General features: G+C 37.0%; 1 protein-coding gene and 1 long non-coding RNA gene across 2 annotated transcripts; both read right to left on the bottom strand.

Moving 5' to 3' along the window:
* Nucleotides 1–68,459: 68,459 nt before the first annotated feature.
* On the bottom strand, nucleotides 68,460–188,955 carry CABCOCO1 (ciliary associated calcium binding coiled-coil 1). The gene is made up of 8 exons (XM_023240481.2): nucleotides 188,669–188,955; nucleotides 176,118–176,221; nucleotides 170,564–170,733; nucleotides 158,853–158,997; nucleotides 153,405–153,477; nucleotides 75,973–76,095; nucleotides 75,407–75,547; nucleotides 68,460–70,223 (listed from the first exon to the last, which is right to left on the bottom strand). The coding sequence occupies exons 1-8, from the start codon at nucleotides 188,828–188,830 to the stop codon at nucleotides 70,149–70,151; spliced, it is 993 nt and encodes a 330-aa protein (XP_023096249.2). The 5' UTR covers nucleotides 188,831–188,955; the 3' UTR covers nucleotides 68,460–70,148.
* Nucleotides 188,956–245,908: 56,953 nt separating this feature from the next.
* LOC123380784 lies at nucleotides 245,909–288,052 on the bottom strand. Its single transcript, XR_006586943.1, has 4 exons — nucleotides 287,967–288,052; nucleotides 282,108–282,299; nucleotides 277,276–277,425; nucleotides 245,909–246,367 (listed from the first exon to the last, which is right to left on the bottom strand). It is a non-coding gene; the product is annotated as an uncharacterized LOC123380784 (long non-coding RNA).
* Nucleotides 288,053–288,358: the final 306 nt, after the last annotated feature.

The raw sequence follows: 288,358 nt of genomic DNA, 5'->3' as shown, positions 1-288,358 counted from the left end.
TGTCTTCTCGAGACTACAGAAAGAGTCAGGCCAGGTCTGGAGTGATAGCTGCTTTCCTGGCACACGGGCAGTGGCTGAACACTAATGTGTTTAACAGTTGGACTTATTTTTAATCTACTGTATTAGAAGCACAAATTAAATCAAGAACAAAATGTTACCAGTGTTGTTTTTTTGTTCCTGCATATGCATATATCTTTAACACTGTTTTGCATTCCCTTGTGCTAGGAAGCTCTCCATCTGACATCTGAACTATTTCATAACATTAGTTTTGTTGTTGTTGTTTTTTTAAGTGCAAATATATGTGGAGAAAAAAGAGAAACAAGGAGCTGAATTTCCACCCCATGCAGCCCCCAGCTTAAAGAAATAACTGCAGTACAGATTTTAACAATTAACATTCCTGCAGTGGAAGTCGTTCTGGATGGAGCTAATAAATGTTTTCAAACACTCCTCAGCTCAAATACACGTTCAGCTTATTTTCTGTCATCTGATGGCATGGGTGGGTTGAGACATTCCTCTAAGTCTTTTTTTTCCCCCTTCTAGTCAAAGAAAGAGATCTTATCACCCTACCCACCCTGACTCACCCCCTTCCCCTCCCCTCCCCACCCCGTGCCTACTTTACTGAAACCTGACTTACAGGTCAGCAGGCTGGTAACAGATTAATTTTACTCTGTGAGGAACACCAAGCATTTTGGCCAGGAAACATGAGAACCCTGTTATAATATTACCGTTTTTCTAAATTAAATATTAGGAAAAATTAAACCAAATTGTGGTGCAGAGTGCAATGGAAAATATTTCTCTTCCAAACACTTCTCTGTGATAAATGCCTGTGTTAGTGAAAGCACAATAAATATGCACTACATTAAAAACCTAGATTATTCAGGTTTTAAGACTTATAGCTAAAAGTGGTTTAATGTTTCATGCCTAATAATAGATTACTCCTATCACATTTCTAACCTTTATTTCTCCTAGCTTTGAAGTCCAGCCATATAAAGGTTGTTTGTAGAACCACACGAAAGTTAAAGCAAATATTACTTAGAATGATTCATACCAGCAAGAATTTGCAATGAAGGCAGAGGCCTGTGTGTGTGTGTGTGTGTGTGTGTCTGAATCAAAGGAAATGAAATGTTTGTAATATTTTTTGGTTGATAAATTTATTAAAACATTTTAGAGGCTTGTAGTAGAGGCACAGCTGACATAAACAGACTGACTGGAAACAGATTATATTCTGCTCTGTGGGGGAGGCAGAATTTAGAGGGGGAAAAATTCCCCGGATTTCAAAAATTGCCACCAGGTCACAGCAATACTTAATTAACTGAATACATTCATGGAAGGCTATAACATAGACGCTAAAAAAGGATGGGGGTGGGGGGGAGAGCATGAAGTTCATTTAATCCTCTGTTCTTTGCTTACAGATTAGCCTTTCAGAATGAGCAACCTGATTTTTTTTTTTTTAAAGGATTCATTTACCTTCCAGAGCTCTTCATAGCAAAACATTTTGCATGGTTGCAAAAGAAATTAATTTGTTGCCAGTTGCTCCATACTGGCAGGAATTCTGAATAAAGAATGTAAGCAATCTATCTTTGTTTGCAAGATATAATTAATCTGGCAGTTAAAATTCTTTGGAAACATTCTGATGACTTATGTGGAAAAGTAGCGCAGCATTTTCAAAGAAAACTCAGAACTGTGTGCAGGGGAAGATAAAAGATATATGAAGTGTTTGTTCTAAGCGATACTATTCATTTAAAGATCATAATGTAACCCCACCCTAGCAATTATTGTGAAAAACAAGACAAATCTCCGTCTATAGCTTTCTGACACAGTCTTGATTTGAGAAACAAAATAAGCACATTACTGTTATAGTCTAATAGACTGCAAGCTGTTTTATTAGAGTCAGCTGAATCCTGTTTTGCATAAAAAAGAACTCTGTTTGCTATCAAGAACACATTTACATTAATATGACTTTGACAAAGTAAAATAAAATCGCATTAAGATGATGTAAGTAGATAAGACAATGAAATCTCTGTGAGAGAGTTTTGGCATACACTAATTACAGTCAAGTCCCTGCAGGAAAAGAACATATTTTTACACCAACTATCCATGTGTTTGAAAATGTAGAGAGCCCAAAATGCAATCCTTGGTTTCGGTATTTCCTGAATACATTGTGTTTCTGAGGTAGTTTTTTTTTTTTTTTTTTTTAAAGGAGCCTGCCTGATAAATAACACTTTCATTTACTATAATACAAGCAAGTTTCTTTCTGAGTACTAGCCTGTAATCATCCTGATTATTTTAAGGGACTTTCCAATATAGGGCAGCTGAAAACAAGGTTTTAGATTACATGGTAATTTAGGAATGCATGAAAAGCTAAGCAGTTACCATAATAGGGTTCTGGATAAACTTCATGGTTTTTAGAGCAAAACATAACAACATATGTTTTGTGATTTGTTTCAATGATTTTTCTATATTTTTTTGTTCAGGTTCTATCAAAATATTTGGAGGCCTCATCTGTGTACAGCATTTTTATAACCTTATTTTGAAAACTTTGATGTCTCTCTTTTTATTCAGTCATTAAAAGAAAGGCATGATGGATGATGATAATCTGTGGATTTTATGACTAATCAGTTCTTGGCAGTGGCCATATTTCTTCCGCAGTGAAACTTTAATATTCCTTTGGCCTTGTATAGACTTAAAGTATTTGTGTGTGTGTGTGTGTGTGTGTGTGTGTGTGTGTGTGTGTTGGGGCGGGGGGAAGGGGAGGGCTATGGTACACCAGCTACTTATTAAGTATTACCAAACGTTATAACTCAGAAGTTAGCACTCTAAACACCTGACAAAATGAAGCAATCAGGAAAGAAGATTTCTCACTCCTCCTGGCTACTCACAAATTTTGGGTGCCTTTTCATTGTGTTTTCCCCCATGTTTTAAAGGCAAGAGCATGGAGAAAAGTATACACAGTAGAAAATATGAAAGGGGAGAAAGTCTCCTAGGCATGAGATGGCCTACCATTTACACTTCCCCTTTCTAACTGTCTTTGAGATGATGCAATTTTTACGGGGGAGCCTGACTTTCTGCCTGGAGGCTTTGATGTATTGTCTTGAAGTTGCAACAACAAACACCAGGTGTCTCCACTTAGCTGAGCTAAAGTTTCTGAAAAGGAAGGCCACTTTGCCAGGAAAAGTTGAAGCAGACTTCCCTTTCCCTACTGTTCTTGGCTAATGCCTAGATAACCCAGAAAGACTGGCAGGGGCTGTTGGAAGGGAGTTCATTCTTCGATGAGTGTGCAGGTTAGAGCCCATTGGCTCATATCAGATATGTAAGGGAACCTGATTTTTGTGTGGAATTCATGAAGACTGGTGCTCCTGGAAACACTGGTGTGTCGGGGAAGGAGTCTAGTGAATCAGGCAGCAGTGACTGGGATTTACATTCTGGGGTCTACTCTGACAAGGACTCACCATGTTGGGAAGCAAGAAGCCAGTACTGGGTGGATGGGAGCCTTTGTCTTGTGGGATAGCCAACTCAGTGGGGAGATCTGTATGGGGACAATTAGAGTGAAGACCCAGCAGCTGATGCATTGGCTTCTTCTCTACTGGTGGTTGATACCTCAGATTCCAAGTAGTGATTTTCATGAAGATTTTTTCATTTCTTTGGGGTTCTTGGGTGGCTCATTTGGTTAAGTATCTGGGTTCTGATTTTGGCTCAGGTCATAATCCCACGGTTCATGAGATTGAGCCCCACGTTGGGCTCTGTGTTGACAGCACGGAGCCTGCTTAGGATTCTCTCTCCAGCCTTTCCTCATTTGCGTGTGCTTTCTCTCTCATAATAAATAAACATTAAAAAAAAAGACTTATTCATTTCTACAACAAATAATCATTTGTTGCCAGGTACTGTTCTAGCAGTGAAAAACTAGACAAAACCCTTTCATTGGATGTCAAGGATAACAACTGAGGCCAGTGTTTGTCAAAACACTGTTTCATGGCATTCCAAGTATGGTGATAGGGATTCTCTGCTGGGAAAAGATTTCATATTTCCTTATGCTTTGGAACGACTGCATGAGCAGGGATCTAGAATATCTTAGTAGCCTCTATGTGCTCATTTGCATTATTCCTTTCCAAGAGCTGTCCTATTTTCCTGAGGTAAGCATACTTGGATTTGGAATATGGAGAGGCAAACAAAACAGAACAAAACCCACCCCCAAAAGAAAACAAAAAAAACCCAATAGTGCTTGGAGGCCACCTGCTCAAGGAGGGGGCTTTTTGCCCCAGAGAATGTGACTGTGGCAGCAACACTGATCTCATTATAGGGAAAGCTCTGTTCCCGGTAAGGCTCTGAGTAGCCTTCAAACAACCGCAGAGAAGAAGGGAAAGCTAAGAGATATGGGTTCTGGTCCCAGCTTTGCCTCTAACTAGCAGTGCAATCTTGGGTAATTTGCTCACCTTTTTTGATTTTCATTCCTCATTCCTAGTAATCAGCATTGAATATGTATTAATTCACTTAATCATCAAAATAGTTTTATGAGGTAGATGAAATTATTACCTTTATTTTATAAATAAGGGATCGGAATGACAGATTAAAAAACTTATGCAAGGTCACACAGCTACAAAGTGATGTGCCAAGAATATTAAATGACAGTTTTGGATCAGATGGTTTCTTCTTCAAGATCCAGTATTCTATGATTTTATGAGAGTGACTTTTGCTATGTCTTGTATCTATTGTGATAGGGCAGTCTGTCCTCTAAGCAGAAATCATTCATCAGACAACAGATTTATTGAGGCATGTATTCTGTGCCAGACTAGCCAAGGCCCTAGGGAATCCACAAGGAACAAGATAACATCCCTGCCCTCAGGACTTTACAGTCTAGTGGGGATGGAGGAAGGTACTCATAAACAGGCAGTCCATTTGTGTAACAGAAATATTAATTGTCACTAACATTTCTATGGTGAGTCATATTATTAAAATATATGGTGGACTCTTCATAAAAGCCACAAGTTAGAAACAACCCAAGTGCCCATCAATTGATGAGTGAAATAAACAAAATGTGGTATGTCCACCCAATGGAATATTATTCAGCCATAAGAAGGAATAAAGTACTGATATATGCTACAACATGGATGGAACCCCAAAACATCATGTCTTGGAAAGAAGCCATACACAAAGCCCACATATTATATGATTCCATTTGTATGAAATGTCCAGAAGAGGCAAACTCATAGAGACAGAAAGCAGATTAGTACTTTCCAGAGACCAAGGGAAGGAGAGATTGGGGAATGACTGTTTTGAATAGGTACAGGGTGTTTTGTGGTTTGGGTTTTTTTTTTTAGTTTGTTTTTTTAGTGTTGAAATATTCTGTGATGGTTGTGCATCATTGTAAGTGTACTAAATGTTACTAATGATAAATTTTGTGCTCTGTGTGTTTTACCACAATAAAAAAAAATGATGATAGATAAGGCCAGGCTTATTATTCCCATTTCAGGTTAATAAATCCCTATTTACCACCTGTATTACAAAAAACAGCTTACCAGTGGTGTGGATATAAAGGTGAATATGATATAATCCCTCTCCTAACAGCTTTTACAATCTACTTATTGGAATAATAGAAGATCAACAATGAATTGCAGTAAAGCATAATTAAATAAGCTTTATAAGAGCAGAACAGGCAAAAATAAGGAACATTGGGGAGAAAGAAACAATTCATCACAAAGGCACAGAAGATACTGAAAACATAAACCTCAGCTACAAACCCCAAATGGGTCTTCTGTGTCATGATGGTAACATAAAGCAGGGATTGGCACACAGCCACACAGTGGTCATAGGCCATGAGGGTCAGGAGGTAGCAGTCCATGGAACCAAAGGAGGTAAAGAGGAAGACTGAGCATTGCAGTGTGTGTAGATAAAGTTGTCACATGCCCCAACAACATGGCTGTTATTTGGGGGCACAGTGACAGATGAAGGACAGATGTCCATAGAAAAGTAGTGACTCAGACCCCCCCCCCCCACCCTCCAAAACAGAAACCATTTCATTTTCTATGGAGGATATTGGAAAATCCTTATGGAGGAAATGGTGGTTATTGTGTCTTAAAGGTTGAATAGAAATTTAGTAGATGGAGAGAAGGATGCCAACAGAGAGGATAAATAACTTGCAGAATGTCCTACAGCAGTGATGGAACAGAAATTGTATGGTAGGCTCCTTATCCTAGTGGAATATACCCTCAATCCTCCTTATTTGTGGGTTCCATATTTGCAAGTTATTTGTAATTCTGAACCAAAACTTGGGCATTTTTGCCTTTATTTGTGGACCTGTGCAGAGTGGTGAATTGTGTCACTGGATGGGCCTCTTTCCATCGGAGGTCAAACAAGGCAACATCTCCCTTGTTTCCTCTCTCCTACTATAAACATGTGTCCTTTTCACAGTGTGTTTAGTGTCGTGTTTTCACATTTTTGGCTTTCTGCTGGTGATTCCATTGTTTATAATGCTCCCCAAGCACAGTGCTGAAGTGCCGTCTGGTGTTCCTAGATGCAAAAGGCTGAGATGTGTTTTGTGGAGAAAATGCATTCGATAAGATTTGTTCTCACTTGAGTCATAGTGCTGTTGGCCGTAAGTTTGATGTGAACGAATCAACAACATGTTTAATAAGGTGTGTTTGAACAGAAACACATATAGAGGTGACTGGGTGGCTCAGTCAGGTAAGCATCCGACTCTTGGTTTCGGCTGACAGCACAGAGCCTGCTTAGGATTCTCTGTCTCCCTTTCTCTCTCTGCCCCTGCCCCTCTCATTTTCTCTTTCTCTCTCTCTCTCAAGGTAAATAAACGAACGTAAAATAAACAGAAACACATATAAAAGTAGGTTGCATGTTGATAAGCTGATGAAAATGTTGGGAGCAGAGGCTGATAGGAACCTAACCGTGTACTTCCCCTAGGAGCATGGTTCAGTGTTTACAAATTCAGAGTTTACAGCAACTTTATCGAACCCAGGTGCTATGAATACTGAAAAAAGCCTGTACTTCTCATTATTCTTTACTCCCAGGTAGAAATTGGGCCATTCTTTCTCTACTCATCACTCATCATCAAACCACACCCCCTGGCTAAACACACACACACACATATGCACGCAGGTGCACATACTGCTCTCCAGAACTGGTTACATGCAAGGTCCTGTGCACACACTGCACACACATGAAGCTGGCCCTGCTTCTTCCTCCACCTAATCAGACATGTCCTCACTTCATTGTGTTTCCTTCCTTCTTCTCTGGGACAAAGAAAATCTGATTACTGTTCATTCTACATCATTTGAGGTAAGAAGTCTATCAAGCCTCCTGGAGTTACCAGATGTCTCTGGGGAAGAGGGTCATACACTTACAGACACACAGTCTGTGATGACTTGATGGCTGAAGGGTTGGTTTGGCCTTGGCCTCTTGGAGTCGAGTGACTTGGAGGGGTTTTCGTTTTCCCACCGACAACCAGCCAGGGTCATGCAGGCTTGCATATAAGAGCAAACCAGGGCCACAGAGCTCCACTCTGCCTCTCTAGATTCCCCGGAGTCACATTCCCTGCAAGAAATCTCCTTAATGATTTGATAGGTCCCAGTTTAGTTCTTTGAAGTTCCTGGACAAGGCTCGAGTCTTGGCAGCCTCACGCAGCCAGCCTTTGTTCAAGGACTGCGGTCTCTCCAGATAGATGTCCAGACTTCCAGGACAGAAGCAGGGGGAAGGCGGGCACTGGACTCCTGAAGTGGATTTGCTTGGCTCAGAAGTTGCTTTTTACAAAAGTTGTGGCTTAAGTCTTCAGCGAGAAAAGGAAGGGAGGGGAAGAGTAGACCTTTAGAAGCAAAACAAGGAAGGCAGATCCCTGGAGCACATTTTGCTGTCTGGGCTTTCCTCAGTCCCTCTCTCCTTCTGACCCAGCAGGGATAGGGTGAAGTCACAGAAAAGCTTGCTGGCTTGTGAGGAAGCAGGTTGGCCTTCCTTTTGGAAGGGAGGACTGGGTCCTCTAAATGCTCCCTTGCCGTTCCCAGCTCTTTCTACTTGTCACCTCTGTATGGCCACATCTTACAGGGCCTTCAGGGCCACCCTATTCCAGAAAGCCTCTGAGCCTGGGGCAGGTAGGAGGCTGTCTTAGCTTGCCAGGGCTGCCCTTACAAAGTACCAGAGACTGAGGGGGCTTAAACAGTAGGAATTTATTGTCCCACGCTTCTGGAGGCCAGAAGTCCAGGAGCAAGGTGTTCGCAGATCCTTTTGAGAGCCACGAGGGAGAATCTGTTCCAGGCCTCCTTCCTAGTTTCTGGTGGCTTGCTGGCTCTGGCATTTCTTGACTCATAGATACATCCCCCTGATCTATGCCTTGATGTTCATACGGTGTTTTCTCTCTGTCTCTGGTTCCAAATTTCTCCTTTTTTTTCTATAAAAACATTTATAAGGCCCACCCTACTCCAGTATTAACTAATTACATTTGCAATGACCCTATTTTTTCCAAATAAGGTCATATTCTGAGGTATGAGGGGTCCAGACTTCAACATCTGAATTTTTGGAGGCCTCGATTCAATCCCGAGCAGACACCATGGTGGGAATGAAGAACAGAGGTGAGATTTCGCAAGGTGGGCGCTGAGGGAGTTGGGCCAGACTGCAGTGTTCCGTGTGGTCCAGGTAGAAATGGGGCTTAGACTTTCACACATTCTGTGCAGCCGGCCTGTAAACTGTTTTAAAAGCCAATAGAGTAAAGTCAGACTGGGTGTAAAAGGCAGGTGGGAGCCACTGCAGACTCTTGAGCTAGATTGTAATAGTGTAAAAATGGCATGTTAGGCCAGTGGCTCGGGAAGTTGTGTGGAGGATGAATTACAGAGGGTGTCGGCAGAGGCAAGGGGCTGATTGCAGTCCGGGATACAATGGGAGTGGAATGCAAAGGATGTGAGAATTTTTAAAGGGAAAAGAAGACGGTAGGATGTGACTAAGTAACTGTATTCAGGAGATGGGACCATTCATGACAGGAACCAGAATGTACAGTAACATTGAGAAGGGCAAGTCGGGGATATGGGTGCCATATGCACGTGTGTGCATCATTGTGCATGCTCATATGAAAACCTTAGTTTGGAATGTTTTGTGTTTGAGGACATGTGCTCCATTCAGAGGCCAGCACACTTTTTTTTTTTTAAAGGGCCAGATAGCAAATATGTTAGGCTTTGTGGGGCAGCTGGTGTCTGTTGTAACCACTCAACTGCTCAAAAGGAGCCATAGGCAATATGTAAGTAAATGGGTGTGGCTGGACTTCAATAAGACTATTTACAAAGACAAGTAGCAGGCTGGATTTGGTTCAAGGGCAGTAGTTTGCTGACTTCTGCTCTAGATAATTGGAGTTGTGATACAACCTTAGGTTGAAAGGAGAGAGAACATACATGTCTTTTCAAGTTGATTTTGAGATGTCGTTTGGAAAGATGAATGTTCCATATTCAGTGGAAATCTACAGTATCAATTGAAACTTATTTATTCATGCCTGTAGCATTTTACTGGGAATCCACTAGGTGCCAAGTACATTCACATGTTATCACAGTCACTCTCCACTGGCAGCTTGGTGAGTTGTCCCACTCTTATTCCCATTTTACAGCTGAGGAAACTGAGGAAGCCTTCAGGAAGGCAACATGGAGTTGTTAACTTTCTTCCTGACTAGGAAGTTTGCCCAGTCTCTGGGTGGAGGTCTTCCTCTCTGGTGGGAACATTGCCTGGGCTTGATAGTTTGCCTGAGGCAATATCAAATTTAACATTGGTTTACATGTTTTCAAAATTTTAACTTTGCCCTCAATTAGCAATCTTCAGGGTAACTTCACTCTGTGTTCTTGCTAGAGAGGAAGGCCTTGAAATTGTGTAAGATCTAAAACCTGTCCAGAGCCTGGAAGAGAGAAAAACTGAGGAAAAATAATTTAAGGCTCATGTAATTTGCCCTTTTCTCTAGATTACCTATATTTTTTCCTTTGATCAAGTTGACTGCTGGTCCCTCACAGAATCTTTTTCATATAATTAAGGCATCAACTTGGTCTCTTTGCTATAGAAAAGTTGTGTGGATTTCAATCCTGATTTAGCTGAGAGTTGTTATTGAAAATACCACTTATTACACTCCCATTCCCCTGTACGTTTCTCCCTGTGAGAAAATTATTCTGCTTCTTTCAGCTAAAGGGAACCATGCAACTAATTTTGTTTCCCTTTTTGACTGGGCTTCCAGGAAGCTCAGAGCCATATTTAAAGTGCAAAAATAACAACTAGTGTCACTTACTACCAAACTTTTTACAAGACTGAATCTCCAATTTGGTTCCCATTTTATTAATTTTCTTTTTCCTACTCTGAGCTGCTTTGAATACTTCTTGAAGAGAAATGAGTGTTTAAAAAAAGAAATTTAAATTGAATTGAATCAGAATTCAAGGAGAGTTTTTCAGCCAGTCAAATAGTAACCTAGGTTCCATTAGACTAAAAAAATATATTGAAAAAGACTTTATGACTAAGAGCAGACATTGCTTGTATAGCTCTTAGAGGATACACGGTGTTTGCCCTATGATGACAAATTATTTCACATCTGTTGAATGACCTGCCTAAATGGATTACTACATATATTTGCCTTAACACTAAGCACTGGGTAAGGTACTGAGGACCTGGAACAAGAACAAGGTTTGGTGTTAGAAGATCTGCAGACTTGTTTCAATTCTGCTGAAACACTCAGGTGACTTCAGTCAAGTCCCAGAACCTCGGCGTGATGATTTCGAATGTCCCTTTGAATTAACCTTCCAGGAACCTATTGCATACTTGCTGTCTGCCACTGACTGTCTTTCATTGTTCCTCTAGTGAGTCTGTGTGTGTGTGTGCCTGTGTGTGTACATTCATATATATATATACATACATACATATATATATATATACATACACACATATATATACACATTCATTGAGTTATATAAACCACATTATTTCAAAGGGATTTAAGTAGCTTACAAAGATGAATGCAATAAAATAAGATGAAACGGGTTTAAATGAAATAAAACCAGGTTTCTGTGGGGAGAAAAAACAAGACTAGAAAGATGTGAAGATAAGTAGGTAGGTAGTAGGTAGACACCAGCATCCACCTGCCTGCAGAAAGCACATTCAGTTTCTGCACATACACAAATAGCCTTGGAAACTCAAGCCAAATGGAAGACTAGTGCGAAGAAATCTCTTTGTCTTAAATTTACGCAACACGTGATGGAAACACAGCATGTACTGACTGAGTGTTAAAAGTCAGTCGCTTGATCTATAAAGGTGCCTGCCGGATATGGCAGATGGAAATTCCTCCAGCCCAAAGGTGCAGTGTGGAAGCTTGGGAGATTTGCTACAGGAGGGACCGAAAGCAGTTTTGGCTCCGGTGGCACCCACAGAATAAGGAGCCTCTCCAGGAGCCAAGCAGATAGTGGCAGGGAATGTAACAGAAAAGAAGAAGGTTGGGAGAATGCAGCAAACAGCACTTCTTAGGAAATTAGTAAGTAATAAGCTAATATAGGGGCCCATTCCTCTTTATGGGGAGTATTCTCTGGTGAGCTCTTCAAATGGAAAATTCTCAAATACTGTAATGTGCTGATATGAAAGATTTATGTAGCAAGAGGCCTGAACAGATAGCAGAAGAACTTTGAAGCTATGAAGGTTGGCAGTCTTGCCGTTAATACTTCATTCATTTAACAAATATTTATAGAGCCCTTACCATGTACTAGACACTATGTCAATCACTTGAGGAAATGGGGGTAAGGGAGCAAATAATGAGTAATACATCATATCTGTCTTTCAGAAGCATGTATCGTAATGAGGGAGCTGGCATAAAAGAAATCTTATTAAATTCATTACAAGTATTTATTGAGCACCTATTACATACCAAAACAAGTGTCAGCTGAGATATATAGCCCAGAACTAAAATGAACACCATCTGTTTTGAAATCTTTAGAAATCCGTAAATCGGGAGGTGTTTAGGGTTTTTTTTTTTTTTCCTGTCTCAACAGAGAATTGACACTTTGCTGAGAACTGCAGAGACTAAATGGAATTAGAGGGTCCAAGTAGATACATGATAAATCAATAGGAAGAAAAACGGAGACTCCTTTTGCTTAAGCTATTTTGTGGTATATTTATTGTGAACAGCTATTTAATTTTACACAAATGATAGGTTTTTCTTAGTTCTGAAGATTGAGGCTGTACCTAAAATAGTGACCTCATATATTGAACTAGTAGCAGACCTGGGAAAATGATCTGAATCCCCAGGAGAAGAGAAGGCAGAGATAGCAGGTGGGTACTGTGTGCTACAACACCCTCTGTCCCCTGTCTATGGCAGACATTATTAATGGATCACAGCTATGCCTGGATGTGGCCTCAAGACCTTCTTATCTCAGTGCGTTAGGTATCCAGGGCTTGTCTTGGCACATAAGGATGAAGTCTTTTTGCCTCTGAAGGCCCTTTAGCCCTTGGGACATGCCCCAGTTCTTCATACTGTGAGAAACAACTGTTTTGAGTTTCTTTGGGGCTTTTTCCTGTTCTCTCTCTCTGTCTCTCTTTCTCTCTTTTCCTCTCTCTCCCCCCACCTCTCTTTCTTCCTTTTCCAACTTCCCTCTGCCCCTGGAAAATACTATGCGCTTTACCTACATATTTTATCTAATCCTCACAGTAATCCCGTGAGGTGGGTGCCATTATTACATCTCCTGAAACTAACTTGCCCGAGGTTGACAAGCAGTAAGTAGTGGAACCGGACTTCCAATCTACGCCGTGTGTCTGATCCCAGAGCTGAAGCTTGTCCCTGCCTGCGGAGTCCGAAAAGTGAGGCCGTCACCCCTCGGAAGTCGGGCTGTTCTTTTCGATGAAAAATTCACGCCCTTATTTCTAAACTTAAAGGCATCATCTGTATGTTCAGGAGAAAGGATAACCTCATGTTCCCTCTTCTTAATCAGGCAGAGGAAGAAACAAGATGCCGAAGCCCAGGTGTGTGTGTGCCTGCATCCCACCCTTGCTCGCGGATGTCTGTGACCATTACAGGGAGGCAACAGCTGGTACAGAACAGCTGAGCTGGGGGACAGGGATTAAATGCTTGCAACACGAGTATCTTTTTCTTTTTTCTTTTTCCAGAGGTATTCACTAGCTGATTTGAATTCCATTTCTCATCCTGACCCATACTCATTTCTGGGTAAAACAGTCAAGAGGACAAGGTAGGCATCAGCAAAGAGAAGTAAGAGATACGGACTTAGAGAATCATGATTATCAAATGATCAAAGGTTGGCTCTGAAGGGGAAAACCTTATTTTCTAAATGAATATTGACAGGACTAAGATGCAAGTTGAATGAGAAGTATACGAAATAAAAACACTACTATCTTCTATTTGTGCCACTCCTTCTGGATGCTAGATGCTTATTTAAGTGCATTACATGAATTTAAAAAATTGTATAACCAGGGGCACCTAAGTGGCTCAGTCGGTTAAGCTTAAGCATCTGATTCTTGAGTTTGGCTCAGGTCACGATCTCATGGTTTGTGAGATCGAGCCCTGCACTGGGCTCTGTGCTGACAGCACATAGACTGCTTGGAATTGTCTATCTTTACCTCTCTCTCTCTCTCTGCCCCTCTCCTGATCACGCTTTCTTTCTCTCTCTCAAAATAAATAAAAATAAACACTAAAAAATAAAAACTTGCATAACCATAAACGTTGATATTATTTTTTTTTCTCTTTCATTTTTGGGGGAAATGAAGATCAGAGAAGTTAAGACACTTACCTATGATGGGGCTCCTCGGTGGCTGAGTTGGTTGAGCGTCCAACTTCAGTTCAGGTGATGATCTCATGTTTGTGAGTTCGAGTCTGGCATCGGGCTCTGTGCTGACAGCTCAGAGCCTGGAGCCTGCTTCAGATTCTGTGTCTCCCTCTCTCTTTGCCCCTCTCTTCCCCACATTCTGTCTCTCTTTCTCTCTCAGAAATAAACATTAAAAAAAAGAAAAGAAAAGACATTTGCCTAAGCTGACAGAAACAGCTGTAAATGGTCAAGCCAGGAGTCAGGCCATCATCCCCACCTTCTAAGGCTCTTAATCAATTTTCTAAATCTGACTTATGTGAAAATGGCATAAACTATAAAACACCAAAATCCAAACTTATTATGAAGCTAGTGAAACTTAAGTTTCAGGGATTCCCCACTTGCCAGGTTTCTTTGTAAGACTCTGGGAGAGGTCCCAGTAGTTTTTACTTACAACTTTGTATTCTTTTACTCAAAGAAGATCTCCTTAGGAAGCTTTGGATTCCATACAACTTGAATCTGACACTGAAAGCACCATATTATTCCAGATTGGATCATCACATAGTCCAGTCCTTCCATTCTTATCTCCCACCATCCCATGGGGAATCTAGTAGAAATTTCTCTTCTCTTGGCTGGCTATGAATCATCATCCACTTTCCCAGTGTTTTCCTTCTCTGGATTCCCTCTCTCTCTCTCTCCCTCTCTCTCTCTCTCTGTTTTTTTAGATAGCAAGTTGTGTTGGGGGCCGACAGCTTCAGCATAAAAGTATGAATTTTTTTTAAAAAAGAAAAAAAAAGTATGAATCTTTTGTCTGGCATCACACATATAACATTGCCAATGGTGTGTTTTGTGACCCCTTGTGAGAATGACCAGTCTTCTAATTATAGTAAATACAGTCAAGGAAAAGGGCCCAGATTTTAAACAAACAGCCATGAATTCTGCATTTACATGTCATGCTCAGAAATCATCTTTTTCTGAGTCACAGATTATCCATTTAGATCAAGCCACAAAGAGCATCGTGTTTTGTGAAGCTGGGGCCTTTGGAAAGGGTAAAAGAATTCTAGCCAAATCTACTGAGATTTCTGTGTGCTTCAAAGAAATACATCTTGGTAAATCATTACTGGTTCTTGATGGCTACACATTCAGGACAAGAATATATTCATGCTAAGTGAACTGTGTTTCCTGAACTGCGACAATGTAGAAATTACAATTACTGGAAGATTCAGTGAGCACTGGAGAACACTGAATCACTGTAAAATTTGATTCGGAAATGAATTTGGACCATACGATTACTGAGACAAGACTTATAAAATATTTATTTCTTGCTATCTATAGACACAAACCCAGGTATGTGTAAGGAACTATTAGTGTAGGCAAAAGCAATGTTACTAATAAGCCATGTGATGTTAGACAATGATGTGATGATAATAATAACGATGATAGTTCACATTATTGACTATTTGCCATGTCAGGTGCCATGCTGAGCACTTTACATCCATTACTCCATTTAATCCTCCCAACTCTATCACTGTCCCCATTTTTCAGATGACACCACTGAAGCCCAGAAAAGTCAAGTGACTTTCCAGGTCATTTGGTAAGTCGTGGGCCTGGGATTTGAGCAACATCTGTGTCATAGCAGAACCCAAGCTCTTAAACACACTTCATGCTCCTTCACCCTTTGGGGCTCAGTTTTCCAATCTGTAAAATGAGGGGCTTGTCCCCTCTCATCTCTGCTGTTTCTTCTAGCTGTAGAGCTCTAGGATGATATGGCTTCAAGTTATAATCCTCTGGCAGCAAAAGAGTGCTTGGATTTTAACTAATATGTTTGTTTTTCAAATTGATCTCTACCAGCTCAGGGTAATTAAAACCCCACAGCTCTTACATTTCCCAAATAAACAGAGGCGTGCACATTCACCAGCCCTCACAGCAGTGCCCATGGCTTTGTTTATGCATAGCACCTAAGATAAAAAATATATGGTGGAAAGTAGCAGGCTCTGTATGAACACAGGAATAGTGTGTATATATCCCAGCCTAATGTTCTGGAAGTTTCTGCTTATTTACTGAGGGCAGTAAGTGTTGACTTGATCCAGGTCTCCCATAAACAACCTCAGATGTTCTGTTGGTAAATAGTACTTTACATTCATGGTGGCTGTACAGTGGAATGGTGGGCTTAGAAATGCAGACTACCAGGGTTGCCTGGGTGGCTCAGTTGGTTGGGCATCCGACTTCGGCCCAGGTCATGTTCTCACGGTCTATGGGTTAGAGCCCCGCGTTGAGCTCTGTGCTGACAGCTTGGAGCCTGGAGTCTGCTTCGGATTCTGTGTCTCCCTCTCTCTCTGCTCCTCCCCAACTCATGCTCTGTGTGTGTCTCTCTCTCAAAAGTGAATAAACATTAAAAAAAAATTTTTTTAAAGAAATTCGGCATCTTGGAATCCAGGTAACCATTTATTATGGCCAAAATAACAGCATCAACAATTTGAAAAATGCTCAGCCTTTCTGGAATAAGATACTAGCACAGTCGAGTTTTTTGTGCACAACCTTAGTTACCATGGAAATTATGATGTAGAATGTTCTACGTTCTTGGCATCTCTGGATTGCAAGTGCTTATATACCTGTTGTAAAGAATATATTCCTGAATGGCAGCAGTAACAGAACAGGATTTCATCTGGAGAACATGGATGTGGGTTCCTTAGGTACTGTGTGGCAGAACAAGGGAGAGGACCCTTTGCTCAAAGCAAAGAGATACTGACTGTTTCTTTCCTGACTTTGTGTTGGGAGCCCTTGGCATCCAGACCTTGCCTTCAGAAGCTTGTAGTATGGGGGAGAAGGTGCGCATACAAATCTATCTGTATGCTTACGTGGTGCGCACTTCTTTCTCTGTGTTCATGAAGAAGTTGACATTGGAAGCGGCCTTAAAGGATAAGACTTCAGACCTACAAACACTGGGGTGAGAGTGGAGAGGAAGAAAAGGTGGGAGGAGAGAATAGCTGAAGCAAGACAAGAGACAGACTGGGTCTAGGGCAAGTCTGTCTGTATTTTTCCATTGTAGCATCATTGTAATTGTCATTGTATTGTTTACTTACTGACTGTCTACCCAGAATGGAGTATAAGTTCCCTGGGAGAATGGACAAGGAACAAGGTCTGTGTTATTCACTGACATATGCCAAGTGCCTATGACCCTGTCTGATATATAGAAGGAGCTCAGTAGCTATGTATCACGTGGAGACAGGAAGACAAGTCTGGAACAAGACTGGCCAACAGTGGAAGAACATACAGAATCCTGGGATCAAAGACATTTTGTAGTTTAACTATCCTGACCATCGGACAAACCTTTAAAAAAAATAAGAGCTTTGCCTTGGTATGATCATAATGCTAGCTAGAATTAAAACCACCACAACAAACAACAAGCAGACATTAAGACTATGAATAGGAGTCAAAATTGTGGGGGGTGGATTGGCAATTTAATTTATTTCAGCAAACATGTACCAACCATGAGCCAAGCATTATGGAGGTCAAGATGAACTTCAATGGGTTTTCAAAAGAGTGAAGATTGTGTCTTTCTAGTAAATAGTAGCTTCACAGAAGAGGCAGTATTTCAAGTACAATTGGAATAGTGGGGATATTTTTTTTTCTAGAATGGAAATGGAGAGGAGAAGGGCATTCCAATTAAAAAAAAAACTAGAGCTGAGAAGAGAAATAGCAGTTATGAAGAAACTAACTCTGTGTCAAGTATTTTAGTTTGTATCTTGTTCAAGTCGTCTTATTTATTCTTGGCAAAACCAAATAGGGCAAGACTACAGATGAAACTGATCTACCCAGTGGAGCTAGGACTTGAATCCATGTCTGTCTGACTCAAATCTGCTAAGAATGATAATAATAATAGTTAACGTTAATTGAGCTGCTTTTTTCCTTATCCTCTTGGGAAAACCCATCCTTTATGAGCCAACACCAATATCACCTCCCTGGTGATTTTTCCTATAATCTCTGCATTGACTGTTCTGTGTATGCCCTAATTAGAATAGTTATTTCATTATAGTGCACTTATCCAATGACATTTATTTGAAACACACTAGATCATGAACCTGATGAGGAGGGGGATGGATATATCTGCCACCTTCTGTAGATGGGCTCTTGGTGGCACTTCTTTGTGTAACCACATTTTGAATTCAGATTCTCACATGGGGTGGGCTGAATCTGAACTAAATAATTGTGTCCTAGTTGCAGGGAAGCCTGGTAAGGGGAGTCTGGTATCAGCTCTGTGATGAGATGGTTCAATAAGGTGGGGAATCTCCCAAAGTACATGTTGGTGTTCAGGTTAGCCAAATATTCAAAAAGAAATTCAGGAGTCCACCAGTTGTAGAATCAGTCCCTGAGGCACCTCTGAGTAAAAAAAGACAAAAAATGTCCTTGGCATGGGTATGCATTATGTGTAAAGAAAGAATAAGAGAAAGAGTAAAGGAATGGCCATCCTCATGGAGACTCAGGAGTGCAGGACTGTGTGGGGGCAGCAGGTTGCCGAGTTCATCTTCTGAGCTCAGTGTGTGTGTCACTGGTGGGGCCCAAGTGATTTTAAGGGTTTATGAACACAGTTTACAAATATTTTAATAGTTATTTATTTTGAAGTATATCAGACAAAATAATTAGCACATCAAAGCTGTGAGTTCACATCTACTCCGGCTTAGGAAAAGGTTAAGTTTAAGCTCAGTTTAAAAGGAATCACTCAACATTAAAAGACTTAAGTAAGTAATACAGCAGGTGGCACATAGTTATGGCATGGTTTCCAGAGGTAGCAGAAGAATGGTTAGAGTTCTGGAAAGCTCCTGCATAAAGGCAGGAGGCTAGAACTTCAGTCATTACCTTTGTATCTTTATCTCAATGGGCCTGAACCTCTTACTTTAAAGGAGTGAACAATACTATCTTGACTTCCTGAAGCCAGGGTCTAGACTAGACCTCTTGTGGTGTCCAGGAGACCCATCAGTCAGTTTGCCATCCATGCCGAGACTGCTTGTGAATTTGGGGGAATTTCATCTATCATCCTCGTCATTTAGCCAAGTCTGGGAAGTGTCAGACCCCCAAGTATCAGTCTTTAAATATGGGTCTGCATCTGAGTGGCTTTTGGGGAAGGGGCCATCATGGTTGGGTGTGTTTTTGCATTTGCTAAATGATTTAAGCTCAAATTTTGATTAGTGCTAGATATGGGTTTGCTTCCTGGCTCAGTATGGCATCCTCTGACTTTCCCACCCATAAATCCTTCCTTTGAGTTACCGGCCACTCACTCTTGAGATTGTGAACTGACAGAGACGTGAGCATGCCCAGAGTCTAGCTCCCAGTCTGGGTCATTGGTAGGCCCATAATGAGTGTAGAAACAAAGCCTCTGAGAGTGGACATTATTCTGCTTATGTAAGTTCAGTTCTCAGGAAATCGTATTACCTTTTTATATGTCTCCCCCCTCTTCCCCACAAATAATTTAGTTACTTATTCCTTGGGGACATTTATGGTTCAGCAAGACCTGCTACTTCAGGAAACAAGGGAAGAAAGAAACGGAGGGAGAAACGACAATGTGGTGCGTACTGCAGAGCACTTTGCATTTGTTAGGATGTTGGAGTAGCTCTGGTATGGGGAGAATCTGGCTGCAAAGGAAGTCATAGCAGTGAGGACAGCCTCAACTCACTGCCCTGAGCATTTGCGAAACGGTAGCAGAAGCTGTCTCCTACTTGGATCTGTATAGAAGAGAGAAATTTGGATAGGTGCCATCATTGTAAGATTTGTTTTCAGACTATTCTTTTTTTTTTCTTTTTTAATTTTTCTGAAAATGTTTATTTGTTTTTGAGAGAGATAGTGTGAGCAGGGCAGGGGCAGAGGGAGAGGGAGACACAGAATCCAAAGCAGGCTCCAGGCTCTGAGTTGTCAGCACACAGCCAGATGCAGGGCTCGAACCCAGAAACTGCGAGATCATGACCTGAGTCCAAGACAGATGCTTAACTGACTGAGCCACCCAGGTGCCCCTGTTTTCAGACTATTCTTAAATATAGCTTACATTGCATTCGCAGGGGATTTGACCCTATTAGGTAAGCTGAGTCAACTCTCAGACTGAAGACAGTGTGGCTGAGGATCGCACCCTCAGTAAGCAAGCCTCAACGTCATTCCTTTTCTCTTGTGGTTCTGTGAATAAACCTCAGATGAATCGTTTTGTAAGTTAACTGCCTCCCCTTGTCTCTGAGTTAGTAATAGCATGGTTGATGGTATCTGTGCTCCCCAGATATTCCATTCTCCTTGTGGTACCTTTTCTTCAGGGCAGTTACACATGTCCACCTTGTTAAATGTACAAAGGGCCATATGATTTGCTTTAGCCAATGAAATACAGGGCAAAGGGATACATGGCTCCCAGGCAAAAGCTCTAAGAGCCAGCAACGTTTTTCTCTCTTTTTCCTCTGCCACAATAGCTAGCAATGTTCCAGCTTGGGTCCCGGAGCACAGATGACTTGGAGCAAAGCTGCCACAAGCCTGAAATGAACAGGTAGTGAATTCCAGAGATAAATCTTTGTTGCTGTAAACCACCGCGTTTTAATCTGGGTGCTCTTTGCTGGGGCCGTATAGTTTAGCCATCCTGGCTGATGATTAGTAATGGTAATAACCTCAGCAATAAGAACATTGCCATTTGGGGGAGCACATACCCTGTGCTAAGGATTTTACGTGCCCCATCTCATTTAATTTTGTAACAATCTTGCGAGGTAGAGATATTTCCTCAGTTTGCAGATGAGGAAGTTGAAACTCAAACAGGTTGAAAACGTTATTTATTTTTTTAATGTTTACTTATATTTTGAGAGAGAGGGAGAGAGAGAGTAAGGCAGGGGCAGAGAGAGAGGGAGACACAGAATCTGAAGCAGGCTCCAGGGTCCGAGCTGTCAGCACAAAGCTCGATGCAGGGCCCAAACCCTGGACCATGAGATCAAGACCTGAGCTGAAGTTGGACGCTTAACTGACTGAGCCACCCAGGCGCCCGTGAAAGAGTTTCTTGTGGCCACATCACTAGACTGTATGGTCAGGATTTGAACTGGTCCTTTCTCTTTAACTGTTTCACTTTATTGTACATCCCCCCATCCCAATAACTTTGTCAAGCTGTCATCCCACATTAGTGCCAAGACTTCAGAGTCTCAGATCTCTCGGATATGGATTCTTCCAGGGAACAAAAAAAAAAAAAAAAAGGCATGATCTCTCATTATCTGGGGAACAAAATAAGAAAGTATACCTAATTTGTTGCTTACAACTTAAAAAAAAAACCTGTTATTTATCATATAAGAGAAGACAGGAGCTATAAACACATGATTTCTAATTATAAATTAATGCCCCACACCTACAAAAATAACCCAACAATTGTATTAAACTACTAACTTAATAGTATGCTGGAAGTTATATAAATAAAAAGCACAAATACTTATCACCAACCAAATGCCACCGCACAAGCAAATTTGGGGGGAATATTTAATATATAAAAATATTACATATGTGGACTTCAAGCTGTATTACAAAGCTGTGATCATCAAGACAGTATGGTATTGGCACAAAAATAGACACTCAGATCAATGGAACAGAATAGAGAACCCAGAAATGGACCGACAAATATATGGCCAGCTAATCTTTGACAAAGCAGGAAAAAATATTCAGTGGAATAAAGACAGTCTTTTCGGCAAATGGTACTGGGAAAACTGGACACAATGACAGGCAGGAAAATGAACCTGGACCACTTTCTTACACTGCACACAAAAATAGACTCAAAATGGATGAAAGACCTCAATGTAAGACAGGAAGCCATCAAAATCCTCGAGGAGAAAGCAGGCAAAAACCTCTTTGGCCTTGTCCACAGCAACTTTTTACTAAATAACGTTTCCAGACACAAGGGAAACAAAAGCAGAAATGAACTAATGGGACTTCATCAAAATAAAAAGCTTCTGCACAGCGATGGAAACAAACAGCAAAACTAAAAGACAACCTATGGAATGGGAGAAAATATTTGCAAACGACATATCAGATAAAGGGTTAGTATCCAAATCTATAAAGAACTTATCAAACTCAACACCCAAAAAACAAATAATCCAGTGAAGAAATGGGCAAAAGACATGAATAGATGCTTCTCCAAAGAAGAAATCCAGATGGCCAACTGACACGTGAAAAAAATGCTCAACATCACTCATCTTCAGGGAAATACAAATCAATGACACACTGAGATACCACCTCACGCTGGTCAGAGTGGCTAAAATTAGCAACTCAGGAAACAACAGATGTTGGCGAGGATGTGGAGAAAGAAGATCTCTCTGCACAGCTGGTGGGAATGCAAGCTGGTGCAGCCACTCTGGAAAATAGTATGGAGGTTTCTCAAAAAATTAAAAATAGAACTACCCTACAACCCAGCAATTGTACTATTAGGTATTTATCCAAGGGATATAGGTATGCTGTTTTGAAGGGGCACATTCACCCCAATGTTTATAGCAGCACTATCAACAATAGCCAAAGTATGGTAAGAGCCCAAATGTCCATCGATGGATGAATGGATAAAGAAGATGTGGTATATATATACAATGGAGTATTACCCGGCAATCAAAAGGAATGAAATCTTGCCATTTGCAACTACGTCGATGGAACTGGAGGGTATTATGCTAAGTGAAATTAGTCAGTCAGAGAAAGACAAACATTATATGACTTCACTCATATGAGGACTTTAAGAGACAAAGCAGATGAATATAAGGGAGGAGAAGCAAAAATCATATACAAATAGGGAGGGGGACAAAACATAAGAGACTCTTAAATATGGAGAACAAACAGAGGGTTGCTGGAGGGGTTGTGGGAGGGAGGATGGTCTAAATGGGTAAGGGGCATTAAGGAATCCTGAAATCATTGTTGCACTATATGCTAACTAACTTGGATGTAAATTAAAAAAATAAATTAAATAAAATGGTAAAAAATATATAAAAACTACATATTTATGCTTATAAAATTACATATTTTATACACACATATGTATATATTTATATATAAATATATATTATATATAATATATAGTATGTAGTATAATATATAAAATCTGCTTAGAAATAATGTTCTGGATGATTCATATTTGAACCACTATATACACATACATATATATTAGACCAAAAACATTCTTGGTGCAAATATGCGGCATTAGACACAGTAAGATTTACCAAGCAACTGAAAACAAACACAATTAATAATAATATAATAAAACCACAGTAATTGATAGTAAAGAAAACAAGAATAACAATAATTCCAAAACCACAACCAACCAACCCAGGACAACACTGCTAATACGCTGATAACAAAGGATCCTTCCTGAAACCTGTATGAATTCCAGCTGTGTGCACTTGAGCTTACATGCTGGAGCTTACAATGTTGCCAAGCATTGTTGCCAGACTTGTTAGCAGAGCAGTGAATTAGCATCCTCAATCAACTCATAATGTGATAACTTTAATTTATGAAGACTAAAATTTAGTGACCTCTAATTGCCCACGTAGTAGTAAATACTCCTTATGTCTATGAATTAAATCAAGATCACTTTACATCCATTTAAATGGCAGTTTATCAATGGGTTGGTTTGATAATCACAGTTCCAAAAGTCTGGCAAACCAGCTTGCCTGACTTTTTCTAATTAAGCCCCTATTTAGACAGAGTTTCTGGCAAATACCTCACAACTGAGGGTCCAGGCACTGGGCATCATATTTTCAAAAAGGTCTTGGGGATCTATTGATCACTTCTGAGAATGCATTCATTTGGCCAGGTGTTTTAGTACTGAGAGAGAAGTGCCTTGTGTCCAGGGCTTGCATGGTTTGCCCTGTCCCAGTGGTTAGCACCATTATTTCCTAAGACTGGGAGAATGCCAGTCCATTCATGGGCCAACAGCATAGAATGGCCAACCAGTTTCATAGATACAGTGCTGAAGAAGGAAAGGGAGCTTCAGATCCAGGTGGAGAAAGGTTTTTCTGGATCCCTAGCTGGGGCAGCCTGATTATAAGCCTCTTTGTGACTCCTCCAGGGCCTCTGCTTGGACCATTATCCAGGTAATTTTTCTGGCTTCCCCGTCTCCTCACTCCCCACTTTTGTACGCCCAACTTCCTATTGTCCCCAAGTAGAGGTAAAGGCTAATGGATGACTTGATTCCTGTTCACATGAACATCCAACAACTGAAGACAGAGTTTTTTGTTTTTTTGTTTTTTTTTTTGTAGTTCAAGTTTGATCCTTCTCAGATCAAAATATCCTGCTGGTATACCTGCTTGTGTATTCCTTCAGCACGTGTATTACTATTAGGATACCTGTGTTATGGGTTGAATTGTGTCCTCCAAAACAAATATATTGAAGTCCTAACTTCCCTGTACCTCAGAATGTGATCTTATTTGGAGTTGGGGTCTTTACAGAGGTAATATGGTTAAAATGAGGTCATTAGGGTGGGCTCTAATTCAATAAGACTGATATACAAAGAAGATGTTTGAACACAGAGACAGACGTGCACAAAGGGAAGACTATTGAAGACATAGAGAGTACACCATCTGTAAGTCAAGGAATTCCTGAGGTTACCAGAAGCCAGAAGAAAGCCATGGAACAGATTCTCCCTTACATCCCTAAGAAGGAATCAGCTCTGACAACACCTTGATTTAGAACTTATAGCAAATTTCTATTGTTTCTGCCACCCAGTTACACAGCCCCAGGAAACTCATACACCATATAACTTTGCTGATGGTAATAATGTATTAAAATTTAATTCAATTTAACAAGTGCCTGTAGATGAATTCAGGCAGAGGTGGTGATATCTGATGATGGCTTAATGTGCTCCTTCCTCAAGCTTCCAAATCTCTTCTTCCCCACTGAGACCTCCCGCTCCATTTTTCCCATGATCCTTTCACTGTCCTTCAATCCCCTCCATGTCCTCAGTTCACTCTATTAGCTTAGACTCCCTGGGCCAACATTATATTCATTTTTTGCATTCCATCAGCTACTCCACCCTCTCCCTCTTCATTATTCTCTTCTGGAAAACCTAAGGCTTGATTAAATTCCACTCTCTGCCTGTACCCATACAATTAAATGTGCCTGGAGAAAACACACATTGTGAACAGTAGCAGTTTAATTAATAGCCATTGACCTGAACTACCTGGTCTGATCATTCTCTCCCTTTACAGGGGATTATTTTACCTCATCTCCCTCCTCAAAATTCTGTCATTCCTACCTCCCCACTTCCCTCTTCACACTCCTCTAATGACCTTGCTTCCTGTTTCATGGAGAAGCAATCAAAAGAAGATGTCTACACACTCCAATTTCCCCATCTACCTGGATTCGTGCTGTTGTCCTCTCTGGCCTCCTGTCACTGTGGATGGGCTGCCCACGCTCCTGGGTGCAGACTTCAGCTCTTCTCACTCTCCACTGCCTCTTTCTTTCCCGAACCACCAACATTCCCCGTTTACTCAACCACCAGACACTTGCCATCAGCATACGCACATGCTGTAAGTTTTCACATTTTAAGATAAGACTCTTTCCTGACACACATGTCTTCCAGCTGCCACTCCATTTCTCAGAACTTCTCTACAGAAACACTAGGTGAACAAATTGTCTCTGCTCTTCTCCAATTTCTCCCCTTTCACCCTCTCTTGAAGTCATGCCAACCCATCCTTTGCCTCCAGATTAACGCCACAAAAACAATCCTGTGAAGGTCACACCAGTGATCTCCAACTGCTACGTTCATTAGTCAGTTCTCAGTCCTCAAGTTTGTTGACTTACCAAAAGTACTTGACATGATGATCAATTCCTCCTCATTGAAATATTCTCTTTCTTTGGCTCCAAGACTCCTTATTTACCTGTTTTTCCTCCTGTCTCAATAGTCACTCTTTCTCCATATCCTTTGGTGCTTTCTCCTCATTTTCCAACTGCTAAATGTTGGCACATGCCAGGACTCAGTCCTTAGAATTCTTATCTTCTGTATCTATCCCATGCTCTAGGTGATATTCCATCTCAGGTTCAAAATATAGTCCCTATTTTATTATTCAGTATTTACCTCTCCCCTGGATGCCAGATTCAGGTGCCCACTCAACACTTCTGCTTAGATGTCCAATAGGATCTCAAGGTTAACGTAACCCAACATAAGTTCCAGGTCTTGTGGCTGCCCTTCAGGTTTATCCTCCAGCAGTGGCCCCTTCAGAGTACACAGTACCACTGCCTAGACCCCCAAAATGACATTTACCTCTAACTCATATTTCATACTTAATAGATCAGAATGAAGGATATTGATTCATCTTTCAAAAGGTATATAACACTTAGTGATTTCTCTCACTTTGGCTTCTCAACCTGGTCCCACCATCATCTCATATCTTGTTTTGCAATAGCTTCCCAATTGTTTTCTGTGCTTCTGCCCTTGGCACTCTATGTTTTATCCAAGCAGCCTGATCATAGACTGACTTGATTTTTTAGAACAGCCTAATTGAGACATTGTTCACATACTATATATAATTCACCTATTAAAAATGTACAATTTTATGGGTTTTAGTATATTTATAGAGTTGTGTTGCTGTTGGCACAGTAAATTTTAGAACATTTTCATTGCCCCCCAAAGAAGCCCCATAACCATTTAGTAGTCAATTCCTATTTCATTCCAACTTCTCCTGTCACTACTCCCCCCATTCCTAGGCAACTACAAATCTAGTTCTTTTCCTATAGATTTGTCTATTTTGAACATATCATATAAACAGAATCATACAGCACATGATCCTTTGTGACTGGCTTTCTTCACTTAGCATAACGTGTTTGAGGTTCACCTATGTTACAGCATGTATCAGTATTTCATTTTTTTAAATTACCAAATAATATTCTATATATAGATATATTGTATTTTATTCATCTGTTTATTGGTTAATAGACATTTTTGTTGTTCCCACTTTTGGCTATTATGAATAAGGCTGTTATGAATATTTATGCCCAAGTGTTTACATGGACAATATGTTTTCATTTCTCATAGGTATATAACTAGGAGTGGAATTGCTGGGTCATATGGTAACTCTAAGTTTAACCTTTTGAGAAACCACCAGATTGTTTTCTAAAGTGACTGCCTCATTTCACATTTCTACCAGCAATGTATGAGGGTTACAATTCCTCCACATCCTTGTCAACATTTGTTTTTATCTTTTTGTTGATAGCCATCCTATTGAGTGTGAAGTCATCTCTCATTATTTAGATGTTCCTTAAACTTATAAGTCAAATCGTGTCACACACACCCTCTTTTCTAAGTACCTTGATGGCTCATCACTCATAATGAAATCCAAAGTCTTTGCAATGGTTTTTCAAGCCCTATATGATTTGCTCCCCACCCTTCCCAACCCCACTTCCTTACCTGCTATGTTCCTTTTTGCTCCTTCTGCATAGAACAAACATGCTTCCTCCAGATACCCACCTGACTTTCTCCTTCACCTCCTTTGGGTATCTATTCAACCATCACTTTGTCAGTGAGGTTCTATCTTAACACCTGTTAGCTCCTGAAGCACCTATCCTATAGCCACCACAGCCAGCAAATGGAAGCATTTTGAGCCAAGGAGACATTTCAGTAGGTGCCCCAAGCCACATTAATTCAGCAGCCTTTACCTTCTTCTTATAAGTTCTACACTGCTTATGACCTTGACAGAACTTGATACTTAGATATAAAAAAAAAAAATTCCCCCTCTGGATTTTCTTGTTCTCTCAGGATAAGGGAAAATAAGGTGAAGTGGAAATGGCTATTGGGTGGGATATTAAAATACAATCTATAACATTGTCAGAAGAGAGTTAGTATTGGAAATTTGGCTCCATTCATTCTCTACGCCCCCAAAAGATGGTGCATTATTAATATCTAGAATAACAAAAGTTGATGGGCATGTGCAATCGTATGTGTGTAGGGTGCGGGCAAGGGTTCCAATTCTTGACTCGTCACTCAGTTGCTGGGTAACCCTGAGTAAATCACTTAACCTTCCTGGACATATTTTCTCTGTTTGTAAAACAAGGAGGTTGGACTACATGATCTTTGAAGTCCCCTCTAGCACTGACATTCTATATTCTGCCATACTTTTTACCTAATGCTTGATTTTAGGCCTTAGGGTCCTAGGAGCTGGCAGCTATCAGCAAAAGATCTCCAAATGCAATTTGAACCCAGTGGAGCTTAATGTATTTTTGAATCTGGGCTTCAGGAGATCAAGCTTTGAGTTGGCAATATGGGGAATTCAATTGCTATTTTTGACAAGCAGTTGGATTTATTGAATGATACATTGTATCTGGCAGCATTACTGACAAATCAGGAAACAAGGACAGTGTTAAGAATTTCAAAATAGTTAAAAGGCCTTAAAAGATGGACCCTAATGAGGACAGTGGATTATTTTAAGAACCACAGGGTTTATCTTGCAAAACCCTCATTATGTAGAATGAGCTACTTAAAGACAGAGGGTGACAGTATGAGGGGGGAAGGGTTAGGAGGGGATAGCTTTGGGAGGGACAGGGCTCAAATGGGCTGGGCAGGAGGACTATTTCTCTTGCTTTTAATAGGTCGGTTGATTTCTTAGTAGTGTCTGTTTGTTGGGAAGAGAGGAAAGTGATCATGAAATTGTGCAGGTAAGAGAGGTTGGGGGTGGTTGGTCTTCAGGTTGCTTGTGGAAATAAAAGGTTTAATTCTGGTAAAACAAAAGGCCTATTAAGGACAAGTAAAGATCAGAGCTAATTTGCACTGAAGTGATGACTCCTGCTAAAATTGGTTTTCCTTGTGATAGCTTCACTCTGTGTGATTGTTTGACATGCCCTAGGGCCACTTCTACGGAAGAGCTCCTTACTGGGCCAGGTTAGGTATAAATGGGGCTGAAGCCTAAGTTTATGGAAGGGACCCTGGCCCTAACCCTACCTAGAGGCTGAGAGGATGAAGGGCATTGGAAAAAGTGGGACGTAGTCAGTGACTTCTGTCTCAGCAGTTGTCCTCATGGCCCTGCTAATGCCATGTGCACCTAGGACATCTAAACTAAGAGTTACTGGGCTGTGTTGGCTTGTGATTCTCCATACATGGCTCCGAGCATGCAGTCATAGTTTATGGCCACAAAAAGGGAACTCTTAATCCAGAGGTGGCCTGTAGGTTTCATGTTCAGTATCAACATTAATTAATTACTACTGATTTCCCAGAGCACTTTGTTGAGAAAGAGTCTAAGTTTCTTATCTAGGCTCAAGAGAAAAGAGTAACTTCATGGATTAGCCTGAGTTTAGGGTGCAGGTAATAAATGGAATCTTATCTTTGTCTGGCCCATCGTGGGTCCATTAATTGCACCCAGTAGTCATTTCTGGGGACCTCAAATACATAATTGGAACAGATGTAATTGGTGGTGGGCAGAATCATCACATCAGTTTTTGTTTGTTTGTTTGTTTGTTTTTGTCTGTGAGATATAATGATCTAAGGATCATAAGTTCAAATGGAAGCTTCTGGAACTGCCTTCTTACTCCCTTTCAAAATATTGTATGCTGGAGGAATTACAGAGATTAGGTCTAGCCTTAAATAATTAAAGGATACAAAATTGTTGGTGTATCTCCACCTACTTTACCAGTCTGAGCTCAACAAAAACTGGATGGATTCTGGTGGTCAACAGTGGACCACACAGTCACAAGCAAGTAGTAGTCCCAATTGCAGTTGTGATGCTGGATATATGATTGCTAGAATGGGTTAACGTGGCTTCAGATGTGTAGACCAGTGTGTGGTCATTGGCCTGACGAATGTATTTTTTTCCATCCCCATAAATAAAAAAGATTAGAAATACTTCCCATTTATGGAGAATGGACATTTTTGGCCCAGGGCTTTGTTATTTCTCCTCACAGTCACCATATAATCTGAAGGGATCTGGACTATCTGTGTGTACTGTAGAACATTACCTTGGTCCTTTACTGATGGCATTATATTTATTGGATCAGATAAGCAAAAGCAGCAAATAAGTGGAGATTTGGATAAGATATATGTGCTCCACAGGGTGAGAGATAAACTTTATGAAGGTAAAACACTAAATTGGTGGTGTTTTTAGAGGTCAGACAGTCTAGGTCACACGAAAGCATCACTTCTAGAGACAAGAAGAAATTATTTCCTCTCCCACCACTAAGAAAGAAGAACCATGTTTGGTAGGCCTTGCTGGGTTCTGGGGAAGCACATTCCACACTTGGGAATACTGCTTCAGTCTCTTTACTATGTGACATAGAATGCAGCCAGCTTTGAGTGGGCCAACAGCAGAAAAGGGCTTTGTAGCAGATCCAGGCTACACTGCAAACTGCCCTGCCACTTACACCATAAGACCTGACAGACCCTATGTCTGTGTGGTGCTAAAATATAAGTCTGTGTGGTACTGAAAGTCTCCATGTGGAGTTTATGGCAAGCCCCAATAGGAGAATCACAATGTAGACCTCTAGGGTTCTTGAGCAGGAACATTCCATTCACAGTAGAGAATTATATAGCATTTAGAAAGCGGCCCTTTCAATGCTATTTGTCCTTGGGAGAACAGAACCTCTGACCCTGTGCTATCAAGAGGCCCTGTAGCCAGAGTTGCCCATCATAAAGTGGGTTCTCTTCACCAAGTTATGGTGGACATATCAGGAATCCATCCTTGTCATCATCGTTGTCATTGCCACCATCATCAACTGGCATTGAGCATGGCAGTGTCAGAAGGCACAAGCAAGCTTCACAGGTGAGTGGCCACACCCTTGTGCCATCCTCACTTTTTCCCTAGTCCTTCTCCCTAAGCACACACCTATGGTCATGTGGAAGGTTCCTTATGACTAACTGTCAGAGGAGGAAAGAGCAGAGGTTGGTTCACAGGTGGGTCTGTAGAATATGTGGGTAGGAGCCAAGAATGGGCTGTTACGGCCCTATAGTCTTGCTCAGTGAAAGACAGCAGGCAGAGGAGATGCTTTCAATGGGCAGAGCATCACGGGGTACACTGGAATGCCACATTGTGTGAAAGGACAGGTGACCCAAGGTAAGAATATGCATGGGAAGAATATACACAAACAGAGTCATGGCAATTGGTTGGCGTGGTTAGAAATAGGAGCCTGGAATGAATAAGATTACAAGACAGAGGACTAGATTTGGGCAACAGGCATGTGGATGGACTTAGGAAAGCAGACATGAAGAGTGAAGATCTTTGTATGGTATGTTAACCTCCACCTGAGAGCATCCACCCTAAAACCAACAATAACAACCACTATGGAATCTTGAGCTTTGGCCAATAGGTTGGCTAGCTTCTCAGTTGGAATTCAGGTTATTTGCTTCAGAGAGAACTTCCTCAACCACTTTAACTAAGGGCCTTCCCCCTCTAATTTATCTTGTCACCTTGGTTATTTTTTTCAATGGTCTTATGTTAAATAATCCTATGTACCGTATGTTGCCTGTGTCTTTGATTAGTCTTCAACTGATAGAAAAAAGACATCTTTGTCTTATTCACCACTTTATCCCTCATGCTGAGAACAATTCCTGACACACAGTATTCATTCAATACAATTTGTTGAATAAAAGAATAGGGCTCAACAAGGTTAAGTAACTTGCCCAAGGTCACATCGTTAATTAGTGTTAGAGCAGGGGTTCCAACCCAGGCTCCAGAGTGCTAGTTTTGTGACTTTGGCCAGATACTTAACATCAGTCTTTATGACTTAGTTTCTTCATCTATGCATGGGGATTACAATAGTATCTACCTCTGGGTTATTGTGAGGATAAAAGGAGTTTGTATGTACATGTATTTAGAATAGTTCCTGATATATTTTTGGCAGGGTAGAAGTGTTAACTATTATGAAGTAGTGGAACTAGATTTAAACTTGGATCTGACTGGGTCTTAAGCTCTGGTGGAGACCCTAAGTGCCTTTTTAAGAGCACTGGGAACTTGTAGGGGGAGTAGCAGTGGCTGAGGAAAAAGTAAATGTTTGACGTACAGTTAGTTTCATAATCTCCCTAGTCTTTGTTCATTGAGTGCCTACTGTATACAAAGCACAGTGGTGAGCACTGTCGGAAATTCAAGACTACAATATGGTCTGTGTCCTCAAGCAGGTCTTTCCTTAGGACACAGTGTTTTAAAAAGTTTATAGTTACATCATTGAGCCAGGTCATTGGTGACAGTGCTGAGGCAAGAAGTGCCTTTCTCCAGGACCAAGGATAGCCATAGCTTTGTCACATCTGCTGCCACACTGTTTTTGTATTCCCTCAATCCAGATGCATGGAAACATCTATAGAAATCTTGAGACACCTTCCTCAGGTATTGACTACAACTTCATGTTGACTTGTGTCACTGAATTTGCCCTCCTTGCCGGAGAAATAACTGACGGTAGCCTCCCTGTAACCCTTGACCTGACCCACTTTGGGTTTGACTTCTGGACTTCTGAATGCCAAGAACCTTGAGCATCAGCTTGGGTGGAATTTATGATTCAGGACTCTTTGAGTCCATGCCGCTGGCTGATGGAAGCACATGGCCACCTTTTTAATGCTGACATAGAAGACTTTGCCCAAACCACTCTTGGGTGAATTGTACTGAACTTTTCCTGGCAGATTGTGCCAGTATTGCTTGCTAAATACTGTAGTGTGTGTTGTGCTTATGTTTACTGCATGATTTAACTAAGTTTTAACGGTTTGAGTTGGCCTCCAAGGATCAAGGTAAATGACAAGGCCCATTATACCTTATTTTGTAGGTTTGTTCATTGCTACAGCCACAACACCTTCTGCATTCCTGACAGAGGGGGATGATTTCACATAAGATTCTCGGAGACCCATTGTTTTGCTAACATTAAGACTTTGTTTTTTTTCTAACATTGACATGTGTGAAGTATTCTTATCTAGCAGTTCATTTTGTTCTTCCTTTTTTTCCTCGTAATGTATTATCAGCTTTTCCTTTGCTTTTGGTCTCAGGAAAGGTTATATGGTGTTTTAATCGTATGTGTATATAATGCCCATTAGTACTAATGGGATGTATTCTTTCATCGGGACATAATCGCTAATAGTATGCAAATCAGCACATTCGTTCTTCTCCAACGTTTGCTGAAGGCTCCGTTCTTGGGCAACATATGGTCTCTAGTCACCTCCTTACTCTGCTCTGAAAATTTTCCATTACACATCTTAATCATCAATTTTTTTTTTTTTTTGCCCTCTGCTTAAGAAATGAATTAAGGCAGTAAAAACTGAGATGACAACCATTTTTAGATTAAAAAGAACCTCTTCTCCTTGCTGCCAAAACCCACTGTTGCATTTTTACATTTTTATTTTTCATTTTTTTACGTCACCAATTAGCACCTCAAAGTGATTTTTGCGTCTGGCATGCATGGGGTGTGAACTATAAAAATTCTAGTTTCAAAGCTTCTTTTGCTCTGTTCTGTGGCAAAAAAATTCCCTTTATCAGATAGCAATTGTTCAGGCACAAGGGATAATAGTTTAAGATGTATCTGAACAGCATTTGTCCAGACAGTCAAAGTAATTTTAGAAAATGTGTGGGTCTGATAAAAGTTAACCTTATGAATACCCAGAAAGAATAAATTCATATTGGAAGAGCACCTAGTATATGTCAGGCACCACATTTGCCTTCTATTATGTAGTTTTCATAATGGCAAAGGCAACTAAAGTAACTTGTCCAAGTTCATTCATTCATTTGACCCTCTATTCTTTTACCACACAATTATTTAATGAGTGCTGTCCTGTTCTAGGCATTGTTCTAGGCTCTGAGGATGGCATGCTGAATGTGATACACTTGATCCCTGCTTTATGGGGCTTGCAATCGAATTGGGAGGACAGATAAAATATAACTAAACAAAGGATAAATCAGTGGGAAATAAATGGTGGTAAGTGCTCCAAAGGCTTCAAATAGTGTGTTAATATAGAGCATAATTGGGGGTGCAGAGTGAGAGGAACCTTGACTTAGACCTTGATCTTGAATACACAGTGCAAGTAGGGACTAAAGCCTTGATTTAGACCCAAGTTAGTCTGTCCCCAAAGCTGTTCCTTCCACTACACTTGTGTCAACTGCGCAACTCTATTCTGAGTTTTGGTCATGACTATGATGGCGAACGTTTCCGGAGTCCCTAGTATATTCCAGGCCCTATTCAATTTTATGTGTTTCTCCAGCTACCTTCTGAAGCAGAAATTATTTTCCCCATTTTGCAGATAAAAAAATCTGCGACTTAAATCTGAGAATTAAATTTGCAAATTGGCCAGGTGATGCAGTACCATTTTCTCTTTGGTCCCCAATGCTCTTGTTCCTAGCAGCTAGATTCTACAGTCAACCTTTTTTCCCAGAGCCTACGGGGTTGTGTTCTCTTTGGGAACAGAGGTTTAGGCAATGTGGACTGGTTGATAGCACAGGTTGTCTCTATCTTTTAAAGAAGAAAGAAAGAAAGAAGAAAGAAAGAAAAGAAGGAAAGAAAAGAAGGAAGGAAGGAAGGAAGGAAGGAAGGAAGGAAGGAAGGAAGGAAGAGAAGGAAGGGAGGAAGGAAAGAAGGAAGGAAGGGAGGAAGGGAGGAAGGAAGGGAGGAAGCGAGGAAGGAAAAGAAGGAAGGAAGGAAAGAAGGAATCCATACCTGAACCCTAGGAGTCAAGAATAACAGAATTCGAATGGAGCTGTACTTCTTTAAAAACATCATATATATTTCAGATTAAAGAATGATTATAAAGTAATAGGTGATTTGGGGAAAAAAGGGATAGAGTAATATAAAAGCAAGAATAAAAATCACTTGCAGCTTCACCATCCAGAAAGGGCAGTATTTTTTCAATATATAAGAGATGACTGACATGTATATAACACCTATGGTTTGCCAGGTATAATTTCATACTCTTTACTAATTTAATCAACATGATACCCTTACATGAAATGTTCTATTATTATCCCATATTATGGATAAGGAAAGTAAAGTGAAGAATGGTTAAGTAATGTTCCCAAAAGCAGAGGATGACACTTACCCAGGAAGTCTGGTTCTGGAGTCCATGCTACTCATTATTTTGATATTTTGATATATATGTGTGTATATATACATATATATATATATATATATATATATGGAGAGAGAGAGAGAGAGAGAGAGAGAAAATATATATAGAATTATATGTATATATTCTCTCTGTCTCTCTCTCTCTCTCTCTCTATATATATATATATATAATCTTTTATAAACCTGGGATCATATTTTACAAGCAATTTTAGATTCTACTTTTTAAGTTGATATTATTTTATAGGCATTTTTCCATGTCCTTAAATATTCTTCAAAATATTTTTAAAAATTTTTAAATTTTTATTTATTTTTAAGAGAGAGAGAGAGAGAGAGAGAGAGGGAGAGAGAGAGGGAGAGAGAGAGGGAATGAGTTGGAAAGAGGCAGAGAGACAGGGAGACACAGAATCTGAAGCAGGCTCCAGGCTCAGAGCTGTAAGCACAGAGCCTGACACGGGACTCAAACTCACAAACCCTTAGATCATGACCTGAGCCAAAGTCAGAAGCTCAACTGACTGAACCACCCAGGCGCCCCTTCTTTAAAATATTTTTAATGGCCGTATGGATATATCTTATATAACCACCTCCTGCTGTTACACACTTAGACTGTTCCCTTTTTAAAATTTTCTTTTTGTAATTATAAAAAATGCTGCAATAAGAGTCTGTGTTCATAAATGTTTAACCAGCTTTTTGATTATTTCCTCAGGACAGATTCCTGGAAGAGAATGACTTGGTCAGAATTCTTGGCATTATTTCAAATCTGTGGTGGAAAAGAAGTGTTCAGATATGTGTCACAGATTTAAATAACATAAAAACTCAGGAAAGCTGGGGATCTGTGTGGGCTGCTGGAAGTACGAGTCGGCCTTTGACACAAGGCTGAAGCCTAATGAGACGATATTTCTCTAAGGCTCTGGGCATTTCTCTTCCCTAAGTCAGTTGACTTGGGCAGGGGGTTGGTGAGAGAAGGCTTCACGGAGCAGAGTCTTACAGGAGGAAAAGGAGTTTCGAAGGCCGACAGAGGATGTGAGGAGAGGAGGTAAGTGGGCCTTGTAGGTGGCCCTGTAGGAGCAACATGGGCAGGCCCAGGGGTAGGAGGGAACAGGAAGTGCTTCTAGTGGATGCAGGAATGATCTGTGAGAAGAACTTAGAAGAGGTAGGCCAGGGCTAGATGGTGGGAGGCCTCGCACATCACATCAAGGAAGACGAGTTTTCTCACGTTGGCAGTAGGGAATGTTGAAGACTTCTTGTCCAAGAGGAGCTGTGGTCATATCTGCGTTTTCGATGGCACTGTGGTGCCAGGAAGGAGATGGGACAGGAGCAGATGCAGGCAGAAGAAGACCCTCTGCGGACTGAGGGGAGAGCCAGGCACAGGCCTGTTTGCAGTAGCTTCGCCCTCAACAGGCCCATGGCCCTCTTCCTTGTTTCTCATGCTGCACCAAGAGGAGTATAGGCTGAATATTTTTAAAACGCTGACATCGAGATGAAAAGGCTGCGGAAACAAAGAGCACAAACACGTCCTCTATGTTGTTGAGAGTTAACATCCATGAGAAATATGCATGCATGTCGGAGCAGAAAATAATGAGGCAATATGCTTCCTTAAGCAGATTCAGTGCATCCTGGCCAGGGCCCCAATGGGCAGAAGGGGAGGACGGCTGGAGGGGTGCCTTCGCTGTCGGCGCGAGCTGCTCCTTTCCAAGCAGACAGGTCACTCAGTGCTTTCTTCCAGGCAATTATTTTCGGGATGACTAGCGATTTTGACCAACCAATCAAGCTTTGATAGAAGCCACTTTCTATTAAAAAAAAAAATGTCCCCGATCTTTAACTCGGAGAGATTTTCTTCAGTGTGGCTTGACAACCTCAAGTTTTCAATTAATGTCTCTCTCCCCACCTCCTGCATCCTGCTTTTGCTTTCATTTGGGGAGCTAGAGTGTTCATAGGCTTGCCTGAATTTCCCACGCGGGATGTGTGTGTGTGTGTGTGTGTGTGTGTATTTTAAAGGCTTCTTTCTGGCTTTCTCTCAATGAGGAATGTTCCACGAAAAAGCAGAATGATTTGTGAGCAGGAAGCTGAGTGAAGGAGAAGGACTGAGAATACAGACTGTGAGGTGTAGAGGATTCTGACCCTGGGCTGAGGGTTTCAGGACCAGCCCCCCACCAGGGTTATGCAGAGAGAGGCAGGGTGCATGTTTTCAAATGCAGCAGGCGTGGCCCTGCTTCAGAATACACCGGTGAATATTTTGAATTTTAATGGATACACATCTATTTCAGTGTGATTTATTCCATGGAAATCATTGCTTTTCTTTTAAAATAAAATTATTTGCATAAGGTATGAGTGACTTAAATAAAAATGTGAGGTAAATATTAGCTCAGATGTTTTGTGGAACATGGCAAAGCTCTTAAAGGTGGCACCTGAATGCCTTAAGATTAGGAGACTCTGGAATGAATTTTGGGATCAGAGAGACATGGATAAAATTCAGGCTCTGCCTTTCCTAAATGTGTGCCTCTGGGAAAATTGCTTAATATCTCTGCATCCTAGTTTTTAATTTTTATTTATTTTTATTTTTTATTTTTTTAAGTTTATTTATTTGAGAGAGAGAGATGGAGAGAGAGAGCAAGTCAGCACGAGCAAGGGGAGGAGCAGAGAGGGATGAGACAGAATTCCAAGCCGGCTCTGAACTCTCAACAGAGAGCCCGATGCGGGGCTTGAACTCATGAACCATGAGAACATGACCTGAGCCAAAGTCAAGAATTGGACACTCAACCGACTGAGCCCCCTAGGAGCCCCAGTTTTTTTTATTTTTTAATCTGTAAAATGTCATGTACCTTTCCACATTGTTATGGGGTTTGAAAATTGATTTGTTCATTCATGTATTCATTTGATCATCAATGAACATCTGCTCTGTGCCACTCACTGTCTGGGCACAGGGAATACAGCCAGACCGCTTATTGCTCTCATGGAGCTCCCATTCTAACGGGGAGGGTAGATAATAAATGCATAAATAGATATGGAAGAAACTGTCAAGTTCTAAGAAAAACATAGCAGAGTGAGGGAGAGGTTATAGCAGAGCCTCTGAGAAGGAACGTGTTGGGTGCGTTTGAAGAATGGCAGGGTGGTCACAGGAAGTGGATGGGGGAGAGGGAGAAAGGAAGAAATGAGCCAGTAGTCAGATGCCAGGGAAGAGAGTGCCTGGTAGGGTGGGGTGGAGACCGTAGGTTTTATTTTAACTGTGACAGGAAGAGGAGTGATAAATACATTGCATCCATTCATAATGACACATTCAACTAATATTTGAATATCCATTTACCTCGTGCTCAACTTGTGCAGAGTACTACTTTAGGCTCGGAGGTCTGGGGAATACCAATATAAGCTGGACAGGGGAGCTACAATTCTTGTTGGAGACGCACTAGTCTAATCAATTAATATCTGATATTCATCCAGTGCCTGCTGTGTGCCAGGCATAGTTCCAAGTGTTTCCTTTTAACAGAGTAGCTCATGTGGTCCTTAGAAAACAAAACTGTATAATCAGTTATTATCTCCAGCTTGCAGATGAGGAAGCTGGGCCCAGAGAGGCTTACCACTATACATATCGGAGAGGAGCGGGAAATAAATGCACTCCCTTTGAGGGTCAAAGTAGAGTGGGGGTGCAGAGCAAACATCACCTCCAAAGAGGGAGAGCACAGCCAAGGGACTCTCGGTGCTCTGGAGTGAGGCTTGCCACCTACCATCTGTGATGATGGCCATGTCGCCTCTGTGCTCCATGCTTCTGTTTCCTCATCTGTGAAATGTGGCCAGTGGGGGTACCCACCCCATAGGATAGCTGTGAGGATGAAATGGGACAGTGCATGGAAAAGGCTTTTGCACAGAGCCTGGCATATGACAAATGTCTCTCAGGTCTTAGAGATACAGTTGTAAGACATTAGGGAAATACTCATGATCTCGGCCTGGGCCTTGAGGAGTGAGTGATAAGAAGCCCAGGTAGATAGGTTAATTCTAGGTTGACAGAACATCTCAGGAAATGAATAGAATGTTGATGGCTCATGGTGTGCTGGGTTGGTGGATGAGGGTAGAGTGGACAATTCTTTTCATTCTATTAATATGCAGCATCAAGGAGACATTGACTGCCATCCTTAGCACAGTGAACTTTTTTTTTTTACAAGCTACAGCGTAGCTTTGGTCCTCTGAGCATTGGGGAACCCATGATCTGACCTGTGCATTTGGAGGCATTCCCAGCAACAACACGAAAAGACTACAGTGGCCCAGGTGGTCAACACTGAACGTTTCTGACCAGTACCAAGAAAGGGTGGAGAGAAGAGGTGGAAGGTAGAGTCATCTCAGAGGTGGAATCTACAGGGCTTGGAGCCTGAATTTGCCAACTCTTTGGAGCTACGTGTGTGCACACGTGTGCACACACACACACGCACACACACACACACAGCAGGAGAAAGCCAGATTCACCTCACCCCAGACTTTCTGTGTCCTGTTGGGGATGAGACTACTTACAGTTCCTTAGTTTTCCATTCTGTAAGGTGGGAAAAATAAAACCAGAATCTCATGGCTCCCAATGGGATATAGTCATATATTATGTTAGCATTGAGAACCCTGTGGAAATGCAGACTGGTCCCCTTCCTCCTGCTAACAGACAACAGTCTTTCTACCAGAATACAATACCCACCACTTGCATTTTCTGGGTATCAGAAAGCAATGGTTTGGGTTTGAGCTATTCACTCACTTATGATCTGAGATTATTCTAAAAAGACTTCGCAGCTTAGTCTAATTGGGTAATTGGGATGTTTCCAGATGAAATTTGACTTGTATTTTTAAAAAACGCTTTGAAGAACTGGTTGCCATGGTGCTGTTCTGCTGACAAGATCCTACACTGGCTCCCACTAAGCAGCAATAATGGGCTTCTGTTTATTCTGAGTTTCAGGTTACCCTACCTGAACATCCTCTGGAAGGAAGCAAGGTGTGAACCTGGGGGAATAAGAGCAGTCCTTCCCTCAGTCTCCTTGATGGGGGATGTGTTTCAGCTGATGGGGAGGTTTGTCACTGTGGGGGCAGGGGACCCGTGCCTAGGCAGGAGGGACTTCCCAGACCGCCTCGCCCCTGGGCAGCTGGGAGTTGAGGAAGAATCCCCAGCACATCATCTGCCACAATATAAATTGGGTGGCTCTCTCAGGATGTGAATACTAATCCTCTCATATTTTGGGCAAATAGGTGTTTGGCAGAGACAATTATCTTTATTTTAAGAAATAACACGGTTTTAAAAATTAATATTTATGTTTTCATAGTATTACTATTTTAAATTGGAAAAAGCCTTTGTTCTAACTCAATTTTTCAACCTACTGGACAATAATTCCTCCCCATCGTCCTTAAACTTCTTGTATCCGAGTGTTTATTATAAGAATGTGAAACATCTTCCCCAGATGCAGTATTTTTGGCTTCATTAAAAGTTTTTCTAGTTCCTCTTCAGTCATGTCAATATTTACCTTGGGCCATGCTTTGTATCCTTTTGTTTATAATTCCAGAATTCTCCAAGACAAACTGATTATTCATGACTCTCTGGCCTAAGTTACAATTTAAACATACCTTATGTTGACATTTGGAGAGTACGAGTCCCCAAACCATTTCCTGTACTTCTTCTCATAGATTCATAGTCTGTGACCTGCTGTAGTCATTTCATGCCTTGTATTTCTCTTTTCCCTTTCAGATATCTTCCAAGTACATCTTTTTCGTTGATTATACTCTTAGAACATTAGCAAGCGAAATTTCTCTTCCTTTCCTTTTAAAATCCCAGGATCCCTCTATCCTGCCAAAGATGCTTTTACAACACTGTGTAGGACCCACATTTTTTGAGCACTTCCATTGTTTGTTTAGGGTGTACAGTCTTCCGTGTTGCCCATTTCCTCTCGTTAAATTTCTGGCTGCTGATGAGGAGAACATGTGGCCCAGTCTTCACTGTATACAGACTATAGGATATAAGTCTAATAACTACAGTATAGACTAAAGTTTAAACCCTCCAGTGAGTAAAAGGAAGCCTTAGTGACCAGACAACATCATAAAGCTATAGCATGTTTTTCTTCAGAAGCCCACTGATATAGAGCCATTTTTCTTAATTACTCAGGATTTTATGATTCTGTGTGTTTCTTTTAGTTCTCTACATGTGCCTTACCTTGTAGAGGATTTAAAATTTACGAAGTATTTCACATGCATTATTACTTTCGATCCTTATAACAACTTTGTGAGGGAGACCCAGAGGATTCAAATGACCTGTCTGAGATCACAAAGCGAGTTAAGTAAGATACAATTTTCGCCCTTGAGGATATTTATATTAATAAATGATTTGGCTTTATGTAAGTCTTTCTATTCCTTTACAACACTGTACGTTTTCTTGTTTTGGGGATGTTGCACGTGCTGTTTCCTTTGCTTGAACTACCCGACTTCCCCCTCAGACTAGCCAAACTCCTACCCGGTTTTCAAATGTCAGCTTTGATTTCACTTCCTCTAGAAGCATTCCATGATCCCCCAACTCTATGCTAGGATTTCTTCTTTTGTGCTCCCATGACACCCTTAAAAATGCATAAGTTTATCATAGTGTCTGTCACCTAATGACACTTCCTGACCATGCACTGTTATTATCATTCCCCACCCCATCTCCTACCACATGTGTATTTCTTGCTGGCCGTTGTACCCCCAGTACCTCACTCTGGGATGGCACTCAATAAACAGTTGTTAAATAAATGAAGGATGCACATTGTGTCTTCTCATTGATATAGTCTTGGATCCTTGAGCTCAAGAACAAATGCCACAGGGGGCCCACAGAGGGTCCAGAGACTTTTAGCTATTTCCAAGTTCATTCTTCATAATACCATCTGAGTCTTGGTAGCTAATGTGGCTATTTGTTGTTTGTCAAAATAAAACAAAATGAAACAAAAAAATCCTTTTCCCCTTACTCTGTGTGCACCTTCCTGCTTTTCCCTTGGGGTGCTGTCCCAATTCCCACTTTTTATTAGTGTTGTGCAGGTAGGGCTGCCCACATCTTGGGACCAGGAGTGGGGCCTCATAAGCATATGGCATCCCCCACGTGCAGGTGACAAGTTTAGGGATGGGCACTCAGCTCCAGCTGGTAACCCTGGGACTTCTGCTGAAACTCTTAGGTGAGAGAAGGTCTCTTTTTCCTTTGAAGGTTACAAGCAATAGAAACAAGCATGGAACAGCTGGTTCTTTGGGATCATTGAGTGCATCACTGTGGAGAGATCGATGAAGCCATCACACATGATCCCTTGAATTTCTAAATGTATGAACTGATGGATTAACTCCCTTTTTGGTTGCAACTAATTTGAGTTGCATTTAGGTCACCAACAACTGATAGAGTTCTGACTGATTCAGCGGAAAAAAAAATACCATGGTATTTTTATTACTGACATCAGTGCTTTTTGTTCCTTTGTGGTTTTTGCCTTATGCTTTCACTTCTTCATATATGTTTTGCATCTGTGTAATTTGTCTTAGGTGTTTCATTGGGAACCAAGAAAGCAGGCATGTTTGGACTTATTTTCCCCAAGTCTAATGTCAAGCTCAAGGCTTGCTTGATGTGCCCTGGTTCATATTGGAGCTGAGTACACATCTGGGATTATTCTTCCAGGAATGCTAATAGTTTTACAGAGATTTGACTACATGCCCAAACCTTACCTGTTGGTCTTCTGGGCTTAACTATGGGACAGTGAGTGCATGGGGGTCTGGGAGGGTGTTCTGTGATTTCAAAGTAACACAAAGCTTCTGAGCCTATAGAATCAGGGTCTCAGAACTGAATCTGAATGAGTTTCATGTCCATCTATGGGCAGACAAGGTTGGAGACCACTCTCTGTCCCCTTAGGGGGCTAGAGAATCAAAAGGAATTGCAGGCTATTTGGACTTCATGGTCGGTGGACGCTGGTCTCTAAGTGCTCTGGTCACTCCACCCATAGAATGGGTCCAGTGGATGGAAGGATAGAAACATCTCTTCCCTAGAAGCCTTTGATAAAGCACCAGTGAAGATCCCTATGGTGTTTACCATATTAGTCAATATACTCATTGACTGCTCTCTATTCCTGATTCACGGGTATATAAGTAACTAAAGCAGGGAGGCACAGACTCAATCCTGGTTCTTTGCCAACACATATTCCTGAAAACTGGATCACTGAGTCCATTACTGCATAATCGATCATATTTTCCATTCAAAATGTTATGTTCGGGAGTTGTGCTCCTGAACAAGGCTGCAGTTTCAAATATGTTAGGAATGACCTTTCATTGTCACCAAATTCAAGATACAAACTGCAAACTCTTAAAATAATGAGGTTGGGATCTAATTCCTATTAAATTAAAAAAAATCTAAACTCGCAAGTTTTAAATGAAATATATATTCCTAATCCATTGTGTATATAAGTGCAATTATATGTGAAATATTCATACATCACATAAAATTCTATTTGACCACTATAATGTAAACAAAAATGCATTAGTTTTTTAGCTATCTGTTAATTTTTAAAAGTATACTTACTTTAGAATGAAATTAATTTTGCTTGTCTTCTTAGAACCTTGAAGGGTTTTTAGGAGGATGTTTTGGTTGATTTAGATCTGTGCCCCATTTCCCACTCACCTTTGAACTGGCCATTTCTTTTACATTTCCCTACAGTCAGCATGGATGTGCTAGTCTATTGTGTAACCAACTGTGTTAGAAAAGTCTCATTTATGATGATGGTAATCATAGTGATGGTGGCAGTGTTACACTCCCTGAAGCTGGTAAAGACATGGAGCAGTGACATGCAAACTGTCCCCTGCATATAACAAAATTTCAATTAGAAAAAGATATAAAACTGTCCATTAAGTGAAGTTCAGTTTTTCTGTGCACCATATTTATAAGTAAGAAGCAAAGTTCAGCTTCCTCCCTTCTTGAGGCAGAAATAGCAAAGTTTAGGGCTCACTTCTATGTGGGACTTGGTGAGATCCTTTTTTCCTGTGATGTCTTAATGATAAGACTTGGGGTTAGACAGATGGGCAGGGAGAGGACCCAGAAGTCCTGAGCTATAGTTGACCCCATCAGAGAAGTCTGCCTGCTAGCTCAGGACACAAGGACAACTGACGAGGAGGCATTAGGCATTTTCTTTTGTGAGAGTTTCTTGCATATGACTTCCCAAGAAATTGTCTACAGATCAAGGCTTCTAGAACTCTAAGACAAAACCATCTTCATTCCATCAGTATCTTCTATTGATTCCTAACAGAACCAAAAGAGAAAATTTTCTGCCTCACCCCCAGTTAACCTGAAAATTCAATTAAATAGCCCTCCTCCACACACTCCAGGTCACTGAGGTTTAACTATGCACGTCCTTGGAAAGGCCAGACTAGATGAAACTGACATTTGGAGAGCTGTGTTTTGCATTGGAATAGAAATTGAAATAGCAATGTATTTTTCCTTGCTTGTTTTGATAGCATTTTACTGATAGAAGGTTTGGGGAGAAAGGTGTCAGGGGGCAAATATCTCACTTTTGGTGTATCATCAGTGAACGTTTTCCCCGATCTGTATCCTGTTGCTTAGTTTACAAATGGTGCTTGGCAAAATTATGTTCTTGCTTTGGAAGTTCGTTGCTGCTTTCTCTCCTGCTTTCCTACAGGTTCTTTGGACATTTAAGGGTGGCAGCCACCGAGATTAGTGTTGACTTCTACGTTGGAAGGTTTTTTCTTTTCTTTTGTCCTCGAATTGAGTACAACAAATAGCTGAGCCAATAAACCCATTCTATTGGGCGACACACTCTCACTGGAGCAGATGGCAGGTGGTCCGTCTTGCAGAGGTTCGCAGCGGAATGGGGAAAATGCCGTTAGGAAGGTGGGTCCTACTTATTTGAGGCCAGGTTCCTCCATTTTTCTTGCGATATCGAGTATCTTGCCTGATCATTTCCCCCCCCCTCAAATTAAGTGGGCAGCCTCTCTGCCATTTCCATATTTCTGTTTGGTTCTACTTCTCTTTCAATTCCAACATTTTTATTCCTGGCACAGGAAACTTTGTCCAAACTACTCTTGGGTGAGTGTCTGTGGGTGTTATTCCATAAGAAGTCTACAGCTTGATTCAATCTCCTGATAAAATTACAACCGGAAAGCAGCAAAGTGAATAAAAGGAGACAGGAGGCGCTAACTGAGTGACAAAGGCAATCTTGTCACACTACTGTTATTCAAACCAATGTTAGCCTGGATGCCGAGCACGTGCCTGTTCTCAGACGCCGGCGGTGCCGTTTTGTCTTTGATTTTTATTACCGTGCCTTGAATGAAATTACCTGTTTTATATCTTATGTTTCTCTTGAAACATGTTACCTTATGTTCTAGGCCTTGGATTGTAAGACACCTATTTCTGAGTGACTATATATCTAGGTATTGTTTTGTTGTTGTTGTTAATTTGTTTTAAAATTCTCTAAGGAAATGAAGGGAAGCCCCCATTTGCTTCTAAGGAAAACAACAACAACAACAACAACCAAACACAGTTCCTTTCCCCAAATGCCTACTGGAGAACTAACAGCCCTAGAAACAGGTGTGGGCATGTCTATGTATATTCAGTTAGCTCAGTGCCGAATTTTGTCTTTGAGCTGCTTGGTAGCCTCTAATTCAAGTTCTGTTGTGGACATTAATTATCCACCGTTGTTTTTTAAGCTGTGGATAGTTCCCATCCCCAAGAGAAACTTTTTTGTATATCTTTCCAGCTTTACTGAGGTATCATTGACAAATAAAAGTGTATATATTTAAGGTATACAATGTGATAGCTTAATAGGTGTACGCATTGGGAAATGATTACCACAATCAAGCTAATCAACACGTCTGTCACCTCAGAATTACATTTTTTTTTTTTTTTGGTGGTGAGAATACTTAAGATGTACTCTCTTACCAAATTTCAAGTATTCTATACAGCATCTTTTTTTTTAGTTTATTTATTTATTTTGAGGGAGAGGGAGCATGAGTGGGGGAGAGGCAAAGGGAGAAAGAGAGACAGAATCTCAAGCAGACTCTGCACTGACAGCATGGAGCCCAACGTGGGGCTCAATCCCATGAATCACGAGATCAACCTAAGCTGAAATCAAGAGTCAGATGTTTAACTGACTGAGCCACTTAGGTGCCCCTCAATACAGCATCATTTACTCTAGTCACCATAGTACACATTAAATGGCCAGAACCTACTCATCTTATAAATGAAAGTTGTACCTTTTGATCAACGTTTTCCTATTTCCCCCACCCCTGAGCCCCTGCACCATTCGATTCTTGAGTTCTATGAGTTCAACTATTTTATTGCACATATAAGTGAGGTCATATTTGTCATTCTGTGTCTGGCCTATGTCACTTAGCATAATGTCCTGTAGGTTCATCCATGTTATCACAAATGACAGGTTTTCCTTTTTTTTTTATGGTTGAATAATCTTTTGTTGTATATATATCTCTATCTATCTATCTATCTTTTATCTATATCACATTTTCTTTATCCATTCATCTGTCAACAGAAGCTAGGTTGTTTCCATATCTTGGCTATTGTGAATAATGTTGAAGTGAACATGGGACAGTAGATACCTCTTAAAGATCCTGACTTTATTTCCTTTGGATATATACCCAGAATGGGATTGTTGGATCAAGAGAGACTTTCTTTTGCAGGAATTGTTTTTGATTGTCTCAAGATGGAAAACAACTCAAATCAAAAGACTCTGAGATACTGAAGCCACTTTTATAACTGGCTCCCAAAGAATGTTCTTAAAATCCCTTTTTTTTAAATTAAATTTTTTTTAATGTTTGTTTATTTTTGAGAGAAAGACAGAGCCCAAGTGGGGGAGAGACAGAGAGAGGGAGACACAGAATGTGAAGCAGGCTCCAGGCTCTGAGCTGTCAGCACAGAGCCCAACAAGGGGCTCAAACTCACAGACTGTGAGATCATGGCCTGAGCTGAAGTTGGACGCTTAACTGACTGAGCCACCCAGGAGCTCTGTTCTTAAAATCCTGACACCATAAGGAAAGTATACACTTGTTGGTATACTTGAAAGTATATACTAAGGGGGATTGTCAGGATTTTCTTATACCCCGTGGACACTTGGACTATGTGACACTGAGGGTGCCTTACAGTGCCAATATTATCCAGGAATGTGAAAGTTCTTTCTTCAACAACTTTCTTTCCAAGTGAAGGACATCCAGCTTTTGACGGAGTGTCAAAGGATAGGAAGGATGATAGGAAACCCACTACTTTAGCCAGGTATTGTTTGGGATTTCTGTCATTGTGAAGATTTATCTCCCTACCCCCTATTGCTTCCACAGAACCTCTCTTCTAGAACAAAAAGGGCCCATCAAATCCCTCCTCACATGACAGATCTTCAGTGTTGTCTTAACTTCTCTGAGTCATTCTTTATTGGGCTAAACATCTCTATGGTATTAACTGCTGTCCAGGTGTTTTATCATATTGACCACTCCTGTGGAAACTCCAGCTAGTTAGGGTCTATATTTAGAAGACAGCATGAGGAGCTGGGGGTGCTTAGGTGAACAGAATTGTAATATCAACACTGAAGGTGGTGCGGTATCCTGGATGTGATCTAACCAGTGCAGAGCAGGCAAAGGTTCAGGAATCTCTTTCTGGAATCTTCTCATGTTCTTGTTTATAGGAGAAACATCTGCCTCCAAATACCAAAGTAATCCAGGCTTGTAGGCAGTGCCTGAGATTTGATATTTCTGCTCTGATACCCAAAGAACCACGTAAAATCAAATTTATTCGAAATCTAAACCGTGATCTCTAAACTGACACCACATTCAGCTCCTCCTCCTGACTTTGCTATTTCTGAGAGTGAGACACAGATTCTTCCATGCATCTGTGGTTCCTCCTTTTTCTCTTTCCCCTCCTTCCAAATGGCTGTCATTCCTCCTCCGTGGGGCATCCTGCTTCTCCTAGTCCCAGTTGCTTTCCCGATTATTCAGATCTGCCTTTCTACTGATACTGGGAATGGAGAAAACATAGACATTCCTGTAATACTTTATACAATCAGACCTTCTTTGAAGGTCACACCTAGGAGGGAGTCCTGCAAGACAACGGCTCTTCGGCAGTGCTAACCTGGGTTTTCCTGAAACACACATGCAAGAGGCAAAAGGGGCATGTGACAAGAAGAAAATGGAGAACGAAGCTATCTCTCTTCTGAAAGAGCCTAGTGTTGAAAGGGCCGTGGGGCAAACACAACCTCAGACTGGGTCATCATCTACAAACAGTTAAAACAAAAGTTACTCCAGCCACTGCTGCACCCAGAGGAGTGGGGCAGAGGTTCTGATTGAGAACTTTGATTTCCCACAGATTGTTTGAGTCTTAAATGAAATTTGGAAAGGTTCCCTGACATCAAAGGCTGTTCCTTTTGGCTAATCGATTGAGTATGTTGTGTCTGTCCTCCCCCGAGTCCCCCACGACTGGGAACATATGTCAGATTCTCCCTTTGCCAGTAATTTGGAGGCTTGTGATAATAAAACATCCTTTTTCTACGTAAAAGGAAGGGTGGTCTTGGGGAATGTTAAAGCAGCAGAAAATAGCAATGATTTACTCCTCTCTGAAAAAAATATACAAAGCATGATCCATCCATATCTGAATATCATCTGCATAATTTGAAAATAAGACATTGAAGGGAATAGGCCCAACCTCACGATCCTGTTCACGTTTACATCTGGAACAGCTGCCAGGGCCTCTCGGAGTTGATTTTGTTCAGTTCTGCAGGGCTGACTTGAAATCCAGGCAGAAAATGAAAGTGAGCAAATTTACCTCTGGCATTCAAAGAAATGCTTTTGGTCAAAGTGAGTATTTCTGACCATGACTCATTTTCAAAAGAAGCATTGAATTCGCTTTGTCATCTTTGCCTGGATCAGGCTCAATCGGCCCTTTTATGACTTTTAAAATATCCTGTATAGCCAGGATGGCATTTATTAGGCTTCAGCTATTCAATATTGCATTTCAATATATAAAAGTCACTGTTCAATTGAATATTGAGTTTTCTAAGGAAGTAAACCTAAAGAAAAGAAATTTGCAAGAATCTAAAATAAATGAGTTTGAGGAAGATCAAACTGCCCTTTTGGCTGTTTCAAAGATCAAAAGATCTCTCTTTTATAGAATTCAGGAACAACGTGAATAGCCTCTTTCCTCTACCGCAAAGCCCCATTTTTTTACGATCATTGATAGCTTGGGACTGCACCATAATGGTATGAAAGGCCCTGGGGAGGCGGGAAGATGGTTGCATTCCCGAAAAGCACCCAGGACTTTTGCGTCTGAAATAGCAGGTTTTTCATTTAATTTAATCTTGAGCCCAATAGAGTGAGAAAATGAAAATCCGTCCTCATCTCCTTCAGGAGGAGGGGTGGCCTTGAAAGGCTTGAGAGGGTCCCCTGAAAATTGTTTTTAAAGCCTGCGTGGTATTTTTGTCTCTACCTCTCACGGATGCTGGATTATATGTAAGGAGGCTCTCTTTGAGGTCATACTGCCCTACAGCCCACATAACCTTAGAGAGTTACCTAATCTCTACGTCCCTATTGCTCCGTGTGTAAACTGGGGATAATAATATGTACCTCTCTGACTTAAGTTTCCTCCAACCTGAGGGCCTTTGCTGGTGCTATTCCTTCAACTTGACTAACTTGTGTGCAGCCCCCAAGATTCAACTGGACTGGCTTTTCTTCTGGGAAGTATTCCACAAAACCTGAGACCTAGTTATGCTAACCCCCTTCCCCCATCAGATAGGGTGCTATGGTTTTTCCTTTGTAGCACTTGCCCCAATTACAGTTGAGAAAATTCTGTGTGAGTACTGGTGTCCTATCTGGTTCCCCCTGTAAAGGATTAGGAAATGGAGTTTGTTCATCAGTGTCTACAATAAAAGGAAAACCACTAAGTGTTTGTCGAGTGAATGAAATTAATGGAGAAAAGTCCGTCACACAGAAGGTGATTGGGAAATGGCAATTCCTATTTTCCCAATTGTGAGCTCCACAAGTATTGGGGTAGTGCCTCCACAGAGTGGCTGCTCCAAGAGCATCTCTGGCTGTGCAGATGAACTTCATTGATCATCTTTCCCTCCAACTGCCCGTTCTTCACCTGCCCATTTCTTTGTCTTCTCTCTGAGAATATGTTATTGACTTTCAGAGAGATTCTTGTTCATCCCCTTATGATGCAAGTTGTCTCTTTCCAGGGATGGTCATGACTTCATAGAGCTCTCTCTCTGACATATCTGTAGCGAGGGATGAGAAGCTGGGTGGTGACAAGGGTGTTTCCTGCCCTGGTTAGAGGATTGAGTGGGAGTGGGGAGGATTTGGGACGTCAGCCCAGTAAACCTTACAAATTGGGTTCACTTTTAAACATCACCATCACCATTGTCATCCCCATCATCATTAACAACTAGCAACAACTACTTTGCAGTTTAAAAACCCTTTGCTTCCCTGTCTAGGAACAAAACATTCTCATCAGCATTGTAAACCATTCATGTTTGGAAATTTACCATTAGAATCCTTTTGCTTGGGTTGAGGCAAGTACCCATGAGAAATTACTTTTTTAGTTATTAACTACCTTATTGTGAATTAATTTGTCAACTCATTTCATCTGAGAACATAAGGCACTTGGTTGTCTGTGTAGGAAGGAAGTGTCTTTGTCAGAGTTTAGTTGCAGTAACAGAATCCAGTCTAGCTATTTTTAGCAGAAATGGAGTTAATGGACAGAATCAAGAGTTTACAAAAACCCCTAGAAGAGCTGGAGGAGAAATCTTTCAGCCAGATGTCCAGGAATCACACCCTAGATCAACACCCCAGAACCTGCCCAGAGAGGAGCTGCTCTCTCTGCCACGATCTAGAAAGTCATCCCCACAACTGCTGACTATTGTACCTCACTGTGTCTATTCCAGCCCACACCAGCAAAACACATGCCCTTTGCTGGCCTCTCAGTAGCCACGGTGCTAGGGGTTGGACCCTGGAGAATCTGTTAGAGTTCCCACCTGTCTCTACACTTGCTGGCTAGTGTAGCTCCCACCTCAAAGTCTACTTCCACATTTCCTGGAGGAGTGTCTCGTTGGCTGAAGCTAGGTCCCATGTGGAACCCAAACTGTAGAGCACTCTGGGAAATGATACCACTTAGCCTGTCAGCCTCTGCAGTGCCATACAATGTCAATGAAGGGGTACAGATGGACTAGAGTGAACCAGCCTGGAGATTCTACCACAGGAGCTATATGGTGGGAATGCAGGGAAGCTTTTTTGAGAGAGAAATGGAGAAGTTTTTTTCTATTTATTTATTTATTTATTTATTTATTTTGAGAAAGAGAGAGCACAAGTGGAGGAGGGGTAGAGAGAGAGAGAGAGAGGAGAGGGAGAATCTCAACCAGGCTCCACATGGTCAATGTGCAGAGCCCTGTGAGATCATGACCTGAGCCGAAATCAAGAGTCAGATGCCTGACTGAGCCACCCAGGCCCCCCCAATTTTGACTGACCTCACAACTATGCCTAGACCTAGTCCCAGTTATCAGTAAATGCAGTATCGGGGAGACATTATGGTTTTCTTTGGATAGGTGGTTTTAAGATCTGCTTATAAACTTATTTGAGTAAATAGCTTCCTTCTCCTATGCCCTTGACATTTACGGTGGGGTGTTGGCTTGAAAACTGGTTCCCATATAAGGAGGGCAAGGAGAGACCCAAGAAGGAGGCAAACCACTCCAGATGGATAGGTGGAATATTTAGTAAACAAGGGAACTTCCATATGAGGCTTGTGTTGGGAAACTGCAAAATGAGTAGATGTCTGTACCCTCCTGCCAGAATCTTTAAAAGTTAAAATAGAGGTCTTAACTGGGCTCAGTCATGTATACTGTCCAGATGGTCTCAACAACATATTGTTCTCTCAAGGCTACTTCCCTGAAACTGGCTCCCAGTGTGGGAACAATGGGTAGAATCTTTGTTCCAAGGACAGGGGAGGTGGTGGGGAGCCCCTGATTGTCGGGGTCCAGTTCACAGGTAGGCTGGTGGTCAAGTCCCCTCAAGGACCTCCTCCAATATGTTTTGGTTCCTTCCTTACCAGGGGAGGCAAGGTATTCAGATTCACCTGCAGCTGAGTGGCCTCCCTTCAGGTCTATGTCTATTTGACTTAGAAAACCACCACAGAAACCAATTCGACAATAAATTTCATATTAAAAAAAAAAGAAAAGAAAAAGAAAACCACCACAGTGGCTGAAAAGAGAAGCTTTGGATGTTACCCAGGAGTGTGTGGCACTTTTTTACCTACCAGGTAAATCTGTTTCCCTGATGAGGAGATCCCAAATGAAAGCTCAGAGTTACTCATTTTGAATGGATCATGGAAATCCCTCCGGGTTTTGGAAGCAGGCAGTCAGTAGTGCTAGCCCGCCATCTTCTTTTTAACATTCAATCCAGCAAACACCTTAAGCTTTAATAAACATCTTCTCCTTTAATAGTGTTGACTCCAAGCTAATAAGGCAACTAACGAATCAAGTGAAGGTAAATTTCTCATTAACAATTTATTTAACTTTGTTGAAGAGAGCAATTCCAACTTCTGCTAATTGAGTTTGTAACAAAAAGATGGATCCATTTTACTACCACCCTCAGGACCTTAATCAAACTCTGGGAAAGGTAAAGTAACTCTCATTAGCAGACTAAGAGGTAAAATCCAGGATGGAACGCAAGGTACCAGAACACTGTTAAATTCCAAAAACTTCAACAGGATTATAAAGCAGAGGCACAGACTGGCATTTCACAGTATTTTGAATTTTATTTGCCAGAGGAAGAGCCCTTTGACTTGAAGCTAAAGCCGTGTGTAAGACTTTGAAGATGCTGGCTTTAGGGGGTGGGTGATGTGTTCAATTTCTCCCTCTTTACTTCAGATCCCTCTGTGGAAGGTGGAAACACGTGCTGGGTAGACCTGTAAGGGGACTTACCCTTTGCAGCTGATCCAAAGCCTTTCCCTCTGGCTCCAGGAGGTGGCTGTAATTTAGGAGTTTTATAACGAAGGTCTGAGCAGGACTGCCTAACGGGACAGCCCTGCAGGCAGAGGGACATGTGGCGTGTCTGTGATCGGCCAGTGATTGAATTTGAAGGGATTTAATAATTCTTGAAATTCTCAGCTTTTTCCTGAGACTTTCCTCTGGAAGCCTGATTAAATGCGTATTATTTCTTCTTAAGTGATTTTACAGGTCGTTTATTTTGGATTTATGAGTATCAACACATTTTAAAAGGTATTAGTGAGCAGTACTGCTGCATACTTGTTCTCTAAATCATTAACTTTACTCTCTATCAGCATCAGGTAATAAGAAATCTTTCAAATATTACTTTGTTTTTTCTTCTTATGTATTCATTCAGGCAACAAATATTTTTTAAACACCTTCTGTGTGCTAGGTCCTTGAGATATTCCAATGAACAAGACAGGCATGGTCTTGCTCTTACTACATTGTAGAAATTAACAAAAAAAAATGTTTAGTAAAGTTCATATTATTGTGAAGTCATGGAGAATAAATTTGAATTTAAATTAGTCTTCCCTTCCCAATCAACACTGCAACCAACAAATCAAGTTCTATATGGAGAGGCACAAACAGGATATGATTCCTCTGTATTTTCACATATGCTACTGTGTGGTAGCATTTAAAGTAGGAAGATGAGGTGAATTGGGGGAAAAACTCTCCCTTTTCCTCTGTCACCTTCCCCTAAGGTACCTGTTGTATAGAATTTGAAATTGTCCAATTGTTCCAAGTCTATAGCTCCAAAAGAGGAAATGTCTGTAGTGCTGGCAGAAACCCTTAGGTTGTCTGTCTTGGGAGGTACATCTAGCTTTTACACCTGCCTCTAAAACCTGCTCTTTGTCTGTTCATGGGGCTGGAGTTGTAAGGTTCTGGGACCAAGGTAAAGGGAATGTGAGTGACTCATTTGAATCATGATGGAGAAGAGAATCAAAAGGTCCAAACCAGATAACTAGAATGATCTAGGAAACAGGAGAGGTGAGGCAAATAATAGCAGAAAGGCTAGTCATGAGGTCAGAAACAAGGTGGGTCCAGGTGAGGATTCAGAATGGGGGCCGTAGGTAATGTTGGGCCCCAGGGAGTGTTGGTTCTCTGTATTGATCCGAAGCCAATTTTTGTATGTTGTGGGTGGAACCTTGCCAGCGAGAAAGCTCCTGTTGGGACTCAGTATGTGGGGCCCCCCAGAAATGGCCAGCTGTGCCAGCTGCAAGTCTCCCTCAGAACAGCCTGTTCTCTTCACCCTTTGGAGAAACCTGGATGAAGAAGGATGAGGCAGAAGAGCCAAGGATGCTACCATTTTCTCAGAAGATAATGCAAAACAGAGAATTCAGCCATGTCTATGAGGCTTGAGACTTGACAAAGTACTTTCCCACCCATCTCTCCCCATGGACCAGATGCAGGTGGGTAGCTAGGGGAGCGTAATTCTCCTTCCTTGACAGATGATGAAACACAACCTGGAAGGAGCAAGTGAGTTTAAGGTCACATAACTATATCGGATCAACTTAGGGCTTCAGCCAAAATCCCCTCATTCCAGCGGCAACTCTCTTTTCAGTACAATTTACATAATATTCAAATGATATGTAAAAATAAGCAAATGATGAAGCAGAGCATTACAAACATATTGACTCATTGGTACGTAAGTTGTGGGATTGTAGCCAAGTATCTGTGATTCGTTTAAAAGCTTTGGCAATTCCCCCTGGCTGTCTCCTTTTCCACCATTTTGGCCCTGATCGGCACTGGCAGAAATGTGTCTCTGAGTGTTTACCACACCTTCTTCCAACAACATGCAGACCGAGCATTCCATCTATGGCCACAGTCCTCAGGGTAATTAAGATCTGGAGTATCAGGAAACATTTTATTCAGTAAGATTCCACTCATTTGCTTATTCAGTTGCTAAATTATCTTCCAGAAGTAAATCAGAAGGTTTTACCATTCTATTTGCTTGCTTTAGTTGGAAAATCTGAGGGAAATGAGTCTAATTCACTCTTCAAATTTCTAATTAAAACTTCTTACATTTCAAACTTTTTGACAGAAAAAAAAAGACAAGAAACATTGTGTAGAAGGCAACTCTGAGAAGACACAATCCATGTGTGATTGCTTGAGCAGGAAGGGTTAAATGAGGCAACAACAAAAAGCTGCTTGTTTTTGCTTGCTTAAAAAAAAAATTCAAACCATCTCCAAATGTAGCTTAATCCATTTTCAGACTCTATACATTATGCATCAAGATTTTGTACAAAAGGAATTTGAGAGGAGTGTTTGCATGAAACCACTTCAGTGGATTAAATTTGCAGTTCAGCATATTAGACTCAAAAAGTATACAAGACATTTGAGAGTCCTGCCTCCTTCCCTTATGTACAAGGTTCCTACTTCAGGTAAATAACTATAACTTTTTAAGAATGGGTAGATTCCATCAGCTGTCCTCAAAAAAAAAAAATAAGAAAGGATTTTGTCTCCCTTCCACTTAGTGATGACAACAAAAGCTTAAAGAAAAGAAGAGAAAATTGAGAAGGTTGGTCTCAGTGATTCTGCAGATCCTGAGGTTCTTTCAGGCAAAGCCACCCTACCCACGGTAGAAAAGCTAATGTGACAAGACATTCCCAATAAAAAGAGTGCACACAGATACCTCTGTAGTAACTATAAACGTTACTCAGCTTCAGTGCAAAGTTGAGTTGCCACTATGGTTAAACATCTGGATCAAAAGCTCAGAAGTGGTCACCCAGATGTCTTCACCTAGTGGATGCCAAAAATCATTGAGACCATTTCTGGGTGTTTGTAGGGCCAGCTGTATTTTTATTTCCTGTTTAAGTCATGAATTGTTGGAGTCTTGGAAATATAGTATCTCTTTCTTCTTTTAAAAAATTTAGTTTTTATTCTTTATTTTAGTGACAGAGAGAGAGAGAGAGAGAGAGAGCACACAAGTGGGGGAGAGGGGCAGAGGGAGAGGGAAAGAATCTTAAGCCGGCTCCATGATCAGCACGGAGCCTGACATGGGCCTGATCCCATGGCCCTGGGATCATGACCTGAGCTGAAATCAAGAGTTGGATGCTCAAATGCGCCACCCAGGCACATCTTTATTTCTTTTTTTTTAAAGGAAGATCCACACTCAGCATGGAGCCCAGTGTGGGGCTTGAACTCATGACCCTGAGATCAAGACCTGAGCCAAGACCAAGAGTCCAACGCTTAACCAACTGAGCCACCCCGGGGCTCCTATTTCTTCTTACCCAGAGAACATTCACCACTGAAGGGACACCCTTTATGGTGGCAATCAAGCAAGGGTCTGGAGAACCTCCAAAGCAACCCATTTCTGGACTGTTAATGATGGGAGGTCCTAAACTGACAGGTGAAGTCTAACTCTGGCATCATTACTGTTATAAGCCATGGGCTGTCCAAACAATCTAGAAAGCATCTGAAAGTTTCTATAGTAACTTGTATTTATTTTTTTTTTAAGTGTTGAAAAGTTCCCAGTAGCATGGCTGGTTGCCTGGGCTACAATGTTGTGTTGACAGCTCTGGTCCTTTTCCTGGCAGCTGAAGACCCAGGACAGTGACCAATGAGAGGGCAGCATTTTTTCCTGAACTTTTCATTAGGCTGGTGATTCATTTTGAGACCCACATTTTATGAAGGCTGTGAATTCAATGCAATGTAGCTGTTGAGGTGTCTACATTCAAATTGGATTCCATTAAGTTTATGACGTGATTAAATGTCTGAATCATAAGGAGTCGGGGTTGAATTTACGTGCCTTCTGAAAGCACTTTCGAAGACTGGCAGCTTCGATGGGTGTAATATGATGCATGGGATTGAGAGAACAAACCTAAAGAGACACCAACTCAAAAATAACAAGGATCTGAGAATTGAGGTGGGTGTCACTCTTGGACATACAGAGTGGAACTGTTATTCAGCGTGCATATTTTTTTTTTCCTTCAGAATATTTAATTTGGAGCATTAGAAGGGACTTGAAAGCATTGATTGGGGTGCTTGTTAAAAATGCCAATTTCTAGGTCCTGCCTTCTGATTTGGAAGGGATGGAGTTGGGTACAGGAATTTGAGAACTCACTAGGGAAAACACTGATTTAATCATCTTTCATTTGGTCAACTGATGTGCCTCTTCCATGACCTAGCTCACAGTTAGTGGTAAGAGCACAAGACTCAGAACAAGATCTCTTCAAGGTATCCTCAGAGATCTTTCATCACCCACTTAGTTCTTGCTCATCCACATTGATATTTATGACGTGGAAATGATCAAGTGTGACAGCTATGTGTGCCGTGTTCAAAAAGTAGAGAACAACATGAGATGGCAGAGAGAGTGAGTCAACGGCATACTGCATGTTACCAAAAAGGAGTTCTAATATCTCAACAAAATTTTTGAAGTACATCTTAACACGTCAGGGTTAAATGGGAGTTGCACAGTGCTATTTGAGTCACTTTTAGACAATTTCTGGCATAATAGCACACAAAATACTTTCATTTCTGCATTTCCCTTTATTGATTTCTTTGACTTTAAATACATCAAATATATAGCCCTTGGAAATTCTAGAATTGATGAAGTTACACACTTTTTCATTATTCTGACGATTTGTATTTATTCTTTAATTCTTTCATTTGTGAATCTGTTGTTCAGATCCTTTGAAATTTTTCTATTGAATTGTTAGCATTCTTTGTATTGATTTTAAATTTTTTTAAAAAATTTTTTTTTTTCAACGTTTATTTATTTTTGCGACAGAGAGAGACAGAGCATGAATGGAGGAGGGGCAGAGAGAGAGGGAGACACAGAATCGGAAACAGGCTCCAGGCTCTGAGCCATCAGCCCAGAGCCTGACGCGGGGCTCGAACTCACGGACCGCGAGATCGTGACCTGGCTGAAGTCGGACGCTTAACCGACTGCGCCACCCAGGCGCCCCCTTTGTATTGATTTTAAAGAGCTATTTATATATTAAAGTTATTAATTCCATATCTGTCATACATCTTGCTGAAAGCGTTTTTCTCTTTTATTTTTTTTTCTTTTTCTTTTTCTTTTAACTTATGGTGAATTTTCTTTCACATGGAGCACTTCAAAATTTTTCTGTAGTTAAAATTATCCTTTTTGCCTTTCTTTGTGATGTTGTTTCATTGCTTTTATTTGTTAAAGCTTTTCCCATCACAAGATTAGGAAAAGAATCATTTACTCTTCTAGCTGTTCTGTAGTTTTAACATTTGCATTTGCATTGAATGCTTTAACCTATTGATATGCTTGGTAAAATGTAACAAATAGAACGTGGGTATGTAACAAATAAACATTTTTTTTTCTCAGTTTATCGTCCCAGCATCATTTCTTGTAGATTTCTTTATTTTCCCATCTCTCCTGAAACTAGAGTTATTTTTATCCCTATTGTATAGATGAGTGAACAGAGACTTAGACAGTTTACACTGATTTTATCTACAGGGGGCAGGTCTAGGAATGGATCTCAGGACTGAGGGACTCCAGATTCATCATCTCAGCCACCCAAGTAAATTTTGCTGTAAAACAAATTCTTGGTATGAAGGCCATTTTAGGGTTCTCTATTCTGTTTCACTAATTTGGCGGCTATTTTTTCACTAACACCATACTTTAAAATATTTTACCTTTGTAATGTTTTTAAATTGGAAAGCCCTTGCCCTTTCTATTCTTTCAGCATTCATGTTGATCTCAGACTAGCATTGGCAATTACAAACCCTGAGATTTTTCACTGGAATTACATTTGAAAAGACATCTTTACTATATTTAAACATTGCATCTAGCAAAAAGGCCCTGTAGGGGAGTTTTATATTTTTCTTCAGACAGGTCCTTTACATGTCCTATTTTCACCGTAAGTATTTGGTATGTGCGTCACTACCGTAAGAGACTTTTTTTCCCCATTATATTTTGCAATCATTGTTAATTTATGGAAAAATCAATAATATTTATTTTTAGCTGATTTCTTTTTTTTTTTTTTTAGAATGGGGCTTCATGGGCTTTCAATGTAGATAATCTTATGATCTGAAAACAATAGTAATTTTAGCTTTGTGTTAGTTACACTTTTAGTTTCTATATGATGTTTTATTGTAGTGGTAGGAAAAGCTCCAGTGCCAGTGGTGAAAAGAGCCAGCCAGCCAGTCAGTCTGCTTGCTTTCTGCTCTCCTTTCTGCAAAATATTTATGAAGTACCTACTTTGCCAGGCACTATGCTAGACGTTGGAGACAGAGCACAGTCCCTGCCCTCCTAGAGCTATAGCCTGGACTGGGAGACAGATATTAGACAGGTATTCATACAGTTACTCCATTACTTACTCCCCTTGTCTCATTCTTGGCTTAAATGAGAATACATCTGGTCTTTCAATTTTAAGCCAATTTGAGACATTCTTTAACATGCTGTGTTCCTTTAAGACTAGTTTCTAGGTTTTGAAAATCTGAAAGTTTTAGGAAAAGGCTTTTCCGTGTCACCTCCTTTTACCAACTGTCAATCATTTTATAAACAATAAACCCGAGGTACAGCGGGGTAATGTGGCATACCCACCATTATGCGGTTTCTCCTGACAGAACCCTCTGTGGAATCCAGCTCTAGAACTGGTCTCAGGACTAGAAGGGCAATGTGTCTATTGCTTTTTGAGAACAGTAGCCATTTTGGGTGGCTCTTTGTGCTTCCCCTTGTCCAAACGGTACCTGCTGCTTTCTAATGGTTTCCCAGATAGCACAGGGAAGATACCCAAGCTTCCAACAGCTTGGTCCAGAAGCTGGCAAAAGGGCAGTGACAATGCAGGCTAGTGTATAGCATCAACCTGTTAGAAGCAGTATTTATTTCTCATTAGTTAAAAACATAATGTTAATTAAAGTGTATAGGAAATACAGCAAACATTTTAATCATCACCAGTAGTCTCACCACCAAGACATAACCTCCATTTTGTTTGAATGCTTTTTCTTTGCCTATCAAATTTTCTGCAGAAAACACATTTCATATTAAATGATAGATTTTTCCTTTTTTTCATTCAATATTGTATCATAAAGAATTCCCCAAGTCTGTAATTGCCTCATCTTTTTGTTTGTTTTGTTTCCTCAGTTTAGCCCTGACACATGAGTTTTGCTTTGCAATGCTCTCATGATTCATCTGGCTATTCATTTTGAAATAGTTCTAACAAATAAAGGAGCCTATGAGGACACCTTGAATAAAGACACTTAACTGAATCTGAAATAGCCACACTTGGTTGAATGAATGATGGCCATGTCATCAAAATTTCAGCAGAAAGGAAATGGTAATAATAATTCAATATGAATCTAGCACCTTAAGAGCTGAAAAGGTTTGGTTTCAAAAATTTCTAGCTATTATTCATAGACATGTTGGAATGCAGGTAGCTTCTTCCATGGCAAACATTTAAAAAACCACACCTACCCATAAGAGGTAACAATCAGCACCAGTAGCGTAATCTTTGGAAAGGACAAGATTTCTTTCTCCCCACCCCCCTCTGCCTCTCTCTCTCTTTCTCTCTCTCTCTCTCCCTGTCATCCATCTATTGCTCTCTCTAAATTTGGAATTTGAGAATTATGAGAACAGTAGGATATTCCGAAGCATGAAATGTTGTGGACGGGGCAGATGTGTGGTTGCCTACCCGATGGCCATTCTTGCTTTTCTCTCTGACAGATGCTCAATTAAAAAAAAAATAATGTTCATTTAGTTTTGAGAGAGAGAGAGAGAGAGAGAGACAGAGAGAGGCAGTGTGAGTGGGGGAGGGGCAGAGAGAGAGGTTAGACACAGAATCCGAAACAGGTTCCAGGCTCTGAGCTCTCAGCACAGAGCCCGATGCAGGGCTCGAACTCACAACCTGCAAGATCATGACCTGAGTCGAAGTTGGACACTTAACCGACTGAGCCACCTAGGTGCCCCAGAATCTCAATTTTATAGTCTCAACTTTGTCTACGATCTGCGTGTGTCTTTTATTTTAACCCATCTACTATCCAAACCAGAATATTTCAGAAACACATGTTCATTTTTAGAAATAAATATGGTTAATATCGACAGCACCCAACATATCAATACTTCCTCTAATAAGGGACTTAGCCAAGTTCCTGTGGAGGTATTTAGTAAATAATTTTTAGTGAATTAAAGAGTACTTCAGTTCCGGAAATAACCTGGGTTGAAAGGAAAAACTACTAGCAAATTAATAATTTAGAGTCTTATTTATACTTTTCTTATTATATTAGAGTAATCCCCAGCTAACCATAGACATTTAAAACTTCACAGGCCTCTCTTAAAGTAGAAAGTATTTAAGGTGTGTCCTCTCATGGGAAATTCCTGAGTGTGCAATTCATCACACTTGTGAGGCTTAGTCAATTATTTCATAGACTGTCAGTCTAGGAAGGGGCCGTGGGCTTATATAAACTAAGAAATAATTACCTTATGTAATAAAACTATAAGTAGGTCCCTAGTTAATGAATTTGCTAGTTGTTTTCCCAGTTTATAGACATTGACCCATGTAAGACATATTACATATGCATAAAATACAGACATATTCATGGAATTAATTAGGGCACGCTAAATTGCTGTAGCAGATAGACCCAGGAATGAAGTCACTCTAAGGAATAGAAGTTTATTTCTCCCTCATAAGACAGTCTGGACTTGTGATCCAGGTGGGAAAGTGTCTCCTGCCGCATGGTCACTTAGAAACCTAGGCAGATAGTTGCTCTATCACCTTCAAATTGTCACTCTCCTCACTGCCATCCAACAGAAAGGCGGAAGAGAGAGCAGGGGGAGGAGTTGTCTGGTCTTGAGCAATACACTTCAGGTAGCGCCTTTCCCTTCTGTTCACATTTCACCGGCTGGAGTTTAGTTACATGGCCACACCCAACTGCCACGTGACCTGGGAAATGGAGTCCCATCATTCTAGGAGAACAGTTTTTGGTGGACAGCTTCTGACATGCATGTGATGTTACAGACAGAGCAGTAGGCTGGAAGAGTCTCCTGAGTGATCCCACCCTCTCTAGGCTCTTTTCCACTCTCCCCACTGCGATTAGAATCATCTGTGCGCAGTGCAAATGTGCTTGTCCTTCATCAACAAGCCCCATATCTCTTAAGACCTTTCAATAACTCCTCATTGTATTTCCGAAAAAGACAAAACTATCCTGACATACAAGGCTTTGCATAATCTAATCTCCTCTTACCTAAGCATTTTCAATTTTGCAAGATATTCCTTCTCACTATGAGGCTCCTGCCACATGGTCCCCTTTTCACATTCTCTGCTTCCCGTGTTCCCTTTTCTCAGGGACTTTCACACTGGCTGTCTCCTTGGCCTGACAACCCTTTTCTCCCCTCTTTGCCTCATTAGTGCCTATTGATCCTTTAAATGTGACTCTCCCAGTGGAACCTTTCTAGATTTGGTCAAAATCCTCTAAATAAGTTCTCACTGTAGAAGAGTGTATCTTTTTTTTTTTCCCCCAAGCACCCATTACTCTTTTGCTTTTTGCCTGTGTGACTGATTAAAATCTAGTCTTCTCCCAATAGACTATAAACTGCACGAGGTCAGCAATTATGTCTCTTTTAGCATAGATTCTTACCCACAGAAGATACTTAATAAACATGTGTTGAACATAAGTATGTTTGAATAAATGAATGAATGAATGAATGATCTGTATTCTACTTTTGGCCCTGCCACAAATTAACTGTGTGATCACAAAGTCTTCCCTTTTCAGGGCTTCAGTTTCTTCATTGTGAAAGGGTTGAATTAGATGATGTTTAAGACCTTCAGCACCATGATCCTATGGCCCTACAATTTGAAAATTGAATCCTGTGGGTCATGAAGTTTGTTCAATCACTCAGTTACATTTCCAAAGCAGATGTAGCAAGTTCTGGGTCTGGCAAGGTAGAGTGAGAACACTAATTGTTTCATTTTGAGTTTCAGTGCAAACTTTACGCTAATCCATAAAGTCCAATAACAACTGAAAAGAAGATTGGAGAGGGTTAATGAAAAATAATAGTATTAGTTATTATACAGAAAAAGGTAAGTAAATAAAATCCACAAACATTTTGTTGATAGTTGTAAGATTAGCTTCTGTAGGGAGTTGGAAGATGAGCACTGTTACTTTCATTTTGGTTGAATTTAAAACTTGGTTTTATGAAGGTCATGTATTGACAATGAATGAATATTTCATTGGTGTAAGAACAGGTTTTTTTCCACTTTTTTGATTTTGAGATTGATATTCAATAAAAAGGATGAATATCCAAGCTATTTTACCCCCCTTCATTTTTTTTTTTTTTTTTTTTTTTTTGGTGATAGAATGTCAGAAGATCATTTTCCATGCCTGATTTCAAGTTGTTGGTTATCACTTACCTATATCATCTATCTATCATCTATCTTCTTTCCTTTTATCTATTTAAAAATAGCAATTTCCATATTAAACCCATATTATATAAGACAAGGAATGCTCATTGAGAGAAGTCATTAGTAGGATCTAGAGGAAATTTGCCTGAGAACAGCTTGAGAGACTGGAGCCATCTTATTAATGGTTGATCTCTTTATTTGAGGTTGGCTGGTAGACCATATTATCATGTTATATTGTGGAGTTGGGTACTTAAAAGGAACCAATATACCCTTGCTTTTATAAGTCATGCACGTCTTTAGAAAGTTTCAACATCTACCATGGAACTGAGAAGGTAAGGTGAGGCAAGACTGATGATGCTTGTAGTTTCTCTTAAAAATGGGACCTTTATGAGCATTTCTTTTTCCTCCTAGTTTGCAAGATGGCTCTATCTGATTTTTCATGTGTCACTAGAAAGGGGATGTCACTACACGAGTGGTGAAATCTGACTGGGGGCATCTTTCCTTCTAATTAATTTTGTTTTGTTTTGACATAGATTCTTCTAAATTAATAGATAATTTTTAAGAACAGTTTTAGATATACAGAAAAACTGAGTAGACAGGAGAGACACTTCCCACATACTGTTCCCCTGCCTCCCCACAGTTTCTCCTATTATTACTAATTATTACTGTTATTACTTGTCTTACATTAGTATGGTACATTTGGTACAGTTAATGAACCAATATTGATATATTTTATTAAGTAAAGTTCATCTTCATATGTCTTTGCATTTCCTTTTTCTGTTCCAGAATCGCATCCATGATTCTACATTTCATTACTTGTCATGTGTCTTTAAGCTCCCTTTGGCTATTGACATTTTCTCACACTTTCCTCATTTTTGATGACCTTGATGGTTTTGTGTGGTACTGATCAGGTATGTTGTAGGATGCTCTTCTATTGGACTTTGTCTGATGTTCTTCTCATGATTAGTCTAGGGTTATGCATTTTGGGGAGAAGTATATATGCCATCAACATGATTTATGACTACTGATGTTGATATTAATCATACTGAAGAAGTAGCATTTGCCAGGTTTCTTAACTGTAAGGTACTCTTTCCATATTGTATTCTTTGGAAAGAAGTCACTATGTACAGCCCACATATAATGATGGCAGTTACGGTCCTCCTCTTTTGGAGTAGAGTATCTACATAATTTATTTGTAATTCTTCTGCAAGGGAGATCTGGACCAAGATTCTTTTAAGTAGGTGGGCTTATTTGGATTTGGGGATATTCTAATAAGCATTTTGTGGCTATGATTATGCATATATATTTTTAGATAAGGCAATATGACCATGGCAACATGATGGGGTGGAGAAGGTACTGGATTAGGAATGTGAGGTCTAAGGTTGCAAACCAGCCAGGTTACTTATCAAAAGTGTGACCTCGGTATACACATCTCCTCTGAGAGCTGCTTTGTGTGATCAGAAGTTCTACTTGGCAATATCACCTTACTTGCCATCTTCGCTGTCTGGAACAAATGTTCCATGGCGTGGCCCATCGCTGGTTTCTTTTCCTACCCTGGTTTCAGCTTGAAGGTCACCCCATCCAATCAGAGTTCTCAGAGCACCCCAGGTAAGGTACCTCTCCCATATCCTAGAACCTTCTATCCCATGGCTTTGTGTTAATCATTACCATCATTTATTGTTATCTGAGATCCTCTTATTTGTTCACTTGTGTATCATCTGCTTCTAGATTATAAACTTTATCAATTCTATGAACTCCTGGAAGTCAAGGACCTTATCTATCTTACTACATTTGTCCTACCTAGAAAGTGCCTTGAATATATTAAAAGGAAGACGCTGGGGCACCTGGGTGGCTCAGTTGCGTAAGTATCTGGTTGTTGGTTTCAGCTCAGGTCATAATCTCATAGTTTGCAGGTTCAAGACCTGTGTCGGTTTCCACGGTGACAGTGTAGAGCCTCCTTGGGATTTTCTCTATCTCCTTCTCTCTGTTTCTGTCTCTGTCTCTCTCTGAAAATAAATAAATAAACTTAAAAAAAAAAAGAAGAAATAAACATCAAATGACCATTGGAGACATCTGCAGTGAACATTCTCTGAAGCTAAAAATTAAGTAAAATAACACAAAACTCTTTGGTGGCTCTGACCAAGAAACGAGATAAGCCAATCTCCACAGCTGGTGCTTCCATGAAAAAGGGAGTGATCCTAAAAACAAAAGAGATTTTTAGTATTCTTTCTTTGTTTTGGAATTTGAATTCCAACAAGATGGTATTATTTTGATTTAGATTCCTTTTTGCTTGGGAAACTTAAATTAATAGGTATTTTGGCTGCCACGAAGGAGTACTGACTTCTCTTATTTAACAAATCAATGTCCAAGGGGAAAAAAAAAAGACTTTGATGTCCAGAAGAGGGACGTCTTCCTGAGGCTCTCTGAAATTTGAGATGTCAGAAGTATTTCTCCTCTACAATTGTTGGGAAAAGGAGCACGTTTATTCTCCAGGGGAACTGAAGCATAATGAAATGCAATCTAAGAACATGCAAACTTATTATCTACCAGGATGGTTGAATGGTTCCAATCAAATGGAGGATAGAAATAGGGGCTTTATATTCGGATTTTGGAAAAATGACTCCACAGCTATATTTAGGCGCAACAGTGCCTGCAAATACCTGAAATTGTGGCAGTCTGTGGCTGTTCATAACATAATGAATATATTTTCTCTTTGAAACTTATCATGGGGGTGAGGAAAAAAGTGCCTCAAATTATTCCTGCTGATGGAAGAAAGATATCTTCCTGTGGATGGTAAGAGAAAGGTTGCTGCTTGTCTAAGTAATAGGTTGGTATTGGTTTTTAATTGGATCTTCAAAAGGCTGCCTCTGTGCCAAAGACTGCTTAGAGTCAGTGAACCCTGAGACTTAAAAAAGTTAAAATTTTTCTTTACTTCTCCCACTCATAGGAATTGCTAAGAAGTGGAGGTTAGCATCATTAGCAGTAGGAATCCTTCTATGAAAATACTATTTTCCTTGTCTCCATGGATAGAAGTCCTAGCACCAGCGAGATGACCTTTCTAAAAAATACTAATCTGGTGTCAATTTCTACTTAAAAGTTATCAACAAGTTTTCATTGCTATTAGTTTAAAAATGAAATTCTGTAATGTGGTCTACGGGACCCTGGAAGAGCTCTGACTATGGCTAAATTGTTCAGCCTCTCCTTGTGTCCCAGGGACTTTGTACATACTTCTCTGCCTGAAATTCCTCTTCCTTCACCTTCTTCTGTCTAGTTAATTCTATGTACTGCTCAGTCCCCAAATGTAAAAACCCATGGGACACATTCCCGACCTCCGAGACTAGATAAACTCCTTTGTTCAATACTCTCATAATTCCCCAAAGTTTGTCTTTATCACAGTTAGTATCTGTTTCCCCTATAGATTATCAGGGCGGAGACCAAGTCTGTTTGGTTCACTACTAAATGCCCAGGGATATAGTAGGTACTCAGTGGCTATATACTGGATAATGAATGAATGAGTGAATGATAATGAATGAATGAATGAACACAGCTGAGTTGTACATTTCATTCTTGCATAACTTTTCTAAATACTTAATATGCTAACGATAAGATGAGTTTGTTCTTTTTTAAAAAAAATTTAATGTTTATTTTTGAGAGAGACAGAGTGTGAATGGGGGAGGGGCAGAGAGAGAGAGGGAGACCCAGAATCCAAAACAGGCTCCAGACTCCCAGCTGTCAGCCACAGAGCCTGACGTGGGGCTCGAACCCACAGACCATGAAATCATGACCTGAGCCAAAGTCAGTTGCTTAACCGACTGAGTCAACCAGGCACCCCAAGTTTGTTCTTTTATTATAACTAATAACTAGTAAAAGAAAGTCCAGTGTTTACTTTTCACAGTTTCATGTTAGCAATGAGAGCTCAATGAAGATAAAGGTGAAGAATGTGGGGTTTGTGATCATACAGGCCTAAGTTCAAAACCTGTTTCTACCACTTACTGGTCGTGTGATCATGGGAACAGTACTTAAAAATTTTCTGAGTTTCAGCTTCCTCATCTATAAAATAGATCAGGCCTGGGTTTGAAGCCCTCATCCATCAAGTAGTAATTGTACACGTTGGTTCAAGTTAATAATCTCTTTAAGCTTCAGACTCTATAACTATATAATGAGGCCAATAATACCTATCTTTCTCTGTCCTAGGCTTATTAGGAGGATAAACACACAGACACACACACACAGACACACGCAAAGGCACACACACACACACATTTGCCTATAAACATACCAATGTTGCTCAATTTGTGTAGAGTAAAAAGATAAAAGCAAATTAACACAACAGTGTGACATTATGTGCTACCTATCAGAATACCAAAGATAAGAAATTGGCCAATGCATGTTGTCAGTAACAATGCAGAGAGAGATAGGCATTCTCATACACTGTTGGTGAAATATCTTTTAAAGGCACTAAATTTGACCTAGAAACTTACCTTCCTAGCAACCATACAATCACATGTGTTTATAAAAATGGCAATGTAGCGTCATGATAGTAAATTACTGGAAACAATAAAAAGTTCATCAATAGGACTAGTTTAAAAGTTATGAAATTGATAAAATGAAATATTATATGGTCATTAAAATGTAGAATTATCTCCAAAATATATTATTTGATGAAAAGACCAAAGTAAACAACAGTGCAAATTACGTTTTTTAAAAAAGATCACTTTCTACAAGCATCCAGTGTTTAAATGGGTTAAAAATACTTCTCTAAGAATTTACTGGAAGCTGCAGTTGGCTTGTGGGGAGAGAAATGAGGGTGCCCAGCTTGGGTGAAATTTATTTTTCATTGTCTGCACTTCGTTTTTGTTGTCTTTAACTGAGTGCATATATTCCTTTATAAACTCAAAATTAATTGAAATGAGCTGCTGCTACCATGGCTGCTCTTCCTCCTGTTATTAGAGGGTAGGGTTAGGCGACTACAGAGACCTCCGGGGTCCTCCAGCATGAAAGATGTAGGCGGCACAGTGGCAAAGTGGTTACCAGGGGAGGACACACTGGTCTACAGGTGCCAATAGAGAGACAGAGAAGGCCAGGAATTCTGGCAAAGAGGCTGATCAAACATCTGGGCAGTGGGTATGAGAGATGGCCTGTGCCTTTTCGGGTATCCTAAGAGGCAAACAGAAGCCAAACCTGACAGCAAGTGTCCTTTAATATGAATTTATTGGATCCTTATAACTACCTCAAAAATAAGTATCATCCTCATTGAATAGATGAGGAAATAGAGGTTGTGTAGTTTGTTCAAAGTCACATACTAGCCAGTGGCGAAGCCAGTCTTTTCCAAACGCATGCCTTAGGTGTGCTTATTAGTATCTATGTAGTTTTAAGGGATCTTACTCCTACTTTTTTATTCACTTTTAGACTGCTGGTACTCTTGTTCAAAATAAGCACTTTATTAGAAATGCGGGTCCACTCTGTGCCAATGATTGCATTTGAAGCTGTGCTTGGTGATTTCCAGGAGTTCCTTTATTCCATTTGTGGTTTCTCTAGTTTCACCTCTGTTTTCCCTGGAGAAAAGACTGCTTGGCAAAATCAAACCTCACACTGGGACGCCTGGGTGGCGCAGTCGGTTAAGCATCCGACTTCAGCCAGGTCACGATCTCGCGGTCCGTGAGTTCGAGCCCTGCGTCAGGCTCTGGGCTGATGGCTCAGATCCTGGAGCCTGTTTCCGATTCTGTGTCTCCCTCTCTCTCTGCCCCTCCCCCGTTCATGCTGTGTCTCTCTCTGTCCCAAAAATAAATAAACGTTGAAAAAAAAATTAAAAAAAAATCAAGCCTCACAAGCCCTCCTACTGATCTCCTGTGGCCATCAATGTTTTCAGCTGGGAAGGACTGCTCAAGGAAGAAGCACAGCGTATCTCCAGGCCTTCCAGACTAGGAACCGATGAACAATAAACATGGCTTTATCTTAAGGACCACTCTTGGCTTTACTGATCAGCACAGTTAGAAAACTATCAAATGCTGTCAGGTCTGTCTCTACCTCAGATGAATACATTTTGGGCAATCCCTCTGATACTGATAGAGAAGGTAAGGTCTGGCCCAAAGTTAGGATGTAGATAGAACATATTCAACCAAGTACCTCTGGTTCCGGTATAAACTGGGAATTTCTTAAAGGAACTCTCCCTTTCCTAGTAATGTTCTCCATTCTAGGATACTCTGAAGTCTAGGAAATTTGGAAAGGATATAGCTCATAATTAATTTAATTTATCCAACCTGAAACAATCAATTGGCAAATGGATATTTTTCTTCTAAAATTATATTTTCATAAAGGTATTTAAAGGCTTGAGATGTTTTCAATCATTCTACTGCAATATAATGGTTAATTTTAAGAGCTCTGTGAGTTTGATTTGTATTTAAGATTTTTACAATCTATATATAGGTTGGTCTTTAATAACCATTTATACATTGCTTCTTTTTATATAGGTCATGTATTCTCCTGGGAGAGTAACAAGATTAGAAATAACAAATACGGTACAGAATAAATTAAAGTGTTTCAAACTGCATTATATAATTTCAGAAAATTGGTTTCACACTGAAACGTTTAAATAAGAAAACCAAGCGATTTAAGGGGAAAAAAACCCATAGTATATTCATTTTAATTGCTATTGTTTAGCAAGTTTTATCCTTGGCCATGTGGTTATCTGTTCACAGGGCTCCAGTAATGTGGCAGTTCATTGGGTCAATATGGATAAAATTATTATTATTTTTCCTTATTTAAAAAAAGTGGGCTTCATTCTCCCTGAAGATGAATAGCATTTATTAGTCAAAATGTCAAAGGAGTATCGTAAAAGTAATTGTATTTTTATATATAATTCTCCAAACTCTTGTATACAGAATGTTCTTATTACACTTAGTGCAATAAATTCAGAGGCTGTTATGGGACAGGAGATAGCAAAATGGGGGCCAATACTTTTCTAATTACTTAGGATAATAAAAAGCGGGGCTTGGTTTCCCTCTCCCAACGAAAGGAAGGATATCTGCTGCTCTGGAGAGTCTATTATTCTGGCTGGTTTTATTTGTTTCTCTGAAGTTTAGCATCACTCTCCTTGCACTAAGTCCTCAGGCCTTTTTCAGTTTTTCTATTCGTGCATTGAAGGCCTCTTCCTGTATTTGCAGCTTTTCGTTTATCTCGGTCTGTGAAGACAATCATAAAAAAGTGGTTATGATGAAGCTATCTTTTGCTGCACATTGTCTTTGCGGTTTTGACATACTATAGTGCCTAAAGACAGACATTATCCCTCACACACCTTCCTGTTTTGCAGACAGAGCCGTGTTTCGGCCTGTAGTGATGTGATAACACTCTATCATATTTCTCCGCACACTCCCCATGTATAGCGTGGCTGCTGCGAACAGGAAGTGGTCTTTGGACAGCCATTTTTCACACAGCCTCGTGTTGGCAGATAGGCTAATTTATCTGTATTTTCAGACAGACTTTACCAATAAGCACCGAATCAGAATAACTGCTCTGGGCTCAGTTAATGCGCTCTTGTTGGTACCCCCACCCCTGTTCAATGATGTTTTTGTCTCCTGTGTAATACATTCTAAATGGGATCCCGGAAAGCCTCTGTTGTGGTATAACAACTCAAATAATCTCACAATTAGAACAATTCTGATAATTAAGAATATTCATCATACATTATAACTCTTGGAATTATGCCACTTTGTGGTATAGTTTTGGTATAAAAAAGTAAAGCGATTGCTGACAGGTTTTAGTGTTTGCTGCAGCTGTGATAGCATTTAGCCTCTGGCAGTGATATTCTGTGGGCTGACATTGCTACCTGCACAATTCCAGAAATCCTTTTACATTATCTGAACATTAGTAGTCCCGGAAATGTCTTCCCTTTTTCATGATAGATAATAAAATTAGTTATAGAGAAACCAGTGGTAAGCAATGTGGTAAATCTAGTGTTTTGTTTAGGGGATTTTAAAAAAGTTTACGCGTGTATGAGGAGTAGTTTATACACATAAGTACTAATAAGCAATTCGAAGTTTAGAATGTGAACATCTGCAACGTAATTTGATGTCCTCAGGGTAACTGTATTTTGAGAAAACATCTATTATTTCAATTTATACAGAATAAATTTAAAAAATCAAATACTGTTTTGGTCCACATATAAATTTTCATTCTTATTTATTTATTTATTTATAAGTGTAACCATAACAGGTAGTTTCGAAATGTATACCCTGGTTACCTTACCTGATGAGATTTTGTTTCACCTTCACTGGTAAGAATCAGTATTTCTGAGAAGATGACATTGGTGTCAACAATTCTGGATCCTCATGAAAGTATCCTTCTTCTTTGGTTCAAGTTTTATCAAGCCCTACAAGTTTTATCAAACTCTGGCCTCTGGTTTCCCATTGTATTCCTTTTTTGTTTCCTCCTCCTGGTGGAGGAGGCAAGGAAGAATGAACTTGGTCCTCAGGGTTACAAAGGAACTCTGTCATTGTTTAGGAGTCACTGATCCCCTTGGGCATGATTTTGGTAGATCTGGAAAGAGCACTGGTCTAGGAGCTGGAGACCGAGGGATTAATTTAGTTACATAATCTTGGACAAGTCACTTGGCTACCTTGGGTATTAGTTTTTACCTGAAAAATTAAGTGATTGATAATTAAGTATGTTAACATTACATGCTAATTTTTAAATTCTTAATTCCAACTCTTGATTTTGTGATATATTCACCAGTGTTATATTTCATTAGTATGACTTTGTGAATTTTTAAAAATTTTTTTAGAGAGAGCGATCGAATGCAACTGGGGGAGAGGGGCAGAGGGAAAGAGAAAGAATCCTAAGCAGGAGCCCGATGCGGGGCTCAATCCCTCAACCTTGGGATTATGACCTGAGCCGAAATCAAGAGTCTAACGCTCAACTGACTTACCCAGGGACCCCTTGAGAAATATTTTTAAAATGCGTTACTCTTGTTTCTTTCTGGCATGCAACATATTAGACCATATAGGTTTGAAGAAATAATCTTGTCTCAATTCCAGAGGATTGGGAAGCACTACTCTAACTAAACAGTTAATTCTTTCCACTTTCAATTCATGTGTTCTATGTCCACTAATAATTTCATTTCTTTTGACTACGGATATGTACTACCATTGATCAGCCTCAGTTTCCCTGTGTCACCAGTGTTTTCACATTAACCTGGAGATCTTTCTGGTATTTCACTGAAACAAAATTCACGGACACAGGTGTGGGCTTTGGGGAGAAGGTTCATGTGGGTAAGATGTGTACCCAGCAGCACAGTGCACTGACAGAGGGGAGCTACGTTCCGCAGCTCTGGACTGCGGTGATCAGTACTTCAGTTCAGGCACAACCAGCAGAGCCTGGATGAAAAGACTCCCTGTCTGGTCAAGAATGAGATTGTCAGTCTACCATGTCTCCTTGTTATTCCTCAGAACACTGCTGAACAGATAAGCTGTCCTAAGACCACTAGCGAGTGAAAGTTTCTATTTATTTTAAGGGAAGAATGGAAAATCCATGATCTGGGCTCAACAGCCTCTCAATGACCACTACCTTGAGGTGATGTCAAATTCAGCTTTTCTAACCTGGAAATTCAAATTTACCTAAAAATACCTAATGTCCCAAGATGGCAAACTTCCTTCAAGGTTTTCACATTATTTTACCCTATTGCTTAGACAGGGCCAAGAGCCAACATTTAATGTAAGAATTTAGTGTTAGTATTCATATTTCTCTGAAATGTAATTCTTTAAATATATTAAAGTTTGCTCCATTGGGTATAATTTTTATTATACAACTCAGGGCCAAAATAATTTCATCTTGAATGTATCTTTAAAATTAAAATACCTAAACTATATAAGCTTAAAATGTTTGCTCTCTTCAGTAATAATTTTAATTAACATCTCAGGGCCAAGATAACTTCATTCTTAATAAATCTCTAGAACTATAAAGTGAGTCGATGGGAAAGTAAGTGGATTAATACACAAAATGTAAAGATTCACACTACATTCTCTGAAATTTCTGAGCTATAGAAAGTGGAAAATGCCTGAAACCACACTGGAGAAGGAGCTCTAAAAAAAACTGAACCCAAAACATGAATTTTCTAACTGCCTTTTCCTCTAAAAATCATAACAACAGTATGGCTCTTAAATAAAGGAGGGAAAAAATATTGGAAAATTTAAAACATCTTACAAATACTCATTCATTAAATGTTCCCACAGCAATTCAGTGTATTCATACCCTAACCACTGACAGGGGGCTACCTTTGAACAGGCATGCTGCAGTTTTAAGGGCCATTGACGCTGGAAGGCAGGGTTTAGTAGGCGAGAATAACTTACCCATCTAAAACAGGGGAAGACATTTAGGTAGGCAGAGAAATAATTAAACTTGGAACCTGACCAAGACACAAGGGTAAACACTGAAATAGTGCCACACCACGGTAGTATTAAAGTATCCAAAGTAGCTTGGTCATGATATTAGGGGTTATGTGGTTTTTGTGGGTAACACTGGAATTAGAACTAGAATCCAGGTCATAGCTTCCACTTAGGGCCTTTCATCAGTTTCTGACCCTGGAAACTCTGGACAAATGATTTAGTCTTCCTGTGTCTATCATTTTTCAATTTATTTATCAGGGAAGTGCCTGGCTAATTCTCATGTAGTTTATGAGGATTATTAAGCGAAAATACATAAAGGGGTTTGTTATCTTGAGACATTGTGTAAATCCACATCACCAAGCCATTTTATTGAAAAATTGGCAGTAATTGGCCCAGGCTAATGTCCGTGAATACACTGAAAATGGAAATGGTTGTGGCACCTAAAGGATCCGCACCTCCCACACCTCGTCCACGTTCTTTCTATGTCTAATCACACTGGGATGAACCAGCTAATGAACATCCAGGCCTGGCAAGGTTGGCTTCAGGCCAAAGGGACAATAACACGCACATATAGCAATCATACTCTCTCTGTTACAGAGGAGTGATATAAATGCTACAAACACTAACAGTAAAAAAAAAAAAAAAAAAAGTCAATGAATAGTTAAAAATACACTGCTCACTCCATGGAACATGGCCTCGGTAAAGATGTTTTCAATTTGGGGGCCTGCAAACAATTCTATTACTGTCTAGTAGTTCCTCAGCAATAATTTCAGAGCTGTAGGATGGCAAAGGAGCCCAGGGCCATGATTATACATAAACTATATTTAGATGAAATGTTATCAAATCTATAAAGGAGATATGTTCTGAACTCAGTTTATTTCAACTGCACTCTGCCCTTCCACACAGTAACCAGCTATTACATTCATGGGGTTGTTAACAATAAAGCTTTGTGTGAAACGTGTTCTACCACTATTTCTGGTAAACACTAAACACCCCTTATTAAGCCGAGGACTTTGGCTGATTCTGTTCATATCAAATCATTAAACGTTCACATAAATAGTGCATTAACATTTGATGATTAACAAGTAACAAGGTATGCTTATGCCAAGCTAACTAATCTTTTGCTCTTTCTAAATTAGTTGTTAATACAGTATGCTTTTTATATATAGTCTCATGTTCAGATAACAATTAAATCTTTCCCTGAGATGCATTAATATTTGAAACATGTAGTATATTGTTCTATTGATTCATAGTCATTTCTATAAGAAATTATAAATCTTCTTCAAATTTGCAATTCACTTGGTTAATCATTTTGCCTGGAAAATGATGCAAGCCTTTGTGTTGAGGTAGAAGTGGTTTTTGTCTTGGTTTGCTTTGTTTTCTTGGACAGGAAAAATATCCACGCACAGAGTTGAACTGACGGATACATCATTGACAGTTGCTACCAGGACGGCTGTTCCATCACTATTTCCATGCAGCCTTTGGTGTAAATTGCTTATTAGTGATATGTAAAATGGAACAAAGTATCTGAGAGAAAACCTCTCTCAGAGAGTAACCTCTGAGAGTATCTGAGAGTATCTGAGAGAAAGATTTGAAAACCTCTCGTTAGAAATTTGGTGAGAAGACTTCCTGAAGAATCAGTGTTTACTGTTAGCAATGTACTCCATTTACTCTTGCAGGAGCAATGTTTACAGTGTGACAGGCACTAAGTCTTTACCATGTTATTTTTTCGGTTTCAGTGCCAGATGACTTTGTAAACTGGCAACACACAGCACACTAGGTGCTGTTAGTGAATCTGTTTTGTGATCTTCTGGAATCTCCGATGACTCAACTGAGAATTATGTGGAGATGTTGAACTGAGGTCCTCCATCATTAAGCATCGCTCTTGTTAGCAGAGTGTGGATAATATTTACAGACCTAAGGTGGAGGTTGCCTAATTAACCAATAATAATAAAGTAAGTGAGCACGCTATCAAGGCTGAGTACCTGAATGCCGATTAAAATATCATCTGTGACTTGACCCAGCACTGATTTTATATCTTCAATGGTGAAACCCACTAAAGGATCCGCATCGGAAATGTTGGCTTCTGACTGGAATTCCTCAGGGACTTGTTCTGGATCCAACCCCTGGAATATCAAAAGAGAACAACACTCAAGTGATTTCAGGAGCATTCAGTGATCTATATGTAACCTCAAGTTCTCTTGGGTACTTTTCTACAAGGAATGATGCCAGTCTCGAAGGAGAATTTGATTTGCTATTATCCTGCATTTTCATTATTCATGAGCATCTTGACAGATCAAGTCACGGTGGCAATCAGTGCTTACTCTTAGGAAAGTGGAGGTGGAGACTGGGGAGGCTGGAGAAGGAGAGATTAAAATTGCTAAACCGTTCTCATCTGGCCCATCTGTGAAGCAACCCTAAAAGAAGTATTTGTATTGAGCTAGGAAAAATCAGAGGGGAAAGAAAATGGAAGAGCATTTGCTTTCTTTCCTCCTGCCTTAGAGACTATAACACTGAGATAAGGTGAATTAGGAGACAAAAGGAAACATACCTTCACTTCTGCATCCAATGTTGGGGGTGGTTCTATGAATGTTGAATAAATGTCAAATGAGATTCCTTCTTCTAGAGGATCTGGGAGGAGACCACCTGAAGGCTTGACAACCTCTATCATTTGCTGGAGGGGAAGAAAAGAACTGTATCATGACAAAGCCTTTGGTGAGTAACCACAGTTTTGGCCAATCCATTAATTTCTCTCTATATATTATAATGAATATATAATATATAATACATAGCATATATTATATAACATATATAATAGGTAATCAAATTAATTAAAAGTATATGAGATTTAATATATAATTATATATAATTAATATAACTACACATATAATATATAATATTTATATTTATATTTATAAATATATAATATTTATATATTAAATATATATTTATATAGTTCCAATTCTATTATATTTTAAGTGCTATCTCCTCTGAATTCTTGACACCGCTGCCCTGTTAGTTCTCTATTGCTTTTTAGTCTCTGTATCTCTGTATCTTATAATTAGCATTTTATTCTTCCCACTGTCTTATTCTCTTTCTATACTATGTGGTTAGAACTTTATTTTATACTGCCTTGATCTTTAACTGTTTTATGTGTCAGTGTGTCCTTCGTGCTGCCTACAAGCTCTCTGAAGGAAACCATGTTTTAGATCTTCTGCATGCCTTATCCAGTTCTGGCAGAGGTTGGGTTCTTGAAACACCCAATGACAGCCTAGTGGTGATTGATGTTACTCAGCAGAGTGCGGCTGTTCTTGGGGGCAATAACAAAGTGGCCACCAAGAACTTCGTGATGAGGACAATAAAGGCTCTAAAGGTTAATGTATAAAAGCCAGCACACTGTAAGTCAGGGGGGATTTGCAAAATCAACCAAAAACACTGGGGACAAGACAAGACTTCACCGTGAGCATTGAATAATTCTAGCAAATGTGCAAATTTCAGGGAAGGTGATGGGTGGTCAACAGCAGAAATGAAAAACAGGAGTCAAAGAAGTCAACTTAGGCAGTGTCCATTCCACCCTGACTTGGAGGTTAGAAAGAGATGAGGTACTGATGGGATCAAACATCTGAATCATTTAATTAGTTCCTTTTGTTCTGATTCCATGTTTGACAAGCAACGTTTTGATCACAATTTGACTTCCCATCTCAATTGATCTGTAAAGACATGCTCAGTTGAGTGCTTTGATTTTCATGCCTATTACATTCTTCACTGTAAATCAGTACATTGATGTTCTAGTTTGTATAGTAAGCTCTCACGAGCTCATTTTTGAAGCCCTGAGGTGAAGTCACCCACTGTCTGCTGACAAACTCAGACCCTGAGCATACAAGTTTAAAGACAAAACTCTAGAAATGCAGAGTATCACCAAATATTCACCATCCTATGGGACCTGGAAAATCTGAAGTCATCATACATTAATTTCTGACTTCTCCACAATAGTTCATGTTAACTTACCTGTTAAATATGTAATAATGTAATAATGTATAACTTACGTGTTATAATATTTCATCATTTGAATATTAATACTATTATTTATTACGATAGGTTTGGGAAGGTCTCGGAAGCTAAGCTATTATCTAGCCATCCCCATATGTTTGCATTGAATTCATATTATTAATTTTAATTCAATTTTATAAGAAGTTGCTAGTTTGTATAGATATATAGAAGGACAGAAGTGTTAAAACTTTATAGTCAAGGCAATTTAGAAACCAAGCAATTAAATGATTGTCTTATGGTCAACTCATTACTAGTGACAGGACGGGGATTTAGACCCTCTGTGCCAACTTCTTGGCCCATGTGGTTTTCAGTATGCACGTCATCATGCCACCATACTTGGAAATTATTGAGATTATCAATTGCTTAATCTCTTCTGTTAGGTGACATCTTATATTGTTGTTCACCAGATTTTCATCTCAAATTGACTAAAGGTTAATCAATATAGAATACAAAAAAAATATCAGAGCAATTCTTTTCTCTCGTCATGTTTATACGTGATTTTTTCCCCCCAAATGGGATGTACAAGCATTTTCATCTTCCCACAAAATTATTTGTACCTTTTTTCATCATGCTTGTTTTTCATCCTCCCAAACCTTACATTGCTCTTTATTTGCCCAAACTAGGAAAATGAAACAGCTAAATATATTTTAGTGTCCTTTGCAACATTACAGGTAAAATAAATAAGTTGCACATGGGAATCCAGAGACAAGGGCAGATGATGAGGTATTTATTTAGTAGTATAGACTCTAACAGAAGGTGAGGAATAGGAATTTGGGGGAAGTGGAGTTGAGTTAGACATTGGAAAGAGGAGAGAAAGGAACTGAATGGGGTTTCCTGAGTTTACTGTAAGCACTGAGAAAGAAAGCATGAGGTAATCTGCAAAGTAAAACATTTCTTTTCATGAAACAGAATTTTATTTTGTTGCTCTTGCTAAATATGTCTTACAGCTCTGCTTTTCTACACACAGGTAGGGCTTTCTGCTAATTTTCTCTCACCCCTTGGTGGAAGTTCTCAGTAGGTCACCCCTGCATCCTGGTGGTAGCAAATTCTTCCCCCTGCCCCCCTGTGCCCTTCCTTCCATCGGATCATACACATAACTGCAAGCAGATACGGGTGCTCAGTTTTTTCACTCCATCCCTCACATCCCCTTGGTCTGCATTTCTTTATATGGCTCATCCAAAATACCTGCCAACTACCAGTCTTCCTGGTCTCTGGCACTGGTTGTGTGTGTGTGTGTGTGTGTGTGCGCACTGGGCACACACTTGGGAACTTGGGTCACTCCCAGCTCTACATTATTACTTTTTTGGTGGAGTGAAGCTCCTGTTTATCTCAAGAACCTCTTTTGCTTGATTTTTATGAATATAGCTCATACGGGAATTCATTTGATTTAATTCCTGCACAAAAACTGGGGGTGAGAATTTCTCTTCTTCAGAGTGTCTTGCATACTATCAACGAATCAAATCACAGCTACATTTTTCTCTTTCACAAAGAGTTACATTTGGCTGTGTTAGTAAAAACACTGTAAAGGAAAGAAAAGTCCGGTTTCAGATGGGAGTAAATATAAAGTCATTTCATTAATAATAAGAAACGTACTGTCAAATATATAGTTTGAAATAAACATAATACCAGAAGCATCATAGTGATTTTTCCCCCCACTAAGTAGTCTTTTTCAAAAACAAGTTTAAGGAAAATTAGAATCAATAATTGTGGTGAGAGCACAGAGCCAGCAAATATGTTTAAATGAAACCGTCTGATGCAATACTTTCTTAAAAAAATACAATTAGGCCTTTGTATTTTTTTTTTTTAACAAAACCTCATGTTTTACAACATCACTGGTTCTGTAATAAAATCTATTTAAAACAGAAAGACATGGTCAGCTTTATTAAGTTAGATTTTCTGAAAGAACGTTATAATTTCCTCAAGTCTATGAATAGTTGAAGCAAATTAAATAAAGCTAGTTTTATAACTATTTTTATACATTCCTGTAGCATTGTAATTGTCTCATATTTTTTTTCCTCAAAAGTCTAATACGTTACCTCTTAAACCTCAAAAAATAAAAACAGAAGAAAGATCAAGTGTGTTTATTAAAAAAACACTCCTCTTTGGTACCCTGTGTTAGCAACACCCTTTCTTCTTCTATAAGAGAATAGCACCCATAATCTTCAGATCAAGAAACAAAGGAAAAGACTTTAAGTGACTTGCCTGAGGCCTAATGCTGAGATTAAAAATCAGGAGTTTCTGATTATACACATACATCCATTTGGCCAAATGATTGGTTTTGCTTGACTTTCAAATACCCCCTAAATATTACTTTGAATGTAAAGCAATAAATGTGTTTCTCTTGCCATTTTTGAATGCTTGCACACAAATGGATATAATAAAAACAATCATGTTGTTCCATGTGAATGCCATTTATATTTTTTCTGATAATGAGCAGACCATTTGAACCAAGGTGAGTACATTAAAAGCTCTAATAAAGAAGAGAATAGATTTCTAAACAGAATAATGGACTGTTAAGTGAACATACAATAAATAACATCTACAGATGTGGTCGCTAGAAAATTAGTTTTGCATAACTTACCACTATACATTTCCCCAGATGTTATCTGTTACATGAAAATTAACTTAAGTTAGTTATATTGTTCATTATGTGCATACTGCATTAGCATTATTTAAGATGGTTTACAATCTGAGCTTTAGTGGAATTGTACTATGGTATTTAAAGAATATCAAGTAAATGGTTTTTTGGCATAATTTAATACTCGTAAGTACAAAATTTCATCGCTGAACATTATGTAGGTTTTAAAAAATCCAAGATCTTTACTTTACAAGCCAAATGAAATCACTAGAATACTTTTAAGACTTTACATATTCAGTATGAAATGGACATCCATCATGGGAATAAATGATAGGAATTTTGAACCCCCTTGGAACTAAGTACAGGGACAGTTTAGGTTTACAAAATGCTGACAGGAATTAAAATCTGCTTCAGATCTTTACTATGTCTGAGAAAAAGTATAAAAATTTTATCTGAAAACTGCATTACTTCCTGCTTTCTTTTTCTACTTTGTGTGTTAACATCATTGATAGTATCAACTCTGGTTAATTGTTTTTGCTATTTATTTGTTTTTGTTATTGTTGTTTTTTATTGTTTTTATTGTTACTTATTTTACTCTTTTATTGTTTTCCATTGGCAAAAAAGGGTAGATGATTTGTGGGTAGTGTTTGTACTGATGAAATCTATGATCAAGGTGGCAATTATTAAATTATTAAATACAATTATTAAATTATTCAAGATATTAAAAAATGTCATTGAAATGAAAACTTTCCACTGTTTTGAATGGCAGGAAGCAAGATAAATCTGTTAAGCCTTTTCTGAGCGATAGAAATACATACAAAAAACTGGTATGCTTTAAAAAGACATTTGTTTCAAATTGTCAGATGATGACTTCATATGTAAATCAAAACTTACTACAAAATGTCAAAGTTTCAAAAAGCAAACTTTATTGCACACATTTCCCAATACTAACTAAGGAGAAAAGGCACAAAAATTCCTGTAATGTTTTAACTATTTTCTCCCCTTGAAAAAAGGCATTACTCATTTGCAAGTCTAATGAAGTGGTACATGTGTGGTTCTGGAAATTTTTAACAAAAATCGTAACCCATTGCCCACAATATACTACACAAAAAGTAACAACATATGAATGCCACCTGTAAAATGCAATAAACTCTGGTAATGTCATACTGAGGCCATAAATTTGAAATCAAAAGAGAGGAAATTCACAAGCTAAGATTATCAGAGAAACTTCAATTAATCCATTTCTAAAGTGTTTTCTTTTGTGTTCAGGCCATTACAAACTTCTTAATATACCCTGTAAATGTAGAATATCAATTCTGCTACAAGAGCCCTCCTCCCCTTTGCATTTTTGACTTGGAAATAAATTTGCAAATGCAGCACATTAATTTTCTTTCCTGTGCTTAATATGCAGTATTTACATTTTGAAAAGGTTCAAAATGTTGCCAGGCTTCTGCAGGGTATGAATAGACATCTAATAGCAACTTCTATTTTTATCCACAACATACTGGCAGTTTGAACATCTATAACTTAATAGAGCTTTGAGACCACCAGATCCACACGCTAATCACCTGAACGGTGATGGGTGACACAGGACAAGTTAGGACAGGAAATGAAGACTACCCATTCCAGCTGAAGCTGCAAGGAGGAATTTAAGTTGGCAGGCTGCAGTAAACCAAATTGCAGTCTGGCTAGGACACTTGAGTTAACACCTTGTGCCCATTTTTATTTATATCCCCTGATTTGATCTTGTTTAACTTGGGCTTGAAATTTTTTTTTAAAGTTAAATAACTAAAGGAACTGATTCCAGAATATTTTAGACATCTTTAGCATTTCCAAGCCATAGTTCTGCTTAAGGCCAACATTACAATTTGAAAAGAAATCTGAGTACTCCTATCTTAATGACCTCTGACAGCAAAATCCTCTCTAATGAATTTGGAAAAAAAAGTACCTTCTCATAATGTAAATGCAATTTAAAAGAAAAAGATGTTTTGATCTGGCTGTAGCATAAACATTTCCTGAGGGATAGAACAATTCTTCAGATACCCAGATATTTTCTAAAGATGGCAATAATCTGGAAGATAGACCACTGAATTACAGGCTTTAGACTTGGCTCTATTCCTAATTGTGTGATGCTAAGAAAATCCCTAGGCCTCAGTTTGTTTATCTGTAAAAGTAGGATAATGATAATTGCTACCTGGCTACTTCGTTGAATTGTTTCATACACAAATTAGGTAATGTGGATGAAAATTCTGGGAGTTCTTCAAAGGGAAAGTATTATTAAACCCAAAGGTGTATTATTATTATTTATAATTACTGTTATTATTGAAAGGATCATTTTTCTAAAGCCAGAACTGAAAGAGTAGAGTAACCATATTAAGAGTACTGGTCCATGCTATGTCTATATGTAATTGTTCACATTGCCCAAAGAGTCCAGCTAACTCAGAAGAATTTGTTAATAAGTACATGCCATCACCCTGTTTCTAAATAGTCACAGCCTTTAAATTACCAAACACATATCCAATGCCATCTTATTTGAAGAATTCCTTGGACCCAAATAACTTCTCTCTGGAGACCTAGATAGCATGACATACTTCTTTGTTGTGTGGCACGCTCAGGACTACAGCAAGACACCTATTTAGAAAAGGAGAATGTTTACATCTAACTTTCAAAAGTAGAAAATCTGCTTCTCCCCCACCCACCCACCCCACCCCCCTCAACCCCTGACCCCATTTATCATTCTTTTCACCTTTTGTTTCTCAGCAACCGATGTGGTCTGTGGTTGTCCAGACTGAGTTCATTTCAGAAAGATTTCCTTTAACAGATTTCATCAAAAGTAAAGAGTTAGGGCACATAGGACACATTTTTAGCATGTCCTTCTTGTGAAAATTGAAACACTGGAGCTCTTGAACCTGCTAAGTTCAACACTGTACTTCTGATTCTTAGATTGACCTTATCTTGTGACTTCCTAAGGGTCAGAGAGCGAAAGTCTGGCTGGTTCTATTAGATATAGTTGGAAAATAACTAATGCTTTTCAAAAGTATTTTTTAAAAGCCACTCAGTATATTTGCTTAGCTTATACGTTAAAACGCATATCCTTGAATTCAGTATAAAGTATTTCAAAAAGTTCTGATCATGGATAAATTTGTTTTGGTTTTATCTTGGTGTTCCATGTAAAGTTTGATGGTTTTTATTATTTAAAATTGAGGAAATACTCTAAATTATCTCCTATTCTAAGAATTTGAAATTAAGTATCAGTATCTGTAAATTAGCATAATAAAGATGATTATGCAATTATCTTTGTGGAAAGCTTGTTTTGAATTTTCAAATATAAATTTTAAAAATTGATTTTATATATGTTGCATTTTAATTACATTGTATGATAACTTCTGTGAAGACAAAACTATTGCATGGCTTTTATATTTGAGAATATTCTTTTTGAACAAGTACCTGTAATTTACAGAAATTATAGGAGATAATAAATTATAATGGTTAGAAGGGAAACTACAATAAATGAAGGAACCCTAAGTCCTTGGTGCTAGTCTTTTTCTTTTCACGGACTTCCTGTTATTTTCACAGTTTAAACTACCTGAGTAAGAGGAGGCTGAAACTATTTGGATAAAGCTATCCACGTAATTTATTTAACTTCAAAGCATACCGATTGACTTGCACTTCAGTCCTGAAGTCATCAAGGGTTGTAAGCAAAACAACAAAACAAAACAAAACCCCCCAAAACAAACCAAAACAAACAAAAAACCCTTCTTAACACTATACTGAAATTAATTTCATTTAGAAATATAAAGCTTTTTTAGGCTAAATGAGAATATCTGTAAAGTATTCTGAAATCTTTAGAGAAGTCAACATAATAGTATTATTTCTGACCTCTTGGACTCAAGATGTCTATTTTAAGTAATCTGACATTAAAAATGTGCTGACAAATATAGATTAAAAAACAACCCAGGAAGTTGTAAATCAGTTGGTAACCCTCAGCATCAAGGAAATAAGAGACCATGAAAATGTAGTCATTTACTTTAGTCAACCTCAACCTTAATTTTTAACTAAAGAAAATTCACAGAAGGCATGATGTTTACATTTTGGATATTTTATTCATAGTTTGTGTGTTTCCTTTTTCTCCAGTGGGCTCATAAATTATTACAAGGAAACATGTTGTCACAGTTATAAATATTTCCCCCTCAGCTTAGCTCCCTTCACCCACCCCACCCCCCTTTTTTAAATCTCCATTAACTGATTCTTTAACTGCTATAGTCATTCCTCTGTGATCAGCGGGTCAGGCTTTTCTTGCTTAGGAGGGAAGTGCTGCTGATTACTCTTGTGGGCCTGGCATTTAGAAACAAAGCTCTCTCAGGGAGCACCCCGGCCCTTCCTTCCATGCAGGGCAGTCCATTGTTATATACATGGGGGTGTCATTATTTCAGTAACTGAACAAGAGTCTTGTCTTTCCTTCCCAGGAAGAGCTCTAGGCCCTCTAAGTTTCCGAGGCTTTTCACGGAATCTAAATTCTTGGAAATTAACTACAAGACTGATTTTGTGGACAATGGCACATACAGCAATCGATTTTTTTCAAAAAGGCCCTTTCACCTATACTCTGTTAAAAACAAACTGAAATAATAGCAACTCTGAAAATCTTAGGTGGTGTTTGTATTCCAGATTTGAGTGTTTTAGCAATCTGGATTTTTTTCCCTTTACATGCACAGTCAGAGCCTTGGACTGGATCTGTCCCTCAGTAGAGAGTATCTCGGGAACATGTTTTCTTTATTTGTAAAATTAGGGGGTTAGACTAGGTCATCTCTAGTTCAGTCACAGATGCTGTATCCTATGTTACTAAACTTCAAGTGGCCTTTTCTCTATTTACACAAGACTCAAAGTTGCCAGCCTGTGCAGATCCTCAGATTCAGTATTTTTCTGTCACAAAGTTGGAGACTATTTGGATTACAGTCTTCGTACTTAATGGAATCTTATACAGGTTGCAGCTTGTCCATTTATTTCTACTTAATTATCTCCTGCAAACCTGTTTCTCCTTCATTTTCTTTATGTCTCAATGACATCACCATTTTCTTGGTCTCAGGACTCAAAATTTTGAGATTGTCTTCAGTCATTCCCTCTCCCTTAGCCCTACCATTCAATCAGGTGTTGGGGGCACCTTCGGATATCTGTCACACCTTCTTCCTTCTTCTTCTTAGCATTCCTACCATGTAGCCTCCAGATCCAAGATCTTGCCTTTAGAGATCCTGAGCTCCAGCCATACTGGATTACTCCCTACTTTCCCACTAAGCATGCTGCTACAACATAGTGGGTGCTCAATAAATATTCGCTGTATGAAAAGAGTGAGCCAGCTAGCCAGACATCATGGGTGGGGGTCCTTTCCCAGAAGTGAGTCTTGCTTGTGCTGCCCTCTTTGCTGGGAGGGCATTTCTTCCTCATCCAAGCTAGTCAATATTCCATTTGCCCTTCCAGGTTAGCTCATTCACCTCAGTGGAGTTTTTCTTGATCCCCTTGTGCTTCAGAGTTTTTTGTTTGTTCCCCTTGTACAGTACTTGTTACCTTGTACTTTGAGTTATAGCCATGCATGAGATATCTCCCACCACTTTGTGGAAACAACTTGAGGGTATAGACCATGCCATTCATCTTGAGACAGTAGCTCAGGTCTTTGTACGAAGATGGCATTCGTTAGGTGTTAGGTACTACATTAGGGTAACATTTCATTTAAGAGTTTTCAGGGCTGGGGTGCCTGAGTGGCTCAGTTGAGCATCGGACTTCAGCTCAGGTTATGATCTCATGGTTCGTGAGTTCCAGCCCCTCATCAGGGTCTGTGCTGACAACTCAGAACCTGAAGCCTGCTTCGGATTCTGTGTCTCCTTTTCTCTCTGTCTCTCCCCCACTTGCGTCTTTCTCTGCCTCTCAAAAATAAAGACATGTAATAAAAAAATAAAAAAAAGTTTTCAGGGTTGCGAATTTGTTTGATGTGCTATGATTCAGTTTAAAAGTTTGTCATGAAAAATTATGCCACTTGGAGAAGGAAATCTAATGGTTTGTTGTTGCATCTGTGCAATACCTGTATTTCTCAGTTATGAACGGAGTCCTGGGTATTTGTTTGATTATCATAATGCCAAACGACAAAACAAGCTCTCACTGACTGGATTGCATTGTTTAAACTGACTAATGGTTGTTTTACACAGCATAGTTTAAAATTCTAAATCATTCATCAGAGATACCACTTCCCCCGCATAGCTCCTGATGGATGTACCGTCAGAAAATCCTTAAGTTTTCTGAGTTGCCCAACTCCAGGCTCCCATGATTCACATTGCTTTTCATAGGCCACCCACCGGCATCCCCAATCCCCCAAGTACTGTGAATTGAACCCAGTGGAGTTGTGGCAGCACTGGTCACCAAGCAGTAAAATGAACATTGATGATGAAGAAAAGAAGCTCTTGTTTATTGGGAATCTACTCTGAGTTTGGAATGGGACTAGTTAGAAAGCACACTATAAATATTAGGTACTTCAATTCATACTACATTGTGAGGAGAGGTTTTATTGAACTCATATTTTGGATGAAGAACGTAAAACTCACAGTGTTAAGTAACTCAGTCAAGGTCACACAACTAGAGAATGACAAATTCGTCAGAACTTGAACCCACATCTCTTTGGCTCCAAAGCCCATGCACCCAACCCTTGGTGGCGAGTGGAATCCCGTGTGTGTGTGTGTGTGTGTGTGTGTGTGTGTGTATTGTCCCAAAAATGATTCTCTCTGGTTTACAGGTGAAAAAATGTGTTCAGACAAGTAAAATGATATATACACACTAGGGATCTGAAAGTATAAGTTCTCAGGGAATTTCAGAAAGAGTTTGTTCTCTGGTTCCTCACAGTCCTACTGTGCACAGTTCCAAAATACTCAACAAAAGATATGGAGGATTTATTTTTTTTTAAGATGGCAAGATATAAAAGGCATTTGGCTTATTAAGAAATTTGAGAACATGCTTAATTCATTTCTGTAAGCAGGAAAGTATACGAGCATCGGTTTGCTTTTGGTGACGAAAACTGCATGTTCCTGCTCAAATAGCATTTTGTCTCATTTGTTGTAATTGTAATTACTGTTTTCTTTGGAATCACAGTTTTTTCTAGGAACAGGCATATGCAGAAAAGCAACCAATAACATAGACAGTTAAAAACACATTGAGAAATGAGTATGGTTATGTGAACAAATCTCTTGTGATTATTCTTCCACTGTGTGCTGTAATGTGCTTTAAATCCATTTCCATATTTTTAATTAACACTTAGTTCCAAAAAACTTTCTGGAGGCCATTTAAATCACAAATGGAGGAAAAAACAAATTTGCTTTATCAGAAAATTGACTATAGACTATTTTGGTGGCTTTTATTATTTTTACATTTTAATGATTAAAATTAAATATAGTCCGATTACTCACAACAGAAGGCAGTGAAATAATTTTCATGGCTGATATAATTTTAAAGTCAAACCTGGGTGAATGAGATATTAGTTCTCTTGTGGATGAGTTTCATTGTCCATCCTGTGGCTCTAATTCCTGATCAGTCCCATCCATTTCATAAAAGGAATTAGACAACTGTACCAAGTTACTCTTCTAGCAGAGCCCAAGTGGTGCATTGGCTTTATCTCAACAGCTGTCCTATAGGGACTATAGTGTTTGTGCTGTCTTATAGATTTTAGACACCTGTTTTCAGTTTGAATCATTATTTTTTAAATGTCTATTTATTTATTTTGAGAAGGAGAGAGAGAGAAAGGGGCAGAGAGAGACAGGGAGAGAGAGAAGCCCAAGCAGGCCACCTTGTCAGCACAGAGCCCAATGTGGGACCCAGACCCATGAACCATGAGATCATGACCTGGCCAAGAGTCAGATGCCTCACTGACTAAGCCACCCAGGCACTCCAAATTCATTTCTTTTGAGTGAAAAACAGACTGAACAAACATTTTAAAATTCTTTGCCCCCAAAATACGATCTGCTATTTTGAAACACAGTCATTGTCACAAGTAAAAGGCATAAGTGCAGCTCTCAGAGGATGGTTATTCATACCTGGTCCTACAACAAAGGCCACTGTCCTTGTCTAGAGAATGGGGATAACAGTCGTTCCCCACTGCAAGGGTTTTGTAAAGATTAAATCAACATGTGTAAATCACTTACACAGTGCCAGGCATGTGGAAACAGCTTAAAAGCGTGAAGCTTGATTTTTTAAAATATATATTTTCATGTCACATATTTATGTCTACAACAACAATAAACAAAAGGTAGGGTAGGGACTTGGTCTGTTTTGTTCCCCACTTCATTACCTGGCAGGTGGCTGGTAAATATTGAGAAAGTAATAAATATTTACTGAATAATTAAATGTAGGAAATCTTTGTGGTCAATAGACCATTCTATCACCATTTCCCCCCCTGCTATTAACATACAGGGTGCCAAATTTTAAGATTTTTTTCTGTTTCTCTTCCCTGCTACCAGCCCATGCCCCAAACCTCAATCCTCTACTGTGACCTATAACTAAGACTTCCCCTCATCTGCGCGTCCAGCCTGGTTCCTTGACTTGACATTTTCCTCCCCATTAATGGTCAGATTCTTCCAAAAGGCGCTCGTGTTAAATGGAGTCCTGCCAAATGAATACATTGTAGTGGTAAGACTGGAATATAAGCGTGAGTGTAGCCGGTTCCCTGATGAAGAAATTATTCAGGACAGGAAAGCCCTTGAAGGATCATTCTGGTTTTCACACTTGTATGAACACAGCCCTGGCATGAGGGGTTGCTAATGAAGCCAGAGAATGTGGCCCAGCATGTTAATTTACTTGATTCAGGGAACTTCCTGGTATTTATAAATGAACTTCATACATTAGGCAACTGATATTTAGATAAGAAAATCAGAAAACAGCACATGCTGTAATATAGTGCTTTAACAGATTGTAATATCGATTGATTCCAGCAAAGCTACCATCATTTAAGTAATCAAAAACAGCAAGGACAATGAGCTACTGTTTTGAAATCCTGCTAGAAATAAGAAACCAGGACTGAAACCATTCAAATATTACAGGTAAATTGCAAAACTAAGCCATAATACCAATTGGGTTAATCTAATTATACAGTCTGCAACTAAGCCTTAACAGATTTTGGATTGGAGTATCATTGGAAGTTTCAGCCATCTGATTATCATCATTGCCCTAAGATGAAGCTTTTACCTTTGAAGGATCTGGTGTTCAAGGCATGTTTTGAAGAACAGATAGAGTATCAAAATGTTATGAAAAGGCACATTCTATTTCCTCAGCTTCTAGTTGTATTTGAAACATTTTATTTCTGTTCATCTCAGCAATGATTGCAAATACTAAGAAACAACTGGGAAGATGATATTTAACAGTAATTTGTTATTCTAAAGGATACCATTTTCCTTACAGTTTATTCGTTGTAATCAGTTTGTTTACTTGCTTATTGGAAAGTAATTTTATTTTTGGTTGTAGACACAGAAGCACAGCATTATAACTGATTTATTCTTTTATTAGATCGATTTTTCTGCTGGTATATCATAAGGCATTTTATTATTTTAGCAAGAATTTTTTAAAGCGTTTGCTGCTACATCTCTGAACTTCACCATCTCACTAGCATCTGTCAGATTTAATCACCTACAGAACTACCTTATAAAGATTACCTTATCAGAAAAAGTGTCAACTTGTGAGCTTAGGTGTGAGAATTGCAAAATAAAGCTGAGCTACACTAACAACTGCTGTGCTAATTTATTGTAAATTATGTTTTTTTGTTTGCAGAGATAAGACACAGAAGTGCTTCTATTTAAATTCATTTCCTATTATTTTAACATAAATACCAAATAGCTCGACAAAAAATGTGAGAACATAGAGTATTCCTTAAATAGGTTCTAGTGATAGTGAAATTTATTTTTTAAGCTATTGGTACCAGTCTTGTCACATTGTTCTAGGTGCAGAGTCAGACAGCACAATTAAGGCAAAACATGGATGTTTAGAATATTATATGGAAGTTGCTGATTGTCACGTGAAGAGTGATGATTTATATGATATGAACTGGAAATAATTGCATAGCAAGCTGGTCTACAACAAAGCCTTAATTCACTGGGCTGACACTATAAACTCATATAATGTGTCAACCTGGCACCAGCCATGATAGATTATGGCTGTTCAGAACACATAAGCACATCCCTTTCATGAGCATTCTGGGAACCGTAGTTCAGATGACCCCAGTAAAAACAACTACAATGGTTTTAGCCAAGCTCGTTCTCTAAGAAATGTAAAAATCATGATGAGTCATTATGTTATTAAAATTCAGAACTAGGTGGCAATGAATCACATGAAGTTATCACCTTCAAGTCATCAAAGGGAGTATAAATTGGGTCCTATAAAGTACCATGAGTCTCACTGCATTTTTAACTAGATGAACCTCTTATATAAACAAGGTTTTATTATTATATTTATTGTTATTATTATTAAAACTACAGTGAAATTTAGTGCACATAAAAGTGAAGGGCTAATGTTGCTAGCTTGAGCCAGAAAGAGGATAGGCCTGTATTTGTAGACTGGTTACGTAGCACTGTCATTACATTTTGACCTATTCTTGTCCTTATGAGTCATTGCCAAACATGGGAATTTGTTTAATTCTTAAAAATGCATTAGTGGATGAGGCATGTGGTAAGAGGTCCTCAAATCAATTTTGTTTTTTAAGTTAAAATAGAATTTTAACATAGTTCTCTCAGGAGAACTTGAGAACCAGCTATAGGTCACCTCAAATGTTTCATTATCCTCTGTCCCCTCTTTTAATACACTGGATCTAGACATACCATTTAAGAGAAAAGTTAAAACACCATTTTGCTGGCTTTGCTATGACCTTCTGCTAGTAAGCTGTATGCTGTATCAGATCACATATTTAAAAGAGTTTTGCCTCGGGGCGCCTGGGTAGCTCAGTCCGTTAAGCGTCCGACCTCAACTCAGGTCACGATCTCCGGTCCGTGAGTTCCAGCCCCGCGTCGGGCTCTGGGCTGATGGCTCAGAGCCTGGAGCCTGCTTCAGATTCTGTGTCTCCCTCTCTCTCTGCCCCTCCCCGTTCATGCTCTGTCTCTCTCTGTCTCAAAAATAAATAAACGTTAAAAAAAATTAAAAAAAAAAAGAGTTTTGCCTCTTGAGTAAGATTTTGATTTCAGTTCAATTCAGTTGATCTGGGTGCATTCTATCCAGGTAGGACTTCTGCACTCACAGGGTTACAAACTATAACTGGAGGTGAAGTTAGAAGGCAGGGGATACAAAATCAATTATAACAATATGTGAACATGGCTACAACTGGGCTAGAATAGGGGACTACAAGATTAGTCATACTTTATTTAGCGAATGACTGAATGATGTACTAGGTAGGAGATCAGTCAGACAAAGACACTAGCAAGGAAGGGAAGGGCATGGTGGAGTATGCGGGTGGATACCACTGTCAGCTATCTACTCTTCATATAATGATCCAAACCCAGAGGAATAAGTGGCATTAAACCACTTGAATATAAAAATATCTTAAAACAAATTTGATTCTTGAAGAAGTTGAGCATAATTATTAATTTGAGCGTATTATTTGATTATAAGGAAGCATATAATTGATTATAAGGAATTGAGCGTATTATTTGATTATAAAGAAGAACAGAAGAAATACCATTGTTTGTTAATGGTTACTTTTACTTAAAATGTTTATAGTTGGAGGGATACAAATAGGACTCTAGTCATAGATTATGGAAAACACATCGATAGCTAAATATATTTTAAAAATCCAAATATTAATATCTACTGACATTTATGTAGTCTTTTTTTCCCAAGCCCTTGACAAACATTACTGAAGATACATACAGGAATAGCACTGAAATGTTGCTACTCTTTCAAAGGACAAGATGTAGATTCAAGAGAAAAGTAGCAAATGGTTGATCTACTTAAATATAGGTCTGCAGAATATAGGTGTGCATTTGGAAATGAAAACTCACACCACAGTACCTCCCTCCCCAAGCATTTGTCATATTCTATTTCAACTTAATTGAATTAGTGGTTTTATTTAACTCCATTCTCTTACTAAGACACAGATGGTGTTTGTATTTTTTTCTTAGATGGAGATTGAGCTAGTTTAGGATTGTTGCATGACAGTGAGTACCTACCAGGGTTGATGGCATCTCGTCTCTGAGGACCTCAGCTCTGGCTCTGTAGCGCCTCCTAACATGCGGAGGGCTGATATGCCAGTGCAACACAGGAGTACCTCCTAGTGAAGGGCTAGTTTCGTTTGGTTAAGAACCAAGATTATCCTTAGTTATCTGCAAGAATCCGCCTGGCTCAAACAGGTTTCATTTATGAAATATTAGATGAAATGAATTGTTGCTGTGCCGCTTCGTGACACTGATTAAAAATATGCCATGTTTTTCATACTTACTTAAACAAAGTGTAAATTACATGGCAATAATCATTTTTAAAGACAAGAGAACATAAAACGTTTAATGTATACTCTTAGGGCTCTTACTGTAAAATATTAATTATTTTATTGCATCCTCAAAGTATGACTGGCAGTGACAGAAATATAATTTGTTTCTTTATATTTCCTGTAAAGATGTTAATATAAATCCAATATGTCTTCAAAAGTTCAGCTCAACTCCCAGCTCCTCCTTAAAGCTTTCATAATTTTTTTCAGAAAACAAGGCACTCTGTTTCTAAAACTCTTACATATACAGTCATTTTTAGCATAGCTTCACTGAGCATGCACTAAAAGCCAAGCACTGTCTAGGCCCTGGGCATTCAGACATGACCAACGCATGTTCCTTGACTTTCACAGAGGTCACAACCTAGAGCATGGGTTGGGGGCTTGGTGGGGATGACATACAAAGTAATTTGTAGAATGAAATAATTATTAGAAGTATATGTAGGGTATCCTAGAAGTGTAGAGGGAAGACAGCCACTTCATTGGAGTAGAAGGGAAGAGGGGAAGAGTTAGGGGAAATGTGAAGGGGAGATAGTGCCTGAATTAAATCTTGAAGAATAAATAGGGTTAGCAAGCAGATGGGGTCAGATAGAGAAAATCTCACACAGAAAGACAGACACAATGGCATTTACAAAAACACACTATGTAAGAAGAGCATTCTAGGGTAAGAGATGACACAGTGTTGGTGACGAGCTGGGGTCACACATGTCTGGGTTTAGTCCCAGCTTTGGTGTTTATTATTAACTACATGACCTTTGGGCAAGTCATTTAATTTCTTATATGCCTAGGTTTTTCACCTGTCACGTGGGGCAAGTAACCTACTGACTGACATTTAATCAGTAGAACCCATTTTCTTAGGGATTTGGGGGGAACATATATCAAAACTTCAAAGCTCAGAGCAATGGTAATAAACATTATCATGTAAAAGTCTAACAACAAAATGAAATTCTGTTTGTTGAATACTAATGTTTTCAATATTTGGATATTTTAAATTTAAAATGTGATTTATAGGGGGATGGGGGTGTGGGGGAGGCTCAGTCAATTAAGCTTCTGACTTCGGCTCAGATCATGATCTTGATCTCACACCTTGTGAGTTGGCGCCCCATGTGGGGCTCTGTGCTGACAGCTCAGAGACTGGAGCCTGCTTCAGATGCTGTGTCTCCCTGTCTCTCTGCCTCTCCCCTGCTCATGCTCTGTGTCTCTCTCTCTCTCAAAAATAAATAAACATTAAAATTTTTTAAATGTGATTTATAGTCATTTAGAGTATGTCATGTCCAAGAAGTAAGTGTATGTTTGTCTTTTGCTATAACTACATTGAAACGATGGGAAAAAATAAAAAAAGAAATCAAAGGATTTATTTTCCATATGTCCAAATAATATCTAGCAATTTTTAAAACAAGTTTTTTAGCAAAAGTTAGAACAATGCAGTTCCCTCATCCTTTGCTGAAAGGAAGCCTGCTTGATTAATGTAATTAAAGGCTTGCTTGTAACTCAAGACTCAATTAAAAAAATAAATTTGGCCTTATTACTTTACTTCCAACTGGTGGTTTTCCTAGTGTGATTTTTGAGCTAAAATCTGCGCCTGCTTTGTTCATGACACATGAATTGTTTTAGCACATCCTTTCCCCTGCTGTGCATATGATTAAGAAAGCAGAGGTTAAATAGTGCAGTAAAGAATTGGGTAAATTTATTCTATTTTTGTTCATAGTGCCTTTTAGTCTCCCCTCCCCCTTTTTGGGACTGAAAGAGTGCAGAAGCCTATTATCTTTTCCTGAAATAATTTAAGATAGGTTCTTATGCTGAAAGTGTAACTTTTCTCTCTCAACATTTTCTAGTGACTTCTAGTGATTTTGTGATGTCTGTGCTACAGACATTATTTGTATTATCAAGAAAACCAAATGCAAGCACATCCTACCATTTATTGAGTGCTCATGTGTGCTAGGCACTGTGATAAGCATTTTACATACACAGTTTTACTTGTGATAATTCTATGAGGTAAGGAGAGTCATTCTCATTTCTAGATGAGAAACAAGAGGCTCTGAGCAGATGTGGTATTTTTCCAAGATGCCACAATTAGCAAGAGACTGCTAAGGTGCTAACTCTGGTCTACTTCATTCTAAACCTGGGTTCTTATCCATTTGCATTTTTTTTTTCTTTTTGTAGGATGAGTTTGATTCAAGTGATTTAAATTGAGTTCTGGTAGAGCATCTTGTATGTTTGGTGTGTTACATGTTAAATTCAATTGAATAGAAATTTTACGCTCATGGAGGACAAAGAGAAGTGAGTTCTTACCCTCCTCGAGTTTACAGTCTAGTGTGGATGTGACTATAATATGAAGCATAATATGATAAGCAGCAAGGAAGGTGGAGTGGCATTGTGGGGGAAATCATGACAAACTCACCATGTCCTAAGGAACTTTGTTCCTTCCCTTAAACCTGCTCCTTCCCCAATCTTTCAGGTAATGGTGTTAATACCCACCTGCCTGTTCAAGTCAGAATCCTGGGGCCCTCCTTGATTCCTTCCTCTCCCTCACCCTTTGTGTCCAACACTTTCAGCAAGTCCTGTCATATCTGCTCAGAAATCTATCTGATATCTACTTCTGTCTATCTTCCCTGCCACCACCCTTTCCAAGCACCCTGGACCATAGCCATCACCTTCTAGCTGTGGAAAGTAAGGCTCGCTGCTCCCGTACACAGTAAGGACCATGGACAAGGAGCAGCCAGAGTAGGTTTTGGGGAGCCTGGAACTAAGTTATGATACAAAATTACATACAAAAGTGAATGTATAGAGTGATAAAAGTAGTAATGAGAAATCACATATATCAGAGAGCTGACAAATTCTACAAATACCACAAAACAAAAAAACAAGTTAAAGATCATTAACTGCTTGACCTTATACCTGTAATACATTTTACTCTACTCTAATCAGCTCTTCACATGACAACAATTTTGTAATATGATTTTCCATAGAAAGAAAGGAAAGATTAGTCTTTCCTCTAGCTTGTTAATGGAATTTCAGCCTCACAATTCATTATTGGTTGTATCATGTACATGTCAGGATTGATGTCAAATTTCAGAAAACCTGTATCAAGTTTCCTTTCCTAAATGAATTGCAAAGTTTAAAATTCTCTTTAGGTTCTCTTCTTCAGTGAACAATATAAAATAGTCTTTACTACTTGAATGGATGGCACTCATTAACCAATTTGTGTCAATGTCTTCATTGTAGAGCCATATTATAGGTTTGATGTTATCTTCATTGATGTTAGTATTTTTTATAAAAATGCAAGAAATTTAAATCTTTTTACAATGTGTTCATATGATTCACTCCTCTTCACTAATTGGACTATCAAGCAATCCAGAAGGCTATTCATTGTTTCAATTTAAAATGCACTTCTTCCCCTTATTTGATTACTACTTTGGTTATGATCTGAGTTTTGGGGGCTTACAGTTACTCATGGATGTCAGAGTAATTTCTATTGATTTAATTGCTCTTCTGTATTGCCCTGGTTTCATATTCTACCAAACTTTGAATTTTTCTCAGTTCTTTAATAAATCAATTTAAAGATGACAAAAGAAGGTACTCTGAATATAAGTCCAAATCACAAGCTGTAATTCTCACTTGTTGAACTAAAACATTCCAAAAGTCTGCCCAAATTGCAGTTAAAATGGTATATTCAAAATTTATTGAATAAAATGTTTGCATTTCATTTGCACTTGGATTTTTCTTCCAAGTCTTCAAAAATATATTTTAGAATTCTTAAAATGTCATTTAACTCTTATTGCAAGACTTGAATAGCTTTATACACTGCTGATAATTATTAGAATTTTCCATTGACTCGCTTGTAGCTCAATGCATTTCAAACCTGGTTTCTCTTCCACTACTTACCTGTGTTTGGAGCCTGGTCCGAAAGGACACACTCACATTACAATATGACCTTGAACCTTGGACCTTTGTGTCAATATGTCACAGTGGGTGGTAGAAGCCATACCTGCCCAAAGATGGCTAGATATAGATCATTATATGAGAGTTCCCTCTCCCGACTCAATGACCTCTCTAATATATCTAGCTATATACCTCCAACTGTCTGTAGGAAGTTTACACTTTGTCATTCCATTATCACATTACATTTAATGTATTTAACACTACAATTATCATCACAATTCTTACTATCGTTATGAAAATGTCTTTTCTAATTATGTCGATGGCACAATTACTTTCAGATTTTCTTCCTCAAATCGGTACAAGTTTTGATTCACCTTAACTTCTTAGTCTTTCATATCTAAACAGACATCAACTTCTGTGCTACTTGTCTTTATAATATTTCTTACATATGCTCATCCTTTTCCATTTCCATTGCTATATCCTAGGCCTATTTTTTTTATCATTTCTCAATTTTATAATGTCCTCATTTATCTTTTTGTCTCTAATCCCTTTTCATTTCAAATGTTGTGTGTAACATTGCCAAGTTACTTTGATCAAAATACTGCTTTTATCATGCCAATCTCATGCTTCAAAACTGTAATCTAGAATTGTTTTTTTTTAACATTTAGGTATGGGCTCTTATCAAAGATGGAATAAAAAATTAAGTTCAAATTTCTGAGGAATTCAAATTAATATTATTAATTTGGATGACTTGAGTGAAAAGCCAGTCTCAATTTGACAGCAGTCACATTATAGAATATTTTCTAAGTAGAACTTTACTTTTAAGTGATAGCATGCTCAGCCTTTCAGCCAGGAGGAGTTAGCCCTTGTGCCTAAGACATCCACTATTTATCACAAATTAACTTCTCTCCTATGCATATAGAATCTTACTATGTATCATTCTTTAAGAAAATCAAGAAAACAGTCACCTAAACAACTTTCTGTAGGACTTAGTTCTCTTGTAGAACCCCTGTTAAAGTAACTGAAATAAACTGCTAATAAAATATTATAAGTAGAGATTCTGCGTCTACCTTAAACGACTTAAAAAAACCCACTTCATTTATAATAACAATGTCCATTTGTATATAAACAGTGAATAGTGCCAAATTCAAATCCTGTCCTACTTAAGAAAGCAATAGGCTGTTTATAGACGGTCTCCATGTAATATTGTCTAAATTATGTGTCTCTATTCTTTAGAGACTAAAATTTTACTATTGGCACAGACTAGGTTGACATTCTGAAATTCTAAGTTATTTACGTTTGAATTAGTGAAGTTTTTACTGCTTATAATTTGCAAAACCACTCTAACTGCTACAATGTATATTGTCCAACATAATTGTTAACATATAATTTATACTACCATGTTTATGTTAGAATTATATAAACATACAAATATTTTGAGAGGATTCTCAAATATTTGAAAGGATAAAATATGATACAATATTTTGACTCTGGGGCTATCATTAAAAATGTTTCCGGGGCACCTGGGTGGCTCCTGTTGGTTAAGCGTCTGACTCTTGTTTTCGGCTCAGGTCATGATCTCATGGTTGTGAGACTGAGCCCCACACTGGGCTCCACGCTGGGCGTGGAGCCTGCTTAAGAGTCTCTCTCCCTCTCCCTCTGCCCCTCCCGGATACACACTCTCTCTCTCTCAAAAAAAAAAAAAAAAGTTTTAAATTTAGTTTTTAAATTAAATTAAAAGTGGCTAACATTTGTTTGTTAATAATAAAAGGTAGTAATGTTGGTGTATTTGGATGGCAGTTAGCTGTTAAAGCGGCAGTAAATCCAAAAATTCAGCTTTAACAAGATACCTTGCCTTCACATAAAAATCCAGAGGTAAGCAACAGAAGGCTATTATTTTGGGGTCTAGTTCCTTCTATCTTGCTGCTCCTCCATGTTGGCCTCCATTCCCAAGATTACCTCATGGTCCAAAATAAGTGCTCCATCAGAAGCCATCCCTTTTATATTCTAGCCAGAAAAATATGAGAAAGGCAGAAAGATCTTGTCCTTCCCCTTTAGGGCACTTCCATTAAGTTCCAAATTTTACTTCTGCTAACATCCTATCAGCCAGAATTGTTATGGCTAAGTTTACTTATTTATTTACTGAAAAAAAGTCTGGAAAATGAAGTCTATTCCAATCAACTATTTGCCCAGCTGAAAATCTATTAAGGGCAAAATGAAAGAGTGAATTTGGGGAGATAATTCAGCAGTTCTGCCACAGATCATATTGTCCTCATTGACAGTCTCCACTGTCTGATCATAAACCTTATGTGCTAAGGAGATGGTAAGAGCTACGCCAGCAAATTACACCTAGTTGTAGCAGGCAAAGTTTAATGTGCCAGTTTTCACTGATGCTGGAACATCAAAGTCACCATGACTGTTAAAAAGTAGAGATGCCAAGCCCTAACCTACGTGTATTGAACTAGGATTATGGTGGGGGAGGTCAAGAGTTTATTTTTTAAAAGTTACAGATGATTCAGGTACATGGTGAGGTTTAGATGGCAGCACAATCCCTTGATGGGACATCTGAACCACTTTATTTCTGAACTGATAAGGGAAGAAAGTATAGGAAACATTGGATTAGAATTGTTAGCATCTCCTTCAGTGTTCCTTTCTTCCCTCATTTGTCTGACCTGGTTACCTATTCTTCTCTTCGCCACCAGTCATCAAGCCCTCAGAGCAATTTGCCCATAGCTCACGTGACAAAGGAAGTAGAGGGAAAAAAAGGAATTGAGGATTAAAAAAAAGTTTTCTGCAGGTAACTTAAGTGATAAATAAATGACATTGACAGCTATAAAGTGAAGTACTTGAAGGTAAGGGCTTCATCTTTTTCAAGAGGACCTCCAGGGACGATGGCCTGGAAGAGATCAAAAACTGTCTGTGTGAGGGAATACTAAAGCTGTATTGGTACCAGACTGGTTTAGCTGGTGTAGCTGTTCCAGGGGCTTTTGGTGGGAAACTGAGACTCAATATTTAAGAGTTACCGTCACCTAGTCTTAGATGGTTTCATTTGGTTGACGTTATATGATTTTATTGACAGAGAACTGCTATCAGACCTGCCTGGAGTCTAGAAAGAGACAGAAAGCTTCTTCTGTGCTGACTTAGCTTTCTGAGGTGGTCTTCTGAGCCCCACATGTTCCTTTCTGACTGTGGACCACGTGGTGCTTGTGCGGTACACAGTTCTGGGGGTTTATCCTAGATCTCTCTGAGGGAAACTTTCTGCTTGGGCCCCCATCTTACTCCACTGATTTTACAAAGATACTTTAGATTATATAATTCCTTGTCAATGGAGCTTCCTATATTCCTGGACTTGGAAAATCCCATTTTTCTCCTAGATTCTCTTTAGAACATAGAAGAACAAGGATATGCAGTGCTAAGCATGCTTCATCTAAAATTTTAAGGTTACTTTTTAAAAAAAAAATTTGAGAGACAGAGAGGGAAACCGTGAGTGGAGGAGGGGCAGAGAGAGACAGGGAGACACAGAATTTGAAGCTGGCTCCAGGTTCTGAGCTGTCAGCACAGAGACTGATCTGGGGCTTGAACCCACAAACTGTGAGATCATGACCTGAGCCGAAGTCGGACGTTTAACTGACTGAGCCACCCAGGTGCCCCATTTAAAAAAATTTTTTTGAATGTTTTATTTATTTGAGGGACAGAGAGAGACAGAGTGTGAGCAGGAGAGTTAGGTCACTTTAAGTTAGGTTGAGTGTCTCAACTATGGTTCTAATCTCATTTCACTAAAGAAAACTAACGCCATCCTCCACTCTGTTCCACATTATCTCATCCTATTTTTATTTTAAGATTTTATCCAACACTTCTAGTTTGGATGAGCTTACTTATAATCTCTTTGATCATGGCTATTGCTTCAGAAAGAGCTCCACTTATTTCTCTAGTCATGAATGTTGCCAGCTAACTAATGGTCTATAATTATAGACATTTAAACTTTGAAAAACCAGTGTTTTTCCCTTTTCATTTGCAGGAGACAGATTTAAAGAGATTTATGTGAAGAGACAAAAATCCATTGTATTTGTTGTTGACATAAAGCGCTGCAGATAGCTTTCTGGTTTTTGTCTCAGCTCTTGTTAATGTTTCCCCCCCACACCCTACTTCTTCAAGAAAGTCTTAATTAGGTTCTAGTGGTTCTTAACACCTGTTTAATTTCCCATTTAAGAAGGAAGGTGGGCTTTAGGCTTTGAGTAGTTAGCAGGCATCTTTGCATTAGCAAATGGAAAAGCTTGGGCAGTAAAGCAGTAGGCTACTGGAGGAAAAGACTAAACACAAAAGGAATAATCAGACACCTAAACCCACACATATGAGGATTTTGCACACATTGAACTTGATTGTTAACATGCACCCAGAGTAAAAAAGGGCTTGGGATACATATACGTATGAGTGCACATGTGCGTGTGTGTGCTTGCCTCACATGGTAATTAACAACAGTTCCAAACCCCAGAAACTAAGAGTAAAAGGAGGTTTAGAACTTAGAGGTAAAACAAACAAATCAACTTATTTTGAAATAACTAATATGTAACATTAACTTATCCTCAGAAAAAAAAATTAAATCTTGAATTGGAAAAGTAAAAACACTTGAGTTTGAAGAAAGTTGCCTTTTGCATATTTTTGGCAAATATAAATAAGTATGTATTCTAGACTAAACTTTTATTGTCATTTTTTCTTTTGTAGTTTAAAAATATTATAGTCTTTATGCTTCTCACAGTAAAACTCCATTTTCATTACATAAATCTAAAAATGTCTTAGATGAAGAATTTGTCTTTCTAGTTAAGGATTTGACTGTGCTCTTTATTCTTTATTATTTAATTATTTAAGGAAAAACCAAGGAAAGAAATCTATTTCAATAAAATAATTAAGAAATATAGATAACAAGCCGACATGCTTTAATTTGTATTTTGAACTGCAAATCTTCTGAACTTTGAATATTTCTATATTTTAAAAGTAATTTAACATCTAGTTACAAATGAAAAAAATGACCAAATTACATCAAACTTCAGTAATTTGAATGTAATGGTTTTGTCACTTAGTTTGAAAATCATCCTCATGGGCATAAAAATGAAGTTTTAACCAAACCTCCACAGGAGGGCACTGTAGTGTGATTCTCGTATAAATTGCAACTACAGCAACCCATTCTATCGTTATCTGGTCCTTGATTAAACATCTAAAATAGTGAGTCTTTCTCCTTAATTAGGAAATTCTAGTTTTCAAAACTCAAGATAGGCAGATTGCATATGTGTCAAATATTTTTTCTTTGATAAAAAGGAATATAGGTAATTTGATCTTTTTATGGCATATATTCAACATAAAATCTTATCTCAAGATACAGTAAAATTGGTATGATGTGTGGTCTGGATGAATATTTTAACAAACAGTAGGAATAGTTTAGAACTATGAAGCTAAGCAATCAAAACTAAAAGACATTCAACAGATAAATGCATTATTACTTATAAGTGGTACATTGTTACAAGTAGTGTATATAAATAATACATGTAAATGTTATTACACATACTATGTATTATAATGGTATGACTAGCTAACTAGACAGTAGACAGGTAAATCAATCTCAGTGAATGTAGAAAGAGAATCAAAATCCAAGTAGCAAAGCATTTCCAAACTGGTTTACCTTCTCCCAATAAGGCTTTAAAAACATTCACTGTAATGATAAAAATTAAGATTTTTAAAATGTTCCTGGTCATAACTTTCAATTTCACTACTGTATTTTCAAGTTGTTCTTCAGGAGATAAAATATTTTGATACTGAACCAGAGTCAAATCAACTGGAAAGAAATTGTAATCTTGGCAGCTACCATGTAAGTCTTTGTGGGCCTTGCCTTGTTATTTTGAGGACTAACAGAATGCCATACAAGTCCAAAAAAGCTATACTGAATAGACAGCTGCATAACATTTGAAGAGTAAAAAGAGCAGTGGTTATAGATAAAGTTACACAGTTCTATGACTGTACATAACAAACCTGTTTCCATTAAGGAAATTAGTCATTTCATTATAGTTTTACCTAAAAATGTCAGGCATTTGGGTAAATCCTAATGATGAAGGAAAAGACTGGCCGAAAGTTAAAGGGGTGAAAATTCCTATATCAACCAGGCTTAACTTTTTGGTGGTACATATCCTTCTTTATGATCAAATACTGATAATTTTAATGTTCTGGGAATTCATAGTTGAAGCAAAATAACATAACTGGAATACAAATCTGACAGTTTTCTGAATCTACATTCTATATTAGAAGAAAACTAAAACTAAAACTTTTGATGCTTCACACCATCAAATGTTGGTTGAATAATTAAATTTGTTGGTAGTTAAAATGCTATTTCATCACTCCCCTGGGGATTCAAGACAGCCTGTTTTAATTTACATATCTTTTCTTTTAGCTCATAGTTACAGATTCTTTAGCCAATAAAGAATTGAAAAAGTAAATTGAAAAGTAATAAAAAAATAAGAAAGTAAGACTTGGATAATCTGTTTGCATATAATAAAAATTACTTTTAAATATTATCTTATGTAAAATTGGCAAATTACATAATCAGATACTTATCATAAATAATAGAGTCATATATCATCAAGGTTTTCTTTGCTTTTTAATGTGGAATCTAGCTAACCAGAATATTCCATTTACTTGATTTTTTGTTTTTTAGAACGTCTGTTTAAAATTTTTTTTTCCCAGCTTTACTGAGGTGTACTGTTATTTATTTATTTTTTTTTTAATTTCACATTTAATGGACACATTTTGATGAGTTTGGACATATGCATACACCCATGATACCATCACTGCAATCAGGATTATAAACATTATCTCCAAAAGGTTTCTTATATCCCTTTTCTTCTTTCATTTGTTTATTTTTGTGGTTTTATCGCTTAGCATGAGATTTATCCTCTTAAGGAGTTTTTAAATTCGCAATACTGGATTGTTAACTATAGTCACTATGTTGCATAGCAGTTCTCTAGAATTTATCCATCTTGTGTATCTTAAACTTCATATGCATTGAATAACTCCCCATCAATGCTCCCTTTATCCCCTGATGACTACCATTCTATTCTCTGCTTCTGAGTTTGACTATTTTATACCTGCCGTATAGGTGGAACCATTCGGTATTTGTCCTTCTGTGACTAGCTTATTTCACTTAGCATAATGTCTTCCAGATCCATCCATATGTTGCTGCAAATAGTAGAATTTCCTTCTTTTTAAATACTCAATAATATTCCATTATATATGTACCATATTTTCTTTATCCATTCATCCATTGATGGACATTTATGTTGTTTCCACATCTTGTTATTTTGAGTAGTGCTGCAATTAATATGGGGTGCTAGTATCTTTTCAAAGCCCTGATTTCAATTCTTTTGGCTACCTATGCAGAAGTGGGTTTGCTGGATCATATGGTAGTTCTATTAAAAAATGTTTTTTGGAGGAACCTCTTTACTATTTTCCACAGTGGCTGTACCTTTTAAAATTCCCACCAACAGTACAAGAGTTCTAATTTTCCATATCCTTACCAATGTCTACTATATTTTTTCTTTTAAATAATAACCATCCTAGTGGCACCTCAGTGGCTCAGTTGGTTAAGTCTCGGACTTCAGGTCAGATCATGATTTTACGGTTCGTGAGTTTGAGCCCCAAACTGGGCTCTCTGCTGTCAGTGCAGAGCCTTCTTCAGATTCCCTGTACTCTTCTCTCAGCCCCTTCCCTGCTTGTGTGTATGTGCACATTCTCTCTCTCTCTCTCTCTCTCTCTGTCTAAAATAAATAAATATTTAAAAAAAAAAGAATAACCATCCTAACTGGTGTGAGGTAATATCTCATTGTGGTTTTGATTTGCAGTTTTCTGATGATTAGGTATCTTTATCATACCTGTTGTTGATTTGTATGTCTTCTTTGGAGAAATGTCTGTTCAAGACCTTTGCCCATTTTAAAAGCAGTTTGATTTTTGTTTTTGTTTTTGTTTTTGTTTTGTTTTGTTGCTATTGAAATGTAGGAGTTCCTTGTATATTTTAAAATTAACCCTTTGTCATATATATAATTTGAAAGTATTTTCTCCCATACTGTAGGTTACCTTTTCACTGTTTTGTTTCCTTTTGCTGTGCAAAAGCCTTTTTAGTTTGATGTGGTGCCACTTGTTTATTTTTTAGTTTTGTTGTCTATGCTTTGGTGTCATAGCCATGAAATCATTGTCAAGACCAATGTCATAAAGCTTTCCCCCTATGCTTTTTTCTAGATTTACAGTTTCAGGTATTATGTTTAAATCTTTAATCCATTTTGAGTTTATTTTTGTGTATGGTGTAAGATGGAAGTCCAATTTCATCCTTTTGAATGTGGGTGTCCAGTTTTCCCAACACCACTTGTTGAAGAGACTATCCTTTCCCCATTGTGTACTCCTGGCACCCTTGTGGAAGATTATTTCAGTTGTAGTCAAAAGACTTAATGTTAGTAATTCAAAAAATGCAACTTCTGGGATCTATATTAGGGATAGGCCAAGTTTCCATTGAATTTTATATCACTCTTGGATACTAAAATGTCTTCCTTAAAAAACAAAAGTTTTATTAAGGAAACTTTTTTTCCTTTTCCATCTTTCTCTCTTCCCTTCTCTCTTTCTTTCTCCCACTCTCTCCATCCTTTCTTTTATTATTTTTACCAAAGGCGGTAGGTGATACCAGTAGATTTTTCACAAGATCTAACATGTCAAAATAAAAGCAAGTTTTAGTTAATGAAAATGCTCCATTGCTTAAGTATAAGCAAAATTTTGCTGCAAAAATTTATTTAATTTACAAGTTTGACTCCACTAAAAAAAAAAAAGAAAGAAAAAGAATCAGTATTTTGAGGAGTGATTGTTGTTCCTATTTTAGAAACAAGAACAACCAGAAGGTGAAATATGACATTGAGTACTAGAAACTATCACAATACAATAGTTAAAAAGAAGAAGATAATGGAAGTTTACAATCCTGGATTTTACATGGGCTTCATCTTTGGGTGAATGAAATGGTACACTGTGCTTCCTTGGGCAGGATTATGTAATAAAATCCAATATAAACAGGAGCCAGGACATATGGAAGTAACTTCTCTGAAGGGCCCACATAAACATTTTCAGCGCTCCCATAATTCAGACTTTAAGATTTAAAAAAAATATTTGGTCAAAATTGTTTTTTGTCTGTTTTACATTTTTTCTTTTGAAATAATTTCTAATTTTCACATAAGTTATAGAAATAATGAAGAATTCCTGAATAACCATTCATATTAAATTGCAGAGTAATGCTGCATTTCTCATTAGACTTTAGACTACATTTAAGTAGGATGGCCCTTTCCTATATAATCACAGAACAGCTATTAAAATTAAGTTTGATCTAATATTGCCATATAATCTCCAGACTCCAATAGAGTTTTGCCAATTATCCTAATAATGTCTTTTATAGGTCTAGGATCCAATCCAGAAGAGGCATGTTTGGTATTTAAATATTTCTTCAGTCTCTTTCAATTTATAAGAGTTCTTCACTTCTTTCCTTATTTTCCTTGACCTTGACATTTTTGAAGAGCCTAAAACAGTTATGTTTTAAGATATTGTTCTTTTAGGGTTTATTTGATGTTCCTCATGATTTATGCATTTTTGACAGGAGTACCCCAGAAGTGGTGTTATATTCTTCTCATTGCAGCTTATGAGGAAGCAACAATGTGAATTGATATTAATGTGTATTTCTTGAATAAGATGGTATTGGTTAAGTTTCTCTGCTGCAAAGTTCATTATTCAGCATATTATACTTATTATTCAATAAACAGTAAGATATGTTTATTGAATATGGGAATATGGGAAGATATTGAGACTATGAAAATATTCATTTCCTTATCAAACTTACACCTTTAGCTTCAGCATTCTTTGATAAATCATGCTGCAATCAATTATTGTTGTGATAGTTACCGAATGGTAATATTCTAATTTCATTTTTCTTTTTGGATATATTAGTTGTTATTCTATTGATTTTAGTATTTTTTAGATTTAGATTTAGTATTTTTAGATTGTTGATATTAGTTGTTATTCTACTATTTCCCCCCATATCTATTTTTTTAATTCATGTATTTTTGACAGTAATGCTTCATGGATATGTATTTTATTCAAATGGTTACAGTTTGTTACTATTGTAATTTATTTTGATGTTCAAATTGGCTAGTAGGAGTCACTTCAAGCTGAATCCTGTGCCCTTTGAACAAGATTCCATCACTCTTTGTATATTTCTTTGCTTTCTAGCACGTTAACATATTCCAGATCCATCTAACTTGTTTTTCCCCAAACCCAAAGTCAGCCATTTCTTTTATTGGATAATGGTATTTAGAAACCAAGAGCTGGGCACTTAGCGTGCTCACTGTTACTGAGGTATCATTGTGTTAGGTTCTCTCAGAAGATAATATTAGAAAAAGATTATCATTATGTTATCTATCTATCCATCTTAAAATCCATTAGTTCACACTGATAACTCCAATACCCTGTGGTTTATCGTAGTCTTCCCTCTTACCACCTCTTACCCCTAGAGTGCAAAGCTCTTTTTTCTTGACATACTTATTTGTTCAATGCCTCCCCCTACCATATGCAGCCAATTTTCAAAGTTGTGCCAATCAAAAGTTCAACCCTCAACATATGCCTCCCTCTCTCTCTCCCTGTTCCCCCCCAGTCAGATTCCAAGATGGGAAAGGGAAATGGATGAAGAAAGGAAGGAGGAAAGGCTTAAGAATCTTGGCTCTGGCCACATCAGTCTCCCATCCTGCCGCTAGCTGTAGTGACTGAACGCTGGACTCTGGATGGATATACTTCATTTCTCCAGCCTCTTGCCTAGTGTGCTGGCAGAAGCTTGGCTCAGTCAAAATTTTTGAAACTCCAAATTCTGATATAATCTTTTGGAGTCTATTCAATATTAATTGAAACAATCAGGTTATCTATATAAGCATATAAAAGGGATTAATATTGTTATATTCTCTTTCCCTTATAATCTCAAGGGTTAAATATGTTTATCATCTTTTAAGGAAGATATAAAATGCATATAAATATTACATGTTATTCTTTCTTTTTAATTGAGAAGGGGATATCTAATGAATTTACTTATGAGGCTAGTTCCCCAATGATATGTTTTTGCCCAGAGATTCACAATCACCTGTGACATTGGTGCTGCTTTATAAATACCCACAGACCAACTGCAGTGCTGGCAGATATGTCTCATACTTCCATATTTTTAGAAAGATATTTTTATTGAAAAATATCTGAAAATTGCTATACCAAGTGTTAAAGGCCTTGATATAAACATGAGTGAGAACTATTTTGTATATTTAAAAAGAAAAACAAACAACAACACAAATAGAAAACTCAACAACACATAAGAAGACTTACAGAGGTAAAAGGATCTAAAGAAATTAGATAGAGAGATATAATACCCATATCTTCATGTGCATTCAAAACAGGTTAAAACAAAGGAAGGTTGAAAAAATGGTTGTAGTCCTATGACATTATAGTCTAAAAACATTGAATGTGTATGACCCACAGATTTTAAGGCTCTAGAAATAAATTTAAAACCAATTCTGTAACAGATGTTAATGTAAATGATGCTTACAGGCATTGATAAAACACTTTGCCTTCCCTCTACTAACATATTCCATAATTATACTGTGATTTAAATAGTTTATATATAGAGAGATGAATGTGGAACAGGAGAAAAGTAGTCATACATTAGCATTTGGAGTAAGTAATTCAAACATCTAATTGTTCCAGCTCAAGGAATATTTAAAAATATTACCAGTTAGGTGTTCAGAATTATTTTGGTTTATTTTTTATTGAGTCATGCTGATCGTTTACAAAATTAGAAAATGTTCTTGATCATTATAGATGCACATTACAGAAAATACAGAAATGGAACAGAATGACAGACAATTATCAGAAAAACATTTCTGCTTTTCTTTTATCCTCGATACATTCAAAAATCACTTTTTAAGACTGAGCTTGTGCTATTTGCAGAGTTATGGATGAAAACAGATATTTGTAGTTATTTTTTTTACTGGAGAGAAATGTTGTGTGTAAGGGGCTTGATTGTACATTCTTTGAACTCCAGAGCTCTTTTAGATGAATTTTAATTAACTTGAAACAGTTTACATCTCTTTCTTCAATATTCTGAGAAGACTAGTGAAAATCTTACTCTTATAAAAATTATTCTTGAGATTTATGCAATGGCCAAGTCTTAAGTATTTCCATTTGTAACTAGTATAGAATCAAACTAAAATGAAGTCACTTATGTCAAGGACAAAATGGAGACAGTCAGTGCAGTCACATAAAGGAAACTTAACCTAACTTTACAGGAATTTACAGCTCTTTCCAGAAATCAGCAGAGGACACCTGCCAGTATCTAAGCACCAGTACTGTTCATGCCATACCTGCACTTCCTGGTTCCCTTGCCTCAGCTACCCTGATCCAAATCAGAAAGAAGAGCAGTAGGCAACAAATCAGCTGAAAAAGCCAAATAACTTCCACATTTATCCCTAAAAAATCTCTTAGTGTGAGCAACTCAGAACTCTTCCTGTAGCCTCCAGTTTCTGGGCTTGGGGGTCAAAAGCTTTGTGGTAATCTCATCTTTCCACATTCTTTTATTCAGTATGCAGAGTTTGGTTTTTGATTTCAGAATTATTTGAAAATTCCAGTTTGATTAGTATAGGTATAAAGATAATGATTTTTGTTAAATGGTTAAGTAAGTTTAATTGGTTCAACTCAATAAACATTTACTGAGTACATCCTTATGTTAAAGTCTGTAGGAGATGTAATTAAATAAGAAAGAGTCCTAACTTCAAGAACTTATAATCTAATGGAAGGTGATAGCTTAAAAATTACATTTTGTCTTTCATTATTGCAATTTATACAAGTGTAGTAAATGAAGTGATGTGGGAGTTCAAAGGAAGTCATCCAATTCTGGGCAACCATACGTGATTCCACGGAGAAAAATATTTCCTATTAGAATAAGTAACATATCCCCTATCACAGTACTTTTTCCCACCAATGAAAATAAGTTTATTGCACTTAAATCATAAAAATGAGCAGAATCATTCTGAAAGAGGTCAAGCAATACAAAATAGTAAAATATAAAAGAAAAATAACTAACAATCATCCAAATTCCATAAACCTTTAACATGTAAACATTTCCCAGATGTTATTCTATGTAATCAAATATGACGTAAATATAAATCCATCTTTTATATTGCTAGGTTTAATATTGCACATGTGTATATTTTATTTTAAGAAATTAGATTGATATGATATAGGTATTTGATAATCTTTCATTGTTTATCTTGTGGGAAAATACATGAGCTCATTATTTTTAATGGGTATTATGTAGTCTTATATTGGATGGATGTATGAATATGTGCTTAAGCAATTTCCTATTGAGGAACATTATTTTCCAAATTTTAATAATTGTAAAAAGCAAAACTAGAATAAAAATCCTCATAGACTTATCCTGGTACATGTTGACTTATCTTCTTGGAATAAAGCCCTGAAATTGGAATTGCCAGGCCAGAGGATATGACTTTTTAAAATTTTGATACATTTTAACAAACTGTACTCTAGCAGAGTACCAGTTTAAATTTCCACAAACACTGTTGGAGAGTTGTTCACACATGGGCTAACACTCAGGATTGCCACTCTAATAAAGGAAGTGATATCACATTATCTTGTTTGTATTTCTTTGAGCCTGAATGTCTTTTTCGTATATCTAATGGCCAGTTTGTTTCTTCTTTTGTGAAGTGCTGTTTATGTTGTTTATTTTACTGTTGGGATGTTTTCTTTCTCCTATTAATTTATAAGATGCTGGGGATATTAATTCTTTGTTTAACATGTGTTACAAATAAGATTTCTCTTTTAAAAATTTTTTCAAAGTTACTTTTGGTGTCTCTTCCTATTAAAAATGTAATTATGATGTTTTATGCTTACAGTCTTTTCCTACATGCTCAGATAGGCCCATCCAGAATTATAAAGAAAGTAGAAATTAATTCACTCATATTTGCATCTAGTTCTAATATGGTTTAATTTTTTAACTTCATATATTTTATTTATCTGGTATTTTCTTTGATGTAAGGAGTGTGCTGGTAATGGGCATTTCTCCATTTTCCATATTTCAATCGTTGATTTGAATGCCATCTTTATCATATATTGAGATCCCACAAATGCTCACAGCTATTTCTAAATTCTTTATTGTGCCACAATGATCTGTGGGTCTTTTCCAGATCCTGTATCATTGTATCTAATAGGATAAGTTTCTCTTCATTATATAATTTTATTCTTCCAGCTGGAAGAATAATTTTGTTATAGTCTCTCTTGTGAATCTACATACCCTACAATGAGGGTACCTCAGCCACAAATTTTAATAGAATTTTGAATGGCATTGCATTGGATTTAAACATTAAGAGCTTAAATTTTCACAATATCGAGCATTTCTATCAAAGAAAAAGAGATGTTTCTTTTGATTTTCTGGTCACTTTTTCATTGCTATCTAAAAATTTTCTTGGGGCACCTGGGTGAGGCTCAGTTGGTTAAGCAACTGACTTCGGTTCAGGTCATGATCTCACAGTTTGTGGATTCGAGCCCCACATCAGGCTCTGTGCTGATGGCCCAGAGCCTGGAGCCTGCTTCAGATGCTCTGGTTCCCTTGGTCTCTGCCCTTCACCCGCTCATATCCTGTCTCTCTCTCAAAAATAAGTAAATGGTTAAAAAATTTAAAAATTTGCTTAATTTTGCAAATGGAGTTTTTACTCCAATATGTACTTTCTAATTATACTGTTTAAACATAGAAATGCTATTGACTTTTATATTATAATTTTAATTATTAATAGCTACCATACTGAATGCTACTTTTTTATACAAGTTTTCAATTGATTCTCTCGGCTTTTTCAGATAAATAGTTACACAATTTGAAGCTAATCATAATGTTGCCTTTCCTTTTCAGTACTAATATTTCTTGAACTGAATTGTGTCCTCCCACCCCAAATTAATATGTTGAAGACCTAAACCTCAACATGACTGTGCTTAGAATAAGATAGTAATTAAGGTTCATAACAGTAGAGCCCTGTTCCAGTAGGATTAGTGTCTTTATAAGAAGAGTGACCAGAGAGTTCCCTGTCCTTCCCTGCCACGTGAGGACACAGAAAGGTGGCCATCTCGAAGCCAGGAAGAGCTGTCATCAGAAACTGATCATGCTGGCCCTGATTTCAGACTTCTAGCCTCCAGAACTGGGATAAAATAAATTTCTACTGCTTAAGCCATCCAGTCTGTGGTATTTTGTTATGGCAGCGAAAGCAGACTAATGTACTTCTTATTTTGTTCTCTTATTACACAAGCTCGAAGTCATTAAAAATATTAAATAACAGCAGGAATCCTATTTTTAATGGGATTGCTTGTGGTATTTATACTTCACCTTTAGGTTTGGGAAATGCATACTTTAGAAATGTTAAGCATCCTTCTATTACTATTTTAATAAGAGTTCCTATCAGCAATATGCATGACTGTTAGATTTTATCAAATGTTTTTTAAATATTTGTCAGTGGGATAACATAATTTTTCTTCTTGTCTATTAAGAAATGACTTATGTTGATAACTCTACTAACAAAACTAATATAACCCTACTCAATCCCGGCATGTTATTCTTAAGTATCACTGAGTTATACTTGCTAAAATTGTACTTGGGTTATTTGTGCCAATATTCACTAGTAAATTGCTTTGTAATTTTCTCTTTCAGATTACTTTTGACAAGATTTAGAATTTTTATCTTGGCTTCATAAACAATATGAGCAGCCTTTCTTTCTGTAGCCCTTGGAAGAGTTTAAATACATGTTAACTATCTATCATTCGAAGGTTAAAAAATTCACCTCTGAAGACTTCCTTGTTTTTAGTTTCCATGCTACAGCTATCTATTGGTGTAGGCTTTCAAAATCATCTTGTGACTGTTTGGATAGTTTGTTCTTTCCTTCCAACCACATTTCTATGCAGGAATCTATGGCCATTTTTACTTTTTAATTCATATTTAATTTTGTATCAGTGTTTATCCTTTATGTTTTTCTTTTTTTCTTTATGTTTTTAAATTTTAGGCTAGCTAATATTTTACCTAAGATACTTTCTCTTTGAAGAAGCAATTATTAAATTTATTAATTCTGCTGCTTTTCTTTTTTAAAATTCATTGATTTCTGGTTTTATCTTAATGATTTTCTTCTGATTTCTTTGCTATTACTGTTGTTTATTCCCTAAATTCTTGAGTAAAATGCTTTATTATTTTCTTTTTATTGCTTAATAGTAAACAACCTTAAGGTCCTGTGTAGAGTTTTGCTGTATCCAGTAGGTTTGGCAATTGGTGGTTGAATTGGTTTTTTTCTAGCAATTTCGGTTTGGATTTATTCTTTGGCTATAGTCATTTTGGAGAATTTTAACATTTGAAAGTAGCTATTGTTGTGTTGTTTCTTTATACTTTGTTTTTCATTCATAATTTTAATGAATTACTGTCAGTGTATTATGTACTATTTTTAATACAGGAATTTGTGGAGGCTTTTTGGAGGGACTAAAATATTATATTTTTAAAAAATTTTGGTGACTGCTTAAAATGATGCCTTCTCTGACAGGGATGTCCACTCTTGCCACTGTTATTCAACATAGTATTGGAAATCCTAGCTTCAGCAATCAGACAACACAAAGGAATAAAAACCATCCAAATGGGCAAGGAGGAAGTCAAACTTTCACTCTACAGAGACAACATGATACTCTATGTGGAAAACCCAAAAGATTCCACCAAAAAACTGTGAGAACTGATCCATGAATTCAGCAAAGTTGTAGGATATAAAACCAATGCACAGAAATTGGTTGCATTTCTATACACCAATAATGAAGCAACAGAAAGAGAAACCAAGGAATAAATCCCATGTACAAGTGCACCAAAAACCATAAAATACCTAAAAGTAAATCTAACCAAAGATGTGAAAAATCTATACATTGAAAACTATAGAGAGCTTATGAAAGAAATTGAAGAAGACACACAAAAAATGGAAAAATATTCCATGTTCATGGAGTTGAAGAACAAATGTTGTTAAAATGTTGATACTACTCAAAGCATTCTACACATTCAATGCAATCCCTATCAAAATAACACCAGCATTCTTCACAGAGCTAGAACAAACAATCCTAAAATTTGTATGGAATCAGAAAAGATCCCAAATAGCCAAAGGTCATTCCTGAAAAAGAAAACCTAAGCTGGAGGCATTACAATCCCGGACTTCAAGCTGTGTTACAAAGCTGTAATCATCAAGACAGTATGGTACTGGCACAAAAACATATATCAGTGGAACAGAATAGAGAACCCAGAAATGTACCTACAAACGTTTGGCCAACTAATTTTGGACAAAGCAGGAAAGAATATCCAACGGAATAGAGATGATCACTTTACCAAATGGTGTTCGGAAAACTGGACAGTGACATGCAGAAGAATGAACCTGGACCACATTCTTACACCATACACAAAAATAAACTCAAAATGGATGAAATACCTATATGTAACACAGGAAGCCATCAAAATCCTAGAGGAGAAAACAAGCAAAAACCTCTTTGACCTCAGCTGCAGCAACTTCTTACTCAACAAGTCTCTGGAGGAAAGGGAAACAAAAGCAAAAATGAACTATTGGGACCTCATCAAGATAAAAAGCGTCTGCACAGTGGAGGAAACAATCAGAAAAACTGAAAGGCAACCAATGGAATGGGAGAAGATATTTGCAAGAACATATCTGATAAAGGGTTAGTATCCAAAACCTATAAGGAACTAACCAAACTCAACAGACAAAAAATAAATAATGCAGTGAAGAAATGGGCAGAAGACATGAATAGACACTTTTCTAAAGAAGACATACAGATGGCTAACAGACACATGAAAAAATGCTCCAACATCACTCATCATCAGGGAATTACAAATCAAAACCACAATGAGATACCACCTCATACCAGCCAGAATGGATAATATTAACAATTCAGGCAACAACAGATGTTGGCGAGGATGCAGAGAAAGAAGATCTCTTTTGCACTGTTGGTAGGAGTGCAAAGTGGTGCAACCACTCTGGAAAAGAGTATGGAGGTTCCTCAAAAAATTAAAAATAGAACTACCCTATGACCCAGCAATTGCACTACTAGGTATTTATCCAAAGTATGGAAAGATATAATATATATAAATACATATGTGTATGTATACACACACACACACACACACACACACACACACACACACACACACACCCCGGAGTATTACTCAGCAATCAAAAAGAATGCAATATTGCCATTTGCAATATTGATGGAACTAGAGGGTATTATGCTAAGCGAAATTAGAGAAAGACAAATATCATAGGACTTCACTCAAATGTGGAATTTAAGACACAAAACAGATGAACATAAGGGAAGGGAAGCAAAAATAATATAAAACCAGGAAGGGGGATAGAACATAAGAATATAGGAAGAAATAAGATATACAGAGAAATATAAGAAATATAGAGAATAAGTTGAGGGTTGTTGGAGGGGTTGTGGGTGGGGGATAGGCTAAATGGATAAGGGGCATTAAGGAAGACACTTGTTGGGATGAGCACTGGGTGTTATACATAGGGGATGAATCACTGGATTTTATTCCTGAAATCATTATTGCACTATATGCTAAGTAATTTGGATGTAAATTAAAAATAAATTAAAAAATAAAAAAATAATGTCTTCTCTGTTGACAATAATAAAATATAAATATAGTTTGTGTGTGTATATGTATCACATGTTAATGCCTACAGAGGCCATCCACCATGGAAGAACTAAACAACCAAGTAGACAAAATGACTCAGCCAAGTGACGTCAACTAGCTTTTGCTACTAGGCTTCCCATTGCTGGCAAGATGTGCACACATGACTGGCTGTTTTGGCCCTGTGTGGGATGCTCTGATAAGTAATTCTCACTCCAGAGCTCTTCAATGGGGTAGCTGATGTTTTGTAGCTCATTGGCTGTATTGTTCAATATCTTTGTCCAATCCTGTTTCATCCCCCTTTTCTTCACATGTGTTTATGCCTAGTACAGATTTTGCATCCAAACCCCATCTTAGCATCTGATTAAAGGAAACCCAACTTGTGACACTGAATTCTATGGAATGCCTTATTACTTAGACCTCTGCTTCCAGTTGGATTTGGCCAAATGGAGCCACAAGGAGAATGTGAGAGAAAGAGCAGAGAGAAATAGAAGTCAGAGCATTTATTACCCTATTTCCTGCTGCTTTGGGATAGTTTTGGCCTACCCTGTGTTTCTTTTTGACTTTGGTTCCAGCTTTGTGACTCCTTTTCCACGATTCCATAACTTTTTAGACTCTAGTGACAACTTGCCCTTTCCTTTTCCATTCAGGCTTAGGGATAGTATACTCGTGAAAAAAAAAAAAAAAAAAAAAACTAGATTTGCTGCTGTGAAAAATTACTCCCAAATCTCAGTGACTTATAACTATGAAAGTTATTTATTGTTCATTGGTCGTGGTGCTACTTCCTGATGTCTGATCTGGGATCCAGGGGATGGAAGAAGCACAAACTAGCTTTAAAAATTTCTGTCCATCTGTTTCATGACATTTCAGCTCACATTTTATTGGCCCAGACAGGTAATGGGCAAGGCTAACTTCAGGGGAGCAGAGAAGTATAAGCCTCCCCATGAAGCAGAAATGGATGAAAGTAATACAATCTGCCAGAGGTCTTAATGTCTTTCCTGCTGTTGCTTGTACATAGGTACTCACCAGCTTATGGGGATTCTTGTCCCTATGTAAAATAAGGTTTTTAAAAGTTTTTTGAGGATACTGTCAGTTTCATTGATACTATGGTATTCACTGAGACTTTTATCATCATTTCCTTTCAACATTATGTAGTTTTTTTTTTAGAAATTATAATTACATTGTTTTATGCTTTGTTAGTTAGGAATTGGGCCTTAATTTTATGCTTAGCCAAATTCAGTACTCACCAACCATCTCTCATCCTGTGACTTTGCCATTTCCGTAGTTTTTATTTGGCTGAATCTCTCTATATTGACTGGATTGTGTAGACTAATGGATTTTTCAAAAATGTTACCTGGATATCTAAGAGATATGCTACTTCAAACTTTGTACATCTTAAATTATTTCATATTGTCTGGACATCTGAATACTAATTTGACTGAATATGCAATTTTAGAGTCAAATCTCTTTTCCCTCCAAACTCCATTGACATTGTTCCACAATATCCTTGCATCTAAAACTGCAAAAGAGAATTCTTAAGTCTGTATTTTTGTTTTTGTTTTTTGTTTGTTTTTACTTCCTCCTTTGTTGGTGACTTACTTTTTATTGTTTGAGTGTTTTAGCCATGAAGTTCAATAACTTCACCTGGCTAGCTCAGAGTTTGTCATTCTTCACCTTTTTCTTCTAGAACAGTGACTCTTTTTGTTCTTTATATCCATCCTATCTTCCTTCACTTCAGAAATGTTATTTCAATTATATCTTTGAGTGATGTTTTTTATTCCATTAATTCTGCTGTTTTCTTCAGAGGTGGCAGTCCTACATATATCGGGTTTCCATTGGACCTGTTGCAATCGTTGTCTCTGTTCTTTCCCTCACATTTCTTGTGTGATTTTCTAAAGCTACTTCTCTGTGTCACGGGTTGGTTTTTCTACTGTGTCATTTCCACTCTTTATTATTTCTGAATATTTTAAGTTCTTCCATGTCATCATTTTTCTCTTAGAATGTCAGTTCTTTTTTCATTTTATTTTGTTTCATATCTTTATATGTCATACATGTTTCCTTAATTTCTTTGGAAATATAAAGCATTTATAGTTTAAGTCTTTTCTCTAAAGTTAGTCATTTTCATCTAGTTTTACTAGGCCTATTTATATGTTTCATTCATTTTCCCTCCCTCCCTTCCCCTTTCTCTCCTCCTCTTTCTTTTCTTTTTCTCTTTCTTCCCTCCTCTTCCTCCTTCTTTTCCTTCTTTCTGATTTTTGTTGTTGTTAATTATAGATTCATTTTTTTAAATGCTTATTTATTTTTGATCAAGGGACTCTTTTTCTGGTGTGCATTAATGTCATCCCAAGTCAGTAATTGGAAGGTAAGGAAGCAAACCACAAGATAGAACAAACTCTTAACAGAGAGAAGCTTCTTCCAGTCTAGAAATTTCAAAAAATCTAGAGAAAAAACACAAAAGGAAGGATTTCATGCCCTACCATGTAATATTTGCTCCAAGATGGCACCACTTTTGATTAAAAGAACCCCTCAGAGATAACAGCATACTGTTTGGAGAAACCACTTCCCATCTGTTTGGCGATCTTGCTCATCTGCAGAAGAGTAGGCCCTATGCTGAGTATTTTCTGGCTTTTTAAAGCTAACAATAACAAAAAAGTAGGAATCTTTTATAGCAACTCTGTACTGTGTTATAAACTAGAGAGTTTAAGCTTGGCTCTCTGAATCCTCTCTCAATGTGGTAAGAAGAGTATTGTACCAAATAGCTGTTCTGTGGAATTTATAGTAGAGACCTAACTTTCCTTAGTTGCATCTGGAAATCAAAGAAAAGAGTTTTGTAAACATGCCCATGTCATTACCTTTCTAAGAAGCCCATTACAATTTTCATAATTTGTTTTAGTAAGACCCAGGAAAGCAATGATCAGACTTAATGTTTGGTGTAAGATATAGGAAGTCAGGGCTTTATTAATACTTTTTGAAACTCTGAGCCATTTAGAAGTAAATTATATATTGGAATTATTTTACTCCATTAGTAAGTGTATCCAAGTGGTAATTTATTTAACCTAATGACTTTCTGTAAAATTAACAGTGTTTTCAAAGCATATTTATGAAATGAAAAGTAACTGATGAAAGTTTCTTATTTAGCAATATTGCTGGACTTTTTATAATGAATTTGGATATCAATTTCTAAGCACCCAGAAGATTGGGGCATTGGGTAGAAATAACCAATTTTTTGGTGAGAAATGTATCCCATCAGATTAATCAAATTTATTTCTATGGCAGAATGACAAGCTGTTAAATCTCAAGAAATAATTATTAATATTTTAATTAGATAAACTTACAGTGGCTTTTCACAGTGAGTTGGTAAATATATTGTTTTAAACTTAGTTTTTTGAACTTTTTCCAAAAAATTGTCTACTTTGTGACCTGAGATAACTAACTTAATTGGTTGTATTGACTCAGTGTAGTACTAATCTGTCTTCTGACCCACACTTTGGAAATTAAAACTTATACACACACATACGCACCCAAATTCTGACCTTTGCTTCATGTTTAAATAATAATCTCCTTATGGAAAAACATGCTTATTTTTATACCTTTCTTTAAACAAGCTGGGATTGCTTTTCACAATAATTTGTAACTATTTTAATTTAAACTTAGTTGATTGAGTGTTTTCCAGTAAACTGACTACTTTCTGGACTGAAATGAAAGTTTGCCATGACACTGTGTAGCCCTAACCTGCCTCCTGACCCTGACTTTGTAAATTAAAACACCTACACACATCATCATGTTCAGGGACACAAATACACACCCAAACTCTGACCTTTGCTTCATGTCAAAAATAATAATCTCTTTATGGAAAATCATGCTGAATTTATGGCAAACAAGTAGAAAGCTTTCATTTCAACTGTACTTCAGGAAGGATTTTCCTATGTTAAAACTCAGTAAAGTTCCCTAGTTCATTAAATAGTCTCACAGTCAAGTATGAAAATGGTTTCTAGTTGTTTATTGTACCAAGCCTGAACCGCACTGACTAGCATCCATTTAAAGCTTCTCATAATCTAGCCTGCCTTACCCATTAAATTATATTTTCCAATACTCTCCAATATACAGCGCTGCTCAAGATGAGTAGGCTCTTCCTGCTTATCTGGTTAAAATGTAGCATACTAGCCTCCATGACTTTGCTCATATTGTTACTAATTTCTATCTTCTCAAATCTGGAAAATTTATTGCTAACCTTTTCAAATCCTGCTCTACTTTGTAGGGCCATCTCACTTCCCAACTCTTCCACCAAATTTTATTTTTGTGTTATATTCCACAGTGGTTCCTCCCTTTCCTGACCCTTTATCTTTTTTTTTTAATTAAAGATTTCCCTAAATATTTATCTTGTCAAATAGACTGCATATACTCTGACATCAGGTACAAGATTACACTCTTAAAATTTTTCAACTGTTATAAAGGATAGCACTGAGCATGTAATACTTTTTTATTGTTAAATAGAACTATGAGAAATATATTTAATTTTCTCTAATTGTAGTACTGGACTATTGACTCTAGGTAGAGCACAATTTTTTAAACTAAGTCACTGTTAGGTTTTGCTTTTCCTGTATGGATGAGTAAAGAATTTGATATTACATTAAAAACTACACTAAGGTAATGTGAAGCCTTTAAAATTCTATTAAGGTAGAAAATGGATGATTTTGTTTTCAAAAATAAGAATTCATGGGATAGACTGTATTTCATATATATATGAGAAATGTAGATTCTAATTCAAAGGAAAGATGCCTTTTTTTCCCTCCAGGGTCATTTCCTGAAAAAAAAAGGTTTTTTTTTTTGAGTCTGGTTTCCCTCATCAAGTAAGCCAACTTATGTCAGAAATTCAGAAGTCTTGGAACTGTTCAGGGTTCTATGGGTTCTATTTTCCTCCGACTTTTTTTGTTTCCTTTGTTCTTCATTCCTTGGTTATTTCTTCCTTTCCTTTGAAAGCTTTGTGGGGCTGTTAGGATGAAGTTTTCAGAGCTGTGCCTGGCACATGACTAAGAGCTCAGTAGTGTTACCCATTGTGTTATTTTCATTGTTTCTTTATTATGACACTTCCTCCATGTGAGCCTAGTGAAATATATACAAGCATTATTTAGTATTATTTTGCTTATTTGTATCTAAAAATATGATTAAGTCTAAGGAAGAAAGTAGCAAGTCAAATATTCTCAGAAGTACCTAGTATTGGCTTATTAGAAAGTTTGGATTTTATTCCAATTTTCCTCAATAAATGTTTATTAATCATCTCATATTTGTAAAGCAGTGTTGGGGAGGCACATATAATTCAGAAATATATCCTGATAATTTTATACAATATGAATTTCTTATTTCAGCAACTAGAAATAATGTTATTTGAAATGTAGAGGAGATAAGACTTATATAAATAATTCAGGTTGAGAGTTAAAAGTGCCCCAAGAAAAGTACAGATAAAATGAGAGTTCACAGGGGGAAATGGAAGAGCTATTTTCAGTTTAGGGGGTTAATAATTCATAAAAGAGAGGATTTGAAATAGAGATAGTTTTGGACAAGCATAAATTTGAGGGAGGTGGGAAGATGTGATGGATTATGGATGGCTGCAAATCCTGGCACTTCCCGAACTGAGAGGTTGAATTCATTTCCCCTCCCCTGGAAGCCAACCTGGTTCTGTGACTGCTTTTACCAATGCAACTTGGTCAAAGTGACACCGTACTAGCTCTAAGCCTAACCTCAAAGAGGACTGGCAGCTTCCCCTTCCTTCTTGCGAATTTCACTAGTGGGATTCATGTAATGAACACCATGTAATGAGCCCAGCCCCACATAGAGAGACTATGTGGAGAAAACATACACAGGGAGGTCAGCTTCCAAAAGTTTGCATTTTCTTGATGACTAACAAAGCTGGACACACTTTTTCATTTGGATATCTTTTGTGAAGTGTATGTTCAAGTTTTTACCCATTTTTTGCCCATTTTTTCTTATTGGTTTATCTGCCTTCTAGCTTATTGCTTTGTAGCTGATTATCTATTGCAGATATGTCCTTTTTTTTTCTCATACATTTTATGGCAAATTTTTTCTCCCAAACCAGTTGAAGTTTTAATTGTGTCTTTTGTTGGAAAGAAGTCTGTAATGTTAATATAATACAGTTTACCAAGTTTTTCTTTTATGGTTAGTATTTTTTAAGGCCATTATGATATTTTTTCTGTTTTCTTCTATAAGCCTAAATGTTTAACCTTGATATTTAGATCTATACCTCATTTGGAACTTATCTTTGCTTATTTTAGAATTAGATTTTAGAATTTTAGAATTAGATCGTCAATTCATGCACAAAACCTGCTGGGATTTTTTTTTAAGTTTATTTATTTATTTTGAGAGAGACAGACTCAGCATGAGTGGGGAGGGGTAGAGAAAAAGGAGAAAAAGAACCCCAAGCAGGCTGCATGCTGCCAGCACAGAGCCCTGATGCAGGGCTCAAACTCACAAAACTGGGAGATCATGACCTGAGCTTAAACCAAGAGTTGGAAGCTTAACTGAGCCACCCAGGCATCCCCTGCTGGGATTTTTAATGAGGTTATGTTGACTATGTAGATCAATTTAGAGAGAATTGGCTATCTTTATTATATTGAGCCCTCCAATACATAGCCACTGGTATTCCTTCATTTGTTTAGATGTTCTTTAATTTCATTCATTAACATTTTGTAGTCTTCTATGTATATAACTTCCAGTTAGATCTTATGCTTCTTGATATTATTATAAATGCTGTCATTTTATTAAACTTTATTCCTTATTGTTTCTTGCTGGTATATAGAAAAAAATATTTTTGTATATTGCTTATTTGCCTATAAATTTACAAAATTCTTTTTTAAGTTCCAATAATTTTTCTGTAGATTCTTTTGCATTCCAAATACACAATCAAGTGAAATGTGAAAAATTGTAGTTTTACATCTTATTTTCCCATTTCTATACCCCTAATTTTTTCCTGCCTTATTGCACTGTCTAAGATTGCCAGTGTATATTGAATAGAAGTAATGAGAGCGGACATCCTTTTTCCCATTTTCAGGGGAAGTTTTCCATATTTGACCATTAATTATGAGACTTATTCCACATTTTCTAGCAGATTTTATAATGGCTGGGTGTCAGATTTATGAAATGATTGTTCTGCTCCTGATGAGAAGATCATATGATTGCCATTCTTTATTCTAAGGTGTTAAACTGCATTGATTCATTCTCAAATATTAAAAAAAAAAACTTGCATTCCTGAAATAAAAAACTTGTTCATGGTGGAGTATCTTTTCATATACCATTGCATTTGATTTGTTAACGTCTGGTTCATTGTATGTTCATACGAGATGTGTCAGAATTTGTCTTTGTTGTAATGTCCTTGCCAGGTTTGGATATTAAGGTTATGGTTGTTAAGGTTATGGTTTTGATATTAAGGATATTAAGGTTGATCATTTTCTAAACTTGAAAAGTTTATATAAATTAGTTTTAATGCAGGGGCACCTGGCTGGCTCAGTCAATTAAGCATCCGACTTAGGCTCAGGTCATAATCTCATGGTTCACGGGTTCCAGCCCTGCATCAGGCTCTACACTGACAGTTCAGAGCCTAGAGCCTGCTTCAGATTCTGTCTCCCTGTCTGTCTGCCCCTCCCCAGCTCGCTCTCTATCTCTCTCTCAAAAATTAGTAAACAGTGTAAAGATTAATTTTATTTTTGGGGGCTCATGGGTGGCTCAGTTGGTTAAGCGTCCAACTTCAGCTCAGGTCATGATCTTGCAGTTGTGGGTTTGAGCCCTACATCAGTCTCTGTGCTGACAGCTCAGAGCCTGGATCCTGCTTCAGATTCTGTGTCTCCCTCTCTCTCTCTGTCCCTCCCCCATTCATGTTCTGTCTCTCTCTCTCTCAAAGATAAACAAACATTAAAAAAAGATTAGTTTTACTTCTTTCTTAAATATGAAGATATCTGGCCTTGGAAATTTCCTATGGAAAATATTTTAAGTTAATTTAAAAAATATTTTAATTTAATTCAATTTCTTTGATATAGAGTTATTTGAATTTTACAATATTATAATTTTTATATTGTATGAAATTTAGATATAATGTTGCTTATAATATCTTATTATCTTTTTAATGTCTGTATGATTTTTAAAGATCTCCAATTTATTACTAACATTGTATTTAATGCCATCTCTATCTTTTTCCTTAAATAGTCTTGCTAGGACATTACTGATTGTATTAGTCTTTCTAAAATAACCTCATAGGTTAGTTAATTTTCTCTACTGATTGCAAATTTTTCATTTTGTTAATTTCTGCTCTTAGCTTTTTAATTTCCTTCCTTATTCTTTCTTTGAATGTAATTTGGTATTTTTTACATTTATTTTTCTGACTCGTCCCTGGCTCAGGAGTCTGGGTTCTTCTGCCGGCATTAATGAAAATATGAAAGCTAACTTATTAAGTGTGCAAAATCTCAGGCCCTTCACAGTTCTTGACAATAATATTCCCTTATTATCTTTCCAATATTTGTGAAAATTTTAGTAATACCACCTTTCTTGTTGCTGTTACTGGTAATGATGTCTTCTCTCTTTTTTTTCTCCACTCAGTCTCCACAGAGACATAAATTTTATCAATATTCTAATAGCTCTGCTTTTTTTCCTTGTTTTATTGGTTTCTGTTGTTAATTACTGCTTTTCTTCTATTTATTTTGTGTTTAATCTTCTCTTTGCTAACTTCTTAAGGTAGAAGCTGAGGTCAGAGATATGAAATGTTTTCTTTAATAGTAGAAATTTCCCAGTAAATACTGCTTCAGCATTTATTCCACAAATTTGATATTTTGGGTTTTAATTTTCACCCCATTCAAAATACTTTTAAAATTCCTTTTTGATTTCTTCTTTGATGAGAACTGTGTTAATTACAAATATGGAATTTTCTGTTACTGACTTCTAATTTAATTCAATTGCAATCAGAAAACGTATTTTGTAGGATTTGAATTCTTTGAAATTAATTCAAACTTGTTTTATGGTCCAAAATATGGACTGCTTGTAAATACTTTTTTGTTTAAATAAATGTTTTCTTTCTTTCTTCCTTTTTTAAAGTTGACTTATTTATTTTGAGAGAGAGGGACAGACCTCCAGCAGGGGAGGGGCAGAAAGAGAGGGAGATAGAGAAACCCAAGCACGTTCTGTGGTTTCCGCATGAAGGCCAAGCTCAAGCTCAAAAATGGTGAGATAATGACGTGAGCTGAAATCAAGAGTTGAACACTTCATTGACTGAGTCATCCAGGCACCCTATGAAATGTTTTCTGTTTTTGTTCTTTAATTGTCAATTATGTCAAGTTATTCAATAGTATTGTTCAAGTCTTCTACATATTTATTTAGTTTTCTTATTCTGTTAATTATTGAGAGAAAGAGCTAGAAATCTCCCACTGTAATTATGGATTTATCTATTTCTCTTTGTAATTCTATCAGTTTTTGTTTCATAGATTTTGAATCTGTTATTTGGTACCTGAATGTTTAGAATTGTCCTCTTGAATTGACCCCTTTATCATTTTGAAATGAACTTTTTCACTGGTCAATTCTTTACTCTGATATATACTTTCTCTGATATTTATAAAGTTATTCCTCCCTTGTTTTCGTGACTATTAGCCTGGAATATATATTGTACATCTTTTTTAATTTTAACTGATTTGTGTCCTTATATTCAAACTGTGTTTATTGTAGGCATCACATAGCTGGGTCATACAGTTGGCAATTTGATGATCTTTTATTTGAGTTGTTACATTTAATGTGATAATTGATATGGTTAGGTTTACATTTCTACTTAATGTGATAATTGATATAGTTGAGTTTAAATCTACCATCTTGCCATTTGTTTCTATTATCCTGTATGTCCTTTGTTCTTTTTCCTCTTTTGGACTAATGGAGCATATTTTTATTTCATTTCAACTCTGCTTTCTTATTAGTTATATTTTTGGTATATTTTTAGTGGTTAACTTAGGAGTTATAGTATATACCTTTAATCCAGTCTATCCTAAGTGATATCCTGTATCACTCCATGTACAGAAACTTACAGCAATATACTTCCATTTCCCTCCTCTTGGCCTTAAACTACCATTGTCGCACATTTTAAGTTTCTTTATATGTTATAAATCCAATAATGTTTTTATTTTTGCTTTCAATAGTCAAATGTTTATAATTTTTCATTATTTTATGTTTGTTCACATGTTTACTATTTCCACTGTTTTCATGCCTTTGTATAGATCCAGATATCCCACTAGTACCATTTTCTTCTGCCTGTAAGACTCTCTTACATTTCTTGTAATGCAGTCTGCTGTTGATATCTTTTAAGGTTTTGGTATTTCTGGAAAACTATTTATTTCACATGCAGTTTTGAAAGATATCTTCACTGGATATAGAATTCTATGTTGATAGTTTATTTTCTTTTAGTGCTTCACCATCTTCTGGCTTGCATTGTTGCCCAGGAGAACTTTGCTCTCATCCAATAAGAACTGTACTCACTCTTATCTTTGTTCCTCCATGTAAAAAAAAAAAAGATGATGTATTTTTATTCTCTGGTTGCTTTTAAGATTTCTCTTTAACACTGTTTTCATAGCAATTTGGTTATGATATATCATAGTTTAGGTTTATGTGTCTCATTTTGGGGTTTCTTGAGCTTCTTGGATCTGTTAATTTATAGTTTTCAAGAAATTTGGTTAAAGATTTGCCACTATTTCTTTGAATATTTTTTCTCCTTCTCCCTCTCTCTTTCTAGGAGTCCATTACACATTTTTGGCCAGTTGAAACTCACTGACTTGTTTTATCTTCCTCTAGACAAACACAAATTAGAAGTAGATGATTTCAATCTATTTATGGGCTAGAAAATAATGGAGGTGGTTTTCAAACATTATTAAGGCAAGCCATGCCTTTAATTCACCTCTACTCTTAGGATATATCACTCCAGGATCCCAAATAACCAGTTATTTAAACTTTATTTTTTTAATGCCCCTCCCCTCATACAATAAGACTGCTAAAAGCTCTGCTTGGCTATAGAGAAGCTCTCTGCATAGCATGTGAGTCATCTGCCCATCAAAACTTAAGAATCAGCACATGCCTGGAGTGCATTGCTGTCATAAAGTATCAGGCTCACTGATTTACACCTACCTTCTACTTGTGATTTTTATCTCAATCCTGACAGCCTTGGCATACTAACACTCTAATTTTTGTTTTCCTAGTCTTACAAAGTTGCCAAAAGTTCTACTGGCTTTTCTGCTTCTTAAAGACTGCCCTCTGCCCGTTTCTCAATTTCTTGCCTTGTACTTCCCAAAACAAATGTCTCAAGAGGAAAAGCAGCATACAAATACTGCGCTCACTTATTTTGGGATTGTGGCCTCCTAAGCCCTGACTGCCTCGCAAGATATCCAAAGCCTTCAAATGAATGTCTAAAAAATTATCTACTTTTCTATTTGTTCTTGATAAGTGCATGGTCTATTACAAGATAATCAATCCATCAGAGCTGGAAGAAGGTGTGCCAAAATAATTATTTTTTGAAGTACTTTTCACATTGGAGAGATCTATAATTATCTCTAAAATTTATGCTTCATTGTTTATTGCCCCCAAAGAACATATTTCTACTGTTCTGAAAAGTGAGAATGTATTTTTTCCTTTTACCTTTTGACTCTCTTCATCCATTTTCTCCTCCCCTCCTGCTCACACAACCCCTCTGGCAAACCACCAATTTGTTCTATCTGTGAACTTGGTTGTGTTTTTGGGTTTTAGGTTTTTTGGCTTTTTTTTTTTAAGATCCCACATATAAGAGACATCATACAGTATTTGTCTTTCTTTGACTGCCTTATTTCACTTTGCGTAACACCTTTGAAGTCCATTCATATTGATGCAAAATCTTGATTTTGTTCTTTCTTATGGCTGAATAATATTCATACACACATACATACATACATATGTACATACATACCACATCTTCTTTATCCATTCATCCATTTATAGAAACTCAGGTTGTTTCTTTATATTGGCTATTGTAAATAATGCTGCAATAAATATGGAGATGCAAATATCTATTTGAGTTAGTAGTGTTTTTTTGTTTGGGTAAATATCCAGAGGTTGAATTGCAGGATCATGTGGTAGTTCTATCTTTACGTTTTTGAGAAACTTCCATGCTATTTTCCATAGTGGCTGTACCAATTTACATTCCCATCAACAGTGTACAAGGGTTCCCTTTTTTCCACATCCTTGCCAACACTTGTTATCTCTTTTCTTTTTGATAACAGCCATTCTAACAGGTATGAAATACTATTTCATTGTGGTTTTGATTTGTATTTCTCTGATGATTAATGGTGTTCACCATATTTTCATGTACCTTTTGGCCTTCTTTGGAAAAATGTCTATTCTGATCATCTGCCCATTTTTCTATTGGAATGTTTGTGATTTTTTTATTTGCTATTTAATTGTATGAGTTCTTTATAGACTTTAGATATTAATTAGTCCCATATCAGATACATGCTTTGCAAATATTTTCTCTCATTCAGCAGTTTGCCTTTTTATTTTGTGTATGGTTGCCTTTGCTATGCAGAAGCTTTTTAGTTTGATGTAGTCTCACTTGCTTATTTTTGCCTGTGTTGCTTTCGCTTTAGGTGTCAGATTCAAAAAATTATCATCAAGACCTATGTCAAGGTACTTACTGCCTATGTTTCTTTCTAGGGAGTTTTATGGTTTCAGGTCTTATATTCAACTCTTTAATCCATTTTGGGTTTATCTTTGTTTATGTTATAAGATAGTCATTGAGTTTCATTCTTTTGTATGTGGCTCTTCAGTTTTCCCAACACCATTTATTGAAGAGAATGTTCCCTATTGTATATTCTTGGCTTTGTCTTAAAGTAATTGACCATATATGTGAAGAGTGTACTTCTGAGCTCTCCACACTGTTCCATTGATCTATAGGTCTGTTTTTATGCCAATATCATAATGTTTTAAAATTATAGTTATGTAATATATTTTGAAATCAGGGATCATGATGTTTCTAGCTTTGTTCTTTCTCAATATTGCTTTGGCTATTTGGGGTCTCTTGTGATGCCATACAAATTTTAGGATTATTCTATTTCTTTGAAAAATGACATTTGAATTTGATCAGGATTGCACGGAATCTCTAAGAATACTTTGGGTAGTATGGACATTTTAAAAAAATTAATAATTTCAATCCATGAACACGGACTGTCTTTCCATTTGTCTGTGTCTTTATTTATTTTTTTCATTAATGTCCTATAGTTTTCAACATACAGGTCTTTTACCTTCTTGGTTAAATTTATTCCTAGGCATTTTATTCTTTTTCATGTAATTGTAAATAGGATTGTTTCATTAATTTCTCTTTCTGTTATCTAATAGTTTGGCTTTAAATTCTGCAAATTTGTTGAATTTTTCTTACTGTTTTTTGATGGACTACTTAAGGTATTCTATATATAATATCATGCTTACTTTTGCTATACATTTACCTTTCTAGTGAACTGCATTCTGTACTATGGTTTCTTATTACTAATTAGCGTCCTTTCCTCTAAGCTCATAGAAGTCCCTTTAACATTTCCTTTAAACATCAGTTTAGTGGTGATGAAGTCTATTAGCTTTTGCTTGTCTGGGATATTCTTTATCTCTGCTTCAATTCTGGAATATTCTTGGTTGACAGTTTTTTTCTTTCATTTTTTTTCTTTCTTATATTCTCCATCTCTTTGTTGAAGTGCTTATCCATTCTTTTCACCAGTTCAGTAAGCATCTTTATGATGATTATTTTGAACTCTCTATCAGGTACATTTCTTATCTCCATTTCATTAAGCTTTTTTTCTAAGGTTTTATGTTATTCTTTCATTGGAAATCTACTCCTCTGTTTCTTCCTTTGTTTGATTCTCTGTATTGGCTTCTGTGTGAGATAAATGCCTTTCCCAGTCTTGAAGGAGTGCCCTTATGTAAGAGATGATCCTTGTCACTCAGCCCTGCCTCTGCTCTTTGTTGTCTCTCAAACCTTTGTGCTTGTCCAAGCAACCTATTATGTTTTTAATAGTTCCCAGTAGTTGAAGATGTGCCAAGACCTGTCACTGTTCCTAAGGGGAGAATCTCAGCTCACTATATATTCAGGGAATGTCAGCAGCATCACAACTGCTTTTAGGATCCAAACTGTTCAACAGAAACTTAGAGTTTCTCTAAGTCTACGAGCTCATTAAAGAAGCTATTATAATGAAACCTTTATTATTATCTCTGTCTCTATCCATGTCTATACACACACACACACACACACACACACACACACACACACACACATTCAGTATCTAAAGCCTCCAGTCACAATGCTGTATTAGGAACTGGAAATCTCTGGCATAGAACAAAAGGCTTCCATTGACTACATACACAAAAAAAGCTCATTGGAAATTTTATTTAAAATAGTAAGTAGGTAAATTTCTCCTTTTTTGGCAAATTAATGCATTACACTTTTAAATCATTCTGTTTTCAAGTTAAAAATTTAAATTTATAAGTTATGTAAAATGCTTATTTTATGAAGTCACTCATGCTTTAATTCATGTCCTTCATCCTTTAACTCATTTTATAATTTTGAAATGGCAAGTGGAGCTTATGTTACCACAAACATTTCCTTTAATCTGAAAAATGTGATTTCTGAAAAGCCACTCAACACAAATAAGCTCTAAGTAAAGCTTCCTTTTCTAAATCAGTTTAAATTACTTATATTTTAGATAGTGAGGCAGTGCTAGAGCCCTACAAAAAATGAGTGAAGAAACACTGAGTTTTGTCAATTATATGTTTTATTTTTTGTTTGAAGGGAAGAATATATATATATATATATATAAACCACTAAAACCAAAAGACAAAAAGAGAAAAGATTTATTATATATATATATAGATATATATATATATATATATATAAAAAAGAGAAAAGATTTATTATATATATATATAATATATATATTATATATTATATATATATATAATAAATCTTTTCTCTTTTTGTCTTTTGGTTTTAGTGGTTTAGTGGTTCTTGGGACTCCCTATTATTTAAAGGGAATTTGTGTAAAGGCACTGATTTCGTGTTTGTGAATTTGTGTAAAGGCACTATGAATTTACCATTAAAATTTGAGGTTTTATGGTTATGGCATAAAGCTAATAAAACAATCCAAATATTGTAGCAATGTTTAATCAAAGGTAACTATCTTAAACTGATTTAATTCAAAATGTCTGGCCCTATTTTAACTTAATGGCTCTATGTCTAAGCAATAATTTAATTTTAGGCTTTTTGTTTATTCCAAGTAAAGCCAAACAATATGTACATTTGTTAGGAATAGTCTTTGGGCAACACCTGAGTTGATGTATCCCATTACAAATGATTTGGGGAACTTCTTTTGAGTACTCTATCTAAACTGTCTCTTCTTATGATTTGTGTAAATAAAAGGGAAAAATTAACTATATATCCTTTGTTATCCTTTGTTTGTCAAAATCAACTGTTGAATGTTAAATATTTTCCACATCTATACATTTTGGATTTATTGAAATGTTTCAGAAGTGGGGCCTCTTCCAAATTCTTAGAGAATTTGAACCATAAAAGGCTTAAAAATATTTTTCAATCCCATAGGCAGTAATCTGATATGCAGGAATTTTTTTTAAATAAATGGTGTACAGGCTTTCAAAATTAGAACTTCATGTGTGATCCATCACAGACAACATTATTTCAGTACATATAATGTGCCAGGCACTTGAGATACAAAGGAGGAATAGAAAAGGAAATAAAATTTATGGAGTATTCCATATTTTCCAGATCTCATAACTGTTATATAATTTATTTTTTATAGCACTTCTATGAGTATACAAAGTGTTATCTCAATTTCAAAGATGAGGAAACAACAGCTCAGTAAGATTAAATAATTTGCTCATGATTATAAAGGCAGCAGATGGAGATGGAATTTAAACACACAGAAGGATGGAAAGAAAGGTAAATCATAAGCTGACCACTTCCATTTCATTATCAGAATAAGACATACACTCATTCATTCAATTGCTCACACAGTTGGCCTCTGATATGTGTTGATACTGGGGATCCTAAACTCAAGGGGTTTGCAGTATGGTATGTTGTACTAGATTGCAAGTGCTATGAGAGAGAAATGCCCAAGGTGCTGGAGTTCAGAAGATGGCAAACTTAATTAGCTTGTGAGTTGAGTTGCTGTCCTCTTTTTTTTATCCTCACAACTATGAGAGGCATATATTATTCTTCTCATTTTGTGGATGAAGAAATTGAGCTTCATAGAGATTAAGAGAATTGTAAATGATAGCCCAAATAGTAAGTGGCTGACTTTTGGACAAAGCTCATATGTTAGCTTGTGTTTTCACTTTGAGCCAAACTTGAAATAGGACTCAGTAATTTTTTGTATTGGTTATCCAGAGTACATTCATTAAGGCATTAGTGACCAGTGTAGATTCTACTGGAGATATTTTTAAAAGAGGATTTCATTGCAGCGCTCTTTTCTAACTGATATTATTAAAAATTCATTTAATGGTTAAAAAAGTATAAATGTGTCATAGGAAAGGCAAATGTGATCCACATCCCAAACACAGTTCTCAGCCTCACTCTCCAGCTCAGAGTTAGCCCACAGAGAACAGTCACCACAGTGACTATCATCACCAGTCATCACCAGTGATGGTACTGATTCCCTCACCAATATATTTCTTAATGCCTTAATGCCAACAATCCAAAGGACACACTCAGGAGTAATGGTTAGAAAGTGGTTAAATAGATTATACATCATTTCCTCCTCCTGAACCATCTGAATCCTTTCTTTGCATTATAGGAGGGAAATTCTGACACATCGTTCTAATTGACTGTAGGCCACCATTGAGTTCAGCCTTATAGTTAGCCAGTCTAGCAGACTAATAAAGCCACTTCTGGGTACTCAAGCCACATTGTCAAGCCCTGAATCCTGAGTAAGTGCACCTACATCAATACATTCATCTTCCTCAAGTTCTATTGTCTCATCTTTTGCTTTATCTTCTTTGTCTAATATCATGTTCCTCAGTATTGCATCCTCGCTTCCCTCTACTCTTGCCCAATAAGTTATCTGGACACCACATACGTATCTGATCAACCCAGTTCAGAATTCCACGAAGGCTAGTTTCTGAGGCCATTCCTATTATCAATTACTCTATAGTCAGGTTCTTTAAGAAAATAGGTCACTAGCCCTGGGTAATTGATGATGGCTTAAGAAAGGGGCTATTTGCAAAGATGCCAGCTGGTTTGGGAAGAAGTTACAAGGATGGTTCAGCACCCTATCCATTCTTGTCCCTGCACCTAATGAGGGAAGAGGTTGGAGCAGTTTCCAGAATTTAGACAGAATGGCTGCACAGATAGGATAGGAATCCTATCGTTCTGTGGAGGACATACCCAACATGCATTGACCCAATAGAGAGGGAGCTGGAGGAAAGCCAGTTCAGCCTCTCCCCTCCCATTCATGCCCCTCCACTGTCCCAGCCAGAAGTCAAACCATAAAGGAGTCTACTGATAATTTCCAGAAATGTTGGCCTTCTAAGGCACAAGTAGGATAGAAAAGGGTAGAATGGATCTTAGGGGGCAAACAAAAGCTATACAAATAATTAGGCCAAATATTTAATGTAGCATTGTCTACGGTATTACAAATGTATTTAGGAAACAGCTATCTATGTTCAATTATAATTGCTTTTACCTAGATAGCTAATTACATTGAATAGGTGACTGCATTCATTTGTGAAAATGGAGCAATTAAATATTCAGAATTTCAGTCAAAGAGTTTATCTTAAGGTACATTTTAAGTTTTAAAAAAATTATATTTGTATCAGAGTTATGCTTATGTGCATTTAATTATCACATGATTCCAAACATTCATTACTTGACAAAGAATAATAAAGTATTTTCCTTTCTCTTTTCTCAGTTTTGGCAGTAATTTAATATGTAGTAACAGTGACCATTTTCAGAAACCATGTGTAAGCAGAGTATATATATTTGGTTAGCAGTATTTATTGTAAAAAAAATAACATGGGGTTTTGTGTAGAAAGCATAAAGAAATTTAAAAAAAAAGTAAAAGTAATTAATAACTTAAAATTTTTATAATAACATTTATATCATCTTATTTTTTTAGACTACATATTTGGAAGGTCATAAAATTAAACTATGTTCTATTTGTGTTTTAATTATTGAAACTTCTGTGGGTAACCAATATCATGGCATGCTACTTAGCTTAAAAGTGGTCTAAATAATGTCTTGCAGAGTTGTCTTTGGTGCCTGTAGAGATGAAATCAAAGTCTCCACAGAGGAATTCTGGGACAGCAGTAAGCATGTGGACAATATTCCTCAGGTTTATCTTAAAATGTGGTTACATTGGGGCCTACCTCCTATGGTGAATATTACATATGTTGATACCTAAAGTGCTTAGATAGTTCCTGGCATATTGTAAATGCTCAAATAATTTAGCTCCCCTTCCCCCTAAACTCTTGCCTAGTTACCTCTTATTATCCTAGATCTCCACCCAAAGATAATTAGCTCAGAGCTTTCTGTGATTCACTATTCCTCAGATTAGAGAAAGCTTTCTAATACAGGTCTTTACCGTAATCTGTATTTTTCCTGTACAGTACTTGGCTTGTAATTACATGCTTGTGGGTTGATTAAATCACTGTCCATTTCTCTTGCCTATTTAGCATTATGAGTAACTGTGTTTTGCTAACCCATGTCACAAAATGATAGCAGAAAAAATATTTGTAAACAAACTGACTTGGAGAACTGAGTGCAACATCCCAATTGTTTAATAATGGTCTTACAAAAGGTGGCAATAGACACCAATCTGAAAATTACTGACAAGACCTAAAATTGGAAATACATTTATAAGACAGTGATCTTGACAGTGATCTTCCTCAGGATAAAGTGCTTGTTGAGCATTGCCCATGTGTAACTTAAATGCATACCTAACCTTGGTTCCTGAAGCCAAAGAGTGCACTGAGTCCAATATCTGCTTGGCACAGGTACCAGGTGAAGTTGTCCAGTTACCAGTAGTAAGCCTTGCTTACAAAAGGCTTAGCTTCAAACACTTAAAATGCTTCTCTCTATAACTCCAGTCTGAACTAATAAAAAAATACTATTTTTCAAATGAATGATTTTTGTTTTCATTAGGCAGAAGAAGTTGAAATTGGTTATACTATGAAGAGATATTTATTAAGCACCTATTATGAACAATCCAGATTGCTATATAAGCCTTTCATGGTGGAGAATTTGGTTGTTTTTACTACAATTACAGCAGGCTTCCTCAGAGTGAAGAGCCATCAGAACAGGCTGAGTGGGCTGTGTAACAGCAGCTTGACACAAGGGAGGAGAAAAATGAAAGAAGATGAAAAAATGATCATTGGAGGGGGACTGAAACATGAGGTAAGAGAGGGAGATATCAGCAATTGCTGTAGATGGAAAATATACGACTTATCTATTGCTATGTAAATTATCCCAAATTGGCAGCTAAAAACCACAAACATTTAGAATCAACCATTCTCTGGGTCAGGATCTGGGGCTGCCTAGGCTGGGTAGTTCTGGCTCAGGGGTTATCACCAGTCAGGCTGTTGGTCAAGGCTGTAATCATTTCACCTTAACCATTTCACCTTGGGGAGAATCCTCTTCCTACATTATTCATGTGGCTGTTGACAGGCTTCAGGTCCTTGCCAAGTTAACCTCTCCAGAAGCTTCCTGAGCATCCTTATGAAACAGCAGTTAAGTTTGCTTACTTCAGTGCAAATGATTCATGAGACAGATAGCAAGAGAGTGAAAGCAAGCCTCGTGGTAATCACCAGATGGAAGCCATTGTTTTTTATAGCCTTATTTTATTTTATTTTATTTTATTTTATTTTATTTTATTTTATTTTATTTTAATTGTTTTATTATGAAATTTATTGTCAAATTGGTTTCTGTACAACACCCAGTGCTCATCCCAACAGGTGCCCTCCTCAATGCCCATCACCCACCCTCCCTTCCCTCCCACTCCCCATCAACTCTCAGTTTATTCTCAGTTTTTAAGAGTCTCTTATGCTTTGGCTCTCTCTCCCACTCTAACCTCTTTTTTTTCTTTTCCTTTTTTCCTTCCCCTCCCCCACAGTCTTCTGTTAAATTTCTCAGGATCCACATAAGAGTGAAAACATATGGTAGCTCTCTTTCTCTGTATGACTTATCTCACTTAGCATAACACTCTCCAGTTCCATCCACATCCACGTTGCTACAAAAGGCCATATTTCATTCTTTCTCATTGCCAAGTAGTATTCCATTGTGTATATAAACCACAATTTCTTTATCCATTCATCAGTTGATGGACATTTAGGCTCTTTCCATAGTTTGTATAGCCTAATTTTAGAAGTGACATCCCATCAGTTCTGCCATATTCTATTCTCTAAAAAAGAGTCATTAAATGCATCCTGCATTCAAGGAAAGGGAAATTAAGGTCCACCTCCCGAATGGAGAAGTGTTAAGGAACTTGTGCACATATATTTAAGAGTGATAGAGGAAACATGAAGGGAGAGGGAAATATCCAGATCTCTGTGTGGTACCTTATGCCTAATGTCTGTGCTGACTTTTTAATGAAAGCTTACAATACAAAGTAAGATTAACTATTTCCCTCCAGTTCCTAGGAATCAACTGCGGGTGTGTGTGTGTGTGTGTGTGTGTGTGTGTGTGTGCGCGTATGTTTCAAAACGCAGGGCAAGACTGAAGGGAACCCTCCTATAGTCAGATAACACACAAATTAACACTGTAAGGCACAACGTTTTAATGTCAAATCCCAACAGTGGTCAGTAGGAAGGGAGGATTCAGCATGGTTTATGGAAGTCAGGAATTGCTTCATAGAAGACACACAAGTTGCTTCAAATTGTAAATATTAATATGTGATATATGTTAATATATTTTGCTTTTTATGAAGAAAAGATAATTCAACTTAGATTTTTGCTGTTTAAACGGAGCAAAAATATCTGTGTTCGTTTGTTAGTTGTGTGTGTCTTTTCCCGTCTAAAATTTTGTATCTCTTTAGTTAAAAGGCCCTAATTCTTTAAATTACTGAGTGCTTGGGGCGCCTGGGTGGCGCAGTCGGTTAAGCGTCCGACTTCAGCCAGGTCACGATCTCACGGTCCGTGAGTTTGAGCCCCGCGTCAGGCTCTGGGCTGATGGCTCAGAGCCTGGAGCCTGTTTCCGATTCTGTGTCTCCCTCTCTCTCTGCCCCTCCCCCGTTCATGCTCTGTCTCTCTCTGTCCCAAAAATAAATAAACGTTGAAAAAAAAATTAAAAAAAAATTACTGAGTGCTGAATAAGGACTGAAAAACATTCTCTGAATAATGGATAGTTGCACCTATTTGGTTCTTCTTGAGAGAGAGAGAGAGAAAGAGAGAGAGAGAAAGACAGAGAGAGAGAGAGAGAGAGAGAGAGAGAGAGAGAGAGTCTCCACCCATAACCATTGGCATGATTCTGTGTGTACCAGCAGGCATGCAAATCGTGAAATAAGGGAAAGTAGGTTGCTGTTCCCATCTAAATTCTTATTAGTCCAAAAGCCATGCTCTGGGAGCTATGAAACTCTATATTCATCAGTTAAACTTGCCACGTTTGCTATGGTCATTAGTGCTTCAAGAAAACAAAAGAAATAAGCAATTAAAAAACACCCAACTAACCAACAAACAAACAAAACTTTACCTCACCTACCCTTATATTATTTCCTTGATCTAGCATAGAGCTAGTTTGCCACAGAAAACTTTGGGGTTTTTATCCTCTTTACTCCTATAGTGTCAATGGTGCTGATGCAGCTGCATAATTTGCATAGAAAGTTGCTTGATTCTGTAGTCAGAATACCAATAAGGTGGCCTCTTTCTAAGCATGTTTATTCTCTCTTGATTGACTCTTCACTTGCATGCTTTTTTGCACAATGCACACTTACTTGCATATTCTCAGCCATCTGTCAAACACTTACCAAGATTTAAGTCTGGCCTCGTAATCAAACTTGAATGCTATGGAAACATTGGTAAATGTATGGCCCAATAGTATAGAGCTGTGACCAAAATCTTCTTCTTAAAGAAAGTAATCAATAAAAAATGTTACTCTACATACAATCTTGGTTGATTTCGTTTGATTACAGAAATTTATAACATTTAAGCCTACATTTACCAAGATAGAGCTAGCTATACATATATAGCAAATGACTTCCTAAACAACTGTAATTTTCTATCTACACCAACTGTAGCAGTCCAACGTAATTTTGAGGCTGTAGAAAAGAATCTACTTTGTCATTTTATTAGTTATGCTGCTTAGAGTAAGACCAGCTCATCATAAATTTTGGACTTTTCTAACAAGAACAACATTTAGAAATATACTCAAGGCAAGAATAAGACAAAATAGCTTAAATAGGAATTATACTAGAAAATCCTAGAAAAATCTAGGATAGATGGCCACACACTTATAGATAACTGGCTCAATCACCCATCTAATGCTTTAAACAATTAAAAAAAATCTTTCCACAAAAATCATGCAGCTGAATCAGAATATACTCAATGAAGACATAATTTATTACCTCTCAATTTATTCAATAAAATTTAATATTTGCTTTTTGTTTGCAAGGACCTGTGCTAAGAATCACTAGTATCAAAGTGTGGAAGCATAAGCTCCTGCCTTTGCACATCTTATCCTTTCCATTTCTGGATAATCTATCATTTCAAAAGTGATTGCATATACCTAAGTCAAAATCTTCCCCCAAAATAGCCAGTTACTGGTCTTTGGTGTACCATCTGGGAGTTACACAGACAAGACAAATCTCTTTTTTATCTTGCCAGAACTTTAGATCTGGAGACAGTTATTATATCTTCTCTGAACTTTTTCTTCTTCAGAATCAGTCCTCTGGTCCTGGAAAATCCAGGTTATTTTTCTCTGAACACAGTGTGATTTGAATATGCTCCTTTTCAAATGTGGGCTGCTGAACATTATATAATCTATTTTAGACATGTCTGGACATCTTAGAAAAGAACGAAAAGATCACTTTTTCTTTAAACCAGGAGCTTGGGTTATTAATGGATTCTGCTGAGTATGTAATCACAGTACAGAGACATATTGATTTTTCTTAGACTCTGTTCATCCTGCCACTTCTTACTATCTACTGGCCAGATAGTATCTTAACAGAGTAAATCCCTGTAGCTAGAGTCCTTGTTTTCTAGGTCTTGCTGTGATCACTGTGGACATTTTGGTGATTTATATAACTCATGAATAATAAGATGCTCATCCTTGAGTAATAATTAAATTTTCATTTGCAATAGAACCTTTTGCTTTAGAGAAAAAGAACACTGCCTAATCACATAAACATGAAATGCAGCTCTTCAAAATAAAACAGACATTTTCATAATGTTATGCAATCTTTTAAAGTTAAATAAGAAAGAAAAGAGAAATAATGCTGAATAAGGAAAATAAAAAGAAATAAGATAAAAGATAGTTTAAGTCTTTACTCTGAAAAAAAAGCTATATGCTATAAATACATGATAATTGCAAAAAAAAATCAGGACATACAGACAAGTGTAAAGGGAAAGCAGAGATTACCTGGTACATTATGAACATCAAATGACTATAGCTAACAATTTGGTGTATGTCCTTCAGAGCCTATTCTCTATGTGTAGACAGATGATGATAGATAGATAGATAGATACATAGATAGATAGATAGATACATAGATAGATAGATACATAGATAGATAGATAGATATGGATATAAAGTTTTAAACTGCAACCACAATAAACACATTTAGGAGTCTGTTTTTTTCACTTTAAATAGTATGAATAATTTTCCATCATAAGCACAATGCTATATGAGTACTTTGTTTTTTAGAAACAAGATTCTTTTTTAAAGTTTATTTATTTATTTTGAGAGAGAGAGAGAGAGAGAGAGAGAGAGAGAGAGAGAGAATCCCAAGCAGGCTCTGCACTACCTGCACAGAGTCTGATGATGCAGGGATCAATCTGTGAGATCACTGAGCCAAAACCAAGAGTCAGAGGCTTAATGGGCTGAGCCACCCAAGTGCCCCATTATATGAGTACTCTTAATAAAATGACAGAATTATATTAGAGGTACCACAAATTTTTAAAAACTTCTTTCTAATGATAGACATTTAGGTATTTCACAGTTTGGGTTCTATTTTTTTTCCCACTGTCAACAAATATATGCAGCCATAGTTCTTTCTGCTCATTGTCTGATTACCTCCTTAGGATAGATTCAAAGTACAATTATTGGCTCAAAAGGTGAACACATTTCAAAATTTGATATATCTTGCCAAACTGCTCTCGAAAAGTTTACCAATTTACACTCTTCCCATCAGTATATGAGAGTGTCAGTTCACCACCCTCTGACAACACAATGTGTTATCATTGTGATTTTTGAGAATCTGATAATTTTAGTTCAATTTGCATTTCTTTGAGTACTAGTGTGAATGTCTTCATATAAATTTATTGGCTTTTTACATATTTCTCTTCTAAAAACGCTTTGTGAGTTTTCCCATTAGCATGGTCACCTTTTTCTCATTGATTTATAAGAAATTACATAGAATATTAACACTAGTTTTGACTTTCTGTCATTTGTACTGCAAATTTTTTTTTAGAATTTGTTTGATTTTTGTTTGTAGTGTTCCCCTCCCCTAAAATAGAAGTTATAAATTTTGATATTGTCGATATATTAGTGGCTGTGGTGTCTTAGAGTCTCAATTTATAATGACCATTCCCATTATACAATAAACATTCCCAAGGTGGTGCATATAAAGCAGATTCTTCATAATTAAAAATGACTAATGTAAGCATATTTCTTCTATATCAGGTTTTAATTTCCTAGTAATGGGTTTAATGACTGAGATTTAAAAAGGTTGATTCAGATTTTTTACTTCACACACCAAAATAACATTTTCCAAATAATGTTTTGGATTTAGTTAATGAAGTAAGATTTTTCTTCTTTCACATTAACTGATTCGGTAAACAATTATCAAACACTGGAGAAAAACAATAGAAAAAATAATGCCAGTTACCCTGATCTCACAGAACTATGTAATTAGTTCCCAAGATGTAGCTCTATATTTAGAAGGCATTTAATACTGATGAAATAAAACGTAAAAAGTAATGTCACAGAAAGTATTCTTCCTTCCCTCCCTTCCTTTCCGTCCAGTCTACCCTCCCCCCTCCCTTTCTCTTTTCTTCCTTTCTTTTTCTTTGATCCCTTGAGAGAAGTGTCCCTCAGGCAGAGCTGTAAGGGAATAATAGGTTTGGATTGGCAGAAAAGAGGTTGGGGAGCATTTCAGGCAGTAGGAAGAGCTTACTTCAAGGCAGCAGTAAGTAGGAAACCTGCAATTATGAAAAGGCCAATCAGAGAACTGGTCACAGAGGAGCTGGGATTAATGCCAGTGGGCAAACTGATGAAGAGACTTGAGTGACAGGTTCAAGAGTTTAGGTGCCATGTGATCTGTGATGGAAACCATCTTTAAATTATGCTCTGCCATTTATCAATTATTTTACTGGAGACAGATCCCTGAATTTCTCTTAAAAGATTTATATTTAGGGAGGGATGATTATTTTTCTGTGCTTTGGAGAAAAAGGACTAGAGTGAAGTTTGATAAATTGTATACCCAAGCATCAACCATTTTCTTTAAATGATAGATTCTAAAGTCAGTCACACATGCCAGGTAGAGCAGATAGAGTTATTTTAACACAACGATTTCTGATTGATTTTCTTTAGCAACACCCAATGTGAGTAGGTCAAACTACAAATTATGTCCTGTATGATTTTCCCTTCCAGCAGTTTGCTAATAGGATCATCCAACAAGAAAAAAAAAAGCCTTTCTCAAGATTAAAAATATCATCTGGATAAATTTAGATTATTTTGATAGGTACATCTCAAGGGTAAACTGAATAGAAAAAAGATATCTTTATAGCTATGCTTCAGCTGCCTTTCTCCTTTTCAAAATATGATCAGACATGCAATGTTGTTTTTGCTGCCTTTTTTTCCCTTAAAGAGGTAAGTGTTTACATAAGTCTCATATTTTGTTTATTCAGGACACCGTAACTTTGGAGTTTAAAAAAATAAAATTTATGTTCCTATCTGGTTATTGCCACCACTCCCCACACAAAGCTAACAGTTTTTAAGTATAGTGTCATTAACACCCATAATCTGTGTGGGTTTTGAAATAAGGAAGAAAAAAGTGTTTTCTTTATTTTGTTTTTCTTTAGGAATAAGTGCTCAGAACATGAAATTATATACAACTGACATTCACTGATTTTAGGGAGGTCTGAATTTTCTACAGTTGCTGACGTTAAGTTGTATTATTTTGGGTTATGAAACGCTGCCAAAACATGGCTCCAGGCAAGGTAACCACTTAGGTATATTTATCATTCTCTTTAAATATCTTTCTAAGTATACCATATTTATAATACTATGATTCTGCTGGAGTACCCCTTGTGCAAACAGGGCCTCCACCAGCAGCTGCACTGTCGGCACAATGCACAACCCCACTGATCACACAGACTAGAGTGTGAATGGTGCCTCCTGGAGTAGTGCAAAGGGGGCTTGTGTGAAGATGTCTGCATGATAAAGCAAAATCCTGAAACATATTAAGTATGCTGGCTTAAACGGCAAAAAAATCAAACTATATCTCTCTATTATATTTTGTAAATTAGGGAACTATCAAAGCAGTCTTATGAGGTTTTTATATTCAAACACAAATATGTTCATGTGGGGGATATATATATATATATATATATATATATATATATATAACCTTTGAAAGTACAAATGATCCAAGATTTGATGTGTTGTCACTTTGGTAAAATTAAAATGAATAAATATTTTTAAAATGTACTATGTATACATAATTCATGATATCAATTTTATTTTCTTAGGAAAAATTTGGGATGCTATAGCACAACGCCAGATTTTTACTCTATAAATGACTTTTCAGCTAAACCTAGTTTATACTTAAAATGTGGCAGCAACACACTTGCAAAGTATTTAATTTTATGGATTGAGAGTTCACCTATTTTTTCTATTCAGTCTTTTAGTTTGTCAACACCCAGATGATCTCTCTCTGTCAATTTATTAGTATGGGAACATGTTTATATATGCCTGCACTTAATTTACAAAATGTGCCCAATACTTCTTGGGAATGTTCTAGGGAGCTCTACCTCCTTATTAGTATTTGGTGCTGTCAGTGCTCCAGCTGGCCATTCTAATAGGTGTGTAGTGCTATCCTATTGTTTTAATTTGCATTTCCCTGATGAAATATGATGTGGAACATCTTTTCATATGCTTATTTGCCATCTGTATATCTTCTTGGGAGTGGTGTGTGTTAAGGTGTTTGGACCATTTTATAATCAGACTGTCGTCTTACTGTTGAGTTCTAAGAGTTCTTTGTATATTCTGGATCAAGTGTATTTCTTGCAAATATTTAATCCCAGCCTGTGGCTTATCTTTACATTCTCATGATATTGACTTTCCCAGAACAGAAATTTTTGATTTTAATGAGGTCCAGCTAATCAACTGTTTCTTTCATGAACTGTGCCTTAATGTTGTATCTTAAAGTCATTGCCATACCCAAGATCATCTAGGTTTTTCCCTGTCATGATCTAGGAGTTTTATAGTTTTGTGTTTTACATTTAGATCTATGGTCCACTTCAAGCTAATTTTTTATGCAGTGTAAGTTTTGTGTCTAGATTCGTTTCTTGTTCCAGCACCATTTGTTAAAAATGCTACTTTGTTCCATTGCATTACTTTTCTCCTTTGTCAAAGATCAATTGAGTATATTTAAAAGGGTCTATTTCTGGATTCTCTATTCTGTTCTATTAATCTATTTGCCCATTCTTTACCATTGTCACACTGTCTTGATTACTTTAGCTTTATAGTAAGTCTTGAAGTTGGATAGTGTCAGTTCTCCAACTTTCTTCTTCTTCTTCAACATTGTATTGGCTATTCTGAGCCTTTTGCATCTCCATATAAACTTTAAAATGAGTTGTTTGATATTCATAAAATAACTTTTTGAGACTTTTATTGTGATTGCATTTAATCTATACGTCAAATTGGGAAGGACAGGCATCATAACAGTAATGAGTCTTCCTATCCATGATCATAGACCATCCTTCTCCATTTATTTAGTTCTTTATTTCATTTATCAGAGTTTTGCAGTTCCACTCATATAGACCTTGTACTTAGTTTTTCTAAATTTATACCTAAGTATTTTATTTTTTTGGACCTAATGTAAATGGTAAAGTGGCAAAAAGAACTACTGAAGATAGGCCTTTAGTAATGTGGTGGTGAGGTATGAGGTTAGAGAACATGTTCTATGGTTCTATGATTACATCGAACATGTTCTATAGTTCTATGATTACATCTCAGTCTTTTAGGAAGCCTGTGCCTCTGGACTGCAAATTTCACAAGAGTTTTTGCTTTTTTCTCCCTCCTTAGATGGGACAGAATGGCTAGAGTGGGTTGAAGTTGGGTGTTTGCATTTGCCCGGGTTGGTCAGACTATGATAACACGTCAGCAGGTTAGACTCTGGTTAACCCCATTCCCTTAAGTACAGGACTTGTTAAGAATAAATAAGTGATCTGGCATATTTTGATATGGTTCTTTTTCCTCTCACCCTACCAGAAGCACAATGGGAAGGATTAATATTTACTATGGACTTCTGATCAGGCTCTGTGAGGTAAATCTCACAATAGAGTGGGGCCCCTCAGGACTGGGTCCATTTGGAGTTTTTAACTCTCAGAGTTATTGGCACTGAGCCTCCACTGAGTAGTTCATCAATTATAGTTCAGGTTTTCCTAACTTGGCACTGGGTCCTGTGGCAGTTTCCACTCATAAGTCTGTTACAATAAGCCACAATGGTCTGTATTTGCCTATCTCTCTAATCTTGGGGGTAACCATTTGCTCTGTGTCTTTCCCTCTCATATGGATCCAAGAGTTGTTGACTTTCAGTCTGTTCAGTTTTTTACTTGTCATTAGGATAGAGTGGAGAATTCAAACTCCTTACATGCAGATGTGGAAACCAGTACTCCCACCTATGGTTTTTAGAAATTTTACTATGGAATGTTTAGATGTGGACATTTGTATTTGGAGTTCACAGTGAATCAAATCTAAAGTGGTTTAAAGTTTGTTATTTCCAGAAAATGAACTCTTTGAATGTTGTGTCTATCTCCTCATTCTGGAATTGACTTGTTTATCTCTATGTCAGATCTTTTTCACTCTATCAATATTCTTCTACACCTTTTACTGTGTTTATCATGATAGCTTTTGCATACCCATGCTTCATCTTAGTATTTTATTTTGACTTATCTTCCAATTTACCAATTTTCTCTTCATTCATGACTAACCTGTTGTTAAACACATCTATTTGGTTATTAATTTCAATTATTATATCTTCTAATTCCAGAATTTCCATTTAGTTTTCTTAAAAATTTTTTTTTAAACTTGTATTTATTATTGAGAGACAGAGAGATACAGAGAGAGACAGAGCATGAGCATGAGGGGCAGACAGGGAGACACAGAATCCAAAGCAGGCTTGAGGCTCTGAGCTGTCAGCACAGAGCCCGATTGGGGGGGGGGGGGCGGGGAGGGGGCGTCGGGCTCGAACTCACAAACCTGATCATGACTTGAGCGGAAGTCGGATGCTTAACTGACTGAGCCACCCAGGTGCCCCCATTTAGTATTCTTAATATTTTCTAATATTCTGCTGAAATTCACTGTCTTGTATTTTATTTTCCAGAATATTTCTTATTTCTTAAGCGTAATTACTTTAAAGTATATGGCTAATAACTCCATTATCTGAAACACTTATGGGTCTGTTTCTATTTCTGTGTGCCTCATACTTTTACTGAGTGATAGACGCTGGTTACAAAAACAGTTGGTATTATTTGAAGTGTAGCATGAGTTTGTTTTACTTACAGATGAGGTTAACAGCACTATACATGGATAATCTTAAATTTACCAAAAACTGAGATAACTTGAAGCTAAGGTTCAGTTTATGTGAAGGTTGATTTTTTTAAAGTATGGTCCTTTGGAGTCCCAACATGCAACTTGTGGGATTTGCTATATTTCCCTTCTCCTCCAGTTTTTGTTCTAACACCAAACCATTTCAGGCTCACTTGTTGAGCTCCAATTGTTTTGAGTTTTGCTAGCTCCAATACCTTCAAACATTTTAAGTCTTAAAAAAAAAACTTGTCCAGCTTTTCTAGTTGTTCTCAGTGGAAGTATTGGGGCAAATTATAATTTGTCATTATAGGATATGTCTATTGTTATAGGAAATAGATTTGTTAATAGGTTAGACTCATTTTCCAGTTTGGGGTGAGGTAGAAATCTAGCTTTTTAAATGAAACACATAGCCAATTATCCTGACTGGTTTTAAATGCCACCTTTCTAAATACTTGTATATGTTGTTTACTAGAAATACACATATGCATGGGTTTAATGATAAATTTCACATTGAAGGAAAACTAAACTATCATATATAAACTATATAATCAACCAAATGCTAATGGTGATGATGATGATAATGAAGGAGGAGGTGAAGGATGGGGAGGAGCAGAAGAAAAAGAAGGAAGAAAGGACAAGAAGGAAAAGGAGGAAAAGGAGAAGGCATTGCCATATCATATTCTAAAACAGTCTATAAAGTTTTGGTAGTTAAAATAATATGGTATTAAGACAGGGACTGACAAACAGAACAATGAGAACACTGGTCAAAGATGAGACAACTTGAGGATTAATAAGAATAGTAATTAAAATGGATCAAAATGCAAATAAAAATGTGTGCTATTAAGTCAAAGTCTATATTAGTTTCCTATTCCTGCTATAGCAAATTACCACAAACTTGATGGCTTAAAACAATGTAGATTTATTTATTTTACAGTTATGGATATGAGAAGTTCTCAACTTAGCATATTGACAGGGCTGCATTCATTCTAGAGGCTCTAGAGGAGAATGTTTCCTTGCCTTATCCATCCCCTAGAGGCCACCTTAATTCCTTGGTTCCTGGTCTTTTCTTCCATTTTTAAGGCCATCAGTAGCACCTTTAAACTTCTCTCCTTTGTCTCTGATTCTGACTTCCCTTTTTCCCTTTCTCTCTTATAAGAAAGTTTATGATTACACTGAGCCCACTTAGATAATCCAGGATAATCTCCCCCTCTCAAATCCTTTAATTTAGTCAATCTGCAATGTCCCTTTTGCCATGTAAGGTTATAAATTCAGAGGTCCTGAATTTATTGAATTAGCATGCAAGCATCTTGAGGTGGTGGGGGCATCAGTCAGTCTACCACAAGTACTTTTGGAGGATATTAAAAATCCAACTTGGGGCGCCTGGGTGGTGCAGTCGGTTAAGCGTCCGACTTCAGCCAGGTCACGATCTTGCGGTCCGTGAGTTCGAGCCCCGCATCAGGCTCTGGGCTGATGGCTCGGAGCCTGGAGCCTGTTTCCGATTCTGTGTCTCCCTGTCTCTCTGCCCCTCCCCCATTCATGCTCTGTCTCTCTCTGTCCCAAAAATAAAAAACATTGAAAAAAATTAAAAATCCAACTTATTATTCTGAAAACTATTAAAGAAAGGAGAAGAATCTAGCACTCATCCTGTCTTTTCTATATGAACTGTATCTCAGTTGAATCAAATAATTGAAGAGTGGAAGTTTCTATTCATAGAAATATCCAGCCCATAAATGAAAAAAAGCATGATGACATAGAATATCACCATTTTTTAACCCTTAATGAAATAATAGATCTAGGTAATAATGGTCAGTGGTTGCTAACATCACAAAAAAGAGAAAACCAGACATTATTTGCTTCCTAATATAAATATACAAAACCACCTATAAATTCTTCTTACTAAACATCTGAACTGAAGTCTAGCCGGTCTTCTGACATTTAACTACCCATTTGCTAGAAACATGGAAGGTAGAGAAATGTTAAGAATACCACAGGAATGCAATTGTGAAAGTAGCTGTGGAAAATTCTATAGGATAGAAGATGTGGATACTTCAACAAACAAATTACAAAGAAATTAAAAAATGCAAATAGTGAGCCTATAAACTTAAAATGACTTAAGAATCTAATTGCAACATAGGTATTTTATTTGGATGCTATTTCAAACAAACAAACATACAAACAAACAAAGTGATACATAAATAAAACACAAATACACACCAGTTATAAGATAATCAGGGGCTTTTGAACATTGGCTGCACAACTGATGATATTGAAGAATTACTTTAAATTCATTATATTTTAGAGTCACATACTAAAATACTTAACTATTATGGCCATAAGCTCACTTATGAGAGTTAATATCTAATTCCTTCTATTTTATATATGATTGAAATGTTCCACAACAACAACAAAAAAATTGAAAAATTACTTGGTAAAGAGACACCATAATCATAGCACTATGACTGTGATTACTCTGAGTTTATAGGTTAATTTGAAATGACATGATATGTTCATAAAACTGAGTCTTCTAAACTGGAAACATGTTTTACGTTCCATTTACTCAGAATGAAAAAAAAATATCTTTACTAAAACTACTCAATTTTTTTTTTGTATAATTCTTTAAAATTTTTGTCAGGTTCATTTATAAAAATGTTATGGTTTTTATTTTTATCAATGTGATCCTTTTCTATTGGGTTATTACTAATATAATAAAAAAATATTTTCTTAATGATGGTTTTATATCATCCCATCTGCAAACAATGAAAGCTTTGTGTCTTGTTGTCAATACTTATCTTTTCTTCTATTTCTGACTTCTTTTTTGTTTTACTACATTCGCTAGGAACTAAAAAGCAATGTTGGTAATAATAATTAGCCTTGTCTTGTTCCTGATGGGTATTTTAACGTTTTCATTAAGATATTTGTAGAGAGTTTTTTGTGTTGGTATATTCTGAGTTAAGAGTGTAATTATTTTTTTTAAAGAGTGTAATTCTATATTACTGATTAATTGAAGTCTAGTTAAAGTGAAAAATGAGTGTCTAATTTTATCAAATACTTTACCATATCTATGGAGATGGTCACTTGGTTTTTCTTCCCTTAATCTGATAATGTACAGAATTACATTAACAGATATCTCAGTGTTAAATAATCCTTAAATATGTGGAATATATCCTATTTGAAGACCCAATCCTCTGCTATATTTCACTTCCTAATATTTTATTTAAGATTGTTGCATCTATTTTCATACCTGAGATTGCCCATAACTTTTATTCTTTTTTACTTTTGGTTATAATTCATTACCAATTCATGGAATAAGTTGAAACATTCTCAGAATTATACTAACTTCAAAGAATGAGTTGAAAGTTCTCCATCTCCTTCTATCCTCTGTCACAATTTACATAAAAGGGAATGATCTACTTTAGAAATTTTGGTCAAACTAGCCTGTAAAATTGTCTAGGTCTAATGCCACTTTTACATTTGGATTTTTCAATATGTTACATAATTATCATTCTACTAAGATCATCAATATTCTTTTAAGTAAATATTGGTATAGTTCCGAGTATTGTTTTTTTGTAGATTTTCAAACCTATCAACATGAAATTGTACCTGATATCTTAATAAGAGTTTTCAAATCTTATTTTAAATCTCCAAGATCTCTATTAGTTAATTTTTCAAGAATACAGCAACCTTTAAAACTCTCTTAAGACTATTAATCGGACTTCAAGTCTTCTACCACTTGCTCTATCAACTCTGTTCCTTAGCTATTCTTTGATTTGTTCATAGAGTTTCATGTCTATCTGTGATTTTGCTTTCCTCAACTGCTTGGTGATTTGGGGCTGCCATTTAAAATCTTTACATTAGATAATCCTTGTTCACTTGCCTGGCGATGTTTGTGTGCCATAGCTTGCCACTAGAGACTGTAGGAGGGGGCAAATAATAATGGTAGCTAGATGCACCAGTAGGTTATATTTAGGGTATATTCATGATCTCTCCTGGAAACCTCAGAACTGCTCTCCTCTTCGGTGTCAATGTCCACAGTGGTGTCTTCAGTTTTGGGGAAAATGCTATGGAGTCCCTGTGCTCTGCACAGGCAGCAGAAGTGAAGGAGCTGAATGGCGCAATTGCTCTGAAAGCAGTTCCCTACATGCTTTTGGCTTTTTTCCCTCTAAAGCTTTTCCTATTTCTGTATCAATTGAGCATGAGGAAACTTCACTAACTCTGTAGCATCTTCTTTGTGCATACAGGGCTGTGGTTTCATCTAACCAGAAATCTATAATTTTACATGTCATAAAATCTTTAATCCATAGCATTGTGGATTTTGAAATTTTTGGCCTCGCATGGGATTTTGGATGGAAGAGCTGTACATGTCGGCTTAATTCACTCTTTTGATAAAATCACTCATCCCTCTTGCAAAGACTCTCTCTGTTTCTTTTGGGGATTTCTTTATCCTCTGTCACCCACTCAATAAGTTCTACTTTAGTCTTCGGGTAGCATTACTCCACTCCTCTGGCCACAGTAGTTAATCAAGGGTGGACACGTGGCATAAACATAGCCAATAATGTTAACACTGTGAGGAATATTTCCCCTTTTTCCTAGATGTGCTAAACCAGAGCTGCTTCTATCAGGTCTCCCACCAGTTGGGAGGAAGACTGTCTGCAGTAGAGGGGAACGAGACCAAAGCAAAAAGAATCAGAGAAAAGAGATGAAAAACATCTAAGAGAGATGAAAGATTGAGATATATGTGTGTATACACATACACTCTTAACTACATTGTTTGACTACAGTTAACCTCTGTCTAGCTCACCCCTGTATTTACCAGTTAGTGATCACGTAATACACCTTTCCTTTTTTTAATTGGTTGAACTATTTTGAGTGGAATTTCTTTCACTGCACCAAAAAACTTACAGTACACTGACTATCTCATTCACAACCTTCAGATTTCCTCTTAGATTTCACTTGTTCCTAGAAACCCCTATAAACTTAAATCTACAAGTTAGGTGTTCCTCTTTGTCTTCTATTTGTTCCCAGAGGATCATAATATTTGGGGCCCTATACTATAATGAATTATTTAATCACCTCTCTCCTCTCATTAGACAGTCAACCCCTTGAGGACAAGAATTGTTGCTTATCACTGTGTATCTATGGAAGTTAGCACAAAACCCACAATGTCATAGGAACTGGGTCACATGTTGAATGAATAAATAAATAACCTATAGTTGTATCATTTAGTAGATGCCTTGTGCTAAATACCTGAGTAGAACCATGACTTTGGGTATCTGCTATGAGTTTTTGATCATCACCATTGCTAATACCTGAAAGTATTCTTTTTGTGTGCAATTATTAAATGTTATTTGTGGTTTTCAGGTAACAAAAGAAAGAACATAGCAGTTTCCAGATTTCTCTCTGGATGGGGCCTTAGGCCAAGGAAGGATATAGACCATATCCCCTAAGGAGAGTCTGTTTCCCTTACAATTCTTATGTCAGAGGATCTGTGAGCTAATTGCATTGTCAAAACAAGTCTTGGTGAGCTGGCTTAAAAGACTGAAAGGCAGTCAGTCCTCATCTCTTTAAAGTGAGTGAAACTCATACACTTCATCCTCTCAGGTGGCTACAGCCACAGGTATTTGCTGCCTCCATTCTGTCATTATCCTGGTTCGTTCTGGTTGCTTACTACCTTTTCAACGTATATGATCTGTGAGCCACTGAATGAACTACAAAACATGTCGTTTATAGAACTCTATCTATCAGAAATATTCCTACATTATGCAGCATCTCAGGTCAAGAATAATAATTTACTGAAAATGTGCCTCTATGATCTAAGCACAACATGAAATTTTTTGAAAAAGGTGAGTAGAGATTAGCCAGAAACAATTGCTAAATGCAAAAACCAATTCCTTTAAACTAAAACCCAAGTATGAGTATGACTTATTTATGTCCTATTAACAACTAAAATTAATATTTAACAATTATTCATAGAGGGGATTTATATGTTTTGTTATAATTGCCTATCCACAATTAAGAGAGAAACTAAATTTTGTCAGTGTTCTTTAACTTGAACACCAGCCTGAGAGTTAAACTTGGAACATTTATGCAGTTGTTGTGTGGACCTTGTTTGCTCTCAGAGCACTGAGGTCAGCATGAATAATCACATTAACAGGGTAGGCCTCTGCATCCTGTATGAAAGGTTGTTAATTAAAAAACAGATATTACCACCAAGGGTTATCAGACACTTCAACAATGTCATTAAATATTATAGTATAATACCTGCTTTGGTTAATCCTTTAAAATTCCAAGAGTGGCCTAATTCCTGAAGACCCAAAATCCCTTCATTAAAGATTATTTTTTATAACTCTGGTCAGCTTGGAGAAAATGTAAATGACAAAGGAAAATAAAAGCGCCAATCCCAGTCTACTTTCTCCATTTTATCTTTCCATAAGCATAAATGTCACCTAAATATATCCTTACAACAAAGAAGAAAGGCACGATTGTGCAACTAACAAAGAGAAAAGGGAGTTCAAATTCCTTTATGAAACTTTTTCTTGATGATTCTAAGTATCTGCTTATGCTACTGGCAAAGCCATTATCATTTTCCCAAAGTTTTGCTGAATAAATGATATAGCATTGTATTCTAAACTGATAATTTTTGCACCTGTTGCACTATATGATGTAATTCTCTCATGGAAATGTTGTCAGTGAAACTTTGTCAAGTGACACCTAATTTAAGCTCATATGAGGAGACCACAAAGAAGAAATTTTAGAGAAGTCAAAGGCACAAAGGGCTCCTTGTTTTCCTTCAATTAACTTAAAAGGCCCACATGAGAACAAGTACCCAAATGGAAGATGAGTAACAGTGACTGAGGTGTTTATGAAGTAGGCATTTTATTAAATCCAGAACAACAGCACCCTGGCAGATATAATAGTTGGCACATTCCACCTGGTGCTTAGTATCAAGAAATTAAAAAGATAACATAAATATCCCTTTATTCACCATTTATGTGATTTAACTTTTTTTTAATACTTATTAGTTTTTAAGAGAAAGAGAGAGGGAGGCAGAGCGTGAGTGGGGGAGGGACAGGGAGAGAGGGACACACAGAATCCAAAGCAGGCTCCAGGCTCTGAGCTGTCAGCACTGAGTCCAAGGCGGGGCTCAAACCCATGGACCGCAAGATCATGACCTGAGCCCAAATCCAACGCCCAACCTTCTGAGCCACCCAGGAACCCCTATTCATTGTTTATTTGTGAGCATGGCCACTCCTATGTCTGATACTTCTAGGCAACATAGACTTCTCAAGTAGTTGGGAACCTAAGGAGCACTTTTTATGGCATCTTTAGCCTCCTTAAGATGTTTTCTTACCTTGGATTAATTTGTAGCAATTATGAACATGTAATTATACATAAAGCTGTTCCAAAATATCCTAAGGTAGACCATTTATTGTAGAAATGCTATTGTATTCAATGTCACTGAATCACTTATGTAGTATTAATTGAGGGGCCACTATGGTTCATTCTACACTATGCTTTGGTAGAAAGGCATCACCTCATCCTTGCCTTCAAGGAAATTACAGTTGAGTTGTGCTGACTATATCAATCCACAAAAAATAATTAGAAAACCATATAGCACAGTGCATATTTATGTGCTTATACGTGTAAAAAGAGTAGCCAATATGCAGCAGAAAGAGATCAACCAGAATAAAATAATAGAATGTGATTAAAGAGTTTGTCTAAACCTTTCCTTTGAGATGTGATGCAATTAAGGAAGGTTTGCTTCATTGAGGAAGTGGGATTTGAATTAGACCTTAAAAATGATTAGATTGAAAAAATGCGATATTAGAAGAGACTTAACTGAATTAATTTATCTCACTTTTCCCAATTTTCTTTGTATGAAGACATACATAACCCGTTCAGCTTTTCTTTGTCAAATAATCCATAAATACATAAAGTATATGTGATTAACAATGCCTTTAATGCGAAAAGACAGCTTATTTTCTTAATCCAATGCTCGCTTTATGTAATTATTCTTTTTGCAAACTACTAGTTGGTTATATTAACACTCGAGTAATCTTGACAAGAAGTTGCTTTAAGCAGTTAAAGATCCAGATGCCGATCAGCATGCATTAAGTGATTCAGCTTAATTGGTTCCATCTAGATAAATTACTTACCTCAGTTCCTATCACAATTTCTTCCCTGGTAGAGTAGAATAGAAACTCATATAGCTTGTAGTGTTGAAATAAGCTGAAATACAAAATAAATGTGCAACTCTGATAAATTTATTTTAGGAAAGAAAGCAAATATGTAAGAGTATTTATGAAAGGGAAATTGTTCATATTGAGCAAGACATTAAATACTAACATGGAGTGAGCTACCTGTTTTATTCCAAATGAATTGTCCAGAAATGCTAAAAAAACTAAAGATTTACTTTTTTGAGACATTGACAGTATAACACAGTACCGAATATAGGATCAGTCAATTAATCTGTGATGAATGGATAGGTTTGGGATAAGGGAGCAATTAGATTGCATCTGGGCTTTTCTTGGCTGGCAAGCAAATAATGCAGTGTCCCTAAATAACACCAAACTTCACATTATTTTTCATGTTTTGCTTTAAACTGGAGTCAGTTTCCTCTGGAATGAACGGACTGAAATCTATAATCTACATCTGTATTATTTACTTCTCACATTCTCAAACTGATTCAAGATTAAATTAATCTCTGATAACACCTGAAAATGATGCAGCATGTACTGAAATCCATTTAGGAGTTGTCTGGTTTTCCTGTAGAATATTTGTTCACACGCCAAAGAGAGGAATTAATATAAGAAAGGTAATTTCTTCAATTTTTACCCTAAAGAGCAGGTGGTCAGTGTCTAAAAACCATGAAGAGCTAAAGAATAGGAGCCTCTTAAAACAAGTATTTCTGGTAAGTTTAAAGATCTCAGCAATGTGTTATTGAGAGTTAAAAATTTACTGAAGGGCTGATTTCTAATATCCTGTTTGTGATAATATTTGAATTTTTCTAATTCTTTTCCTGCTGGTTGGGAAAATTAATAGACTCATAATACAGCAAAATGCCCAAGAACAAAAAAATTGTCTTACTGGTTTCTCTTTCACTCTGGTGCCTTTTGCTATTCAAGAAAATTGATTTTAATATAACTTAGAAATTAACATTTGCAAAATGTAGCTACAGAGCATGTATAATAATGGCTTCTCCTGAATGCTGTAATGGATCAAAGTTTCAATTCATTTGAAATCAATGAAGAAATCCTCAGGCAGCTGGGTCTCTCTGAGTTATATCAGCAGTTGATTTCACTACTAACACAATCCATTAAAAAGTGATGGGTATGCAGACTCAGTCATGGTATTATTATTCTTTTTTTTTTTTGAGGCGGGGTGGGGGGACCTCGTACATTCAAATTATTCCTCAACACTCAGAAAACTAACTTAGCTTTTGACATTACTTTGATTTGTTGGCTAGAAAATACATCAAGATTAGTGAAGTTTGATGATTCAATGAAGCAAAATAAATTCAAATTCTCCTTTCCTTACATTGCTTACCTAGAGAAAGCTTTAAGGTTAAAAATATTACACTGGCAATAACTGATTGAGTAGAAAAAATAAAGACTGTAGAGTATTTGGAAACAACTTGGCTTCTGTGTGAATTAGTGTAAAATTTTTCTTCCATCTTATGTTACACAAAGAAGTTAATTCATAAATCTTCCTTCCTGCAATTTTATAATCTTTCAGCCTCACTCTCCTCATTGCATATAGGAATTAGATTGTCTCATGCCAAAGGGGAAATTCACTTCTCACAATGAAAATAAAATGCATGACTTGGATGCAGTGGTCAAAGAAGCGAGCTGGGGCAAGACCAGGACTAGGGTAAGGCAGATGAGAGGAGGAAGGCACCTAATGAGGCACTTTTCAGGGGTGGGTCAAGTTGCCTCCATTACTTCGCTCTGGTCCCCATCTTGGTTGGGGTCTGTAACTTTACCAGGGAACTATTAGGTAACTTCCTCTGGGAGTGAAGTGACACCTCTGTTATGGGAATACATTTCCTCCCTCTTCCTTTGGAAGGAAGACTTCCAGCTGACTCAAGCCCCTAGACTATTTTGTCAAATACCTTGTCATAGTTCTAAATCAAAGGGAGAATCCTAAGAAATAAAATGGGTCAAGACATCTGGGCTCACTGCCAGGAAGTATACCCTGTTGTGCACAGAGGGGCAGTGTTGATTTTCTTATATTGAGTAAATGCCTATGCACATTACCTTCACCTAATTTCCAAGGAATAGGTAGAATACACAATGACAGAAGTGTAGTGGGACCAGATATATCTAAGTGATGTCTTATATTAAAAAGCTGCAGTAGCATTTATATGTATATGTATATGCATATGCATATGTATATGTATATCATATGTATATGATGGAATATACAATTTATATTCTATTAACAGTATCAAACAAAATTCCAATTTTATTGCTAGTTAAGTTTCACGTGGTATGGGTCATGTTCTAAAAACTACTCTTCCTGAATTGACGAGGGCTTACATTGGTTGAGTAAATTTAATATCAGATTAAATTGAAACATGCTTACACTATATAAAACTTATGAGTTAGCTTCATATTTATAAAACTTCTTTGTAGTCATTAAAATGAAAAATATTATATGGTTTAATTGCCATTAAATGTATATATGTGGACCTATGAGGCATTCTAAATAGGTATTGTAGAAAAGCACATTTCTTTTTATACAACTTCAGTACCAATTCTAGATATCCTACTAACTGATATTTTATTTTCTGTAAAAGGTGCATTTAAAATGTATAAGTTCCTTGGGCAGGAGACATGAATAGACACTTTTCCAAAGAAGACACCCAGATGGCTAATAGATACAAAAAAGATGCTCAACATCACTTGTCATCAGGGAAATACAAATCAAAACCATGATGAGATACCACCTCACACCTGTCAGAATGGCTAAAATTAACAACACAAGAAACAACAGGTGTTGGCGAGGATGCAGAGAAAGGGGAACCCTCTTGTACTGTTGGTGGAAATGCAAATTGGTATAGCCACTCTGGAGAACAGTATGGAGGTTCCCCAAAAAACTAAAAATAGAACTACTCTACAATCCAGAAGTTGCACCACTAGGCATTTACTCAAAGGATACAAAAATAAAGATTTGATGAGGTAGTGTACCCCAGTGTTTATAGCAGCTTTAACAACAAGAACCAAACTATTGAGAGAGCCCAAATGTCCATCAACTGCTGATTGGATAAAGAAGATGTATATATGTACAATGGAATATTACCCAGCCATCAAAAAGAATGAAATCTTGCCATTTGCAGTGATACGGATGGACCTAAGTGTATTATGCTAAGCAAAATAAGTCAGAGAAGACAGATACCATACGATTTCACTCGTATGTGGAATTTAAGAAACAAAACAGATGAACATATGGATAGAGGGGAAAAAGAGGAGAGAGGAAAACAAACCACAAGAAACTCTTAAACACTGAGAACAAACTGAGGGTTGATGGAGGAAAGTGGGTGGAAGATGAGCTAAATGGGTGATGGGTATTAAGGAGGGCATTTACTGGAATGAGCACTGGGTGTTGTATGTAAGTGATGAATTACTGGAATCTACTCCTGAAACCAATATTGCACTGTATGTTAACCAAAATTTGAATAAAAAATTTAAAAGTGTATAACTTATTTGAAATCACAATATGAAGATTTAATGTCATCAAAAATAGTTCTGATTTGCTTCACGTGACCAATCTCTCAAACATTTTATGGTTGTTGTTGTTGTTTTTAGAAATGAGAATAGAAATTTTTGGTAAGTAAAGTTACTCTGGTTAGCATTTAATGATGACTAACACTGACATCCCTTCCTAACTTAATTTTCTGAAATGAAATGTCAAGTAATAGACTCATGAGCATCCTTCGATTAAAGAGAAAAGAGGTGCAATCTTGCACCATCTAGAAGATGCCAGTAGGGCACCTGCATAGAGTTGTGCTGCTATGGTTAGCTATCAGTCCTGGTGCCCATCATAAACCCCCTGGGCTTAGAGCTCAGATGTAAAAATGTGTTCTTCAAAGAGAAACCTGGCAGTTTCAAATAGATAAAGAAGAGAAAGAAGGTTGCTATACAAATATGCAGAAAATTCCCCTCACCTAGGGATTACCAAACTCTGATGGGCAAAAAGACCTTGGGGAGCAAGGTTTCCAGTTCTGGATTTCCATTCCCTTCCTGCCTCCAACACAGGGACCTTGCTTTACTCTAATTGATATGAAGGGTACTCAGCGAGAGACACACATTAGGAGGTATATATTTTACATTAAGAAATCAAATTATATGGGGCGCCTGGGTGGCGCAGTCGGTTAAGCGTCCGACTTCAGCCAGGTCACGATCTCGCGGTCTGTGAGTTCGAGCCCCGCGTCGGGCTCTGGGTTGATGGCTCAGAGCCTGGAGCCTGTTTCCGATTCTGTGTCTCCCTCTCTCTCTGCCCCTCCCCCGTTCATGCTCTGTCTCTCTCTGTCCCAAAAATAAATAAACGTTGAAAAAAAAATTAAAAAAAAAAAAGAAATCAAATTATATCCAATGCTATTATATAAAAACATTTTATATCATATTCTATTATTAATTCATGCCAGAAACCAGCATATAAACCTTATCATATTAAACACATTAATATTTAAAAAGCTTCCAGACTACAGCCAGGATCCTTGCCAAGCAAATCATGAGCATGTCTAGGACATCATGCAGCACCCTTTATTTTGGAATTTTAAAATTTAAAATTGGAAAACACTGCAGTGTATAGTGTTGGAGAAAAAAAGATATTCTGCAGAAGCTTTTAGTTAGGCAAAAGACAGATTTTTTACCAACTCTTGTTTAAATATTTGCAAACTCTCAAAATGTCCTTTGGGAAAGATGCATGCCTCTAATGCAGACCTTGTGACAGATTATATAAAAGGCCAATTTCTTAGTTCACCACTGAAGAATCACTGTAATAAAAATATTTCCCCTCAATTCACCATAAGTTCCTAAGCACAGAGAAAAATTTAATGAGTTTAATTGGTTAATACTACAAAGTATTTCAGGGCACATAATAAATTTGAGGAAGCATGGATATATACCTCTCTAACTTCTAGCACAAAGAATTTCAAATAAATGTTTAAATGGAAATTAATGTTGTTCTAAAATGTAAAATTTTGATGTCAAGGCCCACTACCTAAAATATAAAGTCCATTGTAATCAAGTTGGATTAATGTGAAAGAATACATTTATTAATAAAATGTTATTAATTAGAGATTAAGAGAAAAAATAAATTTTTGTATCATTTATTATAATTGTACATGAAAAAAAATAATTCTACATGAACTTATACTTTTTAAACACAAACCTTTTTTTAAGAATGCAAGATTAGCCAAAAATTCAATGTTCTGAATTTTATTTATTGGATTAAAGATTTTAATATTATCTCATTATTGGCTGGGTTTATTATAGCATAAATACTGTGAATGTCTAAAAATTGAATCAGTTTCTATTTAGTAGACATTTTATAAAATAAAATGAAATGAAAAATAAATGCTACTGAAAGAAAATCCATACCTGATTTTTAAGTAATCGATGATAGCATTGGCTTGTTTTATATTAAAAAAACTCCATTCTTCATTTTTCTGTGAATGGGGTGGTCCTATTTCAGCCATAACTTCTCCAAGCCATTTTATGCTGTCTTCTAAGGACATATGCAGTGCTGAAATAAAACCCAGAGACTCTTAAGCATTATTTTGATAGATGTTTTGGGAACAAAATAATTCAAGATGTCCTTAACGTCCAAATATTTACTTTTCCAATATTGGTAAGGCCAATGCTAATAGCAATGTTGTTTTTTAATGATATGTTAGTAATTACATTTTTGTAAAAGAACAGCAACTGACACATCCAACAATAATAAATTACTGTCATGTTACACAATTGTCTAAAGATTTTGTTTCCATTTTAAGATGCACAAATAGTTTAAAATCTACCTAAAGATAACTTTAAAATGGAAAATATACTTTTTAAATGATCTTAGAATAAAGGAAAATATGGAAATGACACAATGGTGGTTTGAATTAGCTGCTAAGGAACACCTACGTGGTGGATTCAGTTACTGTAGACAGGAGAGCTGAACTCAGAGCTGAAAATGTAGATTAACAGAGTCAACCAACACTTGGCTTTGGCTGATTGTTACCACGTGGCGATTTGGGACTGAAGATTTTCATTAGATGCCAGAAATATGTATTTTTACGGAAAACATCAAGATATTTTTTTTTCTCCAAGATACAGACTTATAACTTATGTAAGCTGTTTCTCAAATGCATGCCTCGTGGTGGTGGTGAGAGCCAGATGACAGCACAGAGCGAGGCTGACACCACTTTGCCACCATCACCAAAAATAAACAAGTCAATGGTTATGGTCTATTCTCCTGCAACTAAAAACAAACAAGAAAGGCATAGTATCTTTTATGGCATGTGTCAAGTTGAAAAAGAAGTAGATAAATGTCAAAAGCCTTAGACTCAACATTTACAGTGTCTATAACACAAATATGAACTTCCATCTTCGTTTCCTATTTAATTATGCTCATTTTTATTTGTGGCAGGCAAAATATTATTTCCATCACTCACACACACACACACACACACACACACACACACACACTGACAAGTGATGAGTGTATGGACATGAGACTGAAGAGACTGAGGTGGAGAGTTGAAAATCTCTGGCAAAGATGAGATTGGAGCAGCTGCTTGGATTGGGGGAGGTGTTAGCTGGGGGCCTGGATGAAGGCTCTGGGGAGCACTGTGCTGCTCAATGTGAGCCCCACCCTCCCGGACCCAACCTCTATCTCTCTTAGGAAACCAGCAGTAAACTTTCTACTTCTTACTAATGGAGTGCATCTTCCAGGGAGGTCGGAGTGGGTAATGCAGAGGATTTATGAGAACATAAGCAGATTGTTGGACCCAGCCACTTCTGGTAACACAGCTACTCTTTCACTCTGGGATGTGTTATGCCCTCAAATTACTGATCAAATAACAGCAAAATGATTAAAAATCTTAGGAAGACATGATGAACACTAACTTGCAATTTGTTTAGTCTAGATTCTTTTCTACCTGTGGGAATGAGAATGAAGCAAAAAACTGTGTAACAATTAAAATCTGGTTTGATGAATGACAATTGGTCCATTTCTCATAGCGCCCCTTCAGATTTTCTTTTATATATGTTAGACACACAAGTTATTGCTGGATAACTGGGCTTTACTGTATCATTATAAGGGAAGCTCAGTTATTATTGTACATTTCTTTTCCTATGATAAACTTGAAACTGTTTGGGGATAACTTCAGAAATGAAAAAATGTTGGATAAAAGCAATTCAAAAATGAATGGATTAAAAATCTGAATCATTTAATTACTAAAATGGTATTAATTAGAGATGCTGGAGGAAAAAGTAATTCTTAGATGATTATAATTCTAGATGTAATTACGTGTATCAAGCACAAAAATACATTTATATGACTATTTTCTTATGTTGAAATATAATTGACACTTTAAAACTGTTTTCTATGTCTAATGTCTTTCTATAGATAATGGCTTTAAAAATTAGGAAAGTTATCACTTCACTTATCTAACTGAAATATTTGCTTTTAAAAATCATATTTAGTGATATGATTAAAATATGAAAGATTAAACCATTTAAATAGTAAGGGCCATTAGAAATCAAAGTTATTCTTTGAAAATTTAGGATAATGAACGAACATGCTAGAATAATTAGTTGGAAGACGTAAGATGGTACCTTATAACTGCCACTTACTAGCTAGGTGATCTAAGTTTCATTTCTTAAATCTGTAAACGAACATAAGACTAACTTTCAAAATGATGGTGCTGTTGTGAGGCTCAAATAAGGCATGCATGTTAAACTCTTGGTAAACTGAAATATGTACACTACTATATTACATGTATATAGAGCTTTCTAGAGTCAGCTCAAAGCTGGCACATTTGATGTAGCAGTAGGAAGGATGAATTCTCAGTCACTGGGGTTGATGCTTGTGACCTTAAGGAGTTATTTAATCTTTCTAAATCTCATTTATTTTTCTCATTTTTAAAATGGGGAGAATAATAGAACTATTTCAAGGTTGTGTGTGAATTAATTAGACAGTATTTGGAAAGCAAATGCACTGACTGGCACAAGATAATCCTACACAAATGTTACCTATATTATCATTCCTATTTAGGGGGAAATAATTAAACTTCGTGGAACAAAAAAAGTATTCTGTGGCTATTTGCTAATATTCATGTTATATGGAGGAGAATCAATCTAGGCCCATCAACCTGGACAGGGGTCAAATATCCAGTCTAATACTCAACAGCTTGTCCTTGGTCAGACCCTGGAAAAACTAGAGCCCAAAATGTATATTGTTAAGACAATCCTATGTTGCATTATCTTTTAGTTTTGATCCAATGTGATTCCAGGTGAGTTGTCTGCAGAATGCCTTGTGGGTAATGCAGCACAAACTTGAGACAAGGAACAGATCAGAAACTGAGTCAGTAGAAAATGCAGTTCCTACGCTAGAATTTTATTAACGGTCAACCACGCTGCAGCCAACAGCCTAGACATGTTCTACGGTGCTTTTTCTGTTAAGATGTTGCTGGATGCAAATGTTCACTGTGTGCTCAGGACTCTACCTCCTCTGAGTCCAAGTATAAACAGACTACCTCTTTCTCTGACACACTTACCTATGATTATATTCTTTCATGATGATAACTATAACCTTCTTACGTTTAAAGGTTTGAGGGAATTTTTTTCCTGCCCAAAGGGAAAACTAGATCCCTTGCTTTTTTTCTGGTTAGATTTCACATATGTACTTTCATGCTCTCCTAGTTTATGAGTAGTTGCATGGGTCCTGCTCAAGTTTTTAAAACTCATTTTTGAACTGATATCAACAATATAAAATTTCACATAAAAGAAATATTTTTGAGTCATTTGTAAGTTACAGAAAAAAATAAAATGGAAATATCTTGTCAAATTTGGAATGTGAAGATTCATGAAAATGTTTTACTTTCCTTTATTCTGTTTCTAGATTGTGAACATTAAGCTAAGAGGTTGCAAACCATAGGACTGTTCATGTCATATATTCTTTTTTTTTTTACCATAAGTCTGTCTGACTTATTTCAATTTTTGCATAGGTGATATATTCACATGGTTCAAAAAACATAGGTGAATGTATATTGTGAAAAGGCTTCCTCACCTTTGTTGCCCACACGTCCACTTCCCACATCCTTCCCTACAGAAAAAATTCCCCAGTGCTATTGAGAAATAATTGACATATATCACTGTGTAAGTTTAGGGCACACAGCAAGATGGTTTTATTTATTGTCCAGTGGTTACTGCAATAGATTTAGGTAACATCCATCTTCTCATATAGACACAATAGAGAGAAAAGAAGACAAAGGAAAAAAATTCTTGTGATGAGAACTCTTAGGATTTACTCTCTTAACAACTTTCTCGTATATCACACCTGGTAACTGTCATCAGCATGTTGTTCATTACATCCCTAGTACTTATTTATCTTGTACGTGGAAGTCTGTAGCTTGACCACCTTCCACATTCTGGTATCCACAATTTCTATGGGTTTGGTGTTTTGTTTCTTTGTTTTTGTTTTAAATTCCACATGTAAGTGCAATTGTACAGTATTAGTCTTTCTCTGTCTGATTTATTTCATTTAGCATACGCCTTCAAGTTTCATCCATGTTGTCACAAATGGTGAGATTTGTTTCTTTAGGGTGAATAACAATGTTCCATGGTTATGTATATATACTACAACTTCTTTATCCATTCGCCCATAGATGGACACTTAGGTTGTTTCCATATCTTGGTGATTGTAAATAATACTGCTATGAACATGGGGGTGCAGATATCTTCTTGAGTTAATGTTTTTGTTTCACTTGGATATATTCCCGGAAGTGGGGTTGCCAGATCATATGGTTGTTCTATTTTTAATGTTTTGAGGAAACTTCATACTGCTGATTATTTATATAAATCATTAATTTCTATCAGTATAGATTGGTGGGTGTTAATTTTGTACTTTGGATTATAATTCAATACTATCATGCTATTTTGTTCATATTGTTCCAACTTTGGACATTGGAAACTTTTCAGTTGGCTTCTCTATTTCATTGACACACCAACCATCATTTTGATTTTTGAGCATTTACTCTTGGCCACTACAATATGCCCCCAGGCTCATCTTTTATGTTCCCTGCTCCAGGTCTACAGTAAGCCTTCTCTCCTTTTCTTGGAGAATTAAATTATAAACCAAGACCTGGTTCCTGGGTATGCTCATTACTACTGGGATGCTGTCGCTTCTAGGCCTTCTCTGCAGACAGAGCTAAGAAGTATATGTACATACACTTAACTCTACAAATATATGTGTATCTATATTAAGTTAAGTGAGTTCATGCTGATTTATCTCCAGGTGATATTTCTCATTTTTTGCTTTTACAAACATGACTGAAACTAACGACTTTACTTACATGTATGTAAGTAAATATGTAGGGTAAATTCACAAAAGTGGAATTGCTAGGTCAAAGGGGACAATACATTAGTGAATTTGATAGACAGCTGCTAACCTAAACTCCTCAGGAGGGTTTTAAATACATATTTCCATTAGCAATATAGGATAGTACCTATTTTCTTATAGCTTTGACAGCTGAAAATGCTACCAAAATTTTAAAGTTTTGTCAATCTGACATATGACATTTCTGTGCAGTTTTAATTAGCATTTTCCTTATTATCTTTAATGCTAAACTTTTCATTTAAGAATCACTTGTACTTATTTAGTCATATCCTTGGCTTACTCTTCTGTTGAAGTATTGGTCTTTTTCTCCTTGCTTTTTCATGCTTTTTTTTTTTATATTATAGAACTTAATTGTTTGCTGGTGTCTGAGATACAATAATCTCCCCAGTTTCTTATTCTTTTTTTGATTTTTCTCTTGGTATTTTTTCTTTGTAGACTTTTGGTTTTTATATATCAACTTTAATTATCTTTGTCTTTATGGCTTTGGAATTTTGAGGCATAGTTTTAAAGGTCTTCCCCATCCAAGGTTATAAGGAATTTATCCATGTTTTCCTCCAACATTTTTACAGTTCCATTTATTTTACATTTACATTAAGTAAAAAAAGTGATCCACTTGTAATATACCATGGTTTATGGAAATACAGAGGGTTGGATCCAATTCTATTTTTTCTAGATGGACACAGTATTATTTACTAAATAGTGCATCTTTTCACCATGGATATTTCAGATGTCGTTTTATAAAATACTGAATTTCAATGCTTGGGTCTATTTCTAAACTTTCCATTGTGTTTTATTGGTCTGTCTCTTTAGTCATTAACCACTGTGTTCAAATATTTGAGATATTATAACACTACACTACTATTCTAATCCCAAGATAGGCTATAGTTTATTATACTTTTTATCTTTTTAAGTTTATTTATTTTGAGAGAAAGAGATAGTGCATGTGCACAAGAAGAGGAGGGGAAAGAAAAGAAAGAGGCAGAAAGAGAGGGAGGAGAGAGAAACCCAAGTAGGCTCCACACTGCCAGTGCAGAGCCTGATGCTGTGCTTGAACTCATGAGATGTGAGATCATGACCTGAGCCAAAATCAAGAGTCGGACACTTAACCAACTGAGCCACCCAGGAACCCCTACACTTTTTAAAGACAGTTTGTATTTGCTTATTTTCTATATTTTTGTTAGAATTACCTTGCCTAGTAAGCCTCCTCTAGGCAAAAACATCAACAAAAAACTTGGTAATTTTATTGCGATACTATTATTATACATTAACTTAGTGAGATTTAGCATTTTTTTTTGATGTGGAGTATTTCCATGAATATTGTCAAGTTCTTCCAAATGTTGAAAACTTCCTTGTGACCTTTAAAAGTTCTCTGAAGTTTTTTTCATATAGAACTTGTACATTTCTTTTTAAAGTTTATTCTTAAAAAGTTTGTCTTTTTTGTTAGAGCATATATTTTTTTCTTCCATTAAATCTTTGTTTTTATACATAAGTATATATTTTTAAATTTATTTATTTATTTTTTTTTTCAACGTTTATTTATTTTTGGGACAGAGAGAGACAGAGCACGAACGGGGGAGGGGCAGAGAGAGAGGGAGACACAGAATCGGAAACAGGCTCCAGGCTCCGAGCCATCAGCCCAGAGCCCGACGCGGGGCTCGAACTCCCGGACCGAGAGATCGTGACCTGGCTGAAGCCGGACGCTTAACCGACTGCGCCACCCAGGCGCCCCATATATTTTTAAAATTATTATTAGATTTCCTTAACTTTTACTTAATGTTCTTTTTCTGTTTGAAGAGCCCATCTAGGATACCACATTACATTTTGGAGTCATGTCTCCTGAGGTTTCCCTAGAGTGATAATTTCTCAATCTTTTCTTTTTTTCAATAGCCTTCTTAGTTTGAGGAGTACTGGTCAGATAGTTTGTACAATGTTCCTCAGTTTGGGTTTGTCTAGTGTTTTCCTCATGGTTGACAGGACTTACGGGTTTTGACAGCTTTGCCTATTTTTAATAGGATTGTTTTCTTATTGTTGTTTTGAGAGTTCTTTACATGTTATAGAAACAAGTCTTTTGTCAAATACCTGATTTGCAGATTTTTTTCTCTCTGTAGCTTTTCCTTCCTTTAAGAGTGACTTTAATAAAAGAAAAGATTTAAAATTTGGTGAAATCTAATTTATCAGTTTTTTCCTGTATGGGTCATGTTTTGGGGGTCATGGGTAAGAACTCTGTAAAACACCAGGCCATGAATATTTTCTTCGAATTTTTTTCCAAAAAATCCAATTAGAGCTAAGTGTATCAAGTAAAGGGTTTGGGCTGATGTGTAATTTTTTTTTTTTTTAGCATAGGTGTTCCAATATTTGTTGAAAAGATTGCCCTGTTCAGTTGAATTGCTTTTGCATATTTATCAAAAAAATCAGATGACCTTTTTTGTGTCAGTGTATTTCGGCATTCTGTCTTCTGTTCCTTCTGTGTGTCGTCTTCACTAATTCAACATTGACTTTATTTTTTTAACTTTACAAGAAGTCTTAAAATTGGGTAGTATGATTTATGCAGCTTTATGCTTATTTTTCAAAGGTGCTTTAGCTATTCTGAGTCCTTAGCCATTCCATGTAAATTTAAAAATCAGCTTGGTATATCTAGAAAAAAATCCTGCTGGGATTTGGATTGATACTGCATTAAATGTACAGATCAATTTGGGAAGAAGTGACATCGTTACCATGTAGAAACTTCTAATCCAACAACACTGTTTTCCATTTATTTGGGTTTTCTTTTCTTTGATCATCATTTTGTAGTTTATAGCATACAGATCTTGTACATTTTTGTTAGATTTATACTTAAGTATTTCTTTTATTTTTTGAGCTATTGTGAATAATACTATTTATTAAAATTTTGATATACAATGTATATGCCTAATACACTGAAATACAATTGACTTTTTGTATTTTGACCTTATTCCTGCAAACTTGCTTAACTTATTAGTTCTAGGATTTTTTTTTATTCTGTGTATTTTTTATATAGACAATCCTTTCATCTGAGAACAGGGACGGTTTTATTTCTTCCTTCCCAATCTGCATGTATTTTATTTTTCTACTCTATTGCACTTATTGCTAAGAATTCCATCCTATGTTGAATAGGAGTGCTAAGAGTAGACATTCTTGTCTTGATCCTGATCTTATGGGGAAAGAACTTGGTCTTTTACCACTAACTATAATGATAGGCTTAGGTATTTTGTAGATGCCATTTATGACGTTGAAAAGTATCATTTCTTGTCTTAGTTCTCTGACATTTGTAAAATAATGAATGGATGTTGTGTTTAGCCAAATGTTTTCTCTGTATCTATTTATATCATCCCATGTAGCTCGTCCTCTTTTGATCATTTACATTGATGAAATTTTCAAATATTGAACCACCAGTGAATTTCTGGGATAAACCCCAATGGGTTGTGTTATTTTTTTTATATGTTGCTTGATTCATTTTGATAATATTTTGTTGAAAAAATGTTTTGTGCATGTTCATGAAGGATATTGGTCTGTAATTTCTCCTCCCCTTCCTCCTCCTCCTCCTCCTCTTGCTGTTGTTGCCTCCTTTTTTCCCTCTCTTTTTTTTCATACTATCTTTGTCAGGTTTTGGTATGAAGATAACTCTAGCTCCATAAAATGAGTTAGGAAGAACTCTTTCTCTATTATTTCTAGAAGAGATTATGTACAATTGGTGGCATTTATTCATTAAATGTTTGATAGAACTTTCCAGTGAAAATATCTGGGCCTGCAGATTTTTTACTAGAAGTTTTGAGCAACAAATAATTCAATCTCTTAAATAGTTCTAAGACTATCATGTCATAAGTTTCATCTTGCACAAGTTTTGCTGGCTTGCGGTTTTGGGGGACTTGGTTCATTTCCTCTTTGTTTTCTAATTTATGTATATAAGTAGTATTCTCCTAATATCCTGTTAATGTCGGCGGAGTCTGTAGTGATATCCCCCTTTTTTAATACCTGGTAATGATCTGTGCCTTCTATCTCTTTTTTTTTTTTCTGAGACAAGTTTTTCTTCATGTTTAGCAATTTTATTGATGTTTTCAAATATCCAGATTTTGGTTTCATTGATTTTTGTCTATTTTTTTTTTTTTTTTACAATTTCATTGATTTCTGTTCTTTATTATGTCTTTCTTTTCTGCTTGATTTCTGCTTGATTTTTTAAAACTGCCTTTTAAGGTCTAAGTTTAGATTGTTAATTTTAGACTTGTTTTATAATATAAGCATTTTATTATAAATATATAATACAAACTTCCCTCTTCTCATGGACTCAGCTCTGCCACATAAATTTTCATACATTTTATTTTTACTTACTTAAAAGTCTTTTCTAACATCTGTCAAGATATATGACCTGCATACTATTTAGAATTGCATTGTTTAATATGTTTGAAGCTTTCCTGATATATTTCTGTTAATAATTTCTTGTTTAATACCATTATGATCAGAGAACATATTTGTATAATTTCAATTATTTTAAATGCAAAGTTGTTGTATGGCCCAGGATATGGTCTGCCTTGGTTAATATTCTATGTGCAATTGAAAACAATGATTATTCTGCTGTTTGGGGGTAGACTGTTCTATAAATGTCAATTAGACCCAGTTGGTTGATGGTGTTTTTCTTTTGGGTTAGCCTGTTTGTAGTCCAGTCAGTCTCTTGAATTTATGAGCTTATGCCTTTTGCCAAATTTGGGAAGTTTTCAGCCATTATTTCTTCAAATGTTTGTTTAGCAACATCCTCTTTCTCTGGTCCTTTTGGGACTCTAACAATATGGATATTAGAACTTTGGTTGTCCCACAAGTCTCTGAGGTTTTGTTCATTTGTTTGCCAATCGTTTTTCCTCTGTATTATTCAGACTGGATAATTGTTATCACTTCATATTCAAGTTCACTAATTTTTCCTTTGTCTTCTCTCCATTATATTCTTTCTACCTAATGAGATTTTGATTTTGGTTATTATATAATTTCATTCTAAAATTTCCATTTGTTTCTTCTTTATACCTTCTATTTCTTTCATGATTCTTTTTAACACTTATTTCAAGGATGTTCATGATTGTTCACTTAAGCACTTTTATAATACCTGTTTTGAAGTCTTAAACATATAATCTCAATATCCATTTCATCTTATTGTCGGCACCTATTTCTTATATTCCATGCAAGTTGAGATTTACATGGTTCCTTGTTTGCCAAGCGATTCTGGCAATTGTATTGAAAAATTATTGTTTAGAGATATATAGAACTCAAAGATTCTATAAATATTTGATCTTTGTTCATGAGAGGGAAAAAAAAAAACAGCCTTAGTCTGATCAGTTAATATCATACAATTTTTTTCATTATCAAGTATAATTATTTTTTCTCCTGTTGGTACTATTATTTATCTGTAACGTAGCACTATATACTTATGTATAAGCAAAGATAAAATTCCCCCACTTGCAGAGAAGAAAAATTGTGTTTTCTTTTTCTCACATACAAGAACTACTAACTCTTCCCTTGTAAGGTTGACTAAAAGCAGGAAGCGTGCATAAGGCATGAGTGGCTTCTCTATTAGTTTTGCTAATTCACTTAAAATTTCTCCTCCTAGAAACTGATACACAAAATGTGACCACAATAAGGCATCTATATATTTTGCCACAGTGATGGTGACAATTCTTTAGGAGGAGCAAGGTCTTCTACCCGCCGAATTAAAAAAAAAAGAACTAAAAACAAGCAAACGACCAAAAAGAAAAGTTTTAAAAAAGGAAGGAAGGAAGGAAGGAAGGAAGGAAGGAAGGAAGGAAGGAAGGAAGGAAGGGAGGAAGGAAGGAGCTATCAACTGACATTAGCATGTCTTTCAGTTGAGACACAAATACCTTTATGTTTATAGTGCTCATGGCCTTTTCATTATATACTGGGAGATTCAATTTCTAGTTCTGCCACTTCACAGCTTGCAACCCTGCTCTGTGGACTACTTGCTCAGCTCTGAGATAGTGGTTATAATACCTCCCATGTGGGAGTTGCTCTGAGATTCAATAATGCATGTTAAAGATTAGAACCAAACATAGTGCCTAGCACACAGAGTTGGCAATATATCAGTGATAGATTTCCTTCTTTTCTTCCTTCCAAGAAGCAATCCTATTTATTCTGAAATAAAATTTATCATATTTAAAAGGGCTCTAAGGAAGATCCGAATTTCCTATAGTAACTCATTCTATAGAAAATATAGAAATATATAAGAAAAAACTTATATATAAGTTATATAAGAAAAAAGTCACAAAATCTAAGTGAATGTGAGTAATGTCCATTTAATGGGGTTTAGATATTGACTAAAGTTACCTCCTCTCATTAATCATTCTGAGATATCTAGTAATACTTGTAGGTTAGATGAAATGAAACATCTCAAATAATTAAAAAATACCTAAATAAATGTGAACTACTTGACATTTTGGGGATAGATGGCATTGACACGATTTTTAAATGAAGTTAACATATCTTTGGCAAGTTAAGAGAACTTTAGCATTATTTAACACTACTTGAAATTTTACAACTTAATGAAGGTATGAACCAGATCTTTGATTTACCTGGGGGGAAAAAACATAATTTTCATTAAAGGAATTACAATAAAATTAGGAACTTTTGTGTAAGAACATTCATTTAGACAGTGGACTAAATGTTTTCTTAAAAGAAAAAACAATGTACTTACTTCTAAGATTATGAAGTAACATATCTAGTAAAGTCATAAATTTTGAATATTGAGTAACAGAAAAGTCCATTCCTCTAGCCCACAAAAATCCAGATACATAATAATCTAGTAGAATGGCTTCCTTTAAACAGGTTTGAAGGTTTTTGAAATTCAAAAACTTTTTCAGTTTTCTGTAACGAAAAGAAAAATCCAGACATTAAAATCAGATTAGTGAACATTTCCTCTTCTACGTTTTAAAAACGCAGATATTTTTCCTGAGTTAAAATTATATAATGCCCTGAATCTAAAAATATCCCTAAGTTACGTCAAAATCCTAAGTCTAAAATGACATTCAAAAGGGAAACAGAAAAAACAACAACAACAAAAAAGGAAACAAGAGAGGTAAGAAAAGAAAGAGATGAAGAGAACAAGCATGAGCACTCTTTTTGGGCTTCTTCCTCCACTTCTTCTATTCTTCTCCTCGTTCTCTTCACCTTCTTCCTCTTCTTCCCCTTCCATCTTCCAAGTATAGTAACTTTACTAGCATTTTTTTTTCTCCAAAATTCAATTCGTTTTTCCATTTATATGATCAAATTTATTTCTGACAATGTTCTGGAACTGTATTGTGAAATATTTGTTCTGTTTTCTTTCTTTTTTTAATAATTACTTAATTTTGGGAGAGAGAGAGCACGAGCACGTGGGGGAAGGGCAAAGAGAGAGGGAGGCACAGAATCCCAAGCAGTCTCCGCAGCTGTCAGGGCAGGAGCCTGAAGTGGGTCTTGAACTCAGGAACCATGAGATCATGACCTGAGCTGAAACCAAGAATCAGACACTTAACTGACTAGCCACCCAGGCGCCCCTGTTCTCTTTTTTAAAGAATTCCAATTATGTCTATTTTACTCATTTTGCCTATAGCTATAATTTCTGTTAACTTTCAAAAATTTTTTCAAATCATTGCCTTTTCATTTATGTATCTTTCTCAATACAGTTCCTTAGTGTTTTCAGCAGTTTCAAACCCTTGGGCTGCTTATAGATCTACCTCTATAAGAACTTTGTTTTCTATTCTTTGCTGTTTTACATGTTTTATCATCTTTTATCTCTTGTTATCTCTTCCTTGAGTTTTTGTATCTCTGTTTTATGCTCTTGTTGTGATTGTTTCATAAGTTTCTTTTTAGTTCATGATAAATATTTGACAGTATATTTTATGTACTCATGGCTATGTTCATTTGGTTGTATTTTCTTTGCCTGCCAGGTTTTTTACCCCTTACTCTTCAATTATTTTAAATTTTTTTTTAAATATTTATGTTTGACAGAGAGAGACACAGAGCATGAACGGGGGAGGGGCAGAGAGAGGAAGACACGGAATCTGAAGCAGCCTCCAGGCTCTGAGCTGTCAGCACAGAGCGCGATGCAGAGCTCGAACTCACAGACTGTGAGATCATGACCTGAGCTGAAGTCGGATGCTCAACCGACTGAGCCACTCAGGCGCCCCTCTTCAATTATTTTTTAAATGTCATTGTATGCATATTCTTTGTTTTGAACTCAAACCTGACCAAGTGACAAGCTACAAAATAAGTTTGTTCCAATTATTCCAGGTTATTACTCTTTTTTCAATTAGTGGGTTAAAAGAAAAGAAAAAAGAGGATAGGTATTCATTACCATCACATAAACAATCTATTTCTTGTAAATATGGCAATTATCTGTTCCAAGCCTGTGCCTCCTCATCCTGATGTTGCATACAAGGGTTCTTGAAACGGCACTTCAGGTTTTTCTTCTGATCTAGGAGAATACTTATCTTTTTTTTTTTTAGCTCATTCTAAGATCTTTAACTATGTATATCCTTCTTGCTCTTTCTCCTCCACTCCTGCTTGATCTATAATGCTTCTGGCAATCATCCTCACATTTTGTAGTTTGGATTTACAGCATTCCCCTTGTTTGGACAAAGAAGTGATTGGTATTTCCTCATTGCTTAATAGATTTCTGAGGGAGCATATGTGGGTGTGTGACAACTTTATACTGCCATTTTCACAAACAGGAAGTCTTTATTATTAATAATATTGAAATAGATTTTATGATCAGAATGATAAATACAGCAGGATTAAACAAGTTTGGGAACAAATGAAGCTGGTGTTGTGTTTAACTCTCTAACATCCATCTCATCTATAGTGGTATCAAAGTAGACCTCAATGCCAAAAATGAGTTCTGACTCTTCTAAACCAATTGTGATACTCTCACCCCCATCCCATCATGCCATAAAATGGCATTCCGTATATGTATTCCCTATAGTAACTATTGGTGTATGGTGAACACTTTCCTAAAAGTGTTTGAATTCATAACTAAGGATGAGGTTTACTTTCTTCTGTGGAACAGAAATACAAAAAAGTAAATAAATACATTTGACCACTACTGGTACCCATCTTATAATCATAAGAAAAATCAGTCCCCAAATTATACTCATTTCTTGATGATACCACTGAGGCCTTGCATCAATCAACTCTGGACTCAATCTATCTTTGAAAGTTCTGTTATGTATATTTTACATATACATAACATTGTCTTCTGTTTCCAACAGTTAGTCTTCCTTCTAACTACACTCTCCATCTGCCATCTCCATACGTTTTTTAAATATTAAATATTTGACCTAAATAGTTACATGTGCTCCTTGCCTTTCATTTTCATTTTTTCAGTGTTTTACTGTATGTAAATGAAGGCAACTATTTGTCTAAGAATATCTTAGTGAAACTTCTTTGGCATCCCTGTATCTTTGCTCTCCCTCATCCCCCTGCCACCACTTCCCCTAGTACCTTTGAATCTTAACCTTCAACTTGAATTGCAGGGCCAAATATTAACCATTTCTATTCTTTGTTCAGTCATTTCACCCCAAAGGAGATTATGCAGGGAAGCACTTGGAGCAAGATGCTGCCACAGTCTGAATGCAAGGCTTCCACACATTTTACTGGCAAACTTGTAAGTTTTTCCTCTGGGGATAAGAAGAGATGGGACATGGGAGAGGGGAGAGATGGCTATTGTTGCGGCATTAGAGACTACAGGAAAAGAGAAAGATGCTTCACAGGGATCTAGGAAATTGTGCTATAGTGATAGGTGATGTAACTATCAACTTTGTCTCACCAAGAATTCCAGTGAAAGCATTACATTATTCCTACATGCTCTTGAAATTGGAGTGCATCTTATTTTTTAAATATGATGACATGCAGAAATAAGCCTTAAGGCAGGAGCTGCACAGCGCATGAAGGCCCAGTTATGGAAAGGTTATTAAAAGATCTTTCAGGGTTATTTCTGTGTTCAAATAGTTATTTTCAATTTAGTCCTTATCCTTTTTTTTCAAAAAGGATTTGGGCGGATCTGTAAAAAATCAGGGTTACATTAAAAGCATGAATGATTGATAATAGTTAGGAGATCATGAGAAATGTATGCAGACATTTAACTTCACTTGAAGTGTACTCTAGAAATATGTTTTAATAATACTATAATGTTTCATTTGGTTGGCTGCTTTCATGAAACACAATTTTTAATTTTAAAAGCTAAGGAAATGTGCTGATTTCCTATAATTTATTTAAATAGGTTTATAGCTTTGTAGACTGTATGATTTTGGCATACTTCTGTCACTTGGTGACAGGATACCTAAATTATATTTCTGTCATTTTGAAAGGTATGTAATCCCCATTTATAATAATGCTATTTTAAATAGAAATGAATGATTGATTGCAAATATTTCAGGATTACTGTTCTAAAAATCACATAAAGAACCTCAAGAAAATTACTTTGCGAAGAAATGGCTCCTGACATAACACTGTCATTTATCCAAAATTGATATCCTAAAATATGAGATTACTTCAGGTGAATTCTATTAATGAGAAAGTCTAAAAGGTCAACCTGCATTGAACCTCGTTGCTTCTATACTGCTAACTTCTGTATCACCCTCTGTATCATTTCTTTTATCCTAGAAGTCACCTCTTAAAGACTGAAAATACTTTTAAAATTTAAATATTTAACAACAAACAGAGCCAATAAGTGGAAAAAAAAAGATTGTCACACAAGGTATGGGATGCAGTAAAACTTAAAATTTGGTAAGAAATGAGTCTAAAAACAATTTGTTTGCAATACCTTTTATTTAATATTAATTGCATTTAATAAAACATCTTTAATATTTAATACAAATAAATTGTAAAATATATTAAATATCTGTCATTTGCATCATATTATTTTGCCCAGTATTAAATAACCTATGTTTTGCATTTCAATGACCAACATTTGAGATTACTTAGAAATGGAAAATAATATTTTATTTACTAAGCACAAATAATCAGGGATACCATTACAATGAATGCAGTTTACTAATCAATTCTCACACTAAAAACCAAAATTCCCAATAGGTATTCATTTCTTTAAAAATGGTAAAATCATCATGAGATACTTGTTTAAATATCTGTGAAATTTTTTAATTGACTGACTAATATTTATAAAGATATAGCAGTATGGCCAAATCACAGGTCACCACGATTTCTAGCAGGATTTGCAGGCCCTGAAGGTAAAGAGCATCGTGGGAAAAGGCCTGTCAGTGTCATTTGCCTGCTCTTAATATGCCTTCTCTTCTCAAATTTCTCTTCCAGCCAGTACATCTGTCATATTTTCTTCTCAGTAGTAAATCACCTCTATTTCACAATATTTGTAAGATCTGCAAATGACAGACACTGACAGGATCATTTTCTGTTTGTCCATTATGGTCCACAATACCCTAACATCCGGACGACAGGCCTACAGAAATCTTATGAGACATTATAATCCAGAACATCACATCATTCCCACTCTCTACACATTATAGTCAATGAGGTTTCCATTATTAGAGCAACATAACTTTTGAAATGACTGATTATTCAAAACACGTTTTAGGAACTTGTGTGTTAGATATATCTAACTAGAATTCTAAGTAAATAATTTGCTGTAGAAATCAATGGCCTTAAGAATGAGATGTACATATACTAGAATTGTGGCCCATAAATTCAGTTTTACTCACATTTTTAGGCAAAATATATGAAATCAGAGTATTTAGTATAGCTTCATATCTGATAAAAATCCCAGGTAGATGGCTTAATACTCAGGATTTCCAAAATATTAAAATGTATTAATTATTAATATTACAAAAAGTACAACTTATCCTTGTCACAATGAGACAGAAGACCTAAAGGTTATCGTGCATATTGAAAGTTTTATGAATGAAAAAGAAAAGAGGCAGAAGACAGCATATGTTAAAGGCTGCTTTTAACAATAAATCCTTACTCTCTCTTAACATTAACACATTGATCTGAAACACATTTCTCCCACAAAGAAGATAGCTGAGCAGTGTAAAAAGTCAGTTGTTTGAGAATTTTCACGTTCCAGACTCTGGATGGAGATATATATAATTATATATACACATAATCTCCAGAGTATATATATTTGCCTGATACAATAACTCTTTTTTAAAAAGTTTAAAATTTCTAATAGCATTTCATGGCCATTTATAGATGCAGAACTAGAACTGTTCTAGATTTCGTTGTAATATTGAAGTGCTTACTGTTGAACTCCATTTATGTCTTCTGTTAGCATTTCAGTGATTTGAGCAGCTGAAAGAAAATCTGGAGACAGAATCGTTTCATGCTCCTGGAATTCAGCATCTCTCTACCAACAACAACAACAAAAAAAGGTGGAATGAGTTATTTCAATCACATGTTCTACATATTAATCCAATGATATGAAAATTTGTTCTGTGTTCTAGTTGCAATAAGAAATAAAATTTAAATATGACAGTCTTCCAGATAATCATTTTTCTCCTCTGTTTTCAAGTAATGGTACCTCTCTTCTGAAAAGTTGAATTTCTAGTTAATTTGTCTTTTACACATATTTAAAACTGGGTGATGGCTTTCAGTTAACAAACTTCTTTATGATAGTTTGGCTATCATAAATATGATATTTATGGCTATCATAAGTAATGCTGCAATAAACATAGGGGTGCACGTATCCCTGTGAATTAGTGTTTTTGTATTTTTTGGATAAATACCCTGCAGTGCAATTACTGGATCATAGGGTACATATATTTTTAATTTTTTCAGGGACCTCCATACTGTGTTCCAGTGGCTGCACCAGTTTACATTCCTCCAGATAGTGCATGAGGGTTCCTTTTTCTCTACATTCTCACCACTTGTTATTTCTTATATTTTTGATTTTAGCCATTTTGAGGTGATATCTCATTGTAGTTTTGATTTGCATTTCCCTGATGATGAGTGATGTTGAGCATCCTTTCATGTGTCAATTGGCCATCTGGATGTTTTCTTTGGAGAAATGTCTTCATGTCTTCTGCCTGTTTTTAATGGGATTATTTGCTTTGGGGGTATTGAGTTGTATCAGTTCTTTATATATTTTAGATACTAACCTTTCATCAGATGTCATTTGCAAACATCTTCTCCCATTAGTATTTTGCCTTTTAGTTTCAGTTAGTTTTGTTGATTGTTTCATTTGTTGTGCAGAAACTTTATTTTGACGTAGTCCTAATAGTTCATTTTTGCTTTTATTTTTCTTGCCTCAGGACATATATTTAGAAAAATGTTGGTATGGCCAATGTCAGAGAGATGACTTCCTGTGCTCTCTTCAAGGATTCTTATGGTTTCAGGTGTCATACTTAGATCTTTAATCTATTTTCAGTTTATTTTTGTGTATGGTGAAAGTGGTCCAGTTTCACTCTCTTGCATGTGGCTGTCTAGTTTTCCAACACCATTTGTTGCAGAGACCGTCTTTTTCCCATTGTACATTCATTCCTCCTTTGTTGAAGATTAATTGGCCATACAATTGTGGGTTTGTTTCTGGGTTTTCTGTTCTATTCCATTGATCTATGTGTCTATGGTATGCCAGTACTATACTGTTTTTAAGTACTACTGCTTTGTAATATAACTTGAAACCTGCAATTGTGATACCTCCAGTTTTTTCTCTTTCAATATTGCTTTATTTGAAATCTTTTGTGGTTCCATACAAATTTTAAGATTGTTTATTCTAGTTCTATAAAAAATGCTGTTGGTATTTTGATAGGGATTGCATTAAATCTGTAGATTTTTGGGGTATTACATACATTTTAACATTGTTGTTCTTCCAATCCATGAGTATGGAATGTCTTTCCATTTTTTTGTGTCATCTTTCATTAGTGTGTTATAACATTCGGAGTATAGGTCTTTCACCTCTTTGGTTAAGTTTATTCCTAGATATTTTATTGTTTTTGGTAAAATTGTATATGGGATTGCTTTCTTAATTTCACTTCCCACTGCTTCATTATTAATGCACAGGAATGCAACAGATTTCTGCACATTGATTTTGTATCCTGTGACTTGACTGAATTCATTTATCAGTTCTTATAACTTTTTGGTGGTGTCTTTCAGATTTTCTATATATATAGTATCACATCATCTGCAAATAGTGGGTTTTACTTCTTCCTTACTAATTTGGATGTGTTTTATTTCTTTATGTTGTCTAACTGCTGTGACTAGGACTTCCAATACTATGTTGAATAAAAGTGGTGAGTGAACATCCTTGTCTTGTTCCTGACCTTAGGGGAAAAGCTCTCAGTTTTCACCATTGACTATGATATTGGCTGCGGGTTTTTCATATAAGGCCTTTATTATGTTGAGGTATGTTCCCTCTAGACTTACTTTGTTGAAGTAGGAATAGATATTGTACTTTGTCAAATACTTTTTCTGCATCTATTGAAATGATCATATGGTTTTTATCCTTTCTCTTATTGATGTGATGTATCACGTTGATTGTTTTATGAATATTGAACCACACTTGCATCCTGGGAATAAATCCCACTTCATTGTGGTGTATGATTTTTTAATGTATTATTGGATTCGGTCTGCTAATATTTTGTTAAGGATCTTTGCATCTTTATTCATGAGCGATAGTGGTCTGCAGTTCTCTTTTTTTTTTGGTGGTGCCTTTATCTGGTTTTGGTGTCAGAGTGATTTGGGCCTCAGAGAATGAATTTGGAAGTTTTCCTTCCTCTTGTATTCTTTTGGTACAGTTTGAGAAAACGAGGTGTTAACACTTCTTTAAATGTTTGGTAAAATTTGCCTGTGAAGCCATCTATCTGGTCCTGGACTACTGTTTACTGATTACTGATTCAATTTTATTGCTGGTAATTGGTCTGTTCAAATTTTCTATTTTTTCCTATGGCAGGTTACATGTTTTTAGGCAATCCAACAAGGAGATAACCACCCAGCAGTGACCAGCCTGCCACATGCCTCACCCAGATAAGCTGAAAACCCAGTGCAACCAGGGGTAGCAGGGCCACTTCTTTATTCTAAGAGTTTTGGTCAACAGGATTGGCCACCAATCCTCAACACAATACCAACATTCCAGAACTGCCATGAGGACACATCTACCCAGCATTGGAAAAGAAAGAAAAAGGGTTAGAAGCTGAAACTCTATTGTAGGGAAAGCATTTGGTGGATTGAATGTGCTGCTTATGGCGAGAACTTCCCAGAGAGTCACCAAAGGGCTGATCTTCCCCTCATATGTGTCTTGGTCTCTCCCAGTGACAGTCTAAAACCACTGTGGGGCTCGGAGCATTGGATGATCAGTTTTACGTGTGCATCCCAGGCAAGCCAAAAATGAATTATCATGGGGGAGATCTCCTCTATGGGACTGACACTTCCCTCAGTTCTGAGTCATCTAAGAACACCTTCTGGTGGGAAGGAGCAAGTGTCCTTTGTCTTTGGAGCTAAGTGAATCAGTCTCTTATTCTAGCTAACAGGCTTAAGAAAAACTGTCCAAGAGCTGAACCAGAGTCTTATGATTAAAATGAGACTAGGTTCAGGGCCAGCTAAAGAAATTTAGAGCACAAAGAGAATAGGAAGTGAGAACAGGTCTCCATATCAGTTCTCCCAGGTTTTCTTTTCCCCAGTGAATAGACCAGTTATTCAGAGAAGCACAGAGGCAAAAATTACATTGGCATTAAACCAACTCTGTTTCCCAGAGGAGGAACTTACTGATCCTAAAAGGTCAAATAAGCGGTGCTGTGCAGACTTAATTTGGGGGTACAACTGTTCCTCTGAGGGTCCCCTCATAATCACCAAGATGATTCAGGCAGCCCAGGTCCAAGGAACCCAGAAGTGGACCATTCAAGTGGGTCGTTGGCTTCCCACAGGATGGAAATCAAACATGAACCAAGAGGAAGAACAGAGTTTAGACAGAGAGACATAGAGAGAACATATAAACAGAGAGACACAGAGAGAACAGATACAGACAGAGGATCTGGAAAACTCAGAAAGGAAGGGAGCATGAGTCCTATCTTTGCTTGAGTATTCTGGATTTTTTATGGAGGACAATGGTCTGGAATATGTATCTTCTTAGGCATCCAGGAATCGATAAAACAAGAATGAGTCAATTTACAAACTTTAAAAAATATCTACATCTTCCTCATTGTGCTTGGGCTTCAAGAGGAGGCAAAGAAAAGTAAAACAAAAGAAAACGAAACAACTTGTTAGCCTCACTATCTTAACGTCTAGTGGAAGGAACAAACCAAGGGTGACTTTAAGACAAGAAAATAAAATGAAAAGTGAGCCATAAGAAAGGAACAAGAACAGAGACAGGCCAAGGAAAGCCTATAGACAGGAGGTCCAGAAATGGACGTTGGTAGATTGGGCAAGAATGATGCCCCAGGTGGATGAATTGGCAACAGGATACTTGGGGACTGGTTCTATAAATATCAACTAATTCACACAATGGTGCCATGGATACAAGTCAAGGACTAGTTGGATCTAAGTGGGAAGTGGGCATTGGAAACATATTGTGGGAGACCTCAAATTTAATAATTAAATAAATATTTGCTGATTACAACATGCAAGATACTGCACAAGAGATCACAAATATTTTAGACCTTGGCTGGTCAAAGAGTGATAGGCTGAAGAGTTTGTTTTTACTAATATAGGGAATAAGGAACCCATGAAATTTTTTAGCAGTCAAGTGACAAGATAAAATTGTGCTTTAAGGAAAGGCATTTTGTAGGAGGGTGAAGGACAAACAGGAGCAGAGAAAGGACTTAGAGGAGAGTTCAATGAAAATGTTTTTGAACTTTTCAGGAATGAGGCATCAGACTGCACTCGGTTCCTAGCAGTGTGCATGAAAAGAAAGGGGTGAATGCAACATATTATATATGGGGGACTACAAGAGGCCAGAATGAATAGAGGGTATGAGTTTTTGAAATAGATGACTGAAAGAGAAAGGCGGTGATTCTTAGGGCCTCCAATAGCACCTATGCCACCTTTGTGTGACCAGGCAACCTCTGTGAGTAGAGGATGTGTTAAAAGGTTTAAGGCTGATACAGCCCTGCCTCTAAGTGCACTACTTGTGAATACAGTAGTTTTACCTCCTGTTCAACCCTCAGCCATGTCCTGTTGTTCAGAGTACAGTCTGTAAGAACCATACGTGGCACTCTCATTACACCAATAAAAATGGAAGCATCAGAAGATGATGCTGGTTTTAAGAAGGCAACATGATGAGTTTGATTTCAATGGTTGAGTTTAAAGTGGAATATGCATATCAAGGAAGAAATGCTTAGAAGGTAATTAGAAATGGTAGACTCAGAAAGGTCAAGTTTTAAAATGTTGCTTTAGGAGTCACTCCAAGTGTGAGGATGGATCAAACTGCCTAGAGCCAGAGCATGAGGACAAGAGCTGTGAATGGGGGATGGAAGAGGTGATGGAGAAGTAGAAATAGGAAGCAGCAGCTCCACAAAAATCAAGAATTGTGAGATTTGGAGGGGTGGGGGAGGGAGCAAATGTTTTCAACGCAACAAATGGTTAATTATCCTTCCGTGTGAATGGGTTCCAATAAATAAGAACAGCAACAAAATGCTTTGCTATAGTTAACAAGATAACATCCCACATTTTCCTTATTTCTTTTCAAGAGTAGAAAAATCCCAAAGCTAACACTTATTGGGAATGGTAATCATCTTAATGTTTGTAATTTAATATTAAATTATTGTATTTTTATTTTTAAAAATCTAATTCAGACATACAATAATGTACTTTATTACCTATCTTTTTGTAACCCAGGGCTAGCAAATTAAACTAGGTCATTCTATTAGATTATATACTCAATAAGAAAAAAATACTTTTATTACCTAATATGATATCTTGCAGCTAGTAGGCCCTCAGATACTTGTAAATTGAGTTATATGCACTCAGTTTTTGGATAGGACAGCATTTTAGTCTGTAACATATGACTATATATTAGTTAAATGTTTGTTGGTTATGTTTTTTATTATTGGCAGTAAAGTATAATTATTCTTGTACTGTCAACTCCATTAGACTGTAAATTTATCAGGGACAGTCATTCAATCTTTTACTTCTTTTTAGAATTCTGCAGATCCTAGTCATGTCAACATAGGTTGTTAATCAACTGCCTGAATTCATCTCTATCATCTGATGCCATTATAGGTGAAGGAGCATGATGAACAGTAGGACTTGGACTTGGAGGGCTCATGAGGCTTTGACTACTGACTAATTTTGTGACTTACAGCAAGTCATTTGAACCTAGGTTTGAGTTCATGTTAAATATCATTATGATATTTTAACAAAGATTGCTGTCATTATTAACAAATAAAAATATGCATGAAAAGTACATTGTACATTCAATAAATTTTATTAGATGTGAAAATGTTCACACAGACATTAGAAGAAAATAGGTCACACAAGACCTGTCTGAAAGAGACTACAACAATCTTAAACCTTTTTTACAATAATAACTCTAGCTAAGATGCTCAACATTAGTGTCTCTCTTTTTGCTAAAACTCGACAGCTTACGATAATCATCTTGTAGGAGGGCTTGCCTCTGGTTTTGTTGTTGTTTTCTTTTGTTTTAAATTGAATTCCTGAACCTATTTTAAACTATAACTCTTTTTTTGTTTGTTTATATGCTGCCTTGCACTTGAAAGAATATAAGGTGGTAAAAAAATCTTTAATCTTTCAACACATATATTCTGACTTATAAAAATTAAAGATACAATAGAAAATTCATGAATAGCCTAATAAAAATGTGGATATATAATTTGGTTTTCTCTGTAAAATTACATCTCTGACTAGAAAAATATGTAAGCTAAACTTCACTGTAACTCATTTTACTCCACCACCTGGTGGATTTTAGCAATTATTCCAGAAGCAATAAAATTGTAAGCTTAATATTATTTGCCAGATAATCTTGTCTCTGAATTTTTTCTCTAACTCACCTAAAATTTCCACATTGTATATATGTCTTTCTTCTAGAATTAAGCTTTCGGGGCATCTTTCTACACATCACCAGTAGTATTCTCAAAAGATTCTTAATAAATGTTCATTAAAAGAAGGACAACACAATTCATCAAACATGACTAAAGAGGGGTTTCACAGTCCTAGAGAACATAGACTAGTCTGCAATTTCCACACTCTGAAGGGCTCTCTTCATGCATGAAAATAAATGTACTAAGAAGCAGCGCTGTGTTGAGTGATGTCAGAGCCTAAGGCAAAAGGAAAACTCAGTAGCTCTGATGCTGTCTTTATGTAAAATTTTGATCCATTATGGGCTTTTTGTATTAACTTTCAATTTTTAAAAAATGCCTTCAACTAAAGTTCATCTTGACTACTAAATTTTGGCATCCCTAAATTTTGTGCCCAAAGAGACTGCCTCACTCACCTCACTACAGTCCAGGCCATCCTAAGGAGCCAATGTAAGAAAAAGAAAAATATATATTTTTTTAAATAATAGATGAAAGAAGGATAAGTCAAAACAAGAACTAGATCTTTAAAACAATGAATAAAATAGGCAAAAACCTTTGGCAAATGTGATTAAAAGAAAAAATAACTATATGCCACATTATATGGAGATACATTTGGAAATTATAAGACAATGGGTGATTTCCTAGAATATAGAAGTTGTCAGATTTGAGCAGAGGTGAAAAAGGCAATGGAACTGACCAAATTAAACTGGAAGTCTACTTTTTAAAAAGTCACCATGCCCGCACAGTTGTACACTTGAAGTTCTACCTAACAATCAGGAAGACATAAATTCTGTTAGTCTAATAATTACAGACTGTAGACGATTTATTTTTAAGCAGTCAGCATAGTCCACACAGAAAAACCTAAACTAGAGCAAAATGGAAATTATAAACCAAAATCATTAATGAATTCAGATGCAAATATTTTAATTAAAATATTATCTTAGAAAGTTGTGTCCAACAGTGTACTCAAAGAAAAATAAGCTGTGACCAAATAAGGTTAATTTCAGAGATGCAAGGATGGATCATCATTAACAACTGCAGCACATTTTTTATGTCAAATTAAATGATTAAAATGGTATAATTATATAAGTAAATAATGAGCAAGCATTTGCTGGAATTCAGCAGCAAAACTCTTAGTAAAAAATAAATAGAAAAAAAAACTTAAACAGAAAAATAATTGTTTGCCAAAACATCAGATTGAATGGTGAAAAACTGAAGTCATTCTTATGAAACCAGAAACTAAAAAGGGATCTTGGTTAGTAACATTATTGTAATTCAACACTCTACAGAGAACCTAACTAATATAATAAGAAACTAAATATGTGTCTTAAATATTGAAAATGAAGAAATAAAAAATATTTATTTGAAGATTACAGGGTTGCATACCTAAGAAACCTGACATTGTACTAACATGGTTTGAGTTAATAAGAAATTTGATAAGATGGTTACATAACATAAATATATAAAGGCCAATGGCTTTTCTCTATATTAGAAACTAATCAGAAATGGAAATGGTAGAAACTTGATTAAACTATACTTGGTTATGAATATAATAAGAAAGATATAGACCTAAAGAAGTTATAAACTTTATCAAAAGTTTAATAAAAAGGCTTAATAAAGAAGATTCACTGGAAAATTTCAAATTAAAAAATTAAATCCTTCCCACATCATAAATGTAATGTGATGACAATTTTGAATCTCAATTGTATCATTCTGGAAACTTACAAAATAATTTTGTAAAATTATGCAAGAATACATACATCTTCAAGAAGAAAAATAGTGAGTGAAACCTTTCCAAATTAGGTCACTGGAAAAGAAAGGATATTAAAAATATAATAATGTACAATATATATAAGTTTTCAGAAATTCAAAAATACATACATATATATATATACACACACACACATATATACATACATATACATTTATACACATACATGTATACATATATAAATTTGGATTCTCTATTCTGTTCTACTATTCTGGCCATCCTTGCGTTTATTCATGTGTATATACACATGTGATAGTGACAGTCCATTTTCGATGGAAAGAGAGGACACTTTATTTAGTAAATGAAGTTGGCATAACTGATGGTTCATGTCTAGAAGAAGATAAAATTAGATCCTCATTTCAAATATACCAAATATATCTATCAAAAATTCATTTTAGCGATGTTAAAGACATAACTGTAGTAAAATAAAACTTTTTTTAATTTATTTTTTTAACGTTTGTTTACTTTTGAGACAGAGAGAGACAGAGCATGAACAGGGGAGGGGCAGAGAGAGAGGGAGACACAGAATCTGAAACGGGCTCCAGGCTCTGAGCTGTCAGCACAGAGCCCGACGCGGGGCTCGAACTCACAGACCGTGAGATCATGACCTGGGCCGAAGTCGGACGCTTAACCGACTGAGCCACCCAGGCACCCCGTAAAATAAAACTTTATATGTTAGAAAAATATTAAAGTTTACTTGCATAACCTTAAAGAGCTGAAGAGAGGAGAAGCAGGACTTTTAAAATAAGAGAGGAAACTCAAAGACCACTAGTAAAAAGAAAGACAAGCCCAAATGTCTGTCAATATCTCCAAACCCACAGCCACTATTCCCAGAGGTTCTAAATGTTTTATAAATAATACTACTGCATATTAACATTTTGAAGAACATTAGTACTATCTTCTCAACAATATTTTAAAAAGTAATATTTTTGGCATCCTCCCCATGGTTCTGCTCAGGTTTTCCCATGGTATGTGCTAAAAATGGTTTCAATAAATATCTCCTGAGTGATACAGAAATTGCAAGACCCTGATCATCTTGCTGCTCAAGTTGAGCCCCAAGAGTTTCTCTCTAACCTATTGATGATGCAGTGAAGGCTGCTTTCAAGGTCTGTAGGGAGATCACCTAATGTAGAGAGAATTGTCTATGGCCTCCTCCTGGACATGTTGAAGATCTCCGAGACAAGTAACACTACCTTTCCACCCAAGATTATGTAAGTGCCCTTACTTCAGTAAGAAAGATAAAGTCTCGAAGGCACTGAGTAAATGTCATCCATTAGGAATGGGGTAACACTCAGACATAATTCAGAAGAAGCAATTGGGCAATAATCATTTATGTTTTCTTTTAGGTCTCCAATGTGAGTTGAAGTATAGTCCTTTTATGTATATACTACTTAAATGATTATATTTCCTAAACAGTATTTTTTTTTAAGATACTAAGAAAGTCAGTTTATGTATGAACAAGCTACTGATAAAAGACTACTGATTACAGTCTAAAAGACTACTGATTATAAACTCATTTATGATTTAATTTATAAATATTTATAAACACCTTTCATTTTCAGATCTATACATAGCAAACATTTTCAGATTTTTGTCATTTTTGTCTAGTCTTATGAATTTACACAGGTATTTCCAAAACATTTAGTCTTATCTTCTAGAGGGAGGCATTTACTCCCATGTTACTAAAGAAACTGGAATGTCGAATTCAAAAAGTTGGCAAAAATAGTTTATGCAGTGTTTACAGAAAAAAAAAAAAATCCTGGACCTGCATCTCATGCCTGCTTGTTCACAGTACCTCAATAGATTTTGGTTTATGATAAGTACCTTCCTTGGAGTATGTGAGACCACCTGTGATTTTAATTAGTTATCATGTTTTACTGAGTGCCTACTATGTGATCAGGATACTTGATTGTTTTTATTCTAGGTACTGACAACACATAAGTCTGGAAACCTCAAACTACTGGAAGCTTATGCTTTATTTTTGATCGACTTGGCGAAAAAGGAAATATTTCACTACTGTTTGGCTCAGATGACTTAGATGGTCTACTGGCTAAGTCAATTTGGATACAGAATATATTAGAAATGACACCATAAGGGACTAGGTCTTGGGGGATCAACTCTGGAAAGAATCTGAGCTGAGCTGCTTTTCAGTATCTAACTGAAAAGCAGTAGCCTTGGGAACAGACTCAGAGAGGTCTTTGCCATCTTTTCCATCTGCCCCCTAAAACACATTGTGGGCACCAGTGGACTGCAGGCAGGCCTTGTCACTCTAATGAATGCTGGCTGGATGGATCAGCTGGCTTCTCTGTGACCTACAGGAACTCTGCTTTCATTAGAATGGAAAATGGCATTCCTACCAAGCAGCATATCATATGCCTGTTCCTTTCAGTACAGGCTAAGTGAGTACAGCTAAGTGAGTCCAAATTCCATCTAGATTTCTTCAGTTTGTTACTAACTAAAAGAGTGAGCATTTTCTGAATTGCTTATTACAGGGAATACCTGCTCCTCCAGGAAATTAACAAATGTGCCCACTGACAGGTGCTAACATGGCAGATAATCATCTAAGGTCTATAACTAACTCATTCATCTGACCCAACCAAAAAAAAAAAAAAAAAAAAGGTGATTTTCTTTTCATGGAGTATTGCACTTCTTTGCATCTTTAAAAACGATTTGTTTTTTTTTTTTAAATGCAGATTCATTAGCCCCAAATTTATCAGTCTTCTTGGAAAGGACATATCTACATGGATAAACAAGTATATGCAGTGTACAATGCCAAATGAGCATTTTCTTAAGTAAGTTTTTGTATATATTTAAGTAACACAATTTAATTGGGAAATTTCCTCTGCCACTTTTGAAACTGTATTACTTACATTAGAGGTCACAAGGGAGTAACTAGCTTAGTAACCAGTTTATCACATTAAAATGTGTTTTTAATATATGCTAATTTCAAAAGGCTCATAGGAGAGCCAGCATGCTTTAGCGGTCTGCATACAGTATTCAGAAGAATCTTGATTGGGAACAACTTGTATATATCTCTGAAGCCAGGCACTAAATTATTGACTCCGTGTTTCCTCATTTATAAAATAGCAGCTAATACTTATCTTCTGAACACAAAAAAATGTTATTTAGACTAATAAGAGAGTTGAGCATAGCAACGTTAATTATAACATTATTATGCACCTTCAGTCTTAAAAAAAAAAAAACAACTGAAGACAAACTTCATAGAACAACATGATGGACTCAGTGCATGAAGATTTAAACTTTTTTTTTTTAGCAATATCTGGCAAAGCAGATATGTCCTTAATTAAAATCATAGCATACTAAGCTTATGAGTAATTAAAGTTACCTAAAACCCATTTATTATTGAGAGTTGGTGTTGGGAGGGGTCTAAAGATAAACCTTTTCTTTTTTTATTTTTTTTTTTTCTTTTAACACAGGAAACCACTGGGACCCAAGGAAGTTAAATAACTTTCCTAACGACAAGCTGATGCTGTGCAACTAAGCCATAAGCACAAGGTCGAGTTTCCAGCGCCCCTCCTTTGTCCTATCATGTGTTTCTTTATTTAGAGAAGTGATAAAATAACCAGGGAGACACCAAGCCCTGCCTTCAAATATTAATCTACCAACAATGAAGAGTTATTATACCATGACCTTTGAACAGTAAGAACAGTGATCATTGCAAAAAAATCAGTAGCACTTTCCAAAAACGGACTGGCCCATTTTAGATTCCAAGATCCCCTTTCAAGTGCAGAGAAGCGAAGAGAAGTGCGCCGTCGTGAGGTCGCGGGGACCCAAAAACGTCCAAGGGAGTTATTTCTACAGTTTCTACCCGAGGGCACTTCGCGCGGTCTGCGGCAGGGCTCGGGGGCGCGGGGCGGTGCCTCCGTGATCCCCGCCTGTCTCTGGGACCCCGACGCCGCCCTAGGCCCGCTCTCAACCCGACCTCATCCCGTGCCGCGCTCCCAACCCGGGCGCTGGGGGCCGACCTCAGCCGCGGACCCTGCGGGCCCGGGGCGTGCACTCGGGGGGTCGCGGGTGCGGGGAAGGAGCGGCGTACCTCTAACTCCGGTGTGGTTCCCGCCGGGGTCGTCGCCGCGGGGGTCGTTCCCCCAGGAGTAGTCCCCACAGACATCGTCATTAACTCGCCGCGGAGTTGCGGCCTTTCGTCGCCTAGGCAACCGGGGCGGGGCCGGGGTCTGGGTCTAGGGAACGGATTCATCTGCGAGCGGCTTCCGGGTCGGCAAGAGGGCCCCTCTGGGAAAAGGCAGGGGCGGGGCCGGGGCGGCCGGAGACCCGGGTCCCGGCTGCTGCGGGCAGCTCTGCGAAGTCCCCTCACAGCAGAGCTTTGAATCATCGGGTAGAGAGACAGGCTCCTTCCTTTTAGTAAGAGTGAAAGCAAGGGGGGGGGGGGGGGAGGCAATTTAAATGGCAGTATCTAATGCTAACATAGCCAGTTCTCAATAAATACTGAAATGAGACATATTATTGGAACTTGATCATTGATTGGTATTGAGATTTTACTGTATTGGTATTGAGAAATTACTGTAATTTTAAGGTGTTATTGTCACGTTTAGAAGGAGAAAGAAGTGTCGTATTAGAGATACATATTGAAAGATTTAGTGTTGATGGGATGATAGAATGTATGCATTTACTCCAAAATAATGAGGGAGGAGGGGTTTGGGTCATTGAGTGAAAGTAGAGTAGATGAATCAAGACTGGGTACGTGGAGGAGGGTGCTCATTACATTACTTTTTCTATTTTGGATACATTTGAAGTTTTCAATGATAAAAGTATTTAAAAAATAATATATTAATGGCAGTATTCGTATTCTTCTCTGAATGACAATACCTGCTTTGAAAATCTACCTTGTATTTACCTGCGTGGAAGTTGCTATGCAGAAAGTTTCCTGTAAGAATCAGACATTTTTAAACAATTTTTTTAAGGTTTATTCATTTTTTAGAGGCAGAGACAGAGCATGAGGGGTAGAGACAGAGGGAGACACAAAATCTGAAGCAGGCTCCAGGCTCTGATCTGTAAGCACAGAGCCGGATATGGGGCTCCAAACCACTAACTGTAAGATCATGACCTGAGCTAATGTCGGAAGCTCAACCAACTGAGCCACCCAGGCGCCCCAGAATCAGACATTTAAAAAAAAAATGTTTTGGTTTTCCCATCTGTAAAATGAGATAATAACAGTGCCTGCCTCCTAGCCTTACTGTGAGGATTTAACACGTTAATATACGAGAATGTTTAGAACAATGTCTGGCACCTGTAACTGCTAGATATTATTAGGATTACCATTAGTTTGTATTATATTTCTCTTGACTTTAGTCCACACTGTGCATAGCTGCCAGGATAATATTTCATTATGGGCCTCTTATATTTGCCCATTGCCTTTCAGGTCAAACTGAACACGAGCATAGGCTCGTGAGAATTGTGCCCAATTGCCTCACAGTTCAAATTATGCACAAAATTTGTACTATCAGTCCATGTTCATGAATTCTCTTGTTTTGTGTATGTTCGGCCAATGTTTCAAGTGGATTGTAGTGTCTTGATATTTTCATCCCTAAAGAAACTGGTTTAGTTGTTAATACAGAGTAGTCATTCAACAATGTGTTTATGACTTCCAACCCCATTTAAAAAGGACTACATTAGAACTTCCGCAATTAGTGAAAATATAGTCAATTTATAGTGATTGCCAGAGTTAATACAAGAACTACCACCTCGCAAACTCATTACAATGCTTAATTATCTGATTGTTTCCTTATGATAGCTACTTCAAAGAAACTGAAAATAAAAAGTCACCTTCTGCTAGGTGAGAGCACTCCATGTTCTTTAAATTTAGCATTTGGTAGAGTGCTAAAGCATTGACTTCTCTAAACTGCAGTTCTAGTTTCCTCAAAGACCTGATTTATTTTTCTGGCCTTTAATTGTCTTGCTATTTCTTTGACAGTTTTTAGGTTTTCTGTGCCCCTTTTTTTGGACTAGATGGATACTCCATTAAAGATGGAATCAATTTTCACAGAGATGGGAGAGTTCCCTCAGAGAGGGGAAAATTGTTTTCTAGGAATTCCATTTTTTACTATATTTAATGGTGTAATTTATTGGAGAAGTCATTTCCGAGGAGGTAATTTAATTTTATGGGACACAAAATTTTTTGCCCGGTAAGGAGTGGTGTTGAAAACCCATTAGCCTGAAGGTTACTTTTAATCTGCACAAGTTGAAGCTGATTTTAGCCTCCTACTTCTTTTGTAGGGAGGTGCCCACAAGGAAGACAAATCTCAGTAGGTGATGCGTTTTCTTACATGGAAAGGTCAGTTAAGTCTTCCTTCTCAGGTCTCTTTTGAAGATAAAGGCTTCTAACCAAAGGCTGCAAAATTCCATTTTTTATCTTATTGTTATAGGATGGAAGAGAAAAGGAAACCTATGGGTCTTATAGTTTACAATTATTGTTTGAAAAGACCTTTGACTTTTACCACATCACAGCGAAATGTGGGATAGCTTGATACCGTTATTTTGATCAGTTGGATCGGCCCCTGTTCTCATAAAAGTATTACCATCCATATACCTGTAAACCTGAGTGGAGCACATGTTACAAATAGAATCAGTTTTTTTGAAGAGAGGCATTTTCATAATTTTGCCAATTCAAGTTTTGAATGTTTAAAAGACACCATACTTTTAAATACCTGAGAAACAGGGGCACCTGGGTAGCTCAGTCAGTTAAGCCTCCAACTTCAGCTCAGGTCATGATCTCATGGTTTGTGGGTTCGAGCCCCATGTCAGGCTCTGTGCTGACAGCTCAGAGCCTGGAGCCTGCTTTGGATTCTCTCTCTCTCTCTCTCTCTCTCTCTCTCTCTCTCTCAAAATAAATAAATGAATAGGGGCACCTGAGTGGCTCAGTTGGTTAAGCATCCGACTTGGGCTCAGGTCATAATCTCATGACTGGTGGGTTTGAGCCCTGCATCGGACTCTGTGCTGACAGCTCAGAGCCTGGAGCCTGCTTCGGATTCTGTGTCTCCCTCTCTCTTTACCCTTCCTCCTCTCATGCTCTCTCTCTGTCTCAAAAATAAAGAAACATTAAAAAAATAAAATAAATTAAAAAATAAAAAATAATACCTGAGAAACATTTAGGAAAGGACTAAATAATGCTCTGATGGATGTTGATGGTCTAGTGTGGTAATATATGGCAGTAAGCACTGACAGTGAAATGTCCGCTGTCTTCTTACGGTGGGGAAACATGCCTACTCTGCTTTTCATGGTGCCTGTGTTATTGGCTCATTTTAGGTATGAATGAAGTTAACAGGAAATGAAATATCAGTAATGTTATTAATGACATGTTAGTAGTTCAAACAATGTGATTCCTGAGGTCTTCAATCTGTTAACACCTGTGATAGTCTTAAGTGGATCAGGCTGGAAAAATTCCAATTTGTCCTTTAAATGGTTCTGAGACACCACAAAGTTCTGCAGATGGAATTTAGATAACACATCGTATCTTAGCCTTGAATACATTAAAATTGTTAGATGTAGAAAAAGTATAAAATGCATTTTCATTTGTAATTGCCTTCATTCTCTGTTACATATTTAGTTTTAGCCTAGAAAGTATTCCAATAGCTAATCAATTTTGAAATATGTTTAATTTTCTTAACCTTTACCTAATCCTCAAATCTGGTCTCCTCATTTCAGTCAAGGGCCTTAATCTGTTCAAATCATACGTGAGAACATTTTAAAGCCTAATAAAACACATTTAGGAGATGGCACAGTAAACCTACCATAGTAGTATGCATTCTAGGACTAACTATGGAGGGGTAATGGTTTCCAATAAACAGTTGGTACAATTTTGACATTGTTCACTACCTGCAACTTGTCTTCAAGACTCTATACTCTCCATATACTCTATGCTCCAGGCCTGGGTATATCTGTTATCCTCTCTTCAATTATTCCCTTCATAGTGGACCCTTATGCTCTTCAAATGAAAACACCAAGCCTCTTTTCCAAATCAGAAAATACTCTATTTTCCTAATCCAGAGACCTCTTTAAGATAGTTTTAAAACTTGTTCTTTTTCTCCCTGATCAATTTATTGAAAGAGTAGGATCTTACTCTTACCTCTCTTTAAACCACTCCATGCCCTTACTTCCCTTACTCTCCTCAAGCTGTCCCCTCAAGGGCTACCATTGGGCTCTGTCTTCCTTGGTGTGTGGGTATTCTGTTTGCCCTTTGTATATACTCTTTTCTTTCCCCAGTTGGTCTTGTGCCCTGGAAGTCTGACTACTATGGATTGCAATAGCTGGATTTACTACATCCTCTGCCCTCTGACTCGTGGTTCAATTTAGCCAGTGGAAACACCAGCAGGAGGTTAGAGGGGGGAAGAGTGAGGTGAGGGTCATTTATTATCCCCTATTTTTTCCCTGCAGGATTGTAGGTTGGAGGTAGTACGTTCCTACATGAAAGGACGTCAAGACCACAGCCCATCCCTTAGCTTCTCCAGAGCTACAGCTCTCTCTGGGTTTTAGTAATGAGCTCCCCTTGCCCCTCAGGCCTAGGAGAAGTGATGCCTCCATCCTGCTGCCAGCCCCAGGATTCTTCCCCATCCCTTGCTTGCTTCCCTTATGTCTTCTGCCCACATGTTTATAAATAGCTCCTTTACTAAACTTTCCTCAGTTCCCACCTTTTGCCATCTGTTTCCCGCTGGTATCTTCACTGATATCAGCAAAAATTAACTCCAGAACATTTAACACAGAAGACTAAAGCCTGGCTTGCTCAACACCATTGTTGTCCACCACTTAGTTGTTTCGAAGTGAGCAGTGTCGTCTATAAGAAATCTCAAACAATTGTTTAGGTAGGACTGCAACCCACCCTCACCCATTCTCTGCCTGAAGGAGCTACACCCAAGTTCAACTACCCTCAGGATTGATGACAAGCAGGGGAGAATTGTAACTACCCATGGACCTATGTCATCTATGTCCTAAGCAGCTGCCTGTCTCAGCAGCATGTAAACTCCTCATGTCCTGCTCTCTCCACAAATGATAGGAAGCGTGGGGGAAGAGTAGTACCTTCTTCTTCTCTTCATGCTGATCCTGGCATTGGAGGTTTGACCTTTCCCAATAAAACCTCCCATGCCATGTGCTATGGCATTCATCTGGAATCCAGGAGAGGCACACCAGGCAGGGGAGTGTGCTTGTGAGAATGCATGTGGTTCACAGATTCACTCATTGCAGCACATTTAGACTTATAATCTGTACTTGCACACAAATCCTATTAATTATTTTCATTTACAAATTGTTTTTTTATGGTAGTATTTATGTTAGTAGTTTCATCATTCCTTTTATGCTTCAGTGAACTACTTTTGAAGCATCAATCCGTAATGGTGGACTGGTAATCTAATGCAAAAAAATCAAGTTAAACCTAGACAATGACAGACACAGTAAGCGAAATGCCCATGCTTTAGCTGACAGAAACTGTACCCTGTTTCCAGAATGTTGGCCAAGGCAGCCTGACCCAAATTCATAAAGTACAAACAGAATCTCTAAACACATGATTTGAGTTAGCCATAAAGAATTTTTTTAAAAATCAAGATTCATCCCCTATTTTACATTTGTGAAATCTGTATGATCCAAATAGTTGCATTGATGTTTTTCCCTTCTAAAACTGCCAAAAGGTGACTGGGTGCCACTTAATTAGTGGCAGGGGGTTCCATTACTCGTTCAATGCATTTTTGAGAAGACTTATCCTGGGGGATTCTGGGAAGTGCCTTGACTGGGCAGGCAAGCATTGCCTCCTTCTCTGCACTACCTCCCACCCCATCCTACTTTTAAATATAGCAAGTCTAATTTTACCTGTTTTACATAATAGCTGTCTTATAAATTTTGTTTGAAGGAAGGATTGCAGGCCTGAAAAAGTTTGAAAGCCACTAGGTAATCTCTAAGGAATCTTCATCTCTGAAAATTCTATTACAATATAAGTTCCTAAAGCATTCTTTGTCTAAAATGTTCATTTTGGCAAATAGACAATATTACTGTCATCAAACACTTTTGATATATGTTCATATTTATGATTTTAAGACAGTAAAATAACATGCATGATCTCATTTAATCATCAGGATCTACTATGACAGTATTCTACACAGCATTGCTTTTGATAAAGGAAATTATTTCACAGGAAAAGAAGCATGGCAGTGGGCCCACACTCATTGGTTTTAACAATGTTCCTCCTCCTCCTCAAGTAGAGGGTTTGATGGAACAGTGGAACTCAGTTACTGAGTTTGAAGATACCAACTAGGTGTCAGTACCTGGCAGGGCTAAGGTATCCTCCAGAAGGATATATATGCTCTGAATGAGCATCCAGTACATTGTGTTATTCCTTCCATAGCTAGGATTCATGTGAACAGGAATCCAAGAGTGGAAATGGTAGTGAGAACATTCACTATTACTGCCGTAATAACCCACTGGCAACATTTTCACTTCCTGTTCCCATGACCTTCTGCTCTGCTGGCCCCCCGGGTCTTAGTTCCAGAGGGGGGAATGCTTCTACCAGGAGACAAAACAATGATCCCATTAAACTGAAAGTTAAAACTGCCACCTGACCACTGTGGGCTTCTCATGGCCCTAAGTCAACAGGCAAAAGAGGAGTTACAGTGTTGGCTGGAGTCTCTGACACTTAACACCAATGGGAAATGGGGTTTCTTCTGTACCGTAGAGGTAAAGAAAAGTATGTCAAGTATACAGGAGACCCCTAAGTCCTCTCTTAGTATTATCATGCCCTGTGATTAAGGTCAATGGAAAACTACAACGAGCCTACCCAGGCAGGGCTACTAATGGCTCAGTCTCTTCAGGAATGAAGGGTCAGGTTACCACACCAGGTAAAGAACCATGACCCAGCTAAGTTACTTGCTGAAGGCAAAGGGAATACATACTGAGTTAGTGGAAGAAGGTGGTTATAAATGCCAACTATGACCAAGGGTTAGTTTCAGAAATAAAGACTGTAACTGTCATGAGTATTTTCTCCTTACTTTGTTATGAATGTGTTTGTGTATGTGTGTTTTCTTTCCTCTCTTGCTCTCTTATGTAACATAAGATGTGTTCACTTTAATACATCATAGTATTTATGTATTATTAATTTTACCTCAGGGCATTGAAGTGACAGGAAATCAAGGAGAAGACTAAACATCACTCCAGGGCTTTACCTTATTTTCTGGAGAAGGGGTTGGTGCATTTTCACCAACGCAGGATAGTTGTATCATGTTAAACAGAGTTATGACCATGTTATTTTCTTTATTTGGAGGTTAAGTATGGTTTAAGGAGATGCATACAGGTGCCAGCTGACAAGGGGTGAACTTACCATGGCTAATTTTATGGATTACTTGACTAGGCCACAGAGTGCCCAGATATTTGGCTCAACATTATTTCTGAGTGTGTCTGTGAGGGTATTTCTGAATGGGATTACATTTGAATCAGTAGACTGAAAAAGGTAGATTGTCTTTTCTATGTGGTGGCATCATCCAATCCCAAGAGGGCCTGAATAGAACCAAAAGGTGGAGGAAGAAAAGAATTTGCTTTCTCTTTCTGGCTGTTGAGCTGAAACGGTCTTTGTTTGCCCTCAGACTCAGAGGAGGAGTGACACTATTGGCCTCCCTGGTTGTGAGGCTTTTGGACTTGGACTCCACCTCTGGCTTTCCTAGGCCTCCAGCAGCTTGTGGACATCTCAGTGTCCATAGCCATGTGAGGTGATTCCTTATGATACATCTCTCTCTCTGTATGTATATGTATATATCCCATCAATTCTGTTTCTCTGGAGAACCCTAATACAGTGGTATTATTTTGTTTTATAGATGCGGACACAGAATCTCAGAAAGCCAACTGACCCTGTGTCTTGTGGCTAAGTATGTAGCAGGCAGGCCCAAGTATGAGCGAGGTGCTGTGACTGCACAGCTCTCTTGCTCTGCTCCACTGCATCACATTACCTCAGCTGTTCTGTGTACTCCAGAGCCGGGGTAGGTTGGTGAGGTTTTCCACTGGAAACTTTCCACCTTCCCCTCAATGTCTTCCTCTCATCCCCACCCTGCTTCCTCAGTGCCTTCACAATAATTGCTAATTCATTTGGTGTTTTACTCTTAGTGCAGCCAAGGCCTATCTATAGTGATAACTAAAGTATGAGGTGTTATGACAGCATCTACTAAGGTATCTTTGTATTTTACCAGGAGACTCTTTTAAATTTTTTTTTCAACATTTATTTATTTTTGGGACAGAGAGAGACAGAGCATGAATGGGGGAGGGGCAGAGAGAGAGGGAGACACAGAATCGGAAACAGGCTCCAGGCTCCGAGCCATCAGCCCAGAGCCTGACGCGGGGCTCGAACTCACGGACCACGAGATCGTGACCTGGCTGAAGTCGGACGCTTAACCGACTGCGCCACCCAGGCGCCCCATACTAGGAGACTCTTAAAGATGGAAAATTCTTTTGTAGCTCAAAAGCATGCAGCTTTAATAGAGGATTGCCAAATTATGGGGTTTATATTTTGGAAACAGAAGGTCTCTTCTGGTGTCTTCTTAGACCTCACCTTAGAGACAGCTTAATTCCACTTATTGGTGTCATAAGATGTTGTGATTTCTTCTCTACTCCACAGCAGCTGCTGCAATGCTCTGGTAAGCATTCAGTTAATAGGTAGAGCAGGTTGATGAAAAAGTAAATGAATCAATGTAGCTATGGTGATGCTTGATTCTAATACAATAGATGGTATAATTTTAACTTTTTTAACGTTTATTTATGTTTGAGACAGAGAGAGACAGAGCATGAACGGGGGAGGGTAAGAGAGAGAGAGAGGGAGGCACAGAATCTGAAACAGGCTCCAGGCTCTGAGCTGTCAGCACAGAGCCCGACGCAGGGCTCGAACTCACAAACCGTGAGATCATGACCTGAGCCGAAGTCGGACACTTAACCGACTGAGCCACCCAGGTGCCCTGATGGTATAATTTTAAACATTAATTTTCTATTTCACCAAAGGGCTCAAGTGTGTCCTTTCAGATGAAACACATTTTTGTGTGCCTCCAAGCTGGACGAAGCATTTCCGCTACAGGCATTCATGATGCCATCATGCAGCTTTTGGAGGAGTACACTAAAGAATCACAGAGTTTACTAGGCCATTTTATATTTTATTTTATAATAATAGAAGTCATTAGCTTTTTTTGAAAGAGCTGATTGTCTATATGTGCTGGGAAGCTAGTCGTGTAAAGAGTATGAGAAGATTATATGTGGTAGTTCCCAAACTCTATACCATAGCCAATTTGAAACTTATGGTTGACTTCTATCTTGTTACTGTGATAAAAGTATCACCACATGCCCATTATGGTGCCACCTCATAGTCACGAGTATCCCAGTAGACATAGCTTGGGTATAAGGTGGTACATTACTGTTCTCTCTGGGATGGATAGAAAAGGGCCTGTTTTTCCATGGACTCCTGGAAAAATTCTTTCTACTCTTCTCCAGCAGCAGCAGGTACTAGGCTCTACTTGGAGTGGCAAGCCACTGTAGACTTTAACTCTCCTCTTTGCCTAGGGAGGCTTCTCTTCCCTACTGAAACCTAGGTGAGGGCGCCCATGAAACCGGCTTGGGTTGTATCCATTCATGGAAAGACAAACTCACTACGAGGAACTCACTCACTCCTGCTTCCAACTCCACCTCCAGTAAGTAGTGCTTAATTATATGATTATATTGAGTGTTAAGAACTGAAAATGGACTAAAAGAAATTTTCTCTACAACTTAAGACAGTTTAAAACTGTTGATAATGTGGCCTGAGGCATTTTCTTATCATTCATTCATCCGTTTGTTCCACAAAATTTTATTGACTACTGACTAGGCGCAGGCACTATTGTAAGCATTTAGTGAAAGCCTTATTTCCTATCAGAAATTCCACTCTAGTGAGTTAATAAACCTAGATTCTATTTCAAATATAAGAACCCATTAATTAGCATTTTGGAAGGCTTTTTGTCTATGTGAGTCTGAGAAGTTAAGATCTTTAAAGAGTCTGATATATGTGATGCTTCTTTCTCTGGAAATTATATCCTACTGGCTGTTAGTTCATGGTTTGTTAGAAAGTAGTAAGTGCTATGGAAAAAAATACAGCAGAGGGAAAGGGGATCTGAAGGGTGGGGTTCGGAGAATCTGGGCACATTGCAGTTTTAACTGAGCAAAGTTTATCATCACCATTATCATAACTAGCATTCTAACTGCTTTCTGCACATTACCTCATTTAAATCTCACAACAGATGTGGTCACTGAAGCTTAAAGAAATTAATTATTTACTCAGGATTACACTGCTATTTAGTAAAAGTGATAGAAGTTAAACTCAGGACTATCTGATTAAGAGCCTAAATTATACTATATTGTGTTGTGTCTCAGGACAGTGGTTTAGAGATTGCACTGAAATTTGATGTTACGTTAATTTTTCAAAGCACCTATTATTAGCCATCTCTTTAAAACTATGTGTAAAAACATGTGTTCCCATATACAAAAATCCACATGCTTACCGATTGGAGGACCTTGACCTCTTTCTTAAAATTGGGCTAGGAACTTTTTGCATGCATGCATGCACACTTTTTTCCTCTGAGCACACATTTGAACACTGTATAAATGTTTCATTGGTTAGGCATGTGTAAATTTGCATGATTTAAAAAAAAATCAGGTCTTGGCATGTCTGTTCAACATAAAACGATGAAATAGCTCATGTGTAGCACAGGGTCGGATCAGGAATGTCTGCTGGGTACATGTTCTCACCATTACGGAATTGTTGACAATTCATTAACAAGAGAACCCATAACATGTTTACATAATGTGGTATGAAAGGTAATTTGCTGTTTGTTAGGTTTAGATGCTTTTTGCCTGACTTATATTTGAGAAAAGCTGAGATATAATTAGTGACTAAACCTAGATTTTATCGTAAGTTCTGAATTGCTTAATTGGAGAATATCTTGAGACTACGGGGAAGCTCTGTTTTTTGTTTGTTTGCTTTTTTATCCTACCATTTGCAATTATTTATGTAGATCAAGGTTTTGTTTTTGTTTTAACACTATGAAACCAAGCCAGAATGTTGGAATAAATTTAATATTGAGACTGACGTGGCTGGAACAGTCTTATTATGCTAATTTTTATACTTATAAATGAATATATGCTATAATCAGCAAATAAATGTTTATAGTTATAATAATGCCATGTTAATATAGACTATAGGCAGTATATATATGTAAATTATATAACATTTTCATCTATTTACATATTGAGCCTTAATTTTAAAAATATCAGGGGGAAGGGTAGAGTTTGAAATTCATTGATGTAAACATGTTAGTGATTAAAAGATGGCAACTACCTAGGAAATTAGGACATAACCTATATTGTGCCCATAGTTGCCCAAATGAAACTAGAAAATATTACTCCTTTTGTGAATATAAATAGTCCAGTGATCAAAATAGTTTTTTTCCCCTCTTACCTATGTTAATCTATATAATTATACCATTAAGGAAGTAGAATAGTGCAAAAACTTTCATAATTTCTTTACTCAGTCATTGATGTTAGGTGAGTGAACTTGGAGGGACATTATTGTTGGGATGTTGGGGGCAAAGAAACAATTCATTTGAATTTAAGATGGCCACTGTTATGTCAACAGACCTCTATAATGTTACCCCATCATACCTCAACTCGCAGACTTTCATCTAAAGTTTACCTTTTTTTTTTTTTAATTTTTTTTTCAACGTTTTTATTTATTTTTGGGACAGAGAGAGACAGAGCATGAACGGGGGAGGGGCAGAGAGAGAGGGAGACACAGAATCGGAAACAGGCTCCAGGCTCCGAGCCATCAGCCCAGAGCCCGACGCGGGACTCGAACTCACGGACCGCGAGATCGTGACCTGGCTGAAGTCGGACGCTTAACCGATTGCGCCACCCAGGCGCCCCTAAAGTTTACCTTCTTATCTAGATGGAATATAAGTTGGTTATTGCCAGTAACATGAGAAGTGGGCGTTCATAATATCGTTTCCATAATTATTACTTTGGTCACTAGAATGAATTGTCTACAGTGGTTGATTAATAAGTTTAAAATGGTTTCATTTATGTGGAAACCATGCCTTAATGTGGAAAAATCAAGACACAAAATATGTAACCAAAACTTATGTTGTTTAAAAAAAACCTTATTTTGTTTTGAACTAGTGGATTTATTGAAATGGATGTGAGATAGTAAGAAAAAGAAAATTTTACAGTACAAGTTTTTTTTGAAAGATCACTTCACATAACTTTTATTACAGTGTATGGTTACAGTTGTTCTATTTTATTATTAGTTATTAATCTCTTACTGTGCCTAATTTATAAATTAAACTTTATTATAGGTATGTCTATATAGGAAAAACATCGTATATATAGGGTTTAGTACCATTCCCTGTCTCAGGCATCCACTGGTGGTCTTAGAATGTATCCCCCCATGGGTAAGGCAGCGAAATACTGTATTTCTTATGGACATGTGAATTAATACAATTTCTGGAAGTTCGTGTGAAAATACAGATAAAAACATAAGGGTTTGCTTACTCCCTAACTTGGATATTACATCTCTATTAATGTATTCTAAGGACATAAACATAAATGTCTACAAATATCATCTGTAGTTTGTGATGTAACATTGTTTATAATCAGGGAGAGAAATAATGCAATGTCTAATAATGGGGGAAAGATAAAATAAATCGGTTTAGATTCATAAAATGAAATTTTATATGGTCATGTTTGAGAAATTGTTCATGATAAATTAAAAAGGAGTATAGTACAAAATAAGAAATACAGGGTGATAATCATATATAAATATATATTTATTTATAATTATTTATTATAAATATTATTATATATTTATAAATAAATATATATTTATTTATAAATATATATTTATTTATAAATATATATTTATTTATATATTTATAAATAAATATATGTACATATATATTTAGTAAAAGAACTGGAGAAATACTAAAATATTTAGTGTTTTATGGTGATTTTTATTTATTTGTACTTTGTAAATCTTCTATAATAAATAGGCAATGTCATTTTCTATATTTTAGTGGAACACTTCAAACTTACACACAAAAGTAGAGAGAATAGTATAATGAACCTACATGTATCTAGCCACTCCTTTTCAACACTATCAACTGAGGTTCTTTTAAAACAAATTTTTTTTTAAGTTTATACCCACAAACCATTGTGCTCAAACTTCCTGGAGCTACTTATTAATTATGATTCTTCATAAACAATTTCTCATATCTTCCCCTGAAAAATATTTGTTTCCACAGTCCAAATCCTGTTTCCAAAACATTGTCTTAGTCACCAACGTTTTTGTAAAGGAAAGCTAAAAGCATTTCAGTGTTGTTAATGAAAATAGTAAATCAATAATGTGATTTCTTTTTTTTTTTTAACAAAGTAAAAAACACATCTCCATTTTCTGGCAGTTTACCATTGTTGCTTTGAAGATATAAACCAGAAGCTTGTGTACAATGAGATCCAAAAGGTGATATGGCCCATTGTGTGTGGTCTAGGTTAGAACTGAGGCAAGATTTGGTAAAGCAAGTTTAAGTGAAAGGGTCTAGATACTCTGCAATCAGTGTTAAGCATGCCTTCATTCTTGAATTCGGAAGCTGAAATACAGAACGTGGTCTGCAAGCAGATGTTTACAAGGTTTTCTAGAAGTGAAGAGCCACATTTTCTCCAAAGGATTATGTGCTTACATGCTAAAAACAGACTGTCATGAGTTTAAATATTTTCCCCACTGAAGAATGAATAAAAGACACAAAGAGGTACAACAATCACCATCAAGTATGTTTACAACTAAAAACCTTTCCTCCAGACTCTTGATTTTGTACCAAACGTTAAAGGCACATTTTCAACTGTGTGTTAGTGGGAATGTGTGCATCTTGATGGACTAACCCCTTTGGCAAACTTTAATGTGCGCTGTTTTTAAAAATTCTGGGTAACTTCCTTTTGGAAATTGGAAAATTGTTTCTTTTATTTCCATAAGGTCCAATAGTGTGGTTCCAATGCACTTAGTATAACTGGACCATAAAAATAATAAATGTGTCATAACATGAGTATAAACATAATAAATGTCATGTTTTCATGTGGCAAATTGTCAATATCTATTGACATTTGTTCTTATGGCATCTATTAAGGCCACACCATATTTATTAACTCTGGTTTGATTATACCGCTCCATTAACTTGGTAATTTCATTATAGTTTAAGAGGGATTTTAGCTGCTGGATTTAGTTTAAATTTTATGCACAAGCCCAGAAGTCCTTGGGCAGCAAACACTTTTCATACATATAAAATAAATAATTAATGACTAAAGCTATTTCGGAGGAGCAGAAAACAACAAGATAAGGATCCGGTAACTTTTTAACAGCACAAACTCGGAAATTGCTCACAGAGATTATGGTCATAAACTGTCAGGTGTATTCATTCATATGCTTGCTAGTAAAATACTTTGGAGTAGAAATACCCAGGTCAGAGGGAACCATTACTTCAGAAAATAGATACTAAGCCCACATGGATAGTGTGAACAATAAAGAAATAATATGCTGGTATGGGCCAAGAGGCTGAATAAATTTGTTTGCATATGTACTTATTTCATGTTCATTCTGCAACATGATGTTGTAGAAATTTTATGAAAAAAATGTTCCCCTTCTGACAAATCCCACAAAGATTGCCAAAATTGGCCAGAAGCTTCTTTAGCCTGTAGTCAATCTCACCTGTAAAATATGGAGACTGTGTTATGTCAGTTACCGTCTATTAACAAGTTACGGACTATACCTGGACTTGACTTTTCAGTCCTCAGCCTGCTAATTTGTTTAATTTATTATCCATTCTGAAGGCCCTTAGAACATCAAAAAAACACATGTTTTTAAAGCCTTGAAAACAAATGAGTAAACACATGCTCTACTTATCATTTTGTCAGACTGAACAAAGCTCTTTGGATGTGGTCAACAGCTCTTGGATGAAGACAAACACGATCAGTTAAAAAATAAACTTGCCTGGGATCAGAAAGTTTCAGCAAAAGCTATTAATTTTTATGAGCATTAACTGACAAAAATCTATGTATTTGACATAACCTCTGTATCTGTAAAAGACTCCCTCCATGCTAACATCAGGAATAGAGAACCAGGCAATTCAGATGAAAATTGTAGCATATGGTCGAGTCTTTACAATGGTGGGAAGATAGGCCAAAAATTATGTTTGTAAATTTCTGAAATGATTTCCAGAAACGCATTACAGGCTAAGTGCTTTATACAGTATGTATTGTTAGCAGGTGTTGTGAGTACTTTATTTCTTACACACAATGCTGACATTTTACTCCTTTATACTCTTTGAGGGAACAAGCAGCATAATTGGAATTCCTTTGAGAATGATTTGTTAGTTATTTTGGACCTTTATAGGGAGTAAATGGTAAATAAGAGCTGAGTTTTTGGACATTAGTATCTATTGGTTGAGCAGATTATACTGTAAATTTTAAAAAGGAAGGGCAATTTAGGCAATGATACTAACAGCTGCACGGTTATTGTGTAATAGTGGCCCACCTGGGCTGAATTGTGAATTGCAAAACAAAGCTGAATGCTTTCAATTCCATGATGTATTATGCTACAAGGGAAGCTCTCAGCTAAGCAAAACGTAGAGCTACTGTCAGACCATCCCTCTGCCAAATTACTACTGCACTGAAGAATGACTCCGGTGATATCACTTGGTGAGATCATCACAGTCTACTTCTCTTAATGTTTCCTTCATTTCTGATCCCAATTTTACATCTCAGTAATTTATTTTTTGTAATGAAGTGTTTTATCCCCCCTCACTTTGGTAGACCTTATATTAGTTTTTTTAAAAAACTTATTCAGGTCTTTGAACACAGGAAGTTTTCTCCCACCTTTGCTATGAAGATGTAACAGGTAAAAAATATCTAGGCAATGAGTTACATGCTATGATTTACACATGTTAGGTGCAACTATTTTAAACATAGAGGGGTGTTCTTATAAGTGGATTAAACATAAACCTACTTGCACTCACGAATTTACTACCAAATAATGTGATTCATTCGCCTTCCACAACTTGAAAAAGAAAAATATTCTGTACATCTCCATCAGGACCCCAACTCTGAATTCCCCCAATATTCCTTTATATTTCTTAGAGTTGAGGAGAATGATGGAGGCTTCTAGAAATATGACTTCTTAGAAAAAGGAGTTGTGATGTAGGGAAAGCATGTGGTCTCACTCTGAATCACCACAAATAAGAGCCAGAGGCAAGTTGGGCATTATATCTGCATAGTCTTCTTTCCAGGTTTTGCTAAATCTGGCGAAGTTTTATAAACACTTCACGGCAAGTTTAGAGTTCTGCCTCGTATTCCTCGATCTTTCATATGACCCTGAGAAGTCACTTAAGCATACAGATGTGTTTGAGCTAGATTCTAAACCACCTTTCAAAATATATCAGTCGAAAGGGTGTTCATTTAGGTGCTTTTTCTTCACACACTCAGAAGCATGGAAACCGTTATGTTTTGATGCAAAGAATAATTCAAATATTTAATAAAGTCAAATGGCTGCCTGGATAAATCTGTTAATCAGTTTTTCTCTTTGCTTGTTTTCTTTCAGTAATGTGGTTTCCATTAGACATTTCAATTCTGTTTCATTGCTGGGAAGCATCTGTTTTAAAATACAGTTAAAAATTGGTACTCTTGGTCCAATTCCAAGGGGCAAAATCAGCAGGAATAAGTAATCCCACAGCCTTAAGAAGAACCTTCTAAACCATGAAAAAAGAGTACTAAGTACTAAACTTTGAATAAAAGAGCCATAAATGAGTCTGGAAGCCTCATTTACATTGTAATGTGCACACCAGCATGATGTCATTATCAATTAGTGTGAGTATTTTCTAACGGCCATCTATTCTGAGTATGCAGTCATTTAGTTTATGGTTATGATTGCGGTGTGTGTGTGTGTGTGTGTGTGTGTGTGTGTGTGTGTTGGTATCAGAGAGCAAACACTAAAGCAGCAATGTCCACAGAAATAGTAATACAGAAAAAAATTTATGCCAGCCATGAATCAGTCCTACTTCATTTAATGTTATTTATTGATATGAGGTAGATAGAGTACCTCAAAAATCTATGCGTGTTGAATAGAATAATAAAATCTGGCTGTAATATAATCTTTCTACTGTATGACTTAAAGCAGCAAATAAATATATATATTCTTTTTTTGTCAGTCCCATCACAATGTAATCTTTTTTTTCTTCTGAATTTTGGAAGGCTATAGGTATTGTTGAGACTCATATTTCATTCTCTGTGTTTTAATGTCTCAGTCTCTCTGTTTTGATTATGTTTCAAGAATCCCTGTGCACTGATTAGAGAAGTGGGGTCTGAGCTGTGAGGTGAGACTGTCCTCTTGAGTTTAAGTTTAGTTCTTTATAACTCCAGGCTCTCTGGGAGAATGTAGGGCAATCTAGGGCAATCTAGGGCAGTTTGCATGGACATTGATGTCATGAGTGAAGCAATCTTGATGAGACACTGTGCCTCTTAAGCCTGCTTTCTTGCCTTTAGGCTATCTTTTAAAATTTAATTTAATTTGTTTCTACTTCTTTCTGTATGTTCTGAAATATTCCATAGCTTTACCAGTAGCGGTAGTAACATTTTCTGCTGTGCTGTATTTCTACGTATTAACTCATCTCAATGATTGGGGAATTTTTTTTTTTAACCTATGATTTCAAAACATAAATCTGGTGACTGAGACTCATCGGTGAATGATGTCCAGGTGGTTCATATTTTTGTGGTGAGTATTTCTCGGTAATATTGTTGAAAAATATGAAAGGGTTGCCTGAAAAATGTGCACCTTGGTTTTTTTTTTTAATTGTCTTACAATGATGCCTGGTTTACCTGTGCAATAGGAAAATAGTAAATGAACAAAATGAAACAGAAACAATAAGAAAAGCCTGTTTTTGGACTCTGCTCTAACTAAGCTAAACATTTTTACGGGTAAGGCTGGTTTTCCTCCTGACAACGGTTTACACTGGTATATGGCCAGTCCTCAAGGCTCTCAGGCTGAAGCTGTTTCAGTGTGAGCACACTGCAGTTTGGTGATACGTGTAATGTTCTGTGTCTTTGTTAATCACACAATGGAAGGATTCAACTTACTGAATCATTTGCTTTATTACAACTCCAGAACAGCACTGTAACTGCCTCTTGGGAACTTTCTTGGAGGGAGTTATTCTGGAGGCACTCAGTATGTAAATACATTCCTTCACTTCCTGTAAATGGCACCAAGACCTTCTGCTACAACTCAGTTAAAAAACCAAAATGACCCTTTTGATAAGCTTTCCTGGTAGAAGTTTTTAATGCATTTAATAATTTCATGGTGTTAGCATGCTAAATTGCCAAGGTGGTAACTAAACGAAATAGTGTATGCGAGTGTTTTGGTGCAGTGTCTGGTAGGTGAGGAATACTCAATACATGCTAAATAACCAGCAGGGATGCTGGCTGTTGACCATGTTCACATGACATATTGGGTTTCAAATGGGCATCCATTTGTTTGAAAACTTGGATGTGTTCTCCATTATCTCCCAGCACATCAATGTGTATTTTTTTTAAGTATGTATGGGGTGCTTGGGTGGCTCAGGGCGTTGAGCCTCCTACTTCAGCTCAGGCCATTATCTCATGGTTCGTGAGTTTGAGGCCCACCTCGGGCTGTCTGCTGTCAGCACAGAGATCCTCCAGATCCTCTGTACCCACTGTCTCTCTGCTTCTCCCCCACTTTGTGCACTCTTTCTCTGTCTCTTCTCTCTCAAAAATAAATAAATAAACATTATTTAAAAAGTATGTGAAACTCTTTGACCTGATCCCATCCTCTCTATTTCTGAGCAGACATGCCATCGACCATCACTTCAGGCTCTCTTGTTCCACCATCCTCTTTGCTGCAACCTATGGACATTCTCAGCCTCCCTCCAAGCCCCTGTCCATAAAGCAATACCTTTCCTGATCCGACCTTCTCTTTATGCAATTGAATTAGGCTTATTCTTTCCTTCATTGCCAGGTTTTTTTAAAAGAGCCATCTCCTTGATGGCATATAGTTTGAAAAACCACAATCAGCACAGAGGAATTAATACAAAGATACAGCAGTGTCCAACAGCTCCAGGACCAATTGCAAATTGAGTGTTAATAAGAAAAAGAAGATGCTCCCTCTCTAAGTCAACCTTCTGGGATCTACATTGTGAGCCCAGATTATAAGAATGAAATTGTCTTATATACAGTGGGGGATGCCAAGAGAGGCAAGGCATGTTTTCTATCTCCAAGCTGCCTATGAACTCATTGTGGAGAGGACCACACGTATAGAAAGATGACTTTAGTTGCGGGGGGTGGGGGTGAAGAGTGGGGTTGGTAGCAACATTGGAACTGGATCAGAAGGCTTGGTAGAATGTAGCAAGTTTGAAGAGATATAGTTCCAGGTGAAGGAATACTAGGCAATATGGTTAGTGATGGGAAAAAGGTAAAATGTGTTTGGCAGACAGAGAGGAACAACCTGTCTAGGAAAGAATATTTTTATGGGAGAATGGTGCAAGTCAACACAAAAATATTACTCAATGTGCACTTTATTCGACAAATATGTTCCTGGAAAGTGGGAGGAAATAAGGACTACTGTATCTGGTTCTTTTAGAAATAATGACAACTGGCTCTTTCAATGAATGAATGCTAACGAATCAGATTCTCATAGTTTCCACTATTAAGTTGGTGTGAATGAGGCAATTGCATTAACTCTTTCAGGCCTTTAGAAGATCAATCATTTGCTGTGTGCACCTGCCATTTAATATGTTAATAATGAGTGCTGAGGGTTGTGGGCCTCTTGGATGTTATTTTAATAAATATTTGAATGCTGCTCATGTCAACCCAATTTTCACTATTAACCATTTTAATAAGTCTCTATTATGTGGTACACTGGGGCAAATTTAGGGAAGAATTATACTAAATTTATAAATTACTAGTGAACTCACAGGTCCTGGGTTATTTTCTAATTCCACAAAGTTCATTGACAAGAATGGGGCTATAAAGGAGTTCAATTAGCCTAACTTTCTCAGGATGTAACTTACCCTTCAAAGCCACATATAAGATTTTACATGGCTGGAGTTCCATTTAATAAATTACTTCTTCTGTGCACTAGATAGGACCCAGGAGACCTGAAAATGTTCATGTGGCTTCCAGTCATCCACAGACTTCCTGTGCTTATTTATTGCTCTATGGCAATATTATATTGATGCACTATATGTCAATTTGTCAGACTGGGTCATTCTATGTAATGTTGCAAAATATTTCTGACATTTTTTCTCTTATGAAAGACTGTGTTCCTCTTAAGAGCTTCTATGTAATACACCTGCATTAGTAATTTTAAGAAGTGATGGGGTGTGGGCTAGACCTCTGGGGATGGAAGGTGAAGACAGGTTTACTGGTTTATATGCAAACTGGTAGATGTCTGAGGAAGATGGAGTGTGGTCATTGAAAACGTGAAATAAGATCTTAATTCAGTGACTTTGATACTAGCTTTTCATTTAAAATATCATTGTCAAAGGAACACTATGACACATTTATCCAACTCTGATCCTTGGAAAGCAATCAGTCAAGGTAGAGTTTTCCTTTGACATCTGAATTCAACCTAGAGCTCTTGAGCCAATTTGTAAAACAGCGGGTTAAGATGAAAATCACAAGACTCAACAACAAATATTCATCTTCCTTCTAATTTTCCTATTGGAAATTTAAAACCATGAAGTTATTGGCATGAAAACTCCCAATGTTATAAGTAACATATTTTGAAGATCTATGTAATGTAATATAACAGAATCTGCCAACAATTGATCAGAAAAATCCAAGTTAGACCAAAGTGTGTTAAATGCCTGGAAGAACATCAGCCATATTTCTTTGAAAAAAAATCTTATTTTTCCTGGTTGTGTTATTTCACGGACTAACTTATCCAGGGGTTGAAATTATGTAGCCACGATTCAGAATCCTTTTAATGAGGAATATCTATTATCACCCAAAAGACAAATTTAGTTCCATATTTAAAGACTAAAGTGAGGGGCACATGGATGACTCAGTTGCTTAAGCATCCGACTTCGGCTCGGATCATGATCTCGTGGTTGGTGAGTTCGAGCCCAACGCTGTGCTGACAGCTCAGAACCTGGAGATTCTGTGTCTTCAGATTCTGTGTCTCCCCCACTCACACTCTGTCTGTCTGTCTGTCTCTCTCTCTCTCTCTCTCTCTCTCAAAAATAAGTAAACTTTTAAAAATTTTTAAGTAAAAACTGGAACTGAAACTTCACATGAGTTTGCTCTGAAATCTTCCTCTGACAAATCTTACAAGACTCTATGAGCTGGAAAGGAATTTAAATTTTTTTCAGTTCACCAGGCCATTTGCAAGATGAGGAGCCTAAAACCCAGGTAGCTCAATTATTTAACTTCCTGCAAGTAGACCACATCTCTTCCTGGTACCACTCTGCCACTCGCTTGAGAGTATGGGGTTGTGAAAATTCTCTGAGATTCTACTGGTCCATCATTTTGTTGTGCTTTGGTATCATTTAACTTTTTGATTATTGTTCTTGTGAGTAAGGCATGTACTTCCATGAGAATGCCAACTGCTTTTCAGCAATAATTATGTTTAGTCTGTTGAAGTTTGAATACATGGTGGGTTCAGAGCAGAATCTTTGCTGTCTGACAGACACAGATTCAGGTCCTGGCTCTGCCACTTACTTGGTGACTCTTGACAAGTTACTTAAACTAAGCCTCAGTTTCCTCATAAAGAAAATATCTTTTGCTTATTATTGTGAACATAGTGTATAGTCAATTAATATTGCTTTCATTATTATCATTCAATAAATGACATTCATCTCTTGAATCTAGGAAAAATTTCTGAGATTTCATTATTACCTTTAAAAATATTTCTCATTCCATATTATTAAAAAAGTGATTAGTGATAGTATTTGGAGACAAAACTTGCAGATGTGTTTAATTATATGCCTTGTCAGTAGTATTTCTAAATTTGTAGATGTTACAACCTCATCTGTATGATACAGAAAAAAACAACCCAAATAGTAACTTGTTAACTAGCTGGTGAGTCAAAGGTAGGTCAGAGCTCAAGCAAGGTTTGATTCAGAAATTAATCAAGGATAGAGTTTGGAGGTTCCTCAAAAAATTAAAGTAGAGCTACTGTATGGTCCAGCAATCCTACGTCTGAATATTTCTCTGAAGAAAATGTGAACACTAACTCAAAGAATATATACCCTCCCATATTCATCACAGCATTATTTACAATAGCCAAGATATGGAAATAACCTAAGTGTCTGTCATGGATGAACAGATAAAGAAAATGTGGCATATCTATACAATGGAATATTAATCGACCATAAAAAAGGAAATCTTGCTATTTGCAAAAACAGGAATGGACCTTGAGGGCATTATGCTAAATTAAGTAAGTCAGAGAAGACAAAGTACATTAGTCCTGGAGTTGTAATGTGCAGCATGGTGACTATGGCTAGTAAGGCTGTATAGTATATTTGAAAGTTGCTACGATAATAGATCTTAAAAGTTCCCATCACAAGAGAAAAAATTTTGCAAATGTGTATGGTAATTAATGTTAATTAGATTTATTGTAGTGATCATTTTGTACTATATACAAATATGGAATTATTATGCTGTACACTTAAAGCTAATATAATGTTACATGTCATTTATACCCCAATGAAAATTTTTAAAAGAAATTAAACTATATTATCAAAATCCTACTTTTCTTCTGACTCTCCTCTCTGCCTGCAAAGTATCTGCTTCATCCAAGAAAGACTTAGCTTTGAAGAACCAAATGTTTCTTAATTTACATTGAGCAGTAAGAGAAGATTTCCTCTGGCAGCTCTTAGAGAAGAGGGTACAAACATTTTTTTCAGGAACTCTCAGCAAAGATCTCCTCATGTTTCACTGACCCTCAGTGGGCTCTGGTCATTATGTCTGAGAATGGATTTGCTGACTATTTTTGCCAGTCTGGATACATCTCTGGTGTTGGAGATAAATTGGCTCTCCATCACTAAACAGGCTATATTGGGAAGAAAGGATACTCAAAAGGAATTAGAGTATGCTAACTAAGAGAAAAAGACAATGGATAACGAGTAAACCCAAATGTCTGCTACATCTCCCCAAAGCTACTGGCATGTCCCAAGCTTGAGATCAAATGTTAGATATTACCACAGTTCTTTATTTTACATATCATCAAATTCTTTGCTTTTTCACAGATTAGTAATCATTATGGACATAAGTATGTCAGCATGATGATATTTAAAGAATTAGTTAATTCTATTCAAATTTTCTCAATCTCCTCCCAATGCAGGGGCACATGGAAAGATTACTATCATTGGACAGGAAGTCTAGATCAATTAAATTAAATATAGCACATTGCAGAATCTCTGGACGGTGGTATTCAAAGCTTTGAACCCAAAGACAGATTATTTGTCTTATTTTGTGTTATCGTGTAACTGAATTTTCTGCTTTAGAAAAAAATCATTATTAAGCAAGATAGAAATGAGATTGGAATGAATTCGTGTGAATCATTTTGACCACAATCATAATTTCTACTTTTAGCAATTCATAGCATTATCAACATATAATCCTTCTTACTTCCACACATATTATTTAACGAAATACTAATCAAGTTGGAAATTCTTTTCTGTTTCTATCAAACAAATGTATGCTCTCGATTCTGACATTCTCAGAACACTATGGCTCACACTGCATGACTATCTGAAGATACAATATGTAAGCTGCAGTAGACTAAAAATAATTATGGCTCAAAAGTAGTTTGTATCCCCATGGAGAATGTATACCTCACAGGAAAAATAATTGCAGAACTGAATGATGCCAAGTAGAACAAAATGAGGCAACCATAGAATCTTAGAGAATTTTCAGAATAAGGAATTTGACTTATTTTGGACTTTCATGGTGTTTGAGTGTGTCAGGGTCTCATGATAGTGACCAACTAGCCTAGAAGAAGGCAGAACTTTGGGCAGTCTGGTGATGCTTGGAGTCCTGGACTCTTTAAGAATCAGGTAACAGTTACAAAGTTCATTCCAGAACAAATTTCCTCCACCCAAAATTTCACATACAATTTTAGGGTTCATGGACTCCCTGAAACTCATTTTTAGACCCAAGCACACATAAACCATTTTTATCAGAATACAAAAACTAAACACCCCCTACTTAAATTTCAAAATACAATATTTAGCTTTTTACAGGCACAGCTTTAGGAATTTGAAAGAACTGAGTTCACTGTGTCTCAAAATACATTTCTAGTTCAGTCTAGTAGGACTAAGAACATGTTAAAGGGGAGCACCTGAGTGGCTCAGTCAGTTAAGCCTCTGATTCTCAATTTTGGCTCAGGTCATGATCTCACAGTTTGTGGGATTGAACCTCATGTCATGTTCTGTTCTGACAATGCAGTGCCTGCTTGTGATTCTTTCTCTCCCTCTCTCTCTGCCCATCCCTAGGTCTCTCTCTCTCTCTGTCTCAAAAAAAAAAAAAAAAAAAAAAGCTTAAAAAAGAACATGTGAGGGAGTAAGAAATGTGCAACATGAATGGATTCTTCAATGTGCTGCACATAGTAGGTACAATGAATCCTGTATAAAGTAACAAAAAATCAGTCTCAGAATTCTCCCTAAGGTACCAGTTAAATTCCAATGTCATCAAAGTAATTTTAGGTGGATACCTATTAAAATAATTCTCCTTTATTTTGTTGTAAAACAAACAGCTTCACTACCATACAATTTTTAGGCTTATAAACAGGATTTTCTTCACATGTAAATTCATTACAACAGACAAAATAAAGTGCCTGTCTACTTTCCTTCTATTTCTTACCTTTATAACATCAGTGAAATGTTTTCCAAAATAAATAATATATTGTGTTCTGGGTGTATTCAAATAGCTCTATGAACAATGTTCCTTACAGTTCGCGTTTTAAGGGATATTTTAATTTTGTCTTTTGATTTTTATAATCTCTAAGGAACTCTTTTCTAAAATCAGTGTTCTCACTGGAGATGATCCAACCCATCGACTCAAATGACTAGAAAAACACTATTGGTCCTAACACTGAGCGAAACTACGTGGAAAATTTGTAATGATTTGTAAACATTTTCACACTTATTATGATTCAGATATGGACTGTGGCCCAGAAAAGATTTGGATTTATTTTGATAGTCCCTGTAATTAGCTCAGCAATGTTTTCCTAAGTTATGATTTCATGCTGACTATTAGAAATTGCACATTGTTGAGATGCCACATGCAAAGAAGGTATGGTGTTATATGGCAACAATTAAAAACACTGTAAAGTAAAGTAAACAGGATTTCAAAACAAGAAAACATAAAGTAAATGTGGCATTAAATAGAATAGAGAAGGAAAATAGCTAGACTTCAGTGTTAGATACCATTCTCAGCACATGGCCCCATGTGCTTTGAAACAAGCAGAGCAACACTAGAGTACCAATAAGGCAAGAGGATGGTGTACTTTACTCTTGCATCATTGGCATCTGTATGGAGATCAAGGACACATGTCTTGGCCTAAATGCTACACCACCAATGTCTTTTCTTCTAGAAGGCATAAGAGACAGGGTTGACTATATTATTTTGGCAAGCCCAGTATAAAATGAAAATGCAGGATTTCTTGATCAATGTGCATCTGAACAAAAATTCAAGATGGCAACGGAGGTGCATTCCACCAGGCACAGATCCTGGGCCACTGCTGGTCCTGGTGACAGAGGTAGGCAGTTGGAGAGACGCATTCTGAATCCTGCCTGTCTCAGTGCTGGCTCCTCCTGGGCTCTGAGGAGATGTTCAGACCAAGCCCAGGGGAATGGCCAGTGCTCCGTTTGGTGCAAGTTTTGAAGGTGATTGAGATGACAAGGGGCTGCTCCTTCCCGAAATCTATCCTCTAGATGGGTTGTGAGGATTAATGAGTTAATATCAGAAATTGCTAGAGGGCAAATCTTCACTTGCCTAAAAGAGCATAAAATTTTTATTTTGTCTTTTATGCTTTCTGACAATCCCTTCAGTCTGCCACTAGGCTTTTAGTGGAGCGTGTGGAGAATTTAGGACAAGATGATGAATCTTACTCAAGGGCATCTCGATAGCTTTGCAAACTTAATGCAATAATGTAGGTCTTGGGCCCTGTGTCATGGAGTAAACGAAGACAGCAAAAATTCAGATAAAAGAGACTATAGCTCATCTATTGTTATTATTTAGGAGACAAATGACTGCAATGAATTTTTTTTTAATCTTAAAATCCTCTTTATCATGGCATGTCTACCTAATTTTATTTTGAATGACTACAAACCTATAAAGATACCCGATGGACTATTGAAAGCCATATTTTCTTTCAAATAGTGCTTAAAGAATACACTTTGGCCCCTTAAAAAAAAAAGAAGTAGAAGAAGAAGCCAGGTTGTACATCTGGAAACTGGGTAAAGCCCCAAACGAAAGCTGTGGCAAAGGCTGGGAAGGAAACAGAGTTGCAGCCTCCTTTGATGTTGCACCCACTCGAAAGCCAGGAGGCAGGCTCCTGCCCTGCTGCCACAGCCCGGATGGGCCTGTGGTCTTTGAAGCCACTTGAAGGCATCTACTCTCTGGAGTCTCCAGAAGAAAGGTGCCAATGAGGCATTTAACACTTGTATCCAACACCTGAGTGGAAAAAGAGAGGCTGACTATAAGCAGGAAAAAGCCAGAAGGACCAAGGGGAGAAAGGAGAGAGGGACAGGAGGCCAGAGTGCCCCAAACCTTTTGGGGACGATAACCACCTGCAATGTTTGCACTGGGGATCTTCCTTCTTTCCCCACGTTCCCCTGTTCTGTGTGTCTCCTAGTATGTGAGTAGAAGTCACTTGTCTTCATTCAGTCCAAGAAATCCTTGGGGATAGAGCAATTTGGTTCCTGCCTTCCAGGGGCTTTCAAACTGGCAGTGGAGACATGGATACCAAAAATGTAGAAAACGACTAAGAATGTTGTAAGGGAATTGACAAGGAGACAGAAAGAGGGAGGTTGGGAAGGGTTTCCTGAGGGAGGTGTTCAGGGGCCAAGCCTTGAGGACTGTGACAGAGGATGTGGGCAGAAGTGGGAAGGGAATACCCTTATGGAGTGCCAGAAGGGATCCAGAACTTTCCACATAAATTCATCTCCTATAACCTTCATGATGACTCTGTGAACCCACCTCTATTAACTTTATTTAGAGACATTTTTTTTAATGTTTATTTATTTTTGAGAGAGAGAAAAACAGAGAGAGAAAGCATGCACGTGAGTGGGGGAGGGACAAAGAGAGGGGGGACAGAGGATAGTTGACAGCAGTGAGCCCTATGTGGGGTTAGAACTCATAAACCCTGAGATCATGACGTTCAACTGACTGAACCATCCAGGCATCCCAAGACAAAATTTTTTTTGTCTCATTCATGATCAAAGTTTTAAAATTAATTAATTAACCCACACACACATAAATGAGACATGATTAAGATTCTTAGAATAACTCAACACTGAAAAGATTATGGCGCTCCTCCCTATATATAATTCAGAATACAATAATACATCATACTTCATATTCATATACATGCTAGAGTTAAAATAGCTTATTTTCAGATTTTCTCATAGCTAAATCCCGAGTTAGTTAATTAAAGGGTGACTTGTGTCTGTTTTGTGGATCCCTGCTGATCATTAGGGAGAGCCATGTGGCTGGAGACAACGTCTGTGAAGAGACAAAGACTTCCTAGGACACTCAGTGAAACTTGGTCACAGGTTTATAAGTCCCACACACCTCCCCTGTATCTATGGTGTGTTATTAGATGAGAAAAGCAGGTTGCAGAGAAATGTATACAGCACGAACCTATTTTTTCCTAACAAAACGCTCCTACATCTATGTTTATAGAAGTTACGTGTTCCTAGAGTGTTCCTTGGGTACTGGAAAGAGATAAAAAGAGGAGGGCAAAACGGTAAGCAGGTTCCTAATGTAATATAAAGGGAACATATATAATAACACAGTTTCATCTACAACATTACCTCAAATAGGTAATCACTAAATGTGCCTAGGAAAAAGTTCCCCCAGGTAACACATTTAAAGACAACACTGATTTGTTTGGATGATGGGGCTGTAGGTAGTTTTGGTCTTTGATTCCTTCCTTTTGTTATTTTAATTTAGCTTATGCTCTATGGTAAAATAACAAAATAAACACAGTAAAGATCTCCCTAAATCTGTGTGGATTACTTGGTACTTGTAGGTGAATGGCCAACAACGATGTACCTTCTGACCACTGAGGCCCCCTCCCCGGCCTCTGGACTCCCCTCTGTGCTTCTGGCTGGGGAGCTCCTGCCCATTATGTTCCCACAGTCCCTAACCACACAGCCCAGCTCACAGTAGACTGTAAAAAAAAGGTGGAGGGCACCGTCTGGTAGCTTGGGAAACTGCCGTGTTCCTACCCTGTTTGAGAGGGGGCAGCGCCAGGCCACCCCACTCCTGGAGACTGTGGCATTGCAGGATGGTGCACTGCACTCCTGGAGACTGATGCATTGCAGGTATTTGTGGATATCCTATTCTTCTGGAGGAGTATAGAATTCAGGTTTGTATGTGAACAGTGTTCATTTTTGTTTGGCACTAAATTGCATCTGAACAGATGCTATGCAGTGGGGTGCCTGGGTAGCTCGGTTGGTTAAGCATCCAATTCTTGATTTTGGCTCAGGTCATGATCTCACAGTTGGTGAGATCACTGGCAGTGTGGAGCCTGCTTGGGATTCCCTCTTTTCCTCTCTCTCTGTCCCTCCCCTACTCATGCTCACTCTCGAGTGCTCATGAGCTCTCTCTCTCAAAATAAATAAATAAAGATTTTTTTTTTAAAAAAGATGTTATGCGAGCCATGATAGACACATTTGCAATCACATGTCTTTGTGCCTTGAAGGGGAAAGGGTCCAGTTCAATATTTTGACAAAGGCTCAGGAAAGTTCTGGCATATGACTTTTGAGTAATGGTGGGGTGGAGGGGTTAGGATAGGCAAACTGAACATAAAGGGAATCACAAAGTCACACAGTGGGGGAGAGAGGTCCCATAAAAAGACATTGGTGACAACCTTTACTGATTCCCCATTTTTTGAGGGTGTATCTTTTCCTAGCTGTATATTCTCTCTTAGATCAACTGTTAAAATGAACTGTGGACCTCAAACATGGAGAGAATCACTTCAATAAGGAGTAAGTACACTCTCTGTCTCCAGCCCTAACCACGTATATACATACATCCCACACATCCTAAGTGTGTGGAAACATGGAGTGTTGTTTTGTTCTTTTTATTACGAGCTAGGGATAGGAATGAACTGATGTAAAATACTGTAGTGTGTCATTGCATGTTCTGAATTCCAGCATAATTCAAACACCTCCCACTAAGATTTGTCATTCTGCCTCTAGGCAGGACTGTTCTTAAAGTGTTCTTGACATATCAGCACCTGTGGTATTCATTAAGCCCTCCTGGGAATAAGATCTCCTTACAAATACTCAGAAAGTATCTTTCTCTTAAAGAATGAGGTTCTATATCTCCATCAAAACGCTGAAGGCATAACCTTCACTCTGCTGTATCTTAAAGGGCAAGAAAAGTGAGTTGGCATGTAGGGTGTAGAATGAAGTCTGTGCCAGCAAGTAGTCAAGAAGTATGCCTTATGTACCTCCTGACTTAACAGCGGCATAACCCTCCTCCCCACTCTGTGTCTTCAGAAAAGGGGCAGAGGAATTCTGGAACATCATACTCTATTAATTTTAAACACTGCTGGAAACTACTGCTTTTAAACACCGAGATATTAAGAATTGTTCTGTACCCCAAACAGATATTCTTATTTTAGAAAGTGCTTCTTCACCAACTATCACAACATTCTTTTGCAAGGAGCTAGCTAAGAGGGAGTCAATTTTTTTTTCTGCATTGCAAGTCTGTCTTCTCTGCTCTGGTTCAAGCCAATAACTCATTTTATGCAGCCACAGGCCAAGAATTTTGAAATTTCTGAGTCATCATTCGAATAGCACATTCTCCATTCTCCTGAAGACACATTTCTTGATAACATATTGATTACTCTATCCTTAAATGGGTATTTCTGGTACATTGTCTGTCTAGCAGTCATATATTCCCACCTATTTGTCTGGGTAATTTCTGGCTTCAGAAGAACATATGGGCCATATTCACAACTTCTACTATTTTCAGTATTTATCTTTATTCGTCAAATTTCCTAAGTGTTCTTCCCATTTCCCTTCTGTCTTCTTAATTCTCTCCATTCTTTTTGATTGGTAATTCATTTATGGAAAGCTCCAGTTTTAAAGCTTGTGGAATAGACACACTCAGCGATAAGAAAACGGTAAATCCACAGGCTAAAGTTTTAATCCTTGCTCTGCCATTATTTAACATTAACAATTCGAATAGGTATTTAACACACCCTTGCCTTAGATTCCCCACTTACTAAATGCAATGAAGGCAGTTTTCTCCCGCTAGCTTAACAAAAATACAGAGGCAATGAATAATGTACAGGAATTACTTTGAAAGTCTTTGGAAAAATCTGTGTTCTTGACCTCACTCTGCCAACAGCCCCGTTTGCAGCCTGTGCAAGTCACTTTGACTGTGATTTCTCCATCTGAACAATCTCAGTAATAATTCCTTTCTCTACCTATTTCACAGAGATGCCCCAGTCTCAACAGGCAATCGTCATGCTTTGAAAAGACAAACACTACTAAGAATTTAAGGCAATGTGGCCCAGCTTCTGGAATAGAAGTAGTAATGAGTGTTACAGTTATCTATGCCCTGTTAGGTGCAGGTACCTGTGTTTTATGTTAATTACGAGATCTCTCACAATCTTTTTAACACCTCTGCATAAAATTATCTGCATTTTTATATGTAGATCAGGAAACTAAAACTTGGTATGTGAAAAACTAATTCAAGGTCAAAAACCTAGTAAGATGCAAAACCAGAATTTGAACCTAGTTTTGGAGTATTTTTTTACCTTAATAAATGATGGCTGTTTAGTTATTGTGTATTAATTGATACAAATACAATACAAATATTGTATATTAATTGATACAAATCTTTATTTATGTTTGCACAATCAGTTTTTATTATAAAATTTTTGGAGTATATAGCAATTTGATCTAAATTTCTGAATGTCACCTGTTCACGCATCAAAGAAGATGGTAATGCCAGAAATGGCTTTAGGGCCAAACAAAGTAGCTGAGTGTGGTTTCCAAACTGGGTTTAAACATAGATGCCACAAGGGAGTCTATGCTATATCTAATCTATAGCGATAGAAAGCAGATCGCTGGTTGCCAGGGGCCAGGGTTAGTTAGGGATGGCTTAGAAAAGACACAACGGAACCCTTTGGGGTATAGCAATTATTCTATATCTTAATTGTAGTGCTGATTACATGGCTGCATACATTTATCAAAGCTCATTTATCTCTATACTTAAAATGGGAACATTTTACTATAGATAAATTATGCCTCAGTAGACTTTATTTTTAAAAGACAGGCGCCATCATCTACTTGCTGCCTGATTAGACAAGTTATTAATCTATATAAGTCTCATACTCCTTCTGTGAAAATGGGGATACTAATTGTACCCATCTTCAATATGTTGGGGAATATTAAATAAAATATACCATATAAAGAACTCACTATCATGCTTGTTCGTAGGAAGCACTCGACACACACTTACTCAACAAGAACACATGTCAGACGGTGTTCTAGGTATGGAAGATTCAGTGGCAAATAAGAGAAAGCGTCTGCCCTTACAGAGCTTATATTCTAAGCTAGGGGAAGCAGACACTAGGCAAGTAGACAAGGTAATGACCAAGATACGGTCACATAGCAGTAAGAGCTATGGAGCCAGGAGAACACTGATATGAGGGTGTGGCTTTGAGGATGGTGACCATTTCCCTGAGTGGTCAGCAAAGAACCCTGAGGAGAAGTGTCACTTCAAATGAGATGTGGATAATATCAAAGAGACAGCCACGGGGCGCCTGGGTGGCTCAGTCAATTAGCCTCCGACTACGGCTCAGGGCATGATCTCACAGTTCATGAGCTCCAGCCCCACATTGGGCTCTCTACTGTTAGCATAGAGCCTGGAGTCTGCTTCAGATCCTCTGTCTCTCTCTCTTTCTGCCTCTCCCCTGCTCTCTCAAAAATAAACAAACATTTTAAAGGAATACAAAGAGACAGCCACGGGAAATTTTGGAGGCAAATGTTCGAGGCAGAGGGGACAGAATGTGCAAAGGAGCTAAAGTGGGAGCAAGGTTCTCAAGGTTCAAATGAAGGGACCAAGGGCTGGGGAGTCAAGTCAGATGTGAGTCTAGAAAGCTCCCTGTCTTCCCAGACACTGGAGAAAGGTGAGCCGGGGGCAATGTGCTCTGATTTCCATTTAGAACAATTTCTTTGACTTTTGTGTAAACCATGGATTCCCAAAGGCTGAGAGAAGCAACAGGTGAGAAGTGGTGGTGCTTGGATGAGGGGTGGGAATGAGCACTGGTGAAACATGGCCAGATTTGGGATCTATTTGGAGTAGAGAAAACAGGGTTGCCAACAGTTAGGATGAGACAAGGGATAGAGAAAATATTTTTTGGCTTAAACAACTAGGTCCTATTTACTGCCTTGACATTTACTGATATTTAGTTATAATTTTTTTTTTTTCTGAGAAGCCGTTTGGTGAGCTTTTAGGTATTCTATCAGAGAGCACTTCTAGGCTAACTACTGACAGTAAAGTGTCTGTATGCTAAGTGCTAGTTTGGGCTCCAACTCTTAGCTTTAAGTCTTAAACTGTCTATTAGGTAATTAAATGCTTATGCTGGAAGTATTTCTGAAATCAGAAGGGCGCTTGTGCTTGTGTGTGCATACGTGCAAGCGTGCATGTGTGGGCGTGCAGAGTGTGTTCTTGAGGCCGTGGATATCTGCTTGCAGGACTGACATTCAAGAGCAGAGCTTAGAATTCCTTCTCAGTAGGGGTCTCCAAAGCTGCCCCTTGCTCACCTCACCCCTACCATCCTGCACTTGGCATAATCTTTATGGAACTAAGACTTTGTTCATCTCTGGTTCCCCCATTTCTGTTTTATGTTTCGCAAATGCCCCGGCTCCCACCAGCCTTCCTTGGTTATCTCTGGAGTGGCAAGTGGGAAGATGTCCGGGACATGCCTATAGTTTTAGTTCACAGTTTAGAGTTCAAAGGCTGGAGCTTAATTTTCTCCCTTCAGCAGGGAGGTTCAGAGTCAACAGCATATTAGTCAACAAGTGAAACTTTCTCCTCCACTTCCTTCTTCCTTCGCCATTCTCCCTGCCTCCCTGTCCTCTGTTACCTCCTCTGGGAGCCACTGGAAGTTTCACTGAGTGTGAAGAATTCTACTCTGAGGTAAATCAAGGAACTAACTCCCCAGGGGCCTCCTGACAACTGATGTAGAACCTTTACTTCAATATTAATAAAATGAGGTCATTGCCCTGCACTGGGCACATATTACCTGCCAGCTCTTTATAGGAGTTTTGTCTCTTAATCCTTCCAGCAAATGTAGACAAACTTGTACAAACGTGTAAAGCTCCTTTATTTTCCACTTCTAATGGTTGAGTACACAGGCTCAGAGAGTAAAGTAATTTGCCCAAGGCCACACAGCCAGTAAATGACAGAACTGGGACTTCAACTCAGGTCTGTCTGGCTCCACGTTCCAAATTTATAACTGCTAAGCTATAGGGCCTCCCTCCATTTAAAACTTTGAGTATGGGCTGTTACAGCAAGATTCTTCAGAATCAGGGCTGATTACTGAATCAACTACTGTGATGCCCACCATGAGGCTTAGAGAACATTATCACAAACATGGCAGCTGCTGTCTTAACTAAAGGCCAGGTTTTCCTCATCACTTACATAGAAGGATGTGTTTGTTATGTGTTTGTTTGGCCTTTTATTAAGGCATGGAAAATAGCATCACCTTCATTTTCAGACTCAAAGTTTCCTGATTTTTCTGACAGGCATTTTTGGTAGAGTGCGCCCTTAACCCACTGGTATCCATTCGTTATTAACTCTGAAATTTCACATATTCCCACAACTCAGTCATACTGAATGCTTGGGGTGCTTCCTGTCCTTATATGACAGAGTTCAGACCTGTGATATTCAGCAAGTAAGTTCAAATGCAGGCATTGTTGATAGACAAAAGCACAAAAAAACTATTTTTAAGATTCCTGTTGCTTTAAGGTCTGGCCAAAACTTATGAAAGAGAACCACACACATGAGAGACAGAGAGAGAGAGAGAGAGAGAGAGAAAGAGCCAAAGAGACAGAGAGAGAGACAGAAAAGACAAAGAAAGAGCAGAGTCAGAGACAGAGAGAGGGGGCAGGGAGAAAACACATTTGAAAGCAGGAAGTACTAGAAATACTGTTTAAAGGCATGCTCTCATGAGATTTCTACTCCACTTTAGCAGGATGAAATATTTGGTTTATGTCGATAATCAAACACTGGAAGCTGGCAGCTTCCAGTCCAAACAAAACCTGAAATTCTTCCATTGCCACTTGCAAACTTTATTCGCTGGAATGAGGGGCCACAAATTATCCCCCCTCCTATGACAATTTGCTATTAAGAGACTATATCTTTATGTGACTCAGATGTACTTCATTTGAGTGATGGAGAAATGAAAAGTCTGAACCACAGACTGCTAACAAAGCGATGCAGATGAATCTATTAAAGTGTATCTCCTCACTGTTTTGTTTTTGACTTCCAATTGGCACTTTTTCTTGCCTCTCAGCTTTGAAACTCGAGAATAAACGCCTCTGGAAACAAAGCAAAGCGAGCTGAAGTGTGTGTGTTACACAGAATACTGAGAGCGATGTTTGTGCCATACACAGCTACAGCTGTCACCGATTTTTCATCTACAGAGAGGTCAGCCAGACAAAAAGACCCAAGACAACACATTCAGTAGCGTCTTTGTTCTCATGTTCTCATCTTAGTCTGAAAGAGGTAACTTGGAGTGACTTCGGTTATGGTCAGAGTGATTTTTCAGCACATCACTAGTCTGGATATTAATTGCTGGTCAGATGGGGGAGTTCTTTTAAGCTCCTCAAAGAAAATAAATGTAGCTTTCATTAAAGATGTTAACACAGAAGCTCCAGAGACTTAACTCTCCATGCTGGAAACTGATTGGTTTACCTCCAGATTGTTTTGTGGGGATAAGGATTAGCTATGAATTCAAAATGATTTTCCATCGTAAGGAGGCTGCTCTGTTAATCAGAGTTTGGTCACATAGGTTATGATCGAGATCCTTTGCTTCACCTTGCTTGTCTTCCTTAGAGTTTGCCCCATCCCTTTCCACAGCAAACGGCTGGACGGAGTCAATCTCCTACTTATTAGATGCCTAAGAAACAGTTAATAAACTGAAATCTAGGGATTGTTCAACCATCAGTGCTATCCATCTTCTAACTATTTGTGACTATTAAAATGTAAAACGATTGCACAGTTTTTTCTATTAATATTAACCATAAAACAAGCTAAATAAAAAATTAGGGAGCTTTTAATCTTAGTCCTCAGAATTTGTGCTTTCAACGACATGATTTGGAAAGAATTTTCTTCTTTCTTGAAGCACTCCACATGATAAGAGTGTTTATTTTGGGTGATTAGACAAAATGGAGAGTGCCAGTTTAATTTTTTCCAGTAGATGATTATGTTTTTTTAATGTTGAATTTCAGCTTGAACGAAACTCAGTGTCTCCTCCCTTTTCTTCCTGAAAGATTGTTTTATGTTCTACTTCCAGAGTATTCAATTTTATAAAAACTACTAAGGGAGGAAATTGCACACTGTCGTACCATGACCAACACAAAACAGTATTTTCCCTGGGTTACTACTTACCTTTCTCTCTCCATTACTTGTGTGGCTATGTCCTGAATGGAAGAAAGTAATGCAAGCCTTCACAGATCTCAAAATCTATAATTAAGCACTGCATCTGACAAGAGATTTTTTTTCCGTACTGACAAAAAAATGTCATTTTAAAAAGGAATAGTACAGGAAGAGTGATAAAAATAGTCAAAAGAGCAAAAAATGTTCCCTCTCTTCTTCACGGCCAAATACAAAGTGTTTTTTTTTTTTTTTCGGGGGGGGGGCGGTGAGGAGGGTTGGGATTTTTTTGGATAAGTGCTTACAATGACTACACTGTTGACTTGGCATGCAGATCAAAAGCCTGACAGATTTAATTCATGTTTCTGTGCTATACAAACAATGACACGTACAAGTAATTGAAGGTAGTACAAACACAGACTTTAAAAGATCAGTGGTGCCCAACTGAACGGCTCGACAAAAAGAGATCTGACAGGACGTATTCTTTTTTCTGTTTCGTTGGGATTCCGCTTTGCCTGCCCTCTGCCCTGCCCTTCCTCTCCTGGAATTAATAGCGACTGATAGCCTGTGCATTGTGTCAACAGAAATGGACACACACACACCATATATTAACTCCCTTGTCTGCTGCTGGGTGAAGAGATAAGTTCCAAGAGTGCACAAGAATAATCCGAAGACATTTGGAAGTTAACCACAAGAAATCAATGTTTGCATAAGCTTCCATTACACAGGCAGCTTTTGCTCTAGAATGCTGGCATGGTCTGGGTAATAAGGTAATAAATTCATCCTCAAATGTAGAAAGGATGACCCTGCAGGATTTTGACATGACATTTTCTGTGGAGCTGACTTGGTTGGAAACTACAGGCAGCGTTTTTCTCCAGTAATTTGTGTACTTGATGTATTTTTTTTTTCAAATTGCGTGGTGCCAGCAATTTGGTTTTTAAATACAATAGTCTTTTTGAAAAGTACTGAAGAAAATGAATAGAAAATCACCAGCATCATAGCAAATTATCCTAGGTCAACACATAATGCCTCCATTTTCCAGATGTCTCAATTCAGGCAGCTACTTTGGGCATTTTTGTCTAAGGATGCTTATAAGTATTCCAAGTTTAATAATACATTTTCTGTTGTGTGTTACCATGGGCTAACATCATTGTATGTGTATCTTCCACATTAAGGTTAAAAAAAAATGGATTTAAAGCAATGTACCCAGAGGCAGTGCTTTTGCTTGAATGTTTCCAATGAATTCTTTGTTCAGAATCCTTGCCTTTACTTTAGGGTCATAGAAAATTTCTCATAATTTTGTCTCAATTATAAAACTATAATTGTTTTATACTGAAAGATTTTAAAATATAATTTCCAAGGTTTTTAATGCCCAGAGGGTAAACATTTGGGAGTCGTCTATGCCATAGTAAAGAGTAAATAATTGACAAATTATTTTTAGAATATTTGGTCTTTCTTATGACTGTCTCGAAAAAAGTTACATAAACAATGCTGGTTCTTTTTTTTTAATGTTTATTTTATTTATTTTGAGAGAGAGAGAGAAAGAGAGAGAGAATGAGCGGGGAAGGGGCAGAGAGAGAGAGCGTGAGAGAGAATCCTAAGCAGGCTCTGCATTGTCTATGCAAAGCCTACCCTGGGGCTCAATCCCATGTACCGTGAGATCATGACCTGAACTGAAATCAAGAGTCAGACATTTAACTGACTTAACTACCCAGGCACCCCTACAATGCTGATTCTTTGTAGAAAAAATTAGAAGTATCAAAATAAGCAAAAGCAACAAAAACTACCTGTAATACTTTCACTCCAGAATAATAATTATTATCATTTGGATTCTGTCCTCTCAAACTATAAAAAATAATATTATGTCCATTCTTTCAGGAAGTAAACAGGAAACTTCAGTCATTAGTCACAATCCATCAGTCATTGTGCATGTGTGTGTGTGTATTACTCTCCCTTAGAGTTGTGCAGAGTGCTTTGTCTGATAAGTATTTTTGTCTACCTTGGGTTTCTTCTGTGAATTTCTTAGAATTTAGAGTTTTTAAGTAGGAAAGTATAGCCCAATAATGTCTATTGCAGTACAAGTTAGGAAGTGGTTAAGTAATAATACCAGGATCACATGGGCTCATCAGGGAGAGAAATTGGCAATGAGAGGTACTTGCTAAAAACTTGAACAGAAAGGTAAAATGTTTGCAAACCAGGGATGTGAGGGATAGCAAAAGAAATTGGATATGTTTAGTTGGTGAAGGGGCTTAAGACAAATGGGAGAACTGTCTTTTCCTCTGGATGGTCATCACCATCTTTCTCACAGCTCTGGAAGCTGGAATTCAGAGATCAGAGTGACAGCATGGCATATTCTTGGTGAAGCCCTTCTTCTTGACTTACAAAAGTTCATCTTGTACCCTTATTTGGCAGAGAGAGAGAAAAGAAGCAAGCTGTCTCCTGCCTCTTGTCATAAAGGCACTAATGCCATCATAAGGATTCCTTCCTCATAACCTAATTAATTACTTTGCAAAGGCCCCATCTCCAAATACCATCACACTGGTGATACGAGTTTCAAATATGAATCTGGGGGAACACAACCAGTCCACAGCAAGTGCTATAGAAAAGACAATAAAACAAAACAAGGCTACAAGGTGGAGATTACCCCAGAGGAGGCTTGGGATCCTATTGAAAAGGAAGAAAGAAACAACTAGAAATTTGCAACAGTGTAGCCAGCTGTGTTTAAAATACTGAGACCCGCATTACTGAAAGTAACCAGAGGGTTGCTGAATGGTTATCGGCCAGGGATGCTGGATAAAAGTCAGCTGCATGAAGAGAGACAGTAGACTATGTGAGAAACTCCTCCTCCAGGACCATCATTCCTTCACACCAGGCAATCCAAAAGGTCCAACTCCATAAGGATAAGGCTGTTTGTATACATCATGTTGAACCATACAGAACATCTGAAAGAAAACTAAGAGGAAAAGCAAAATCAGCTTTAGTTTGCACAGCTGTTTGGATAAAACTTCCCATTTTCAAACTATCAGCAGCCCTTTTGCTATACTAGATGTGATACTTTTAATTCAAGAGACCTAAAATGTATAAGCTTCAAAGACCTTAATGGAAATGGTCAGGGTGTTGACTTTGGTGGTATGGCTTCCATGCCCCACCTCAGGAAAGGAAGCCTAAGGAAACAGGGAATTGTGTGTAACATACATGACTAACTGAACTGTGTTTCTTTCTTTCTGTGCAGAGTCTAATCAGTTAGCCTGTATATGAAAGCATTGCAATAATATAGTCTAGAAGCAAGCAGACATAAATCACCACTTTGGCAACAAACCAAACCGATAGGGAGTGAAGCACAGAGATAATTCGTAGGTAGTAGAATAATAGCATAACCCAAGATGACTTTATGTTATTTTGGAGACAGAACAGGGTTGAGCATTATTCCTAAATACTGCAATATCTGCAAAGGTGAGATGATCATTATAAATCAGGATGTTACAAAAAGAAAAGAGCTGTAGCTAGAGACAGATGCTCCAATTAGCAGGATATCCATTTCCAAATTATTATGTTTTCAAATAAATTCTGACATGCAATTTCGGGACATTGGAAAATAATACTAATCCAGCCCAAGTAGAAACAGGAAGTAAATCTTGGCAGAGCTGCATGCCCTCAGCATATTACTTAGAATTCATTCCATTGCCGGGGGGGGGGGGGGGGGGGGGGGGGGGGGAAGGGGGGTGTGGTTAGCGGTGAACACAATGATTTTAAAAACCAGCCTTTAACTTGAGATGGTTTTCCCAAACTTGGAGTTACAAATTGAAACTGGCAAAGCCAAAAAAAAAAAATCATGTAATAACTAAAGCAGATAGTTCAACCAGATAGTTTAAATTGATCTGGAAGGACCCTCATGTTCCAAAGTATCAACTATAGCTGAAAAGTCTTATGAGCTTAATTTTACCCTCTGGTACATGGTATGCATCATTACTCATCTCCGAAAATCTATACTGTTCCTACATGCAGACATAAAGTTCTGTTTTCTTTTTACTAAGTCCATTTGTGCTATCCAGCTGGGACCAATGTAGGCCCATCAAAATATTAACCCCACTCCCACCTTTGCTAGCCCCCAATATATACCAGCCAGTTTTCCAGAGAGAAAGGGGACATGGTGATGTATATTCTACTTCAAAAAGCCTTTCTCTTGATAAAGTAGAAGAAAGAGGAGGAATAGGTTAGTGTTTTCCAAAGTATGATTCAATGTAAGAATCAGCTGTATTGTGTCCTACTGAAGCAGTTTTCTAGAAACATCCCAGTCCTATGAAATAAAATTCTCGGGGAGGCGGGGGTGGGACCTTCATTTTAAATAACAACTCCAGAGATTTTGGTACACTATCTTTCGAGTATCATTGGCTTAAGTGGAAGTGTGAGGGTTCTCCTCTCCAACATCCTCCATAACCTCTAAAATTTGTGGGTGTTGTAAAATCGGTATTAAGGAGTGAGTGCTAGGCATAAAAAAAAATCCAAGGGAGATGAGATGAAGACAAAATACATGAAGAATGACAAGTTTGAAGATCAAATAATTTGAAGTCTGAATGTCTGACTACAGACTAATGTATGACATATGTAGACATAAGCTATTGAAATCAAAAGCAATGGTTTGGGGATACAGTGAAGGAAGGATATAAAATGGCTACGTTCCTAAGCTGTCATTTATGTCAGCCTATTGCTTGTCACTGGAAATAAGCTGAGAATCCCCTTTGTATAACACAGCGATGAATCTTGGAAATTCTTACATGCATGTGTAAGTGCCATTTACAACTCAGCTGAAGCTTTTCTGTTGGAGTTCAGTTTATACAGCTGTTGCCAATGTGATACTAATAAAGATGTTTCATGCCAGGCAATATTTGAAACCCTTTAGATGTATTATCTCAATTAATCTTTTCCACACTTCTCTTAGGTAGATGCTATTATTCTTCCTGTTTTACAGATGAGGACACCGAGGCCCAGAGAAGTTTTGGATACTTTGCATGAAGTCTCAGTTACTCAACAGCAAAACCAGGCTTTAAACAGAATACTGACTTTAGAGCCTGTGCTTTTTTTTTTTTTTTAACTTTTTTTTTTTAATTTTTTTTTTTCAACGTTTATTTATTTTTGGGACAGAGAGAGATACAGCATGAACGGGGGAGGGGCAGAGAGAGAGGGAGACACAGAATCGGAAACAGGCTCCAGGCTCCGAGCCATCAGCCCAGAGCCCGACGCGGGGCTCGAACTCACAGACCGCGAGATCGTGACCTGGCTGAAGTCGGACGCTTAACCGACTGCGCCACCCAGGCGCCCCTAGAGCCTGTGCTTTAAACCAGGATGTTATTCTGCCTCACACTTTGGGACCACATTATACAGTAGGAGTCAGCAAACGTTTTATGTAAAAGGACAAGTAGTAAATATTTTAGGCTTTGTGAGCCAAACAGTCTCCCCCATTATAACATGGAATTCATAGCCAAACCATAAATTAAAGGAATGGCTATGTTCTAATAAAACTTTATTTACAAAAATAGATAGCAGGCTTGCTGCTCTATAGCATTGGTTTGCTGTTCTATAGCATTTTTTAAATGTTCCGCATTCACAGTGACATAAAAGAACTACAAGTTTTTACTTTTAAGGGAAGGCTTCTGTGAATAAAGATTTTACATTCTCTTCTGGTGTATTTGAAAATGTCTGCCTCTTCTTCTTCTTCTTTTTTTTTTTGATGTTTATTTACTTTTGAAAGAGTGCAAGCAGAGGGGGACAGAGAGAGAGAGAGGGACGGAGGATTTGAAGCAGGCTCTGCACTGACAGCAGTTCATCCGATGTGGGGCTCAGACTCATGAACCGCAAGATCATAACCTGAGCCATCACTTAACCAACTGAGCCACATCCAGGCTCCCAGAAAATTTCTGCCCCTTCTTATGGCCGAGAGACAAAAGGGCGTATGTTTAGAGACTTCCAGAAGTGGTGACTTTACTTTGAAGTGGTCACACTGTCTCACCTAGCTGCTCCTGTGATGAGAAACCTGGGTTTATGAAGCAGCCAGCTGGGCCCAAGGGGTAGGACTTTCTAGAAGGGAGACATATTGCCCTTGGAGAATGCATCCCACCTGGGAGAGTATCACACCTGTGATCTAGGCTCTTTTATCTCTATACTTGAATCTGATGGGGTATCCAAACCAGACAAAATCAACATTCTGAGGACTACAGTGATGGATATGCTACAAGTTTTTCTTTTTCTTTTTCTTTCTTTTTTTTTTTTTTTTTTTTTTTTTTTTTTTTTTTTTTTTTTGCTGTGTGAGCACATATCCCAACTGAACATGGATTGAAAACATTTGCTTCCTATTCCATCAAAATGAGGAGACCTTTCCAGGCTAAACTCTTTCAGATGGCCTGTTAATGAGTGACTCATAAATAATAAATATCATTGATAGTGGCTTTTAGAAATTCTCTAAGCTCTCTAGAATTTGGTTTCTCTCCATCTGTACATTGGGGCTGTGACAGCTGCCATTCTCCATGGAACTGGGAAGACTGAATAAGGAAATAGCACCCAAAAGCTTTGTTAAGTTCAGAGAGCTAACTCTTGTTGGTAAGGGCATTGTTCAGATCTTTTGGGGTCAGGTAATTATACCCACTCTCTGTGTGTGTACACAGCACTGGACAATAGTTTCCACAATTCATAGAAAAGATAATTTGTTACAATCATTGTGGAACACTAGAACTGTCTGAGGGTGAATCTACATGCACTATAAAAGGGGAGTGAAGGCCTTCAGGCACACTGTGATGAAATATGGCAAGAGTGGATGTTGGCTTTCAATCCGAATGCCTCACAGTGATAATTGCCACTTTTTAAAATGCAAATGCTTATCCATGTTTTTTGAGAAAAAAAAAACGTAAAAAGAAGGAATAAGTTAGTTGTCATTCTAACAAAACTGGAAGAATCTGGAAAGGAGTTGGCAGAGAGAATGATCCCTTTCCCTCGCTTTTTACAGGCTTTGCTTTTGGAAATTTTAGCATTTATGTGAAAGAGGACATGGATTGTTCTAGTGACCAGCAGCTAATTGGTGATATGGGAGAGACTGACATCCACATTAAACAAACAAACAAACAAACACACAAACAAACCAGATGAGATTTCCATAGCTTCTTGAGGTGTTTGTTCACAAATTAAGTTCATAGTTAAGCAAATTGAGGGATATTTACTTATATAAGTTTTGTAGAGCTTTCTTTCTTTCTTCCTGGAGGAGGCTGGATTGATGAAGGTGAAATTGGTATAATCAGGAATAACATAAAGGTTGTTCAATAACAAACCCACTGAAATGTTATGAATAATCTAAAATTTTGAATTCTTATTATACTCTATTTATTGAGCACTTACCCTTTGTCAGTAACTGTGATAATGGCATTCCATAAATTATTTTATTTATCTCACTCCATCTCTCTGAAGGAGGCGATTTTAGTTTTCACATTTTTACAGATGAAGAAAATGGCCAGAGGCACACAGCTCATAAGGGGGATTGTAACCCAGATTTGTCTGATGCCAAAAACCATAGCACTTCATCACTAGTCAGGAAAAAAATACAGGGATAACTGAGAACAAAGCTTGCTTTATACAGAATTATAACTAAGGGGATAGAGCTCACAAGTAACTTTGATGATATAATTAAAGTAGAGAAGACAATATTTTTCTTTTCTTTGGAGAAGGAACACAAAGAGGTCATGGGGGGGGGGAGACATCTTCCCAGCTGATGTCCCCAAACCAGTATCAATGTCTCATCAGACCTCCCTTGGCCTCTCTTTTGAAAGGAGCACATGCATTCTGTTTCTATCATATGACCTGTCACAATTTGAAAATGTTCATTTATATACACAAGAATCCCCCCACCCCCAGCTTTTCTAAAGTTCCTATCACACCACTTTACTTTTACAAAACATTCACAGTAAGTGCCTGTTTTCACAAACTAAAAAAAATCGGAAGAATATTTTCCCTTTTATGAAAAAAGACAAGAAGTGAAAATAGTGTTCAGCTTTGTTTTGCAGTGAACGCTTCTTGAGGCAGAAGGCCTGAGCAGCAAGAGGGGCCCTACCCGGCTCCTTCCCCCAGAACTACACTCAGCACCTCAGCAGCAAGACGCCATAGCTTTGAACTATCTGTGAGCATCTGTGCTTTATCTTGATTTATCTTGTGTATCCATTGGCAAAATATGTCCTAAGGTATCTGAAAAGCCCAAGAGAGGTTATTTTTGGGGTCTGGGAATGCTCAACATTTTTTTTTCTTATAAATTAATGGTAATTGCTTCTTTGCTTTATGCCATGTTGGCTCAAGAAAGGTTCCATAGGAATGTTCTTCTTTTGGATAGCAGGGAAAACCTGTATATTTGTTTCATGTTTATTTTGCTCCTTTCATCATGAGATCCATGAGTACTGGTTCCCCGTTGGCTTTGTTCCCATTGTATCCCCAACACCTCATAGTCCCAAGCACATAGTAAGCACACCAAAATCAGTAGCAATAAAAAAGCTTTATTGAGCACTTACAGTGTGCTAGGCCCTGTTCCAAACACTTTACATGTATTATCTCATATCAACATTAGTACGGGTCTCTGCTCATATTAGACTCAGTGGGAGGTAGTGAATATACTCTGTGTGGATTCTTTTACCCATCCCTGGTTCTTTTCACTCTGTCTTACAGTTCCACTCCCTGCCATTTTCATGTGTTTTCTTCACACAGCCTGCCACAAAGCTATTATTTATTCTTGATGGTTTGCTTGTTTATTACATATTTATATTTTCCTATAATATATAATGTAAATATACACACAGTGAGATTTATCCTTTCTCTTGTGAAGCTGGACTACTTTTGTTAGGCAAATCTCAGATAATACCAGCCATGAGGCTGAATTGGAATCACTTTTATATAGCAGCTAAGAAAGGGAGAAAATGAACTCAGTTTCTGAGAAAGAATCACATCTAGAAGGAGAATGAATAAAGCCTATTTAATACATATCTATTGAGATTCTAGTTTATTTATATCCCCGTGCTTGTGAAGAACAGAAGTGAAATGCAAGACACAGTCATACTATTAAGTACTTTACAATTTTTAAAGTTGTAGAATTATGGGCATTCTTGAGAAAAATCATTTGGGCAACAAATCACATGTCCTTTGAGGCTTGTGCAAAACTCTTGACTTACATGTTTAATCAGCTTTCTGGTGAAGGGATGTGCCAGGAACCATAGTGCGTAGCTTGGTAAATATATGTCAAAATAACTACCCGGTGTACATATGGGTGAGAAAAAAGTTTTGATGACGAACAGCCAATGCTTAAAATAGCCTCATATGATCTTAGAATTCAATGGGAAAATAGGAGCTGGGTAAGATTCTAGGTTAGAAGATCCAGGAAGGATAAGAAGAGGGGCAAAAATTAGCTGTTAGCTAAATCTGAACTAATTCAAGTACAGAGGGTGAAATTTTTAATAGAGTCTTATACATAGTAAATATTTGATAAACATTTGTTTTGACTGATTTGATTTCAAGAGTGCTTAGGAGAAGGAATGGCCTCCTTCTCCACCCACATGTCACTGCAGGACTTTCACTTAAGCAGAAGGAAAGATTAGCTGTTTATTTTCAATCATCCTAGAGAACAAGGCTCATGCAAGAGGTTGCTTTATTCTCTTATCTTCCTGCACCATCCCACACTTTGACCATCATAAATCATTTCTCTCCCTTCCTCTACTCTCTGCCCATGGGACCCGTGACTTCCATTCTCAGACACATCTATGCCATACGGATAAAAGAACAAAGTAAGGAGTCATTTCCTTTATCTGTTTTTGTAAACAGCCCAGGAACACGAGACAGGATCTAGGGAAGTTTATACAGGAAAATGAATGACATATTTGGGTGGGGGCTAATGCATGGGCATCACTAAAGGAGATTAGAGGTATCACCTTAAGTGAGAGCTTAAAGACAAAGTCTAGTTATTAAGAAATAATAATTGGGATTTTTTTTCAGATTTAAATTAGTCTGATTTGTTTTTCATTTATTTAAAGAAAACCAATTAAACCAGTTAAGGGCACGTCTAAGAGTCTGTAAAAGCCATGAATCTAAGAGTCAAAATCCCCTCGGTGAAAATATTTAGTGGTCATGTGTAGATGCTATGCCAAAAAGATAGTCCACATTGTGTTTCTGTCATGCTGACAAGGGAGAACCCTGACACAGGCTTGCCACTCAAGAGCTGATCTCTCTATTTTCTTAAGATGGAAACCAGGTATGGCAGCTTTTGGAAGAGTTCAGTGTTTTGGAATGTGCATCAGACAAGGGGCAGTTCCTTTGATCATTGGTGTTCAAATTACCTAAGCAGGGCTGCAGAGATTTAATTGGTCCAATTGGCTAGAGAGCAAATAGAAAAGTAGGCAGATGCTCATAGCTTTCACAGGGCCATGAACCTAAACGTTTGCCCCACAGCAAATGCCACGGGTCTGCACCAGAGGATAGATGGAGGAAGATGGCAGAGCAACTCCAAGCAGGAGGTGTTTCAGAGGGAATCCTTTCTCTGCTTTACTCCCTTGGTAGCTGTGATCTCAGGTTATTCTAGGTTATCTAAAATGATGTGCTCTCTCTGTCTCTCTGTCTCTTCCCCCCTCTCTTTCTCTCATCTCCCCCTGCTCCCTCTAGAAGAATTATCAAGGGTCCATGCGTCTACAATATACATCTATATGTTTCCCTTTATTGCTCCCCATTACCTCCTTCTCACTGTTTTTGGACTAATGACGGTTAAGATTTGTGCGTATTTGGCATGTTTAAGCTTGTAGTGAAATATTTGACTATTTTTGGAAATTGAACAGCCTAAAAGACATATAAGATATATAGAAACACTGTGAAAAGGGTCAGAAAAATGTGAGATTAAAAAAATTCATAGATTAGGCATCTGCCAAAATTTGCAATTTAGTTTTGGTGTACAACTGTTGGAACAAGAGTGTTTTCCTGAATAGTTGGATCCTTTAGTAGCCTGGGAAGGGAAATAGTATTTTTTGGATGGGGACAGTATTTTGAAATTACTTTAAAATTTGGTTCCGAAACAAGGAGAAAGGGATACTTTTATTAAAGTTTACTTATATTAAAAAGAAACCCACATTAACGTATAATTATTCAGATGGAAATTGAAGTTCTTCCCTTCCCTGGTGGACAGCAGAAAGGGTTGGAAATTCTTTTCTTGTAATATTTTCTAGAGCATGTGGCATGGACCCCAATAATTTTGGAGTGTTAGAACTAAGGAGAACTTGAAAGACCCAGCTCAAATGAGAGAGCAGAGGCTCTGAGAGCCTAGATGGCCAGCCTGATGGCACATCCCCAGGGAATTCATCCTCAGAATGAGAAGTGGACCAGATCTGAAGTGTGGACTGGGGAAGTTTAGCCTTCACTTGTGCTGAGCTCTTACAGGAGTTACTTACTCTCTCTGAGTCTCTATTTCCTCCTTGCAAGACCAGAGAGTCTAGCAAGGGTTTGGTAAGGATGAAAAAAAAGAAAAAAAGAAAAGAAAAGCCATGTACATTTTAAAGCACTTTGCATATATGAAATATACAGATGAGAATGTATATGAAGTAATTGGTTGGGAACTTCTTAATCTAGTTCTCTTCCCTCTCTTCCCCTGCCTCTTGCCCCAAGTGAGGTATTCGGCCAAGATCTGCTGGATTCACTGCTGGAGTTATTAATTTGAGGGGAGGGGTGTCCTGCCCTTCTTTGAGAAGTTGATTCAAGCAATAGACTCTCACTGCAGAGAAATGGGGCTGTGCCTGTGTTCGGGCACATGCACACACACACACATTTTGCATGCATATTGACCTCACGTCCTGCCGTGTCTGTCGATTCCAGCATGGCACAGTGGAAGAGTGTGGACTCCAGAAGCTAGTAGACCTGGGTTTAAATTCTAGCCCTGCTACTTGCCAGGTCCCTGACTTTACATAACTTATTTAACATCTTTGAGCTTCAATTTGGTTTCTTTAACTCGAATACAAAGATAACACCCCTCTGGTACATCTTGGTATATGACAGGCTTATATTTTGGGTTGTCAATAAATGATAGGAGTGCTAGCTATCACTGTTTTTTTTTATTATTACTGTGTTTTCACATAACCCTGAGGTTTTCGCCCTGGTATATGCTTCATAAGATTCTGCTGTGGTGGAATCTTGAGTGATGTGTGGATAAAAATAGCCCCAGGAAGACGTTCAGTATTGTCAAATGAGGGCAAGGAAATTTTTAGCAAAAATTTGAGCCCCACCAGTGAGAATGTTCCCATCTAATTCCCTTCTAAAAAGTAGCCATAACCACTAAAAATGTTTTTACTGGAAAGCTCAGATGAAAATGTTTAACGGTCTGAGAAAAGCAGTTGTAAATCTAATTGAACACATTTTAAGACAGAACTCTTGTCTGTGTAATGTCTATCATGTAGACTTTCATAAAGATATAGATTTGTATTATATTTAAGATATAACATTAGAAAACCAGTTAGGCCAACATTAATATAAAGGGTTATTTTGATACAATATTTCACCTTTCTGGTTTTGTTAGTTTCCCTGACTTCCGTATATCTTTTGAATATACTCTGGTTTATAGTAACTGCACTTTTCTTATGGGTCATTCCTGTCTTGTTTTTCTTTTAAATTGTTTCTTTTCCCAAGGTTCCAATGTTAGCCAGTGTAACATTAACATAATTTGGATTTTCCCTTTTGCACTTGGTTCTTAACAATAACATCCAGATGTTGTTTACATTAAAGCCTGATTGTGATTCAATAAGGTTTGGGTATTTCACAATATTTTACTATCAAAAGCTTCCTTCACATTTCTTTCAGTTCACAGTGATTTAGATTTTCCCATAATCTAGTTAGTCCCAACATAAGGTCAGAGCACTGAAAGGAATGTTAGTGGTCATTTAGTCCAGTCCCCTGTGTTAGAAACGAGGAAACAGAACCCTTGAGAGACCCTGGGACCAACACTAGTAATATAACTAATAATTTGGAAAATCTAGGAAGAAACCATGGATCTCATTTTCTCCAAGCGACTCCAAGCTTGAATACATGGTTGACCACTAAAATATTTTGAATTATTGAAAAAAACAATTCTTTTACTTATGTACTACATACTAAATTCAGCCCAGAAAGATGTTTAGAAATCCCTAAGAATGACTGCAAATTAAAGATGTTATATTGTGACTTTTCTTGAAAACTGTAACTTTAAAAACAAATCATTATATTGGTGCTTCTGAATTTGAAACAAACTTGTATTTCTTCAATTTGTATATTTTTTGAACATTTTAAACAAAGAGGTCAGTTTTTAAGCAGTAAGTCTTCTCCACTTATGTCACTTTTGAATGTAAAGTCTGAAAATGAACAGTAATGAAGTCATTGGTAGATCATATGTCATTTAGGGTCATATGTAGAGCTTTAATACTTTTCTCACTAGGAAAAGTAAGATTTAAAATTTAATTCATGTGGCAAGGAAACACCCTGAAGAACCAACCTTTTTCTTAAACAAAACCGAAAAGAACATAATTTAGAAAATATATACAGTCAATGTTAGTGCATAACAATGCCTTCATTTTAATCACAATCCACTTTTGATTTAACTGGTATTGAGTTGAGGAATGCAAAGGCAAGTTTAAAGTGTTGGGTTTTTTTTTTTTTTTTTCCAAGTGGGATATCTGCCAACTACTAGCAATTGAGTAATTATTTTCCCCACAGGACACCTTGCGATCATTGGAATGTGGCTTAAGATAATAATCAGATTCAAAGAAATTCTGATGCCAAGGTAACATGGAATTTGGTCATGATGATCTTTTCAGTAACATACTAAGCTTCATTTAGAGAAAGATATTCCAATTCTCTGTAGCAGGATACACTATAGATCCTCAGTGAAATGAGGGGAAGTTTCTCTCCTGCCACCAGCTCAAAAACTCTACAACATTTTTATCTATAGCCTTTGCAAAGCCTGATTTGATCATTCATCCACCATCTTCAGTAATAAACTTTTGAGCATCCACATATAAGGGTACTATGCTTGATATGGGGGACAGAAGTTGATTCTATTTAAATCAATGTTGTCCCCAAGTTTGTTTAGTAAATACTATTTTTTGAGAAAAAATACAAGAATCTAAAAAACCTGTAATGACAGCTAGCATTTTAATATACTATGTGCAAATACTACATTAAACACTTTATGTTTTCCATATCATTTCATTTAGTCCTCATGAAAGTCATAAAAGTAGGTACTATTATATTGCCCTTTCAGAGAATCGTTGAAGATTAGAAAGGTTAGCTAAGGTATTCTAAATAGCTAACCTACAGTGAGGCTGAACTTCAAATGCCGTCTGATTTTAGACCTGATACTTTTAACTCTGTAACACAACAGTGTGTCTAGAGGGCCTCAACAATTATTTTCCATGATTAGCCAGTTTAGTGGATGCTAAGTTTTAATGTGAAAGGTGAATTGTTGATATCCATTCTTGGAATCACCTTGAAGCAAATGTTAATGTACCTAAGATTTAGAGTCTTTTAGATGTATTTTATCACATCTGAGCTAACTGCAGCATTAATTTGCAATTCAAATTCTGTGATCCTTCAAAAAGCTTGAACGTTAAAGGGAGTCACTGAAAGATGGAGGAAAGCAGAAGGCAAAAGTGTAGTTCATGGAATAGCTCCTCAAGATTCTCATCCCTTGATTGACAGGAAAGTTTCTGCCACAAGGTGATGATGGAATTTCTAGGGGGTTATGAACATTGGATTTGTTCCATGAATCTGTGTCATGGGTGCACACTATATTCTGAAGGACTGGAATAACCGAAACACTGGGGTTGTTTGGCATGGATCACTGAGTTGGTCAACCAAAACCAGCTATTCCTCCAACACCACAAACTTCAGCTCATGGAATACCGTACCGAGGCAAAACTCTAGGAATTCAGTGGGAGCAAAGCTTGCCAATACCAACTATATGCTTCCAATCGTGCACCATGGGTATGGACTATGTCTTGTCCTAAACCATAGACAATTTTCAAACAAATGAGAATTTGAGATATTAAAAAAAAATTGAACTAGTCTATTATTAGCCCCTTGCCTCTAAATGGAAAGATTGGTACCAGTATAAGTTTGGGCTGCTTGCAGGAAGACATGTCACAGTGGTGAAAAATGATGGGCTGTGTTTTGCAGAATGATCTTACCTTGCTGTTTTTTCATTTGTTTGTTTGTTTGTTTGATCTAATAAACAGCATGTACAGGGAAAAGAACTTTTGGGATAACACAGGATATCTTCAATCTTGCAGATTCACCTTATTTCTTCACAAGGTAAAGATGATGAAAGGTCTAATGATCTTATTTGGCCACATTATCCCATTTTAAGTAATGATTATTAACATGGAACTAGTATTCTGTAGAAGATGGCAATCTTCACATACAAATAACCATTCTGGCACAAAATGTCTCCTTTCCGAAATCTCATTGATTTTGTTTTCTAATTTTTTATCCTGAAATCTTTTAAACACACATAAGAAGAAAAGTATAATGGATTCTATACACCTATCACTTTAATATAACAACCATGTAGATTTTGCCACATTGCTTCACCTATTTCTTGCAATGATTTGAAAGCAAATCCCAGATACCATAATGTTTCATCTTTAAATACTTTGGTATGCTATTATAAAAAAGTGAGAAATGTCCATATATGTATATCTATCTATCTACATATATATATATATATATATATATATATATATATATATATACCATATTATTATCTCTTCTAACAAAATTAATACTACTTCTTTAATGGTGTCAAACACAAAGCTGATAGTAAATTTTTTATAAATTGTTCCCCATATGTCTTCTTTGTTAAGTATACACTTTAATGGCTTTTATTATATCCATAGAGTTGTGCATCCATTACTACAATCAATTTAAGAATATTTTGAACTCCCCCAAATCCCTACTTTCCTTAACCATCATGCCAAAGTCCTCACATCTTCCCCAGTCTTAGACAACTGCTAATCCAATTTTTGTTTCCAGAGATTTGTCGATTTTGGACATTTCATACAAACAGAATCAAACAATATGTAGTTCTTTGTAGCTGGATTCTTTCATTTAGCATAATGCTTTTAAGGTTCATCCATGTGGTAGCATCTTTCCTACTTCATTCTTCTTTTATGGACAAATAGTATTCCATTGTGTGGATATACCACATATTATTCATCCATTCATCAGTGGAGGGACATTTGGGTTGCTTCTACTTTTTTGTGATTTCTCTTTTATTAAAAAAAATCCCTTTTTATTATGAAAAATTTCAAACGTGTGAAAAGAGAGAGAATAATGCAATAAACTCCCAAGTAGCCTCTCAGTGTTTACATATTATCAACCTCTGACCCAAATGGTTTCATCCACTCTTCAACACTTCCTTGCTCTCTAGGTTATTTGAAGCAAATCCCAGACATCACATCATTTCATCCATAAATGTTTCAGTACGTGTTTGTAAATGTTAAGAACACCTTTAAAAAAATCACCAATACACTCCTAAAAAATAATAATTCCTTAATACTATCAGATTTTTGGTTCACTGATGCCTTAATATTCATTGAGATGTTTGTCTTCATACATTAGATTTGATTTATTTAGTGGATATTGAAATTGTCAAAGCCAATTGATTTATATTTAGGATCATTTAATGTGCTAGAAGAAAATACTTCTTCTGTCTTTAAACTTGCAAGACATGAAGACTTTCTATGGCTAAAGCTGTCACATGCAGAATCTGCCTCTACCTGTCATTCCTGGGCCCCCCAAAGCCCTTCCCCGGGTTCAGAGGTACCCAAACCAATATCCCAGAGGGACATGAGAAATGTTGAGGTCTAGCCGAGACAAGCTGGGCCAAATCTCCATGAACTGGAGCAATGGGACATTGATCTGCTGTAGAAGCAATCATCTGCCAGCCAGGACTCCTATTTGTATATGTAGGTCATGGAGCACAGGCTGGGCCTCAGCCGCAGCCATGAAAGTGGAAGCAGTCCCATTAGATTAGATGGGGGAAATTAATGAAATCAACAACTCTGGGTAGGGTACAATCTGCTTTTTCAGGCAGAATGTCTGGGATTCACTGATTTTATCAATGTACACTTATGTTGATTTTTTTTCTTACCCTTGTGGAGAAAAATTGTACTATTTGTCATTGAAATCATAAATTAGTCTTTAAAATAGTTTGTAAAGTTCTCTAAAATTCTTTCAACACACAAACATTTGTGTTTATCCTACCTATACAAATAAAGGAACTAGTCTTCTTTTACTTTTTGTACTGAATAGTTATAGTTTTTGAGAATGTATATTTTGCCCTGCAATAGAACAATGAGCTTAACAGGTGGTGAATTTGCCAAATGGTGTGTGTGTGTGTGTGTGTGTGTGTGTGTGTGTGGTAGAGTGATTACTGAGGATGGGGAAAGTATGACACTAACAGGATATGGACTATCAACAGCTTATTAATTGGCAAGATTTTGACACAGCAGTGATTTTTTGAAGTGTATTTATTTTCAAAGAAAGAGAGCGAGAAAGGGGCAGAGAGAGAGGGAGAGAGAGAATCCCAAACAGCCTCCACCCTGGTGGATCCCTATGCAGGGCTCCAACCCAGGAACCATGAGATTATGACCTGAGCTGAAGTCAAGAGGTGGATGCTTAACTGACTGAACCACCCAGGTGTCCCTTAGAGCAATGATTTTTAAGCATGTATCTTTAGGTAAATTTTAGGGACAACTGAAATATTTGTGTGTTTGTCTGGACTTAGATGTTTTGTTTTGTTTTGTTTTGTTTTGTTTTGTTTTGTTTGTTTTGTGGAAGGTCCAGAGCTTTCAATAATTTCTCTAAGGAATCTGTGAGACTTCTCTGTATGGTTACAAACCCATGATTTAAGTGTTTGGCAAGAGAAGCCAGTAAAATTCTTTGAAAATGTGTTTGTTTGTTTGTTTCTATCTGGTCAGAAATTTTAAAAGGCCAGGCATGTATGACTATTTGTTGAGTGGATGAATGAGTGAATGAATGAATGAAGTAAACAAATTGCTACTTCTTTCAATTTACTCAAGTCTCAGATTTGGGCCATATCAAATAACGATTATTTATTGATTGCTCTACTGAAGACCCCAGTAATACTTTCAGTGTTCAATAGGAGACATAAGTATAGGGACAAGACTATATGTCCCATATGGGATTCAAAACTTCCAGAGGCCCCTTGTTTTACTAATGTGGAAGCACTTAAGACTTAAGTAATAGATTTTAGAGTTACTCTTAAGGATACAGTTGTGTGGCTCTTTATCTATACCTGAAGAAAATGCTAGAGATCATTTAAATTCACATAAAAGGAAGGTGTGTTTGGAAAGCTGGATACAACTTAGACTCATCTACCCACTTTCCATTAACCTTCTCAGAGAGATGAACCATTGCAAATGCAGAGTATTTTGTGATCTAATAAGCTGTTATTTGGAGAAACTCTGAATAGAGTCAAATTCTGGAGTGTGCAGTTCCTCTGAAATTGTTATTTGTGCAAGTCTGTGCTTTATTAATTCTTCTATTAAGTCAATCAGAGGAAAGGAATTTCTGTCCCCAAACCAGAATGTGATGCCATTAATGACAGTAGAATATGGATAATATCAAGAGATTAACACTGGCCATCTCAGGGGATTGAGTGGACTTTTTGCATGCACACTGAGAATATATCTCAACCTTAATCCTTTCACCTCTTACAAAAAAAATGATTGTGCCCAGGATGTCTGGCATGTGGATGGGGTGGTTCACCCAGTTGCAGAGGTCCTATGATACACAACACTATCCTGAGAAAACACATAACTGCAAATTTGGGCAGGAAGAGAAGACTATCCTACTTCAAACCACATGATAGTTCTCCTTCACTAGATCATCAGCATTCAGTCACAATAATTATTGGACAATAAATATTGGACCAGCATTCTTAAAAGTCCTTATGGGTATCAAGATAGATTTACATCTTATTTGAAAAAAAGCAGCCTAAAAACAAAGGAATAATCTTTCCTGAGTGCCCGCCTCAATTTGCATTTTGGAACCAAGAGAAGGAAAATTCATTTAAAATAGATTATCTGATGACAAGGAGTCAGACTTATGAAAAGAATATTTAAGCTTTATACCAATGAAAGGAAGAATAAAATACAGTTCTTACTAGCATAATCTTTGTGAAATTAAACACGTATAATGATCATACTCTAAACATGTCAAGAAGCCCTATAATAACAATGAGGTCATAAGTAGAAAAGACAGGAAACATGATCTCATCGAAGAGGATATATACATAATCATACATATATATGCGTTCATATACTTTGGAAACTTTTTTGCCCTACTAGGTTAATGAATTCATTAAGATTAATATTAAGAAAACATTAGTTCCAAATTATTCCGGAATGAAATCAAGGTAGAATATTTAGCTCAACTATACTGTGAACTTCACAGGTGTCCAGTAGATATTTTGATGAAAATGATGATAAAATATTGCCTTAATACATTTTAAGGAAATTCAGATTTGGCACTTTCTTTTGCAACTAAATTCAGCTCCCTAAAATTCTGTTTTGCTTATATTTAGATATGTCTTCATAAATGTGGCTGCCAGAAAAAGTATAATAGACACAGAAACCAAGTCAAGTATATAGTGTGTTGGAAAAAACAGTTGGCTAGGAGCTAGGCATCCTAGATATTTATTTTTTTCTTCTACAGCTGAACTAGTGGTGTGACCTGGGGCAGGCAGCTTAATACCTTTGAACCTGGATTGTCTGAGCTATATAATGAATTGGTTGGACTAGATTTTTAAAGTGTCCTTTGGTTCTAATAAAAATAAAATTATAAATTGCTCTGTGAGTTAAATCAACATTACCAGTCTGGTTAATTCTGAGTCTCCAGCCCCTGTAAAATGGAGAATAGTTTATGTGAATTATACAAAAAATGGATTCATCTCTTCTCCTTTCCACTTTGCCTTTGAACACACAGTCTCAGATTTTTCGTCTGTATGGTGGCATTGTGGGCCTATTTATTTTTCCGAAGACCTTTTACTCTGATGGTTTGATAAGAAACAATATAGGTTTTTCAAAGGTATTGAGTTATTCCCTTGGTTTGTATTAGGGTAGATAAGTCCTCCGAGTTTTTAAATGAGTTTACATTTTCATTCCATCTCTTTGATTCAAGTTTGAAGGGATTCTATTTTGGCTATTTTATCTCTCTGCCCCTAGGAAAGCCAGACTTTAAGTTATCCCCAAGGTATCACTGGCAGCCTTCCACACCATCTGTGATGTATAAATATATTCAGTTATTCAGTATATTCCAACTTAGCTCGCTCTAGTAATTTTATATTATTGGAGTCTTTGAGGAGAAAGGCGTGCATTCTGCACTGATTTATTCCTTACTGTTAGTCCCAAACTTTTGATTCAGCTGACAAGTAATCTAATACAGAAACAAAACCCTAAAATTTTTCACAATGACTTCAGTAACAGAGAATTCTGGAGCCCATTCATTGTCTTTATTGCAGGTGACTGGCTGAGTGCATTTGAGCACCCTTGGCAGATTCCTGATTTGAATATAGGAGACTTAAGGCAGGTCAAATCATTTTCAATAAAGGGTGCTTCTCTTTGGGTCTCCTCACCCGATAGACCCTTTTGTTCACCTGCCTGACGTGGTATCACATTAGTTGCCTTGACTATTTCTTCTGTACTTAAAATTTCCTCTTTTGTTTTCCTATCACTATCATGAAAGAAAACACACCTCCTTCCAACCAGTGTATGGTTCTGAAAAATTACTTTTTAAATTTAAATATTGAATGTGAATTTTTTTAGACTTTCATACATGCACGGTTCCACCTACATAGGAGCTTGTCAATACACAAATTCTTGGTTACTCTGTATGACGTCTTGTAGAGTGGACTCTTAGGGAAGAAGTACCACAGAGAACAGGTTGTGAAAAACATCAGTGATGGTAAGACTGACAAGACTTTTAATATCAGCTCTCCCACTGCTAGTTATCCGACCTTAAGGGTGTCATCTTTTTCAGCATCAGTTTTTGTCATCCGTAAAAGGGGACACTTGCTATAAAGACTAAATTATATTACTCTGTAAAGTTTATTGGGCAAGGTAGGCTTTGGATAAGTCGATTTTTTTTAACTTTTATTCATTTTTGAGAGATGGAGACAGAGCATGAGAGGGGGAGGGGCAGAGAGAGAGGGAGACAGAATTGAAGCAAGCTCCAGGCTCTGAGCTGTCAGCACAGAGCCTGACATGGGGCTCAAACCCACAAACCGTGAGATCATGACCTGAGCCAAAGTCAGACACTTAAACCAACTGAACCACCCAGGTGCCTGTAGTTGTTATTTTTAAAGTTCCTTATGTATTTAACAGGTGCTTCCCTTTGGAAAAGGCACAGAGAACTCACAAGATATGACTCTCTTCAGGAATTTATGATATAGTTGAAGTTTAAAGTTTGCTGAGATAGATTGCAGTAGGCTTCATACATCATCCATTCATTCTTTTATTCATTTACTAACTCATTCATTCAACAAATACTTCTTATATGCCAAATACTATACTTAGGGTCTGGAGGTAAATCAATGAGCAGAAGTACTTACCTCAAGTCTATGAAAATACACAATTGTAACAGACTTTTCCCCCACTAGACAACACAGTTGGCATATTAGAATTGTTATAAAGACACTCTGGCTTAAGATTGCCTGGGTGAAAATCTCAACTCTATCAGGAAGTACCTGGGTAATTATGAGAAGATTCTTTTTAACTTCTTTAAGGCTCAATATCCTCACCTGCAAAATGAGATAATAATCACATATACCTTGGTGTGAAGATTAAATGAATTAGTATACATAAAGTGCATAGAATAATTCCTAGTATATAGTAAGACACAAAGGACCAATAAAATTCTAGCTTTATTATTGTTGTTAGTATCTCCTATGTTCGAGGTATCAGATTATTAATTTTATCTTACGTAACAACCTCCTCTCCATTCTCAGCCCATATTTTGGCCTTCATGTGCACCTGTGACTTAAGCTTAACCTAATTAGCATAGTTCCTTTACCTCAGTCATGGTGATTGATTGAGTTAAGACAAAAGCATGTCAAGGAAGTTCATTCCAAGGCCTTTCTAGGGCTTCTGAGATGCATGCTTTCTTTCCTGGTAGAACTGAACCTGAGTTGATGTGGCCCTAGAGTTCTTAGCAATCTTCTTGTCACTACTGGAGTCCAGATAATAAAACGTTATGAAAGAAGACAGAACAAGAAGTTGGAGAGAAACCGGACACAAATGATAACATATGAGCCGGTAGATCAAATGATGCCAAAGCCATTACTCCTGAACTTTTCAGTTTTATGTGGTGACAAATTACAGTTTCCCCACCCTATTTTTTTTAGTGCTTGGCTAAGTTAGCCAGAATTGGCTTCTGTTGCTGGTACATAAAGAAATCTAATTGATAAACAACTCATTTACTCAGAGGTTGATGCAACTCAGTTACTCAGAGGTTGATGCAAGTTTCTGATTATGAAATATCTTTCCTTCCTTTCTCCATCTGACATAGTTATCTCATGCCTCCTCATCCGTGTTTGCAGAAGTTTCCCTTTAGGAGAGAAGCCTGTGATTGTCTTTTCTAGGACAAGAGCATTTCTGGAATCCACACTAGGTGACCAGAGTATAGTCAGGAGAAATGACAAAGAAAACCATAGATTGATTCAATGGTGGGTAAATGAATGTTTGTGTGCTGGACAAAGAGGAGAATCAAATAGTACAAGTTTCTTACTGTGTGTATGGAATCATAAGAGATCTGGTAAATTTATTCTAAAAAAAATCAGATTAAAGAAGAACAATCAATGAGGCTGTGAAATAAATGTAACTTTGCAAATTTTAGTAGGTGCTATAGGGGGAAAATAGGGTGCAAATATCAGAGCAAATAACCAAAAAAATGTCTCTTATTCTTTTGTGGTCAAGATGTGAAAAGGTCAAGAACTTGTAAAAAAGTGGCATGTGACATACCTAGTCCATGGCTCACCTCATTGTAATTATTATTATTGCAACCACCCGAATCTAAACAAAGAAAACCATCACTAATAGTATCCTTGCTATTGAGCGCTTAAGCATTCTAAGTATTTGCCACGTAAAATTCACCTAATGTCTCATTTTACATATGAAATGAAACCAAAGAATCCTTCTTAGTTTCTCCAAAGATTCTTGGGGCTTGAGGATTAAGTTTCCCTGACTCTAATTATTTTCTTACTCTTCTAAGCCCTTTGCTAAAAATTGTATCATTTTATTTAATTTTTACAACCGTTGGAGATCTTTTTCTCTATATTGACATCAGGTGAATAAATTGGCCCTACTCAAACAATTTGGGGTTAGGAATGACCAGTGCAGGTTGAGGCAAGAGGATTTCCTTGGTATAATATGTCAACATCTGAGCAACGAAGCAACACCTGTACTGTCATGCCTTCCAAGTGAGCTGGTAGAAACCCAGTGTGTCCATGTGAGCAAGAGCTGTTAGTGGAATAGGGAGAAGAGGAGATTATAAAAAGTATATTTAAAAAAACCCTTTGAAGGACACATGCACCCCCCATGTTTATAGAAGCACTATCAACAATAGCCAAAGTATGGAAAGAGCCCAAATGTCCATCGATGGATGAATGGATGAAGAAGACACAATGGAGTATTACTCGGCAATCAAAAAGAATGAAATCTTGCCATTTGCAAGATTGGATGGAACTAGAGAGTATTATGCTAAGCAAAATTAGTCAGTTAGAGAAAGACAAATGTCATATGACTTCACTCATATGAGGACTTTAAGAGACAAAACAGATGAACATAAGGGAAGAGAAGCAAAAATCATATTAAAACAGGGAGGGAGACAAAACATAAGAGACTCATAACTATGGAGAACAAACTGAGGGTTACTGGAGGGGTTGTGGGAGGGAGGATGGGCTAAATGGGTAAGGGGCACTAAGTAATCTACTCCTGAAATTATTGTTGCACTATATGCTAACTAATTTCGATGTAAATTTTAAAAAATAAAAAATAAAATTAAAAAAAAAAAACCTTTGGAGTTTTTATAAAGCTGGATTTGTAGGTTTATAAGTTGAAGGGACCAATCATGTGGGAAAATAATTCAAAACCTAGGGACAAATACCAAGAAATTGGAAAAACAAATCTTTCTTCCTCCTTCTCCATCTTTTTCGTCCTAGCAAAGCTGTAGCTTGCAAATTCCTTTTTTATGACTATGCAAATCAAGGTTCATCACTTTCTTATAAGATAATTAGTTCTTATTTGAGTGATTGTTTTATTATTTATAAGGAAAGAGCTGAAAAACTTCTACCAAACTTCTCCTACGTCGTGTTAAATAGCAATGCTCATGTTGAAGTGGAATGTTCTGGTTGCTGAAATTTATTCCCCAAATGGTAAACACAGCGGAAAGCTCATCTGTAATAATTACAGTAAAATGCTAACTATGGGAAATATTTATTGAGCTTTCACTATATGGCCGTTCCTAGATTTAGGTAGAAATTATCTCATTTAAGTCTCCCAGTGATTCTGTAACAGATACTGTTATTGCCTCCACTTTACATACACGGAAAACAAAATGGATGCAGAACAGTTCAATGATACGCCCAAGGTCACATCAAGCAAATATGTTGTCCCCCTGTTACTTGTGTAGTGAAGGCTAGCATCTTTTTGTTTTTTCCTTTGGATGCCTCATGCTTACTTGGATACTTGGAAGCATCATCCTGGATACTTCCATGATTGATTCTGTTGCAGTTAGGTATTTATATAATCAATTTGTGATACAATCAAAACCAAACCTATTTTTTCTATTTTGTAATTAATGATTCCATTTTGAAGAAATGAGATGAATAAAAGACAAGGAGGGGGGAGTATCAGCACAGAAAATAGTCATAGAAATTTTAGAAAAATTTAAGGTTTCATCAAGTATGAATAATAAAACATGAAGAAACCGAGCCACAGAAATGTCAACGGAGTTGTTCAAGGTCAAACAAATAGTTACATAATCATATCCTTTTCCTTTGTCAAGGAAGTTAAGTGTTTTATGTAACTAATTTATTTTAATGTTGGAAGATCTCTATAAATCTTCCTGCATTACTTAGATAAATAATTTGCCACTAAAATTGTTTTTCAGTAATTTTGTTTGGCTATTTTAGTGTGTGTTTTTCATAATGTCTAACACTGAATTTCTCATCAGTTCAGCCCTCCAGATTTTATTAGGTTTTGCGTGCTCAGGAAATAACACCATCAAAGCAGAGTTATCTTCACATACGCAGGACAATTATATTGATATATCATGTGCTGTATTTTAATTTCAGAATTATTGCCTCATTGTTTTCTCCTGGAGCCCAGTTTTTATTTCTTTCATCTTATCGTTAAAGGTACAGCGACAAGTAATTCACCCTTTCAAAAAGAAGAGGAAAGAAAAGGTTTGCTTAAAAAATGTAGCCAGAAAAATCTCCCACAGAGTGAATTCCCACAGTGCTATGGAGGATGTAAATTTATCCCAGTGTGATTCAAACAATCAAGTTAGGAATTTTAATTTAATGGTTTGTTCCTTTGAATTGTTAGACGCTCACCTCTTTGTGCAAGTTGTGTTTGAATTGAAGAAAATTAAACTAAAATGTGCTGAATTTGCCCCAATCAGGTTATTCTGGGAGGTCTGATTCACAGGCTGAGTGATGGACTAGCATGAAAGAATCAACAAGCAAAAGAGGAAGCTTCGGTTAATAATAATTAATAATAATGGTTCTATTTTCTATCAATATGTTGGAAGTTAAATATTTGCCCTTTGTGATGGCTATATAATTTTGGCAGTTAAATAAGTTTGGGAAATCATCTTATTTTCATTTCAACACAACCTAGAATCCTATGTTTTTGGCATAATGGTCAGAAAAAAAAAGTTGGCTGAAACAGCAAAGGGAGAGTAAGAACCACGTATTTTTTATGCTATCTCAGGGAACCGTCCAATCATGGCTCATATTTAGAAACAATGATTGAAAGATTTGATAAAACACAGCAGTTTTCTTGGAAAGTAAGAAGACATATAAAAAAGCCCATCAAGAGGAAAGTGACTTTGTTATAAGACTTTTTACATGTTTACCCATAAAGAAAGAAATGTTAATAAAGTGAGCCTTTTGGAATTCTTACCACTGAGAAGCTTTAAAACTTAGAACTGGTAGGGAACTTAGAGTGAAATGTATTGTTCAACCTCATTTCAAAGACATTGAGAATAAAGCTCAGAGATAGAGTGTGTCATGCCAAGGGTCACACTGGTACTGGCTGAGTTAGAAGAGGCATTTTCTTTTTTGTCATGCCATCTTATCTCCTGGCTTTCCCTTGGAGCACTTCTTGGGAGCACTTATTAAGTCTCAAATAGCTGTCATTGCCTGTGAGTCCCTTTCCTTGAATTTAATTTTGGTGTCGTTTGATAGCATGCACTTCTGCCCTTAGGAATGACCACAGCCTTGTCACATAAATGGTGGCTTAATTATTCCACCCAAAGCACTGATCACGGCTCACGATCTTTTCACTGCCATGGTGGTCCTGAAATCCTCAAGGCCCTCTCTAGGCAGACCTATTTCTCACATGATAGTACTGAGCCCCAAAATGTGTTTCCTTAAAGCTGGAGATGCCACTGACAAAGGTTAGCAAAGACAGATGGCTGTACCTGCCTCAGTTCAGCATTTATAAAAAGCATTTCTCAAGTCTTGATGAAACATGTTAATATAAAACAATCACGCCACTTGACACAAAACAACACTTTGAGAAAGAAAACATTTGAATGGAGATGGAATATTCAGTCCACTGTACTGATTTTATCAAGAGTTTCAGAAGCCTGGAAACTTGTTCTACTCAGGAGCTAAATAGCTTCAAGCCCCTTGACTTCTCTAAGACTCAGTTTCTTTATCTGTAAACAAAGGGTTTGGATTAGGTTATTGCTAAATTCCCTTTGTATTCCAGGAACCTCCTTTGAAGCGTAGACATCTCTGTTATCATCTTTGAAGTGTGAGAAGAATTAACGAAAGGATAAAGACTAATAATTTGTTTGATCTTGATTGCAAAATTGCTATCAACTAAGATTAACCTCATCTGTACAGTTTCCTATTGGGCCTTAGTCCCTTACAAAAATGCTTTTCAGTTTAATGCATGTTAACAACATATTTGTTCAGTGCTTAGAACAGTAGTTTTAGGAAATTCTTTCCTCTCCAGAATCTTCAACAAGCAATTCTTAAGCACTGACGGAGTGCAGGGCTCTCAGCACTGAGAGTCAAAGAATCATAGAGTTTGGTTGGGGGCCCTTGGGGAGCTTGTAGTGCTGTTGAAGAGAACAGAATTATGATTGAGGGCACATTTAATTAAGTGACAAATGAGAGGTCTAGAGAATAATTGCAGATTATAGCCTGTTGTTATTTAACCACTTAATTTTCCTATATTGAGGATTTCTGATCTTTAAAATCTCTTTATCACAATTCAAATAAATCTATTAAGAGTTGACTCATCTAGGAGTGAATAACTGTCTTCTCATTTCTTTTGAGATAATTCTCATACTTAAAAAAAAATTGTTGGCATTTGAGTCTAATGACTGAAGGCTGTGGGAAAGAAGTAATTCCAATGAGTATGTCTAAATAAATATGTTATATATAGCTTTTTTGCTATGCTAACACTGTCTTCAAAACACATACTAAAAAAGACAAAGTGTGTAGAAATGATTAGCCAGGAATCTTATGTAGCAACTGGAAAACATTCCAGATGCTGTAACAATGCTTGTCACCTGTATCAATCATCTGTTTGCCCCCCTTTTTACTAACTAAATGATCTTCAATGTCATTTGGTGCGGTAGTGCACGTGTTATAAATATTACATTCACCCACTTCTCTTGTAGCAAGGGTAGTGACATAGTTTGGCCTAGTGAGATATGAAGATAAGTCACAGGATTAGGCTCCCAGAAAGCTAATTAAGGTTAAGGGAGGGGCTGATCCACGTGACAAATGCTCTTTGCTTTCCATCCTTCCTCGCTGCGATGTGGATGCAAGGCTGGATGGGTAAGAACTGTGTGGAGTTCATGAGGTGCTTCTGTGAATAGTACATCCTAAGTAAAAGTGCAAGAGCCCGATAGAGCCTGGGTTCCAAATGACATTGTGAGATGTTGTACTGGCCAGGGACTCCTTACCTGTTTTACCAGGCCTTCTTACTCAGTGAAGAAAATATAGCTCCTAATCTGTTTAAGCCATTTTGAGGGGATTGCTTCTGCTATTTGTGACTGAACATGTCGTAATGGATATGAGCACATACTATGTGCAAAGTGCTAAATCTTACTGGTTATATAGAAAGCCTTCTAGAAATTCCTGAGTCTCGTGACATGCACATATATATGTATATATGTATTTTATGCATTTGTATATACATACATTATATGCATATATTTATCACTAGTATTAAAACAATGTATATACACATTATTTATATAAATATTATTCAATAAATGTATTCATAATATGCATATATATTTGTATGTTATAAGCACATATGCATAACAAATGCATATGTATTTATCACTAGCATTAACATAATGTGTATCTGTATAGTATATAGTGCCTATAGTGATGGGTAAGATTCTAAAGAACTCGGTGAATATGGAAGAAGAGATTAGTCTGATGGTATCAGAGAAGGCTTCTTGCAGAGTATTTATTAGGCCTTTTGTTTTTCTTCATGAGGCTGGCTATGACACTGCTGGCAAATGGGGACTGGAAAGACAACTGGGGCCAAGAAGCAATTAGAGTGTTGCTACAGAGATACTCTGGTTTGATCTCAGCAGCTAATCAAAGAGATGTAAAGCAATATAGAATATTTCCAAACTGCTTGAGTTTGTTATGGTCCAGATCAAGGTTGGTTTGAACTGGAAGTTGCAATTAAAGTTGCAGTTTTCCTTATGGGGCACCTGGGTGGCCCAGTCAGTTAAGCTTCTGACTTCAGCTCAGGTCATGATCTCACAGTTATGGGTTCGAGCCCTGTGTTGGGATCTGTGTTGAGAGCTCAGAGCCCGGAGCCTGCCTTGGATCCTGTGTCTCACTCTTTCTCTGCCCCTCCTCTACTCACACTCTTTCTCTGTCTCTCAAAAATAAACAATAAAAACAAAATAAAGTTGCAACTTTCACGTGATTCCCATATCAGCTTGTTTCTTGATCTACCTCCTAACTAGGTATAGGACCAACCATGCTTTGTTCTTGTTTAGCACAGACACTGCAGTCTTCAGGGAGAGAGAGCCACAGTGGAGCAATGTTGGAAGAAGAGAGTCAAATGCCCATTTCCGTTCTTGGTCATTTGGCCTCCCTAACTTTTAACCCCATAGGAAGTCACATATGAACTCGGTAGTAAAACTTGAGAAAAAAATTATGATAAACAGTGTCCCTTTTTGGGACTTCCCAGCCCTTCACCTCTGACGTGCCCTAAATGGTGATCATCAGGAATTTCCAAGATGTTGGAGGATGAAAGTTGGTATTAAGCTAATTGACATGGTTTGTGGATTTGCATATTTATGGATGTTATTCAACTATGTATAGTCATTTAGATATCAACCATGTTCATTTAAATGTTATATATACAAACATATATTCAGATGTTTTCTTCTAGAACCTGTGTATATGAGAGGTTAAATTCCATATATGAGTTTCTGTTGCCAGAATCTTTCTTTTCACCTGAAACCCTTGGGGAATTTCTGCTTTTTGTGGCAAATTTTCTGGTTTATTTCTTGTGTTTCTCTGACTTTACAAGGTATGTGCTTGTCCATGCAAATTATTGCATGAGTCTGGAACAAGAAAGCTAAATACATGGCAAGTGTTGGACCTCTTCCCTTTCCACGTATGTACCCCTGTTGTGCATCCCTGAGGACTCAGAACACTTTCCCAGTGAAGTTAGGCTACATCAAGATCTTCAACATTACTCCAAGGGGCGGCAACCAAACTATTTGAATTGAGACTCAAAATGAAAGTCATTTGCCAATCATTGAATGGGTGAGAAGTCTGGTATAGTGTTTCTTGGACACAAAGCCAGGCTAATGGAGATTCAGAAAGACTAAATTAGGCATCCATGATCATTAAAAGGGGGAACTGGGATTCAAATCCTGTTTGACCTGAAGTCTGGCATTTAAAGCAGTGTGCTATAAAATCCTGAGCTTTCATTCTGAGTAAGGCAGTGATTTTAACCTTATGTTAAGTGAAATCTTACACAGGTAACTGATATGTCCCATGTCATCATCTAGGGGTTCAAAACAAGGTCATCTCTCTTTTAATATTCAAATTAAATGACTCCAAGCCCCATCTCGCTGTCATAGAGATATCTTTCTTTCCTCCTTGGCCCCTCCTTTCCATAACAAGCCTGAAAACACTAGAAGTGTTATGTTCAGTCCATTACATAATGTGGATGAAAATCCAAAATAGTCTACTGAATTTCCCAGGAACTAGGATCTCCCTGTTGTTGCAGTTGGAGGCAAGAGCAGTGGGTCCACGGCGCCAAGCACAACAGAGACCTACTATACACTGACATCTTTGGCTGGTGGTGGACTTGATGTAGGCAGCAAAAGGAAACTGTCTCGAGCAGTGTTAGGTAGAGCAATGGCTACCCACGCTCCTGTTCTTATGGCTCTTCCAAGAAATTGTTGTTTCTCAATATAACCTATGGCCATTTTCCTGAGGCAGACCCTCCCTCATTGTCTGAGGAGCTGGGGCGTAAGGGTTCTCCTGTCGTAGAAACAGCTTGCATCCAGAACCAGCTGCCCTTACAACATCAACATCCTATCTCCATGACATTGGAGATAGTCCATTCTTAGTCTCAAGGTTTATCTTTCTGATGCACCTAAATGAGTGATATTTCTTTAGAGGTGTTCAAATTAGATTAGGCTGCAAGGAATACAAAAATAAAAACCCCAAATAGTGGTGGTATGACCAATATACAAGCTTATTTATTTCTCATGTCCTACCTTCTTCTCACTTTCCCAAAATCAAACCATAGACCAAGGTGTTCATTAAATCTGGAAGCTTCCACTATCACATCCATATTCTAGTCAAGAGGAAGGGAGAAGCAGAAAGAAAGAGAATGATCCTCCCTTTAAGGATACTTTCTTTACAGCCCATTGTCTAGAATTTACATGCCAGATTGTCACACAAACCTGCAAGGGAGCATGAATGTCACTTGTATTGGGGTAGCCTCATGGCCTGCTAAAATTCAAAGAGGCTATTCCTAAGAGAAAGAGGATTTGTTGTTTATGTATATACTAACATGAATACACATATATGTATATACACCCATATATTACATATGTATATACACATATATATGTTGATGTATACACACCCATATATTATGTAAGTATATGCATATACAGGCATATGTTTATGTTTATATTCATGTAGAAGACTTTTATTCTAACAGGAGTTAATAGTAAGCTAATGAGTGGCAGCATTGTTAGGGTTACCTGCCCTCCCCCCCCCCACACTGTGAAAGTAGTCACTTATTCATATTACAATTTAATCTTAAATTTTCTTTAAGTCGCAAACATCTTTTGAGATGCTGCTGAAAAGTTAACAGACCTTTTGCCCAAGAGGTAAAAAAGTATAAATGAACACATATAGAATTTAGTCCAGGATCCCTAAGGTTCATGGGCTCCTTGCAATTCTGGCCTCGGGTGTCAGTGACCTCTGGTCAGGGGACCATGGTGCTAGAGGAAGGGCCAGGAAGTCCACACACCCCTTTGCTGATTTTCTTAAGCCCCACTTCTGCTGTGACTTCTCCTCTGGCCAAGGAAATTGTATCATTTAACAAATGAATCAGGAAACTCCGATGTAATAATACAGTTTCTTTATCAGTTAATTACAAATATTTCGTTTTAAGTGGCTCCCTTTTGTGTAAAATCGTGATGGAATTGCTTGGAGTTCTTTTTTGAATTTTCTACATTTTAAAGAAAAAATCAGAGTTAATTTGCATGGGTATTTTAATTCATATCTCTCTCAATTTAGTTTCAGCCACTTCCTCTTTGTATTAATGGCTTCCTATTTAGAACTGAGACAGTGTGATGGAGGGTTTTTTTTAGTAAAGTGTTGTGTCCGTGGAAACTGACATAGGTGTAGGACTGAAAGAGTTAATTGAGCCAAATCCCAGTACATTTTTCTGAAGCTGTGTTTAACACTGATTATTTCAAGGTGGTTTTTATAATCACTTCCAAATGTTTTAATGAGGCTGTTTTTCATTTTTCTCAAGACTTCTTTAAAAAAATTTTTCCTTTCCATATTGATTTTCCAGCCACTTTCCTTAATGCCACCGTTGGCAGGCCCAGTTATGCACTTTTATGGTTTGTTCCGGAAGCTTCCCTCCTGCCTCCTAGCCCCATCTCTCTTCCTGCCTCCTGGGTGCTCTTCATCTAAGGAGAAAGCTCTTCTGGTCTGATTTTTTGTGGTTTCTCTTGCAGCCCGAGTCCCAGGCCATGCAGTTGTTATTTCCATCTGTCAGTTTTAGTTGTAGCTTCTTCCTGTTGTCATCTTATTTCTTTAAGATCTCTCTGGAATAGAAACTACAAGACATGTGATTTTGCCAAATGTATTGATTATAAGTGTTGGAAATCTGTTGAATCCATGTTTGCATTCCTTTGGTTTCAGACTTTGCCTTGTAAGTGCTTCCCCTTACTCTTCTGGGTTTCTCCAGCCTGGTGAGGGGCCGCTTCCCTACTGTATCAGGTAGTGATAGGCAATTAGGCTGCCCAAGGAAGGCAGGGCCGTGACACTCATCACATGTCACAGCTTTCGGAGGGCTCTGTGTAAACACACGTTACCAGCCAGCCCAGGCTGATGTCAGAGATTAGATTCAGAATGTGTCTGCCATTCCTTCAGACAGAGGTTTTGTTAGGTCATGGTAAACAGCCGCAAGATTTATGACTTCCCAAAGAGGAAAACCAATTCCCTAGACTGTTGCTGGGAGTGCTGTCGGTGTGCCAGACCCTCTCTGCAAACATCATGACACAGAAACAAGATCGCCCGTCAAGGGTGTTCTTATATCTTGCAAAGTGTGCAAAGTGCAAAGTGTGTTGGGTATTTTCTAGAAGGTAATGATAATAAATGGGCTTGTTTTCCCTATTTCCCTTGCCTTCCTTGTACATTTGCATCCAGAAGCCTATTCTCAATTTAGTCTGAAGTTTTCATAAATACAGTTTCCCCCTGAACTATAGTACTCACACAAGCGTATTAAGTGATGCTGCATTTTAGTTTGAAGTTGAAGCAGTCAGGGTACATTTGTTTTGAACAGAGAGAGAGGGTGTGCCTCAGGTTGATATCAGGATCTCTGCTAACGTTACCAGAATTGAAAGCATTAATATAGTGCCCCTTATGCATATGCTTGGGATTGAAGTTTGCTCATTGGCTGTTCCCTCAAAACGAGGAACTATTTCTGTATGAATGATATTAAGGTAGCTCAACGACTCAGTGGGGAGAAAGCAGGTGAAGTAACTTGTTTAAGAAGAGCTTTGTAAAATCTGAATTGTGGTACAATTTTAACATTAAATTTTAAGACTAAGCCACCAATTTCTAGTGCGATAGTAATACTCAATAATAAATTATAGGCAAATGATAAAAATCTACATTTTCCTAGAATGATTCAAATGGAACAATGAAGACTGTCAAATCATTTGGATAAACACTGTCCCCACAGTCCAGGTATCTTCCTACACATATCTAAATACTGGAGTATTAGGGAATGTCCATTTGGGGCTGATATTTTCTCCTCCCAACCAGGCACATCTGGCTGTGAGGGCAAAAATTCTACATGAAGCAAAGTCAGCAGGAAGAGGATGAAGGACAAAGGCTCATGTGAAAAAACCTGTGAAAAATCACCCTATCAGGGTCTCTCAACGTGAACCAGGTTCCCAGGCAACACCCTTTCATGATTCCTTCATTAATGCCCATGGGGACCATTGATTTGACTCTACCCTTTGTCTGCTTAAGCAATTCCAAACCCGAGAAGAAAAAATAATGTTACTTGAATCTGGGGTCTTTTATTAATAGGATTAATTGGCATAAAATTTAATAATTGAGAACGGATACCAAAAAGGAAGATAAAGGAGGGGTTCTAATGAGAAACAGATACCCATCCCCAAGGAAATAAATGTGAGCAATGATGTGATGTTAATATAAAGAAAAGGGGAAAATGTGTGGCTGCAGCATATAGTGGTAAGCTCCTTCCTAGGGCTACATACTGGCTTCCAGTTCTGTTCCCCCTATTATTTCAAACTCGGAAAAATTCTGCTTTTGGAGTTGGAATTCTCCATGCTTTGTTTTACCCTAAGGGAATGCATTCAGTTTTTCTGGAAGTTTTTTTTTTTTTATTTTGTGAAAACTAAATCTCTTTTTTCTTTTATCTTGGCAATGATGTATTTTAACAAACACAGGCTGGCAGTCCCAGGGATGATTAGTCCAGTCTCCGCAATGCCCCACGAGGGAAGGCGAAACACCAGCTCACTCCCACTGGCATCTGTCTCCTCGTTCATGTTTTATCTTTTCTGGCATGCCTTTCTTTCTTTTTGTTTCTTTGACTGTGACCAATCACAAGGTCAGCCTGAGTTCCATTTGTTCCATAAAGTTTTTCTGAAGGATTCTGGTCCCCTTGATCTCCCTTTCCTTCAGTGCTGATTGACACTGGTTCATGATTTAGCCCGTGGCTGTAAATTATCTTCAATTTCTCTCTGTCTCATCAGCTAGACTGTAGGCTGCTTGAGAGACCAGAGATCGCATCTCCCATGAAGGTCTCCTCATAAGAGCAAGCATGACCCTGGGCACGCAATATTGTGCCATGTGCTACATCTCCACTTGCGGGAATGGCTTAAGCAGAGTAAAACTACAGTCAATCACTTCCATGGGCATTAATGAAGGAATCATGAAAGGGTGTTGCCTGGGAACCAGTTCATGTTAAGAGACCCTGATATCATGATTTCCCAAAGGTTTTTATCTTTTTTTTTAATTAGTTTTTAGTTTATTTATTTATTTTGAGAGAGAGAGAGAGAGCACAAGTTGGGTGGGGGCAAAGAGACAGAGGGAGAGAGAATTCCAAGCACTCTCTGTGCTGTTAGTGCACAGCTCCACACAGGGTTTGAACTCAGGGATTGTGAGATCACCACCTGAGCTGAAACCAAGAGTCCCATGCTTAACTAACTGAGCCATCCAGGAAGCCCCCCAAAGGTTTTTTTCACATGGGGCTTTGTTCTTCAACCTTCTTTGCTTGAGAGGAAGGAAACTCCTGAAGAATTTATTTTAAATTACTTTCTAATTATATTGTTAATGGATTTTTGAGACATGACTGGAGTTTCTCTTATAATAAATTTATAAGAAAGTTGTCACAAATTAATGATTGTCCGCTTACTGTGAGTAAATTTTAAAAAGGCTCAAGACCTATTATTTCAGACAAAATTTTTCTAACATCATTGTTTCAACAAAGTATCTGACAAATGCTATTTTCCTTAATCTCTTGGGACACCCATGTTGAGTCAGATTAGCATTGTACAGATTGTTTTTCCATGTGTTAAAATCAGTTATACCTGCATTTAAAAAATATGACTTACAATTATTAATAGTGCCATTTTCCCAGTTGGAACAGATCCCATATTGCACTAAACCAGTGTTTTCCCAAGAATGGTTCTCACATTCCTGGGATAAATTGGATGAGAAGTTTTAGGGAGGTGCATCAATAAACATTTTAGATTTTAATTATACATTTTAGTATGTAGTAGAAAGTATATAGCAGGTATATAAAAACTTGATTCACTTATATTATTGCTTAGGATAAACTACGTAAATATTGTGAGGCATGGTAAATAAAATTACCGAGTATTTAAGTATTTACTTGATGCATAGATAATGCATAGATAATGGCAAAAATTATAAATTTGGTAGAGGCGATCCACTTAGTGGAAACACAGCTTCAAACCAAGACTAGACCTTCTATGAAGAGGGAAGAGAAGCATTTATTAGCACTCATTCAGTGAGAAACATGTTCCTAACATGGTGTCTCCGTTGTCCTCCAGGCATTTCTAATGAAGTTTTTCATATGAACACTTACTGTAAGTCGAATATACCTTGAATCCACTGTGACCAAGCCATCCACCTGGCCGTGCAAAGAATTAAAAGCTGCTATTCTTTTGCTCTAATGAAGCCACTAGTGAAAATAGAAATCAGTCCTTAGTGAGGATTCTGAACACTCAGTTCCTCCAGGGAGCTGCCCTGTCTTAATCATAGAGGAATCCCTGGTACTTGATGCAGAGCCTGGCCTAGGGAAGTACACTGTTATTGTTACTCATAATTTTTATATTTGTTCATTTGTACATTTAAGAACTTATTACAGTCAGTGTTACCAGAGACTAACTATATATTGATAGGTGGTCATGTCACTAGTTGAGAAAAGAAAGGAAAAAGAAGGAGAGATTTGAGGGGGAGAAGGAATCATGACAATCTAATTTATTAATTATTTATTAATTCGATTAAAATATATTTTTTACTACTGAAGATATAATCTAAGCATTAAATCAAAGCTAAATACATTAAGTTATATAGTTGTTAAAAGTTGGTTTCTTTATAGATTTTGGATACTAGCCCTGTGTCCAATATGTCATTTGCAAATATCTTTTCCCATTCCGTTGGTTGCCTTTTAGTTTTGTTGGTTGTTTCTTTTGCTGTGCAGAAGCTTTTTATCTTCACAAGGTCCCAGTAGTTCATTTTTGCTTTTAATTCCCTTGCCTCCACACCCGAAAAACAAATAACCCAGTGAAGAAATGGGCAGAAAACATGAATAGACACTTCTTTAAAGAAGACATCCAGATGGCCAACAGGCACATGAAAAGATGCTCAACGTTGCTCCTTATTGGGGAAATACAAATCAAAACCACACTCAGATAGCACCTCACACCAGTCAGAGTGGCCAAAATGAACAAATCAGGAGACTATAGATGCTGGAGAGGATGTGGAGAAACAGGAACCCTCTTGCATTGTTGGTGGGAATGCAAATTGGTGCAGCCACTCTGGAAAACAGTGTGGAGGTTCCTCAAAAAATTAAAAATAGACCTACCCTATGACCCAGCAGTAGCACTGCTAGGAATTTATCCAAGGGATACAGGAGTACTGATGCATAAGGGCACTTGTACTCCAATGTTTATAGCAGCACTCTCAACAATAGCCAAATTATGGAAAGAGCCTAAATGTCCCTCAACTGATGAATGAAGAAATTGTGGTTTATATACACAATGGAGTACTACGTGGCAATGAGAAAGAATGAAATATGGCCCTTTGTAGCAACGTGGATGGAACTGGAGAGTGTTATGCTAAGTGAAATAAGCCATACAGAGAAAGACAGATACCATATGTTTTCACTCTTATGTGGATCCTGAGAAACTTATAGAAACCCATGGGGGAGGGGAAGGAAAAAAAAAGAGGTTAGAGTGGGAGAGAGCCAAAGCATAAGAGACCCTTAAAAACTGAGAACAAACTGAGGGTTGATGGGGGATGGGAGGGAGGGGAGGGTGGGTGATGGGTATTGAGGAGGTCACCTTTTGGGATGAGCACTGGGTGTTGTATGGAAACCAATTTGACAATAAATTTCATATATTGAAAAAAAATAAAAGTTGGTTTCTTTTCACTTATTTTACTACATTGTAATTATATTCTATAACTCCAATACTAAAGGGGAACATTTACTCCATATTTTAGCAACTTTTTAAGCAAGGTGAAACATTGATTTAGGCTGAAACAAGAATTCTTATCATTTGCATTCACTATGAGCTCTCCATTAAACACAATTGGATAATAATGTAGTGTGACCACTGCTGATCTCTATCTCCCTTTGCCTCCACAACCAGATAGTAGTTCTCGTGATCACAAACGTGTTCATTTGAAATCAGGAATGCTACGGAATTGCTAAAACTAACAGTTTTTAAGGTGTACAAATCATTAATGTGACTAAATTGATTTAGTGGCTCAAATACTGCAATTCTCCTCTACTAAACCCCTTGGTGGAGGATTTGTAAACTGAAGTGCTGATTTTGAACTGGAATCCAATGTGGGTAATCTCTTCCTTTTCCCTCTCTCTTTCCCGCCTTCTCTACCTCTCTTTTATAGGTTTTTCTTTCTATCTTTCAGCTGAACTAGACTCAGCATTACTTTCACCCGTAGACTGCTCTGGCTTTAACATTTGAAGAAATGAAAACAATATTTCTGTTTACTGTTCTTTCTTAATATAAGGGCCTAGTGTATAATGACAAACATTTCTTCTAATGACAAACATTCTGCATTAAATGTTTATTGAATTACCTATACGCTTTAAATCTTAGTTTATATGTACAAAGTTGAAACAATACAAAGGAAAGCCAAAGGAATTTGATTATGAAGATACATTTCAGTTTATGAAAACTCTTAGAAAACTGGCCAATGATGTTTGTGTTAAAAGTTATTTTATTTACTACTGTATTATCTGAGTGAATTTAATGCATCAGTAATTTAGATACCTGGATTGCTTTAAGAATGTGGATTTGGGGAGTTCTCATTACATATAAAAGCATCCTGCAGTGTTCTTTGCTTAGGGAGTCTAACCTGTATCTGTAAACCTTTGCAAGGTTTTCTTCATTCACTGCAGGGGACTAAAACAAGTAAGCAGACAGGGATGTTTTAAAATGAAAAGGAAAAAAAGCCCATCCTGTCATATGACAATTCTGTAATACTTCTGAGTATCAACACTGGCTGTGGAGATGACAATATGGTGTGTGTGTGTGTGTGTGTGTGTGTGTGTGTGTGTGTATGTGTGTGTGTGTGTGTGTGTGTGTGTGTGTGTGTGTGTATGATTTACAGTTGCAAGAGCATTTAAAAACTTCAGTAACACTAACAAGTTTTCTGAAGAAGAAATAAAGAAATCAATTCCATTTACAATAGCATCAAAAACAATAAAATATTTAGAAATACATTTAACCAAAGAGCTACAGGACAACTTTGAAAACCAGATTGATGAAAGAAATTGAAGAAGACACAAATCAATGGAAAGGTATCCTGTGTTCATGGATTGGAAGAATTAATGTTGTATCAACACTTCCAAAAGTCATCTATAGATTCAATGCAATTCCTCTTAGGATTCCAATGGCATTTTTTACAGAAATAGAAAAAAACACTCCTAAAATTTGCATGGAGCCACAAAAGACCCTGACTAGCCAAAGAAATCCTGATCTGATTAACAGAGGCAGAGGATGGGAGAAGCAAGGGAGGAGTAGGGATTACATTACTAGGGATGTAATATAAACCCTGATGATAGTAACTAGCACTGGTGTATGGTAGATGGAAAAGCTGTTAAGAGAGTAGATCTTAAGAGTTCTCATCATAGAAAGAATTGTTTTCTTTTTATAATAGCCATATGAACTGAAGGATGTTAACTAAACCTATTGTGGTAATCATTTCACAATATACGTAAATCAAACCATCATTCTGCACACCCTAAACTTATGCAATGTTGCCAATTATTTCTCAATAAAACTGGAAAAAACTGTACAATAATCACTTTCAGGAATAGAAATACTGAGAGCAATTTGTAAAATAACACTCCTTACCCCTCTGACACGTTTTGAGGCAGCCTGGGACTCATGACATAGGACTTCCTGACAGAATGAGACTATGACAGGGCTCACATTTACACTGAAGCTCAGGAACCGTTAGGAAGCTCCTACCCATAGCCCTCTACCTCACTGGTTTTTCTTTTTAAATTTAAAATAGTCATATGCTCTTCCCTCTGCTAAATCTATTCAGAACCTTAACATGGAAGCAGGAAAAAGCAGATCAGCTCTTTTGAAATGGGAGCCTGGTTACTGAGGCTCTTCCCTGTCCAACTCTCCTTCTGGAGTCAGTTCCTCTATGGACTCCTCCATAGTATGGGGAATATTCTAGTTACTCACTCATCTGCCTTTAAGACTCTAAAGGTTTTAGCCACAATGGAAAGCTACATCAGGAAAGACTTTCACATTCTGTTATTACTTATCAGTAATGCCTACCTTTATTCTCTTTTGTTAGCTAGTAATTAACAGAGCTTAAATGGCTGTGACAGAGGAGAAGTGAGCTCTAATTTGGGAAGATACTGAGGAGAAAAGTAAAGTATTTTGGACTGTGTCAGAAAGAACATGAACACAAAAAATAGGAAACATTGGGGGAAACAGCCTCAGAACACTGGTTGTCTGGTAGAATGAAAAAAGGTAGGCCAGAAAGGGAACTATTATGGAAAGAGAGAAAGTAGGTTATTGAAATAACACTAGTACCTGCCTTTACTTTTAGGCCTTTACTTCTAAGCTTGATAATCTGGTTCAATGTTTGCTCCATTTGATGAGAGTCCTCATTAAAACTGAAGACTCTTTAAGAGCTTATTTTGCCCAAGTGATGGCCTGGGAGACCCACAGAGTACTACAGAAAGAAGAAAAAGTGGTCCAACCTTCCCAATGTAGATCCTAGACTTTCAGGAAAACTTTGGTTTAGGGGTCTGCTTGGCTTTGTTTTAGAGCTCAATTTCATGATAACTCATCACTGAATTCCTTCTTGGCTTGGCCATTTATCCCTGAGGATGCCTCAGAAAGCAAGAAGAGCAGGATTGCCTTTTGTCTTAAATTTACCCATCTCTGCTAGATTCTCAGATTCTTTCTTTAGCTCATCTTGTGAGTTGGATGAAAAGTATTCCCATTTGTCAAAGGTCATGGTAGAGAGGGGTAGTGTGGTGTGAAGGAATTCAAGTAAGCAACTCTGTAATCAGTCAGTGGTTCATTTTACTTAGAATTTATGTATAAATAAATAAGAATAGCAAATAGAGAGATTGAGAATCATAGTGAGCCAGTTTCCCCCACATCATTTATTAAATTATCTGTATTTTCCAATTATTTTTCCTGTTTATTCAACACCTTTGTGAGGAGTGACTCAGTAATCTCTAGATTCAACCGTTTCCCTGAATGCACATTCACCTTGAGTGCTTCTGTATGTGATGCCCTCAGTGCAGTGCTTTTATGCAATTTTTACATATGGTTTGTGTTTGGGAGATTTAGTTTAAGACAGAAAGATGTTTTTCAACATTATATACCAACTTTTTTCTTTAAATCCTTCTTCTGTTCCATTCTCTCTCTCTTCTTCTAGAGTTCCAAATACACATATAACTCAATATTTGGTATTGTACTACTGGTCCCTATTCATCCTCAGATTGAATAATTTCTATTTACCAATCTCCTCTTTCTCTGTCATTTCCATTCTGATATTAGGCTAGCCACTGAAGTTTTTATTTGATGATCTATTTTCCAGTTCTAGATTTTCCATTAATTTCTTTCTATAGTTTCTATTTCTGTGCTGAAAATTTCTATCTTTTCCTTGAATGTACATATATTTTTCTTTATATCATTGATCATAGTTATAATAGATATTATTAAATCCTTCTCTAATAATTACAACATATGAGTCATCTCAGGTTTGGTTGTTTGGTCTCTGTTGATTAATTGTTTTATTAAGAATGGATAGCATTATTCTGTTTTTCTTAAAAGGAATTTTGAACTGCATCCTGGACATTGGGAATGATATGTTGTGGAGACTCTGGGTTCTGTTATGTTTCTTCAAAGAATGCTGATTCTTTTTTCTTCTAGTAGGCAATTAAATCAACCGAACTCAAACTGAGAATCTCTGTCTCCTATATAGGGAATGACAGTCCAAATTTCCGTTCAGTTTCGTTCCTTTTTTTTTCTTTATCATTAGTTAGACTACTAAATCTATTCTTTGAATATATTCAGATTGACTTATTTCTTTTAATATTAGCCAGATGCTTGGACAAAGTTCACAAAAAGAATTTGAGGTTTTCTCTGTCTGGATTTCTACTTTCTAAAATTTCCTCTCACTTTCCCATTACGATAGTTGCTCTGAAACCTATCCTCTAGTTCTTTAAGTAGCCTAGTCTAAAGTTTTAGCCAGCTCATACAATTTGATTATGGTTTGCCTTCAGGTTACAAAAAAATGGGGGAACTTACTTCATACTATTTCCTTACAGGAAGTCTTAACTCCCCTCTGTCATTTTCCTGCTTATTCACTATCTAGTGCCTTCATTGCAGTTTACCTTTCACATTTATATTGATAATTGATCGCATATTGCTCTTTTGTTATGGTGTTAAGTGGAAAATCAGGTTTATTTCCATATAATGATCCAGTTTCCCGCCCCCCCACAACATTTACTAGTCTGTGTTTTCCCCCATTATAGTTCAACTTTCATCATATAAAAATGGTCTGTTTCTGAATTCTTTAATCAGTTATAATTTGTCTGCTTTTGTGAGAGTAAAAATGTTTTTGTTAGAATGTATTTGTAATATGTCAATATATGGTGGCATGAGTCATCATTAGCTTTTTTTTTAATTATTAGGACTTTATTTCTTTATAGAAATATTTGGTTCACAGTATAATTGAGGGAGAATTATAGAGGCTACCCATATACCACGCATGTATTATCATCATTGCCCACCAGAATGGTACATTTGTTATAATTGATGAACCTACAGTGACACATCATATTCACCCAAAGTCTATAGTTTACAGTATGATTCACTTCTGGGATTGAACATTTTATGGGTTTAAACAAATGTATAATGGCATGTATCTATCATTATGGCATCAAACAGAGTATTTTCACTCCCCTAAGAATCGTCTGTGATCCACCTATTTATTCTATTCATCCCTCCCCAACCCGCATTAGCAACCACTAAACTTTTTACTACTTTCATAATTTTTCCTTTTCCAGAATGTCAGAGTTAGATTTATAGAAGATATCGCTTTTTTAGATTGACTTCTTTCTTTTAGTATGCATTCAAGATTCTTCCATGTCTTTTCATGGCTTGGTAACTCATTTTTTTTTTAGAGCTGAATAATATTCCGTTGTCTAGATGTACCACAGTTTATTTATCCCTTTGCCTACTGAAGGATATCTTGGTTGCTGTTTTAATAGTTATGAACAAGCTTTTATAAATATTAACGTGCAAGTTTTTGTGTGGAGACAAGTTTTTACTTTTTTAGGTAAATAACAAAGAGCATGATTGCTGGATCATAAAATAAGAGCATGTTTAGTTTTGTAGGAAACATCCAAATTGTCTTCCAAAGTGACTGTACCATTTTGCATTCCCCTCAGCAATAAGTGAGAAGTCCTATTACTCCACATCCTTGTCAGCAGCTGGTGATTTCAATGTTCTGGATTTTGGCCATTCTAATAAATGTGTAGTACCATCTCCTTGCTTTAATTTTCATTTCCCTAAAGACATATGATGTGGAACATCTTTTCATACGCCTATTTGCCATCTGTATATCTTCCTTGGTGATGTGTTAAAGTCTATGGCCCATTTTTAATTGGGTTGTTTTTCTTATTATTGAGTTTAAAGAGTTATTTGCAGATTTTGGATAATAGTACATTATCAGGTATACCTTTTGCAAATATTTTCTGCCAATCTTTGACTTGCTTGTTTATTCTCTTAAAATTGTTTTCACAAGACAAAACTTTTTAATTTTAATGAATCCCAGTATCAATGTGTTCTTTCATGGATGTGCCTTTGGTGTTATATCTAAAAAGTCATCACTATACATAAGGTCACCTTAGTTTCCTCCTGTTATCTTCTAGGGTTTTATGGTTTTGCATTTTATATTTAGATATGTGGTCCAGTTTTCAGTTAATTTTTGCAAAAAGTCTCTGTCTAGTTTATTTATTATTTTCTTGTGGGTGCCCAGTTGTTTGAACATGATTTGTTGAAAAGATGACCTACACTCCATTGTGTTGCCTTTACTTCTTTGTCAAAGAACAGTTGACTACATTTATGTGGGTCTATTTCTGAGCCCTCTATTCTCTCCTATTGATCTATATTTGTCTGTTTTTTCACCAATATTACATTGTCTTGATAACTGTAGCTTTACAGTAAGTCTTGAAGTCAGGTAGTGTCAGTTATCCAATTTGTTCTTCTTCAACACTGTGTTGGTTGTTCTGGGTCTTTTGCCTCTCCATATAGACTTTAGAATGCATTTTTCAATATTCATTAAATAGTTTCTGAGGGTTTTTATTGTGATTGCATTGAATACCTTCATCAAGTTGGGAAGAATTGACATGTTGACAATAATGAATCTTCCTATCCATGATATGGATTATTTTTCCATTTATTTCTTCTTGGATTTCATTTGTCAGAATTTCTTGGTTTTGCCCTTATAGAGCTCGTGCATTTTATTAGATTTATTTTTAAGTATTTTATTTTGGGGAGTGCTAATTTAAATGATATTGAATTTTTAATTTCAAATTCCACTTGTTCACTGCTGGTATATAAGAAAGTAATTGACTTTTGCATCCTTTTTTTTCTATTAACTTGGTTCATGAAACCGTGCTGTAATCCCTTTTTAGCCCCCATTTTTTTGTTTTTGTTTTTTGTCACTTCTTTCAAACTTTCTACATAGACATCTACAATAATGTTATCTGCAAACAAAGACAATTTTATTTCTTCCTTCCCAATCTTTTCACTTTTTCTACCTTTTCTTTTTGCATTAGCTAGGACTTCCACTTCAATGATGAAAAGAAGTGGTGAAAGGAAGCATTCTTGCCTTAACCTGATCTTAGTGGGAAAACTTTAAGTTTCTCACCATTAACTATGATATTAGCTGTAAGTTTTTGTAGATATTCTTTATCAAGTTGAAAAATTTTCCCTCTAGTCCTAGTTTACCGAGAGCGTTATTATTATTATTATTATGAATGGGTGTTGAACTTGGTCAACTGCTTTTTCTGCATCTGTTGGTATGGATGTATGATTTTTCTTCTTTGGCCTGTTGATGCAATAGATTGCTTTACTTGATTTTTGAATGTTGAACAAAGCTTGCATACCCAGGACAAATCCCACTTGGACATGGTGTGGGATTCTTTTTTTACATTGTTGAATTTAATTTGCTAATACTTTCTTGGGAATTTTTACATCTATATTCATGAGAGATATTGGTGTGTACTTTTCTTGTAATTTCTAATTTTTCTTGTCTAATTTTGGTATTAGGGTAATGCTAGACTCATAAATGAGTTAGAAAGTATTTCCTCTGTTTTTATCTTCTGCAAGAGATTGCAGTAAACTGATAATTTTTTTCTTAAATATTTGGTAGAATTTACCAGTGAACCTTTCTGGGTCTCATGCCTTCTGTTTCAGATGATTATCAATCATTGATTCAATTTTTAGAATAGATATATGTCTATTCAGATTCTCTATTTCTTCTCTCATGAATTTGCTCCACTTATTTGTGTTATATTAGCATTTCATCCTGCTTTATTATTTAATAATTTTTATTTGTTTTACTTTTATTTTTCTTCTATCCTATTTTCCATTGGACAGATTAGGTTTTCTTCATCTGGTTTAAAATTTAAGCTATGCATTCTTTTGTTTCTGAATGTATTTGTTTCAATGTAGTTACCTTAACCTAAGAATCATACTGAACATTTATTTATAACTAAAGATTTTTGTAAAACACTTTTTATTATGCAAACTTTCCATCAAGTTAAAAACAGTAAAATAAAACAAATAGACCACCATCTTACTTCAACTGTTACAACCAATTGCCAATATTATTTCACCTTTAACTTCCTCATGCCCACCACCCCACAACTACTAAAATTACTTTGAAACAAATCCTTCATGTCATTTTAACCATAAATATTTCACAATGTATCCCTAAAAGATTAAGACTTAAAACACATAACCATAATACAAGTATGAAAAGATACATTCTATGCAGGCAGCCTATAAAAGTGGGAAAAAACAAGGCATTGGTTCCTTTCGTAGAGCTTAGAACCAGCTCTGGTGACAATTTGAATCTAGCTCAGTCAAACTGATTTTGAATTTCTGACCTCCAGACCTGTAACAGAATATTTGCACTATTTTAAGCCATTAGGTGGTAATTTGTTATAGCAGCAATAAGAACCTAATTACATTGTTGATACTTGTCATTGTTTCTAGGACTTTTCATGGCTGGAGCAAGAAAAAATACATTATATGATAAAATGCATTATATATTTGTACTATTACTTCCAAATCAACTTCAGGACTGAGCATTTACTTACCCTCATTAAATTTATATCATATCTATTTTCTCCCATGCCCAAATTCTCAGTTTTTAGTGACAAAAAATTAATAATTACTCATTTACTCTATCCCAGATTATAAATACACCAGTTTTAGAACAATACCATTGCTACCACCCAAAACATGATTACCAAAAATGGTTTATTCTTAGATTGTTTCCCACTGAGATTATAAAATAAAATTACTGCATCTTAAAGTCATTTGCAATAGATCTTCCCTGCATGATTATGCCACCAACTGGAGACTGAGTTAGCTTCATTTGTTTCATTTTTAGTTTTTTAATGATTTCTTTTTGATTGAATTTTATTTTATAATCATATAAAATATTTTTATGGTTCCAACATTAAATCCACAAATCAAAGTTTGGCTTCTATCCCCGTTTTTTTGCACTATTCTCTTTCTCTTTTGTGAGTACATTTTTTTTAAATCACTGGACAAATGTTAGATTTGTTTTTAAAAATAGCTCAGATAACACTTGTTCTTTACTATGCATTAGTAACATAAATAAAAAATGTGTAACACACACATTTTAAAACATACTAAAAGCACACAGAAAAAAATTATTAAGTGCCCTGGATACACCACAAACCTTGCAATTATCAGCTCCTGTTTCCCTCTCCCACTCACCTTCCCTCTTCTAACATTATTTTTAAGCAACATCTCCAATATTAAATTATTTTATCAATAAATATTTTAGAAAGTATCTCTAAAAAATAAAAAATAAACACAATTATTAAATCAGCAAGCATGAAGAGTTTAAACTTGCAGGATATTATTTATTTATTTTACTTTATTTTATTTTATTTTATTTTATTTTATTTTATTTTATTTTATTTTATTTCATTATTTAAGTATAATTGACATACAATAGCCTATTAGTTTCAGGCATATAACAATAAAATATCACCTCATACCTGTCAAACTGGCTATTATCAAAAAGTCAAAAAATAACGAGTGGTGATAAGGATGTAGAGAAAGATAATCATCATGCTCTGCCGGGAATATAAATTGGTGGAGCGACTATGGAAAACAGTATGGAGGCTCCTCAAAAATAAATAAATAAATAAAACTACCATATGATCTAACAATTCCATTTCTGGGTGTTTATCCAAAGAAAACAAAAACACTCATCTGAGGAGATATATTCACCCCTCTGCTCATTATTTATTTTTACAGTTTTCTTTTTGAAACTAAAGTCCAAATAAAATCCACCCATTATAATTTTTTCTTAAAAATATTTTTAATCTCTAGGTTTTCTCTTCATAGTTTTTTTTTTCTTGCAATCTTTTTTTCCCCCTACTGTAGATAAAGCTGTATTGGTTGTCCTATAGATTATCTCATAGTTGGCATTTTACAGACTGTATCCCTGTGATGCCATTTAACAGGTTTCTCTTGTCAGTGTATTTGCTACAAATTAATATTTGGATCTAAGGTCTTGATAAGAGTTCTTCAAAGGTGGTATTTTCCTCTTTAATCAAGAGTCACATACTACACGGTTTTTCTGTCTGTCTCTGGTGATCAATTCTTAGATCCATGAAGTCATTAGGGCTGCAAAAACACCTGATACCATTCATATACAAAGGCAGGATTACAGTTTGATTCTTTTTATTTACAGGTTTTTAAAAGTACTGAGGTGGTCCCCTGGTATCAGGGATCTCCAGAGAAACAGAGCCAATAGAGTGTGTATTTGTGTATATGAGGTTTATTTTAAGGAATTGGCTTACCTGTATGGAGGCTAAGTCCCAAGATCTGCAAACAGTGAGCTGGAGACTGGGAAAGCCAGTAGTATAGTTCCAATCAGAGTCTGAAGGCCTGAGAACCAGAACTGCTGATGGTGTTAAGTTCTAGTCCAAGGGCAAAAGAAGACTGATGTCCCAGCTCAGCAGTCAGGCAAGTGAAGTTCATTCTTCAGGGGGGTCAGATTTTTTGCTCTAATCAAGCCTTCTACTGATTGTATGAGTGTCACCATACAAGAGGTGGTGACAATATCCTTTACTCAGAAAGGACAATATCCTTTACTCAGTTTAACAATTCAAAGGTTAATCTCATACAAAAATACCCTTATAGGTACACCCAAAATAATGTTTGAGCAAATAGGTTACTCTGTGGCCCATTCAATTTAATACATGAAATTAACCAGGATATCTGGCTTCCTCAAACAGGAATCATTTCCTTTTTCTTTTTTATTCTTTTTTTTTCTTTTTTAAGAAAAGTCGTCATGAACTCATGGATTTAAATATATTTGATATGTTTCTAGCCACTGAAATTATGTTCATTATTGATACTTTTCCATTCTTGGACCCTTCAATTTGGCTCCTAAATCATTTTGATACAGTTATAGTAGGTTTTGATAGCTTCTTTCTTTTCATTGTGATATTCACACTTATCATGTATGTTTCTGTCCCTAAAAAATCAGTCATTTCCCTGAGGAACCCTGCTTCTTTTTAGAGTAAAATGTTATATTCTGGGTGCTAGGAGTGCATATTACTTACACTGAGTTGATTATTACTTTCAAATTTTTCCATAAAGCTAGGAATATGTAATTAATTCTTATTATTCTAATTCAGAACCACAGAATTTTTGTTTTTTATTAAACTTTTAAAAATATTACATATATGTTCTCTCTCTCACTGAGAATCGTAACTACCAATAACACTAGGCCTGGTAGAATTAGTCTATCAAGTAATAACTACTTGCTGAATCCTACATTACATACACAACAGCATCAGAAGAACAATATCTATTATAACACCAACAATATGATTGTTAAAACAACTTAAGATTTTTTTTGCAGTTATTTTATCCTTATGATTTATTCACTAGGCTTATGTAGTCAAATTATTATATTTTAAAGTCACTTAGGGTGACCCATACACATTCATTTCACTTTTTTAAAATAATTTTTTAAATGTTTATGTATTTTTGAGAGACACAGTGTGCAAGCAAGAAAGGAACATAGAGAGAAGGGAACAGAGGATCTGAAGCAGGCTCTGTGATGACAGCAGACGGCCCAGTGCAGGGTTCAGACTCATGAACCACCAGATCATGACTTGAGCCGAAGTCAGATGCTTAACAGACTATCTAGTAATTAAAATACTTAAAAATATTTATAATATTTTATATATAATATATAATATAATTAGTTAAATATAATTATAAATTATCATATATAATATGTATTATATGGCATAATATATAACATATAATTTAATTATAATCATATATAATATAATTATAACATATTAATAGTATATTATTAATAACAACAATGTATTAATAATATAATTCAATTATCATTTAATTAAATATAATTATATTGTATATAATATAAATTACAAATTTGTAATTGTAATTATAAATTAAATTCTGTTCATAATTTAATCAATATATAATTTAATATATTACATATAATTTAATTATGATTAAATACAATTAATTATATAATATATAATTTGATTATAATTATATATTCTATATAATTAAAATTGCTTTTAAAATTAATTAATAGAGAAACTGTCATATGATCCAGCAATTCCACTTCTGGATATTTATCTGAAGGAAAAGAAATTACTGTCCTGAAGAGATATATGCACCCCTATGTTCATTGCAGCATTATAGCCAAGACATGGAAACAACCTAAGTTTCCACCAATGGATGAATGCATGAAGAATATTATTCAGCCATAAAAAAGGAATCCTGCCATTTGTGACACTTGGATGGACTCTGAAGTATTATGCTATATGAAATAAGCCAGACAGAAAGATTAATACTATATGAATTCACTTATATGTGGAATCTAAAAAGCCAAATCCCTAGAAACAAAGAATTGATTGGTGGTTGTCAGAGGCAGGAGGTATGGGTCTAGGGAAATTGGTGGGGTGGTCAAAAGGTACACACTTCCAGATATAAGATAAATAAGTTCTGGGGATTTAATGTACAGCATGATAACTATAGTTAACAATATTGTATATTTGAATGATGCTACAACAGTAGATCTTAAAAGTTCTTAAGTGTATGAGGTGATGGATATTAACTAAACTGTTATGATATTCATTTCATATATATACATACATCAAATCATTATATTTGCACACTTTAAACTTATAAAATTGTTATATACCAATTACATCTCAATAAAACTGGTAAAAATTATTACCTTTTTTTTTAGCACATTCTTGGCTTTACAGGATAACTTAGCAGATAGCACAGAGTTCCATATTCCCAACCGATATGCCTTCCCCCATTTTCTTTTATTATTAAGTTCTTTAAATAGCATGGTACATGAGTGTGGTGCATGATAATTAATGAATATTGATACATTATTAATAACTAATTAATAAGCATTACTTACATTATGATTCACTCCTTTTGTACAGTTCTATGGGTTTTGACAAATGCATAATAGAATGTACTTATCATTAAAGTTTCACACAGATGGTTTTACACCTTAAAAGTCCCCTGTGCTCTACCTTTCAGCCCTTCTCTCTTCTTTTAAACCTGGAAACCACTGATCTTTCACTGTCTATAGTTTTCCTTTTCCAAAATGTCATATTGTTGGAATTATACAGTATGCAGCCTTTCAGACTGACTTCTTTGACTTAATATACACATTTCAGGTGTCTCTATTTCTTTTCGTGACTTGATAACTAATTTTTATTTTTTCATTTTTAAACATTTTTGTGTTTATTTATTTATTTTGAGAGAAACAGAGACAGCACAAGTCGGGGAGGGGCAGAGAGAGAGGAAGAGAGAGAATCCCAAGCAGGCTCTGTGCTGTCAGTGTGGGCTCTGACATGGACTCCAATTCATGAAACCACAAGATCATAACCTGAGACTAAACCAAGAGTTGTAAACTTAACTGACTGAGCCACCCAGGAGCCACAATAACTAATTTCTTTAAATCTCTGAAAAATAATGCATTGCATGTATTACTGCAGTTTACCTATTCACCTATTGAAAAATATCTTGGTTACTTTCAGTTTTTGGCAATTATGAGTAAAGCTACTATAAGTATTTGTGTACTGATTTTTGTATGGACATAATTTATTTGGGTAAAGTCATAAGAGTGCAATTGCTGGGAATGATAGTAAAATTATATTTAGTTCATTTATGTGAAAGGCTTGTGTTCTGATTCATCTGTTTCCATATGAATGCCCAATTATACTATAGCACCATTTGTTGAAAACAGTATCCTTCCTCCGTTGAACTGCCTATGCTTTTTTAATCAATGACCACTTGGTTATAATCATGTGGGTCTAGCTTTTATCTCTTTGTCCTGTTCCCTCCATTCCCTTGCAGTTAACTGCTTTAAAAATTATGTATCCACCCACTTTCCTTTTTTTTTTTTATTCTAAGAAGTCCAAGAGGTGAAGTAGGAAATAGTGTGCCAGATCACCAGAGTATAAAACCCCATGTTTTGGTAATTTACACGGGATTATTTAATTTGTTTAATTATTCTTTTAGAGTACCTAATCTATTTATTTAAATTCAAGTTAGTTAACATACAGTGTAGTATTGATTTCAGGAGTAGAACCCAGTGATTAATCACTTACATACAACACCCAATCATCATCCTAACAAGTGCCCTTCTTAATGCTTAGCCCATGCCTCCACCCACCTCCCCTCCAGCAACCCTAAGTTTATTCTCTGTATTTAAGAGTCTCTTATGGTTTGCCTTCCTCTCTGTTTTTATCTTATTTTTTCTTTCCTTACCCAATGTTCATCTGTTTTGTTTCTTAAATATTGTTAAAATGTCTATACTACCCAAAGCAAGCTATACATTCAATGCAGTCTCTATCAAAATAACACCAGCATTCTTCCCAGAGCTAGAACAAACAATTCTACAATTTGTATGAAACCAGAAAAGACCCAGAATAGCCAGAATAATGTTGAAAAAGAAAACCAAAGGGGGGCATCACCATTCCGGACTTCAAGCTGTATTGCAAAGTTGTAAGACAGTATGATATTGGCACTAAAACAGACACTTAGATCGATGTAACAGAATTGAGAACCCAGAAATGGACCCACATATGTATGGCCAGTTAATCTTTGACAAAGCAATAAAGAGTATTCAATGGAAAAAAGACAGTCTCTTCAGCAAATTGTGCTGGGAAAACTGGACAGCGACATGCATAAGAATGAACCTGGACCACTTTCTTACCCATACACAAAAATAAACTCAAAATGGATGAAAGACTTAAATTTGAGACAGGAAACCATCAAAATCCTAGAGGAGAAAATAGAAAGCAACCTCTTTGACCTTGGCCTCAGCAACTTCTTACTAGACATGTCTCTGGAGAAAAAGGAAACAAAAGCAAAAATGAACTTTTGGGACCTCATCAAGAAAAGAAGCTTCTGCACAGCAAAAGAAACAATCAACAAAACTGAAAGGACACCAATGGAATGGGAGAAGATATTTGCAAGTGACATACAGATAAAGGGTTAGTATCCAAAATCTATAAAGAACTTACTTATCAAACTCAACACTTTCTTAAATAAATGGTAGCATACCATACATACTCTTAGTGCAGGCTGTTGAAACAAGATACTGTAGTCTGGATGCCTTAAACAACAGAAATCTATTTATCACAGTTCTGGAGGTTGGGTAGTCCAAGATCAAGGTGCCAGTCAATTTGGTTCCTGGTGACAGCCCTCTTCCTGGTTATATCCCTACATTGTGGAGACAGAAGGGGGAAACAAGTTTTCTGTCACTTCTCAAAAGGCCAGTGATCCCATCATGATAGCTTGCCCTCATGATACAAATGTCCCATCTTCAAATATTATCACTTTGGGGATTATAGTTTCGACATAAGAATTCTAAGAGGACACAAACATTAGTCTATAGCATATACTTTTGTCTAATTTGATTGGTCAGTAACTCCAACATAATGTTTAATTTTTTTAACATTTATTTATTTTTGGACAGAGAGAGACAGAGCATGAATGGGGGAGGGTCAGAGAGAGAGAGGGAGACACAGAATCTGAAACAGGATCTAGGCTCTGAGCTGTCAGCACAGAGCCCAACGCAGGGCTTGAACTCACAGACTGCGAGATCATGACCTAAGCTGAAGTTGGACGTTTTACCGACTGAGACACACCCCTAACACAATGTTTAATAGCAGGAGAACTAGTGGCTAGCCTTTTCCTGACCTTTGTAGGACAGCCTCGAATCTTCCTTATTAACAAAGATACCAGCATTTGAATAGATAAGATATATAGGTAGATAGGTAGAAAATATATTAAGAACATCTTCCATTCATTCCTATTTTAATGAGTGTTTTAAAATGAATAAAATTCAATATTGAATTTGTCAAGTGTCTTTCCTGTATCTATGGAGATGATATTTTTTTTCCCTTTACTTGACTATAATGATGAATTACATTAAGTGTTTCCTAATGTTGGAACACACATGTATTTCTTGAGTTAACCCTATTTAAACATGATAATAATGCTTTAGTGTGTTGTTGGATTCTGTTTGCTAATATACAAGTCATATAAAAATTTTGCAGCACTATTTTTAAGTGAGATTAGTCTGTACTTTTTATGGGGAAATCTCTGTCAGGTTTTGGGGTCATGTTTTAATTGTTTCATGAAAGTAGAATTGATAGAATCTCTTGTGAAACCTTCTGGACCATGTGCTTTTGTGTGTTGGGGGTGTGTCTCTTTAACTACTATTTTTATTTCTTCTATGAAAAATTATCTATTTAGATTCTCTATCTCCACTGGGGTTATTTTGGTAAGTTGTAGTTTTCTAAAAAAAAAAAATCCATTTTATATTTATTTCTTGACTATCTATATCTTCCTTCCAAAAGATAAATATTCTTTCATGCATTGTTTCTTCTTATTTTTTAGAATTTTAGTTCTAGTTTGTTTCAGGTGTATTTTAATTTATATTGTCCTTATTTTTTAGATGACAATATGTTTCAAAAAGTGATTTGAGTACATTAATGTCTGAATGTCTTCAGTTATCCTCCTGGGATCAGCTTTATTTTGTTTGAGTGTTTTCCCTAAAGAAGGCCCTGAACGTTGGACTTCAGCAAGTCTTGTAAGGATGTGTTTTCCATCAGATTTAAATGACATATTGGTAAATATAAAATTTTATAATCACAGACTTTTTCTTTCTACACCTCAGAAATAATATTATACTGTGTCATGCTTCTTTCTTTTCAATGTACTTCTTGTTTCTTTGTAATATATCTGCTCTTTCATTCTGGAAACTTTTAGGATTTTCTTTTTTGGGTGTTATTACATTTTACTATACTTTGTGCAAGTGTAGGGTTTTATCCATTATTTTGTGCCCCATGAAGTCCTCTTTTTAAAATTAAAAAAAAATTTAATTACTTACTTATTTTTAAAATTTACATCCAAGTTAGCATATAATACAATAATGATTTCAGGAGTAGAATCCAGTGACTCATCCCCTACATATAACACCCAGTGCTCATCCCAGCAAGTATCCTCCTTAATGCCCCTTGCCCATTTAGCCCCTCCTCCCACCCACAATCCCTCCAGCAACCCTCAGTTTGTTCTCTGTATTTAAGAGTCTCTTATGTTTTGTCTCCCTCCCTGTTTTTATATTATTTTTGATTCTCTTCCCTTACATTCATCTGTTTTATCTTAAATTCCACATATGAGTGAAGTCATGATATTTGTCTTTCTCTGACTAATTTCGCTTAGCATAACACACTCTAGTTCCATCCACTTTGTTGCAAATGGTAAGATTTCATTTTTTTTGATTGCCAAGTAATTCTCCATTGTGTGTGTGTGTGTGTGTGTGTGTGTGCACATATATACACACCACATCTTCTTTATCCATTCATCTGTTAATGGACATTTAGGCTCTTTCCATACTTTGGCTATTGTCCATAGAGCTGCTATAATAAACATTGGGGTGCATGTGCCCCTTTGAAACAGCACACCTATATCCTTTGGATAAATACCTAGTAGTGCAATTGCTGGGTCATAGGGTAGTTCTAGTTTTAATTTTTTGAGGAACTTCCACACTGTTTTCCAAAGTGACTGCACCAGTTTGCATTCCCACCAACACAGCAAAAGTGTTCCCCTTTCTCCACATCCTCACCAACATCTGTTGTTGCCTGAGTTGTTAATTTTAGCCATTCTGACTAGTGTTAGGTGGAATCTCATTGTGGTTTTGATTTATATTATTCTGATGATGAGTAATGTTGAGAAGTTTTCATGTGTCTTTTAGCCATCTGGATGTCTTCTTTGGAGAAGTGTCTGTTCATGTCTTTTGCCCATTTCTTCACTGTGTTATTTGTTTTTTGGGTGTTCAGTTTCATAAGTTCTTTATAGATTTTGGATACTAAACCTTTATCAGATATGTTCTTTGCAAATATCTTCTCCCATTCCATTGGTTGCCTTTTAGTTTTTCTGATTGTTTCCTTTGCTGTGCAGAAGCTTTTTATCTTGATGAGGTCCCAATGGTTCATTTTTAAAAAGCCCTCTTTTTAATCCTACTTTAAATTGGGAAAATTTATTTTCCTTATCAAATACTTTTTAATTTATATTTTTAAAAATATCCATCCAGTATCTATTACTCATCTGCTTTTCCTTATATTTCTAATATTCCCAAGTATTATTTTGTTTATATGTCCCCATTCATTTTCTTTTCCTGCTGTCTTTTGGGAAAGGTCCTCAGTCTGCTATTTCAGTGTTTTACAAATTACCAACTGGTATTCTTTATTCACCTACCATACTTTCACACATCGTATTTCACCTTATTTTTTTTCTTTCTTCTTAGAACCATGTAACACTCCTAATATCCTCATTCTCCATTTGAGTATATTCTTTTTAAAAAAATTTTTTTTAATGTGTATTTATTTTTAAGAGAGAGAGAGAGAGAGAGTGAGAGCAAGAGACAGGGCATGAATGGGGGAGGGGCAGAGAGAGAGGGAGACACAGAATCAAGAGCAGGTTCCAGACTCTGAGCTATTAGCACAGAGCCTGACGCGGAGCTTGAACCCACGAACTATGAGATCGTGACCTGAGCTGAAGTCAGACACTTAACCAACTGGGCCACCCAGGTGCCCCCATTTGAGTATATTCTTTATGCATATTTGGATTATCTGCTCCAACAGTTCTTCATCATACAGTTATTTTTGTTCAGTTTATTATCTTTATATTATAGCCTGTATCTCTCAGTGAAGTCATGTTTCCCTGGGGATAACAGCCTTGCAGAGGCTTTTGAAATTTTTTGATTTTATTCTACACTAAGAATTACATTTTACCTCTCACGACCCATTTGATATAGATTTACAAAATGATACTTGTATATTTATTTTATATATATTACAAAATAATGTGTATTTTATGAGGAGCCATGCACTCTGGTATTTTGTACTCTATTTGATTTTATTGAAAAATACTAGTAACTAATCACTATATTAATTTAATTATCCACTAATGGGTCCACACCCACAGTGTGAAAAGTCTATGATACATAAGGGAAGGACTGAAGGTCAGGCAGTGGTTATGAGGGAGGGATTAGAGGAATAAACTGTAGAGCCTTGGGCACCACAGAATCCCTCAGACTAATCTAGTTTGCTCCATTCCATTTGGCAATAGCCCTGTTTTTAGCATTTACTTCTAACTCTTAGGAGCAGCACTAGGTGACAATCCTTTAGGGTTATAAATTTTCAGCCCTGGGGGTTTGGTGGAAAGGAGTTGGATTAATGAATAGGCAAGAGTGACTGGGCAGCTTATACTTACACCCTCTCCTTACCCTCAAAAGGCTAAGGCTGCTCTAAGAATATTCACACCCAGGGGCACCTGCATGGCTCAGTCATTTAAGGGTCGAACTTCAGCTCAGGTCAGGATCTCACAACTCAAGAGTTCAAGCCACACATCGTGTTCTGTGCCTGACAACTCAGAGCCTGGAGCCTGCTCTGGATTCTGTGTCTCCCTCTCTCTCGGCCCCTCCCTTGCTTGTGCTCTCTTTCTCTCAAAAATAAATAAACATTTAAAAAAAAAAAGGACATCCATATCCTTAGGCCTTTGTATTTACGTATGATTTCTGATGTAAAGGAGCAGGCAATGATTATCCAAAGGCAATGAAGGATAAGACAAGAGCAGAGCTTAAAAAATCTGCTCCAATCTATACTTCATTGCTGCTGTCAGGCTGCCTTGGTCCTAAGGGGATTCCCAACTCTTCCCAGACCAATTCGCAACAGCCTGCCGTCTCTCTGGGATTTCTCACAGTCTTTATGTTATTAGTTCAGATCAATAATTCTTTTCTTTCACAGTGTCTCCAGAGCAAATTATATTTGGAAAAACCCAGCAACCTATTAGGTCTTTTCAGGAATCTTCAGAATAGACAAGCACAAAAATCATACTTTTTCATGATGAAGACCTCAGTGAACAATCTGAGATGAGTCAACCTCAGAATAGGCATCAGGTGAGTGAGAGAGGACACATCGTTTCACTTTTTCAAGACTGTCTTTGCATTTACTTTCTTCTTTGTTGCCTGGGTAGCACTCATTCTTACAAGTTCCAGGTTAGGCTTCAGTGATGCATTTCAGCAGTGTCTGTACAACCAAAACCAAATAGGGGACTTCAGTCACTAATGCACTGGGAATGCAGTCAATCACAATAGCTCTGGGAAAACAGTCTGCATTTTCCTGGATCATGTGGCTCATTAAAGATAATTCAGGTCACTGCTTTTTTCCAGGGCTACATTATGGCCCATATGTGAGGATAAGTATACACTGGCGTTATCTAACAAGCAGATGAGATGGGTCTCTAACTCTACAGAATTATATGAAGAGCTCCAAAAATCACCTCTCCTTCCAAGAGACCTCCATACCTGCTCTGACCTTTTCTTTAAGTTGGTCTTAAGTTCTCCATCTTGGTTTGAAATTTCTGTTATTTCTAATTCCTTTGAGTTAGGAAACAAAACCACAGAATTGTTTCTAAACCCCACCTATAAAAGTTCTTTGGACATTAGCACCCATGATAATATCAACATTGATTAGTCACCACCCTCCATTCCAATTAAACAGGTGTCTTCTTCTACATCTGATCTTCTCCAGAAGGGTCCTTTCCCCTCCCATTATTCCCCAGATCTAGATCTGCTACTACCATCCAAACAGTCACCCATTGTGATCCTCAGTTCTTTATTTGTTCTCACCAAACCACCACCTATTCCTGTTAGTTTTAACTTCTAAGTTTTCTAGAATCCAAATGCTTCTCCTCATTCTTGCAGCCAGCATCCTAGGCATCTCTCCCTCTAGGTATCTTCCACTGCTTTCTGACTAGTCTCCATATTTTCTTTTTTTAAATTTTTTAAAATTAAAAAAATGTTTATTTTGAGAGAGAGAGAGAGAGAGAAAGAGTGAGTGGCGGAGGGGCAGAAAGCGAGGGAGGAATAGAATCCAAAGCAGGCTCCAGGCTCTGAGCTGTCGGCTCTGAGCTGTCAGCACAGAGCTCGATGCAGGGCTCAAACCCACAAACCCCGAGATCATGACTTGGGCTGAAGTCTGACACCTAACCGATTGAGCCACCCAGGCACCCCAGTCTCCATATTTTCAATCTTGTCTCCCTCCAATCCGTTCTCAACATGGTGGCCATAATGTTTTGACTATTAGTACACTGCTGAAACTGTTCAGTGTTGCCTATTGCCCTTGGAGTGTTCTGCAAATGTTCCCCCCCCCATTAAAACACACCCACTAAACACAATGCACTTCCATTAGTATCAGCAACTAATGTAGTTGATCTCATGAGTTTTTTGCATTCCAAAGTTGAGAGGGGAAGATACAGAGGGACACATCTGAATCTCCTGAATAAGCACATTCCCATAACACTGTAGGTATTCAATAAATGTTTGACTGAGTGGATGATGAATGAAAGACAGGAAAGGTAAATTTTATAGCAAGAAGCAGTTGAAGGTAAGTTTATAGCATAAATTTCTATAAGTGGAGTGCATGAGATAATATTGGGAACCTATGAAAACTTAGTTATGTGAGTATGTATGTGTTCATACAGATACGTGCACAGGTGAGGTAACTAAAATGTGTTCTTCATATAGCAGGATCTCTATCAATAGTTCTTGAATAGAAAGAAGATTCTAAGAATAAAATCATAACCTAATTTTTGCCTGGGTTCACATAGCTTCTTGCCTAGATTTGGGGGATTCCTATGAATAAACAAATAACTCAATCCAAATAAAATCATAATTTAATACAATGTGTCCTAATGTATTATTTGCGGGATGCTTAGACTTCCATGGTGCATTAGTTTTTTTATGGTTGATGTAACAAATTACCACAAACTTGCTGGCTTAAAACAATACAAACTATTACATAAAAGTTCTAGAGGTCAGAAATCTGATATGGTCTCACTGGACTACAATCAAGTTGTGGGTAGGGCTGTGTTCCTTCTGGAAGCCTGAAAAGAGAATCCCTTTCCTTTATTTTTTCAACTCTTAGAAGCTGCCCACATTCCTTGGCTCATGGTCCCCTTCCATCTTCAAAGTCAGCAATGGCCAGCTGAAACATTAGCACTCTGCGTCCCTCTGACACTGACGCTCCTGCTTCCACTTTCATGTTCAAGGACCTCTTTGATTACATGGGCCCATGTAATCTAGTATAACCTCCCTATTTTAAAGTCAGCTAATTGGTAACTTTAATTATATCTGCAAACTTCATTCCCCTTTGCCACATAATGTAACATATTCACAGGTTTGGAGGATTAAGACATAGACATCTTGCAGGGGAGGAGTTATTCTGCCCACCATCCATGGTTATACTTCCTCTTAGAGAATATTAGAAATTACAATACACATCATAATGAGCCATAAAACATCATTGCCAAGTGTTTGTTCTAACTGTGCTCTAGAGAAGGGTGTCCAGCTGGGGAAGTCCAAGTAAATAGAGAAAGTCCTGACTCCTCTCCATTTCATTATCTCAACCAGATATTAAAATATGTATAACATTGCAATAATTAAAACAGTGTGGTAACAGCAATAGTAGGTAGCATAATAAGACAAAATAGAAAGTCTGAAAACGGATCTATGTATTTTTAACAATTTGAAATCGCTTTCAATTTTCATGTGACACATTTTTCTGTACTTCGCACACTAACATACCTAAGGTACAAGAGCCAAATATGGGTTGCTATGTATATGTGAATCACCAACTCTTTTGCTCCAGAGCATAGCTCTGATTCTTAAAACAGTTTTCAGAACTCTGTCATCACGTTTGCTTGAGCAATTTTTGGTGTTTGGAATGTTTAAAAAAATTGTCAGCCTATTATAATGAGGTAAACATAGAAAAATGGAAATGCTGATATTAGTGATAATATATTTAAGATGTTTCTGGAAATTATCAGATAGGCCAAAAATGTTGCATCTTTCTTTTTTATAGCGAGTTTATTTTGGCTTAAGCTCATCCATTGTCTGGCCAGTTGTTAAATTAATATAATAAAAATAAAGATAATATACTGAATCATGGAATTACATTATAGAACATGATTTTCTTCTTCCCCCTAAACGAATAGGTATAGTAGATAAATGGAGAAAATAAAAAGATCATTAAAATTATAGATTATCAAAAATGTTTTACACCCATCTTTGTTTTCACATTACTTATTATCTCAATAATTTTCCTATAGATCACATTAATTTCCAAATGGGTCAGAAATACAAATGGATAAATGCAGGGGGTAAGAAAGAACTACACAACATTGCAAGTCCTAGAAGGAAACATGAGTGAATTTTTCTATTACCTGGAATTTGCAAAAATATTTCAAAATGTTACTCAAAATTCTAAAAGCAATAAAAGAAAAGAGTGCTTAGTTTAATTCTGGGAAACTAAAAAAGTTTGTATAGCTGATTAAACACAGCAAAAAGACAAATTAAAACCTCTGGAAAAATATTTGCAGTTAATCACAGACACAGACTAATAATCTCTAAAATATAAAGACCTTCTGAAAATGGAGCAAATGCTCCATAAAGAATGTGCTAGTGAAATGAATAGAAAGTTCACAGAAATAGAAAATGAAATGGAAAATGTTTAACCTCATTTATGACAAAAGAAATGCAAATTAAAAGTACCATTAGACCTTTTTTTACCCATCGGATGGGCAAAATTCCAAAGTCTGACAGCATACTTGACTGAAAAGGCTATGGATAAATAGACATTTTTATATATTCCTTGTGAAAATTGTAGACAGTCTGTGGAGGAGGATTTTCCAATATCTAACAAAACTGTCTATGTTTGATCCAGCAATTACACTTGTAGAAATTTATTAAGACCAAAACATGGGCAAAACATTTGAAAAGATACACAAAACTATTACAGCACCAGGGGTAGTAGAAAAGACTAAGAACAATCCCAATATCTATCAGTAAGGCTTGTTGTTAAACTTGCATATCTGCACAATTAAGTCATTTAAATAGAATGAGAAATCCCTTTCTGTATCATTATGGAATGATCTCCAGGATATATTGATGAAGACAACAACAAGGTGGTAAAAGTATGCTAATGTTTCAAAAAGAGGAGATATGAATGTTTATTAACAATGAAAATATAACCATAAAATCAAAAATTAAAAAAAAAAAGCTTACTTATAATGGGAGGGGAAAGAATAAGGTGGAAGAGACAGATCTCTTTAAATATACCTTATTTGGATGATTTGACTTTGGAAAGTTAAAAAATTTTACATTATCATAAAAGAAAATTTAATGAAAAAGCAATGTCTCTTCTTTTTTTTTAACGTTTATTTATTTTTGAGACAGAGAGAGACAGAGCATGAACGGGGGAGGGGCAGAGAGAGGGAGACACAGAATCTGAAACAGGCTCCAGGCTCTGAGCTGTCAGCACAAAGCCCCAAGCGGGGCTCGAACTCACGGACTGTGAGATCATGACCTGAGCCGAAGTCGGAGCTTAACCGACCAAGCCACCCAGTCGCCCCGTTCTTCTTCTTTTTAAGAGAGAAAGTACAAGCAGGGGACAGGAGCAGAGGGAGAGAGAGAGAGGAAGAGACAGACAGACAGAGAGAGAGAGAGAGAGAGAGAATCTTAAGCAAGCTTCATGCTCAGTGTGGAGCCTCATGCAGGTCTCGATCCTGTGACCCTGAGATCATGACCTGGGCTGAAATCAAGAGTCAGATGCTCAATTAGCTGAGCCACCCAGGTGCCCCAAAAAGCAATATCTTAAAATGATGAATTTAATTCTATCTTCAGTTGACCTAATCTCATGGAGACAACTATCCCAAATGACTTTAAAACTCAGTAATCTAACTACATTACAAGTAGGATGTACTCTAAGGAGAGAAAGAGCTGCATAACATGTGTAAATGCTATTTTCAATTATATTATGGGTGGCAGTGGTGCTATGGTTATCCTGAGACTGTTTTATGTGTTGTGTGATAGAGCAAATAATTATACTGACCTCACTAAAAAGCTTTCATCATACTGACATCATTAAAAGGCTTTTCATCATGAAGGAAAGGAGATACTGATATAAATATATAATCCTGAATTTGAAATAGAAGCATCAGTATGCACTGTCAATATATCTCTTAATAAAACAGATATTTTGTAAATTGGTCCTGTGAAAAAGCCAGGAAACAATTGTCAGGCCAGTTGATTCCCATCAGCACCTAGATTGGCTCTGTGAAATATCATTTAACCAACTAAGGAAACTAGGCTTTTTAAAGAATGACTGAATGCTGGATCTGATTTAAGAAATGTACAAGGGAAACTTGGCACATGTTGTACCTGATAGAACAGAAGTTACCAAACAGGCTGTTAATAACAAAAGGACTCAATAGTTAACCTGAATTAGCTCCCACTGAACAAAGATGGGATAATCAGCTGGAAAGGAAACATTAGATGTATCAAATATGCAAAACTCAGAATTAATTGTGATTTCTGGATGCTAGAGAAGAACCCATTATTTTAAAAGCTAGTAAACAGAGTGATCCAAATATTTGCCCAGACTTTCCAGTATTATCTGCATGTTACAGTAGTCAAACAATTGATGAAACCAAGCTTCTTACTACGTATGCCAGATAATAAAGAGTAAGAAATGGTAGAATTGGAATACTACCCGTACTGTATTGTAATGATTACCAATGGTTACTGACATTAAAAAATAGAGACAGTAGATATCATGCACCTCCTGATAGAAATATACAAAATTACCCATAAAACAGTCATGGCATACACACCGAAAATTGAATCTGAATCTTACCTTTCTTCTATATCTCACTATGGAGATGGCAATCAGCAGAAGTCAGATTGTAGGAATTCTGTATGACAAAATAGCAGTCTCTTTAGCAAAACAAAAATAAAAAAAATACAAAGATAAAAACCCAGAATATTGAAGGTGAATCTATAAAGAGACAAGATATATATCAGTAAACTGCAATGTATGCACCTTATTTGAGTCAAAAATCCATATGCAATTTTTTTTAGAGAGAGAAAAAGTATGTGAGAGCAGATGGGGAGGAGGAGAGAGGTAGAGGGAGAAAGAGAGAGAATCTTAAGCAGGCACCACACCCAGCACCAGAGCCTGATGAGGGGCTTGGGCTTGGTCTCATAACCCTGATATCATGACCTAAGCCAAAATCAAGAGTTGACCGC

Source organism: Felis catus, chromosome D2 (assembly GCF_018350175.1).
Source record: "Felis catus isolate Fca126 chromosome D2, F.catus_Fca126_mat1.0, whole genome shotgun sequence".
Classification (NCBI taxonomy): domain Eukaryota; kingdom Metazoa; phylum Chordata; class Mammalia; order Carnivora; family Felidae; genus Felis; species Felis catus.
This window is presented reverse-complemented; position numbering and strand designations above follow the sequence as displayed.

Excerpts from the sequence above, each read along its gene's own strand:
- CABCOCO1 (XM_023240481.2), bottom strand. The coding sequence starts at position 188,830 with ATGAATCCGTTCCCTAGACCCAGACCCCGGCCCCGCCCCGGTTGCCTA. Across the intron at positions 153,478-158,852 it reads ATCGATTACTTAAAAATCAG|CTTATTTCAACACTACAAGC; the intron begins GTATGGATTTTC and ends TTTGTATTTCAG. Across the intron at positions 70,224-75,406 it reads ATATTTTAATCGGCATTCAG|ACCGAGATAAACGAAAAGCT; the intron begins GTACTCAGCCTT and ends TTGTCTTCACAG.